A 288,358-nucleotide genomic window follows, 5' to 3' on the forward strand; every position below is an offset into this window, starting at 1 on the left:
TGCCATGTTTATGTGTAAAAATATTAATTTATTTTTGTTTTCCTCAACAGTTTCCTTCCACGCCACAGGAATGGCAGACTGTGGCCTCCCACTTTGCCCAGCGGTGGGACTTTCCTAACTGCGGAGGGGCAATTGATGGGAAACACGTCCACATCGTCCCACCACCCAGCTCGGGGTCGTACTATTTCAACTATAAGGGGTTCAATAGTATTGTGATGTTGGCGGTGGTGTCGGCTAATTACGACTTCTTGTATGTGGACGTGGGGAAGAATGGCCGGATGTCCGATGGTGGAGTCATCGCCCAGACGGAGTTCTACAGGCATCTCCAGAATGGCAGCTTGGACTTGCCACCTCCAGAGGACAATGTGGAAGGACTCCCATTCATCTTTGTTGCTGATGAAGCGTTTGCGCTGGGGGACCATCTTATGCGTCCATTCCCTATGAGCCCCCTCACCCCGGAACAGAGGCCAGAGCCAGAAGAGTGGTGGAGAACACATTTGGAATCCTGGCCAGCCGGTTCCGCCTATTTCTGACACCCATCCATATGGCGGAGTATAAACTTAATCATATAATCCTGGCGTGCTGCATTCTCCATAACTTTTTATGCAAACATTCGGCCAACTATGCTGGCTCAGTTGGGCCTGAGGCCGGAATGATACATGAAACAACACTGACGGCGCTTGAAAGTGGCCGTTCTGGCTTGCCCTCCCTGAGTGCCTGTGATGTCCGGTTACGATATCTGGCGTTCTTTGCGGGTAGGGTGCCCATCAATATGCCAGCAAATTTGCGAAGCCTTTATCAAATAAAAAAGCAAAAAAAAGAAAATCTTTGTGGACATTTACTGCTTGTGTTTGTTTTAGCTGACCCTGACAGAAATGTGTTGAGTCCAGAAAATGGCGTGATTGTGTAACCTTATACAAAGCACTGTTGGGTGTTATTTACTAAAGGCAAAGACACTTTGCACTACAAGTGCACTGAAACTGCACTTGTAGTGCAAAGAGGATTTGCCCTTAGGAAATAACCCCCATTTTCACAGAAAACACCAATTACATAACCACCAAAGTGTTTTAGCGTTGACACAATAATCCACACATTCTTGCTTAACAATCTCTTTAATACCTGCACAATCACATGTGCATTTAGAAAAGGTTTTTCAAACAAACCAACATGTTTGTTGTCTAACAATTTTTGGGGTAGCATTATAAAAAATAGAAATGTCCATTTAAGATAAAACAGGCATGTGTAAAACCAACAAGAAAGACACAAATCTTGAACTTACAAAATTCACATTTGGTAGAACTTGAAGGCAATATCAGACATGAGTATTTAGGAACTGTGTTTGATATTGCGTTCAGATGGGGTGAAGTCACCCCAGGAAAATCCAAATTTGGAAGATGCACACAAATTTCCCACATGTCAACATGTGCTAGCTGCCATCACGGGGGATCAAGGGATGTGTTTTGGGGGAGAAACCCCTTCCTCTCAGCTACTTTATTATTGAGGAAGGGGTTGCACCCCCAAAACGCGTCCATTGATCTCCCGTGATGGCAGATAGCATATGTTGGCACACTGTGTGCATCCTCCAAATTAGGCTTTTCTATGAATCTTTAAAACATTTTGAACATTGTAGCACACAAAAAAACAAAGGGATTGGGAGAGGTTTTAAACTCGCCCCAAAACATCAATGATGTTTTTATTTTGTAGAATAACATCATTGATGTTTTTCTTCAGGTTTTCCAATTGTAAATTACACCCCATGATCTCCCCGATCAGGATCTGGGCACTTTCTGATGTGAAAGGATCTGGATCCACAACATCATGATCACCTAAAAAGAGAGAAACCCAAAAAAAAAAGGTATCAAAAATATGCCGGCATCCATCTCTTACCTGAGCCTGTGGTCACAGACACTCACCTGTTGTGGTGACTAGATCTACCACGTCTTCTTCCTCCTCCTGCACTTCTTGGGTTGGGGGTATTTCTTCCAGAGGTGGGGGGTCTCTGGTCTCCTCGGATGAGGGGTGTCCTCCGAGTCTTTTCTCCCCTATGTAAAACAAAAATGCTATACTTAGCACACAGTGATTTGATGGCAGAACTATAAATAGGAAACATTGCTTGGAAGTGGGGTACAATTGTCTATTTTGGCAGACTTCCAAAATGTAGCATTTTCAGTGTCCTTTGTCAAGCTTCAATACTTTACCTGTTTGGTACAAGCTACACAGATGTAGCCCCCCCATAGTATACACTGGAGCACCTGTGTGGCCCCATAATAAAAATGGTGTTCTTGTGTCCCACACTAGTGCTCCAGTGTCCAGATGTGAAAACAGCTGCTGAGTGTCCTCTCCTTACACAGAATCTAGTTTGCATTTCATTCTAGTAACAAAGCCATCTACACAACCAAAATAGTTTCTGACAAGTAGGGCGTAAAAATTGGGGCCAAATGCATATGACCTAAACATTGGTGTTTTATAGGCTGAAAGAAAAATGTTTGATACGAACGAATAATGTACCCATGAACATGAAATTTGCCATTTAAAAATGTACACTTGTAAGAAAAGCACATGGAGCAGCACGAACGTAAGAAACATAAAGAATAGGAACACAGGACAACTACTTACTTTTTTGCAGCACTCTCCGGATCTTTCTGTACTGCTCATGTTCTCATAATTTCAGGTCCGACCACAGTTTCCTGAGCAGATCTTTTGATCGTCGTACCCTGAATTTCCGGTGCAGACTCTTGACCACTTTCGCAATTATCTTGGCCTTTCTGACATTGGGGTTGGGGTGAGGTCCATACTTTCCATCATAGTCGGCCTTCTTCAGGATGTCCACCATCTCCAACATCTCCCCAAAGGACATATTTGATGCCTTAAATCGTCTCCTTCTGGATCGTGACGTTTCAGGCTCCGGGCTTTCCTCCCCCTCCTCCTCGTTGCTATAATTAGCACGCACCTGCTGTGTATCCGCCATGTGCTCTTCCCCCACTGCGCAGAACGAAAAGGGGCGGGGAATAGACTAGAAAGAACGTCAGGGGCGGGCGGAGTTACACGCATGCGCAGTGTGTATAAAGCGTAACACGCGTGCGTATTACGTACGATCTGTGAGCGGAGGAAGGAGCATTGAAAGCGCCGATCGTGATAACGAAGGTAAGATCTAAACTTGGGCCTATACTGCTTCGAAATTGAAGCCTATATTGTAACAAGATTAGGAGAGTTTGGCCTGACCTTAGGGTTTGTCTTGTGTTGTGCATTACAGAGAAAATGGATGGCTTCAATGACCACAATTTCCTCCCCCTGTTCATAGACTAATACAGGGAGCTGTCCTGTCTGTGGCAGGTGAGACATCCTCATTATAATCATAAACAAAAGAGGCAGGCAGCGCTGGAGAAACTGCTGGAGTTGGTGAAGCCGGTGGTCCCAACAGCAACCATCCCCTATTTAAAAACCAAAATTGGTGGCCTGAGGAGCACTTATCTTAGGGAGCGCAAGAAGGTCACGGATTCCCAGAGGTCCGGAGCTGCAGCAGATGACGTTTATGTCCCCAGGCTGTGGTACTATGAGAGACTGCGATTTCTGTCAGACCACACTGAAGTCAGGGAATCCCTCTCCACTCTTCCTTCCACTCTTCCTTCCACCCCAGCTGAGGCTTCCGATGTCCAACCTGGGCCTTCCAGCCAGGAAGAAGTGGAGGAGCCCAGCTGGAGTCAGTTATAGCATTGTTCTACAGATTTCTGGACAATAAAGAAATGATCTTTACTAGATGTTATTATTGATCACTAATTGCTGATTGAAAAAAGTGTTTTACATATCAATAGACAGTAGTGGGCACCCAAAATTGGGACAAGAATGAAAAATGCTGAGCTCAGAATGATAGTTTGTTATATTTGTTAACATTCAATTTGCAACAGTCATGAGGTGAAAATTGTGTGTGATTGATGAATAAAAAACTAAAGCTATGTCCCTTTTTCATACACAGGAAGACCTCAGCCAGGAGGAGGTTGTGGAATGTGGCAGCCAGGAGGAGGCTGGGATTAGTGGCAGCCAGGAGGAGGCGGGGCTAAGGGTTAGCCAAGAGAAGCCTGGGACCAGTCGCAGCCTGACTGAATCGCAGGTTCCTCCCCTCCGCCTTCCATATAAAAGAGCGAGGAAGACGACTCCCATGCAGGATTCAGCGCTCAGGCTCATTCAGGAGGCTTCTGTGTCCCTCCGAGCCTTACCCACTCCTGAAGAGGCCTTTGCCTGCATGGCTGCCACCAAACTGCAGGGCATGCAGGAGGGTCAACGCCTCCTGTGTGAGCAACTTATTTATAAAGTCCTAACTAAGGGGGTGAGTGGGGAACTAACACCCAAGACCGACGTGATTGAGTAGGACCATCATCCTCCTCCTCCTGCTGCCACAACTCCACCACCAGAGCCACCGCATGGAAGGAAGCGTGGAAGGAAGACCAGAGAGTGATGGCCCTGGGTTCTGCTTTCTGGATCTCTGGGACTTCTGGACCAGACTGCACCCCCTTAGATAAGGACTCCTCAGACCACCAATTTTGCTTGAAAATAATTGATGTCTGCCCTGGGGGTCCAAGGCTTCGCCAATTTCTGCAGTTTCTCCAGCGTTGCCTCCCTCTTTGTTTAGTTGTGAGCCCTTAATAAAAGTTTTATTTTGGAAAATTATACTCTCCTGTGTGTTTTCATCCAAAAAGGACAGTTTGTTGGTGACGATTCAGGAACATTTCTAACATAAAATGTGAAATTAACAAGGGACAACAACACCAAACAATCTCCTACAGATTAAATAGAACAACATATCAATGGTGTTGTGGTAACTTGACACAAAAAACACACACAAAAATTTTCTGGAGTACAAATAATAATCCCAAAAACAAAAAATAAGCCTTGAAAAAAATACAAACCAAAAAAAAATAATCGGCCTTAAAAACAAACAAAAAAAAAAAACAACACCAAAATAATGATGTCAGATGTGAAAAATCAAAATATATTGAGGGAATCCCAATAAATAGTAAAGAAATAAGTTTGTGAGAAGTCTGTGTGAATATGAGCAGCAAAAATACTTAATTCTTGTCACATTATAAAGAAGAAGAGAGTGCGCTGTATTAAACCATTTTTAACATTGCAGCGTGACGAAAGTGCTGTATCCATTGCGAACGCTAATTTTACCGGACCGAGCTGTTCCGTGTCGGAATTTCTTCTGAGCATGCGTGGCACTTTGTGCGTTGGAACAGGCCACACACGGTCGGAATTGACGCGATCAGATTTTGTTCTCGGAAAATTTTATAGCCTGCTCTCAAACTTTGTGTGTCGGAAAATCCGATGGAAAATGTCCAATGGAGCCCACACACGGTCGGAATTTCCGACAACACGCTCCGATCGGACATTTTCCATCGGAAAATCCAACCGTGTGTACGGGGCATAAGTCTACAGTGTTACAGTTTGGATGGCTCTTCTGTATGGGTAATCGATATCGACTCCATCTGCCGGTAAGTGACGCAGAGCAAGACAGTATCCACCCACATCTGCTCCATGGCTAATGCTTCCAGGCCCACACTTAATATAGCTACACATAACACCCAGGGTCTGAACTCTCCCCTCAAAAGGAGAAAGTTATTCGATAGATACAGCTCCCTCAAACTAGATATTATCATGGTTCAAGAAACCCACTTTCCTGACCGGTACAGCCCCACTTACCTGCACCACCAATATCCCTTGTTCTACCAGGCGAAGGCAGAGGTAAAGTCTAAAGGTGTAGCCATCCTATTTTCAAAAACTTGTCATTTTTCCTGGCAGGCGGATTATAAAGGCAGATTTATCCTGGTTAAAGGGTTCATAGATGGCCATTTATTCTCCTTTATCTCCTATTATGCTCCCAACAAGGGCCACCATATACGTTTTTTCAATCAATGATGACAACACTAAACCCCCTCATAGAAGGGACCCCTATACTTGGAGGGGACTCCAATGTAATGTTTGACCGAGGGCTGGACAAGTCCAACCCATCCAAAATAATCCTGACCCGACCAACTAGGGCCAGCCTCAAATTCGCTAGATTAGTCCATTCACAAGGCCTCACAGATGTTTGGCGAGAAATGAACCCACTGAAGAGGGATTACACACTTTTCTAGCCCCCACCCAATCCTATGCTAGAATAGACCATATTCTCATGCCCACACACCACCTACCCAATGTCTCCAGCTCCAGAATTATAGACACCACACTATCAGACCACTCCATTGTGCATGTATCGCTCTATAAGACCTCTCACCACCCCAATTCTCAGTGGAGGCTTAATGAATCCATTTTATCAGATCCCATCAGGGTCACTGAAATCGATAAAGTGCTACTGGAATATTTCGCTGTGAATAATGTAAGGGATACTTCAGCGGAGGTGTTGTGGGCTGCTCACAAAGTCAAAGATTATCCACAGCCTCCCAAATCAAAAGAGAGAGGAAGGCAGATATAGTTACACTGGGGCAAGCTTACTTGTCCCTTAAGGCCCAACACAAAAGGAACCCCTCAGGAATCACTATATCCCACTTAGATGCAGCTAGATTGGAGCTGAACCTAGCCCTCACAGGAAGAGCCGAGAAGCAGATCCGATGGAGCGGGGCCAAGTTTTACAACCAGAAGGATAAATTTGGCCTGGTGCTAGCCACCAAACTCTCCCCCAGGGCGAGAATCCATTCTCTCCCGAAGATCTGGACTCACAGTCAGACCACAACATCTGATCCCACCAAAACTCTGATAGCCTTCAAGGACTTCTATAATAAACTTTATAGCTCCACTAAGCAGGGCAACAATAGCACCATCTCTCAATTCCTTGATACCCCCCCTATTCCCACACTCTCTGATAAGCATAAAACCATTATGGAAGAACCCATCACAGTAGAGGAAGTTGTGGAGGTCATTAAAAATCTAAAGAGAGGCTCCGCTCCCTGCCCTGACGGACTCTCAGCGCCATACTACAAAGCATTCTCAGACACGCTAGCCCCCTATGATAAAAAGGAAGGAAGGTGGGACTTTATATGAAGAATGCACCCCTGGAGATAACACGATATAAATGAAATTGGGCGGTACTGTGTATATTAGAACTGTGGACTAACATGACAGCATTGCAAAACAATTGGCAGTCATAGGTTTATTGATATAAAAATATAACAATAATAGTAATACCATGATGTAATATTGACATAATAAGTTCATAATGTAAAACATTATAATTATATAGAACAGAATACATTGGGGTATATAAAATATAACGCTAGCCCCCTACATGACTACATTCTTTAATGCCAAAGTGTCCGGCTACCCCCTTAATCCTGACCTGAACACAGCCTTCATCTTTGTCATCCCGAAACCCAATAAAAACCCAGAAAAGTTAGGGAACTACAGACCGATATCACTAATAAATAACGACCTGAAAATCCTCACTAAAATCCTAGCTAACAGACTAAACTCTTTTATAAGCTCCTATATTCATAAGGATCAAGTGGGTTTTATCCCAGGGAGACAGGGCCCCGATCAAACCAGACAAGCCATAGACATAGTTTCAATCCTACAATCCAATTGGCCCGGGGGAACCAGACAACAGGGAATGCTGCGCTCACTTGATATTCATAAAGCATTCGATTCAGTATCCTGGTCATATATTTTCACGCTCTTAGAGCATTGGGGGTTTGGAAACTGCTTCTTAGGAATCATAAAAGCTCTCTACTCTTCTCACACAGCGCTAATACGCCTACAAGGATACTACTCCCCCCCAATCCATATGGCTGGAGGCACGAGACAGGGCTGCCCTTTGTCAACTTTGATATTCGCCATAGCCATAGAGACACTAGCGATAGCGATACGAGAAAATCCCAATATCAAAGGGGTTTCATGTGGTCCCCAGGTACACAAATGAAGTCTATTTGCCGATGACTTAATTCTGTTCATTACCTCGCCTCTAACATCCCTCCCTATCCTATTTAAGACTCTAACCTCCTTTGCAAACATCTCAGGCCTTTATGTAAACTATAGCAAATCTCAAGCCCTAAACATCTCCCTCGCCCTAGAGATGGTTTCTCTGTTGAAACTTAACTTCCAATGTGACTGAAACGCCATCAAGTGCACTTCCCTTACCTCTAAGTTCGAAACTCTATACGCCGGAAACTACCCTCCCATGTTTAATAAACTGGAACAAAACTTGAAGACTTGGTCTAAACAAATCCTCTCATGGATAGGGAGAATAAATGCCATCAAAATGACAATGCTCCCCAGGTTGCTTTATATTTTCTGATCTCTACCCATTCCACTGAGGAGGGACCACCTTAAATCCTTCCAGAGCAAAATACTAAAGTTTATATGGGGGGGTTCCGTTATAGGATAAAACAACAGACTCTTTATCTCTCTCGTAAACATTGCGGGCTGGGCCTTCCACACCTATACAGATATTATTTAGTATCCAGAATACCCATAATTTACTCTAACAGGGAAAAACCAGACTGGATACAGATAAAAGGCCAGGCGGTGCTGCAATACACATTAGACTTTCTACTCTGGAACCCTTCAAAAAATCGCCCGCCAATCCTGGCCCCCACGCTCTCACACTTCTTTTCACTGTGGGACAAATTAAGATTCAATCCAAATCTCATCTCAGAGATGAAGCCCCTAATGCATTTGTATAGTAACCCAAAATTTCCTCCTGGGATGGATATAAAGGCCTTTCAGTGGTGGCTAGACAAGGGGCTGTACCAGATAGGACATTACTTTACATCTAGGGGCCCCCTCTCCCTAGCCTATTGCATAAGCAAACTGAACCTACCACAATCAGAACAGTTCCGATTCAATCAAATCAATCACTTTCTCCACAGCATCTGGATAGATAAACCGGAACCCGCCCAAAATCTCAACATATGAGCTTTGGTGTGGTCAAGCCATGGAGCAGAAGGGAGGCATCTCAGTCATCTATGCATCACTTTCTCAGCCTTCAGGAAAATCCCCATATATGTTAGCCTGGGAGGAAGACCTCCAATTCCATTGGAGCTTGGAGACCTGGCAATCAGCTCTATCCACGGGATTTAAGGGCATTATCAACATTTCCCTAGAGGAAGCAAACATAAAGGTTGTGTCTAGGTGGTACATGACCCCCGCCAGACTAGTCAGGATTTACCCATCAGTCAAACCTTTATGCTTTAGGGGCTGTCAATCATTGGGTACGATCGCACATGTATGGTGGGAATGCCCTAGAATCAGGTCCTACTGGAAGAAGATATTCAACCTCATTAAAGGGGCAACGGGCTGCAAGATTCCCAGGTCTCCCGAGTTCGCACTACTGAATGCACATATCCCAAGGATCTCCAAATGTAACCCGTAAATGAATACACTTTATATTGTTAGGAGCCAAAATAACACTGGCTAAGGCATGGAAGCAACCCTCAGTCTCAACAAGGGCAGCCATTAGGAAAGTGTCTTGGATCATGGCCCAGGAAAAACTGTCTAGTATCCTCACAGATTCAGTACACAGATTTGAACTCACCTGGGTGTCATGACCTTGCAGTAATACATTCATGACCTGTCTGTCTCTTACCTGGTCTGTGTATCAGCCTTGAGGCTTGTACTCTCATACCTGCATGCTTAAGTAATCTTCCCTCAGTGTGGCTCCACCCTAGCCTCAACAGGAACCACTATTAAACACCGTATTCTCCAAGCCTGCCTTGCCGTTCAGTATTGTGTGTTTAGCTTCCTGTTTGCCGTGTGCTCTAAGTTTATCTCTGTTACCAATCTTGGCGTGTTCCCGACTTTCCCTGTCTGCTTGTGACCCTGACCTTTGGCGCGTTCTCGACTATCCCTGTTTGCCTGTGACCCTGACCTTTGGCATGTTCTCTGTTATCCTTGTCTGTTAGTCGCCCTGACATTTGGCTACCTCCTTATTATCCCTTGCTGTCCTGGGCTGCTGTTTCCTCTCCATCCTCCTGTAGCCTACCGTGAGCATGAGCTGGGAGACCCTGGAGGCCGCGACCTGGAGCCAGTTGCAGCCCAATTCATCCTCACCACTAGAGGCTCTGGTGAACACCTGCTGGCTCTTAGATTCCGCGCCCTTGGGAATCTATGCTCTAACTCCCTGTGGGATCTGTGTTGACGCTCCAGGGGACCTGCCTTCCTGAACCACCCTGAGTTCCATCCGCAGCAGTCAGCCTTAGGGTCCACTATCTTAGCGGTACACTCCTGACCCCAACGGGTGCATCTGTCACCTGGACTCAGGTGACCTGACACTGGGAACCTTGGGCTCTTTTCATGGGAATACCTTTTATCCCAGGAATTCATCCCAACCAAAGCCCAGATCGAAGCCTTGGTATATGAATCTCGCACCCCGATACCCCTTCTCTCTTTTCTACCTATCCTTTCTCTTTGGCTGGCTATCCTCTCTCCCACTCAGGGATCCTGACCTTCATCCAATGGTATATTACGGGGGGCTCTTCCCTAGTGACTGTTAGCCTTAAATGGCATCCCTCCCTTGGGAGGATTGAGGGTAACGGGTGTCCCATCCCCAGGCACAGAAAGCTCCCATTAGGGGTGCTGAGGAGGTGGATGTCCCTTCACTTCTTCCATAATCCAGGTGGGGGCGCACACCCCTAACTCCAAGACCCCCATTTGGTAGCATCTGCCTAGGCAGGAGGCGGGTAATATACAGGTCCGAAACAATTCTTAGGAGAACAGCAATTCAATTTATGTATTTTTGGTTTTCCACATATATCTCCACCCCATGTGCCTGTTCAGTAGTCACAAGACTTCTATTTCGCTTTCCAACTCTGTACCTTGGATATGTTTCTCATTCTTTTCTGTATAATAATTACTCTTTATTAGAAAATAAAAACCTTTAAAAGTAAAAATGCAAAATTGCTTAAAAGCTAGTAACTTGGTAGGGGGGCTTACTCTGTCTGTAAAGTGGTGCATCTGTTGCATGTATCCAAACTGCTGCTTCAAAGATGTACGGCTTTAGAGAAAACTTACAAATCTACATTGCAGCTGCAAGATTTTAACCCCCCCAAAAAATAGCTTGCCCCCCAATACATACATGAACATAAATGAGAACCCCCTCGTGAAAAATACCACCCCAAACTAAAAAAATATTGTGCCCCTCCCACACACAAACAAACCCCTAGCCAAACACACAGCAAGCCAGCCCATGAAATGGGGTTAATGCTTGAGGACAGGAGGGGCTCGGGCACCCCAAAAGTCAACCACCTTGTTCCCATATTCAGGGGGCAAGGGCCTCTTCCACACAATCCTAGAGTAGGGTTGTGGGGGACTGCAGACAGGGGACTTTATGGAATGTGGAAAGCCCCTTTAAACTAGTGGGAACAAGGTGCTTTGTGGTTGGTATTGGGTTGAGCACAACATGCCCCAAAGGCAGCCAGCTATGTTAAGTGCATGTGGCCTTGTATGGTTCAGAAGGGAGTTGGGCGATGGCTCTTCTCGTCAATTTCCTAGCTGGCCCTGTTGTATGCTCGAAAAAAGGATGTGGTTTGGATTGGTGAAGGCAGCTCACAGCCTTTTGAGAATGGAGTGGAGTGTGGAGTTCCCCTTTAAAAGCAAAAGTTAGCCCATGGAAATCCGAGGGGTTAGAGGGGGAGACAAGAGCATTGGAGAATGGAGTGTGGAGTTCCCCTTTAAAAGCAAAAGCTAGCCCATGGAAATCCAAGGGGTTAGAGGGAGGAGACAAGAGCATTGGAGAATGGAGTGTGGAGTTCCCATTTAATAGCAAAAGCTAGCCCATGGAAATCCAATGGATTAGAGGAGGAGACATGAGCATTGGAGAATGGAGTGTGGAGTTCCCCTTTAAACACAAAAGCTAGCCCATGCAAATTCAAGGGATTAGAGGGGGGAGACAAGAGCATTGGAGAATGGAGTGTGGAGCTCCCCTTTAAAAGCAAAAGCTAGCCCAAGGAAACCATATGCATTAGAGGGGGAAGGTTAAATGCCCTTTTAGGAGGAGCTAGAGGAGCGAGAGTCTTTTTACAAAATTTCAACAATGTGCATGTCACATGTTGGCAACATAGCATGCTAACATGACCTGTGTGCAAATCTCCGTAAAAAAAATACATAAAGGTGAACCAACATAAAAAAAAATTGTCAAGATTAGAGGTGCGACTGTTCAACCCATGCAATTGCATATATGTTGCTTAACATTTACTAAGATTTTGGCCACGCAGTGTACAAACTCATGTGAACGAGCGCAAGAGCCGCTTGCTCATGTGCACTGCTTACATTGATCTCATGCAGTTCTAAACGTACTTGCAGGCACATCAGGCTTTCTCTGAAAAAGTTACTTTCTCATTCTATTTTGGGCATATTTGTTACTTGGGCAGTTGTTAATAAACTTCCTCACATCACCTCATAATATTGGCACCTCCATCTTCTGTCAATATTGAATTGGAGATGCCATGCGCCATGTCCATAGTGGCGCACGGCTTGCATTCTCCTGTGCGCCGAGATTGCTATAGTAAATTGGTGATTCGAGCTCTGTTACCAGTGCACCATTTCGTAAATATGGAAATGTGCATTGCGCCTCACTGTGTGCCTCTACTGATGGTGCACGGCTTTTGTAAATCACCCCCATTGTCTCTTGCTTCCCTCCCTGGAATTGATCCTGCTTGATCTTTCCCTATACATTCTGGCATATAACGCTACCGCCACTCAGCCAATATTTTTGCTTATAGTTTAATATCTTAATTTATTAATGATATTGGCCTGAAGATGGAGCACAATGCCAGGTCTTTACCTTCCTTTCACTAAAGCGTCCGCGCGCATTTCTATATCTCTCCCAATAGAGTTCATATATGCCTGAAAATAAGGTATTAAAATCCCTAAGAACTTTTTAACGTATAGAGACATATACCCATCTGGGCCTGGGCTCTTACCAGCTTTGGTGCTATTAATTGCCAATCATATTTCTTTTTTAGTGACTTCCCTATCTAGAATAGCGATGAGCTTCGTGTTCGAGTCGAACCCATGTTCGACTCGAGCATCGTCTGTTTGCCCATTCGCCGAATTGCAAACGATATGGGCCGTTCGCACGAAATTCGTGTGGAGTGTCACGGACCATAATTCACTGCGGCATCGCAGTGCATTGCTGGCTGATGATTGGCCAAGCATGCACTATGACCCGCATGCTTGGCCAATCACAGCGCCGTCTGTGGAGAGAGCTGTAATTGGCCAAATCCAGGGTGGCTTTGGCCAATTATGGCTCGGGGGGTTTAGTACATGCCCCACACTATATAAGGCCACCTGCCAGTGTGTGTTCCGGCGTTGAGAGACAGAGACAGAGAGACAGTGTAATTTGATTTAAGTTAGATTAGGCAGGACAGTCAGTCAGTTAGCTGCACTTACAGTGTATAGTGTATATATATATATGCATCCCAGGTGTTGTATATATATATATATATATATATATATATATATATATATATATATATATATATATATATATATATACACTGTATTCAGTTTAGCTAGATCCGTTCCTATTATTATCTTCCTACTGACAGGCAGGCTTGTGTTGTTACAGTATTTACAGCTACCTTTAGAAAATTGCTGGTGTTCTTCTCATCCTATTAGTACCACAGTCAGGCAGCTATACTATTTACAGTTAGTGTAGTGCGTCCTCCTCACAGTGTTCAGCTAAAGCTACAAGTTAATGTAGTGCGACCTCTGCACAGTGTTCAGCTAATGCTACAAGTTAGTGTAGTGCGTCCTCTGAACAGTGTTCAGCTAAAGCTACAAGTTAGTGTAGTGCGACCTCTGCACAGTGTTCAGCTGAAGCTACCTGTAGAAGGTTGGTGGTGTTTTCCTGATCCTATCACTACCGCAGGCAGCTACATTATTTTAATGTTAGTGTAGTGAGTCCTCTTCACAGTGTTCAGCTAAAGCTACCTGTAGAAGGTTGGTGGTGTTTTCCTGACCCTTCACTACCACAGGCAGCTACATTATTTTAACATTAGTGTAGTGCGACCTCTGAACAGTGTTCAGCTAAAGCTACAAGTTAGTGTAGTGCACAGTGTTCAGCTAAAGCTACAAGTTCATGTAGTGCGTCCTCCTCACAGTGTTCAGCTAAAGCTACAAGTTAGTGTAGTGCGACCTCTGCACAGTGTTCAGCTAAAGCTACAAGTTAGTGTAGTGCGTCCTCCTCACAGTGTTCAGCTAAAGCTACAAGTTAGTGTAGTGCGTCCTCCTCACAGTGTTAAGCTAAAGATACAAGCTAGTGTATTGCGACCTCTGCACAGTGTTCAGCTAAAGCTACAAGTTAGTGTAGTGCGTCCTCCTCACAGTGTTCAGCTAAAGCTATCAAGGGGTTAATATGGCGCACAATGGATGTAGCCGAGTACATATAACTAAAAATGGTGGGGGGAAGGGGGTGGGTTGGGGGTTCCTGAGAGGGGGAACTTGGTGGTGGTAGTTAATGTTTCACAACAAGTTCAGGTATTAGTCATGTAAGGATAAAATGATGCTGAATAAATGGAAGGCAGCCAGTCTATAAAAGCTATAAGAAGCTCTGGAACAATAAAAAAGAAAGAAGGACGGCACCCTCTAAGTGCAGCATGTATGTTCAAAATATTTATTACAATAGATAAAAACACTCACATTTGAGTTGCTAAAAAACAGCATGTAAAGTAGTTTAATCCGCGTGCTCTTGGGGGATGTGGGTGTCACAGGCCAGTGGGGGGGTTCCTGGGATGTGAGTCCTGTGACCTGGGTCCTGGTAGCTGTTTCGGTGGTGCCGAGGGTCCTCAGAGCCTCCGGGCAGCCAGGATGTCGGTCATGGATCCTCCGTGGCGCGCCGTGCTGACCTGCGTCTTCACTTCCGGGAGCGGGGTGAGGCGGGCGGTGCTTCGTGTTCAGAGCATGCGTGCTCCTTCATCAGGCTATGCTTGTTTGTGGAATGTGCGGTTCCTCAGTGGCAGGTACCCAAACGCCACTTTTTCTCAGGGAAGGTGATTCCAGCTCTCTACCGGCATGTGGAAGGCAATGTCTATGCCTCGCTGGACAGGGCAGTCAGCGGTCAGGTGCATATTACCGCTGACTCATGGTCCAGCAGGCATTGACAGGGACAATACCTAAGTTTCATTGCATTGGGTGACTCTGCTGGCAACTGGGAAGGATGCAGGACAAGGTGCAGTAGTGTTGGAGGTTGTTCCACCACCACACCTCCAAAATGCCACTACTAATGATTCTGACACACCTCTCTCCTCCACCCCCTCCTCTTCTTCTTCCTCCATGGCCTCTTCCTGTGCTTTGTCCTCGGAACCAGCGGTGCTCCGTAGGTGTTCAAGGGACTACTCAAGTATGCAGGCCAAAAGATGCCATGCGGTGCTTGAGCTGGTGTGCTTGGGGGACAGGAGCCACACTGGAGCAGAGGTTCTGTCAGTTCTGCAGGGGCTGGTTCAGAGGTGGTTGACGCCACGCCAGCTTAAGGCAGGAATGGTGGTTTGCGACAATGGCACCAACCTCCTCTCCGCCCTCCGACAGGGACAAATGACCCATGTGCCCTGTTTGGCTCACATCCTTAACTTGGTGGTGAAGCGGTTCTTGCGCAGGTACCCGGGCTTACAGGATGTCCTGAGGCAGGCCAGGAAAGTCTGTGTGCATTTCCGCCGGTCATATAATGCCAGTGCTCGGCTGGCAGACCTCCAAAAGGAATTTAACCTGCACAAGAACCGCCTAATCTTTGACATGCCCACCAGGTGGAACTCAACGTTGGCTATGCTGCAGTGGCTGCACACGCAGCAGAGGGCCATCAATGAGTACCTGTGTGACTATGGCACCAGGACAGGGTGTTTTTTTTTCCCCACACCAGTGGGCCATGATCAGCGATGCATGCACTGTCCTGTCACCATTTGAGGAGGCCACGAGGATGGTGAGCAGTGACAGTGCATGCATCAGTGACACTGTCCCCCTTGTCCACCTGTTGGAGCACACGCTGCGTGGAATAATGCACAGGGCACTTGAGGCAGAACAAAGGCAGGAAGAGGAGGACTTCCTTAGCTCTCAAGGCCCCCTTTATCCAGACAGTGTTCCTGCGTGCCCACCGATCACACAGGAAGAGGACGAGGAGGAGGAGGAGGAGGATTGTGTCAGTATGGAGGTGGAGCCTGGCACTCAGCATCAGCAGCAGTCTTTAAGGGATCATTTACAGTCCCAAGAAACACATGGACTTGTACGTGGCTGGGAGGAGGTGGCTGTGGATCATGTCGTCCTTAGTGACCCAGAGGACTCCTGACCGAATGCCTCAGCAAACCTACGCTGCATGGCCTCCCTGATCCTGCAAAGCCTGCGGAAGGATCCTCGTATTCGTGGTATCAAGGAGGGGGATCAATACTGGCTGGCAACCCTCATTGATCCACGTTACAAGGGTAAGGTTGCGGACCTTATCTTGCTGTCGCAGAGGGAGCAGAGGATGAAACATCTTCAGGAGGCCTTGCAGAAAGGTCTGTGCAATGCGTTCCCAGAGACTGGGAGGTTACAAACTCCTGTTTCTGGACGTGTTGCTGAGGCTTCGGTCAGTCAAAGAAGGAGCAATGGAGAAGGTAGCCGTCTGACCGATGCGTTCAGACAATTTTTTAATCCACAGCCCCAAGGTATGATCGGTTCCAGCAACCATCGCCAGCGTCTGTTTTACATTGTGCAGGAATACCTAGGGGCAAGATCTGACTTGGACACCTTTCCCACCGAAAATCCTCTGGGTTACTGGGTCTTGAGGATGGATCACTGGCCAGAGCTTGCACAGTATGCATTTGAGCTACTGACCTGTCCTGCATCCAGTGTTCTTTTGGAACGCACATTCAGTGCTGCTGGAGGCTTTGTAACCGATCACAGGGTGCGTTTGTCCACGACTCGGTCGATCGACTGACCTTCATAAAAATGAATCAGTCTTGGATCACCACCAGCTACCAAGCACCTGATGCTGATGTAACCGAATACATTTTTTTGAAATGTCAGATCCCTTCAAAGACTGCCTATGCTAATGCTGAGTGAGTATCCTTTTATACTGAGTAATTATCCTCTTCCTCCTCAATGATCATGATGATAGCTTGTGGGAACATTTTTAGTTCTGGGCGCTGCCAGTCCCACCATCAGTGCCTAAAAAATTTTTCAGCCCCTGTTTAACAGGGGCATGTAATTACAATTTTTCATGCAATTCTTTGCAGCAGGGCTAGTTCCTGTGCTCCAACTAGAGTATCTGTGAGGGGTTGCAGTGTTGTGGTACCAGCGCCTAAGGCACAATTTTTCAGCCCCTGTTTAACAGAGGCGTGTAATTACAATTTTTGATGCAATTCTTTGCAGCAGGGCTAGTTCCTGCGCTCCAACTAGAGTATCTGTGAGGGGTTGCAGTGTTGTGGCACCAGCACCAGTGCCTAAGGCCCAATTTTTCAGCCCTTGTTTAACAGGGGCGTGTAATTACAAATTTTGATGCAATTCTTTGCAGCAGGGCTAGTTCCTGAGCTCCAACAAGAGTATCTGTGAGGGGTTCCAGTGTTGTGGCACCAGCACCAGTGCATAAGGCCCAATTTTTCAGCCCCTGTTCAACGGGTACATGTAATTAGAATTCTTGATCTAATATTTCACAGCAGGGTCCGTTTCTGCTCCCACCAAGAGTATCTGTGAGGACTTACAGTGTTGTGGTACCAGCACCACCACCACCACCAAAGGCCCAATTTTTCTGCCCCTGTTCAACAGGGGCATGTAATTACAATTCTTGATCTAATATTTCACAGCAGGGCCCTGTGAGGGCTTACAGTGTTGTGGCCACAACAACACCTAAGGCCCAAATTTCTGCTGAGTACATAGGGCAGGCCCCTACTTTCAAACATCCAACTTACAAACGACTCCTACTTGCAAACAGAAGGAGACAACAGGAAGTGAGATGAAATCTACCCCTAGGAAGGGAAATTCTCTCCTGTAAGAGTTAATATGGGAAAAACTTTTCTCCTTTCCACTGATGCTTTATCACCAATCCTTGTTTCACAAAAAACCCAAAATTTTCAAAAAACATTTGTCATTGGGACAAAAAATGAGGTGAAATCTTCTGAAGAGGAGCACAGACAGCACAACAAATGTCACAGGGGTGATAACCTTTCCCTATGTTTTCCAAAAAGCTTAAAACAGATTTTTTGGCTGGAGCTAAACACATTAAAAATGTACCAGTTCAAAATTACAAACAGATTCTACTTAACAACAAACCTACAGTCCCTGTCTTGTTTGCACCGCCTGTGCACTGCTGTTTAGAGTATATAGGGCCTGGGGGCCCCACACCTTTCCTTTTTTAATTTGGGTGCGGGGTTCCCCTTAATATCCATACAAGACCCAGAGGGCCTGGTAATGGACTTGGGGGTATCCATGCCATTTGTCTCACTGATTTTCATCCATATTGCCAGGACCCGACATTACATTAAAGCCGCAAGCAGTTTTAAATGACTTTTTTTCCTTTAAAAATGACACTTTGTGCAGGGACTGTTCTAAGTGTCACTTTACAGGCATACTATAGACACCCCCCAGGTACGATATTTAATATTTCACTTTTTTTTTTACTTTAAGCATCACTGCTCCCAAAAAAACGGCTGTTTTTAAAAGTTTTTTTGCATTGATACATGTTCCCTGGGGCAGGACCCGGGTCCCCAAACCCTTTTTAGGACAATACCATGCAAATTAGCCTTTAAAATGAGCACTTTTGATTTCGAATGTTCGAGTCCCATAGACGTCAATGGGGTTCTAACGTTCGTGCAAATTTTTGGTCCGTTCGCAGGTTCTGGTGCGAACCGAACCGGGGGGTGTTTGGCTCATCCCTAATCTAGAATAATTACAATGTCTTCTGATAGCATGGGGAGCTTCGCCTCTTTTAAATATTGCTGTATTTTATTCTTCCTAGATTGAGTTTCTTCAAGACTTTTTTTTTTTATAGTATCACTTGTAGAATGTTTCATCACTCATTTCTTATCCTTAATTTTAGCTATATATTCCACTCAATACATTGGCCGTATTATTCCTGCCAGTAGTTTCCCTGGTTTATTTCCCATCTCATAACATCATTTTGCCATTCCATTAAATGTCCTTTAGTGCCTTGTTCCATCAAAGCTTTGGCTCCTGTTTTTCTAATAACCTTACCATAACTTGACATTTGTTTGATTCTTTATGTATTTGTTCCAGATCTTGGGTTTCCTGTAGAATGAGTTGTGCCTGAGCTCGCCATGGTTTCTTCCTCTTAGCCCCTTCTGCTATTAACCTCCCTCCCTGTTTGTGGGTTTCCCAAAGCATGACCGGGGATATATTTTCTATATTATTCACCTTAACCTCTTCAGATCCGCGCTATTGCCAAATGAGGGCAAAAGCGCGGACCTACATTGCTGGGACGACGTCTATTGACATTGTCCCGTGCACGAGCGGCCTGCGCGCCCCCCAGCTGGGCGCGTACGGCGCGCTCGGTGATCAGCGAGTCTATGAGACTCGCCTGATCACAAATCAGAGTAAGGGGTCGGTCCCGACCCCTTACCACATGATCAGCTGTCAACCAATGACAGCTGATCATGTGATGTAAACAGAGCCAGTAATCGGCTATTTTTCCTCCTCGCGCTGACAGCGTGAGGAGGAAAAAAAAACCCAATCACCGGCGGCCGTGAGAGGGACATAAGTCCCGATCATGGCGATCATCTGCCCCCTGCCAGTGACACATCAATAGGCAGCAGTGCCGCCTACCAGTGCCCACCAGCGTCACCCATCAGTGCCCACAGTGCCATACATCAGTGCCATCCATCAGTGCCCACAGTGCCACCCATCAGTGCCCACAGTGCCACCCATCAGTGCCACCCATCAGCGCCCACAGTGCCACCCATCAGCGCCCACATCAGTGCAACAACAGTGTTGCACATCAGTGCCACCTATCAGTGCCCATCAGTGTCACCTACCAGTGCCCATAAGTGCCCATCAGTGCCGCTCATCACTGCCCATCAGTGCCACCCATCAGTCCCCCCCATCAGTGCCACCTATCAGTGCCCCCCATCAGTGGTACCTATCAGTGCCCATCAGTGCCACCTATCCGTGCCACCCATCCATGCCACCCATCAGTGCCACTCATCAGCGCCCATCAGTGGCCATCAGTGCCGCCTTATCTGTGCCTATCAGTGCCGCCTTAACTGTGCCTATCAGTGCCGCCTTAACTGTGCCTATCAGTGCCGCCTTAACTGTGCCTATCCGTGCCCATCAGTGCAGCCTATCAGTGCCCACCAGTGCTGCCTCATCAGCGCATATCAATGAAGGAGAAAAATAATAACCTGTTTGCAAAATTTTATAACAAACTATGAAACATGATTTTTTTTTTTCAAAATTTTCTATCTTTTTTTGTCTGTTTAGCAAAAAATAAAAATCCCAGCTGTGATTAAATACCACCAAAAGAAAGCTCTATTTGTGGGAAAAAAATGATAAAAATTTCATTTGGGTACAGTGTTGTATGACCGTGCAATTGTCATTCAAAGTGCGACAGCGCTGAAAGCTGAAAATTGGTCTGGGCAGGAGGGGGGTTTAAGTGCCCAGTAAGCAAGTGGTTAAAAGACTCTAGGTCTCCGACTGTTCTAGAATCATGTAAGAGGGATTCATCTAACCTCCATATCAACTATCTAGCCGGGATGTCCTTCAGATCAAGGGTAACCAGTACCGAAACATGGCCTGAGAGAATTATTGATTTTATTTCTGCCTTTAACAGACCTTCTCAAAGTCTAAAAGAATGTAATTTATTCTTGAATATAAAAAAAGTAATTATTTTTAATGTTTTATTCTTGGTATTACCCACATTTAAATACTTTTTCAAGACCCTGTATGTGTTTTTCATTTGGTAAAGTCCATTAATTCCAAAATCAAATGTTAAAAGCAAACAAAATCTATAGAACAACATTCAATTGTTCTGAGAATGTTCTTTTGTTTACAAACAATTTTTCTTGTTGTAGAAGGTCATAGTTTAGTACAAATGTGTAACAGAAACATAGGTACATCCAATACATCAAATATATACTTAATATGAGGTGAATGGTACATAAAAAAAGAACATAGAACAAAATGGTGAGATCTAAGTATGAATTTTTCCTATCAGGTTATACGATTTAAAACACAATTTTATTCTATAATGATATGTATTATTGGGCTATATAAGGTGATATTTAAGGAAGTGGTATATCCCAAGTGGACCATTTGCATGGTGTCAAAGAGTGTATGGTAGATATGCTATGAGAGTTTTATTTGTACCATTCTACTCAATACCTGGGACCAATGGACTGTTGATGAATGCCAATTAAAAGTTATCATCCAATGGGTTGAGTTAAACAGTGTGTGTATTAGTCTAATATGCTGTGTGGGTACATTAGGTATAGGTGCAAACAATAAACTCATCTTAGGGGTGAGGAGAATTTTTTTGCCTATAATGTGTTCAATCTTAGCAGCTGCTTGTAGCCATATGGGTTTCAACATTTTGCAGTTCTGGAACAGTATATTTAGGCAAATCCCCTCTATTACAGAAATCTTCACATCTCCAGATCCTGGGATAGCTCTATTAAACCTCGGTATTGAGAAATTCCCTCCATGCTTTTGCACAGTGATTACATATATCTTATTTTCAGCTAGATCAAATCCAATATTGCACCTAATGTATCAGATGCTCTTGACATGATGCAATCTCATTATACATACGAATCCTTAATTGCCATCAATTATAGTACTAAGAAGAAATTTGACAAACAGTGGAAGATATGGAGGGAATGGCTCAATATAGATCATTAATATACTTGCTCTAACAGAATTGTACTGATAACTACATCTCATTACAATAACTTTCTCCTAACCAACTAATAGCTTTCAAATGTTCATCTCATACCACCTTCATTGTATATTCATATTCATTCTCTCAGTATTTTACTTTTAGATTTATGTTTTTCTTTATTTTTATCTCCACTAAATTATTATTTGTCTGTGTTATTTCTATATTATTAGTGTGGTGGAATTACTCTGTTTTAAGGAGTTTATTCCTCCCTTTTTATTCCTTATACACTTTTATATCCTGATTTGTATTGTAAAAACTTTTTCAATAAAAATAATAGAAAAAAATAATATTTTTTTTTTTTGCAGTTCCAGAATGTGTGTAAGTTAGTACCTTGATCTGGGCATCCCCTGAATCATATGGCAGAAACCGATGAATAAAATTAATTTATTTTATACGAGGTTAGGTACCATCTGGTATGTATCTTGATGGCTGTTTCTCTTGCTGAAATTATGCGAGTACATTTCGGGAGATTTTGGATCATAGTGGTCCATTCTGGTAGTGTAAAAGATTGGTCCAAGTCAATTTCCCATTGTTCTGAGAATGTTCTGAGAACTTTTGTATGAATTTTCCTAAAACCTCTCCTAAGAATTGTCATTTGAAAATCTATCCATCTATGGCCACCTTTAAGCTTTAGATATTTTGAGAGTCATAATGCAATAAAATGCTGTTTTTTGTGTGCTAACTGATCTGTAGAAGGAGGATGCTGCAAGTGTGATTTTTATTAGCCTCTTTGTTCCCAATTCAGCAGCTAGTGCTGGTACCCCAAGTGTAAGGCTGGGTTTACACTGATGTGAATTAGATGCATTTTTCAAATCTAATTTATCATTTTAATTCATTTTGTCTACAGTATATCCTTTTATTTATTATGTGTTAAATGTTTTTAAATTATAATCCTTACCTTTGTGTTAAATAGAGGTTAAGAGCTGTCTTCATTTTATTTTTATTGTCCCATCACCTCACTGCATAATTTGAAACCCCCTAAAACTGAAGCTTCTCAGTTACAAATTTACCCTGCTGCGCTAAAAGCTCTTTTTGACATGATATATGCAGCAGGGCAGGCTAGTACCTAAAGTGCATGTAGGGCCACCCCCTACCACTGGTCGAACATGGACAACCCAAAGTTATTAAATGTGATCAGAAATACAATGTTAAACACCAATACTTTGTACCTTCACCCCATGTAATTAAAATGCAACTTCTCAGTCACAAATTCATCCCTCTGCATTAAAGTCCCTTTCAGACATGACATGTGCATCAGGGCAGGCAGGGACTTAAAGTGATTCTAAAGTCAAATTATATTTTACCTTAAAGGAGAAGTACAGCCAAAGCTCATTTGACCCGTTATCAGCAAACACCAGGCTGAATTCTGTCTGTTGACATCACAGAGCAGGCAATGAAGTTGGGATCCGCCCCCATGCCTGAGCCGGCCGCTCCTGCCACCTCCACAGCCCAGTGTTCCAGGGAGCTTGCGAGTGGGATGGGGGGGCAGAGCAGAGAGTCAGTGACTAACAGTCACCAGCACTCTGCTTACGGAGCTGTGATAACCGAGCGATCGGTGGTGTTTGATCGCTTAGTTCTCAGTGTTAGAGCCGGTGGGGGGGCAGGTGCAGCATCAGACCAATGCTGCATCCAGCTAGGATAGTAGTAGTCAGTAGTCAAGTCTGGACACCCAATAGTTATTGTTAACTATTAAGTGTTTTGCTATCCCTGCCAACTGTCCTTGCTTGACCAGGGCAGGGAGAGCCTTACAACATAAAAATAAACCAAAATATTTTTCATGGTAAAAATGTAAAATAATAAATATTATTTTTTAAACATTGTTCCACATAAATAACGTAACATTAAAAATACTGTTGGTGGGAGGGAAAATAGGTGGGTCTGGACCACTGTTGGATTCTCAGTACTTTAAAATGCTTTTTCTATTTTTGTTTTGGAAACTTTTGGGCTCTCACGCCTTGAATAAGAAGCCATAATCAGATTCTGTCTGTACTTCAAAATTGTTTTTTTTTTTCTAACATTAGAAACACTTCTATCTCTGCTCTCACTTACAAGGTAGGATTAATTGAATCACATCTGTGAGGTCAGTTCTTGGGTTGGCAGTCTATTCTTGCAAGAAACATAATTCCTAACAAATACCTGAAGTCTTTATTTTGAATATTTTGTGAATATTTGACAATACAAAGTTTAATGGAGTTTGAGGGAATGTGGGGTTACAACTTTTAAAATAATGCAGTGTGTTACTGTGAACCAGAAGCACACAAACAATATGCTGTATTTTTATAAGACCCCTTTCACACATATGGACCGTTCGTCCGTTTTTCATCCATCCGTTGACGGATGAAAAACAGACATCAATGGATTCCTATGGAAAAACATATGTAAATGGATGATCATCATTTCCATCCATTTCCATCCGCTTCAGTAAACATCCATTTTTTTGAATGGATGGTCTATTGTTGCATCCATTTTTGCATTGGTTGTTAGGAGCAACAAGTCACTGTGGGGAGTTTGGGGCGGAGAAAGGCAGGACAGGAGAAGAGCAGTATACACAGTAAGGGGTCAGTCTGCACAGACAGGCTCCCTCTCTTACTGATGCTGACTGTCACTGTCAGCTTTTAAATGTAATTGTCGGCTCATGTCAGGCCCGCCATTGAAATTAAACAAAGGGGCGGGGTCACCAGGTGATGGAACGGGGTCACAGCTTTGCAGACTTGTGAGACTGGGCATTCATCTTCCTGATTCTCCCCTTGGGACTGTGTGACGTCACAAGGAAAGTAAACCGCCCTGGTAAACAGTAAACAGCCTCCTATAGCGGCAATCTTGGATAATAAACGATCGTGCATGCATTGAATGAGATTATAGCAAGGAAATCAAGGAAGGGCGGAAATGACGTCCAAAGATCAGTCAGAAACAGTACTCAAGATGGCACTGCCGAATCCCGGAAAACAGTTTTTTTACAAACTACTAAAAAAAAACAGTAAGTAAACAGCGATTATGTTTACATTAAACTATGCAAGGATTGCAAATTTGTTTTCATATCACATGAGATGAAAATCGCGATAAGGAATGCAGAGTTTAGTTCTTCTTTAACCACTTAAAGACTAAACCTTTTTCTGACACTTGTTGGTTACAAGTTAAAATCTGTATTTTTTGCTTGAAAATTACTTAGAACCACCAAACATTATATATGTCCCTAGAGAATAAAATGGCAATCATTGCAATATTTTATGTCACACGGTATTTGCACAGCGGTATTTCAAACACAATTTTTTGGGAAAAAATACACTTCCATGAATAAAAAAACGAAACAGTAAAGTTAGCCAAATTTTTTTGTATAATGTAAAAGATGATGTTACACCACAAGAATCTTGATCTTTATTCTAAGCAAAAAAATTGTGATTCTCATTATATCCAGAATCATGCAGCTCTAATGTAAACCAAAAATTTGACTCAAATAGTTAAGTGGATGTAAAGAACTGATGTAAAAACTGATGAAAAACTGATGTGAACTGATCCGATTTTTCTTTGAAAAAATGTGACTGAACTGATGAAACAAACTGAAGGCATGTGTGAAAGGGGCCCAAGACTAGTTTCCTTTAGCTCAAGATCTACTCCCTTTGATCAGTTAACACCTGTTAAAGCTGTGTCGCATCCAAAATGACCTAAAAAATCAATTTTTTAAATATTTCGAATAATGAATTTATGATGAGTTCAATGAACGGCCTGCAAGCTGAACTCAAGCACTCATTCCTAATTACAAGTAATTACTCATCACACAGACTCGTAAACTAGGTAGAGTTTTTTTTTTTTTTTACATTGGCTTTGAATTATTTCTAAAGCTGGCCACATACTCTACAATCATATTTTTTGATATCTGAAAATGTCTCTCAGATTTATCAACACCTTGATAGTGGTAGAAGGCCTACTTAAGCAATCAATTTAATTTATATCCATTAAGTCCTCATTTTAAATATTTATTGGTAAATATAAAGGAGAATGTAAAAAAAAAAAATATATATATATAAATATATATATATATATATATATATATATATATATATATATAATTTGTTGCTGGCTTAAAGTTAATGTTATACATACCTGCTCTGTGAAATGATTTTGCACAGAGCAGCCCCAACCCCCCTCTTCTTGGATTCCCTGCTGGCTCCTGTCTCCTCCTCTTCTCAGATCGCCCCCACTGAATGCCATTTGTGCGTGCTCGCTCCTGAATCCCACTCTGTGTGCCCATAAAACATACAGAATGGGTCTTGGCCCTGCTCCCTCCTCACTTCCTGTGATTGATAGCAGTGGGAGCCAATGGCAACCAATGGGAAGGCAGAGACCTGGGAGAGCAGCTGCTCTCGTGTACATCGCTGGATCACAATTGGGCTTGGGTAAGTATTGGGGGGGCTGCAGGGGGAGCTGCATACTGAAAGTTTTTTACTTCCATGCATAAATTGCATGAAGGTAAAAAACCTTCAACCTTTAGAACCACTTTAAGAACAATCTTTTAAACACAATAAGAAATTCATTGCATTATGAAAAGCTCTAAAAAATGTATACGTATAGTCTCAACAATGTACTAAATAACAACCTTGCATCTCTGTGTACATATTCTGACATGGAAATGTTCTGGAAGAAATTGTTCCCTGTAGACAAAAAGCCTTATAAGGTTTAATTAAAAATAGACCCTGTTTACAAATAGAGAACATAATTACTATTGCACAGATACTGTACAAAAAAGAGTAAGCATGAATAAGTTATTGGAAAGGCTGTTTGCCATCTGTTGCTGATTTTCATGGACTGCTGTAAAAGTGACTGTTAGAAATATTATATATAATTCATAATTAACCTGCATGTTTTCCTTCTAGTGGTTCTAAAACCTAAACTTTTTTTTTTACCTTAATGAATTCCCTGCATTAAGGTAAAAAATATTTCAGTAGCAGTATGCCCCCTCAACCTCCCTTATACTTACCTGGGTCCTCACTCAATCCAGCACTGTGCAGGTCTGTAGCTGCTCTCAATGCTCTCAAAGGCTTTGAGGAGGCAGCCGGAGCCATTGGGTCTTGCTAAGAAAATAAAATATGTTTACAATCACTTTAGGAGATATCATGTTGCCTGCCTTTAATTGTATGAGCAATCAACATAAGTGAGAATTGACAGTTGGGGTTGAGTGATAGATTGTGCGAGTTGATAACGAATACGATGCGCTACAAAAAAACCTAGATTCGCATGTCATCCAAAAAGTCATTGTTTTCAATGACGGTCGTTCACATCTATGTGCAGTGATTCTTCTATGAATGCAATAATAAAAAGGATCCTGTGCGAGTTTACAGCGTTGCGCTGCAAATGTAGTCTCCATAGACATCAATGTAAATCGTTCTGGAATCGCATTGTTGGTTTAGATATGTGCAAATTCTTCACCTCCTGCTCCTCCTCCCAGTTCTTCTCCCTCACTTCCTGTTTCCTGTGTCCATCTGCAAACAGACAAGATCATAGCCCCCAGTCATCGGAACACTGGCATTGACAATGAGGAGCTCATCAGACTTGTCCGTGCCAGGCCATATATATGGGACAGCTGTATACCAGAATATAAAAATAGTGCCCGGAAGAGCAGATGCTGGGATGAGATTTGTAAAAGTTTGTATGCAGACTGGGAAGCCTTCACACCTAAAGTTCGCAAACATAAACGTAAATATATTTCTATTTCTTCATCCCATTGACCACCAATACCACTGACCACTAATGTAAGGGCATGCATCCCACTGACCACCATTGTAAGGAGCATTCTTCCCACTGACCACTAATGTAAGGGCATGCATCCCACTGACCACCAATCCCTCTGACCACCAATGTAAGGAGCATTCTTCCCACTGACCACCAAAGTAAGGGCATGCATCCCACTGACCACCAATCCCACTGACCAACAATCCCACTGACCACCAATGTAAGGAGCATTCTTCCCACTGACCACCAATCCCACTGACCACCAATGTAAGGAGCATTCTTCCCACTGACCACTAAAGTAAGGGCATGCATCCCACTGACCACCAATCCCACTGACCACCAATGTAAGGAGCATTCTTCCCACTGACCACCAATCCCACTGACCACCAATGTAAGGAGCATTCTTCCCAACGACCACCAATCCCACTCACCACCAATCCCACTGACCATCAATGTAAGGAGCATTTTTCCCATTGTCATTACATTTCATCATGTCATCTAATCCTCTCCAATTGGGTCTAAATGGATGTCTATCCTTGATATAGGAAAGTATTTTTAGACAAAGCAGATAATAAGTATTGTACCATATTGTTGAATATAAACGCACATTTTGTATTATGATACCTATTTGATTTATCTGTTTCTTTTTGTGGAACAAAACGTTTATTCGCATTGTGATATCTGAGAATTAAATACCTTTGCTATTGTTTTTCCCTTTGGGAATTATTACTTGCATTTCTACTGTACAGATGGGATTCCCATGTCCGGACAGTCCAAGCCTTTTTAATCAAAATTAATTTTTCTTTAAATCTATATTTTCTTTTACAACCATATTGCAATGTTTGGGCTTGCTACTGTGCAGTTTCTGCTATTGTCCCCACCAGGATGGCTCGTCGGTGCTCCCCGACATGGAAAGGCCTACGATTCCACATCATGGGGATGGAGGCATTTTTCCAGCAGCACTGGTGCGCATGCGCCCGACTCCTTGTCTCGCGCCGGCGCAATGGGAGCCTTTTCATTCCCATTCTGCCAGGCTGCCCTCTGTCGGCGGCCTCTGTAGACGTCTGATGTCACCGTGCTCGTGGACGCACTGGCGTTGGACGCCGCTTAGGCCGAGGAGCCACGATGGGCTGGCGTCATTATGTGTACATACACAGCTAATTGCTTGTAGGAACCTTTTGTCTGCCCTGAATTCAAGCTGATTACTTCCTCCTGAGTTCACACTCATCATCCATGCCAATGATTGGTTGCCTAGTGTCCCCACCCTTTAAACATCAGGTATATAATTCCAACCTAATACACACACTCCTCTGCTACATAGCTGAGAGGAGCTTATCCTTCCTGCAGGGTGCTTCAGCGCTACCAACCAACAAAGGTCAGTTATGGAATTCAAATCCCTTTTTGTGACATCTATGCCCTATTTACATTTATCCTTTTGAATTGTGACACATGCCTGTATTTTTGATAGTACATTGGCTTTCAATACTAGATTCCGTTTTAAGATACAAAGGAGGGATCTTTCAGAGTTCAGTGTTCCTCATTAGTTATTTTCTTTTATTTTCTTTTACTGCTTTTTAGACACATGCCTATTCTGCCTATCTGTGGTGGCTCTTGTGAGCCCTGGCCTGCCGTCCTTTTTGGTGGTGACACTAGAGCCCACCCTGCGCAGTACCCAAGATTTCCCCTTCAACCCCTTGAGAACAACCATTTTCTCTGGTGGTAGTGATTTGTGAAAATCAAATTAACCCCTTGGACCCAAGGACATGGGAGCTCATCTCTCAACATCCCTATGTACAGCACTTGTAATGAAGAGACAAATGCTTTGTGAGTATATACTTGTTCAGATTGGGATTTTATGATGACCTTGTGCCTTGTTGGAAGCTAACAGTCTCTATAAATTTCTAATTTAATTTTTGTTACGTTATATGCAGGTGCCAAATATACTTACGTACACATATGTATATATATCTTTCCCTTTTTAGAAATACATCAAACTGCCTTTTTGAAACCCCTGAGGAAGGAAGCATACACTATAGAAATAACTGAGTCTTTCTATGTCATTCCGAAACATGTAGGGTGCCTTGTGTTGTTTTATTTCCACTCTAGCGGTTTGACCATTGAGTCCGCTGGGGTGGTCCATTGCAACGCTATAGCAGTTGCATTATAATCAATCATTGTCTTCTTCACTCTTTGATCTTATAGTTATTATATGTCGTATGTATTTTGTATACTTTGCAAACAATAAAAACTTTTTGATCATTTTTAAAAAATATTATTGTACTCTATTTGCACCTATAAATTCCTTCCTGGTTATACACTGCCCGTAATATCCCCCTTGGGGCATACACAATTTTGGTCTTCTTCCTTATATATGGGATGTGGCAGAAATCCCCAGGACTAACTCAAACACTGGTTCCTTCCTATTTTTTCATTCTTCCCATTGACCACCAATTTAAGGCGCATTCTTCCCACTGACCACCAATGTAAGGGCATGCATCCCACTGACCACCAATTCCACTGACCACCAATGTAAGGAGCATTCTAACCACTGACCACCAATGTAAGGGCATGCATCCCACTGACCACCAATCCCACTGACCAACACCAATGTAATGTTGCCCTAGCGTGTTCGCTCCACTGCTGTGGGGGCGCAATCACAATCACAGAGGGTTAGTGGCAGGCGCCCTTCTGTTCCCTATTCCCATTATGACAATTCTATTCATGGTGGAAATCGTCCGTATGATGGATCGCTACCCCCACAGGCTTATAAACATGGCCCACCACACCATGGCCCTCAGGGTCCTCCTCGGGGTCGTGGAAGGGGTTGGATGCGGGGACCACCCCCCTTCCATGGGCGGGGTTCTGCATCCAACTCTAATAATGGTTACCTTAATAATGGATATCCTTATAGTGGTTATCCTGATTACCGCATGCCCGTTCCACCTCACCTTCGAGGTCCTGGATATGTTCACCCTAATGCATATGGTGAACAACATGTAGTGCACTATGAGGAAGATTATGCCACTGGTTTTAATGTACCCGTCCAGAACAGTTTTTCCCCTCTGAGAGATATACAGGGTCCTGAGGGGGGTGTTTACCAACCACCTCCTGTGATGAGGGACGTTGGTGGCAACTCTGGGGGTCAGTATGGACCTAACCATGCAGGTTACGTTGGGACAGGTAATGCTGATGATCATGTTCAACAGAGCTGGGGTTTTCCCAGACCTAGCCAGGGAACAAAAAGGTTGGTAGAACTAAGAGAGGAACTAGAGGGGGGAGGCGCATTAAGTCCAAAAAGGCCAAGGACGTGGATGGCACTGGCATTTTCAATCTTAGTTCACAAACCTTAACTGATTCCGAGATTAGAGTCTTAGACAAGGGTTTGAAATTCGCACCACCTCGTAACATTAGTAAGTTTCAGACATATATGGACATCCATAAATATGTCCGTAAACTTAACTTCCAGAGATATATGGCTTCAAATCCATTTAACCCTCCGAGGACATCTAGTGCTGGCTTCTTACATTCAGGGTTGTCTAATGCGTCCCTGTTCAACCCCCCTGGTCACTTATCTCCTTCATTAAAAGTCTTCAGGGACTTGGCCTTGAGGGTTTTGGAAGATATGGAGATTAAGTTTGTTAAAAATAAGAAGGATATTGAGGTGGGTATAGAATCCCTATGTGCAAATGAAAATTTGGTCATCCACCCCACGGATAAAGGGGGCGGAATAGTCATCCTTAACAAAGATGACTATATACAGGAAATGTACCGCATTTTGGGGGATAGCACTACATATACCCGATTGCATTCCAATCCCAACGATAAATATGAGATTGAATTAGAAGGTTTAGTTACTAGGGGTTATAATCTTAATATCCTAAATAAAAAGGAAAGAGCATTTTTAGTGCCTAGAGTGCCTAGGATCCCGATAATCTATTATCTGCCAAAAATACACAAGAGTCTTATTTGCCCCCCGGGACGCCCCATAGTTAGTGGGATTGATTCCATTACCTCCCGGGTGGGCAAATACATAGACTTCTTTTTACAACCTTTAGTACGGTCAATGCGTTACTATATCAAGGACACTCGGGATGTCATTAACCTTCTCTCTAACCTCAAGCCGGGTGTAGGGACCAGATTGGTAACAGCAGATGTTACTTCCCTTTATACGGTAATCCCTCACCAGTTGGGTTTGGATGCCGTTTCCCTGTACCTCAATCAGTCTTCTAACCTTCCTCAAGAACAAATTGGATTTATTATGGCTTTGTTAGAGTATGCAGCTACATAACTTTTTTTGGTTCGATGGTCAATATTACCGTCAAGACAGGGGGATTGCTATGGGGGCTAAGTACGCCCCCAGTTTGGCAAATCTATTCATGGCCAAATGGGAGAAGGATGTCGTCTATGCCCAGCCAAGGCCCCAGGTGACCTTGTGGGTTCGTTACATAGACAACATCCTCCTCCTGTGGGACGGCACTGATTCAGATCTATCCGAATTCATGTGTTTTCTTAATAATAACAATAGAGGCATCCATCTTAATTATGAGGCCAGTTTAGAGCAGATTCATTTTTTGGACCTCACGATTTCTATACGCAACAATGAGTTTGTTACTTCCACATACTTTAAACCCACGGATAGAAATTCATTTATTCCCAATGATAGCTGTCACCACTCTTCGTGGCTCAGGTCTGTACCTAAGAGTCAGTTTCTCGGACTAAAACGTAACTGTACTGATGCTGATACTTTCCAAACTCAGGCACAAGTAATAACCCAGAGGTTTCTGGCCAAGGGGTACGCCCCTGATTTTATGGCTAGCACCTTGGACCAAGTGGGGAATGTGGATCAGAAAGACCTACTCGTTGTGCGGGCTGAGGATCCAGCTGATGCCTCTTATTGCTGTCCCTTCATTACCAACTTCTCTTGTCAACACTCTAGGGTTAAACATATTATCAATAAACATTGGCATATTCTCAAAAATGATAGGGTGCTGACATCTATCTTACCTGACAAACCACAGGTGGTTTTTATGGGTGCACCGTCCCTTAAAGATAAACTGGCACCCAACATTCTTAATCCCCCTACCCCTAGGTCTGTTTTTTTCTCCGAACTAACAGGGTATTATCAGTGTAGGAGGTGTCAGGTTTGTTCAATCAATGGATGTAGGACTAGAAGGACTGTCAGTTCTACCTCTACCTGTACCTCAAAATCTTTTGTTATTGAGCCCTTCATTACTTGCTCTACATCTGGGGTCGTCTATATGCTGCAGTGCCCGTGTGGCCTGCAGTATGTGGGCCAGACCAAGAGACCTTTACAAGTGCGATTAAATGAGCACATTAATAATATACGAAGAGGATTTACCAAACACTCTGTATCAAAACACTACCTCTCCTTTCACAAAAGGGATCCATCTGGTACTATCTTTTTGGGGATTGATAGGTTTAGGCCACACTGGAGGGGTAGTGTTTTGGTCAGGAGCATCTCAAGGTTGGAGATGGCTTGGGTTCATAAGATTAAAAGCTATACCCCGTTTGGCCTTAACATCGAAGTTGACGTGAATTCCTTCATTGACAATTCTTAGTGATTTTGTGCTATTTAAATGTTCACTTATGATTCTAGTAATATGTTTGTGTATTTATTACAGATTTATCTTAGTTACATACATGTTGATTTACGTTATTTTTTAATTATGCACTGTAACTGTAAACCTTTTTGGTTGTTTATTGTTAGAGGTACCCGGTGGTGTTTCCATTGGACATTATTAATCTGTTTCCCTTACCACTTCGAATGCCCTTTGCCTTTGAGTGGCTCAGGGAGAATGGCGGGGAGCTTTCCCACTTAGGGAGATACTGATACCAATTTTTTCCCCTTTCCTTTAGATATTATTATTTTTGTAGATTATTTTCAGCCCTTACATGGCTCTTATGGTTTTAATAATGTAATAATATTTCAATTCAATCCTTTGAGTTATTTTCATTTAAGGCTTGCTTAGGTTTTTTTCTAGTGACTGCAATTTTCAACCTATACTGCATTCGCAGTGTCAGTAGGCCTTTTTTAATTACATTTTTATTTAGCATTGGATTATTAATACATGGTAATTTTTTACCCCCCCCCCCCCAAGTCACACATCAGATGTTTTCCAAACATTTTAAAATCTTTTTGGTGTACCTTGGCTTTTTAACGTGTCACACTTTTAATTGATGTGTACTTTTAACCATATTATGGGTTCCTTAGGCATACTGATATATTTGCCCTTAGTTTTTCCCTTAGGTGGGATGGCGCCCAGTGGTTCCTGCCTCGAGACCCAGATCGAGGCGGGGCTGGTAGTGTGTATTTAAGCGGTGCGTCAGGACCGTGACCACATCCGCTAGTGACAAAACGACGTAGGGAGAAGGAGCTACGTCCTGACGTCACCGCTGCACGTTCAGTCCCGGAAGCTACGGGCTGTTTGGAAGACGGCCAGCTCACTTTTATTGTCTTTTGCCTATACATTTCCGCTGATTTGTAAGTGTTCATTTGTCCCCTTTTTTATATTTGATCAAATGTTAAAGGATTTACACTATGTGGAGCTCTTTGTTGTTGTCTTTTTGGTGATAATACTGCCCTGCTGAGTTTTCTGCTGACAATCCCCATTGACGCCAAAGTATCCAGTGCCTGCCTGTGAGATCCCAGGCTGGGGTTACAGCCACCTGTTCAGTGTGGTCCCCTGTAATAAGGGACCAACGATTTCTGGTAAGTGGCGGTATTTTCCGGGGTGGAGGCTTCATCTTTGCACCTGTGACTACAGTGTGGAATGTCACTACGCATCACCTTGGGATCTGTATTTTGCATTATGGACTCATTTATATTTTTTTAATTATTTAATATATGTATATATATTTTCTGTTTTTTATTTCACCAAGTTTATGGACATTCTTAATTGAATTTCTTTCCATATTTGCACATTTTTCCAATTATATTATTTGTTCTTTGACGTATCTTAATTAGGTTTAGGTATAGTTTACAGCATTTTTAATTTGCACTTCAATTATTTTGATTCAATGTATGTAGTATCACTACTGTGATTTGCGGTACCTATCACTGGGAGCTTTAATACCACTTCTTTCTATACTGACTTGTTTGTTTTGTATTTCTGATTGGTGTCGTATAACACTTTGTAGTTGCAGCTCAATTTATAAATTTTTTAGCGCAATATTTTTTTATATCCAATGTTATGGAATGATAATGCATGCTCAGTATGTTGACACAGAAAGTGCAAAAATACATGACGCACTGTTGAACAATATAACTTTAGCAAATTTATTAAAAAAAATAACAAATAATAAACCATGCAGCATTGACAGAAAAAAGATGTTGTTTCTCTTTATTCAATGGCATCAAGCTTCCATGATACCTGACTGGTAGGACTCATAAATTAGTCTGTGAATTCCTCACGGATGCTGGCCCCTCTATAATTGCCCCTTGTGCTGGTCCACTCTGTGCCTTCCATGTCATCCATCAACGAGTCCTCGAACAGGTATCCATCTCTAGCCCGAACAAAATTGTGGCGTGCACAGGCAGCTTTAATGGCAATTATTCATGGTTAGAGTTATTGGGGGTGTGAAGAAATCGCCATTTATTTGCCAGGATTCCAAAACTACACTCCACAACTTGTCGCACTCTTGTTAGCCGATAATTAAAAACTCTTTTTCCATAGACAGTGACCGATTAGCATATGGACGGAGCATGTTTTCAGAAAGAGCGAAAGCCACATCACCAACAAAGAGAAATTGGAGCGAGGGTTGAGATGTTCCAGGGAGTGGTCGGTCATTTAGGAGGTCGAGAGTGTTCTCCTGAATCATTTTTCCAAAACTTGCGTGAGAAAAAACACTGGAGTCAGAACTGCTCCCAGACGAACCAATATTGCTGTAGGTGAAGGAGTAATTTGCATCAGCTACTGCCAGCAGAATGAACAAAAAAAAAAATGTATAATTAAAAAAACCTTGTCCCGCTACCAACTGGCCTCACAATTCTGATGTGCTTGCCGTCTATAGCACCAACACAGTTAGGGAAGTTGTAGTGCTCCCAAAACAACTCCACTTTAGTGTTCCATTCCTCTTTGTTTTTTTCATTCTCACATCTTTTAGGACCTCCCAGATGGCGATACAGGTGTCCCGCACAATTGTGCTCACAGTAGATTTTCCCAAATTAAACTCATAATGGAAGCTGGCAAATGTATTACCAGTTGCTAGGTACCTAACGAAAAATAGAAAATTAATTTGTTTTTGTTTTTTTTATTACAGAAGGACTCACATGAACTAGGTGGTGGAGCCTCAAGGACACATTTCAAAGACACCAGAGACTGGAGCGTGAAGCAAGAAGTGGGTTTTTATTTTCTGAATACAATCCAAGGGGTGAACAGCGCTGATCAACAGACATAAATAGAACCCTCAGAAGCAAAGTAAAAACTTTGTATTATTGTTAAAAAATATATAAAGCTGTTCACCAAGGCATACAGCAGTCAGTTGATAGTCATGCAGAGACTTGGATTGAAAAGCTGACAGTACCCGGAGGCTGGAGCCGCATGGATGATACGGGCTCAGGGAAATCCAGCACAAAGCCGTGGAACAAGGAATACAGGAGTGCCACTGGTAGGGGGCCCGTCCAGGACTGTGGGGCCAGGGGTCCGATGAAGGGGAAACCAATCTGTGGGCACAGGAACTGTTGGGGCCAGTGTCCAGCGGCCATTCGAACTGTGTACGATGCCCAGAAATGGCATCACAGCCTGGCGGAAGTTGGCCAAGGGGATCCGAAGACTATGGGCAAACCCTGCTGCTGGGGCTGATCAGGAGCTGCTGATGCCAAAGGAGCAAAGAAAGTCACACATCGCCGACTGGAGACACTACATGTTTTGGGGACATGCCCCTTCTTTTGGTTATCTGATTAGTCAGCTGTGTGTGTGGGAATTAAATAGGGGAAAGAAACTGAAAGTGTAAGAGCCGGAGGGTGGAGGAGCTAACAGCCCCTGTCATCCATGAGGCCCCACCCACCCAAGTGGATAATAACACTACCTAGTGAACAATACTTTATCAAGAAGAAATATATATATATTATGAATGTATTGTTGAAAAGTGATGATATTAATGATAATAATAATAATAATCATAAAAATCAAAATAAGAAAAAGAAAAAGAACATATGAAAAAATTAATACAAATAAAAAAAATGAAAAAAAAATTTAAATAGAATTAAAAAATAATGATGCCAAAAAAACCCCAAAAAAATAATAATAATTAAAAATACAAATAATATTAATACGCATACATAAAAAAAAATTTCAAATATATGTGTGTATGTTATAAAATATAAAAACATACACGATCCCATGGTGGAGGAAAAAACATATGGTTTCCGAGAGAAATGTACTATAAATATATGTATATATACAAAAAAGGGGAAACTAAAGATTAATCATGAATAATAAAAAACAATTTTAAAAACACAGATTATGTCTATGTCTCTGAAAATGCAATAAACAGATGAAAACAGCTAAGGTATATTAAATGACTGTACGGACTTCTAGTACCTCATTCGACTCGTTGGGTGAAAAAAGTATTGAGCTTATATAACCACATGGTTTTGCATTGGCATAGACGCAGTAATCTTTCGGTCTCCGTCATGCCACCCATGAGTATGGATTCAATGGCTAGAACAGTCAGGTCCTTAAAATTCCTACCATGAGTGCGCATGCGCGAGGGATCCGTGATGGCGAACTGAGCATGGAGCTCCGCACCACCTCAGACCAGCGGCGCCCACAGCACCCACTCTAGCCACAATCAGCCCGATCTTTTGAGGCGACCGGACCCCAGCACCACCGGAGAGCACCCCCGCATGTTAAACCCTGCTTCCAGGCGTAATCTAGAGCTGGCCTTCTATGCCTCCACCCGGCCTGGGTGTACCAGGATGGTTGCCACGGCAGACACAGCCACTCAGCCTCGTGTCTCCCTCATGGAAGGTCAGCTGGAACCATAGGCGTGCGCACAGGGTGTGCCAGGTGTGCCTGGGCACACCCTAATGCCCAGGCACATCCAACACACCCCAGGGCTTTTTTGCTGCTAAAATGTGTATGTGTGAGAATTCTTTTTTTCTAAATGACACTGCTGCGAGTTAGACTATTTGTCATGGATGTGTACAACTCCTGCGGGAACTGCAGCCACTGGCTGCGGAGTAATCAGTCAGTCAGCCGCATTTTCCGATGCTGACTCTGTAGTTCCGGCTACAGCATCCCTGTCAGCTGAATATCACTCCGCCGCCAGCTGTCAGAGATAAAGCCTGTAAACTCCAGAGAGCATCGGATAATTCCTGACTGCTTACTTTACAGCTGTGGCTGCAGTCCTTACAGGAGTCACCCACCATCCTATGCCCATCCTATGCCCTGTGTGCTAGAAGACAGCTTGATAATCTCCTCTCTGATACAGCATTTGGATGAAAACTGTCTCTCTCCTCCTCGGGTTCCTATCTGGCTGAGTCGGGGCTTTCACAGCTCCAGTACAGGTGGGAGGAGCAGGAAGAGATCATCACAGAGTGAACCCTCGATCTCTTTCCTCCTGTCCAGCACACAGCACAGCTCTCCCTGGGGTTGATGGAAGAGCTCAGAGGACACATAGCAGCCTTTTACCTGTGAGACCTGTGAGTACTGACCTTCTCTGCCTTCCACTATACAATTCTATGCACTTTGCAGAACAGGTTTACTGAAAGAGAAAGTAACATTCTTGAACAGGTTAGGAATTCCTGGGACTTCTGAGGTGTTACATAAATGTATTCCACATACACATTATATCCTGTTAAAATGTTTTTTTTTAATAACATATAATATGTGTGTGTGTATGGAATACATCTATGTAGCACCTCTGAAGTCCCAGAAATTCCTAACCTATCAAAAACTCTTATCATAATAATACAGCCCAACTCCAGGACAGTAAAAAAGTCTATCCTTGCAGTGTGTGGGGGGAGGGGAGGGGGGTAACCTCTTTCACTTACCTGACTCTAATGTCTCTTCCTTCACCCCAAAGCCATGACATCATCACATACCATACAGGGACATTAACCCTGTATGGTATGATAGGGAGGCTGGAGTGTGACCACAGCCAGTAACTTAAAGCGGAGCTCCACCTTAAAAAAAAATATTAAAAGCCAGCAGCTACAAATACTGCAGCTGCTGACTTTTAATAAATGGACACTTACCTGTCCAGGGCGCCCGCGATGTCGGCAGCAGATGACGAGCAATTGCTCGGTTTTCAGCTGCCCCCACCGCCATCCTCGGTCAGGGAATCAGGAAGTGAAGCGTTGCGGCTTTACTGTCACCCTGCGCGTCTTCACTGGTCCCCATTGTGTTGTGGGAACTGTGTGTTTCCCAGACCACAACGGGGGGGGGGGGGTCAGGCATCTGCAGCTAGCTATTCCCGAAAGTGGGTGCAGATACCTGTATTATACAGGTATCTGCACCCCCCTCCCCCCTGAAAGGTGCCAATTGTGGCACTGGAGGGGGGAGGAATCAGATGAGTGGAAGTTCCACTTTAGGGTGGAACTCCGCTTTAAGACCCCTTTCACACTAGGGTATTTTTCAGGCGTTTTAGTGCTAAAAATAGCGCCTGTAAAGTGCCTGAAAACTGCCTCCTTAGTGTGAAAGCCTGAGTGCTTTCACACAGGGGCAGTGTGCTTGCAGGACGTTAGGAAAGGTCCTGCAAGCAGCATCTTTGGGGTGGTGTGGTAGCGCTGTATACACTGCTTCTAAACCGCCCAATGCCCATTGGAATGAATTGGCAGCGCTGGCACAGCGCCTGCAAAGAGCTTTGGCAGCACCGCAACATGGCCGGTTTTAACCCTTCAGCCGCTAGCAGGAGTTATACCTCTATGCATTTATTATATTTTAATAAAAAGTTGAACAAAGGCACTTGGGTTAGGCAGGCACATAAATAGGTGGTTTTATGTACATATATGTGAGTATTTGTGTGTGTATATACAGTATATGTGTGTGTGTGTGTGTGTGTGTGTGTGTGTGTATATATATAGTATACATACGCATGTGTGTTTGAGTTTTGGGGTGCACACCCTAATGCAATAGGCTGCGCACGCCTATGGCTGGAACACAGGCATATCCTCTCCCCAGCCCTCCTACACTTCCCCCCAGGGCCCCACAGACAATGCCAGCAGGACATGATACCCTCCCCGGCCTCCACAGAGTCCCTACTCAGCCACTCATTAGGAGACCAGGCTTTCTCCCTCCGCAGGGCCAGCAATGTCTGAATACACGGACTTTCCCCACCAAGATGTCCCTGCCCAAGACTATCCTTTTAATGTTGAAGATCTTTACCTCAAACTGTCTGCTCACCTGGATAAGGGGCTAGCCTCCACAGCAGCTAAAATCACTGGGGAAATTAAAGCAGGGCTTCAGAACATAGGCTCCAGGATGGAGGCAATTAAAACTAAGCTGGATCAGACTGCTGCAGCCTCACATCAAAACTCTGATCTCATTCAAACCCTCCAAGATCAATTGGACACTGCTGTATCCCACATTGATGATTTAGAGAATAGGTCCAGGAGGTACAACTTCAGGATTAGAGGCCTACCTGAATCTATCCTGGATGTCACAGCGGCGACACAAGACCTAATGAAAATGCTGATCCCGAACATCCCGCCCCTCCGTCTGGAGCTGGATAGAGCCCATAGAGCACTCGGCCCCCCCAGGAAGGATGGCTCAACCAGGAACATCATTGCCAAACCCCACTTTTATGCAGTCAAGGATGCGATAATGAAGCAGTCACGAGCCCTGCCCCAGGTGACATGCCAAGGTCACCCTGTGCTGATTTTTGCAGACCTTGCACCTTCTAGGCATGTGCTTTTCGTTTCTTTCTGAATAGAAATTTGGACGAATTTTTCATTATTCAGAAATTCGTATGCATCAGAATTTCCGAATTACAAAAGTAACGAATTTAAACGAATCCGAAAGTGAACGAATTTGAAAACAAATTCGGAATGAATTGAAAAAAAATAGAAATTGATTTTCTAAAAAATATAAAATAATAGATTATAGATAGAATAGAATATATAAATATATAGAATATAAAATATTAAAGCAATAGAATATATATTTTTATATATATATATATATATATAAATTATATAAATATATATATATATATATATATTTATATATATATATATATATATATATATATATATATATATATATATATATATATATAAATATATATATATATATATATATATACAGTGGGGACCGAAAGTATTCAGACCCCCTTAAATGTTTCACTCTTTGTTATATTGCAGCAATTTGCTAAAATCATTTAAGTTCATTTTTTTCCTCATTAATGTACACACAGCACCCCATATTGACAGAAAAACACAGGATTATTGACATTTTTGCAGATTTATTAAAAAAGAGAAACTGAAATATCACATGGTCCTAAGTATTCAGACCCTTTGCTGCGACACTCATATATTTAACTCAGGTGCTGTCCATTTCTTCTGATCATCCTTGAGATGGTTCTACACCTTCATTTGAGTCCAGCTGTGTTTGATTATACTGATTGGACTTGATTAGGAAAGCCACACACCTGTCTATATAAGACCTTACAGCTTACAGTGCATGTCAGAGCAAATGAGAATCATGAGGTCAAAGGAGCTGCCTGAAGAGCTCAGAGACAGAATTGTGGCAAGGCACAGATCTGGCCAAGGTTACAAAAAAATTTCACAAAGAACCCAAAGATCACTGTGGCTGAGCTCCAGAGATGCAGTCGGGAGATGGGAGAAAGTTGTAGAAAGTCAACCATCACTGCAGCCCTCCACCAGTAGGGGCTTTATAGCAGAGTTGCCCGACTGAAGCCTCTCCTTAGTGCAAGACACATGAAAGCCTGCATGGAGTTTGCTAAAAAAACACCTGAAGGACTCCAAGATGGTGATAAATAAGATTCTCTGGTCTGATGAGACCAAGATAGAACTTTTTAGCCTTAATTCTAAGCGGTATGTGTGGAGAAAACCAGGCACTGTTCATCACCTGTCCAATACAGTCCCAACAGTGAAGCATGGTGGTGGCAGCATCATCCTGTGGGGGTGTTTTTCAACTGCATGGACAGGACGACTGGTTGCAATCGAGGGAAAGATTAATGCGGCCAAGTACAGGGATATCCTGGACGAAAACCTTCTCCAGAGTGCTCAGGACTTCAGACTGAGCCGAAGGTTTACCTTCCAACAAGACAATGACCCTAAGCACATAGCTAAAATAATGAAGGAGAGGCTTCACAACAACTCCGTGACTGTTCTTGAATGGCCCAGCCAGAGCCCTGACTTAAACCCAATTGAGCATCTCTGGAGAGACCCAAAAATGGCTGTCCACCAACCTTTACCATCCAACCTGACAGAACTGGAGAGGATCTGCTAGGAGGAATGGCAGAGGATCCCCAAATCCAGGTGTGAAAAACTTGTTTCATCTTTCCCAAAAAGACTCATGGCTGTATTAGATCAAAAGGGTGCTTCTACTAAATACTGAGCAAAGGGTCTGAATACTTAGGACCATGTGATATTTCAGTTTTTCGTTTTTAATAAATTTACAAAAATGTCAACAATTCTGTGTTTTTCTGTCAATATGGGGTGCTGTGTGTACATTAATGAGGAACAAAATTAACTTAAATGATTTTAGTAAATGGCTGCAATATAACAAAGAGTGAAAAATTTAAGGGGGTCTGAATACTTTCCGTCCCACTGTATATATAATAAATATTTTTTTTATTCTGTTCTATTTTTTTTCTATGCTTTTCTTTTCTTTTCTTTTCTATTATTTTCTATTCTATAATAGTCTTTTCTATTCAAATTCAAATTCATTCTATACAAAGTTCGAATTTCGGAACATGGCTTCTGAAGTTCGAATTTTGTATAGAATGACTTTGAATAGGAAAGATTTGAATAGAAAAGAATAGACTAGAAAAACAATAGAACATAATAAAAAAATATTATATATACATATACATCTTCCAAAATTCGAATATCATATAGAATGAAATATATATATATATATATATATATATATATATATATATATATATATATATATACATATATATATATATATAAAATATATGATATTTTTTTCAATTCTGTTCTATTGTTTTTCTATGCTATTCTTTTATATTATTTTCTATTCTATTCTAATCTTTTCTATTGGAATTCGATTTCATTCTATAAGAAATTTGAATTTCAGAAGATGTTTTATTAATATATATATATATATATATATATATATATATATATATATATATATAAAATATTTTTTGTTTTCTGCTCTGTGCTATTGTTTTTCTATGCTATTCTTTTCTAGTATTTTCGATTCTATTCTAATCTTTTCTATTCAAATTCAGTTTCATTCTATACAAATTTCCAATTTCGCAAAATGGTTATATATGGTTTACTTTTTCAAATTCAGTCAAATTTTTTCGAATGCGGTAGAATTTTTTTCGAATTTGATAGTTTTTTCGAATGCGGGCAAATTTTTTCGAATTCGAATACGAAACTAAACGAATCCCGAAAACTAATGTAACAAGTGCAAGTGCAACAAATTTAACTAAACTCATTTAGTTTAATAACGAAACGAAACTAAACACATTTTTTCATCCTGCACATGTCTAGCACCTTCTACTATCCAACGCAGAAGAACCCTGAAACCACTTCTACATTACTCACACAGAGAGACATTAAATACAGATGGGCTTTTCCATTCGCAGTGAAATTCACATTTAAAGGCCAGCACCAATCCTTCTCCAACTTCACCACGGGTGAAAAGCTCCTCCTCAGCCTGAAGATAATCTCCTAGGAGATGGACACGGAAACCTCTTCCCCCTCCACAGGCTCTAACAATCGACCGCCACCAGTAAGCCCTCTGAATTCCCTTTGGAATAAGTCCAAGGCTAGCAGATCTTCCCATAATGGCCCTCCATGAATTCCCGCCTGACGCAGAGTTTATATCCTAGTTGGAGACAGGCCAAAGAGATTAACTGATCTTCTTTCTTCCAAGACTGACTTTCTCCCTTATCCCAGGATCTGTTATCTTGGCGCTCATCCGGTGCCTCATTAACAGTTATGTTGCAGTTTTCAATCTTCCCTTTACTTTCAGCAACGAGACTTCCAGAGACCCTCTTTCAACTTTGGATGTGATGGACAAGCCGTCCTGAACTACTTAGTGACTCTTCCTCTGAAATCGGCTCAGCTTAGGAGCCCATGAGGCTCTCTCCCCCTCCTCATGTCACTTGGTGGGATGAGGGGGGGTTGTGATGAGCAGGGATCTTTGAGTCAACTGAACCCCCCTTATCACTACATTAGTTACTAGTGTTTGTTTACGGCTTTGTTGACATTGACCCGATCACCTCAATGCCATGTATTAAGGTTTTTCAAAGTTATTTTTTCACTTTTCCAGGGCGCCCTGGTCTGGGGTGGCTCACATGCACCTCCTCCTATCCCTTAGACTCCTGGGGGGATAGGACCTCCAGGCCTCGTTTGGCATGGAGATTTGTGTTTGTCAAAATTCTCTCACTCCTATGTGTGAGATGTCCTCTATGTTCTTTTTCTCCTCCTGGGGTTCCCACACACCCCCTCTATCCCTCTTCCCTTTCCCTCTCTCTTATCCTTCTTCTTTGGAGCATCAACTAACCTTCTTCTTCCTTTCAGTTTGGGTATTCGCCTGGCCTACACAATCTAAGAGACCTTATTGGAGCAGACCAGAACTCCCGTTTACTCCCATATGCCGGAACAGACTCCCAGAGGTAAGTAGCGGTGGGCATTTTGGCGCCCCTCATCTATGGTTCCATGGCTGACCACACGCAAAATGCTTTAAAGATAGCTACTTACAATGTCCAGGGCATAAATTCCCCGCTCAAAAGGAGAAAGTTGTTTAACCTTTTTAAATCCTCCAAACAAGTTATTGTCACGTTTCAGGAAACTCACTTTCTGGCTCAGTACAGTCCCAAATTCCTCCACTCTCACTTCCCTAATTTTGTTCTCACCAGCGCTGAAAATAAAACTAAAGGGGTGGCCATTATATTTGCAAAATCTTGTAACTTTAACTGGATCTTTGACACTACCCCAGAGGGTAGATTCATTCTAGTTAAAGGAACCATCGAGGGTCATCTTTACTCTTTGATCTCTTACTACGCCCCTAACAAGGGTCAAGCTGCTTTTTTCAAACACCTCTTTGATTCCCTCTGCCCCATCATGGAGGGTACGGTCATCTTTGGGGGGACTCCAATGCAGCTTTTGATCAGGGTCTGGATAGATCTAGACCTCCCACCTCCCAAATGACCCGCCCAACTAAAGAGAGCCTTAAGATTGCCAAACTCATTCATGCCCGTGGCATGGCTGACATCTGGAGAGAATTAAATCCCGCTGAACGGGACTTCTCTCACTTCTCCAGCAATCACAATTTATACGCCAGGATTGATCACCTCCTAGTCCAGACCCACACTATCCCTCTCATCAATAATTCACAAATCAAAGACACGGTCCTGTCCGACCACTCTTTGGTTACCCTGATGCTGCCCCTGCAACACTCGAGACCAGGCCAAGGATACTGGAGACTGAACAAGTCTCTCTTCTCAGACCCAGTGAGAGTCACCATGCTAGATAAATCCCTGAAGGAATACTTCAATCTTAATGAGACTGATGGTACATCCGCAGAAACTTTGTGGGCAGCCCACAAGTCATACATCAGAGGGGAAATCATTAAGATGACCACTCAAATAAAACGAGAAAGGGGAGCCGACATAAAGAGATTAGATGAGGAGTACACCTCATTAGGAACCCAACACAAACTGCACCCCTCTCCCTCTTTATTGGCTCAACTTGACAAGACCAGGCTGGAGCTCAACCTAGCCCTCATGGTCAAAGCTGAAAAACAAATCCGCTGGAGCAAAAGCAGATTTTATACCCAGGAGGACAGATTGGGAGCCATGCTGGCTTTGAAACTAACTCCCCGATTTCGGTCTTTCGTAATGCCAAAGATTAGAGTCCCTGGCCAAGGCACCACAGCCAACCTCTCAAAAATCCTCGAGGTTTTCCATGACTTTTACACCAACCTATACGGACCCCACAAAGCCAAAGATAACGCTTCCATCTCCGAGTATCTAGATAGCCTCCCCATCCTGTCTCTCTCTGCAGAACATAGAGACATACTGGAAGCTCCCTTCACTGAAGGAGAGGTTCAGGAAGTAATCAAAGCTGGCAGACGTGATTAGTTATCAGGTTGAATACATGGTGTCCACGGTCTAGCCCTGTAGAGGGTTACCTCTCCAAGGTGTTAATTTTTACCTTCATGCTGTATAAGCAGACCACCAAACTACACCTATACTAGGTTACCAACTAGTATTCTCTACCTGCTAGTACCGCATCGCTATACATTCTGTGGTCTCTGGATGAGACCCAGGAAACCGTGCTTGTTAGCTTTTACTGATACTTCCTGTCTCGCGTCTTTTTTATGCATAAATTTCATGTGCTCCTGAGGAAGCGTGCTCCCATGTGCAACATGTCGAGCAACTAAAAGTTCATGTATACCCCGACTCACAACCTGACCTGCAAGTTTGCTTGCCTACACCTCTAACAGAATCACCACAACGGGAATTTCAATTTCCATACTGCTGGTCACACCACCAGTTCAACGTATTGTATGAAGTAGGGTGAAGGTTGTGTGCGGGATATATAATATTAACCCTACTGAATTTTATATGTCTGTACCTGTATTTTTTGCTTGTATTATACGAATTTTGTATTCAATAAATCAACTTTATCATTTTTAGAAAATCTATTCGTGTGCCTATAAAGTCCACTCCATAGTCTTTCTATTATCTGTCAGCATATAAACCGTTGACCCACCTCTTCAACAATCCAGACTTTCCCCTGGGAAGGAATATCCTGGCATTTAAATGGTGGTTGGATAAGGGACTGTACTGAATCAGACACTTCTTTACGGCTGCAGGTCCTATCACCCTCACCCACTGCACCAAAAATCTCAACTTACCCACTTCTGAAAGATTTAGGTTTGGTCAGATTTCTCATTTCTTAAACACTATTTGGAAGGACAAACCTTTACCTCCTCGGTTCACTGATTATGAGCTATGGTGTGGTCAGGCCATGGACCAGAAGGGGGGTCTCTATAGTCTACTTGTCACTTACCTCTCAAACTACTTAGTCATCCTACATGCATTCCTGGGAGTCTGACTTCCAGTGGGACCTGGGGGTCTGGCAGAAGGCAAGCTTCAACTCCTTCAAAGACATCTTGAATACTACTTTAACGGAAGCAAGTCTAAAAGGTATATCTAGATGGTATTATACTCCCTCAAGATTAGCCTCTATTTTTCCTGAAGCTGATCCTCTGTGTTTCAGACGATGCCAGCTTATAGTCACAATGCCCCATATCTGGTGGGAGTGTCCCAAAATACGATCCTTCTGGAAAAAATATTCAATATGATCGACAAGCTTGTGGAAAGCCAGATCCCCAGAACCCCAATGGTCACCCTCCTCAAGGCTTAGATCCCAAAAATACCCAAAGCCTCCCGCAGGCTAATTCACTTCATTCTTCTAGGGGCTAAACTCACAATGGCAAAAGCCTGGAAAAATCTGAAAATCTCCTTCCCAGCGGTAGTCAGGAAGGTCTCCTGGATAACGACGCAGGAGAAACTCTCCAGCGTACTAGAATTCGTCGGGCGTCGGGAGCTGGAAAATCCTATTCTGGTACAGTTAGTTCCCTTATGGGGTGCCGGAGGGTGGGAGGATCTTTCACCCAACTGTCTGGGAATTTTCCTCGTGCCTTAGTTACGCCATGGTCTTCTTATCACAGGTGATCTAATATTGTTCTTGTTTATTTGTACCAGTTATTTTTCATTCTGTAAATTTCTGTGATTTTCTAATTTTGCTTTATACATGATGTCATTTTCAAATGTAGTTCTCTTGTATTTCAAAATAAAATTTTTTGAAGTAAAATTCCTACCATGATGAGTAGCAAAATGACGGGGCACACTATGCTCTCTAAAACCTTTTTAATGAACCTGCGGTGTTCACCAACCCTGGTATGCAAGGTCCGGATGGTACAACCAACATATATGAGGTTGCATGGACACGGCAGGACATAAACAACAAATTGGGTGGAACGTGTTGAATTGTCTAATGGAATATATATTACCAGAACTATCCAAAAAGGAAGACTGGCCATGGATTATAAACTGACAGGTAAGGCAACCTCATTTCTAGCATTGAAATATTCCAACCCCATTGTCAAAATAACACCTGATGTCCATGGTTCAGACAGAATTGTTTTTTTTTGCTAGGAGCAATACAATTTCTGAGAGTGAGAGCTCTCCTGAAAACGACCTGGGGGGCGGGTGGTAAGTGCGGGCCTAGCCTGGCGTCTGAACAAAGAATAGGCCAATGCTTACGGATAATGTTGGTAACTGCTATATAATTGCCATTAAAACCTGTGATGAACCTGGCTTCTGATTTATGAGGGGGCTGCAATGGCTCTGTCAGCAGACTGTTCGATAAGACAGGATTCAAACGCTTTTTACAAAAGTTCATCTGGGTAGCCTTTCTCTCTAAACTTATTGGTAAATAACCTACTCTGTACAATGTAGTCAGTATCCCTCGCACAATTTCTCCGTAGCCTCAGGAACTGCCCCTTTGGAATGTTCTTTTTCCAAAGAGGGTGGTGGCAGCTCCCAAAGTGTAAGTAGAAATTGCCCCAACTGATTTGGAATGGTTGATGGTAATAATTGAACCAAACTCATGGGTCAATTCCAGATCCAAAAATACCAAATGTTCACGGTCCATAACATGCGTGAATGTGAGTCCTAGGGGATTGTTATTGCAATGCATCACAAAGGCCGAGAAATCAACAGTCCCATCCCAAATGATAAGCACATCATCGATATACCTGCCATTAAAAATGAGATGTTTAGCATAAGGACTATTATTCCAAATCGAAGAGTCCACTCAAAAGACCATCATTAAATTCGCATATCAGGGTACAAAACTTGCACCCATGGCTGTGCCACTAGTCTAAAGATAGAACTTGTCGTGAAAGGAGAAATAGTTGTGTTTGAGGCAGAACTTAGTCCCCTCAAGTATGAACTGGGCCTAATGAGAATTGTACCGTAAGTCTCTGGACAAGAAATAATTGAGAGTCTCCAGACCCACCTCATGGGGAATGTAGGTGTAAGGGGAGCACACATCCAAAGATGCACAAAGGTAATGTCCCTCCCATGAGTAGTTCTGGAGGATATCAATCACATGTCCAGAGTCCCGTATGTAGGAAGGAAGGTTTTGAACGATCGGCTGTAAGAACCAATCCATATAGAAAGAGTCAGAAGGCTCAACACTCCCAATTAAACCCTCATGTTCCAACTGTAATTCTAGAAAATATCCTAACGTCAATTCCAAGCCTGTTAGCACACCGGTGACCTCCAGGAATAAGCCCATCCCTCCTGTTGAGCCTCTGACTCTTTCTCAGAGTAGTAGGTCCATTCCTGGTATGTCCTCTTCCACCCTAGCTTCCAGGAATGGGGACTTTCCAACATTACACCCCTCTCTCCATCAGTATCTGTACCTGATAGCGCCACTATACCAACGAGTGATCCGCTTGTCAACACTTCCAAGCCTGGTTGTGTTATTATCCCCATGCACTTGACCGTTCGGGACACAGAGGGCCCCATCATTGGGCCTGACAATTCCTATCCCATTTCTGCGTTCAATAGATTTAGTTCTCTTCACAACAATACCAACATCCCAGCCACCCATCCCATCAGCCCTTCTCGGGTACCGGGCCACATTTTTCCCAGCAGTGACCCATCATCAGGTAGACATGGGGGAAGGAGAAACTTCCATAGATTACAAAAAAGACAGGAAAGGGAGCAACTAGCAGTAAATAGTACCATTAAAATTTATAATCTGTCTTCCTACACATTAACAGAAGCAGAAGATTGTCTACTTAAGAGAGGCTTGAGTTTTTCCCCGTTTGTTACAGCTAGCAAATTTAGCCTTTTTAAAGATCTCAACTGTTATATACGGAATCTAACAGTCAAACGGCATTATATTAAAAACACCAATGATAACTTGTTGTCCTTAACTGAGCCCTTGACCAGTCACAATATGACCAATGATGACCATGATATTTCCACTCTCAAAGACCTATGGGACCTATGGGATGAGGGCCACATTGATAGTCAACCTTGCAGGAGTGTTTTGACCCCCCAGTCTTACACACCCCCTTTCAAACCTGTTCCATACTTTATCCCACTCAGTCTCGGGGGTTCCTATTTGGACACATACTACCAAGTTGTGTATAAGGACTTGGTTCAGCTATGTTATAATAGTTTGAACCATAAGTCTAATGTATTGCTGGCTGAACGACTTGCCCTTAAGGCCTTAGAAAATAATTCTCACATCGTTATTAAACAGGCCGATAAGGGGGGAGTATAGTCATTCAGGATCAGACTGAATACCTTAGTGAGTCCCTTAGGCTACTATCTGATGGGAATACCTACCAAGTCTTGCCCAAGGATCCGCTCCCGGAGTTCCATTTGGATCTCCTTAATATGGTCCTTGGAGCTACCAGGGATGGTATTCTTAGCAATAAAGAAAGGCAGTTTTAACTCCCACTTCTTGCAGCACCCCATACTTTTAACATCTCCCAAAGGTGCATAAATCGCTTCAGAATTCACCTGGTAGACCCATAGGGGCTAGTACCAATAGCTTTAGCAGCGGACTCTCCCAATATATAGATTGGTTCTTACAGCCGATCATTCAAAACCTTCCTTCCTACATACGGGACTCTGGACATGTGATTGATATCCTCCAGAAACTACTCATGGGATGGACATTACCTTTGGGCATCTTTGGATGTGTGCTCCCTTTACACCTCCATTCCCCATGAGGTGGGTCTGGAGGCTCTCAATTATTTCTTGTCCAGAGACTTACGGTACAATTCTCATCAGGTCCAGTTCATACTTGAGGGACTTCCTCGAACCCAACTATTTCTCCTTTCACAACAAGTTCTATCTTGGGTTTTTGGGGGACTCATCGATTTGGAATAATAATCCTTATGCTAAACATAGAATTTTTTATGGTAGGTATATCGATGATGTGTTTATCATTTGGTATGGGACAGTTGATGATTTCTCGGCCTTTGTAATGCAATGCAATAGCAATCCCCTAGGACCCTCATGCATGTTATCGACCGTGAACATTTGGTATTTTTGGATCTGGAATTGACCCATGAGAATGGTTCAATTATTACCATCAACCATTCCAAACCAGTTGGGGGCAATTTCTACTTACACTTTGGGAGCTGCCAAAAGGGCAGTTCCTGAGGCTACACAGGGATACCGACTACATTGCCCAGAGTAGGTTACTTACCAATACGTTTAGAGAGAAAGGCTACCTGGATGTACTTTTGCAGGAAGTGTTTGAATCCTGTCTTTTCGAACAGACTGCCGACAGAGCCATTGCAGCCCCTCGTAACTCAGAAGCCAGGTTCATTGCAGGTTTTAATGGCAATTATAAAGCAGTTACCAACATTATCCGTAAGCATTGGCCTATTCATTGTTCAGACCCCAGGCTAGACCCGCACTTACCACCCACCCCCCCAGGTCGTTTTCAGGAGAGCTCGCACTCTCAGAAATTGTATTGCTCCTAGCAAACCTAAAAAAAACAATTCCATCAGAACGATGGACATTAGGTGTTATTTTGACAATAGGGTTGGAATATTTAAATGAAAGAAACAAGGTTGCCTTACCTGTCAGTTTATAACCCAATGGCCAGCCTTCCTTTTTGGATAGTTCTGGTAATATATACTCCATTAGACAATTCATCACATGTTCCACCCAATTTGTTGTTTATGTTCAGCGGTGTCCATGCAACCTCCTATATGTTGGTTGTACCATCCGGACCTTGCATACCAGGGTTGGTGAACACCGCAGGTTCATTAAAAAAGGTTTTAGACAGCATAGTGTTCCCCGTCATTTTGCTACTCATCATGGTAGGAATTTTAAGGACCTGACTGTCCTGGCCATTAAATTCATATCCTTGGGTGGCATGACGGAGAACGAAAGATTTCTGCGTCTATGCCAATGCAAAACCATGTGGTTATATAAGCTCAATACTCTTTCACCCAATGGGTTGTATGAGGAACTTGAAGTCTGTACAGTCATTTAATATACCTTAGCTGTTTTCATCTGTTTGTTGCATTTTCAGAGACATAGACATCATCTGTGTATTTAAAATGTTTTATTATTATTCATTAGTTACCCCCTTTTTTGTATATATACATATATTTATAGTACATTTCTCTTGGAAACTATATGTCTGTCATGAGATCATGTATGCTTTCATATTATATAAAATACACACATATATTTGTAAGATTTTTTATGTATGCATATTAATATTATTTGTATTTTTAATTATTATTATTGTTTTTTTGGTTTTTTTTTGCATCATTATTTTTAATTCTATTTTCATTTTAATTTTTTTTTTTTTTTTTCATTTTTTTATTTGTATTAATTTTTTCATATGTTCTTTTTCTTATTTTGATTTTTTTATTATTATTAATATCATCGCTTTTCAACAATACATTCATAATACATTGAATTTCTTATTGATAAAGTATTGTGCACTAGGTAGTGTTATTATCCACTTGGGTGGGTGGGGCCTCATGGATGACCATGAAACAAGGAATACAGGAGGCACATCCAGTACCGTGACCAGCATGACCATCAACTGACTTCTGTATGCCTTGGTGAACATCTTTATTTATTTTTTAACAATAATAAAAAGTTTTTACTTTGCTTCTGAGGGTTCTATTTATGTCTGTTGATCAGCACTGTTCACCCCTTGGATTATATTTTCTGCCCTCATCTGTCTATGAGTTTTGGACAGCAGCGGCCACAGCTATACTTAATTTTTCTTTTTGGTCTTTCACTTGCTTTCGATCTGTGTGCCTGGACTTTTGTTTTTAGTGATGGATTTTCTGAAGCCAGTTCTAGAATTGAGGAAGTAAGTTATTATACAAGAATCGGTCACGCTACCATCTCTCTCTCTAATTAACCTGTCCTCCCCCTAACCTTCACTTCTCCCCTTATCATCTTCAGACTTTATATTTCATAACAGAGTTACAATTTCACATTTTTGTATTGCATCACAGAAGCAAGTTGGGAGGAGGAGGAGGAGGAGCATGCTGCTATTGTTGACGAAGGAGTATCATTTGCATGCACAAATCAAGAGGATGCATCTATGGAGGTACAGGGTGAGGCGATCGAGATACAGGCCTTGAATGAGTCATCTGCTCAGAAGCCAGATAATGAGGATACTGACATTTCTACACCTTCCAGCAGAAGGCAAAGGCAAGCATCTACTTCCGCAGGAAGTGAAGCATCAGGGCAACAGAACAGGTTGAAGACCCAGGCCAGACAAATAAATTACTCCGCAATTGTGAGGGATCAGTGAACAAATTGATGCCCAGCGATGCCCTCATACAATGTTTTCCATAAGTTTGGTGCCTCTTCTCAAAGAGGTCTTGCCAGACCTTTACTTTGAAATGAGGATTGCAGTGCAACATTGCATACATTCCTTCACTGTGCCACGCCGTGTTTCAGTGCCAACTTATGGGAGCCCTAGTATCCAAATTTTTACTCCCGTTTCTTCAGCCTCAAACACTGCACCAAACCCTTATCCCTCTAGTTTTGAGGAACACTCTAGCATGTATAAGACGCCCAGGTCCCGAATCCCATATCCCATTCCTTCACCAATTGCCTCAGTAATGTCCCCCCCAACTAGAACCCCAAATATGACTAGAACAATGGATATGAGACCATTCGACTCAACTGTTTACCATTTCCCCCCACACAACAGACCACCACAGCTCTAGGAGCAAATACCATCCATGTCAAATCAATATCCACCTGCACCAAGACCTATGGAACAGCCCAAACCAATAATTCCAAGTCATTACCCATACCAAAATCGATTGCTTGAAGTTGCCTCAACCATGCCTCCACCCTATCCACAATATGGGCCCCCAAGTGGACCACCGGATACAGAGATATACAGAGATGTGCCATTGAGGCAATATCCCTCAACACAAGGTAAGGCCTTGCAGCTTACACAACCAAGCTCTTCACCAGCTACACTACTACGGTATGATTTGCCAAAGCCTGAGGAACAGAGTTCAGTGACTTTTTTGAATTTATAGATGACTACCTGTTAATAGCACTGCCACTTTCATGTTGAAAATGTATATTAGATTTGTTTACGTTATGTTTTTTTTTTTATTATTTTTTGGAAATTTTAATAGTTTATTCTGAGATTTTCTCATATTTTTGATGGCTCAACTAGGGAAATAGAGAGGAAGAGAAAAAAGATTAGGGAGGAGGGAGGATGCGAGGGAGGGAGGATGAGAGAGTGGGAGATGAGAGGGAGGATGAGGTGGAGAGGTAAAGTTTCAGTTACTAATGTTTTGTAATCTAACTTTTTTGGTCCATACCAACTCTTCATGTACATGTGGATTATATTACAGTGGAATACATCTAAAAAGGGGGAGGAAGAGAGAGAGAGAGAGTGCGAGGATGAGGTGGAGGTTTATGTGCTGTTTTTTATAGATATTCTCGAAAATTTCCACAATGTACATGTGTGTTAATGCTAAAGGGTAAGAGACAGATAGAGAGGTAGAAAGAGGGCGAAAGTTAGAGAGTCAGAGTAAGTTAGAGAGTCAGAGTAAGTTAGAGGGTCAGAGTAAGTTAGAGGGTCAGAGTAAGTTAGAGGGTCAGAGTAAGTTAGAGGGTCAGAGGGAGTTAGAGTCAGAGGAAAGAAGAGAGTCAGAGGAAGTTGGAGAGTCAGAGGAAGTTGGAGAGTCAGAGGGAGGAAGAGAGTCAGAGGAAGTTAAAGAGTCAGAGGAAGTTAGAGAGTGAAGGAAGAGATGTGGGAGAGAGTGGGAGGATGAGAGGGAGAAAAAGTATGAAGGGTTAGAGAAAGGGAAAGATAAAAGGAGAAAGAGAGTGTTGTCTCCTCATAATGTTGTTCTTGTTATTTGTTATGTAAGAAGTTTGATTGTTTCCCCAATGTTTCTGAAAAGTATGTAATTACATACAGATTACAAGTTTTTTCAAAAAAAAAAAATGTAATAAATACTTTTTTGGAAGACAACTTTGGTGTGATATCTGTCTGCATTCCTTGTATTGCTTACTATTGCTTACTATGGTGCAAAACATGAAATTTCACAAAGTATATCAATGAAATTTACCTTACTGTAACAAGCAATCTTTCAGCTGGCTCCACACTATTTTGGAAGGTGATGTTCTGATGCTCCAAACAGGTACCAAGTAGTCCAAGTAATTAATCAAAACTAAGAAATAAAAACACAAAACCAACGTAAATGACAGGCTAAGGGTGAAGGGTGTTCAAAGAATGGTAAGAGGCAAGAGTGCTAGTGAGAGGAGAAAAGAGATAGAAGGAAGAGAGGGAAAAAGGGCAGGAGGTTGATGATGAGAGGGAGGAGGAGAAGGAAGAGGGGTAAAGGTACTAACCTATTTACTGACATCTGGGAATAGTTGAAGAACTTCTCTTCATGTTGCCGGAGATCATTACGGAGGATCCTGAACTGGCCTCTCTCATCCCTATTTGAAATTATTGGATGGACCCAATATCTTTGTGTTCTTATCGGTCTCCTCCTCCTGGCTTTGTCCATCAGGACTGCAGCAGTAGCAGTAACAACTGCTGTCATGACCAAGGGCATACGATGAAACATAATCACCAGAAATCACACTCCTCACGACAACTCACAAAAAAAAAACACACTCCTCACCAACAGTACTTTCCCCACAAAAAAACATGAAGTGCACAGGAAGTTAACACCCATTTTTTGCATGCCTTTTTGATTGGCCTGAGCACAAACCGCACTGGAGCCTAATTAACATGGTAAGCGAATTCATTTGCATTACAATCGCTCTGTTAACCAAAAATGCACTGGAAACTCACACTGACGAATAGGAAAAATTTGCATTGCAATCACATCGCACAAGTGTGAACCGGCACTGAGACTATAGTGTGGGACAACATGTCCAGAGTTCCTGAGGACTGAACGCAGGGACAAAAAAAACCATAGAAGAATAGTGAGTTTTGACTATTGTAGATGATGCAAACAATCCCTCAAAAGTGAGGGAACCTTGGCTGTTACCAAGGTCACCAGAGACCGCATTGGAGGAATCCCCCTCTTTTGGTGATAACCATAAATTTGGGATTCACTTTCACTCTTGGTGACAATACTAAGCAGAACAAATAGAGAAGGGCAATCTACCTGATGGCAACACAGACAGCAATAAAAAACCTGACAGGTGTTCTAATCTATCACCACTCTATCTAAATAAAAAAGTTTTGTACTTAAAGTATAACTAAAGGCATTTATTTATTTTTTTTGTTTTGGATAGAGTGGAGAGGGATTAGATCCCCTGACAGGTTTTTCTTGCTGTTTGTGCCCCCATTAGGGAGATTGTCATGAACAGGAACAGGTGTGACCAGAACCGTGTGATCTGCGACAGAGGACACCAAAACGTATATAAGTGAAAATATAATAATTTATTAAAATGAGTGAGTAATATAGTACAACCAACTCCAATATGACACAGTGCAATAACCAACTACAGATAGAGACCCACAAATAACAACAGACAGATAAGTACAATAAATGGGAAATACCAGGATCATAAACAATAGCCAGGCCAGGGTCATACACAGCAGATCAGCAGGGGATGTTCCAGAGACATAAACGTAAGCCAGGCCAAGGTCATACACAGGGAGATCAGCAGATGGGGTATGGAACACAGGACAGGGAGAGGATGGATGGGTCAGACTGCAGGCAGGGATGCAAGGTAACAGGTGGGACAGGATAGGGATCTGGACAGGGAGACAGGGTCAGGGTCAGGTTCAGGGCACAGGTTCAGTTTTAGGGCACAGGATCAGGTCGCTAGCAGGTCAGGAGGCAATGAAGAAACCAAGGCAAACATGTGAGTGCTTGCCGGGTATTTATAGATCTGTGATTGGCCTCAAGTGACACCTGATCGCAGGAGGTACTGTCTGCTCCACACTGCCAGGATCCATCCGCTGGTGGACGCCAGTACTGCGGCCCAAAGATGACATAACATTAACAGGGAAAAGCTCTCCTGACAGTTCCAAACTGCCAGGAGACACCTGCTGGTGGACCTCAGTACTGCATGCCAAATAACAGATATTACCAGCGGATGGAACATTTCCTGACAGTACCCCCCTCAAAGGCGCGGCCTCCGGATGCTCCAACTGGTTGTAATTGTCCATAGTCTATGGCATCAAGCAGAACAACAGGTGGTGGCACAACAGGCTGAACAACGGGTGCATCAGACTGGGCAGTAGTCACTGGAGCGTCAGACTGGAACATGGACACTGGGATGTCAGGCTGAGCAGCAGGCACTGGGACCTCAAACTGGACAGCGGGCACAGGCATTGGTACAACAGGCTGGGCAGCGGACAGGAGCACCTCAGGCTGGGCAGCGGACAGGAGCACCTCAGGCTGGGCAGCAGACGGTGGCACCTCAGGCTGGGCAGCAGATGGTGGCACCTCAGACTGGGCAGCAGACGGTGGCACATCGGGCTGGGCAGCAGACGGTGGCACATCGGGCTGGGCAGCAGACGGTGGCACATCGGGCTGGGCAGCAGATGGTGGCACATTGGGCTGGGCAGCAGACGGTGGCACATCGGGCTGGGCAGCAGACGGTGGCACATCGGGCTGGGCAGCAGATGGTGGCACATCAGGCTGGGCAGAAGGTGGCACCTCAGGCTGGGCAGCAGATGGTGGCACCTCAGACTGGGCAGCAGACGGTGGCACATCGGGCTGGGCAGCAGACGGTGGCACATCGGGCTGGGCAGCAGACGGTGGCACATCGGGCTGGGCAGCAGATGGTGGCACATTGGGCTGGGCAGCAGACGGTGGCACATCGGGCTGGGCAGCAGACGGTGGCACATCGGGCTGGGCAGCAGATGGTGGCACATCAGGCTTGGCAGAAGGTGGCACATCAGGCTGGGCAGCAGACGGTGGCATATCAGGCTGGGCAGCAGACGGTGGCACATCAGGCTGGGCAGCAGACGGTGGCACATCAGGCTGGGCAGCAGACAGGAACACTCCAGGCTGGGCAGCGGGCACTTCAAGCTGGGCAGCAGGCATGGGCACTTCAAGCTGGGCAGCAGGCATGGGCACTTCAAGCTGGGCAGCAGGCATGGGCATCTCAAGCTGGGCAGCAGGCATGGGCACCTCAAGCTGGGCAGCAGGCATGGGCACCTCAAGCTGGGCAGCGGGCTCATCAAGCTGGGCAGCGGGCTCATCAGGCTGGAGAGCGGGCACATCAGGCTTCAGAGCGGGCACTGGTACTTCTGGCTGGAACACTGGCACCTCAGGCTGGAACACGGGCACCTCAGGCTGGAACACTGGCACCGAGACATCAGGCTGGAAGGCAGACACCGAGCATCAGGCTGGAAGGCAGACACCGAGACGTTAGGCTGGAGGGCAGGCACCGAGACGTTAGGCCGGAGGGCAGGCACCGAGACATCAGGCTGGAGGGCAGGCACCGAGACGTCAGGCTGGAGGGCAGGCACCGAGACGTCAGGCTGGAGGGCAGGCACCGAGACATCAGGCTGGAGGGCAGGCACCGAGACATCAGGCTGGAGGGCAGGCACCGAGACGTCAGGCTGGAAGGCAGGCACAGAGACGTCAGGCTGGAAGGCAGGCACCGAGACGTCAGGCTGGAAGGCAGGCACCGAGACGTCAGGCTGGAAGGCAGGCACCGAGACATCAGGCTGGAAGGCAGGCACCGAGACATCGGGCTGGAAGGCAGGCACCAATACATCAGGCTGGAAGGCGGACACATCTGACTGGAAGGTAGGCACCTCAGGCTGGAAGGCAGGTACATCAGGCTGGAAGGCAGGCACCGAGACATCAGACTGGAAAGTGGAGACATCAAGCTGGAAGGCAGGCACCGAGACATCAGGCTGGAAGGCAGGCACCGAGACATCAGGCTGGAAGGCAGGCACAGAGACATCAGGCTGGAAGGCAGGCACAGAGACATCAGGCTGGAAGGCAGGCACAGAGACATCAGGCTGGAAGGCAGGCACTGGGATGTCAGACTGGGTTGGATTAGCTGGTGCAGAGGCAGGTTGGGTTACTGGCAGGATCGTCTTGGTTGGAAAAAACTTTCGTTTTTTCTTTGGCTTAGCCACTGAAGCTCTGTAGGTGAGGGGTGCAGCAGACTGGAAAGGGGGATTGGGATATGGCAGAGAAAAGGTAACAGTAGCTGGAGGAAATTCCTGTGGGTTTGTGGGCAGCTGAGAAGAGGCAGGTGGGTTGAATGCAGGATGGGTGCAGGGGGTAGAGACAGGGTATTGATATTTGGTGGAAAGCAGGGTATATTGGGCTGAAACGGAGGTTGCCATGGGTGAAGGGGAAAAAGACTCTTGGGCAGGCAGGTGTCTAATAGCAGGTCTGGGTTGTGAAGAGCTGACCGAGGCTGGAAATAATAAGTCTGACCATGCCTGTAGTACAGGTTGAACAAACGTGGGTTCACATACTGCCTGTCTAACCAGGGACTGCACCGAATCTATACAATCCACTAGCACTTGTTTAGGACAAGCTGAATAATGCTCCAGAAAGTATACAGCATCATCCTCCAACAGCCATACCAGAGACTCCACCTGATCACTACTGAAGGGGGAAGAAAAATCATCACTTCCTTTAGGACTGCTAGACAAGGCTAGCTCAGCACATCAGGGGCTGAACTTTTCAAACAGTAATCTACCCTGATCAACCAGAGAATGGGCCAGACGGATACACTCCAGGAGCTGATCCCTGGCCCACTCTTTCAATACCAGATGACAGTAATTGTTATCCTTCAACACTAGTGAGGCAAGGAGAACAACTGTTTCTGATTGCATTTTAGTAGCAGTAACAGCACTACAATGGTTCCTCTGCGCAGTCACTTCTGGTCAGAGATGGCCTTGGTTTACTGTCATGAACAGGTGTGACCAGAACCATGTGATCTGCGACAGAGGACACCAAAATGTATATAAGTAAAAATATAATAATTTATTAAAGTGAATGAGTAATATAGTACAACCAACTCCAATATGACACAGTGCAATAACCAACCACAGACAGAGACCCACAAATAACAACAGACAGATAAGTACAATAAATGGCAAATACCAGGATCATAAACAATAGCCAGGCCAGGGTCATACACAGCAGATCAGCAGGGGATGTTCCAGAGACATAAACGTAAGCCAGGCCAAGGTCATACACAGGGAGATCAGCAGATGGGGTATGGAACACAGGACAGGGAGAGGATGGATGGGTCAGACTGCAGGCAGGGATGCAAGGTAACAGGTGGGACAGGATAGGGATCTGGACAGGGAGACAGGGTCAGGGTCAGGTTCAGGGCACAGGTTCAGTTTTAGGGCACAGGATCAGGTCGCTAGCAGGTCAGGAGGCAATGAAGAAACCAAGGCAAACATGTGAGTGCTTGCCGGGTATTTATAGGCCTGTGATTGGCCTCAAGTGACACCTGATCGCAGGAGGTACTGTCTGCTCCACACTGCCAGGATCCATCCGCTGGTGGACGCCAGTACTGCGGCCCAAAGATGACATAACAATAACAGGGAAAAGCTCTCCTGACAGTTCCAAACTGCCAGGAGACACCTGCTGGTGGATGTCAGTACTGCATGCCAAATAACAGATATTACCAGCGGATGGAACATTTCCTGACAGAGATTCACCCACTCTATGTGTCTTGTTTACCAGTAAAAGTTAAAGTAAAAGAAATCCCAAATTTTTGGTTGTCCCTAGAACAATAATAGAGGGGAAATCTTCCAAAAGGGACACGAGTTCTGGTGGCCCCAAGGGATTTCCTTTCACTTCCTGTTTTGGTTGTGGGACAGGAAGTGAGGGTACATTTTTCAAATAGGACACAGTTGGCAAAAAAAACCTGACAGAGGTTATAACATTCCCGTGCAAAATAAATGGCTATAGTTACTAGTATACTTTGGTTATACTTGGGTCTTTTAACAGCATTTCATCTATAAGGTGTACACTATAACACCAGCTCTTTGTATAATTTAACCAGGTAAAAAAAATGTATCCTGAGCATAAATGGTAATTTCTAACTAGCTTTTAGAGCAAGGTGCATATGGCTTCCACATAACGAAGATATGGATTCTACATAGAAGGCACAATATCTTGGCAAAAAAGAAGAAAACCGCGCTAGAAAATTTAAATAAAAAGCAGCAGCATACAGTGCGACAACACAAAAAGTCAAAGTGATTAAGAAAGCTGCGCTGAGGTAGTTAATTTAGTCTATAAAGTGCCATAGTAATACAAAACATATGAATAAATGAATACTAAGTCCACATGTGTACATTAGATCCTGTTATCACGGATGTGTGCACACACGCCAAACAAAAGTGACCGACCACCGTGGCTGTAAATTCTGCTTACCAGATGGCAAGCATAAAGGACGGTTGGCTAAAACCCAGCCTAAGCCTTTCGCTTGCTGATGGCTGCTAGGAACAGTGAATCAGATGCTGCAGACCCCTTCCTCTATCCCGCTATCCCGCTAGAGTGATTCACATGGATGCCCAGGGAGAAAGAAGACTGGCCATAGTGTGATACCATCTAAAAGTATTAGTTTATTAAAACAAGTATTGCACTTACATTTGGGAAGAACTATAATAGCCTAAAAAGATTGCCAGCCGGCACAAACAAGCGGAGCCCGTCCTCCTCCTCCGGTCATGTGGTGATGTCACTGCGTGCCTTTCCACCAGATGCGTTTCGTCATCAACAGCCGTTATCAATGGGGAACAGGCAGTGCAGTGACTCACCACCTTAAATACAGAAACCAAGCCTCGCTCTAAGACACGAGTACACGGAATGCGGGACACCATATTTGTTATGGGCAAACATCCCTTACTATCAAGAGCTCGGACATTTATATAAACATCATCCCACAAAAAACGGTAATTGTAATAAAACCCTTTACCAAGGTCAAACAGGATAATTGACACCGGGATTTGGGTATAAATTTATGTAACGAGCCCCTTGCTCGCTCGGTTCCACTCTCCTCTGCAGCTATAGAATCAGATTGCAACGTCTGATGGTTCAGTCATCCAATGCTCCGGGATTAGAACTTCAGCTATGTGCCGTTCTAACCCAGTTGTGATAGCTCAGAACAAACACCAGGCAGGCTGTATGTAAGTTCAAACAGGAATCTCTTTTATTGCAATATACAGGCTCTTTTATACACTAAAAGTGGAGGTGCATACCTCCGACTCATATTACTCTAACAATACAGCTGTAACCTAATTACCTAATTAACATGAGCTAATTAACTAATCCCTTTAGACAGCCTAGATGACTCAGACATGACCTTTAGGCCAGACTGGCCGTCTTGTAGTTCAGAAAATCCAATCAACATTATCACAATAGCAGAGTTAATTAAACACGAACAACAATGGGATCTAATGACTCTTAGATCCCATACTAGAGACTTATTTACAATACACATTTTAGCAGACAACAGACAGGTAGCTGGAATTGATGACATTAGCATTTAACAGTAGGAGTCCCAACGGTATGAATCAGTCACTATTCCAATATGGCAAATCTAGGGTCCCCAGAGTCTGTGTGTCCTGGGGGATCAGGACCCGAATCCACAGTAATACCACCTCAAGGGTCCCCAGGCATACAGCTCACAAAGAGCACCATTCCCCCAAATGCAAGGGCCCACAATCGATCGGCAAGAGGCTAGCATACAGTCCCCTCCAAAAGTCTTTCTCCCAGCTAGGTCTGTCACAATTTATATAATAAACACAAAACAAAATTAAGAGAATTGGTCAGTATATTAAAAAAAACAATCATATAAAACAATCATATAAAACAAGAAGAAAGAAAAAAAAAACAAACCAACATAAAAAATATGTGTAAGTGAAGATAATAAATAAATAGAATTACATTTACTATAAATTAATATTAATAGATATGAATATTCAATATACCTAATCACTAAGTGTATGTAAATTGATAGAGTGAAACTGTGAATAATATCAAAAATATTGTAGCAAAGAACAACTAGGTCACAAAGTGCAATATGAATGATTCTAACTATGCCAAAATCAAAAATGTGGTTATTCTCCAATCATATTACATGTATCATAAAAGTAATATAGGGAATATGTAAACACTATCTAAAAACAGGTATAAAAAATGTATGAAAAACGAGAGGAACCAGGCCCTTACCTATATTCCATACTGGTGTCTCAAAGCGAATTCACAAAAATACATAAAAATATTTATAAAGATAACAATAATAATAATAATAGGGTTCTACCTATGAATTATCAATAAAAGCATTCACATCAGTGTCAATGTTTAACCCATAGGGTGTATATGTTTTTAATCTATGGATCCAGGTCATCTCTAATCTAGATATTCCTCTCACAAGTGAACTACCCCTCCAATGGGGGATGAACTTGTCAATCCCCAAAAATAAAGTGTTGGAGGGGTGCTTATTATGTACAACGGCCGCTTCAAGTTCGCCTTAACGAACATATTACCAACATAAAGACTGGATTCAAAAACCATTCAGTGTCTAAATACTACTTACTTGTACATAATAAGGACCCCTCCAACACTTTATTTTTGGGGATTGACAAGTTCATCCCCCATTGGAGGGGTACTTCACTTGTGAGAGGAATATCTAGATTAGAGATGACCTGGATCTATATATTAAAAACATATACACCGTATGGGTTAAACATTGACACTAATGTGAATGCTTTTATTGATAATTCATAGGTAGAACCTTATTATTATTATTATTATTATTATCTTTATAAATATTTTTATGTATTTTTGTGAACTCGCTTTGAGACACCAGTATGGAATATAGGTAAGGCCTGGTTCCTCTCGTTTTTCATACATTTTTTATACCTGTTTTTAGCACATTCCCTATATTACTTTTATGATACATGTAATATGATTGAAGAATAACCACATTTTTGATTTTGGCATAGTTAGAATCATTCATATTGCACATTGTGACCTAGTGGTTCTTTGCTACAATATTTTTTATATTATTCACACTTTCACATTATCAATTTACATACACTTAGTGATTAGGTGTATTGAATATTCATATCTATTAATATTAATTTATAGTGAATTTAATTCTATTTATTTATTATCTTCACTTACACATATTTTTTATGATGGTTTGGGTTTTTTTTTCTTGTTTTATTTGATTGTTTTATATGATTGTTTTTTAAATATACTGGCCAATTATCTTAATTTTGTTTTGTGTTTATTATATAAATTTATACCCAAATCCTGGTGTCAATTATGCTGTTTGACCTTGGTAAAAGGTTTTATTACAATTACCGGTTTTTGTGGGGTGATGTTTATATAAATGTCCGAGCTTTTGATAGCAAGGGATGTTTGCCCATAACAAATATGGTGTCCCACGTTCCGTGTACTCGTTTCTCAGAGCGAGGCTTGGTTTCTGTATTTAAAGTGGTGAGTCACTGCGCTGCCCGTTCCCCATTTATAACGTCTGATGACGAAACGCGTCTGGAGGAAAGGCACGCAGTGACGTCACTACATGATCGGAGGAGTAGGACAGGCTCCACTTGTTTGTGCTGGCCGGCAATCTTTTTAAGCTATTATAATTCTTCCCAAATGTAAGTGCAATACTTGTTTTAATAAACTAATACTTTTAGATGGTATCACACTATGGCCAGTCTTCTTTCTCCCTGAGAATCCACGTGAATTATGGACACTCTAGCAGGATAGCGGGATAGAGGAAGGGGTCTGCAGCATCTGATTCACCGTTCCTAGCAGCCATCAGCAAGCTAAAGGCCTAGGCTGGGTTTTAGCCAACCGTCCTTTATGCTTGCCATCTGGTAAGCAGAATTTACAGCCATGGTGGTCGATCACTTTTGTTTGGCGTGTGTGCACACATCGGTGATAACAGGGTCTAACGTACACATGTGGACTTAGTATTCATTTATTTATATGTTTTGTGTTTCTATGGCACTTTATAGACTAAATTAACTACCTCAGCACAGCTTTCTTAATTACAATATCTTGGCACACTATACCTCAACAATAAAATAGCCTAGCACAAATCCACTACATTGGCTAAAATTATATGGAGTATAATTGCATTAAAAACTGCTAGGTTTTTGCAGTGCCTACAACAAAATGTCAAAACATACATTAGGTACAATTTAGCATTTACTATTTCTTAGAGACTCTGCTGAAATTGAGTTACAGATCAGTTGGAAAATGCCTGCACTAAGAAGTCTTAACATATTTGTGTTTCAACATGTTTTGAAGGAGCCCATTTGGTTAAATTAAAATGTGAGAGAGTATCAAGTAAAAAAATGCATACAAGTTTCTTCCACAAGCTCTGGCCCAATGCATCTGCCCTAATTGGCAGCTCATCAATGCAAATGATACCTCTGTGACTTCCCCAGATTCTTGTTTCTTGCTTTTTAGTTAAACTAAGGTTTTTTTTGCATATTTTGCAAGTGTAGTGGCATGGATTCATCAAAACTTGATCTATGAAATTATTGCATTCAAATCCTGGTTAAGTGATCTAAGGGAAGGATAAATCAAAATGAATTTGACTTAACAGTTCAGCATTGCTTTACTGAGATATATTTGGCATAGGGAGCATCTGCCCTATACATAAAAAAGCACACTCTGCTGACACCTGTATGCAAAATTATAGCATGACCAGTCTAAAGAATAGTTGTACAGTATTCAGATCTTCTAATTGCCATGTTGTTTCTATTGTTAGCTTTAGGGGCAACATCACAAGAGTGTTGCTAAACTACTTGCAGTGATGCTTTTTCATCCCCTTGCTATTGTGTTTAGCGCTTATTTACTACAAATAACTAACTTTTGTTAATATTCTGAATTTGCTTAAAAGACACACAGGATTCCTGTGCAATTTGCACCAGAGCTGCTGCAGAGATGTGTGAACCAACTCCATATAGAGACGGTCACAATCACCTGACATGCAAACTGGATGCAAGGAAACCAACATCCAATTTGCATAAGTGTGAACCCAGCCTTAGGGTTAAGGTTACATGTTTTTAGTTAATTTTGACCTTTTGGTTATGATTAGCATGAGGTAAAAGTAATCCTTTCCGATATCTACAGACACAGGCTCTGATTTACTAAAATTGTAGAGTGCAAAATCTGGTGCAGCTCTGCATTGAATCCAATCAGCTTCCAGTTTTTTTTTTGTCAAAACTTAATTGAACAAGTGGAAGTTAGAAGCTGATTAGCTTCCATGTACAGCTGCACCAGATTTTGCACTCTCCTGGCTTAGTAATTCAACACCACTGCTACAATTTATGAAATACTATTCTTATAAAGAACATGGTGGGACAAAAGTTTATATACCTCTACATTATACATTATTGTGCATTATACAATTTAATGAGGCTCTTCCTCCTTTTGCTTTGTCAGTACAGTGTTACCTTGACAATCCTTTCCCACAGAGTTGGATTGGGTGGTATGGCAGCATCATCTCATTGACTGGCTGCCATATTTCCCCAACCTGACACCTGAGACCATGGACTTTTTTTTTGGGGTGGGGGGGAGAGCATAGAAAAGGATAAGATTTTTGACAGGAAGCCTCGTACAGTGGAAAAAATGAAGAAGTTCATCTAACAAGCATTTATGGACATTGATGCTAACCAGAATTTATGTGTTGCTTGTGTGTTACATTGTAGGATCCAGTCATGTTGCAACATTGATGGAGGACAGGTACTTGGAATAAAGCATCCAAGAGATGAAACATGACCCAATCAGTACTGTATATCTACTTTTGGCAATATTGTTATAAATACCAGTAAAGTAAAAGAAATAATAATTAAATAAATAATGAATACAAAAATTAAAATAAAATGGCACGATCCGATCAGTAATGTATATAAAATGCCATGTTCCGATCAGTAACTTATTTTTGGCCCAATCTGTATAATCAGGATGCTCTGTTGTATTCTGTCTCTTAAGACCCATTCATTCCTCTAATGGGCACTGCGATGCTGTCTCTTGACCAGCATGAATTCTTGACTGTTCTTCCAGTAATCTGTCACTCCTTTCTGCATATGTCTTTGGGCAGGGGGAGTGTGTATAGATGGAGATGAGGACTTAGCTAGTGACTTAAATGTAAACATTTACAAACCAGTTACAATAGTCATAGTTTGCTTGGTCTGCACAATTTGTCAAAGGAGGAATGGAGACAGTTGAAACAACTGATGGGAAGGTGCTACTATGTAAACTGTTTTGGGAGTGGAATGGTCCACTCCAGACAAAACTTCTTTCTAGTCTTGGTTAGTATGGAAAATTATAAGAACCTTTGTCAGGTTTTCATTGCTTGATAGAAGAATAGAAGTATGGAGCATTAAATTCCAATATGATTGTCTTGTCTGATAGAAGACTATTGACTAGGTAGCTCTTGAATTGAAAAGAGCCAGGCTAAACATTTGTGTCGAGTAACAGTTTTTTAAATTCCTAAATGGAGAAAAACAATGCATTTTGTGAGTTCCAAGGGGCCCCTTTTATCAAGGCTTTAAGTGATACTTGTCTGTTCTGTGCAATGGTTTTGCACAGAGCAGCCCTGACCCTCCTCTTCTTGGGACCCCCGCTGGTGCTCCTGGTTCCTCCTCTCACCAACTGCCCCCATAGCAAGCTTGCTATGTGGGCACTCATGCATGTTCGCTCCCAAGCCTCACTCTGTGTATCCATAAAACACACATAGTATGGCTCAACTCCGCACCCGCTCCCTACTCCCTAGCTGTGATTGACAGCAGCCAATGGCTCCCGGAAGAGAGCCACTGCTCTTGTGTGCATATCGCTGGATCCAGGTAAGCATTAGATGTGGTGGGGGGGGGGGGACTGCATATTGAGGGCTTTTATCTTCATGTATAGAATGCATGAAGGTAAAAAACCTTCAGTCTTTAAAATAATTTTTATAAATACTGAAATATTTGTATTCTGGACAGTAAGATGATGTTAATCCTAAAGTAAATTATTTACTATGGTTGAAGTTTGCTTCAAATGTGATTTGATAAGGATTTTTATTCAGTTATTTTATTGCTGTCTTTGTCTATATATGTAAGGTCTACCTCCATTATTTGCCCAGATGACCATTGCAGAATAAAAGTACTTAGGCAGTTCAAAATGTGACATAACTGCCTGTCTTCTATTTTGCATACAATAAGGTCTGAGTGAAGGAAATAGTGGCAGATTAGGCTATGATGATGATGAGTTGTGATTTGTCGCCTTTGAGACCAATATTACTGGCTTGTGTATCATAAACAAAAAGTATCACGGACAGTATTCAATTGTTTTTGTAACAAGGGCACAAGGGCACTAACATGGCTACAATCACCTCGAGCATGATGGAAGATACTGTATATAGTTGCATGAAGCAACCTGATCACAAAGGAAACACTGATCAACAGTGACATTTTTTTTCTCTCAAGATGCAATAAGAGGAATCTTGTGCAAATACACTTAACTCTATATAGACATAACGACTTTTCAAATGTACCAGAAAGACTACGGAACAACCTCAGGCACAAACTGTATGGTAAAAGAATAACAATCAAGAAAAAACAATCAGTCAAACCCTAACAGCATTGGATCCTACCAACGCTAGCCAAAATAAAAATGAAATGGAAACTATACAAAGTCAACTTCAAAAACTTGCCATGAAGAAGAAGCAAAAACAACTCCAGAAACTATACCAAGAGCAGAATCTTTGGATATAACCCAAACAACATAAAACTGACACAACAGCTACACTTTCTCTATCAGTTTCCTGGAAGCCAATACAGAATCCCAAAGTATCCCATGTGAACATGCTGACCTGACTGAAAATGTGGACATAGCAGAGAAACTTGGAATCATTAATTTGTCAGATCACAAACTTTCTGAACCAGAAATAACAATCCTGTCGAACCACCATATTGGATAATTTACAATTATTCTCAGATATGGAAGAATTCTTCAGGAGACTGAGGCTCAAAGAATATTTTCACACAAATGAAAGCAATCCTATGACAATAGCATGTGATAAAAAGAAAAAGAGCAGTAACTTTACACCTCCACAAGGACATAATGCCAAACTGGGCACCTATATTAATAGCTTCAGACTGCAAGTTACATCCCTGATATCCACTCAAAAATAGAAAACTGTATGCAATCTTTCACCACTGAAAGGCTATACATGATTTATGCAATAATCAGGCCATTAAACCAGCAGAAAAAGGATTAACAGTTGTTGCGATGGATACAAACAAATACATACAAAAGCGCCAGAGGCAACTGGAAAATTTTACTTATGATAAATAACTGGATTATCACCCAACCCATGATTTTATTCAACAATTAAAAAGTCTCATTAAAACACTATCAACCCACCTACATTTAGAACTTATCAGTGCAAACCTAGTTAATCAAGAAATTGGGGACATGCTGCCCAAGATCCACAAGCCAGGACATCCAGGCAGACCAATCATAACAGGTGTAAACACAATTAGTGAACAAATATCAGATCTTTTAGAAAAAAAAAATTAAAACTATTAGTCATAAAAACTGCCAATTTCCTGCAAAATACAGTTGATCTTATGAACAAGATCAACAATATACAGCAACTACCACCAAACAAACTTCTAGTCACCATGGATGTAGAATCTCTGTACATCCCTCGAAAGTATGGGATTGCTGCAGATTTTTATCATTCTCACCAAACCACAAATACAGTGCTAAGGATGTGACACAGCTCATTAAATTGATTTTAACACACAACTACTTCATTTTCAATAATGACATCTCACTGATAGATATAATTATCTCCACTGTTCCAGCCAGACCATCAGGTACCACCGAATATACTCAGACCCAGAAAACAGAAATAAACATCTCAGTGTACTAGCATTCCATAAGGGAGGTTACAAGGACAAAACCATCAATATAGGCATGAACATGGCCCTGAAAACCTGAAGAGAATATCTCTTCCCATAAAAAGAAAAAAAAAAACACAAAAAAACAAATAACCATGTACCTCTAGTAGCCACATATAATCCAGCACTAGAAGGGATAAGAAAAATAATCAAATATTTGCACCCCATCAGGATGAAACGCTGAAAGAAATATTCCAACAACAAAAGTGACCTTCAGTATTTGAGGATCATAAAGTCGTACCTCCAGTTATGTTGTTTACCTCATGCAAAAGATGTTACAAAGGATCTTACGTTGATGAAACAGGACCGAAATTACAATAAAGAATGAATTTACACATACACACCATTAAGGAACATAAGGAAGATCATTTCTGCAAACCAATCAGACATAATGTTTCACCAACAGACCACACATTGGAAGACATGAATGTTTTGGTTCTTAAATAGAACTTCAAAACTACTCCGGAAAGGAAAATGTTTGAACTAGGAATGAAGATTCTAATTGACACAAAAGAAAATGGACTGAATGTGAACCTCAGTTTTGTCAGAGGTTGTCTTATTAACATTCTGCTAATTATTTGTGTATTGTGTATTAGTACCGCTTGGACCTTGAAGAAGGGGGAACATCCTGAAAGCTTGTTCTGAAAATCTGGTTGTTAGTACAAATAAAAAAGTATCACAGACAGTACTCAATTGTTTTTGGCTCATGTATTCCACATTTTATTTGGGAAGCTATAAGGTATGGTTAGTAAACATATGGAAATGCTTTTTCTTGACACAACAAATCCATAGAGGCAGCCATTGCATCAATCAGTTAATGAAAAATGAATGGACATACAGTAATTGGTCAAGCAACCATTACAATAATGTATACTATTTGAATATACATTGTTAGAAAAAAAGTGTAACCACACATGTACAGTATATCTAGGCAATCATATGATGAATGAATATATTACACTTTCTAAATTATAATTCGAACATTTGAAAAATCAGTGTTGATTGCAATAAAATGGCACTAGTAATGGCTAATATGTATGTAATATTTGACTTTACTTGCAACAGAAACCCTGGTTTCAAGTCAGCTAAGGTGTTTGCATTTTAATGATGTGGGTTTTACCACATGCTGCTGCAAATATATTCACATCTTAAGAAAATAAGAATCTTTCATTATCCTTCACATAATGAATTGCAGAACTAAGTGGATACATTATTTAAAATATCATGCAAACATGTTTATTTTTCGTACCAGCGCACGCAAGGATTTGAGCTAAACCTATTGCTCAATAACAATTCAAAGTAGAAAATTATGAATAGATCTGGACACATTATGAAGGGCTGAGCTGGTACCAGCCTTTGATTAAACAGTTCTATTTTAGAGACCTCGGGAGAAAAAAAATTAAAATTCAACCATTTATCAATGCAGCCTTGATCTCATTTCCTCATGTTATGTATTTTATTTCAAGTAGAAAATAAAATGCTGAGCATATTACCAGACAGACTGATTCCATGTAAAACAACACAGCAGAACATTCTTCACTGTTAAATTGCCAATATCTTTTGCAGCATCTATCTTGCTAATTGAAGGAAGTAGGCATTCAGGTTTTATAACATTAGTGCTGTTGAAAAACAGTAATATTAATATTTGTAACTGTATAGTAATAAAGGTCCTGTATTTAATAGCAAATCACTTTCCATGCAATAGGCTTTAAGCTACATGATGTGTACATTAAAGACACCATAACCTATAGATATTTCTAAAGAATTCTTCTCACATTATCAAAATGATGTTATGTATGCTCTCTGGTACCAGCTTATTTATTACACTGTCACCTGCTAGTGTACGTGTAACTTATACTAAAACAGATATGCATACATATAATATACTTGTTAAAACCCTTAAAGCAGTAGTAAACTGCATCAAACAAAAATAAATAAATTGGGCCATGGGCAGTTTAAGTCATAATGTGCTAGTATGCATTGCATACTAGCACATTATGATAAGTCATATTGTGCTAGTATGCATTGCATACTAGCACATTATGACAGACTTACCTGAAGGCGCTTCCTTCTTCACTCGTCTTTCTTCCGGGTTTGTGGTCTTCGCCGAAATTAATGGCCAAGCGCATTTGCTCGGGAGTCGCTGTTTATGGCACAGCTCTGAAGGAATGTCAACGGCAAGTGCCGGTGATATTAATGGCTGCATCAAAAGTAAATATTTCCGGTGCACGTTTAAAGAATTAAATGCCATTTCTTATTATTAAAGTGGGAGTAAACTCCCTTGTATGATTTTTACCTATAGTTAAGCCTATAGGTAAGCCTTATTATAGGCTTACCTATAGGTAAAAATCATACAAGGGAGTTTACTCCCACTTTAATATTAAGAAATGGCATTTAATCCTTTACATAGAAAAAAAAAGAAACCCATTAAGGTTATGGTGAGAAGGGACAAAAAGAATCCTTCCAACCAATTCCGTGCATAGCACAGTAGAACCTTCTTGGAACAGAAGGTATTCTTATGTCTCATTCCATCACATATCCCAAAAATAGGAGGGTTATTTCTGGTCTTAGGACAGTGGGCGGTGCCATGTAAATCATACATCATAAATCAAACAGCAAGCAGCTTGCTCTGGGGGCACTGAGCAGGGGAGAGGGGCCAGTAATGCCAGCAGGGGACATGAGAGGAGGGGGATCGGGGTTGCTCTGTGCAAAACCATTGCACAGAGCAGGTAAGTAGTATTTTGTTCTATGACATTGTTTTTTTTTTTTTTTAAGTCAAGCCTTTAGTATCACTTTAATGCAAAAGTGATCAGAGCAGCTGTATAGCCCCATGATTTTGTTCAGTTTTACAGTGCTGGCATCACCCTCCTCTCCCCCCCCCCAATCTTTCCAAGAGCTTGCCTGGTATCACAACAAATGCCTCAAATACTTTCAGGTATGTGAGCAGGAGGAAATCAGGGATCGCGCATTGCGGCGATCGTTGTTGCGAAGACTCTTTACCACATGATCAGCCATGTCTAATCATGGCGGATCACAGTGTAAACAGTAAGAGCCGTTGATGGGCTTTTCCTCACTCGCATCTGTCAGACGCGAGTAGAGGAGAGCCAATCGGCTGCTCCTCTGACAGGGGGGTCTGTGCTGATTGATTATCATCGCAGCCCCCCCGAGGATGCCCACACTGGACCACCAGGGATGCCACTAGGACCACCAGGGATGTCAATGGATGCCAATCAGTGCCCACAATGGATGCCAATCAGTGCCCACAATGGGCAACACTGATTGGCAGGCATTATTGTTTGGCACTGATTGGCATCCATCCGTACAATCAATTAGTGTACATCAGTGCCACCTATCAGTGCCCATCCATGCCCACCTGTGCCACCTATCAGTGCCCATCTGTGCCACCTATCAGTGCCCATCTGTGCCGCCTATCAGTGCCCATCTGTGCCGCCTATCAGTGCCCATCTGTGCCGCCTATCAGTGTACATCCGTGCCGCCTATCAGTCCCTATCCATGCCGCCTATGTGTACCCATCAGTGCTGCATATCAGTGCCACCTATCAGTGCCCCATCAGTGCCTATCATCAGTGCAGCCCCATCAGTGCCCATCAGTGAAGGGGAAAACTTACTTATTTACATAAAATTTATAACATTTTTCTTTCAAAATCTTCGGTCATTTTTTTTAGCATTTTGTTTAGCAGAAAATAAAAATCCCAGAGGTGATCAAATACCACCAAAAGAAAGCTCTATTTGTGGGAACAAAATGATAAAAATTTAGTTTGGGTACAGTAATGTATGACCGTGCAGTTGTCATTTAAAGTGCGATAGCGCTGAAAGCTGACAATTGGTCTTGGCAGGAATGTGTATAAGTGCCCTGTATTGAAGTGGTTAAGGGGGGCTTCCAGATTCTGATAAGCCCCCCCCAGCCCGCAGACTCCCAACAAAAAAAGGAAGAGGCCATGGTCACCCCCGCCCCAAAGCAACCCCCCCATGTTAAGGGCATGTGATCTGGTATGATTCAGGAGGGGGGTTCTACCCTCCTTTCCTGATCTGCCAGGCTGCATGCATGGATAGGGGTTTGGTATGGAATTATGGGGGGGCCCACGCTATTTTCTTCTGAATTTTTATTGCCAGCAATTCTTTTTACATTCATCTGCCAATGGGAAATCCTCATTCTTGGGTTGATCAATTTAATAAGAAGTTTAGGTCTTTTATTACGAACACCCTGCATGATGGTTTGATTTGCAAATCCACCTGGGAATTCATTTACAACAGATTTCCAAATAAAAACCCTTTCTTTTGTACACTCCCCAAAGTTCACAAATCAATTTCATCTCCATCTGGTTGGCCTATTTTATTGAGTAATCAGAGTATTACTGAGAATTCAAGCAAATGGGTAGACCAATTTTAAAGCCCTTTGTACTGAGTCTGCCTTCCCCTGTTAAGGATACAATACACTTTCTCCAGTTTATTGAAAATATATAAGTAATCAGCATTCAAGGGACCACTTAGAACTTGTATTGCAGATTCTTTCCCTGATTTTGTATCATAATGTTTTTACGTTCAATGACTCCCACTTTCCCCAGGTACAGAGAGTGGCGATGGGGACGTGTTGTGCCCAATTATATGCGAACCTGTACCTGGGGGAGTGGGAGCATACGTTTTTGCTGTCAGATGAGTCATCTAACTTTTCAGGACACATTCTCGCTTGGTTGAGATGAATAGATGATACTGTATATTTCTAATCTGGGATGGCCCTATTGACAAACTACATGACTGCCTAAAATTCTTGAATTTGAATAGCTATAATCCATCCTTCACTATAACACTTGCGTGCCATAAGGTGACTTGGTTTCTAGATGTGGAGGTTGAGATTTATGCCAATGGATTATTATCCAGCAACCTTTTTTTAGAAAACCGACAGCTAAAAGCTAAAGGTAATACAATGTTGATGGCCAGTAATTCTCATTAATTCCATCCCTTATGCACATTATCTGTGACTTCATCGCAATTGCGGAGAAATTCAAGAATGCAGCGAATGATTTAAAAATATGTTTATTAGAATGCGCCTACACGAAAATATGTCTGCGGAAGGTCTATAATAAAGCTATACAGCACTCTCGGACATATGTACTGTTCAAAAATGAGAGGAATCCACCTAGGTCACAACCCCTAAGAATTATAACTACTTACAATAAATAACAAGTGGCAGTAAGGAAATATATTAGGAGCTATTTGCACTTGATAACCTCCGATCCCCAAATCATTCCCTCTGAACCACTAAACACGTATCAAAAGACATCTTCATTAAGGGATAGACTAGTTTCAAGCAAATTTAGGTCTTCTAGGCTTCCAAAATCCAGACAACCCAGGGGTAATTTCATCTATGGGAAGTGTAATCTTTGTCAGTACATTTGCTCCTACAAGTACCCTACTTTACCGAATGGTTGGACCATTGTTTCTAAAATAGTTTGCCAATTGTTTAACCAAAGGGGTCATATATATTATGACCTACCCTTGTGGGGAGTTCTATATCATAAATACATATTATTATATCATCTATAAATATGTCCCATATCATTGGTGTAAGGATGAAAATAGGTTGATGTCAGTGGGAAATAATAAACCCCATATTGCTGGAGTCAGAGGGAATAAAAATAACCCCAGTGGGATGAACTAATCCCCATGATTTGTGTCATTAGGAGGAAAATAAGCCCAGTTATTGGAGTCAGTGGGAATAAAAAAAGTTCCATCATTGGTGTTGGTGGGGATAGAAAAATCCTGACTCTTAATGTCAATGGGAATAAAATAAGCCCCACCATTGGTGTCAGTAGGAGGATTATAAATCTTTTTTCGTTTGTGTCAGTGACAGCAAATAAAGTCCCATATCATTGATGTCAGCAAGAGGAAAATAAGACCCATATTGTTGGTGTCAGTGGGAGTAAAATAAGCCCCATCATTGGTGTCAGTGTGAGTCAAATATGTCCAATTGTTGGTTTCATTGTGTGGGTAAAATGACCCCATTGTTGGTGTCGGTAGGAATAAAAATAAGTCCTATTGTTGGTGTTAGTAGGAGGATATTAAACCATTTTGCTGGTGTCAGTGGGGATAAAATAAGCCCAACTATTGGTGTTATTGGGAGGGAGATAAACATCATCGCTGGTGTCAATAGAAGCAAAAGAAGTCCCATATCATTGGGTCAAAGAGGAAACTAAGCACCATATGTGGGAAGAAATAAGCCCCATATTGCTGGAGTCAGAAGGAATAAAAATAGCTCCTCACTGATGTCAGTGCGATGAACTAATCTGCCATCATTGGTGTCATTAGGAGGAAAAATAAGCCCCATTATTGGTGTCTGTGGGAATAAAAATAAGCTGCATTGTTGGTGTCAGCAGGGATAAAATAAGCTTCATTGTTGGTGTCAGTAGGAGGATAGTAAACCTTTTCGTTACTGTCAGCAGCAGCAAAATAAGTCCAAACTCATTGATGTCAGCAAGAGGAAAATAAGGCCCATATTGTTAGTGTCAGTGGGAGTACAATGGGCCCTGTGTCATTGGTGTCCCTGCAAGTTAAATAAGCCCCATATCAGTGTCGGTGGGAGGAAATAAACACCAGATTAGTATCAATAGAAGGGAATAAGCCCCATCGTTAATGTCAGTGGGAGCAAAATAAGCCCCAATATTGGTGTACGTAGGAAAAAAATAGGCACCATGTCCTTGGTGTCAGTGAAATAAAATAAATCACAAATCAATGATTGGGAGGAGAGTAAGTCCAATTGTCATTGGGTCAGTGTGAATAAAATTAGTCCCATTGTTGGTGTTAGTAGGACAATATTAAATCATTTTGTTGATGTCAGTCAGGATAAAATAAACCCCACCATTGGTGTCAGTAGGAGGAAAATATACCTCATTACAAGGCTTTACAGGTGGAGCTCCCTCACATTTTCGTTCTATTTTCTTTCTTTGCTGAAAATGGGAATTTTTGTCATAGTTTTTGTAAATTGATGAAAATTTGGGGGAATTTTTGTTTAGTTTGTCACAGGAAACATGCCACTGATGAAAATTATGACAAATGTTTTTGTTGACCAAATTAACACTGCATAAAACTCATAAGGATGATGGATTATAGTCTACCTTGCCAAAGGTTTCACCAGAGTTATGAGCTTTTCTCATATCTCTATCATAACTGTTACATTTTGGGATTGAAGAGAGGTTCTGGTTCAATCTGAAGTCTCTAGTGGAGAAATGAGCTCCTGGGTTGTTGGTTGAGTCTTTCATGAGCTTCGATGGAGTGGGTTGATGAGACACATTTTGTGCGTACCCTGCATGTTACCAGTTTCTAGGAGTTCTTTCTGCTGTGTACAGGGATTGATGGCAGAGCAGGGATTTCACTCTGAAACCTTTTGGGAAAGTCTATGGAGAGCTCCCTGCTCTCTGGCAGTACAGGGTCTTCTGTTCTAAGAGTCTGAAGTTTCTCTTATGAGCTGTGATTGGGTATCTGGACTGGTCCAGAGTTTGGAAACAGAGGGGAAACAGAGGGCTTGGAAAATGGGTCAATCTCAGTTCTTGCTGGATTGGAAGAGGAGTACCGTTCTTCCAGGAAGGCCAGGGCTAGGTCTGATTCAGTCTCCTTGACCCCTGCTTCATTGTATCCTGGCAGCTGGTCTAGAGGCTTGATTATGGTTTATGATGGAAATGGAGGATTGTCTTTGACTGCTCATTATTTCTTCCCTGGAAATACAGAGTGGTTTGGGATGGTTCTTGGTGTTTTTTGGTTAGAGTATAAGGGCACCATATTGGTGCCATTGAACACTTTGGCCAGGCCAACATCTGCACGCTTAATCTTGGGTTAGACTCCTGGTGTTGGGTTAGAATCCTTATCCTCTTAGGGAAAAGGTCTGTCACGTTCCATTCCCACTTGACACAAATAAGTTGAAACTTCCCTATTTAATCCCAATACAAAAACTTACTAGTCATTAATGTCCACCTATAGTAATGCTTATCAAATCCTATAAAATACAGTGGTTTAACTGTTTTTACAACCTCTCTTGAACAGTTTAACTTGACAACACGGCTAAACGTGGCAATGGTTTTGCTGCGTTTAGCCATGTTTAGCTGCGTTTAGCCACATTTGCGTTTAGAAGCGTTTTTTAAAAAAAATATATTTTTTTTTCAAAATAGACAAAAATGAAAAACACCTGTGAACGAAATGCGTCTAAACGTGAGTTACCACATTTAGCTGCGTTTAGCCACGTTTGGCGCTTGAAATGCCTCTAAACTCAGCGTCTGAACTAATTTTTTTGCTTTCCAAAAAAGGCCTCTAAACTCAACTGCCTAAAATGATATTAAAGGGACCTGTGTACATGTACACATAAGATAGCATTGGATGAGTTCAGGGTCAGCTGAAAAAAGCATCCAACTACCTCTGAACGTCCGTTTACCAGCAGCAGTGTACATGAGGCCTTAAGCTCCACTAAGGCAGTTTAATGGATTGCACATTTATATAAATATGCCTATATAAAATTTATTCTCTGAACACTTTAGCCCCATTGTGGCAGTTTAAAGGATATATAGGCTATTCCTTTGTAAATCATTGAAGCACACTCTAGCATTGTTTGTATGTAATGCCAGTAATTACCCTTTGCTGGTTATTTGTGTCCACACTAGAATGCAAAATGATAATTATTTCCTGTTGGTTGTAGGCTTTGTGGTTCCAACAGAACAACGTTCATATGTAATGTATATCATTTTTAATAGCTTTCTTCAGTTCATCAAAGACATCCTATGGCTGAAAGCAGAGTGCAAACAGACTATTATAGCACTGAGCCAATATTGGCACTGTAGTCTATTTTCATCCACATATTTCACTATCCTTATTAGATTAATGTTGCTGTCCAAAAATGCAAAGAGGTTTGATACAGCATATAGTCAGCTCAAATTGTTTTCATATGGAGTATGTCAAAATTCTGGTCACAGAAGCTTACAATGGAAGCGGATTTACAGGCTCCAGGACTGCCCACAGCTTCAAAGTGGTGACTTTATAAGAATGTCTCCTGACATTTCTCCTTATGAAATCAACTTTTCTTAACTTGGACTTTGATATTACTCTCCAGGTTTTTACGAGGGATTTATTTTCCTTTAAATTTGAGAACCCCCCCACTATGTTCCCATTCACACAGCATACCAAAAAATTTGGAAAACATCTCAACTTTTTGGATATATTTCTTGGGAGAAGGTGTCATGGCTGACTGTAAATTTCTGGAGAGTCTCACAGCTCTGTCCTCACACTCTAGCTAGCTTTTATTAACGTACAATGCAGGGGGGTGGCTTCAAATTTTTTAATCTCCTTGTTAGGACAGTGTTTAAATCGCATTCACTGATAATGAAGAACTGTAAACATAGTAAAGATAAAGTTAGTTATGGTGAACCTTACAAAGCAGGGAGCGCATGTAGGGTGTTTTAAGCAAGTAAAACATGCTTTAAAAATTGTAGACATTATTGGTTACCTTTCTAAGTTATGCAGTTAATAGCAACATCCCAATGGCTGCAAAACTGGAGATGCACTTTAACCCCTTGCCAACTGGCTCATGCCGATATACGTCGGCAGAAGGGCACGTACAGGCATATTAACGTACCTGTACGTTGCCCTTTAATGCCGCGTACACACGAGTGGACTTTACGGCAGACTTTGTCTGGCGGACTTTTCGACGGACTTTACAACGGACTTTCCGAATGAACAGACTTGCCTACACACGATCAACCAAAGTCCGACGGATTTGTACGTGATGGCGTACGACCGGACTAAAACAAGGAAGTTCATAGCCAGTAGCCAATAGCTGCCCTAGTGTCGGTTTTTGTCCATCGGACTAGCATACAGACGAGCGGAGTTTTTGACCAGACTCGAGTCCGTCGGATAGATTTGAAACATGTTTCAAATCTAAGTCCGAAAACAAAGTCTGCTGGAGCCCACACACGATCGAATTGTCCGATGAAATCCGGTATGCCGGACCAAGTATGCCGTAAAGTCCAATCGTGTGTAAGCGGCATAAGACGCGGAGAGGAAGAATGGGGAAATGACAAGCATTTCCCCGTTCTGCCTAATGACACTGACACTGATCACAGCTCCCTGTGATCAGGAGCAGGGATTAGTGTCGTGTCACACGTAGCCCATCCTACCCACAGTTAGAATCACTCCCTAGGACACACTTAACCCCTGCAAAGCCCCTAGTGGTTAACCCATTCACTGCCAGTCACATTTACACGGTAATCAGTGCATTTTTAATATAACTTTTGCGCAAACCAAGAATAAAGGCTTATTGTGATTTTTTTACCAAAAATATGTAGAAGAATACGTATCGGGCTAAACTGAGGAAAAAAATGTTTTTTTATATATTTTTTGGGGATATTTATTATAGCAAAAAGTAAAAATTATTGTGTTTTTTTCAAAATTGTCGCTATTTATTCTTTATAGCGCAAAAAATAAAAACCGCAGAGGTGATCAAATACCACCAAATGAAAGCTATATTTGTGGGGGAAAAAGGACGTCAATTTTGTTTGAGAGCCACGCCGCACGACCGCGCAATTGTCAGTTAAAGCGATGCAGTGCCGAATTGCAAAAAACTGACTTGTCTTTGAGCAGCCAAATGGTCCGGGGCTGAAGTGGTTAAGGACTATGCTTGCAGTTCCAATGTGTTCCAGTTCTAGAAAAAAAAAGTGGAACATGCATTTTTCCTGTACTGTACTGTACTGGAACGCTGTAAAACGCATCAAAAACGCACTGGAACGCACCAGAACGCACCTCAATGCAGCAAGAATGCACTGGAACACACATGTCTTTATGTAAGGTTAAGAAAAAAGAGGAGGAAAAAATGCACTGGACTGCAACAAAAACACACTGGAACGCATCAAAAATGCGTCAAAAACGCGCATGCAGAAAAGCATCTGGAACGCATCCAGACTGCGTTTCTATAGTGTGACCTGGCCCTTATTCCATCAATCCAAAATGAGTGGCATGACTTTACAATTAATATATCACCTACCCTGCAGCATACCATACAAAATATAGGCCTAGTTTTTAACCAATAAACAGTAAACTAGTGTAGCGGGCACCTACTTTTAGGTAGGTGACCTTTCTTGCTAGTTTCTATGTCAGGTAAATTTAGACAGGCTTGTGCTATTACAGCAGGCCTGTCTGTTGTTAATTTTCTTTTGAGTGGCAGGTAGTTTGTATGCTAATCTCGGCCAATCATTAATTTGCTTGGTAACACCCGGGACTCGCATATAAAAGGGGAGTCACGTGGTTCCAGGAGTTAGGATTTCGAGTCGGAGTTGGAGTTGGAGTCCTGCTCTGAGGAGCGGGAGAGGCCAGCCTGGTTTCCAGAGGGGGGGGTGGAGGTTTTCCCCTCCGGGGAACCGACGGAGCTTCACCCCTGCAATAAGGGTGAAGAACGGGTCCTTATGGAGCAACAGACGACATCTCACAGCATGTAGTAGCTGGTGTCGATGGCCGCCCCTGCGGGGAGGGAAGCGGGCCATAAAGGAGAAAGGGAACTAAGAATCATTGCGGAAGAAGTAGCAACAAAGCGGAAGGAAACTGGGCAATCAATCGTTTATGAGTGGCATATGGACTATTGATCACGTGAGTGAAAGCCCAAGGGAAGGGTACTAACAGAGGCTGAGGGTTGTTGGTACGCAAGTCAGTGAGATGGGCAGTGATGGCCTGTGACTTTGGGTTCAGCAATGCCCCGGGATTCCAATCAGTCAAGCGGGAGGAGTTATTCAGAGTGACTTTTCTTTAGCTCAACTTGGAAGTACCATGTAGATGGGAAGTAGTGGTAAAAAGGTAGCGGTGAAGCTGCAAGCACACATATAGAGATACGGACTGTTCTTTAAAGGTCATGCAGATGAAGAAGTTATTCAGAGTGACTCTTTATCAATTATTCTCTATCAAATCTACTTCCATCTTCCCTGATTGAAGAAATCATCCAAAGTGAATCCCCAATTATCTGCAATTGATTATAGTTTTCCTGTAAGAGCCATTGAAAGATGATAATGTAACAAAGAGCATCTCAAAGGAAGCCCTTCTCCCATCCCAGTTTATGTTGATGAATAAAGCAAGAAAAAAAGCATTAAGGACTGTGAGTTTTGAATCTATGGGCTGCGAGAGTTGGATGGTAAACGAGAATTACGAATATAACAATTAATCAGCCGCTCCTTAGGGGGTAAGTGCTACACTAGTAAACAGTTGGCACGTGGCCTTGCGATGATGGATCCCCTTAAAGTCAATGTGTTTTTTAACTAGATTCTTCAGGACTGGTTCAGGATCATGCAGGCAGGTAGCAATACAATCTAGACCTGAAAAAAAATCATATTACAATCAACTTGCAACAAGATTACATATATAATACAAATTCAGGAATACGTTCATTAACTGCCTCCCGCCTAGTTGATCCACACATGCGGCCAGGCAGGATGAGCATCATTCTAAAAGGACACACCGGTGCACCCTCCTTTTCCAAGCACCCATGCACAGTGCAATCTGTGGTGGACACAACTGATTACAGATCTGGTGTACTAGGCCACTGTGATTGGCCTTGGTACCATGTGATTCCTGGCTGCTCTTATATCACAGTCAGTGCTGCCAGCCAGTGTCTGATCATCGCCACAGCAGTACAAAATACCAGTGCTGCAAGTCAGTGGTTCCTAATCACCACTGCACCACTCAAGATTTGTGATCACTGCCTCACCAGTCATATTGTCCCTGATCACTGCCAGATCAGTGTATGCCAGCAACGGTGTTCCTTATCACTGCCATTATCACTGCCACAGCAGTTGTAGTGTCACCAGACCAGTGTCAGCAGCAGTGTTCCTAAATGCTGCCACATTAGTCCCCAAATGTTTTCAGACCAGGGTAAGCCAGCTACAGTGTACCTGATCACCTACACAAGTCTCACTGTCAACCTGACCAGTGCAGCCAGCATCACTAGGGGATATTTACTAAAGCAGGGTGGGAACTGCATGTGATTTTGAACAGGAATCGTACTGCATTCCTGTTCAAATCACACATGATTCTGCAGCAGTGCGATTTGAGCCATTATTCTGTTTGGCTCAAATCGCACTAAAATCATCACAGTGGGAAGCTACACGGTGCGGCAACTTCACTTACATACCCTTATTGTCTAAAAACGAAACTAGAATTTACATTAATCCATGCTTTCGCAGAGAGCAGCATTTCCTCATTCCCCCAATATCCATCTTTACATTTACCCCTCTTGTGCCAAGCAGTTTAACAAGTCAAAACAGAAAATGCACTAATGCACTCACAAAAGTTGTTTGCGCCTAATATGTGTGTATGAAAAAACAGTGGATATATTGAATAATGAACAATTCCAAGGTAATAATCCAAAAAAATAAAAAAATTTAAAAATGAAAATAAATTTAAAAATAGGAAAGGGAGGATATATTAAGCACTAAACACCTAAATTACATATATTACATCAATCTGACATGAATCAAGCTCATTAGATTACAAATAAATAAATCATAAATTAATCATTCTAATTAAACCCAATAACAGATTTACTAATAATCACTAATAAACAGTTGACATCTAGCTCTATATTCAAGCCATCCAATTTGTTTCCCTCTTGCAGAGGTCCCTTACTCTCATGGAACCCCTCCAAGAGGGATACACCCTATCAATGCCCCAAACATGTAATTGGGATGAATCTTTTGCATGACAATGAGTAAAATGTTCTGACACACTGTGATACTTATACCCCTTGATAATGTTTTGTACATGCTCTGCTAAGCTCTTTTTTAAAGGCCATTTCATATGCCCCACATAAATTAGCCCCCAAGTATATAAACGACATGTGTCGTATCACAAGTATCAACTTTAGGAATTTCATACTCACATTGTGTGACATCAGAAATATCCTACGATTTTTTATATTGCCCTTAGCTATTTTACAGTCCTTACACCGCCTACAAGCTACAAATCTGTTACTATGGAGAAAAAAAGAGGATCCCGCTGGGGGATCCAATATTTTCTTTACTATTTTTCACCAAAATTCTGTGTTCTTCTGTATACAATACGCTGTGTGAGAGGTAACACTGGTCCTAAAACCTTATCCATAAACAAAATATGCCAATGTTTATGGAAGATACCCTCTAAAATTCCATTGTTTTTGTCCATCTTCCCTCTCACATTTTACAGCATCCTGTAAACATTGTTCTCATGGTATTGTTAATATTTCCTTAATAGTACTTTCTATTTTGTCTCCTGGGTACCCGTTTTGAATGAATCTATCTCTAGTAATTTGTGACTGTGAAATAAAATCATCATCATAAGTACAAATCCTTCTGATGTGCATAATCTGGCTATGTGGTATATTCCGTAACCACAAAGGATGATGTCCAATTCGGATAGATAAATAACTATTTCTACCCTTTGGTTTGAAATATACTTTTGTCATCAAACCCTTATACTCATGCCTTTGGCCGCCCACTCCTTAACCACTTGACCACTGGGCACTTAAACCCCCTTCCTAACCAGACCAATTTTCAGCTTTTTGTGCTCTCACATTTTGAACGACAATTGCTCAGTCATGCAACACTGTACCTATATGAAATTTTTGTCCTTTTTTTCACATAAATAGAGCTTTCTTTTGGTGGTATTTAATCATCGCTGGGTTTTTAATTTTTGCGCAATAAAAGAAAAAAGACTGAAAATTCTGTAAAAAAAATGCATTTTTCTTCGTTTCTGTTATAAAATTTATCAAATTAGTAATTTTTCTTCATAAATTTTGGTCAAAATTTCTACTGCTACATATCTTTGGTAAAAATAACCAAAATCGGTGTATATTATTTGGTCTTTGTGAAAGTTATAGAGTCCACAAGCTATGGTGCCAATATCTGAAAATTGATCACACCTGATGTACTGACGGCCTATCTAATTTCTTGAGACCCTAACAAGCCAGGAAAGTACAAATACCCCTCAAATTACCCCTTTTTGGAAAGTAGACATTCCAAGGTATTTAGTAAGAGGCATAGTGAGTTTTTTGAAGTTGTAATTTTTGCCCACAATTCTTTGCAAAATCAAGATTTTTTTTTCTTTTTTTTTTCACAAAATTGTTATATTAGCAGGTTATTTTTTCCACACAGCATTTGCATAGAACAAATTACACCCCAAAACACATTCTACTACTCCTCCTGAGTATGGCGATACCACATGTGTGAGACTTTTAAACAGCGTGACCACATACAGAGGCCCAACATGAAGGGAGTCCAGGTGTTCTCAGAGCATAAATTACACATATAATATCTTGACTACCTCTTACACTTTTGAAGGCTCTGGAGTACCAGGACAATGGAAACACCCCAAATTGACCCCATTTTGGAAAGAAAATAACCCAATGTATAATCTATTAGGCATAATGAGTCTTTTGAACATGTCATTTTTTTATGCAAGTTTTTTGAAAAATGTGTAAAAAATGTGTAAAGAAAATGAAAACGCATTTTTTTTTACACAAAGTTGTCCATTTATACAATATTTCTAACACATAGCATGTACATACCAAAAATTACATCCTCCTACTCCTCCTCCTCCTAAGTACGACAATACCACATGTGGGAGACTTTTACACAGCCTGGCCACATAGAGAGGCCCAACAGGGAGCACCATCAGGTGTTCTAGGGGTATAAGTTTCAAATCTAATTTGACTACCTATTACACTTTTTTTTTTTCAATTGTTTTTTATTAAAGGATTTTCAAAGTACAAAACATAGTACAGAGTTTTACATATAGTACAAAAGCATGAGAATACACATTAAGGTGTAAGGTAATCAGAGTATAAATTCCTGAGGTTGGTTAGTTCTTTCATACCTATTATGCTCTTGTCCATATTGGAATGGTATATTTATTCTTCTAGGTAGAATAGTGCATTTTCATGAAACAGTAACATGAAATTAGAAAAGAAGAAGAAAGGGGAGGAGGGGGAAAGGAAAGAATGGGGGGAGGGGAGGGGGGGATAGGGTGATGGAAGCATAGCAGCATAGCAATCATTTTTCATTAACTTTTCTCAGTTAAGTGGTGCATGGAGAGGACTAGTATTACTCATATAACAATGTATTCAGAGAAAAATAACAATATATTCAGAGAAAAATAATGTACCTTTGGCACAATAAAATCTTTACTCTTTTCTAAACCAGTCTGACCATATTTTCCATTGTTTATCAAAGAAAGGACTCTGTTCAGCCCTAGTGGCCAATAATGATTCATATACGTAATTAGTTTGTGTGATTACAAGAACTTCTGATACGTTGGGTACTGTATTTGATTTCCAATTTTTGGTTATTAGTGATCTAGCGGCTAAGAAGATGTGTGTGACCACTGTGCGAAAACAAGGAGGAAAGCTTTCGATACCTAGGTTTAATAGTGCCAACCCAGGATTCGGTGGTTTTAAGATTCCTGTGATACGTGAGATACATTTAAATATGCTCTTCCAAAAGCTAGTAAGATGCTTACACGACCAAAACACATGTAAAATGTTTCCCACCTCACCACATGTTCTCCAGCATAGTGGTGAGTTGGAGGGGGAAAATTTAGACAACCTGTAGGGTGTAAGGTACTATCTCTGAGTTATTTTTAGGGAGAGTTCCCAATGATTTACACACCGAGATGCCTTATAAGTTGTTCTGAATGCAGTCTTCCATTGAGCGTTTGTAAAAGATTCTCCCAGGTCTAGTTCCCATTTATTGAAAGGTGGGAGTTTAGTAAAGATAGCCTTATTTTGAAAGAGATTATAAAAAAAGAGATATTCCTTTGGGAGTGTTAGGAGTTTTTGTATAAAATTGCCACACCAATTTATTTATAAGTATGTGTTGTGATTTCAAGGATTTCAAGAAATTAGTGAGTTGGACGTATTTATAATGATCGACTGGGGGTAATGTGGACTCCTCAACCAGTGCATCAAATGGTTTAAGTGTGTTATCTACATATAGGTCGGTTATCAGGGAGATGCCTTTAGTGGGCCAGTCTGAGTAGTTGGAATGTGGAATGGCATGGTTTAGAATTGCTAGTGGAATTGGTATAACTGTATTGTTGGGGGGGAGTGGGGTTATTTTATGGAGGTCTCTCCATGCTAATAAGGAAGCCTGGATGGTTAGGGGAAATAATCATAGGGGGTACGGTTTCCATATGTAGAGTAGTAAGAACAGTCGGAGATCTCGGGTTGGGCTAAGGGCCTGTTTTATACTACTCCAGAGAATATCTGGAGATGGTGAGATCCAGTATCTGAGTTGAGCAAGCAAGGATGCTCTGTGGTAGTCTTTTATATCAATTAGGCCCATCCCGCCAACCGATCTGTGTTTAACCAAGAAGGCTCTAGAGCATCTAGGTCTTTTAGATCCCCAGATGTAATGTTTGAGGAGGGAGTTAAGCGACTGAAGGTGGGTGTTTTTAAGTGGAATGGGTAATGTATGAAATACTTATAGAATTTGGGGTAGAAGAAGCATTTTGAAAGATGCTAGGCATCCCGACCAAGATAGTTCTACTTTGGTTAAGTGTTTTGTTTCTTTGGTGAGTTTATCAATCAGTGGATTGTAGTTGGCATCAGCTAATTTTGAGGGGTCAGCCGTTATTTGTAATCCCAGATATGGAATACTAGTTGAGTTCCATGTATATGGGAAATTTTTCTGTAGATCAGACTTAAGAGAAGAAGGGAGATTCAGACCCAATATTAGGGATTTTGTGAAGTTTACCTTATAGTATGACACCTGGCTGAAATTATTAAGAATATCGTGGGCACATTTTAAAGATGTATGTGGTGACGTTAGAAGAAGAATGATATAGTCTGAAAACAAATTGATATTGTGAGATTTACCTAAGAGGGGGAATCCTGGTGTACCTAATTTTTTCTGCTAAAGGTTCTATAAGGAGATTAAATATTGAGGGGGATAGGGGGCATCTCTGTCTGGTACCGTTGGTGATAGAAAAGGGAAGAGAGAGAGTGTACACTTGTGCACATGGTGAGGAGTACAGGGCTAAGATAGCTGAAAGGATGGGGCCTGAGAATCCAAATTTTTTAAGTGTTTGTGTCATGTATCCCCAATGGACCCTGTTGAATGCCTTCTCCGCATCCAAAGAGAGTAGCAGAGAAGGCACCCGACAGGACCTAGCATAATGGATGACATCAATAACCCTTCTTGTGGCGTCAGACGCCTGTCTTCCTTTGGTGAAACCCGTTTGGTCTGGACCGATCAGGGTTGGCAGGATTGACAAAAGTCTGTGGGCTAGGATTTTGGCATACAGTTTTATGTCTGTATTTAGTAGGGAGATAGGCCTGAAATTGTCCGGTGTAGTAGGGTCTTTACCCAGCTTTGGAATGGTAACTACATATGCTTTGAGCATTTCAGCGGGGAACAAGGCAGAGGACATTGCTTCGGAATAAGTAATTAAGTAATAAATAATTTCTTTCAGCGAGGGGGAAAGGACTTCATAGAATACCTTATGATAGCTATTTGGTAACCTATCTGGTCCTGGGGATTTACCACTGGGTAGTGTTCTTATGGCCTTTCGAATCTCAGTCTCTGTTATAGGTGAATTCAGAAATTCTAGTTGTGGTGGTGAGAGAGAGGGTAGTGAGAGGTCTGCCAAGAATGTTTGAATGGCGTCTTCTGAAGGTTGTGGGGTGTTAGAATCTTCCTTTAAATTATAAAGGGAGGAGTAATATTCAGTGAAAGTGTTTGCCATTTCTTTCGGGTTGAATATTTTACTATTATCTGAGTTGCGGATCAGATAGGGGATTTTCATTTGTGATTTGCGATCTTTTAGCCTCAGGGCCAGAAATTTGCCGGCTCTATTGCCAGAGGAATAATGATTTAATATATGAAAATGAATATGCTTGTCATATTGTTCTAACAACAAGAGCCTGAGATCCGAGCGTAGTTGGATTAATTTGTTTGCTGTGATAGGATCGGGTGAATTTTTGTTTTGGGTCTCTAGGAGTTTAATATCTTTTAAAAGAGTGTCTAATCTTTGTGTCCTCTGCCTCTTTGCCCGCAAGCTTATCTGGAGTAAAATTCCTCTAATATATGCCTTATGGGCACACTACATAACAAATGGGTTAGTTACAGAGTTAGTATTAAAAGCAAAATATTAATTCAAGTGTTTGTTCACAAGGGCAACTTGTGAGGGCTGTTGAAATATACGAGGATTGGCTCGCCAAATATAAGCTGGAGCCGATGCATGTCCCTCCTCTACCATAATAGCCACAGGAGGAATAAAAGGTATAATCACGCTCGTTGGAGTGCTGACACCTCCAGGCATCATACATCTCTTCAGCGTGGAGCATATGTTGAATTGATGGCAGAGGGCGCTTACACTTGGATGTAGTGTCCATCTTGTAGTCTACCGTGACGTTGTAGTCCCCACACATTATGACTGCTCCTTTTTTAATTGAATTGATCTTATTGAATAATTTTCTCAAGAAGCGGAGTTGGTGTGTGTTGGGTGTGTAAAGGCTGACTATCGTGTACAGGTGGTTGTTGAATTCACCGATCAGAACCAGGTAGCAATCTTCTGGGTCCACGTGGGTCTCCTGTAGGGAGAATGCCACAGAGTCTCTGATGGACAATTAGAACACCTTTTTGTTTTTTGGAAGCTGATGCATGAAATATGTGGGGGTATTTGTTATGTGAGAATTTGGGGATTGATGAAGTTGCCCAATGTGTCTCTTGTAGACATAGGATGTCAGAACGTAGTTTAAGAGCTTCCCTCCAGACTGAGGCTCTTTTAGCGGGGTGGTTCAAGCCATGAATGTTAAAGGTGGTCACTCTAACTGCCATGTGGGGTGTATGGGATAGGAAGATATTAGTACCTTAGAAAGTCCAGAGCAAGGTTCCAGGATTATTGAATGGTGTTTTGTGAGCGTCGTTGGGGAATAAGTTTCCTTTACGTGCCTGATCCTACATTCCATCACCGACGAGGTAGGGTAAGAAATAAGAAGTAAAGAAAGTAAAAACCAGAGAGTCAACAAACAAGTATAAAACTGGTGTATAAAAAAGTGAGATTCCATCCGGAATCCGATGGCAGATGTACTGCACATTAATTAGGAGGGGAACTTCGTGGACTGTGAGTCCCATATTGTGTCAGGAATCTTGTGGCAGTAAGTAGCTTATGTCATTTGAGGCGATTGGGTGTTACATTTACTTGTTTTCTTTTTGTGTGACACGGCCTGCCATTTGCTTTGGTTGTCCAACCTCGATGTGGAGGTGGATCCGTTAGGGGTTTGCTCTAGGAGTATATCCCATGTTCGCAGCAGTGATAGACCTTCTTCCAGATTGGTAATCACTGAAGTTTTGCCTTCATGGGTGATGATAATCTTCATTGGGTATCCCCATCTGTATACAATATTGTGTATATATATATGTAATACTTTAGTCACAGTTAGCAATGATTTGCGCTTTTGCATAGTAAACTGTGAAAGATCTGCGAACATTTGAATATTAGAATATTGCTCAGGGGGTTGTGTGTTTTTCCTGAAGGCAAGCATGAATTGTTCCTTAACATGGAAAAAGTGCACCCGCATCAGAACGTCTCTAGGTATATTGTCTGGAAGGTGTGCCGGTTTGGGTAGTCGGTGGATCCTATCTATGACTAGTTCCGAGGAGGGGACTGATGGTAAATAGGCCGACATAAATTCTTGAGAATATTGGCGCAGCTGCAATGGCTGGACATTTTCGGGGACGCCACGCAACTTTACGTTGTTTCTGCATGACCTGTCTTCGAGGTCAGCGACTTTCTCTTTAAGCCAGGTCACCTCGTCCGACTGCTCATTGTGTGCATCCACTAGTGTTTTGTATGATGTTGCGTAGTCACCCATCTTTTTTTCGACATGATCTACTCTGCCTCCTAATTCCCCCACTTCCACTTTAAAGTTCCGCATACATTCCATCATGTCTGCATGCAGGGAGCTGCGTAGGGAGACCAGCATGTCTCTTAGTGTTGTGTCTGAGAGAGGCTGATTGACAGTGGGGTAGGAGTTAATTGAGTCTGCCATCTCCCTCATGTCTTCCAATGAGCCCTGGCCTGTACTAACCTTATGGCTGTGTGGGTCAGCAGACATGTGGGGTCTCGATTTAGCTGGACTGCCAGAGAGCAGAGTGGAGGCATCAGGAGAGTGACGATGTAGTCCCGTTCTGGAGCCCGGGCTCGGCGTGGCTGAGTGTGATCCGTCTGATGTGACCGGGGAGCAGCCGACGGCGCCATCTTGGGCAGTGTTGTGATTCTTAGAGGGAAAGAAATCTCTCAGTTTCTTTGGCTGTGAAGAATTTTGCCTTTTCCGGGTCATCTCTGGGGGTGGTGTGGGTTGTTAGCGGAGTGCTGGTGCTGAAATGAGCGTTCTGGATCGCCTTGAACTGGTTCGATTCCCGGCGTTAGAGTGGAGCTAACAAATCATGCGTCCGTACAGCAGCGCGGTAGCCACGCCCCCCTACCTATTACACTTTTGTGAGGCACTCTAGTGGCATGGATGTGGCATGAATGAGAACTGATGTGGCATGGATGAGCATGAATGGGGATGGATGAGCCGTGGATGGGGATGGCTGAGTATGGATGGGATGACTGAGCATGAATGAGTATGGCTGAGTACGGCCGGGTACGGCTGGGTACGGACAAGTACGGCTGAGTACGGCTGAGTACGGCTGGGTTCGGCTGAGTACGGCTGAGTATAGATGGGATAGCTGGGTAAGGCTGAGTATGGCTGGGTACGGCTGAGTACGGCTGAGAATGGATGGGATGGCTGGGTATGGCTGAGTATGGCTGGGTATGGCTGAGTACAGCTGGGTATGGCTGAGTATGGCTGGGTATTGCTGGGTATGGCTGGGTATGGCTGAGTATTGCTGGGTATGGCTGAGTATGGCTGGGTGTGGCTGGGTATGGCTGAGTATGGCTGGGTGTGGCTGAGTACGGCTGGGTATGACTGGGTATGGCTGAGTATGGCTCGGTATGGCTGGGGGTGGATGGGGTGGCTGAGCATGGATGGATGAGTATTGCTGAGTATGGATGGATATCTAGGTATCTTGGATGCCGCTTTGTGAAATTGCCCAGTGTGTTTTAGGTAGGATTAAAAAAAAAAATGTACCCCTACTAGGGGTACAAACAACAACTAACATACACATATGCGGTCTCGCTGCAATCATCAGAAGCAGGAGAATTTATTTTGGTTTGTTCTTTGGTGGAAAATTATGGTAATAACAAGAAATATGCAGCTAAATTTTAAAATTTATATATATATATTTTTACTATTTTGGGCCGGTTTTCCTTTGATAATAAAAAAAAAAAAAATCAGGAGATATCCATTACCATTTAACACCAAAAGAAAGTCCAATTTGTCCTGAAAAAAAAAACAAGGTATAATCCACCTGGATACACAAAGTAGTTGTGACAATATGTACAGTTTTACTAACGCATGTCAAAGTTGCAAAATTGTGCTTAGGAGTTAACATTTGTTTTAACCTTAGGCGGAAAGGGGTTAAGTAACTTAGTCAAAACAGTAGATTTTAACAACCCTTTATATGGCTGGGAAGCAACCTCCATGACAAAGAAAAATATGCAGCTTTGATCCCATTTTCACAGGTAGAAAATAAAATGAGATATCACAAATCACAAGACAGACTGATTCCATGTAAAACTGCCAAGTGTAACATTTTTAGTGCTAGTTTTTCAACAAATTTTGCATCTTCTATATACCTGCTAATTAATGTAAGCAGGCATCCAACCACGTATGGTTTGCTGTGAACTCTTGCAGCCATTTTCCAAACAAGAAAAGTACATAGCCTGTTCACCCTCCCACTGAAGTGAACCTCCAGATGCTGTAATGGTGGTACCTCCACTAAAATGTAACAGCTTCCTGCTCAGGGTCATGCACCCGCCACCCTTCTTGGTTGCTAGAGTGCTGGCAGCTGCCTGCTTCCTAGCAACCAAGGACATTGTGTTGGCCAATCATCTGTTTCCTAGCAAACAATGACATTATTGGATGCTAGGACATCAGCAGACGCACAGTTTTTATGGTACACACTGTGCCAAAAAAAAAACGCCAGAAAAAAACATTGGGCCCTCCAAAACCCATACAAGACTGTTATTGGAGCATGCAGGCTGATAGGCCAGACCCCCTCTGAAACCATACCAGGCCACATACCATCAACATGTTGAGTGTACATTGCCAGTATAACACCCACCCCCCCCCTCCGCAAAAGCCCCCTGTCCTCAAGTTGAAATTAGGGGGCCTGCAGCTATACACCACACTAAGCATCCCCCAAGCATGTTATTTAAAGAAAGTGTGCATTATTAATGTTTCACTTTAAGCCTAATTAAAAGAGCTGCTCCCTGCCAAAAGGTATTTTCCAATGTTACATGACCCCCTAGTAGTGCCAAACTCCCAATGCCCTTTGTTTGACAATTGTATATTAGTCTTGAAAATAATGATGAGCTGAGCTTGGGTTTGAACCAAACCGAGAAGTTTACTAAAATTGCTGGCCCAGTGAGTTTCAGGTGGGAGAATATCTCCCCCACAGCTGGGCCAGGGATGCTTGTGACATCATTGACCTAATATAGGTGCATGTGCCATGTTGAAACACTAGATTATGCAATGATTGCAATTGCAAATGATGCAATAAGCATTCCAGCTCCTTGCTATACAAGCAGCTATGCAAGCAGCTGTTGGCTGGGGGTATCACCCGCCCACAGCTCAATGGCCCAGCAATGATGGGTAACTTTCAATTTTAGAACAAACCCAAACGTATACTTACTTGAAAGTTGAGAGAATTGATTTAGCAGATTCACCTCCCATTTACTTCAATGGGGTTCACCTGTTGAGATTTGTGGATTTTCTGGCTGTGTTTGCTAAATGTGCCAGTGAGATTCATCATCACTATTGCTGAATTATTACCAGTAATATTAGTGTTGTAAAAGTGTCAGGGTAACAGTAATATTGCAGCTGTTTTATAGTAAACACTTGCACATATTGATAAAAACTTTAGTAAATACATGAACATGTTCTGCACTATATTTACAGCCATTCACTGACATGGAAATAGAGGTGTTGTTGGTAAATGTTTATCCTGAATTTTTTTTTCTAAAGAGACTGTAAAGTGGATTTATAGTTTCTTTCTTTATTATAGTTTATAGTTGTTACTAATTAACAAAAAATGTATACATTTCATACATTTTCTTTTTGTTAAAAAGGAACTTAAAGTGGTTGTAAACCTAAAACATGAAATAAGTACAAAGCATAACCCTCATAGTGTGTGCTCAATTAAAAGTACTAAAGCCCCGTACACACAGGCAGAATCTTGGGAGACATTTGCTGGTTCAAAAAAAAAAAGGCAGACATGCATGCTGGAAAACCAGCAGCTGACTGACTCCTGATCAGCACTGTCAGCCAATGGCAGAGAGCGCAGACCGAAGCATTCTGGCGGACTAACCTTGCCAATGTCTCTGACCAGAGCTGACAGTAGTGTGTACCTGGCATAAGTGTCACTCCTGTCTGCTGCTTTGTTCCTCTGTTATCAGCATGAATCACTTCTGACAATTTTTCCTGACACCAAGAGAAGAATGGTTACGGGAGGGACCTTCAGAAGATTGACAGCCTCAGCTCTCTTCCTGTGAGCTGTGCGAAGGGGAGTGTGTCTCTTCCCTCTTCACTGAGCTCTGCAGATTGTAGCTAGCTATCTGCCCTCTTTTTTCTGGACTCTTAGAAAAAATCATACATTTAGCACTTTGAATGGATATAGAGAAGACTGCAGATCAGTGGCAGCTGATGGTAATTTTTTTGGGGGGGTGGCAAACAGTTAACTCCCAAAAGTAAGTTAGTTACATTTTAATGCACCCCCCAAGCAGAATTGCAGGATCTTTTTTTTATTTTGGCCCTGCCCCTGCCCCTGCTGCCATTCCAGCCTAGGCCACTGGTCTTGCAGCCTCCCTGGATACTTACATCACATTTCTCAGGAAGCTGCAGACTTAGCACACAGAATGCCCTAGGGTGAGATGGAGGGTGGACCAAGCACATCACTGGAGCTGGCTGCCTGCACCCAGAAAAGGCAGCTAGTTGAAAATTACCAAAATGGCAGTGCGGAATCCGATGTATGGTACCCAAACAACAGATTGCAGGGGGGCAATGCAGGATTCACTGTATGGGGATATATGTGTTTTGAAGAGAACCTAGGAAAACAGGTAAGAGTGGAAACATTTATGGAGATAATTGGGGGATTTAAGCATCACTTTAAATCAGGAACACATTATTATGCATATGGTTATTTTGCATTCGCCCCGGAAGAGTTGGCATACCCCAACAAAACGTGTTGGGCCTACATAGATGCATGATGTCCATACAGATGATTTTATATGTCTTTTACATTGTTCCGCTCAAGACTTTTAAATACTATCTAGCCCTTCCAGTGGCTTATGTTGTGTAGGACTTGTCTTCATCCCATGATATGCCAAAGTACCTTGGCGTTAATATGTATATTTGGTTTTTAGCATGCCTTGTATTTATGCAATTTTGTGTATGCACTTTTTGTCATTGAGTGTGCTGTATAAGATCTCACAAGGTACAGTAAAATGTTCTTTGCTATGACTGCTTTTTGGTTTACAACTCTCATTTAAAGTCCAAAACATCCCCTTTTTGTCAGATAATATGTAATAAACTCATAAAAGTAATACTGTGCTTCATATCCAGTGTGCTTACTCTATATAGTGGTTGTCCTCATTCAAAGTCCCCCTGACCAAAATTCTCTCTCATTTTGTATAGTTATTTCCAACATAACACATCTGCATTGTTAAACAGGGATAGCAACAGCATCAATTGTAATGCCCCGTACACATGATCGGACTTTCCAACAACAAAACTGTGGTTTTTTGTTCGAAGGTTGTTGCATACACATGGTCACACAAATGTTGGCCAACAATTACGAACGTAGTGATGTACAAGACGTACGTGATGTCTCCATTCCGAACGCTAGTTATATCTCCGGCTCGTACTTGATTCCGAGCATGCGTGGACCTTTGTCCGATGGACTTGTGTATACACGATCAGAAAATCCGACAACAAACATTTGTTGGCAGAAAATTTGAGAACCTGCTAGCCAACATTTGTTGGCGGAAAGTCCAACAACAAATGTTCGATGGAGCATACACACGGTCAGACTTTCTGCCAACAAGCTCACATCCAACATTTTTTGTCAGAAAATCCGATCGTGTGTACGGGGCATAAGATCTGGCTTCAAGTGAGATTTGTTAGAGCCCTAAAACATCACAAAGGCATCCTTCTTTGTGAGACATATGGGAATATTGGAAGCAGTCCAAAATATCATGAACACACATCTTTACAGCTTAGACCACCATCAGAACCACCACTAAAAAACATGAGCTTTCAGAGCTACACACTTATCTGAGAAGGGGTATTTATGTCTGAACCCCATCTCTCTGTGACAAAGACCAGCCTTCTTCCCAAGTCATAAATCTCAGTCCAGAAGGCCTTGCACATCCTTCTCCAGTAGTCTAATTCTAACTCCTTCCCAGGGTCTAGAACCAGGGAGATATATTTCCCTCTTCTAGGAAGACTACAGGAGCCTCTTCACATCACACCTAGTGCTCAGTCTGCCATCCACTCAACTACCGCTCACTTCACTTCCAGCTACATAGAAGCAAAAATTTGGATGATTTTGTATACTTTTTAACACAGTCGCATAGTGAAAGTGTGCTTTTCTTAGTTTAAATAATATGTTTGTAAAAGACAGAGTTCTCCACTAAATCTTACTTGCTTTTGAGTGAATAGGTAAGAGATCCAAAAGATCTAAATTCCAGTTTGAAAAGTACTGGAGCAACAATTTGTTTGGTCCACAGGGGACGGGTAAGAAGCATTTAAACATATTTCTTCAATGCAATGGGAGGTGGAGTGGAAGTAACCAGTAAGTGTCACCACAGATCTGGTATTTGGGAACTGAAAGCAATAGGGGCTGAAATCAAAATTGTCGTGGCCCTCAACCCATGCTGATACCAGTTTACATACCTACTGTAGCATTTTAGAGTGTTATAGATAGGGAAGGACAGACTGTTTTTTACTTTTTAAATCGGTTATTTAAAAAAAAGATAGTAAGCATGTTGTTCATTGTGTTATAAGCCAGGGAAATTTGAAAGAACACTCTATTCCTAATTTATTTTTGGCACAGAAGATCCCACCATGAGATCTATCAATGCCAGCAAGGCACGGTAGATGAGATGGCATCATCGGATAGATTGGTAAATACTCTAGTTAATTATTTGCTTGGTCAGCTTTTAAAGGCATATTTAAGGCAAGGGTCATGAATCACCTCACTGCAGCATCCTCTAGCTTCCTAGGTCAGTCCAACCCTGCCTAACATATTTTTTAAAAATGGCTATGTCATCATCCACATCAGTCTCTGTTCCAGCAGAAAAAAAATGTTTATCTGCAATAGCCATGCAGTATAACATAAAAGAACAAAAGGGTGACCAAAAAGACCAGCCTTATTAACTATAGGTGAATATGAGTATTTTACTAGGGCTTATCCACTGCCCACTCAAATTTAAACACCTGTATGTTTCATCAACCCCCGTAATGAATGGGAAAGATATCACCGGACACGGGGTGATTGTCCTCTGAACTCACTCAAAAATTACAAAAAAGAAACCAGAGAATACTCTGTAAAGCAGTTCTTCAACAAGGACCCACTAACATATTTAATTATAAATCTTTAATTAGTTATCAAAAGTCGAACAATTTAGAAAAAACAAATATATTACAAATAACTCTTCCACATCAAATTGCAGCTACTAATAACATATAGTTAAAATAAGACTGACGTCTTAAGGGACTTGGGTGGCCACCATACCTATTAAACACCTCTCACACTAACATCAGCCATACACATACAGACAAAAATCTCTAAAACCCGGGTCCAATGTGCTTTCAGTAGTCCAAAAGGGCTCTAACTAAAACAAGCATTGTTGCGGCATCCATTGGGTATATAATAGAAGCATTTGCCTGTATGGGTTATGTTAAGGGGAATGGATTAATCGTCCACTTTACAAATACAGTTCCCGGCTGGGATTGTTTGCAGTGCGGTGCCGAAATCAGCAATTATTGGTCTGAACTTCCGTATGTCCCCAGTGTGATTTAAAAGTCACTGATTACAATGTATTCATTCCCCAAATAATGGGATATATTTAAAGCTCACCCGCCAAGGATCCCAGGATAGTTGGTTCTCTCTCCTGCTTCAGACTCCTGTCCGTACACGGTCTCCTTGCTCACTGAGAAACACTGCACTCATGTCTGAGTTGTTTGGTTCAGCTTCACAGCCTACGGTGAGCCGCAGAGTTCACATCCTAAGACCAGGCAGTGTTCAGGGGCTGAGATGGAGCATACTGTGGAGAGCAATATCCAGGTTCAAGGGTGATCAGTGAATGGGGAAAATCCTTGCAGGACTGCTTCAGGCTATGCGGCTGCCGGCAAAAACGCAGCGCTAGATTAAAGTGGAGAGGGTTTTAGGTGCATGTGCACAACCAGAGGTCCCTGTCACCACAGACACGGTGGCACGATGCTTACGTGTTTCACCTGGTCACAGGCTTCCTCAGAGCATGCGTAATGGATCAGGGTCCGTGCTTTAAATAGCTAAGCTAATGAGAACAATCTTCAATTAAAATCTAACACACCTGATCACCAATCAGACCGTCATTCACCATAAGTGCAACTCTAATTTCTAAAACAGGTGCGTTCCTAAGGAGGAAGGGGAGGGGGATGCCATCAACAATGAATAAAGGACAACTCCAGATCTTAGGAGATTTAAGTCCCAGTATCCACCAATATGAAAAATTATGTTAGTACCTAACTAGTACTTTATTAGAAAGACAAAAAACCAAAGGAAGGTGACAGTTAGTAAAGTTGAAATGAAGATTTTATTATTAATTGACCATAGGATATATTGGAGGTCATCTTGTCAAAACGCAAGGTCACCATCCACTCATTATGATGGTTATTTTATTCTTATAGTCAATTAACATTCCAAGAATACGGAAAGATTACATTCATTATTTAAACCAAGGGGCTGCATACTGTCCAAATAGAAAATCCACATTTTTTCCTTTTGGTACAGGACCCTATCAAAGTCCCCCCTCCTAGATGGTAGGTTCAGTTTATAAATGCCTTTACACTTCAGACCCCTTGGGTCACCACCATGTTCCCGCAGGAAGTGCAGAGCTATAGGGCTGTCATCGTCTTTATTGGAAATACTCTGGATATGCTCGCCAACCCTAACCTTCAACTGTCTCTTGGTCTTGCCAACATAAATTAGTCCACAAGGACAAGTCAGCATATATATTACACGCGTAGTGGTGCAATTAATAAAGCTATTGATTTTGAATTGTTTGTTGCCATTAGAGTTGGCGAACATATCAGTCCTGTCAACGTGCTTACAGATGTGACACCTTCCACATGGGTACATGCCCTTCAGGTGTGGAAGGCTAGTGAGCCAGTTCAGTTTTTTGGGTCTATTATACTCAGAGTGTACTAGGCAGTCTTTAAGGTTCCTTGCCCTTCTAGCTGTGAGAAGTGGCCTATCACCGACAATTTTTCCCAAAATAGGGGCTTCAGACAAAATATGCCAGTGACGGCCCAGGACCTTCCTTATTTCTTCCCACTGTGCTCCATATCTAGTAATAATCCTAATTGGAGCCTGACTCTCTTTTCCTATTCTACTCCCAGTTTGGTTGTTAATAAGGGACTGTCTATCAGTGAGGAGAGCTCTCCTCTTGGCTTTTCTGATGGTTTTATGGGAGTATCCTCGATCCCCAAACCTCCCATAGAGATCATGTAGCTCAGTATGAAAATCATCCTCCAGTGAGCAGTTCCTCCTGGCTCTGAGGAACTGACCCACTGGAATACCTCATATAAGGGGCTTCGGATGATGACTAGAGGCCAATAATAATGTATTGGCCGCTGTGTCTTTTCTAAATGTCTTAGTCTGGAGCCCACCATCATCCACCTTGATGGTGAGGTCCAGAAAGGGCAAGGTCTTTGGGTCACATGTGTATGTAAGTCTGATATTTCTATCATTATTGTTTAATTCATCCATGAAGATAGTAAGGTCCTCAGATGTACCTCTCCAGAGCATGATCACGTCATCGATGTACCTTAGCCACAGTAAACAGTGGCCAAGGTACATCGACGAGGGATACACACAGTCCCGTTCCCACAGACCCAAATGTAAGCATGCGTATGAAGGCGCCCATGGAGCCCCCATCGAAGTGCCTCTAATTTGTCTATAGTAGACTCCTAAGAACTGAAAGCAATTGTTCTCTAGCATAAAGTGCAGTAAGTCAACAATGAACTCGTTTTGAGTAGCCTGCAGTGGAAATTTATTGTCCAGAAAGTAGTGTGTTGCTTTAAGACCCCATGAGTGTGGGATCGATGTATACAGCGACTCCACATCAATTCCCACAAGTAGAGCATCCTGTGGTACCACTCTCCCATCCAGTTTTTTGAGGACATCTCGTGTGTCCTGGACGAATGAGGGGAGTTCCCAGACTAGCTCTTTAATTAATGCATCTACATATTTACCCACCCTTTCCAGGGTGGCCATGCAGTATAACATTTGCATCCTAGGGTTAGCTTAGATTGAAATGACCTAATCACATATTTTTTGGAGCTTGAGCTGGAAAATGTAGGAATACCTCAAATACACTGTAAAAATAAATAAACTAAATAGATTCCACATAATTAGGATCCAAGTTGTATTTAAAATCAAGACTTTGAGGCTGTGCATGGAACTAGTTGTATCTCCTAAAATCCAAGCAACACTTCAGAGGTTTGCAAAAGTTTAAATAAAATGATATAATAAGAAATAAGCTTAAATAAAATAATAATTTGAATTTATACAGCAACAGATGTCTTCATTGGGAACTTTGTGTTTACAAAAAGATGCCAAGCCATGATTATGTAACTCACATTTCTGAAAGTTCTTATTTGAATCTATGTCAGTTTTTTTTTTCTATGATAAAATCCATGATTTACATTAGTCTGTTAAATGTGTTCATCTTTTTGTATTCCAAGCAGTAGTTTTTGTTTTCCTTTGATCCATCCGTCCTTTAATAAGTCCCAGGTCATTATGTTCCTGATGATAAATTGATGCTAAGTAATGATGTGCGATACATCTAAATTACAGTATTTTGCTTTCCTACAAAAACTTGTAGCTGAATGTTTCTGTTTTATTTCCATTAGCATTGTCACAGGTTTTCATATTTAACATACATATATGAGTAATACTATATGACATCAGAGTCACAAAGGACCAGTTACCAAATCACAAAATGAAGGATCAGTGGAATTGTTATCATTTACAGTATTTATTGAGTGCTACCATATTATACGTTTTTTTGCAGGATATAAAGCAAAGTTTGGAATAGTCCTTGTCCCCTGTAGAAGCTCTCTATGCTAACAATAAATCCCAGGGCAGTTTGCTCAGTGAAGTTGCTTCCATCCCACATTCTTCTCCATTTAATGTCTACCTAATGTTTCAATCTACTTTGCATGTAAACAGCCTAGGGTATTTGCCTTTAGTAAATCTGGCTGTGTTATATGTTTTCTAGGCCCTTTATTTGGTTCTTTGATATAAAGGCTGTTGTTAACAGAACTCCACAGCTCAGACTTCAGGAAATTAGTCAAAGAGGTGTTTTTTGCAGGTACTTATTACTATTAAATCAGGGCAGCAGTAATGCCATCCATTGCACTACCAAACATAACTGATGGCATGCCCATGCCCTTGAAAGCACAAAAATAATTCTGCAATGAAAAAAAACCCTGATGTAATTATTTTAATTTAAAGCACAGTGCCCTGTTCATGGGCTAAGTATTATGGTGCATGTGTCATTTCCCATTGTGATCTTTGTTTTTAGCATTGTGACTGTATTTTATATACTGTACTATGATACATATGTTATTTCCCTTAATGATATTTGCAATACGACTGTATTTCAAACATTCATTAGCTTTTAGTTCTGAAAATAAAGACCGTAACAGCATTCGATCATTTTAGTTTAAAGTGTATCTAAACCCAAAACAAAAAAATATTAAATAATACATGTATTACCTTCAGTATTAGTCCTCTGTGTGACTTGTAATGGCAGCATCTCATGTTACATGTACAAAAATAAAGGTGAAATTCCCCTGTCCCAGCTTTCTTTATGAAGGATGGCTACATTTGCTCTTCATGGTCCCACTGTATGTGGGAGTGTCGTCATGGTCTTCTGCTCACTCTCTACAAGGGCAGCTCACAGTGACACAGCAGAGTATCTCAATTACACAGCACTAGCCTGAATAAAGAAATGCATGTGCAGTACAAACAGCTGGTGCATTACAGGCTGGAAATTATAGTTTGGGGACATTGGTGCAAGTAACCACAATATACATTCATTGCACTCACCCACAGGCAGGAAGTGATAGAAAAGAAGCTACCAATGGGTGTACACAGATACAAGATTAATAAAGGAGAAAATAAGATTGTGGGACTTTTAAATTCTTGTCATGGCTATAGTACTGTGTGCTGCTTTGAGGCATGAATTTAAAGCCTAACTCTAGGTTTTAATGAAGTCTAAGTAGTTTGTTTGCACTAACGGATGCATTGACTGTGTGCGCTGTATAAACTGTATGTAGCCCCAGCCATACAGTATATAGCACTGTGTTCTGACAGTGGGATGGGAATTTTTATTCCCACTCCCGAAACAAAATCAAGTCAGACTGAGCACTGCTTGGCCATTCACAGGAAGCTGTTTACTCTATGAATGAATGCAAAGCTTCTTCTGAGGCAGAGATCATGATAACTCCTGCCCGCTCCTCTGCCTCAGCCAGTCAGAGGAAGCATTATATTCATGCAGGAAATACAAAGGTCCCTATAAATGGTTGAGCAGTGCTTAATAAGACAAAACAGAATGGCAAACACAAGGGTACCGAAACACACAAATATAACCACTAAGAGTCTATAAAGTCCAGGGAGTATAAGTATGCGGCATTAGCGGCAGCTCCCTTGAAAACCCTTGAAAACCAAGCAGTCTCTGAAAGAACAATTGGAGAAAAGCAAGGTGCACCACAACTAGTGCAGCAGAAGATGCAAAGAATGGTATATTTATTAAAATCAGCCAAATGGCTACTCACATTTCTTTAAATATCAATAGGCATATCAAAGTATAATACTGTGGTCACTCAGCACGTCCCTGGTGGATGGTGGTGTGTAGATGTTATCATGAGAGGGGAGGAACAAGCGGCCGGACATCCATCTCGTCATCTCGGAACCAGCGTGGAACGCACTCGCAGTCGCATCGGAAGTGACGTCAGAAGATAACGTTTCAAAGCATCCGCTTCTTTGTCAGATCTAAATGGCTATTGTCTATATAGAGATTCACACGGGGCGTAGACCAGAAGCAATATAATTTACATACTTATTGTGAGAGAACATCTAAACAATTAAATTACATGTTTAATTAGAATACATGTTTGATATTGACATTCCAATATCAAGAGACAAACACAAGGTATACATCTGAATGTGGGTATTATTATTAGTTCTTGTGTCTTATAGGACAATCAGTAATGATCAACAATTAAGAAGCTAATGGCTGTAGGTAAGAATATAATTAAATAAGGGGTGTGGTATGTGAGAGAGCTATATTTACCAAAAATGGTATATTCATATTAAGTTATATTGAAATAAGTAAACTTAAGAAGAAAATATTATTTATTTTAAATTAAGGAGAAAATTATTTAAAAGGAATTTATTCTGGAAAAACATAGTTCCAACCCATATCAGCCTCAATGAGGTGATTTAGGTTCCGTCTATCAGTGGTTAAATTGTCTAATTATTTCTATACTATCTTTATATTATTGTAGTTATGATCTTTATATTACTATATCCACATTCTACATTTACTTCCATGGAAGAATAGACCTGTGGAGGAACAATATAAAAAAAGACAAGATACTAAATTAGGGCTATATATATATATCTATATCTATCTATCTATCTATCTATCTATCTATCTATCTATCTATCTATCTATCTATCTATCTATCTATCTATCTATCTATCTATCTATCTATCTATCTATCTATCTATCTATATAGATATCTATAGATATATCTATCTATATAGATATCTATAGATATATCTATAGATATCTATAGATATATCTATAGATATCTATAGAGATATCTATAGATATCTATATAGATAAATATATATATCTATATCTATATATCTATATAGATATATATATATATATATATCTATATAGATATATATATAGATATATATATGCACATATACATATATGCACATGCACACGCATGCACACACATATATATCGAGGCATTTAAATCACTGTATTTATTAAAATTTCTTCGTTAGGGCCTTTGGGCGCCAAAGTATCTAAGATATAGATCCAAAATGTTTCCTGTTTACATAAAAGTTGAAAACGCTCAACAGGTAAATATGTTTCTGTTATGGATTCAATAAACCTGAAGTTCAGCTGCATTTTTATTGTGGTGTTCGGCAAAATGTCGTGGGACACTGTATTTGGGGAGACCTTGAACAAACCGTCGGTGCTCACCGAACCTGGCCCGCAGTGTCCTGATGGTTCTTCCCACATAGAGCAAAACATGGGCAGGATAAACAGTATACGACATATGTTGTCGAACAGTTGTAGAACGACTTAATAGTGTAAGTATTGCCATTGGTTGTAAAGGCTTTTTTACCATGAGGAACATTTGAGCAAGTAAGACATAGTGGTTTCTTGCAACAATACATACCAACTAGATGAATGAGAGTAAGCTGTTTAATAGTGGTGACTTTGGCTTGAGGTTTCCTTTTACTAGGTACAAATTTACTACTTACATTAGGTGCCTTCTATATGCAAACTTTGGAAAAGCTGGGATAGATGCTGTTAAATGAGGATCCTGTGTTTTTTTAATATGTTTTCCATCTTAAGATGTACTGCATGATATTGAGTAATGAAACGGGTAGTGGGTTCCTGGACCTTTTTGGATGAAGAGGAAAAATTGCCTGACAGAAAAAAAGAACAGGCTTCATCTATCAATTTGGGAGGATGTCCTTTATCTAGAAATGTTTCTTTTAATATTTTGTTTTTAATCCTCGAATCTAGTGCAATTATGCCTTAAGCAGTGAAATTGGCTTTTGGGAATAGTCTTTACCCATCTGGGGTGATGGCAACTGGAAAAATGTAGGTACGAATTCCCTGCTGTGGGTTTGGTGATTTTTTTTGCAATGATTAAGGAATTAACATGAGAGAGTTCTAAATCTAGGAAATATAGGCATATGGGATCTACCACTGAAGTGAAAGACAAACCAAAGGTATTCAAATTACAATGGGCAGCAAAATCTAGTACTGAATAATGATCCCCATCCCAGATGATATGAATATCATTGATATATCTGCCGTAGAAGACCAGATGTGCCGCAAAGGGATTGTTATCCCAAATACACCTGGTCCCCCACAGCCCCCATGTCAAATTGGCATAGCTGGGGGCAAAATTTGCCCCATAGCTGTGCCTTGTTTTTGGAGGTAGTAGTCACCTTCAAAAGAAAAATAATTGTGTTCCAGGCAGAACTTGGTGGCCTGGAAAACTAATTGAGTCTGCTCGGTATTGAGGAGTGTATCCTCGTTAAGGAAGTGGGATACTGCCTGGAGGCCTACATCATGGGGTATTGAGGTATATAATGAACACACAATAAAAAACAGATGGTGCAGCGCCGTTTGATTATAGAGGGTCAAAAGTGCTTTCCCTTACGGGTCATATGAGGATGGTGCACAGCAGATCCAGATCGGTCAGACAGCAGGACAAAGGCAAGCATATGGCAGCATATGGCGCTCTCCCAGCGTTTACAGTAATATGAAACAGAAAGAGTACAACATAGTGCTCTCCATATAGTACAATTTATTAAGTAAAAAACAAGTATCACACTTACAAACAAGGCACTTATGCAGTGCCAGATAATGCAGCATGTAATCGTGTATGGGAAGAGAGAGATGCGTGATGGCCGCGGGTGATGTCACGACGCTTCCTAGTTCCGGACGCATTGCATCCCAATGGGCGGGGACTTCTTCAGCGGATACGGAAGCAACGCGAGCACCCGCGTCTTATACTGGCTAGGTTACCATGGCGACTCTCATCAAACCACATAACGGGAAAAGCGGAGAACACTGTGCAGTGATGAAATCCCGGAAGTATCCCCATAAATAACAAACAGACCAACGGAAACAAGTAAAGATGTGATTATATAAATAAAAATATCATAAACATTAAAAAACCACCACAGTGGCACAATTAATACTGGTAAGTGCATAACCAAAAGAAAAAATATCCAAGGGTACATGTATATTACCAAAAATTATATAAAAATATATATGTCTGCATTTAAAATTTAATAAAAAGTAGAAATATGTATAAAGTTTATACATAAGAAAAAAGTCATCCGCGACCATCTACTGCATCAACAACACTCAATACAAAATGAATCAACAATCAGTAATAAAACAATTAATATCAAAATCGACATTTAATCCATCAGGGCAAAGAACACGGGTTTCATGTATCCAATAAGATTCCCTTTTGCTCAACTGTTGTATAAAATTGCCCCCTCTCCAGTGCCTAGTGACCTTCTCGATACCCCAAAATTTTAAACTCTTGGGATTCTGTTGGTGGAATAATTTAAAATGTTTAGACACCTTGTGGGTCTTAAGACCCCTCTTAATATTATTAACGTGTTCCGCCAACCTAACGTGCAAGGGTCTGGAGGTTCTGCCAACATATTGGAGCCGCACTCCAACATATGGACAACCCCAACAGTATCACAAGTGATCAGTTGCTTGATGTCATACTCTCTATTGGTGGCTGATGCAAGGAACTTTTTACGTTTTTTAATATTTCCTTTAGAATGCTTGCATGGGATGCACCGTCCACATGCATAGAAGCCCCCCCAAAATGAGAATAATCTGTCAGTGGCAGGAACTGGAGGATTGAGGACACCAGGGGCCAGACAATCTCTTAATGAGGGAGCTTTTTTATAAATAAACTGGGGTCGATCTGGTAAAACAGGACCTAAAACCTTGTCCTGCTTTAAAATGGACCAATTCTTTTGAATGATTTTTTCGAACTTGCGATATTGCGCATTATAATCTAAAATCATTTTAAAATTATGATTATCCCCATTAGAATCCTTAGTGAAATCAGAGACCAGTGTACGTCTATACATAGATTTAACCCTTAATATTTCCTCTTCTAGAGTGTTTCGATCGTAACCTTTTTGTTCAAACCTAGAAGTGAGAACATGAGATTGAGTGACAAAGTCATCCTCATTAGTACAGTTTCGACGTAATCTGATAAGCTGTCCCCTGGGGATGTTGCACAATCAGGAGCGGTGGAGACAACTTCCCAGGGGATGTAAGAATTACGATCGGTAGGTCTGAAATGGTTAGTAAGTTTAAAACGATCATTGTCACTACTAATGATCAAATCAAGATACACAACCTTTTCAGGATCAATGGTCCAAGTTAAGGATTTATTTTTTTGGTTATTATTCAGAGATGATTCAATAAAGGCATCAAGCTTCAATCTGTCACCCTTCCAGATCATGATGAGATCATCTATGAATCTGCGATAACACGCGAGTTCAGGGGGACGATTTTGAAATACAGACTCTTCCTCCCAGTGGGCCATAAAAATATTAGCCACACTAGGAGTGAAGCATGCCCCCATAGCAACTCCCCTTGTTTGTAAATAGAATTCCTTGTTGTACCAGAAATAATTCCTGGTTAAACAGAAATCCAGGCAACCAAGGAGAAATTCCTGATGTTTGCCTGACAGGGAAGAAGAAGAAAGGGCCCATTCCACAGAGAACATAGCATCCTTATGATTGATGATGGTATAAAGCGAACTCACATCCGCAGTGACCGATATTGTAGAGGGGGAACACTCGAGGGTCTCTAAAATTTGTATAATGTGCTTGGTGTCTTTCAAAAACACTGGAGTTTTCATAACCAACGGCTGTAAGAAAAAATCAATGTATTGTCTCAACCTGGCAGAGACAGAGTAGATCCCATTAACAATGGGTCGTCCAGGGGGATGGGTGGTATCCTTATGGATCTTTGGTAAAAAATAAATAATAGGGGTCCTACAAAATAAGGGGTCCAAATACATAGATTCTTTTTTAGTAAGGATTCTTTGTTCCCTACCATCCTCTATAATGGCATGTAGCTCATCTTTAAACACTAGCATAGGATCTTTATTGAGGACACTATAGGTATAACGGTCTTCAAGCAAATGACATCCATGATGGCATGGAGGGAGGCTCCCGCTGTGTGACGCTTCTCTCTTCATCTTCTTCTCTTCATCTTCTTCTCTTCATCTTCTTGTCTTCTTCTTCTTTTCGGGCCACTCCGCATCCATGATGGCATGGAGGGAGGCTCCTGCTGTGTGACGCTTTTCCTCTTCTGACGGTTCTCAAATAATGGGGGGGGGCGGAGCCACCAGGTGACCCCGCCCCCTCTGACGCACGGGGACTTGGCGGGGACTTCCCTGTGGCATTCCCCATGACGTCAGAAGGGGGCGGGGTTATGTAATGGGTGACCTCGCCCCCTCTGACATCAAGATGAAGAGAAGAAGATGAAGAGAGAAGAGTCACACAGTGGGAGCCTCCCTCCATGCCATCATGGATGCGGAGCGGCCCGAGGAGGAGAAGAAGGGAAGAAGACGCCGCCGCCGCGGAGGAAGATGCCGGATGAGAACACTGGAGGAAGAACCAGAAGAAGAAGAAGATGGAGGAAGAAACTGAAGGAAGATAGAAGAAAGAAGAAAGAAGAAAGACGAAAGAAGATAGAAAAAAAAGAAGCATTTAAATAAAGGAATTGTCAAAAACTGTCTCTTGTCATTTTTAACATTTTTGACAGTTTTTTAGTGAAATGGTAGGGGTACTGGGGGCACATGGGGGTACATGGGGGCTACCCCACAGCACCCTCCCAATGTTGAGGGCATGTGGCCTGGTACGGTTCGGGGGGGGCGCTCTCTCGTCCCCCCTCTTTTCCTGCGGCCTGCCAGGTTGTGTGCTCGGATAAGGGTCTGGTATGGATTTTTAGGGGGACCCCACACAATTTAAAAAAAAAAAATTTGGCCAGGGTTCCCCTTAATATCCATACCAGACCTGAAGGGCCTGGTATGGAATTTAGGGGGACCCACCACGTCATTTTTTTTAAAAATTTTGGTTCAGGGTTCCCCTGTGGGGAATTCCCATGCCATTTTTATCAATGAACTTCTATGTGTATTGTCAGACCGGCAATTCATTAATAGCCGCGAGTAGTTTTAAATGACTTTTTTTCCTTTGAAATGTCATTTTGCTGTCAGACTGTTCTAAAAACGGGAAACATGCGCCCCTTTACAGGCATACTATAGACACCCCCCAGGTACGAAATTTAAAGGGCTATTACACTTTTATTGTTTCACTTTAAGCATTATTAAAATCACTGCTCCCGAAAAAACGGCTGTTTTTAAAACTTTTTTTTGCATTGATCCATGTCCCCTGGGTCAGGACCCGGGTCCCCAAACACTTTTTATGACAATAACTTGCATATAAGCCTTTAAAATTAGCACTTTTGATTATTCATGTTCGTGTCCCATAGACTTTAACGGTGTTCGTGTGTTCGAACAAATTTTTTGCCTGTTCGCATGTTCTGGTGCAAACTGAACAGGGGGGTGTTCGGTTCATCCCTACTGACCGGTAAGGTGGATCATATTCAAGCTAATGTAGAGTTTATTAGGAAGGACTTTGATGCCTTTCGGGGAAGAGTATCTGAGGTGGAGCAAAGGGTCTCCCAGGCAGAGGATACGGTGCGTGACCATGGGGCTGACATTCATTCCTTCACTCCCACCATATTAAGTACAGCATGCTATTCCCGGCCAGGCTGAGGGTGGAAGACGGGGAGTCTGTTCAGTTCTTTGTGTCCCCAGAGGAAGCCTCCACCTGGTTTGACACACTCCCACCCAGATAAGTGACCTACTTGATCACTCGCTTAAGCGGACTGTTATTGTCTACTGTTCTTCCTGTACCGTGCCTTGTCCTACCCATCGGCCTGGGTCTTCCTACTGGATTCTGACACCCTCCACATGTTGTGGTTTTTCACTTCTGAACTCTCGAGTCCTACTTTGGGTTTATTTTGTTATGTTTGGTTCTTATGTTATTTTTTCACAAGCGATGTAAACAAATATGTCACTAGATATTTGAGATGCCACGTCCTGACCTATGTGTAGGTGGTCCGAACCTTGCATCTAATTTTGGGTGGAGGTCCACAGCTTGAAAATGTACCAATAGATGATTATGGCTGACTGTACTATTGTCTCATGGAACACTAGGGGCTTAAATTCTTCTGTGAAAAGGTAATTGGTATTTCAATTTCTCAAAACCTATAATCCCCAAATATGTATACTACAAGAAACTCACTTGACAGGCAGTAAGCTCTTGAGGCTCAGACGGCCCTGGGTGGGACATCAATATCATTCCACTTACACCAACTACTCTAGGGGGGTCAGCATTCTAGTTCATAAATCTCTACCGTTTAAACTGCTAGCACTGGAACTAGACCAGGAGGGTTGTTTTGTTATACTCCATGCTATGGTAGATAGATTAGAACTAGTGGTGGTGGGATTATACCTGCCCCCCGACCTCCACGAGATTACTTAATCAGCTTATTTCTAAAATTGCCACCTACGCTACAGATAATGTGGTGATGCTGGGAGATTTTAACCTGGCCCCGGACCCTGGGGTGGACAGACTCTCACCCGGAGCGGGCTCATCTTCAGAGCTGCTCTCCTGGGCGGAAGCCTCTAACCTGACTGATGTGTGGAGATGGCTCAACCCCTCCCGAAGGGCCTATGCATGTCACTCAGCTTCACACAAGACCTTATCATGCATAGATCTTGCCTACGCGGGGAGTCTGTTCTATCCAGGGTTAGGGACATCACCATTCTCCCCCGTGGCATATCCGATCATGCTACGCTTGCCCTGAAGCTGTGCGTGTCCTATTCGCCGGGCGAGAATCTCTGGAGATTGTCCAGATTCTGGCTGGATGATACCAGAATATCAGAACCATATAGGTCTGAGGCGATAGGATATTGGAGAGATTTGGACCAATCGGGATCTCTGACCGTGTCTTGGGACGCATTTAAGGCCTTCACTAGGGGTAACCTGCAGTCACATATCCGCAAGGTCCGTAAAGATCTGAGGGAGGAGACCCGAAGGGCTGAGGAGAAGGTGGCGGTACTTGAAGAGGAGTACTTGGAGTCCTGGACTCCGAGAGCGTACTCTGACTCAGGCAGTATTACGGGATGTTCTCCTACTATGAACATCAGCCACTAAGACTAAATTCCTACATCAGTCCCAGGGAATTTTTGAGCACGGGGATAAGACCGGTAGTATGCTTGCATGGCTGACGAGGGAAAGCTCCTCCCCGGTGACTATTTCGACCATTTATGACCTGGACAGGACGGCCCTAACATATCCCTCATCCATTAATGACAGATTTGCATCATTCTACCGGGAGCTCTATGGTTCTCGAATGGACTGCACAGATGCAGAACTGGCGACATATCTTGACGGGGTGGAGCTCCCTTGCCTGACATCCACATTTAGAGAGGCTTTAGACGGTCCTATACTATTAGAGGAATTACAGAGGGCAGTGGCCTCCTTGCAAAATGGCAAAACGCCAGGCTACCTGCCGAATTCTTTAAAACTTATGCAGAAGAAATACTGCCATCGTTCAGAATAGTGCTGCAAAACGCCATGGAGGGGAATTTGTTGCCCCCAACAATGGCTGAGGCAGTTATAGTAGTCATTCTTAAACAGGGCAAGCCTACTGAACACTGTTCTTCATATCATCCTATCTCTCTCCTTAATGTGGATGCCAAGCTGTTGGCCAAGGTGTTAGCCGGTCGCTTGAACACTGTGATTATGGCACTGGTGCACGCGGACCAGTCTGGATTTATGCCGGGCAGAGGGACTGACATTAACATCCGGCAGCTCCTCATCTGCATCTGTCTAGGGCAAGCGGGGGTGGCCCAGGGGTAGTCGCCTCTCTAGATGCCGAAAAGGCTTTTGATTCAGTTGAGTGGCGCTACCTCTGGGCAGTTCTCCGCAAATTTGGCTTTGGCCCTTGCTTTATTAGCTGGGTCCAGATGCTATATCACAATCCCATGGCCCGTATATGCACAAATAATTCACTGTCCTTGCCGTTTCCCCTGTCCAGGGGCACCAGACAGGGCTGCCCACTATCCCCTGGACTATTCGTGCTAGCCATGGAACCCATGGCAGCTCATATTAGATCCGCTTCCTCAGTAAAGGGAATCCAAGTCGGTGTAATAACAGACAAAATATCCTTATACACCGATGATACCCTCCTTTCCCTAAAGACATCTCTTCCCTCCTACCACTACAAATAATAGATGAATTTGGATCATTCTCAGGCATTAAGATTAACTGGGGGAAATCCCTCCATTTTTCACTGAATCCATCGGGTCACCATCCACCAACAGGCACCCCCCCTGAACTGGACATCTGAGTTCAAATACCTGGGAGTAAGGATTGGGACTCCATTGTCCTCATATTATGAGCTGAACCTTCAACCACTTCTAAAAAATTTTTCACAAAAATGTATAGCCTGGAGGACCCTTCCCCTATCACCAGTGGGTAGGGTAAATTTAATTAAAATGGTTTATCTCCCCAAATTCCTTTACCTTTTTCGTCATGCCCCCTTAATCCCTCCGGCTTCATTCTTTGCAAGAATAAAAAGTATAATTTCTTCCTTTGTTTGGAATGGTAGGTCCTCGCGACTGGCCATTACTATTCTCCAGCTACCCGTCACCCAGGGTGTCCCTACCAGATTTTCAGATCTACTTCTGGGCGGCCGTTCTGGTGACGGTCAGATGGTGGTTTTCCCAAATGCAGGACAACTCAGTGGCAGCCATAATGGGTTCATACTCCTCTCTCAGGGACGTGGTGTTTAGGGGGGGCGAGATCTCACCCTGGCATCATGGAGTTAATGCGTACAACCATCAATATATGGAATAAAGCCAAAGCCCGCTTTGCCTCCCCCGAGACTTTTTCTCCCGACATTCCTCTTTGGGGTAATTCTAACCTACCACATATGAATACCGTTCCTGACCCCCAGGTTTGGGCAGGGAAGGGTATAGTCAAACTGAAGCATATAGTTATAAGGGGTAAACTGAGATCCTTTTAGGATCTCAAAAATGCCTACTCACTGCCAGGATGGATGTTGTTTCTTTACTAGCAGCTTCGACACGCGTATAGGAAACAGTTCCCAACACAACTCATATTAAAATCAGACTCTGTGGAGGGACTACTCACAGTCAGGGTCATAGATAAACCCATCTCCTCCCTATATTTTCACCTGTCCATAGCTCCATTGAAAAAACTTGAAAAAACCCATAATAGATGGAAAATAGACATCCCAGATCTGTCAGAGGAGGAATGGGAGTCATGTGTATCATCCTTTGTCACTAATATGATCTCGGCCAGAGAGCGTTTTATGCAGATCAAGTTCCTCCACAGAGCCTATTACACTCCAAAGCGGTTAACAATTATGAATCCTAACATCCCGGTGGCCTGTCCTACATGTGGTCAGAGTTCCGCCACTTTCTTTCATATGATATAGTCCTCTCCCCGCCTCGGGGATTATTGGTTGGAGATAGCTGACACCCTTAGTCGGGTTACCTCTCTGGAGCTGGGAACAGACCCCACAGCTGCTCAATGTTTTTGACTCTAGGGTAAGGGGCAAATATACTAGATTATTCTTGAATTATGCTACATTTTATGCTCGTAGAGAGATATTCCTTCACTGGAAGGACAATACCCCACCCAGGGTATCCTCATGGCGCCCTAAATTGAACTCGGTGCTACCATTATATAAACTTACCTATGCCAACCGAAACTGTCCTGCCAAATTTGACAAGATATGGTCGGGATGAATAGATGCGTGGGGCACAGAGGAGGAGGATGATCACCGAGATGTTGCTGTTGGACCTGCCCTGCAATAGTTTACCACTGTTTTGATCTTCTGAATGTCTAATCATTGTTTGAGCTCTGTGAACCTAGCAAGATGGATGAGGTCCTTTCACTGGCCCTCCCTCCTCGCAACCCCCCCTCCTTCCCACACCGCCCCCTCCTTTCCCCCCCTTTTCCTCTTCCCCTCCCAGTCCCCACCCCCTCTCTCCTCCCCCCGCCTCCGAGACTCCCTACTGGAACCTATTACCTCGGATCGCATCTCCTAAAGTGATGTAACTCACCACCTCTGTACATCTTTATCCTGTTTTAAGGTGTCACTCATTCGTCCTGTGACAATTCATGTAACAGTATTCCTGTGAACAACTGTGTATATGCATTGCTTGTATTGTAAAAATTGAATAAACATTTATTTTCTTGTGAAAAAAAAAAAATAGGGGACTTAATATTGTCTCTGAAAGAAAGCTGCCTCTGTTTTGCTGAGAATATCCTCTGCCTGTGCATTGGCTACTATTTTATTTGATTCCTCAGTAAATTTGGGTAAGGGGTCACCTTTAAGTCTCTCATAAGTTACAGAATCAGAAAGAAGGCATAGGGCCTCCGTCAAATAATCTGATTTATTTTGTAATAAAATCCCTCCCCCCTTATCTGCAGGCTTAATAATGATATTGGGATTTTGATCGAAAGATTTTAAGACTAGATGTTCCTGGGGAGTGAGGTTAGCCATAGAATGGTGTGGTCTCGAAGTGTGGTCTCAAAGTTTCCGATTTACATAAGTTAGTGAGTTCACTGTAACCCATCTGATAAAAAGTATTCAAATAGGGACCTTTTTCATGTGTTGGATTGAAAACAGATTTTGGTCTGAAAGAGGTATGCAAAATGGGTGGGGGCAGGCAAGAATATTGGGACCAGGCAATCAGGTCATCATCTTCACTGATGTTCCATAATTAACAGAGATCCTGAATAGCCTGTTCCTCAATAGACGTGTCCAAAGGGGAACACTGTCCACCAGGGATATCTATTGCCCTGTTGGCTTTAATGCTATAGAATCTTTTAAGGTCAGGTTGCAAACTAATTGAGATCTTTGAACATGGTGAAGGTATTGGGTAGGACCATGGGGGCAAACAAGGAACAAGGAAGTCTCCTGTTCATTTAGGTTGTAGGTAGGCAGGTTGAAGATTTTAACAGTTTCTGAACTTTTTTGGGTTGTTGTGTGTTTGGATTTATGCTTGTCCCACTCTCCTTAGTAGGGAGACTGGACTGACTGGTTTCCAAAGTGCCTATAATGGTGGGTTTAGGCATATTTACAGATGATATATGATCATCTAATGAAATGCAATTTGATAAGCTAGAAGAATTATTAGGGATACAATTCAACAAGTTTTATTAAGTTTAGATACTGGGCGGGATAAGGGGTGGAACTGACGACATGTTGGTTTTTGTGTTTCTTTTCCAACTAAAAGCTCTGTTGGAATTATAGTCATCAATATCTATACATAATTTACTAAGTTTATTGCAAATGGTGAGGTCCTCCATTTTTTTAGTCTGGAGTTTAAAAGTTTTAAGCCATTCTACCGGTAAGTGTGGATGGGTAGAAACTACCTCATGGATATTATTTTCTATTTTTTGGTGTAGGGTCTGGTAGCATCTCTCTCTATGTGTGGTAAGAATTTGAATCAATTTCTGGGTGCAGAACTCCGAGACACTTTCCCACTCTGTACAGAGATCATCATCCAAGAAAGAACATCCCTTGAAGACACATAGTTCTCATGGAGATATCTTAGATTCAAAATATTGTTTTAAGAAGAACCCATCCCACCACTACTGATTGGCCATGGACGTAAGGTCCTCAAGGCATTTTATTCTAGTACAGGTATCTCTATAGTTTAGGTCAGACCATGTACGAGAATAAACTGTGGGAGAGAAATAATTGAAATAGATTAAAATAACCAATTTTTTTTTTAACAGATGAAATATGTATACTCAGTTGTTTAGAAATTGCAGCCTTTATATACAGGCTCAATACTTGTGGAGCAAATCCTTACCTTTTCCCATGCTCAGCCTCCAAAGCAAGACTCATATTTTTTACTTTCAGATACAATGTGTTTTTTCCCTCTCTCAGAACTTGTGGCCTATCCAATAAAGACTTTAAAGGTGTGGTGCTAATTGTTTTTTATTTTCAATTTTACAAAAATACAATCATTTTTAATTCAAAACATTGAATTCAGTAAATTTTAATACTTTTGCAGTGCTGTGTGTAACTCTCAATCTTCAAACAGAATATACAGTAACAGACAAAAGCATTAAAAATCATATTAAATTCACATCACCAAGTGAAATGACCCAAAATCCTTAGTAATTCCAAAAAGTTACCCATACATTTTAAACAAGTTCCAAGTGATCCTTAACGTGAAATCAATCTTCATAGTGTCCCAGGAGTGCTTCAGTGCCTCCACCTCAAATCAGACAGATATTTACCACGTCTCAATGTCTCTCTTATTATAGATTGGCATAAAACGCTTTTAGGCTGGGTTCACACTATTGCAAATTGGATGCAGCTTTCCCCGCATCCAATTTGCATGTCAGGAGATTGTGACTGGCTCTCAATGGAGCCGGTTCATACATCACTGGAGCGGCTCTGGTGCGAATTGCACAGGAGTACTGTGTGTCTTCTGGTTTGTTCAGGTCTAAATTCAGCCCAAAATTCGGGCTGAAATTGGACCTGAAACGGTGAATGGGATGCGCTGGACCCCTGCTGTGAGATGCTCTGTGATGCGGTGTGAACCCAGCCTAAAGTAGTAATGCTCTCTTACAGGCTCCCTCTCCACAGGGGTGTGCTTTCGCCTTCTCTCTTCTCCACACATGTTCCCCAAAGTGAGCCAAAATTAAAATAGATCCAATAGCATCCAGGTATGCCACCGAGTTAGGTCCAATAAGTAGTACACAGGGCAATTAGCCAGTCGCTTTGTGTGAGTGTATCGCCCCCAGTAGGGATGAGCTCGATGTTCAAATCAAACGTAAGTTCGTCTCGAACATCGGGTGTTCGCCCGTTCGCTGAACAGCGAATATTATGGGGCATTCGCTAGAAATTTGAGTGCTGCGGTATGCCCCATAATACACTGCAAGATCGCAGTGCATTGCTGTATGACGATTGGCCAAAGCATGCACCTGACCTGCATGCTTTGGCCAATTGCAGCGCACTCTGCTGAGGGCTATAATTGGCCAAAGGCAGGGTGCCTTTGGTCAATCATGGCTCAGGGGGACTAAGTCCATGCCCCACACTATATAAGTCTGCTTACATAGTGGGCGTGTATAGTGTGTGGGCGGAGATAGTGTGAGCTAGATTAGGCAGGCAGGTTAGTTAGTGGCAGTGTATTTGATACATACTGTATATACAGTCTAGTATATATAGTATCTCACAAAAGTGAGTACACCCCTCACATTTTTATAAATATTTTATTATATCTTGTCATGTCCCAACACCGGGACCAGATGGCTTGCATCCGAGGGTACTTAGGGAACTCAGTCAGGTGATTGCCAGACCGTTGTTCCTAATTTTTACAGACAGTCTATTGACTGGAATGGTACCAGCTGATTGGAGAAAAGCCAATGTAGCACCAATATTTAAAAAGGGCCCAAAAAACATCCCTGGGAATTACAGACCAGTTAGCCTAACATCAATAGTATGTAAAATCTTGGAGGGGATGATAAGGGACTATATACAAGATTTTAGTAATAAGAACGATATCATTAGCAGTAATCAGCATGGCTTCATGAAGAATCGTTCTTGCCAAACCAATCTATTAACCTGCTATGAGGAGGTGAGTTGCCATCTAGATAAAGGAAGGCCTGTAGACGTGGTGTATCTGGATTTTGCAAAAGCATTTGACACAGTTCCCCATAAACGTTTACTGTACAAAATAGGGTCCGTTGGCATGGACCATAGGGTGAGTACCTGGATTGAAAACTGGCTACAAGGGCGTGTTCAGAGGGTGGTGATAAATGGGGAGTACTCAGAATGGACAGGGGTGGGTAGTGGGGTTCCCCAGGGTTCTGTGCTGGGACCAATCCTATTTAATTTGTTTATAAACGATCTGGAGGATGGGATAAACAGTTCAATCTCTGTATTTGCAAACGATACTAAGCTAAGTAGGGCAATAACTTCTCCGCAGGATGTGGAAGCCTTGCAAAAAAACCTGAACAAATTAATGGGGTGGGCGACTACATGGCAAATGAGGTTCAATGTAGAAAAATGTAAAATAATGCATTTGGGTGGCAAAAATATGAATGCAATCTATACACTGGGGGGAGAACCTCTGGGGGAATCTAGGATGGAAAAGGACCTGGGGGTCCTAGTAGATGATAGGCTCAGCAATGGCATGCAATGCTAAGCTGCTGCTAATAAGGCAAACAGAATATTGGCATGTATTAAAAGGGGGATCAACTCCAGAGATAAAACGATAATTCTCCCGCTCTACAAGACTCTGGTCCGGCCGCACCTGGAGTATGCTGTCCAGTTCTGGGCACCAGTCCTCAGGAAGGATGTACTGGAAATGGAGCGAGTACAAAGAAGGGCAACAAAGCTAATAAAGGGTCTGGAGGATCTTAGTTATGAGGAAAGGTTGCGAGCGTTGAACTTATTCTCTCTGGAGAAGAGACGCTTGAGAGGGGATATGATTTCAATTTACAAATACTGTACTGGTGACCCCACAATAGGGATAAAACTTTTTCGCAGAAGAGAGTTTAATAAGACTCGGGGCCACTCATTACAATTAGAAGAAAAGAGGTTTAACCTTAAACTACGTAGAGGGTTCTTTACTGTAAGAGCGGTAAGGATGTGGAATTCCCTTCCACAGGCGGTGGTCTCAGCGGGGAGCATTGATAGCTTCAAGAAACTATTAGATAATCACCTGAATGACCGCAACATACAGGGATATGTAAGGTAATACTGACACATAATCACACACATAGGTTGGACTTGATGGACGAGTGTCTTTTTTCAACCTCACCTACTATGTAACTATGTAACTATGTAACACTGAAGAAATGACACTTTGCTACAATGTAAAGTAGTGAGTGTATAGCTTGTATAACAGTGTAAATTTGCTATCCCCTCAAAATAACTCAACATACAGCCATTAATGTCTAAACCACTGGCAACAAAAGTGAGTACACCCCCTAAATGAAAATGTCCAAAATTGACCCAATGTGTCAATATTTTGTGTAGCCACCATTATTTTCCAGCACTGCCTTAACCCTCTTGGGCACCAGAGCTTCACAGGTTGCCACTGGAGTCCTCTTCCACTTCTCCATGACAACATCATGGAGCTGGTGGATGTTAGATACCTTGCACTCCTCCACCTTCCGTTTGAGGATGCCCCACAGATGCTCAATAGTGTTTAGGTCTGGAGATATGCTTGGCCAGCCCATAACCTTTACCTTTAGCTTCTTTAGTAAGGCAGTGGTCATCCTGGAGGTGTGTTTGGGGATGTTATCATGTTAGAATAGTGCCCTACGGCCCAGTATCCGAAGGGAGGGGATCATGCTCTGCTTCAGTATGTCACAGTACATGTTGGCATTCATGGTTCCATCAATGAACTGTAGCTCCCCAGTGCCAGCAGCACTCATGCAGCCCTAGACCAAGACACTCCCCCCACCATGCTTGACTGTAGGCAAGACACACTAGTCTTTGTACTCCTCACCTGGTTGCACACTTGAAACCATCTGAACCAAATAAGTTTATCTTGGTCTCATCAGACCACATGACATGGTTCCAGTAATCCATATCCTTAGTCTGCTTGTCTTCAGCAAACTGCGGGGTTTCTCGTGCATCATCCTTAGAAGAGGCTTCCTTCTGGGACGACAGCCATGCAGACCATTTTTGATGCAGTGTGCGGCGTATGGTCTGAGCACTGACAGGCTGACCCCCCCATCCCTTCAACCTCTGCAGCAATGCTGGCAGCACTCATACAGTATCTCACAAAAGTGAGTACACCCCTCACATTTTTTAAAATATTTTATTATATCTTTTCGTGTGACAACACTGAAGAAATGACACTTTGCTACAATGTAAAGTAGTGAGTGTACAGCTTGTATAACAGTGTAAATTTGATGATATATTGTGAGAAAAGTCCTGGACAGCCGCACTCCAAATAATAATCACCTTTATTGATAAAAACAACAAAAATACATGCCACAGCAAGAAGTACAGGTAAGTTGACGCGTTTCACACTATAGTTATAGTGCTTAATCATAGCTAAACTACACAGAAATGAATCTAACATATATACTAGTGTCTATTAATCATGTGTTCAAGAGATTATTTAATTACATCTAATTAACAAACCCAAAAAGAAGGTGTGACCAAAGACAAAGCAAAGACCCAGGTCTGTGTAGTTCAAATGGTGCCTGAAAAAAGTTGAAAAATAAATGCATATGAGAAATGTAAAAGGTATATAAAAGATATATATGAAAAAAATGTAAAAATGTGTACGAGTGAAGTGAAAAAGTCTATAAATAAGATATATACTAGAATATATATATTAAAATGTGTTAAAAAGTGAATAATATAGAGCTGTGAGCTTGTATAAGAGTATATACACTCAAGGTATGAAAACAATATATATAAAATGTATATATGTATTAATTTATTTAATAAATGTATTTATTCAATAAAAACATTATAAACGGCTGTCAACCCAAATGAAAAAGAAAATATAGAAACTGTGCTGAAAAAAAGGAAGAAAACACAAACAAAACTAAACAAAAAGACAAGACACATGTTTAGATGTAAACGTATGTGTCAATCAAAATCTTAGATGGAAATAAGATATAGAAGTCATGTCAGTAGAAGAGAAAAGCATAAGATGTGTAAAAATATATATATATAAGATGTGTAAAAAATAAATAAAACAATCAAACACAATGGGGGTAATTTACTATAGAGCTGCGGTGCTAATAGCGCTAATTAGCGCTAATTCACGGTAATTATCGCTACAACTGTATTCACTATAGCGCTGGTGAGAAAATACTCCCAAAATCGAATTTACTATAGTTCCCTGAAACCAAATAGCGCCCAAACCCTAATGCCCCATACACACGGTCGGACTTTGTTCGGACATTCCGACAACAAAATCCTAGGATTTTTTCTGGCGGATGTTGGCTCAAACTTGTTTTGCGTACACACGGTCGCACAAAGTTGTCGGAATTTCCGATCGCCAACAACGCGGTGACATCAAGCACGTACGACGAGACTAGAAAAGGCCAGTTCAGAACAAAGCGCGGCACCCTTTGGGCTCCTTTTGCTAATCTCGTGTTAGTAAAAGTTTGGTGAGAGACAATTCGCGCTTTTTTCAGACTCGTGGCTTTCAGATAGTTTTCTGCCGTTCAGTTTGTGCTTGTGGGTTTGTATCTGCTCTTCAGTGCGTGCAGTCAGTTCGTATTGGAGTTTCCTGTGCGATCTTGTCCGCTCGTTGCTGTTTTTCAGGTCGCTCTTTACAGGCCTTTGTGTTCTTCAGTGAGTTCTGTTACTTCGTTCTGAGCAGCCGACCGTTTTCTAGCCATGTTGCGTATGTGTACTCCTTGTAGAGTTTGTGCTGTGCTGGGGCTTGGTGTTGGGTCCTGACCTTGACACAAGTCCAGTCAATGAACAGTGTGGGGAGGAGTTCATGGACCAAGAATTGGTTGCTTCAGCGTGACCAGTTCTCTCATATGCCTTTGCTCCGTGAGATCCGTGAGAATAATCCTGATGATTTCAGGAACTTTCTCAGGATGACGGACCCCGTGTTTCACCGTCTGTTGGCTTCGCTGACCCCTTATATTAGCAGGCAGGATACCTGCATGAGGCAAGCCATCACTCCGGAGCAGAGGCTCGTCGTACCCTGCGGTACTTGGCGACAGGGAGAAGCCTGCAGGACTTGAAGTTCTCGACAGGCATCTCCCCCCAGGCTCTGGGTATCATCATCCCAGAGACCTGTTCTGCCATCATACAGGTCCTGCAGAAGGAGTATATGAAGGTAAGATTTTTATCCTTTAATATCACATTTTTTTGTATTTAATGTTTGATAATATATTGTATTTCTTTCCTCATTCCCTAATTACCATGATTGTAATATGCTGTGAATGTCCCCTTTGTTCTCATGCATGCTGGATTTTTATGTCATTAATTTTTTAGGTCCTTCATACAGATTGGCCTTCAATAACCTCCCCAGCATGTTCTCTCCTGGTCCTATATTCACCTCATGTAGTCACTTAACAATGTATTTTATCAGCTCCATAGTAGTGATTTACCCCAAACACCCCCTAAAATGTTTATAAATGTTAGTTTAGCTTTAAATTCTGGCAGAGTGGCAGAGGCTTATTTTTTGTGGTGTCCCCAAATCATTTTTAGTAACCCTCCCTCCCCGCAACTGCTAAGTCAGCTGATCCCAATTCTCTATCTATCCTCAATCATCTATCTTCTGACTTTGCCAAACCCATACACACTATACCCATCTCTTTTTGTGCTCTGATTTATGGATGAATTCCCCAAAGCATGTAGTGCAAGGGCCTGCCTGTATACTTTCCAATGGTACTGTTTGAATTTTTAAGATACTATTATTATCTTGAGTCAGGTAATAGCAGAATGTTCAAATGTGCTCAAATGTGTACAGTGTGTATTTATATCTTTGTATTATGACACTTCTTACCTGTCCAGTGGGCTGCCAATAGTGTAACTGAGGGGCTGTTCCAAGTAATACCCTGCATTTAGGCATTCATCTCTCAATGAAGTGAAGAGGGTTACCTGTCCAAGATTTCCACACCCCCCATAATGTTCAAAATGGCCCATGAGGGGGGGGATATAATAGGTGTACCTTAGACTTTTGTGTTGTTAAATTCCCCTTAATAAATGCTATCTGGAGGTTGCCCCAGAATGTTTGTGCCTAATCTGCTTGCCATGTTTCTGTGCAAAAATATTAATTTATTTTTGTTTTCCTCAACAGTTTCCTTCCACGCCACAGGAATGGCAGACTGTGGCCTCCCACTTTTCCCAGCGGTGGGACTTTTCTAATTGCGGAGGGGCAATTGATGGGAAACATGTCCACATCATCCCACCACCCAACTCGGGGTCGTACTATTTCAACTATAAGGGGTTCAATAGTATTGTGATGTTGGCGGTGGTGTCGGCTAATTACGACTTCTTGTATGTGGACGTGGGGAAGAATGGCCGGATGTCCGATGGTGGAGTCATCGCCCAGACGGAGTTCTACAGGCGTCTCCAGAATGGCAGCTTGGGCTTGCCAGCTCCAGAGGACAATGTGGAAGGACTCCCATTTGTGTTCGTTGCTGATGAAGCGTTTGCGCTGGGGGACCACCTGATGCGGCCATTCCCGATGAGGACCCTCACCCCGGAACAGAGGGTTTTTAATTACCGGCTAGCCAGAGCCTGAAGAGTGGTGGAGAACACATTTGGAATCCTGGCCAGCCGGTTCCGCCTATTTCTGACACCTATCCATATGGCGGAGTATAAACTGAACCATATTATACTGGTGTGCTGTATTCTCCATAACTTTTTAAGGAAACATTCGGCCAACTATGCTGGCTCAGTTGGGCCTGAGGCCGGCGTGATATCTGAAACACTGACGGCGCTTGAAAGCGGCCGTCCTGGCTTGCCCGCCCTGAGTGCCCGTGATGTCCGGTTACGATACCTGGAGTTCTTTGCGGGTAGGGGGGCCATCAATATGCCTTCAAATTTGTGAAGCCTTTTTCCAATAAAAAAAAAAAAAATTCTTTGTGGACATTTACTGCTTGTGTTTGTTTTAGCTGACCCTGACAGCAATGTGTGGAGTCCTGAAAATGGCGTGATTGTGTAACCTTATACAAAGCACTGTTGGCTGTTATTTATTAAAGGCGTATACACTTTTTAGACTACAAGTGCTCTTGAAACTGCAATGAAAATGCTCTAGTAGTGCAAAGCGGATTTGCCCTTAGGAAATAACCACCATTTTTTACGAAAACAGCAATTACAATCACCACAAAATGTTGTCGCGTTGAGACAATAATCCACACATTCTTGATTAACAAACTTTTTAATACCTGCACAATCACATGTGCATTTAGAAACGGTTTTTAGAACAAACCAAGATGTTTGTTGTATAACATTATCAAAAATAGAAATGTCCATTTACGATAAAACAGACCTGTGTAAAACCAACAAGAAAGACCAAAAACTTGAACTTACAAAGTTCACATATGGTAAAACCTGAAGGCAATATCAGACATGCGTATTTAGGAACTGTGTTTGATATTGCATTCAGATGGGGTCAAATCACCTCTTGAAAAGCCAAATTTGGAAGATGCACACCAATTTACGAATGTCAGGGACGTGTTTTGGGGGAGCAAGCCCTTCCTCACCGCTACTTTATTATTGAGGAAGGGGTTGCACCCCCAAAACGCATCCATTGATCTCCTGTGATGGCAGATAGCACATGTTGGCACACTGTGTGCATCCTCCAAATTTGGCTTTTCTATACATTACAAAAAAAATTTGAACATTGTACCACACAAAACCAAAAGTGATTTTGTGGGGTATTAAATTCGCCCCAAAACATCAATGATGTTATTATTTCTTTTAATCACATCATTGATTTTTGTCTTTAGGTTCTCTAATTCGAAATTACACCCCATGATCTCCCCGATCAGCATCTGGGCACTTTCGGATGTGAAAGGATCTCGATCACCTAAAAAGAGAGAAACCAAACAAAAACAGGTATCAAAAATCTGCCAGCATCCATCTCTTACCTGAGCCTGTGGTCGCAGACACTCACCTGTTGTGGTGGCAATTTCAACCACATCTTCTTCCTCCTCCTGCTCCACTTGGGTTGGGGGTATTTCCCCTTCTTCCCGAGGTGGGGGGTCTCTGTTCTCCTCGGATGAGGGGTGTCCTCCGAGTCTTTTCTCCCCTATGTAAAACAAAAATGGTATAATTAGCACACAGTGATTTGATGGCAGAACTAGAAATAGGAAACATTGCTTGGAAGTGGGGTACAATTGTCTATTTTAGCAGAGTTTCAAGATGTCGCTTTTTTATTGTCCTTTGCCAACCTGCAATACTTTACCTGTCTTGTACAAGCTTCACAGATGGAGACCCCCCCTATAGTATACACTGGAGCACCTGTGTGCCCCCCCTAATAAAAAGGGTGTTCTTGTGTCCCACACTAGTGCTCCAGTGTCCAGATGTGAAAACAACTGCTCAGTGTCCTCTCCTTACACAGAATCTAGTTAGCATTTCATTCTAGTAACCAACCCATCTACACAACCAAATATTTTTCATCCAAGTAGGCCCTAAAAAATGTAGGAAAATGCATATGGCAGAAACAATGTTGTTTTAGAGGGTGAAAAAAAAATTTTGTAGACGAACGAATAATGGGCCCATGAACATTGAAATTGACAGTTTAAACTGTACAATTAAGATAAGCATATGGAGCAGCACGAACGTAATAAAGACAAAAAAATAGGAACACAGCACAACTACTTACTTTTTTGCAGCACTCTCCGGATCTTTCAGTACTGCTCGGGCTCTCTTAATTTTAGGTCCGACCACCGCTTCCTGAGCTGATCTTTCGATCATCGTACCCCGAAGTTTCTGGTCAGACTTTTGATCACTTTCACAATGATTTTGGCCTTTCTGATGTTGGGGTTGGGGTAAGGCCCATACTTTCCGTCATAGTCGGCCTTCTTCATGATGTCCACCATCTCCAACATCTCCCCAAAGGACATATTTGTCGCCTTAAATCGTCTCCTTCTGGATCGGGACGTTTCCGGATCCGGGCTTTCCTCCTCCTCCTCCTCGTTGCTAGAATTAGCACGCACCTGCTCTAACTCCGCCATGTGCTCTTCACCCACTGCGCCGAACGAAAAGGGGCGGGGAATAGACTAGAAAGAACGTCAGGGGTGGGCGGAGTTACACGCATGCGCAGTGTGTATAAAGCGTAACACGCGTGCGTAGTACGTACAATCTGTGAGCGGACGAAGGAGCATTGGAAGCGCCGATCGTAAGAACGAAGGTAAGAGCCAATCTTGTGCCTATACTGCTTCTACATTGAGGCCTATATTGTAACAAGATTAGGAGAGTTTTGTCTGGCATTAGGCTTTGTCTTGTGTTGTGTCTTGCAGTGAACATGGATATCTTATTAAAAGATAATGACTTCATGTCAATATTCATTGATATGTTAAGGGAGCTGCCATGTCTGTGGGAGATCAACTACCCACATTACAAGAACCAAACAAAGAGGAAGGCAGCGCTGGATCAATTGTTGAAAATTGTGAAGCAGGTGATCCCCACGGCAGACATCACATATTTGAAGATCCTAATTGGTGGCCTGAGGAGCACATATGTAAGGGAGCGCCAGAAAGTCCAGGATTCGCAGAGATCCGGAGCAGCAGATGACATCTATGTCCCCAGGATGTGGCCTATGACAGGCTGCATTTTTTGGCAGGCCAGACTGAACCCATGTCATCACTCTCCAGTCTTCCTTCCACGCTTACTTCCCCCCCAGCTGAGGCTTCTGACGCCCAACCTGGGCCTTCCAGGCAACAACAAGTGGAGGAGCCCAGATTGAGCCAGGTATAGCATTCCTCTAAATATTGCTGGTTGTCCAATCAATGATTTTAACTAGATGTTAGTTTGGAGCACTAATTTATGATTGTGATTGATGATGCAAAAACTAAAACCATGTCCCTTTTTCATACACAGGGAAGTCTCAGCCAGGAGGTGGCCGGGCCGAGCCGCCTACCTGATCTGCAGGTCCCTCCCCAACACCTGGAAAGAGAAAGTGGCAGGAGGAGGAGTGCCCTAGAGGAGGCTTCCATAGGCCTCTTTTGGAGGGCTACAGAGGTCCTGGGAGCACCACACACCGTGGAGGAGGCCATTGCTGCCCTCATTGCCTCTAAAATGCAGAGGATGGAGGAGGGACAACAACTCATGTGTGAGTCGCTCATATTGGAGGCTCTTAATAAAGGTATGAGGGGCCAAATTACATGTCAGACACACCTTTGCGAACTCACAGATGGTCCTCCTCCTCCTCCTGCAGGTCCTCCTCCTCCTTCTCCTCCTCCTAGTTCTCCAGGTCCTCCCAGTCCTCCTCCTCCTCCAGGTCCTACTCCTCCTCCTGCCACATCTCCAACAGCACAGCCACAGCCCAGAATGAAGCGTGGAAGGAAGACCAGAAAGTGAGGACCCTGGATCCAGTCTGGTCGGCCAAAAGATGCAGCCTCTTGTGGTACCATAGCCTGGGGACACAGATGTCATCTGCTGCTTTCCGGATCTCTGCGACTTCTGGACCAGACTGGCCTCCCTTACATATGGACTCCTCAGGCCACCAATTTTGATGTTCAAGAATTGATGTCTGCCCTGGGGGTCCCAGGCTTCGCTAATTTCTCCTGTTGATCCAATGTTGCCTCCCTCTTTGTTTGGTTCTGAGCCCTTAATAAAGGAATTTTGGTTTGAATTATGCTTGCCTATGTGTGTTTTACTTCAAAAAGGACAGTTTGTTTGTGAGGATTCAGGTACATTTCAAATATACAATGTGAAATTAACAAGGGACACCAACACCAAGCAATCTCCTTGAGATTAAATAATAAAAGATATCAATGGTGTTGTGGTAACTTGACACACAAAACACACACAAAAATAGTCTGGAGTAAAACTAAAAATAACATTAAACAAAGATCAGCCTTGGAAAAAATACAAACATAAAATCTAAACCAAAAATGGCTTGAAATCACAAAAAAAAAAAAAAAAAAAAAAAAAATTCTGTCAGATGTGTCAAATAACAATATAATCAGGGAATCCCAAGAAAAAAACACAAAAATAAGTTTGTGAGAAGTGTGTGTGAATATCAGCAGCAAAACTACTTAATTCTTGTCACATTATAAAGAAGAAGAGAGTGCGCTTTATTAAACCATTTTTAACATTACAGCGTGACGAAAGTGCTGTATCCATTGCGCTAATTTTACCTGACCGAGCTGTTCCGTGTCGGAATTTCTTCTGAGCATGCATGGCACTTTGTGCGTCGGAACAGGCCACACACGGTCGGAATTGACGCGATAGGATTTTGTTGTCGGAAAATTTTATCTCCTGCTCTCCAACTTTGTGTGTCGGAAAATCCGATGGAAAATGTCCGATGGAGCCCACACACGGTCGGAATTTCCAACAACACGCTCCGATCGGACATTTTCCATCGGAAAATCCGACCGTGTGTACGGGCATTACTCTGCTAAAACCTGGAGTAGTGTACATGGAAATAATGTTTAGAGCATGATATAATTGCCTAAATGGTAATGAATAGGGATGAGCTTCGTGTTCGAGTCGAACCCATGTTCGACTCGAACATCATCTGTTCGCCAGTTCACCGAATTGCGAACGATATGGGCCGTTCGCGCCAAATTAGTGTGGCGCGTCACGTCCCATAATTCACTGCGACATTGCAGTGCATTGCTGGCTGATGATTGGCCAAGCACGCACTATGACCCGCATGCTTGGCCAATCACAGCGCCATCTGAACAGAGAGCCGTAATTGGCCAAAGCCAAGGAGGCTTTGGCTAATTATGGCTCAGTGGATTTAGTACACGCCCCACACTATATAAGGCCACCTGCACGGCGGCCCTGTGTAGTGTGTGTTCCGGTGTTGAAAGAGATAGACAGAGAGACAGTGTCATTTTATTTAAGTTAGATAGAATAGGCAGGACAGTCAGTGAGTTAGCTGCACTTACAGTGTATTGTGTATATATATATGCATCCCAGGTGTTGTGTATATATATATATATATATATATATATATATATATACACTGTATTCAGTTTCTGTTCCTGTTATCTATCTACTGACAGGCAGGCTTGTGTTGTTACAGTATTTACAGCTACCTGAAGAAAATTGATGGTGTTCTTTTGATCCTATTAGTACCACAGTCAGGCAGCTAGACTATTTACAGTTAGTGTAGTGCGTCCTCCTCACAGTGTTCAGTTAAAGCTACAAGTTAGTTTAGTGTGACCTCTGCACAGTGTTCAGCTAAAACTACAAGTTAGTGTAGTGCGTCCTCCTCACAGTGTTCAGCTAAAGTTACAAGTTAGTTTAGTGTGACCTCTGCACAGTGTTCAGCTAAAGCTACAAGTTAGGGTAGTACATCCTCCTCACAGTGTTCAGCTAAAGCTACAAGTTAGTGTAGTGCGTCCTCCTCACAGTGTTCAGCTAAAACTACAAGTTAGTGTAGAGCATCCTCCTCACAGTGTTCAGCTAAAACTACAAGTTAGTGTAGTGTGACCTCTGCATAGTGTTCAGCTAAAGCTACAAGTTAGTGTAGTGCATCCTCTGAACAGTGTTCAGCTAAAGCTACAAGTTAGTGTAGTGCGTCCTCCTCACAATGTTCAGCTAAAACTACAAGTTAGTGTAGTGCGAGCTCTGCACAGTGTTCACCTAAAGCTACCTGTAGAAGGTTGGTGGTGTTTTCCTGATCCTATCACTACCGCAGGCAGCTAAATAAGCTACAAGTTGGTTTTTTGCAAACTCTGCACAGTGTTCACCTAAAGCTACCTGTAGAAGGTTGGTGGTGTTTTCCTGATCCTATCACTACCGCAGGCAGCTAAATAAGCTACAAGTTACTTTTTTTGCGAGCTCCGCACAGTGTTCACCTAAAGCTATCTATAGAAGGTTGGTGGTGTTTTCCTGATCCTATCACTACTGCAGGCAGCTAAATAAGCTACAAGTTATTTTTTTTGCAAGCTCTGCACAGTGTTCAGCTAAAGCTACCTGTAGAAAGTTGGTGGTGTTTTCCTGATCCTATCACTACCGCAGGCAGCTAAATAAGCTACAAGTTAGTGTAGTGCGTCCTCTTCACAGTGTTCAGCTAAAACTACAAGTTAGTGTAGTGCACAGTGTTCAGCTAAAGCTACAAGTTAGGGTAGTGTGTCCTCCTCACAGTGTTCAGCTAAAGCTACAAGTTAGTGTAGTGCATCCTCCTCACAGTGTTCAGCTAAAACTACAAGTTAGTGTAGTGTGACCTCTGCACAGTGTTCAGCTAAAGCTACAAGTTAGTGTAGTGTGTCCTCTGAACAGTGTTCAGCTAAAACTACAAGTTAGTGTAGTGCCACCTCTGCACAGTGTTCAGCTAAAGCTCAAAGTTCGTGTAGTGCTTCCTCTGAACAGAGTTCAGCTAAATCTACAAGTTAGTGTAGTGCGACCTCTGCACAGTGTTCAGCTAAAGCTACAAGTTAGTGTAGTGCTTCCTCTGAACAGTGTTCAGCTAAAACTACAAGTTAGTGTAGTGCGACCTCTGCACAGTGTTCAGCTAAAGCTACAAGTATATATATATATATATATATATATATATATATATATATATATATATATATATATATCCCTTAGTATGTCTGGAAGGCCAACAAGGAGAGGCAGACAGTCACAAGCCAATAAAAGAGGGCAAGCAGGCTCTGTTTCTAGAGGCAACAGTGCTGGTCATGGAGACGGTGCATCCTCATCAGCACGTGGCCGTGGGACACGCTTGGCCTTTTTTTCATCAACTGGCAATGTTGAGCCGCAACATGCGGAAGACTTGGTCGAGTGGATGACCAAGCCGTCCTCATCCTCCTCATCCTTTCTCACCTATGCTCAGGGTACTTTGTCTGGCAAAGCAGCTGCCACGCGGCCTCTTCCCTCGGCTCAATGGCATCAGTGACTCCTTCCCTAGCCCCACCATGTCCTCCCTCGAACTGTTTGACCACAGTGTTGGGTACATGCTCCAGGAGGATGCCCGGCGTTTAGAAGGCTCTGATGATGATACTGAGCTAGATGAAGGCAGTAACATGAGCACGAACAGAGGGGGTGCCCAAGAAGGACAGCAATCTGGCAGTCATGCTCCCCCTGCTGCAGCATACTGCCAGGTTTGCTCCAGTGATGAGGAGGGAGGGGATGATGAGGTCACTGACTCAACGTGGGTGCCTGATAGGAGAGAGGAGGAGGAGGTACATCACCAACGAGGCAGGATGCCCTCCAGGGGCCAGCCTAAGGGCAGCACACTGACTGCATCACACCCCAAAGCTCCGCATGTGCAGGGCGCTGCTGTCTCTGCGCGTTATTCAAAAAGTTCTGTGGTGTAGGCCTTTTTTGAGACAAGTGCATCAGATCGCATCGCTGCTATTTGCAACATATGTCTCAAGCGTATTTCGCGTGGCCAAAACATCTCCCGCTTGGGCACCACATGCTTGACCAGACATATGTTGACCTGCCATGCAGCTCTTTGGCAAGTGTATCTAAAAGACCCACACCAAAGAATAAAGAGGACCTCTCCTTGCTGCTCATCATCTGAGATCTCCAACCCCACCATACCTTCAGTCCTCTCTGAGACCTGCACTGAGAGGAATGAAGATGTAGAATTAGGTGTGTCACAGCCAAGTACTTGTGGGCAATCTGCTTTCGGTACACCGACATCAGATTGTACCAGGCAAATTTCCCTGCCCCAGCTGCTGCACCGCCGAAAGAAGTTTGCTCCCAGCCATCCACATGCCCAGCGGTTGAATGCTAGCTTGGCAAAATTGCTAGCACTTCAACTGCTGCCTTTTCAGTTGGTAGACTCTGCCCCCTTCCGTGAGTTTGTGGAATGTGTGGTTCCTCAGTGGCAGGTACCCAAACGCCACTTTTTCTCATGGAAGGCGATTCCGGCTCTCTACCGGCATGTGGAAGGCAATGCCCATGCTTCGCTGGACAGGGCGGTCAGCGGTAAGGTGCATATTACCGCTGACTCATGGTCCAACAGGCATGGACAGGGACGTTACCTAAGTTTCACCGCGCATTGGGTGACTCTGCTGGCAGTTGGGAAGGATGCAGGACAAGGTGCAGTAGTGTTGGAGGTTGTTCCACCACCACGCCTCCAAAATGCCACTACTAATGATTGTGACACACCTCTCTCCTCCACCCCCTCCTCTTTTTCTTCCTCCATGGCCTCTTCCTGTGCTTTGTCCTCGGAACCAGCAGTGCTCCGTAGCTGTTCAAGGGGCTACGCAAGTATGCAGGCCAAAAGATGCCATGCGGTGCTTGAGCTGGTGTGCTTAGGGGACAGGAGCCACACGGGGCAGAGGTTCTGTCAGCTCTGCAGGGGCAGGTTCAGAGGTGGTTGATGCCACGCCAACTTAAGGCAGGAATGGTGGTTTGCGACAATGGCACCAACCTCCTCTCTGCCCTCCGACAGGGACAAATGACCCATGTGCCCTGTTTGGCTCACGTCCTTAGCTTGGTGGTGCAGCAGTTCTTGGGCAGGTAGCCGTGCTTACAGGATGTCCTGAGGCAGGCCAGGAAAGTCTGTGTGCATTTCCGCCGGTCATATAATGCCAGTGCTCGGCTGGCAGACCTCCAAAAGGAGTTTAACCTGCCCAAGAACCGCCTAATCTGTGACATGCCCACCAGGTGGAACTCAACGTTGGCCATGCTGCAGCGGCTGCACACGCAGCAGAGGGCCATCAATGAGTACCTGTGCGACTATGGCACCAGGACAGGGTCAGGGGAGCTTGTTTTTTTTCCCATGCCAGTGGGCCATGATCAGGGATACATGCACTGTCCTGTCACCATTTGAGGAGGCCACGAGGATGGTGAGCAGTTACAGTGCATGCATCAGTGACACTGTCCCCCTTGTCCACCTGTTGGAGCACATGCTGCGTGGAATAATGGACAGGGCACTTGAGGCAGAACAGAGGCAGGAAGAGGAGGACTTCCTTAGCTCTCAAGGCCCCCTTTATCCAGACAGTGTTCCTGCGTGCTCGCCGATCACACAGAAAGAGGATGAGAAGGAGGAGGAGGAGGATTGTGTCAGTATGGAGGTGGAGCCTGGCACTCAGCATCAGCAGCAGTCTTTAAGGGATCAGTCCCAAGAAACATATGGACTTGTACGTGGCTGCGGACCATGTCGTCCTTAGTGACTCAGAGGACTCCGGACTGAATGCCTCAGCAAACCTACGCTGCATGGCCTCCCTGATCCTGCAAAGCCTGCGTAAGGATCCTCGTATTCGTGGTATCAAGGAGAAGGACCAATACTGGCTGGCAACCCTCCTTGATCCATATTACAAGGGTAAGGTTGCAGACCTTATCTTGCCGTCGCAGAGGGAGCAGAGGATGAAACATCTTCGGGAGGCCTTGCAGAAAGGTCTGTGCAGCGCGTTCCCAGAGACTGGGAGGTTACAAACTCCTGTTTCTGGACAATGTGTTGCTGAGGCTTCAGTCAGTCAAAGAAGGAGTGGTGGAGAAGGTGGCCGTCTGACCGATGCGTTCAAACAATTTTTTAGTCCGCAGCCCCAAGGTATGATCGGTTCCAGCAACCATCGCCAGCGTCTGTTTTACATGGTGCAGGAATACCTAGGGGCAAGATCTGACTTGGACACCTTTCCCACCGAAAATCCTCTGTGTTACTGAGTCTTGAGGATGGATCACTGGCCAGAGCTTGCACAGTATGCAATTGAGCTACTGGCCTGTCCTGCATCCAGTGTTCTTTCGGAATGCACATTCAGTGCTGCTGGAGGCTTTGTAACCGATCACAGGGTGCGTCTGTCCACCGACTCGGTCGATTGACTGACCTTCATAAAAATGAATCAGTCTTGGATCACCACCAGCTATCAAGCACCTGATGCTGATGTAACCAAATTTTTTTTTAAATTTTAGATTCCTTCAAAGACTGCCTATGCTGATGCTGAGTGACTATCCTGAGTAATTAGCCTCTTCCTCCTCAATGATCATGCTGATAGCTTGTAAGAACATTTTTAGTTCTGGGCGCCTCTACCAGTGCCTAAGGCCCAATTTTTCAGCCCCTGGCATGTAATTACAATTTTTGATGCAATACTTTGCAGCAGAGCTCGTTTCTGCGTTCCAACTAGAGTATCTGTGAGGGGTTTCAGTGTTGTGGCACCAGCACCAGTGCCTAAGGCCCACTTTTTCAGCCCCTGTTTAACAGGGGCATGTAATTACAATTTTTGATGCAATACTTTGCAGCAGGGCTCATTCCTGCGTTCCAACTAGAGTATCTGTGAGGGGTTGCAGTGTTGTGGCACCAGCACCACCACCACCACCAAAGGCCCAATTTTTCTGCCCCTGTTTAACAGGGGCGTGTAATTGCAATTTTTGATGCAATACTTTGCAGCAGGGCTCGTTCCTGCGTTCCAACTAGAGTATCTGTGAGGGGTTGCAGTGTTGTGGCACCAGCACCAGTGCCTAAGGCCCAATTTTTCAGCCCTTGTTTAACAGGGCGTGTAATTACAATTTTTGATGCAATACTTTGCAGCAGGGCTCATTCCTGTGTTCCAGCTAGAGTATCTGTGAGGGGTTGCAGTGTTATGGCACCAGCACCAGTGCCTAAGGCCCAATTTTTCAGCCCCTGTTCAACAGGGGCATGTAATTACAATTCTTGATCTAATATTTCACAGCAGGGCCCGTTTCTGCTCCCACCAAGAGCGAGTGAGGACTTACAGTGTTGTGGCACCAGCACCACCACCAAAGGCCCAATTTTTCTGCCCCTGTTCAACGGGGCATGTAATTACAATTCTTGATCTAATATTTCACAGCAGGGCTCTGTGAGGGCTTACATTGTTGTGGCCACAACAACACTTAAGGCCCAAATTTCTGCTGAGTATATAGGGCAGGCCCCTACTTTCAAACATCCAACTTACAAACGACTCCTACTTGCAAACGGAGGGAGACAACAGGAAGTGAGATGAAATCTACCCCTAGGAAGGGAAATTCTCTCCTGTAAGAGTTAATATGGGAAAAACATTTCTCCTTTCCACTGATGCTTTATCACCAATCCTTGTTTCACAAAAAAACCCAAATTTTCAAAAAACATTTGTCATTGGGACAAGAAGTGAGGTGAAATCTTCTGAAGAGGAGCACAGACAGCAAAACAAATGTCACAGGGGTGATATCCCTTCCCTATGTTTTCCAAAAAGCTTAAAATAGATTTTTTGGCTGGAGCTAAACATGTTAAAAATGTACCAGTTCAAAATTAGAAACAGATTCTACTTAACAACAAACCTACAGTCCCTGTCTTGTTTGCACCGCCTGTATATTGCTGTTTAGAGTACAAAGCCTGTATACTGCTGTTTCCTTTTTTAATTTGGGTGCGGGGTTCCCCTTAATATCCATACAAGACCCAAAGGGCCTGGTAATGGACTGGGAGGTACCCATGCCATTTGTCTCACTGATTTTCATCCATATTGTCAGGACCTGACATTACATTAAAACCGCAAGCAGTTTTAAATGACTTATTTTCCTTTAAAAATTACATTTTGTGCAGGGACTGTTCTAAGCATGGGAAACACGCGCCACTTTACAGGAATACTATAGACACCCCCAGGTACGATATTCAAAGGAATATTTCACTTTTTTTTTTTTTACTTTAAGCATCATTAAAATCACTGCTCCCGAAAAAACGTCAGTTTTTAAAAGTTTTTTTTGCATTGATACATGTCCCCTGGGGTAGGACCCGGGTCCCCAAACCCTTTTTAGGACAATACCATGCAAATTAGCCTTTAAAATGAGCACTTTTGATTTCGAACGTTCGAGTCCCATAGACGTCAATGGGGTTCTAACGTTTGTGCGAATTTTCGGTCCGTTCGCAGGTTCTGGTGCGAACCGAACTGGGGGGTGTTCGGCTCATCCCTAGTACTGAAATATGCGGTATATTATTTAAAGATAGTCTGCTTTTAAACTTTGTGAAAAAGTGATTTCTACACTGAAATATCTTTAAAAGTCTGAGAAGTGAAAAATTCCCCGTTTTGGACAACTAGGTGCCAACACAACTGAGCATGCTCAGACCTGAAAATAACTCTCATTTTAACTCAAGTGTCTTTTTTAGCCCGTGCTATAGTAAATACCAAAATGAGAGCTAATTAGAGAGCATTTTTTTTAAATGAAAATCTGCTCTATTTTAGTCCAAACTAAGTTTCAGCCATTGATTCTAATGGAACAATTCTAACTTTCACCAAAAAACCTTTTAATGTTGAGATGAAATGCATCTTTCTGTGAAATAAATTTTCCTTTGCAACATTGTTGCTTTTACTTAAAATATTTTGATTTGAAGAATACTAGAATGTTTTGATGTTTTGGTAAAATATATTTTTCTCTGTCAATTTCACTTGTTACTCTCCATCTCACAACAATCTTTACCCCAAACTCACACAGGTGTCTTTATAATCCACAAACAATACTATTGCTGATGCAAATTTGAAATGAATCACAATTTTTTGTGATTTTTATTGTTTCCAAATATTCATAATTTGAGCCCAAAAAATGTGATATGTGTACCAACATCAGAAATCAAAATGTAATTCCCAAAAATTTGAGGGTAATATTCTACTCTCACCCACAAAAAAAAGCAAATATCACAGAATAAATCAAGAAGAATAACTCTTGAGTAATGTAATTCCATCACTTGTATGTCCAAAGAAATGAAGTATTTATGTGTATTTATGTGTAGTTATGTGTAGGAGGTTCTCACACGTGGCAGCTCCGTGGCTTAGAGGTTAGAACTTCTGCTTAGTATCCCAACCATGTTGCTTCATGTAGGGAAGTTGTCTCATCTCCCAGGTCCTATAACTATGTCTAAATGTAGTATTTATGTGTAGGAGGGTTCCACCACCATTGTAAGTTTTTTTCAAATACACTATTTAGCCAAAAGTATTGTGACTATAAGTATAAGTACTGCCTTTACACAAACATGAACTTTAATGGCAGCCCAGTCTTAGTCCGTAGGGTTAAAATTTGATTTGGCCCACCCTTTGCAGCTAGAACAGCTTCTGGGAAGGCTGTCCACAAGGTTTAGTGTGCCTATGGGAATGTTTGATCATTCTTCCAGAAGTGCATTTGTGAGGCCAGGCACTGATTTTGATTTTGAAGTCTCTACTCTAATTCAGCCAAGGGGTGTTCTATCAGGTTGCGGCCAGGACTCTGTGCATGCCAGTCAAGTTTCTCCACCCTAAACTTGTTCATCCATGTCTTTATGGACCTTGCTTTGTGCACTGGTGTGCAGTCATGTTGGAACAGGAAGGGGCTTTCCCCAAACTGTTCCCACAAAGTTGGGAGCATGAAATTGTCCAAAATGTCTTGGTATGCTGATGCCTTAAGAGTTCCCTTAACTGGAACTAAGAGGCCAAGCCCAACCCCTGAAAAACAACCCCACATCATAATCCCCCTCCACCAAATCATTTGGACCAGTGCACAAAGCAAGGCCCATAAAGGCATGGGTGAGGGAGTTTGGGGTGGAGGAACTTGACTGGCCTGGATAGAGTCCTGACCTCAATACAAGTTGGGGATGAATTAGAGAGGAGACTGTAGGTTAGGTCTTCTCGTCCAACATCAGTGCCTGACCTCACAAATGCAATTGGAAGAATGGTCAAACATTCCCATAGACACACACCTAAACCTTGTGGGCAAGAAGAGTTGAAGCTATTATAGCTGCAAAGGGTGGGCCAAATGAGTTTTGAACCCAATACTAATACTGGGATGCCATTACAGTTCATGTGCATTTAAAGGCAGGCGTCCCAATACTTAGGCCAACATATTGTATATTGCTTGTGACACTGAGCATGGCTATGGACTTAGGGCTGGTTCACACCACAGAGATGCAGAGAACACGTGTGAGGCTGCCTGCTGGCTAAGTGGGTAGCAGTCCTATCTAGCAGCACCTGGAATGTTGGTTCAATTCCCCAACATGCTAATCCTTGTGTTGAAGTTTATATGTTCTCCCGGTGGGTTTCTCACCACAATCCAAAGACATGCTGGCACGTTATTTGTCTCCTGTCGAAATAGGTTCTAATGTAAGAAAGTTAATTTTGGACTTTAGATTGGGATCACATTGCAGCCAGGGACTGATGTTAATGTATATTAGCACTAATCATGCCCAGGGGCTTGGACATTTCAAATTTTAGGGTTTACACTGCATGGGTACATATGCTTAGAAAACTGTTGCTTTGTTTATGTGGATGCAAATGGAGTTTGATCTTTGTCCTGTAGTTGGAGGTTTGATGCACATAGCCAAGAGCTAACAGTTGCGAATACTATTATGTGTTCCTGCTCATCAGGTGCATTCACTTTAGACATACATGAAGAGACAGATTGAAAGATACTGGTGGGCGTGTACTTCTATTGGGTGTGTCAGTGTGCTAACAATACAACCTCTCTTATATAAAGGCCTGCAGAAGGGGGGTTTGTTTGGCCTGAGAAGGTCAGCTTTTTTACTGTGATTTGTGGGTGAGAAGGAATGATATTGGGAGATTTGATGACATTCTTGTGCATTTTTTCAATCAAAAGTGGGTTTATGTGGCCATGCTGTCAATGTTGTGCATGTATTGTTCCTGTCTGATCATGCGAACATTGTTTGGAAGCATCTGCTGACCTTCTCTTTTTGATCTTGTTTAATCGTGTACACCGAAATGCAGCTTCCAGCAGAACATGGTCACCAATGTATGGTGTTGATTGTGGGCTGGTTGTGGGTGTTTTGAATAAGTCTTTTGTAATATTATGTTGGAATGCTTTGTAAGAATGACTGTTAAGTATGTTTCTATAATCTTGCAGATAAAAATGTGATGTGTTGCCCGTTATACACAGAAATTAAAGCTGTGTCCACTCTAAGGTTTTGTCAAATTTTAGATTGTAAGCTCCTATGAGCAGGGCCCTTAAAATCCCATTGCTAAACGTAGCACCATATATCTTGTCCAAATTTTTTTTTGAAGCTAGTAAATTAATGTAATTTTTCATTTTTGTTTTTCTGCAGGTAAATATAAAAGTACATTATTGAGCTTTGGTGTGGTGTGTTTTTTTTTCTTTTTCCTTCTACTTTTCTTTCTCTTTAGTTTTTGTGGGTGGTGGTTTTGGGAAAGTGCAATATCTCTTATATTTTATTTCAATATGTATTCGTGCACCAAAAGCCCTGGTTCACATTGATGCTACTTTGAAATCGCACTACTTCACTTGAAGTAGCACGATTTCAAAGTATCAAGGTCAGCGTGGTTTCGGGTACGACTTGATAGACATCCGTGTGGCTTCATACGCAAATGTCTATTGAAGTCACACCTGAAATTGGCAAAAATAGTGCAGGAACTACTTTAGCAAATTGGTGCAGTGCCACAAAAAAAATGTTGCATTGATTGGAATAGTGCCATTGCTGCCAATAGTCGTGCAATTTGATCTCTCAGATCGCATGACCAATCGCTCCAATGTAAACCTAGGCTTCTGCACACCTGCAAGTAAATGATAAAGGTGGAATCTTTATATATAAAAGCTGTGGAGAATTGCAGGTAATGAATTCAGCTGGTGGATAGGCAGTGTTGTATGTGTCAGCTTTAGTTCACATTGGTGCGATTTGACATGTCAAAGCGGTGACAATTGCACTGTTTTAATTGGTGCGACTTTGGGGTGCAATTTGTATTGATATCAGTGCAGAAACCTGCACAGATGTCCCCCTGCAGTCGGGACTGACATGCGGGAATGAAAGTGTGTGATTTCAGCTGAACGATTTCCTCCCTCTGTCAGTGTGAACCAGGGCTCAAACTGGGCCTTTTGTTTTTGTCATTTACCTGCTGCTAACCCAGGGACACCATTTCTTATTGAACGCCTTTAAATATCATAAGTAGAAATACAAATTTGAATATCTGCAAATAAACAAAATTAATAAAATTCTAATAGTGGTTGCGCTCAAATATTCGCAGCAGCGATCAAAAGAGTGTGGTTTCGCCTTCTGACCCAGAAGTAAGTCATTGTAATCACCCGGAAGTTCCTGTGCTGGTCAGGATCTCCATCTAGGTGGACATGGCGAGGTCCCTCTTTAGCAAAGAGGAGGTGCTGCTCATTTTCAGGATAAGGGTATGATATGTACTTGTGCTTAATCAATGTGGGGGTGGATGTGGTAGTTAGATTTGGTATGGGTGGGGTTCATTGGTTTGTTTGGCATCCCCACACATTTGCTTCTGGCCCATGTGCACACATCACTTCCTGCATTTGTTCTGCTGATGTAAATGCAAGTCTAAATCAGAGCTCCTGTCTATTAAAATATATATGACTTGTTTCACAGTTGGGCGACTTTGGACCTCTGAGTTGCTTGACCCACTTGTACCCCATGATTCTCAATGATAACTAGGGATGGGCCGAACATCCCCCCTGTTCGTTTTGCAGCAGAACATGCGAACAGACAAAAAATTTGTGCGAACACCATTAAAGTCTATGGGACACGAACATGAATAATCAAAAGTGCTAATTTTAAAGGTTAAATTGCAAGTTACTGTCATAAAAAGTGTTTGGGGACCCGGGTCCTGCCCCAGGGGACATGTATCAATGCAAAAAAGTTTTAAAAATGGCTGATTTTTCGGGAGCAGTGATTTTAATAATGCTTAAAGTGAAACAATAAAAGTATAATATTCCTTTAAATTTCGTACCTGGGGGGTGTCTATAGTATGCCTGTAAAGGGGCGCATGTTTCCCGTGTTTAGAACAGTCTGACAGCAAAATTACATTTCAAAGGAAAAAAAGTCATTTAAAACTACTCGCGGTTATTAATGAATTGCCGGTCCGACAATACACATAAAAGTTAATTGATAAAAACAGCATGGGAATTCCCCACAGGGGAACCCTGAACCAAAATTTAAAAAAAAAATGGCGTGGGGTGTCCCCCTAAATTCCATACCAGGCCCTTCAGGTCTGCTATGGATTTTAAGTGAAACCCTGTGCCAAAATTTTAAAAGAAAATGGCATGGGGTCCCCCCAAAAATCCATACCAGACCCTTATCCGTACCCTGAACCGTACCAGGCCACATGCCCTCAACATTGGGAGGGTGCTTTGGGGTAGCCCCACAAAACACCTTGTCCCCATGTTGATGGGGACAAGGGCCTCATCCCCACAACCCTTGCCCGGTGGTTGTGGGGGTCTGCGGGCGAGGGGGCTTATCGGAATCTGGAAGTTCCCTTTAACAAGGGGACCCCCAGATCCCGGCCCTCCCCCCTGTGTGAAATGGTAAGGGGGTACCTACCATTTCACAAAAAAAGTGTCAAAAATGTTAAAAATGACAAGAGACAGTTTTTGACAATTCCTTTAATTAAATGATTCTTCTTTCTTCTATCTTCTATCTTCTTTCTTCTATCTTCCTTCGGTTTCTTCCTCCATCTTCTTCTTCTTCTTCTGGTTCTTCTCGTTCTTCCTCCGGTGTTCTTGTCTGGCATCTTCCTCCGTGCCGTCTTCTTCCCTTCTTCTCCTCAGGCCGCTCCGCATACATGATGGCATGATGGGAGGCTCCCGCTGTGTGACGCTTCTCCTCTTCTGACGGTTCTTAAATAATGGGGGGCAGGGCCGCCAGGTGACCCCGCCCCCTCTGATGCACGGGGACTTGACGGGGACTTTCTTGTGGCATTCCCCGTGACGTCAGAGGGGGGCGAGGTAACGTAACAGGTGACCCCGTCTCCCTCTGACATCATGGGGAATGCCACAGGGAAGTCCCCGTGCATCAGAGGGGGCGGGGTCACCAGGTGGCCCCGCCCCCCGTTATTTAAGAACCGTCAGAAGAGGAGAAGCGTCACAGAGTGGGAGCCTCCCTCCATGCCATCATGGATGCGGAGTGGCCCGAGGAGAAGAAGGGAAGAAGACGGTGTGGAGGAAGATGCCGGATGAGAACACCGGAGGAAGAACCAGAAGAACCAGAAGAAGAAGATGGAGGAAGAAACTGAAGGAAGATAGAAGAAAGAAGAAGCATTTAAATAAAGGAATTGTCAAAAACTGTCTCTTGTCATTTTTAACATTTTTGACAGTTTTTTGTGAAATGGTAGGGGTACTTTTGTACCCCCTTGCCATTTCACACAGGGGGGAGGGCCGGGATCTTGGGGTCCCACTGTTAAAGGGGGCTTCCAGATTCCGATAAGCCCCCCGCCCGCAGACCCCCACAACCACTGGGCAAGGGTTGTGGGGATGACATCAACATGGGGACAAGGTGTTTTGGGGGTCTACCCCAAAGCACCCTCCCAATGTTGAGGGCATGTGGCCTGGTATGGTTCAGGAGTGGGGGGCCGCTCTCTCGTCCCCCCCTCTTTTCCTGCGGCCTGCCAGGTTGCGTGCTCAGAAAAGGGTCTGGTATAGATTTTGAGGGGGACCCCACGCCATTTTTTAAAAAAAAATTTGGCCGGGGTTCCCCTTAATATCCATACCAGACCTGAAAGGCCTGGTATGGAATTTAGGGGGACCCCCCACGCCATTTTTTTTTACATTTACGTTCGGGGTTCCCCTGTGGGGAATTCCCATGCCGTTTTTTATCAATGAACTTTTGTGTGTATTGTCGGAACGGCAAGTAATTAATAGCCACGAGTAGTTTTAAATGACTTTTTTTCCTTTGAAATGTCATTTTGCTGTCAGACTGTTCTAAACACGGGAAACATGCGCCCCTTTACAGGCATACTATAGACACCCCCCAGGTATGAACATTTAAAGGAATATTACATTTTTATTGTTTCACTCAAAACATTATTAAAATCACTGCTCCCGAAAAAACGTCCGTTTTTAAAAAATTTTTTGACATTGATACATGTCCCCTGGGGCAGGACCCGGGTCTCCAAACACTTTTTATGGCAAAGAACTTGCATATAAGCCTTCAGTGAGAACTTTGGATTTTGCAGGTTCGAGCCCCATTGACTTCCACTATTCCAGCATATGTGATCTGACAGGCATTATTGCCGCAATAGCGCTGCTTTCCATTTGCAATAGCGCTGACTTTCTGAGAGTTGAAGTCTTTCTGGCCTTTTTTGAGAGTTATTTTTTGATACTGCAGGAGAATTTTTTGGCGCTATAGTAAATGACCCCCAGTGGTGTATAGATAATTGGGACAAAACCCCAAGTATAAGCTTGTCTTATAAATAGGTGTATAAAACACCAATGTGTCTATGTGTGTATAATACAAGATAAATTAAACTTATCTCATAAACACATCTGCAGCATGTTAACTATATAATAATATAACAATATAAATAAGTACAAATTAAATGATAACGGTACAAAGGATGTCAAAGATGTAGTTTCCAGCTAAGTCTTAAATCAACAGCATAATAAAGGGAAACGGTAATAATTAAATATGCAAAGTATAAGATGTACATATGTGGCTAGACATGACAAAAGATAGGGTGGAAAGAAACCACCTAAATTGGAAACACTCCTGTTCATGTACGTAAGTAAAAATTGGAAATATTTATGCTGTCTCTTGTTGCGTCCAGCCCCGCTCCGCATATCTGTGGAAGACCAATCCCGCTGTGTTTAGTGCATTATAAATAATCAAAGACTCCTTAAGCCAATCTAATATCTTTAGCTCATGGCTGTACCCATAAGAAACATAATACATGAAATGACCTAAAAAAACTATATACAGACAAAACATCTAAATCTATTTAAAAGCACAGAATTCTATGTGCACCCATGAACACTGTACCCCCATACCCTTAATCCAAAATCTGAATAATGAGGAGCAAAACATATATGTCAAAATGTAAAAGAGCTAAGAAAAGAAAAAAAAAGGGGGGGGGGGGTGTGCATGTAAAATTAAAGCGGAACCCTCACTGTAATAAAACCTCCACCATATAGCCGATGGCAATAAAGGTAGATGTGAAAAATGAAATGGTAGTGGAAATGATACTGATGGTATTAACCCCATTACTCCAGAACTCAGAAGCAGTACAGAATAAATTAATTAATTGAAAAATTCCAAATCAATTGGTAATGTCTCATACAAACAGTTGTTCATCTGAACATAATGAAGAGACACACGTCTATCTGTACAGCTCTAAGCGTGTATGGATATATACATGCTGTAGACTAAATGGTCATAATAAACAGTATTAGTCTATATAATATATATATATATATATATATATATATATATATATATATATATATATATATATATATATATATATATATTCACTTGTAGAGGAGAACCGCACTCTGCTTACAGTTTAGTGCCAGCAATCAGGTCTTCCCACCGACCTTGTATATAGAAAAAAGTCCAAGAGGTTGCTGCACTTAAAAACTTCTTTTCTTTATTTCACAATATCTTCAGGAGAGATTTACAAAGCAAGTGTAATCCTTTCAAGCAATATCAAAGGCAAGAAATGCCTACACAGTTTCAGACATGAGTAGATTCAGATATGGATGGATGGATGGATGGATTACGTTTCGGGCTAGTCAGCTTACGCCCTTCCTGAGATCCATTGAAGCACATCATCAATTGTAACACCAGATTTTTAGTATATCTAATTACATGTGAGATGTGCCACATCCAATATGTAGGTCGCACCACAAGGAGGCTGAAAGATTGGTTGTATGACCATCTACATGATATTGAGAAAAATACACCTACCAATGTGGCCAAAAACTGGAACATTATTCATCATAAACATGTTACCAGTTTGGTAATTCAAGGGGTGGAGAAGATAGTGACCCCAAAGAGAGGAAGAGATTTATTCAGAATGGTTTGTAAGCGTGAAGTGTTCTGGATATTCTCTTTAAATACCAGAATCCCATTGGGGTTAAACTTTGAGTGGGACGTGTCCCACTATTATGATTAACCTAATTTTTCATGCTATAGTTTGCTCCATTTCTGCAAAGCATTATAACTATAATCTTTTTACCTATTTATGAGTTCACTAGATATACACTATATATATATATATATATATATATATATATATATATATAGTCTAATACTGTTTAGTGGCGACTATTATGACAATTAATCTACAGCATGTATATATCCATACACGCTTAGAGTTGTACAGATAGACGTGTATCTCTTCATTATGTTCAGTTGAACAACTGTTTGTATGAGACATTACCAATTGATTAGGAATTTTTCAATTAATTAATTTATTCTGTACTGCTTCTGAGTTCTGGAGTAATGGGGTTAATACCATCAGCCTGAGCACTGACAGGCTGACCCCCCACCCCTTCAACCTCTGCAATGCTGGCAGCATTCATACTTCTATTTCCCAAAGACAACATCTGGATATGATGCTGAGCATGTGCACTCAACTTCTTTGGTTGACCATGGCAAGGCCTGTTCTGAGTGGAACCTGTCCTGTTAAACTGCTGTATAGTCTTGGCCATCATGCTGTAGCTCAGTTTCAGGGTCTTGGCAATCTTCTTATAGCCTAGGCCAACTTTATGTAGAGCAACAATTCTTTTTTTCAGATCCTCAGAGAGTTCTTTGCCATGTGGTGCCATGTTGAGCTTCCAGTGACTAGTATGAGAGAGTAAGAGCAATAACACCAAGTTTAACACACCTGCTCCCCATTCACACCTGAGACCTTGTAACTAGCTGTGTAGCTAGTCACATGACACTGGGGAGGAAAAATGGCTAATTGGGCCCAACTTGGACGTTTTTACTTAGGGGTGTACTCACTTTTGTTGCCAGTGGTTTAGACATTAATGGCTGTGTGTTGAGTTACTTTGAGGGGATAGCAAATTTACATTGTTATACAAGCTGTACACTCACTACTTTACATTTTAGCAAAGTGTAATTTCTTCAGTGTTGTCACATGAAAAGAAATAATAAAATATTTGCAAAAATGTGAGGGGTGTACTCAGTTTTGTGAGATACTGTATATATATACTCTGCATTTAGTGTAGATTAGATATTCAGTGTAGACTCTATATTCACGTCAGTGCAGGCAGTATATTTGATATATATATGCAGTCTGTATACTGTATATACTCTGCATTCAGTGTAGAGTTTATATAACACAGTGTATTGAAGTAGTTAAGGGAAACCCAGCGGCGCCAAAATAAAAAAATATATATATTGTGGGGTCCCCCCCAATATTCATACCAGGCTCTTCAGGTCTGGTATGGATTTTAAGGGGAACCCCGTGCCAAAATAAAGAAAAAATGGCGTGGGGATCCCCCTAACAGCCATACCAGGCCCTTCAGGTCTGGTATGGTGCGCCCCCCGATGAGAGAGCGCCCCCCCTCCTGAATCATACCAGGACACATGCCCTCAACATTGGGAGGGTGCTTTTGGGTCCCCCCAAAGCACCTTGCCCCCATGTTGATGGGGACAAGGGCCTCATTCCAACATCCCTTGCCCGATAGTTGTGGGGGTCTGCGGGTGGGGAGCTAATCAGAATCTGGATGCCCCCTTTAACATGGGGCCCCAGATCCCAGCCGCCACCACTTTGTGAATTGGTATGGAGTACATTGTACATCGTGTCCCGTGATGTAAATCCATCCTCAATCACGACACCAGCGGTCCCGTCACATCAATCACATCAGAGGGGGGTGGGATCACCCATTTACATCACTGGGTTGTCCACCCTTGACTCTATAACAGCTGTCACTGCAAAAAGGCTGCAGTCGGCGGGACAGTTTTCCTGTTTTTTTTTTTTTTGGGACCATCCGCGCTGTGATTGAAGATGGATGGACATTGCGTGACACTTTTTTTTAAATAAAGGAATTGTCAAAAACTGTCTTCTGCCATTTTTACTTTTTTTACACTTTTTTGGTGAATAGGTAGGGGTACAATGTACCTCTACCCATTCACATAGGGGGTGGGATTCCAATAAGCCCCCCGCCCACAGACCCCCACAACCACTGGCCAAGGGGTGTGGGGATGAGGCCCTTGTCCCAATTAACATGGGAGAAAGGTGCTTTGGGGGGACCCCAAAGCACCCTCCCCATGTTGAGGGCATGTGGCCTGGTATGGTCAGGATGGGGGAGCTCTCTCATCCTCCCCTTTTCCTGTGGCCTGCCAGGTTGCATGGTAGGATAAGGGCCTGGTATAGATTGTAGTGGGACTCACACCATTTAAAAAAAAAAAAATTGCTGTGAAGTTCCCCCTAATATCCATACCAGACCCTAAGGGCCTGGTAATGGACTGGGGGGGGGACTCATGCCATTTTTTCAATGATTTTTTATGTATATTGCCGGGATCTGGCAATACATTACAGCCGCAAGCAATTTTAAATGATATTTCTTCCTTTAGAAATGTCATTTTGCTGCGGTACTGTTATAAACATGGGAAAGAGACTAAGGGGACCCGCCAGGCACAATATTTAAAGGAATATTTAATTCTTATGTTTCACTTTAAGCATTATTAAAATCACTGCTCCTGAAAAAACTGCCATTTTAAAAACTTTTTTTGCATTGATACATGTCCCCTGGGGCAGTACCCAGGTCCCCATACAATTTTTATCAAAATAATTTGCATATAAGCCTTTAAAATGAAAATTTTTTATTTTCCACATTTGTGTCCCATAGACTTTAACGGTTTTCCCATCTTCGAAGCATTTTTTGTCTGTTTGCATGTTCTGGTGCGAACCAAACCGGGGGGGGGGGGGCATGTTCGGCTCATCCCTAACCCCCAGTCAAACCAGATCAGCAGCTCACTCTCACACACCCCTAAGCCAGTCCCTTAAAAGCTTCGCCATCAGGGACTTTGTCTAATTTTTTTCAGTTTTCAGATTCATCATCACAACTTAGTCACTCAGAAATTGTAGCCTGTCCATACAGTTTTAATATCTGTGGTGCAAATTGGTAACCTTTTCCCATCAATAGTCTCCAAAACAATACACTAATTTTAAGTTCCAGAGTCACTAACCCTGTGTAAGCCAGCAACGGTGTTCCTGATTGCTGCCACACCAGTCATAGTCTCACCAAACCAGTGTAAGCCAGCAACAGTTTCCTGACACACCAGTCTCACTGTTACCAAACTAGTGGAATTGGCAACAGTGTTCCTGATCACTGCCACACCAGTCCCAGTGTTACCAGACCAGTGCACCCATCAACAGTGTTCCTAATAACTGCCACACCAGTCTCTGTGTGAGCCATCAATATTGTTCCTGCTTGTTGCCAAATTAATGATTATGTCAGACCAGTGCAGCCAGATCACTAGTTACACCATTGCCAGTGTCACCAGCGCCAATGCATTCATCAACAGTGTACCTGATCATCCTCACATCAGTACATCAGTACCAGAACTAGTGCAGCCAGCAACAGTATTTCTGATCGACGCCACACTAGTAGAGTGTTGTCTGTTGCTTGTACTGACTATGGCCTGTTTGCCTGCTGCCTGAACCAATCCTTTGCCTGTTTGCTGACCATGTCTCTGCTTGTGGCCTGAACTAACCCATCTGCACCTCCTACCGACACCAGTCCCATCTATCCCCTGCAGACCATTATACTCCTGGGAACACTGGAACTGTTTTGTTCTTGCTTTTTTCAGCCTCCTGTACTTTCTGACCAATAAAAATGGCATTCCTGGGGGCAGAGATATACATAGGCTACGCTTGTTTGGCTTATAGGAACGGGGACTGCTATAGGTGACGCTACACTAAGCTACATTCCCTAACCACTCATACAGAGACGACCATTGCAGTACACTGTTTTTGATATAATTGGTTGATTTATATGATGCACAAGATACAGTGGTGTTTATTTACTAAAACTGGAGAGTGCAAAATCTGGAGCAGCTGTGCATTGTGGCAAATCAGCTTGTTCAATTAAGCTTTGACAAAAAAATAAATTTTGAAGCAGATTTTGCACTCTCGAGTTTTAGTAAATCAACCCCAATGTCTGGTACATAATCAGTCTAAACATTTAAAAAGTCTCACACGTGTGGTATGGCTATACTCAGGTGGAGTAACAGAATGTGTTTTGGGGTGACATTTTAAGTATGTCCATGCTGTGCGTAAAAGATATCATAAAATTGACAACTTTTTTACAACTGTAAAAAAAAATGTAATTTTCTTTCTGCATTTTCCAAAAGCTCATCATGTCTCAAAATACCTTGGGGTGTTTACTCTTCAAAATGTGGTCATTTTGTGGGTGTTTCTACTGTCCTGGTGCTCCAGGGCCTCCAAAAATGTGAGAGGTAGTCAGGAAATTAGATGCATAATTTTTGTCTGTAGAAAGCTTGAAGGTGCTCCTTGGCCCCTGATTAGGCTGTGAGAAAGATTCACACATGTGTTATCTCCATGTATTTTGGGGTGTAATTCTAGCAATGCCCATGATGGGTGTTGGAAATATCTTAATAATTGACAATTTTTCAAAAGACTCATTATACCTCTTAGAAAATATGCTGGGGTGTTTACTTTCCAAAAATGTGGCCATTGGTGGGTGCTGCCACTGTCCTGGTGCTCCAATGCCTCCAAAAATATGATAGTCGAGAAATCAAAGGTGTAGTTTATGTTCCTAGGACATCTGAAGGTGCTTTGTGGATTTTAAACCCCTCTATATGGCTAGGCTGTGAAAATATCTCATACAGGTGATATCCCCTACACTCAGGAGGGTGTGTTTTGGGGTGTAATTCTAAGTATATATATGCAGTGTGTTAGAAATATCTTATTAATTGACAACTATACGTAAGTAAGCAAAAAATTAAATTTTCAAAAGACTCACTATACCTTTCAGAGAACACACAGTGTTGTTTGTTTTTCAAAATGTGATTATTCATGGGTGCTTCTCCTTTCCTGGCACTTCAGGGACTCAAGAAATATGATAGATAATCAAGAAAATAGATTCATAATTTGTGCTCCTGAAAAGCCCAAAAGTGCTCTTGGCTTTGGGACGTTCTATACTAAACTATTCTATACATCAAGAAAAAGTATATCCCTATACTCGGGACGAGTAGCAAAATGATTTTAGGGGTGGAACTCTAAGTTTTCCTATGCTCTGTGTGATAAATAACTTATTAAAATGACAACTCTGTTAAAAAGAAACAACACATTTTATTTTTTGTCTTTATTTTCCCCAAAATGATGACAAAAATAATTATAACTTCAAAACCTCACCATGCTAAATATCTTGGGCTGCCTACCTTCTAAAAAGAGTGTATTTGTACTGTCCTGGCATTTAAGGGGCTCAACAATTGAAATAGGCATTCAGTACACCAGGAATGATCAATTTTCAAATATATACCATAATTTGTTGTTATGGTTATGCAGTAATGTTTGTCTGTCAGCTTACCTCTCCATGTGTTCAGATTAGGAGGCCAGCCACCCTTACCTGGCTGCTTAAGTAATTTCTCCTCAAGCATGGCTCCACCACAGCCCCTATCAGGGAACTCTATATTAACCTGTGCACTGCAAGCCAGCTCTGCTGATCATAATTGTGTGTTTAGCTTTCGTGTGCAACTTGCTGTGTCCTCTACGTCTGATTCCAGTTACCGATATTGGCTTGTTCTTGACTATCCTTACCTGCTTGTTACCCCGATCTTTGGCTATCTCTTGACTATCCTTACCTCCTTTGTTGTCAATGTCTGCATCTTCCACTCTACCTCCCTGTAGTCTACCGTGAGTGTGAGCTGGGAGGCCCTAGGGGTCGCGACCTGGAGCCAGACTGCAGCTAAATTCATCCCCACCACTAGGGGCTTCTGGTTAACACCCACTGGCTCTTAGACTCCACCCCCGGGAAATCTCATGCTCTAGCTCCCAGTGTCATCTGTGTAGGTAGTACTGAGTACCTGCTCTCCTGTATATCCTAGAGCTCCATCCGCAGCAGTCAGCCGTAGGGTCCACTACCTTGTGGTGCACTCCAGACCCCAACGCGGTGCATCTGTCACTTGGGCTCAGGTGACCTGACATTTGTATATTCTATCACTTTCACACAAGCTGGAAAATATACCCTGATTTGTTTTTTTCACTAAAGAAATTTAACAGAATACATTTTGGCCCACATTTATGAATAAATATTTATTTATTTGCAAAGTTTTATAACAGAAACTAAGAATTTTTTTTTTCAAATTTCTTGGTCTTTTTTCTTTCATCTAGCAAAAAGTAAAAAAAAAAAAGTAATTAAATATCACTAAAACAAAAGCTATATCTTTCTCAAGAAAATTATGTAAAATTTATTTTGGTACAGAGTTGCATTACTAATGAGTCATTTTCATTCAAAATGTGACAGTGCTGAAAACTGAAAAATGGCATTGATTAGAAGGGGGTGTAACATTCAAGTGGTTAAGATAACAAAGTAATACAGTCTGTAATTTGACCTTTTTAAAATTACACTAAATTATGATTCTGGTATACAGTAAGGCATTGCAGAGGAAATAAAAATACATTTTCATTTTCTGGCCCCAAAAACTTGTGACGAAAAATTATATCTTCAAGAGACTCGCCATGCCTTTTAGCAAATACCATTTGTGGGTGTTTTCACTGCCCATGGACTTCAGGGCTTCCAAAAATGTAATATTTAGTCAGGAAATTATATGCATATGTAATACCTTTAAAGTCTGAAAGTGCCCTTTGAATTTTGGGCCCCTCTATCCCCTTACTCTGGAAGAGTGCCAGAATGTGTTTTGGAGTGTATTTCTAAGCATGCTGTGTGTGAGAAAAACCGTATCTTCTGGAAATGACAATTTTGTTGAAAAATAGAGTAATTAATGAGTATGGCCTCAAGTTGAAAACTAATATACAAGTAAAAGTACCATCATCCAGATTTGAATTGAAAGAATGAGGGAGTGGAGGTGCAAGAGCAATTGCTGCCACTGACCTACGCACATCCACGCCTTTCTTCATTTTTTGATAAATTGTAGCTAAAAATTCTTACAAAATACCTTGGGGTGTGTATTTTCCAAAAAGGGTAATTTTGTGAGTGTTTGGAATGTCCTGGCATTTTATGGCCTCAAAAAATGTGATTGTCAGTCAGAACATTAGGGTTCATAGTTTGGATATTCTATATCTTACACACAGACTAAATGATATGGACTTTTTTTCTACCAAAGAAACAGATTTATTTATTTTTGTTGGTCTTTTTCCTTGATTTGGTATAAAAAATAGGCTTACCTCTAAATAGGCTTCTTTGTAAAAGGAAACCTCATTGGCTTACATTTAAATTATTATTATTATTATTATACAGGATTTATATAGCGCCAACAGTTTACACAGCACTTTAAAACATTAGGGGGACAGTACAAGTACAATACAATTCAATACAGGAGGAATCAGAGGGCCCTTCTCATTAGAGCTTACAATCTAGGAGGGAGGGTCAAGTTATACAAAAGGGTAATAGCTGTGGGGGATGAGCTAATGGAGAAAATAGTGCAGTTGTTAGATGGAGGCAGGATAGGCTTCCCTGAAGAGGAAAGTTTTCAGGGATCGCCTAAAAGTGGATAAATTTGGAGACAGTCTGACAGATTGGGGTAGGGAATTCCAGAGGATGGGCGAGGCTTGGGATAAGTCCTGGAGGCAGATATGGGAGGAGGTGATGAGGGAGCTAGAGAGCAGGAGGTCCAGGGAGGAACGGAGAGGGTGATTAGGTTGGTATTTTGAGACTAGGCTAGTGATGTAGCTGGGGGCAGAGTTGTGGGTGGCTTTGTAACTTATTGTTAGTATTTTTAATTTAGTTTGTTGGGCGAGTGGCAGCCAATGGAGGGATTAGCAGAGAGGGGTAGCAGACACTGAGCGGTTTGTAAGGTGGATGAGTCTGGCAGCAGCATTCATGATGGACTGAAGGGGGGATAGGCTATTTAAAGGTAAGCCAATGAGGAGGGAGTTGCAGTAGTTGAGGCGAGAGATAACCAGGGAGTGAATCAGGAGCTTTGTGGTTTCATTGGTTAGAAAGGGACGTAGTTTAGAGATGTTGCGGAGGTTGAGGCGGCAAGCTTTGGAAAGTGATTGGATGTGGGGCCGAATGGAGAGTTCAGAATCCAGGATAACACCTAGTAACCTGACATGTGGGGACGGGTGGATGGTTGTGCCATTGCTCTTGACAGACAAGTCAGGGGAAGAGGCATGTGGGGGGGGATATTTTAAGCTCGGTTTTGGACAAGTTGAGTTTGAGGAAGTGGTGTGACATCCATACAGATATGTCGGTTAGTAAGTTAGTGATGCGTGAGGAGACTGATGGAGTGAGTTGAGGGGTGGAGAGATAGATTTGTGTGTCGTCAGCGTAGAAATGATATTGAAAGCCGTGAGAGGCTATCAGCTGACCCAGGGAAGAGGTGTAGATTGAAAATAAAAGAGGTCCAAGAACAGAACCTTGGGGGACCCCGACAGAGAAGGGAAGAGGAGTGGAGGAAGTAGAATTGTAAGTGACACTGAAGGTGCGTTGTGATAGGTAGGATGAGAGCCACTGAAGAGCACAGTCACGGAGACCGAGGGAGTAAAGTTTTTTGAGAAGGAGGGGGTGGTCAACCGTGTCAAAGGCAGCTGAAAGATCCAGAAGTAGGAGTACAGAATAGTGTCCGTTGGTTTTTGCAGTTAGTAGGTCATTTGTGAGTTTTAAAAGAGCAGTTTCTGTGGAGTGTTGAGGGCGAAATCCAGGTTGAAGGGGATCAAGAAGGTTGTTTTTAATGAGGTGGTCACTCAGTTGGTTGTAAACCAGGCGTTCAAGGAGTTTAGAGGAAAAGGGGAGCAAGGAGATAGAGCGTAGGTTGTTAAGATTGGTAGGGTCCAAGGACGGCTTTTTAAATATGGGGGTGACCAGTGCATGTTTTAGAGCATTGGGGAAGATGCCAGAGGTGAGGGAGAGATTGAAGATGTGGGTTAGAGAGTGTAGGATGGAGTCAGAGGGCGACCGTAGCATATGAGAGGGAATATTGTCCAGGGGACAGGTGGTTGGGTGGGCGATAGAAAAGAGTTTAGCAACTTCGTCTGTAGTAGCAGATTTGAATAGAGGGAGTGTCAGTTGTACCTGTTGACATGGGGTCTTAGCTGGGGGAGATACCTGTAGAGTGGAGATTTCATTGCGGATTGTATCTTGTTTTTGAAGTGATTAGCAATCTCCTGGGCAGTAAGTGAGTCAGTGGGTGGAGGCGGTGGAGGACAAAGTAGAAAGTTGAAGGTAGAGAAGAGTTTACGGGGACTAGATGAGAAGGTGTTAATAAGAGCTGTAAAATAGGTTTGCTTGGCAGTGTGGAGGAAAGAATAGTATTTTTGGAGGGCAGATTTGTATTGGTTCAATACTCTAAATAGGCTATGCCCACTTCAGTCCATCATGAACGCTGCTGCCAGGCTCATCCTCCTCACAAACCGCTCAGCGTCTGCTATACCCCTCTGCCAATCCCTCCATTGGCTGCCACTCAGTCACCGAATTAAATTCAAGATACTAACTATAACTTACAAAGCCATCCACAACCTGGCCCCCAGCTACATCTTTAACCACTTCCCACCCAGCCACTGCACATAAACGGCCGGGTGGGCTATCTCTCCTTCTGAGTGGACGTTCAGGAACGTCCCTCAGAAAGAGTGGGAACGCGCGCGCGTGCCCGCGCAGCGGTGAGGTCCCAGTGCGCTCGTGTCACCCGGACACGGTGCATCTCCGATCAGTAGGAGGGCTCTGCGATTGGTCCTCCTGATCACATGACGGCCGTGTCGAATCACAGCCGTCCTGTGATGTAAACACAGAGCCGGTTGCTAGGCAATCGGCTCTCCTCTCCTCACATGGAAGTTGTCAGTGAGGAGAGGAGAGGGGATCGCTGCAGCCAGCTGGTGATCAGTGAGTATGAGCTGTTTTTTACAGCTTTTTACTCACTGATCACCAGTCTAGTGACCCCACACATGTAAAAACACAAAACAAACACTAAGTAAACACACAATGTCCCCAAAACACATGTCCCCACATAGTAAAAACAAATGTATCCCACATATGTCCCAGTAAAATCACATGTCCCAATTATTATCTGCACACATATGTCACCTGCGCACATTTGTACATGATCATTTGCGCACATGTGTCCGTGATCACACGAACCAATTATTATACCAAAAACCAATTACCAAAAACATGTAGCAGAATACGTTTTGGCTTAAATTTATGACAAAATTTGATTTTATTGGATTTGTTTTAAAATAGAAAGAAGAAAATATTGTTTTTTTTTCCAAATTTCCGCTCTTTTTTCGCTTATATCTCAAAAAATAAAAAACGGAGTCGTGAATAAATACCACCAAAAGAAAGCTCTATTTGTGCGAACAAAATGATAAAAAGTTAATTTGGGTACAGCGTAGCATGACCGCGCAATTGTCATTGAAAGTGTGAGAGCGCCGAAAGCTGAAAATTGGTCTGGGAAGTAGACCATGCTCGCCTTCAGGACTTCTCCAAAGCCTCTCCCATCCTCTGGAATGCTCTACCCCAATCCGTTCGATTTTCTCCTACTTTATCCACTTTCAGACGATCCCTGAAAACTCATCTCTTCAGAGAAGCCTATCTGGCCCCCACCTAACAACTGTACATTTATCTTCTCAATCAGCACATCACCCACAGTTATTACCTCTTGTATCTCTTGACCTTCCCTCTTAGATTGTAAGCTCTAAGGAGCAGGGCCCTCTGATTCCTACTGTATTAAAGTGTATTTGTATTTGTACTGTCTACCCTCAAGTTGTAAAGCGCTACGTTAACTGTTGGTGCTATATAAATCCTGTATAATAATAATAAATAATAATAATAATAAAATAGTGGTTATTAAATACCACTTAAAGAAAGCTCTATAAGTCTGAAAAAAAATATATAAATATATATATAAAAGTAATTTGGGTACAGTATTGCATGACCAAATTACTGTCTGCCACAGCACTGAACATTTAAAAATGACCAGGAAAGGAAAGGAAAGGGGTATGAAATGAGTTTAAGGAATTTAAATTTCCTGAAAAAAGACAGACATTGCAATTTACTGTTAGCTTTAATCAGTATTGAACGTCTTACAAAGAGAAATATGGCTCCTTGGGCGAACCACACATGCATAGTCCTAGTTCCACACATTATATGATGAATTAACACATGAAATATGAAAGAAATTGACAAGACTAATGGAAACAAATGCAGTTTGAATGGCCTCTCATTTATGAACACAGTTTCACATCAATTGAATGAGTTCATGATTTGAGTGTCCCATCTAGATGATATATCGACATCTGACAGCAATGGCCCTTCAGGCAGTCATAGTACAGACATGGCAGACTTAATGTAGCTATGTCCCAGCATGTTGTATGATCACAGTATACTGTATCCTCAAGGTGACAGGGGTTAATTCAGAATGTTAAGTCATCCTTGCAGGCTGCACTCTCATGCACTGTACATGAGTACTTTTTTTAAAAAAAGATTATAATCCATGTGTATTTTTGGTAGCACATAATGAAGACTATAATATTATTTTGAAATTAGTCATCTATGGTTGGGGCTACATGTGAGATTTTCATTGCCTTGATTTTGCCCATTGTTGACAGTTGCCTCAGTTGCAATCAATATATTGAAAATTAGGCAGATGTAAGCTAGGAGTTACATTTTTTATTAGCAAGCAATTGAGGTCTCACATGCATCCCCGCTTAAAAATATATATTTTTTTATAACATGGGCTTATACAATACATAAAGAAAATCCTTGACGCTTAATTAAATGTCATATTGATTAAAATTAGTTTACATTTCAATGTTTGAGGTCATTGAGTAAATGTGACAGGGGGAAGTGTCTTTACAGTGCAATCCAGTTATTTAGTCATTTTGAGAAATCTCTGCCTATTGGGCAGAAACGATAGAGTAGCAGTAAAGGAAACTGTAGTGTTAAAGAGACCCTGTATTTTTTTTTACATGTATACTTTCTATATATATTAAGGTCAGTAATTTGCCGGTAAATGACACTTTATTGCTGGCTTATATTTTTTGGTTAAAAACCCCCAAAGGTCTCCCAAAATACTTAAGTATATATTTGGGGGGTTACATGTCACCTTTTACAAAGAAATTTAAGCTGGCATGACGTTGTCAATTACCAGCATTTTTTTTTCTTTGTGAGTGTCAATGTTGGTGTAGTAGGTTGTATACATCCTACAGATGTGCCACTTTTTCCACTTTAATCATTATTAAAACCACTGCTCCTGACTGAATTTAATGACATTTTTATTTTTTTGCATTAGTACATACTGTATATATTCCAGGTCATTGCCCAACCACTCTGCCATGTGTTTGACAACCCATAACCTAATAGGCAAGAAAATGGCTGTAAACCAGGGCTCTCAACCTGGGAGCCCCCCAGCTGTTGCAAAACTACAAGTAGCATGAGGCATTGCAAGGCTGACAGTTACAAGCATGACTCCCACAGGCAGAGGCATGATGGGACTTGTAGTTTTTCAACAGCTGGAGGGCCGCCAGTTTGAGACCCTTGCTGTAAATGATTTAGTGATTTAGCTCCTATTGATTTCAGTTTCGGTATCTAAACTTATCTAATGTTTGCTGAACTATGCTTGAGCCGGATTTGGGTACATTCAACTCATCACCACTCACTATAGAAATCTTCTCTTCAGTGAAGTTAGGTTCTCTTCACCGAACTTCCAACGCTGCATGGGTTAACTGCCGCGAGTCTAACATGAAAGTACATTCAAAAAGTCCTGATGACTGATCGTCCTTTCTGTCCTCTCCTCCATTCACAAAACAAATTGCATTGTTTTTCACAGAATGTAACGTTCTGCAATAGGGGAAAGGCAGATTAATGACAGTATCCATTCCCTGACTCACAGAACTTGTTATATGATGTGAAAACATGCAAAGAGTGTTGTGAATGTACAGTATATAAACTATATATTGTTTACAAACGTTCAATTTAATCACTGGACCCCCGAAAGTTTTTGTCCCCTTGACCAAGGCATTTTGTTACCACTCAGCACTGTGTTATTTTAACAGGCAATTGCTCGATAATGTAACATTGTATGCAAATAAGATTTTTAAAGTTTCTTTTACCCAAATAGAGCTTTCTTTTTGTGGTATTTACCCATCACCCTTTTTTATTTTTTGCTATATAAATGAAAAAATACTGATGTTGCAAGGGGGGGGACACCCGCCAGAGGGGTGACACCCATCGGCAGGGCCCAGGGCAACGCCACTGCACCAATGATCCAAACCCTTTGCGGCTGTGGGCTGTCTGAGCTGTCCCCACTGTCTCACACACAGCCGAGCAGAGTGAAGCCGCCTTCCCCTCCTCTCTGTTTACATCTACACAGCAGGAGGGGCATTGCTGTGCATGTCCCACGCTAATCTGATGTATGTACACTATGGGTCTGTATTGAAGGGGGGCCTGTACTGAAGGGGGGTCTGTACTGAAGGTGGGTCTGTAATGAATGGGGGGTCTGTACTGAAGGAGGGGTGTCTGTACTGAATGGGGGGTCTGCACTGAAGGGGGGGTCTTTACTGGATGGGGGGTCTGCCCTGAAGGGGGCATCTGCACTGAAGGGGGATTTGCACTAAAGGGGGCCTGCACTGAATGGGGTGGTCTGAACTGAATCGGGGGTCTGGTCTGAAGGGGAATCTGTACTGAAGGGGGTCAGCACTGAATGGGGGGTCTGCACTAAATGGGGCGTCTGCACTGAATGGTGGGGTCTGCACAAAATGGGGGGTCTGCACTGAAGGGGGGTCTGCACTGAAGGGGGATCTGCATGAAAGGGGGTCTGCACTGAAGGGGGATCTGCACTGAAGGAGGGTCTGCACTGAATGGGGGATCTGCACTGAAGGGGGTCTGCATTGAATGGGGGTCTGCACTTAATGGGGGAGTCTGCACTGAAGGGGGGTCTGTACTGAATAGGGTGAGTTCTGCACTGAGGGGGTGTCTGTTCTGAGGTAGGGGGGTCTGTACTGAGGGAGGGGGTCTGTACTGATGAGTGTCTGTATTGAGGGGGGACTATAGTTGATGGAGGGGGTTGACACCAGGTTTTTCCACACCGGGTGAAACCATCTCTAGTGATGCCACTGAATTGTGCAAAACACACGTTTTTCCTAGTTTCTGTTATAAAATTTTGCAAACAAATACTCTTTCTTTATAAATGTAGGTCAAAAAGGTAGTCTGCTACATTTCTTTAGTAAAAGTAACCCAGTGTATATTATTTAGTCTGCGTGAAAGAGTGTGTGAAGAGTCTTTGTTACTTGCTAACACTCTTTTGTATCCATTACTATTTGTCATGATGGACCAAGAAATGGACGTTGTACTGTTTTGTACTTTTTTGTTATCTCTGACACTAATACAAATTATTGGAAAATAAAGTTACAAAATATGGCATATATTGAAAATTGATTAATTCTGATGTACGGATGGCCTCAATCTCATTTCTTGAGTGACACATAGTGACACTGTACTACTCTGGGAGGGGGGTGGGGGGCTAATCAGGGATTTTTTCTACACTGTTATTGCTTATAACAGTGATGATCTGTGATTGACTGTGGCAAATCACATGGTACAGGGTGCCCAGGTATCATGTGATAGCTTTGGGCCAATCACAGAATCACAATAGTAAGCCATCCATGACGGTATTATTTACATTGTAATCATGTGAGCGCTATGGTGATCGTCATGGTGATCACATGATGCTCTGGCCACTCACAGCGGCTTCGTACTGAGCAATGTAATCCATTGTGTCCACTTGACACAGCAGTCATGAGACTGCACCCCTGTGCACCCCAGAGGGCAGGCCAGTGTGAATGTGTTCAGCAGCGTACCAGTATATTGCTGAGCCTGTAGCTGCCTCCCATTTGCAGTAAAAGTACTGCGGGCGGGTAGCAAGTGGTAAAAAAAATTTACCAGACCCTATTACAGTTTCCCATAAAATATATATAATAGTATATTTTCCATAAACACCGAGTTTTATTCACTAATGTAATGTTTACCTTTAACCCTTTTCAGTGTTAGAGCTGTTTTTGTGCTTTTTGCACACATGTTTAAAAAAATTAATTTACCCGGGAAGATTAGTTAAAACTCCCAAACATTATTTATTTTCTATAAGCAGACAGCCTGGAGAATATTTATTTTTATGTGACATGATATTTGTGCAGTGGTTTGTCAAGCACAACATTTTGGTAAAAAAATATAATAAAGTAAATTTTAGGGCACACAAAAGCAAAATATTACGCAGGTAAGAGTGAAATCCAGGACAGCTACACTCCAAAAAAGATCCTCTTTATTAATGCATGAAACTCCAAAAGCAGTACACCACACAGTTAGGGAAAAGAAGAGCAAGGTTGACACGTTTTGAGGTTATGAGTAAGCGCTAACACTCTACTTTTCCCCCAGTGTGCGGTGTACTGCTTTTGGAGTTTCATGCATTAATAAAGATGATCTTTTTTGGAATGCAGCTGGGATCTCTTTCTTACCTGTGTGCTGCATGCGAGCTGGGTGAGCACCGTTCCAAGACAGGTGTGTGAGGGGTGTGTAGCATGGACTGACCTAGAGCAGTGGCCATTTTCTGTTGTTGTACCAATATATTACCTAACTTTTTGGTAAAATATAAAAGATGAGGTTGCCCGAGTAAATAGAAAATCAACATGTCAATCTTTTGCATGCTCCCGTAAAAAAATTCTGAACTTCGGTACCCTATATTTTCTGTAAGTCACACTTCAAAAACCCCTACAGGTCATCAGTATAGAGGTAACCATGAACCTTGCCCCTAGTTTTATTGCTCTCCCTCCAGCGTGCACAGCGATCTGTAACATGTGTATTGCAAGCAATGTTTTCATACGTAAGCATCTCTGAAAGGTGCTAAACATTTTAAGGGGGGGTTGAGTGCTTGGGTGTAACTTTATTTTTTGACATTTTTTTGGTTTACTTTCACTAAAACTTTATTTATATCCCATAGGGGACAAAACAAGTTAGTAAAAGGGTTAAAGTTGAACTCTGGAAAACTAAAAGCTCCTATCTTGTGGTGATACTGCCCCTGCCCCTGTCTTGATGATGTCAGAGGAACTTGAAGCCCCAGAGCAAAGAAGAGAAAAAGGTACAGGGACCAGTCTAGCAATGCAGAGGGGCCTGGGGAATGGAAGGTCAGGTAAGTAAAACTGCTTTTCACTGCCCCTTATGACATAAGTGAACAGTGAAATCCCACAGTGTGGGCACAGCCCCACTGCAGGGGAGGGGGGCTTTCTAGTTTTCCATGATTCAGTTTTAAGTGTTTTTAATCAAATTTTTACATTTGTGTATGTTTTATTTACAATATTTCCATCGTTGCATTATGTGAGTATCCAGATTTGTCAATTCTATATCTAGTGGCTGATCAGACACACACCTTTGGTAAATAAATCTAAATGTCAAGGAGTAGGGGAAATGTCTGCAGTGCTTAAATATGTGCTGCTGTATATCTCCACATAAATGTACTTTAAACCTAGTAGCTACAGTATATATTTACTTTGTAACCCCTAATAACCACCAGAACCTCTTTTCCTATCAAACCACAAATCAAGTTAGTGGGATAATGAATACCAAACGTTTAAGAAACCAACCCCTGAGTTTCCATCCTAATACTACTATATGATATATATTATCCATATGCAATTATGAAGTACATGTGCAAAGAAACTAAATACAGAATATCTTCAGTGTTATCTCTATGAGCTACACAGAAATGTTGCTTTTGTTTGGACGGTGGTCTGAGGTCTTCCCATGGGTCACTTTTGTAGGAATTGGAAACACAAAAATGTTAGCAGTGTTTTGAAACCTTTCTTCAATAAGCAGTGCAAAATTACTGGAGCCTCTAAATATCCCACGTGTCACATAAAACCCTATGTTTTCTATTAGGTACTTTTTAAAAAGAAAATATTTCTGCAATAGCATAATTGTAAAAAAAGACTTCTGCTGTAGTATTGGACATTCAGTGATTTCTGCACTGCCATTCTAGCTCAACTACACGATCTCACAAATCTATTCTATTTATGAACAAACTATCATTGCCATGGTGCTCAGCATCTAATTCTTTGAGCATTGTTCCTGCCTAAGTGGACAGAGAATCCTAAGCCATTAACTTGCAGCTTCACAGCTGTATGTTCGATGGGATTGAATGTTCAGAGAATAGACATCTTAATGGAATTTCCATCCTTTAACCATTTGCCTGACAGAAAGAGGATTTACTTACCATAGCACAGTTGTGCTGGAGGTCATTCTGTCAGACGCAGTGTTAAAAGGACCCCCCTCCTTTCTCTACAAACATAGCACAGGCCTAAATAAAGCAGAAATAATTGTTTTCACTTCACTGGTTCATAATACACTGAACATCAGAAAATCCCCAAAGACACGTCCTTATTGAAACGGCAACATGGCTATATGGTTTTATTGTTATGCTACCAAAAATGAATCTATTATTCGACTATTAAGTCACATAGTAACAGAGAAAACTATCATCTTATCAACTATTTCACTACTTCTTAGTACACAGGGGATTAAAGTTCCTCAATAGCCTTATTTCATTGCACAGTTCTTTATTGCACAATGAGTTGTAATCCGCAACAACAAGTGACTTTTAAATAGTAATTTTCTCAGAATTCTTTGTCAAAGTTCAGTGGCTGAACTTCTTATCTTCTGCTGGCTTATTTTGATGATTTTCTGAACAGTTTGTCCCAAAATGAGAACAATAAAACAAAGATGAAACTTAAATAATATTAAATTGGATTTTTATGTTCAGGATAAGTATTCTCAGAAATAAATACCTCTGTGAGGCACTGACTGGCAGGATTGTGGGTGGTGTGTATTTGTCACATGGGTTTCTCACATACACACGGTGGTGTGGCACCATGTGAATTACTAAATTATGGGTTTATATAAACATCAATGTGTAATCATCAGCAGCTGCAAAAAATAATCTTGCCATTCAGTCATTCTGCACTGCTGCTGCTGCCTACACATTGTTGATGTTTGCATCTGACCCCTAAATTCACCATACAGCAGCAGTGGTGTATATGGCCCATTTACACTGTATGCATGTAAATGTTCCACACAAATGTTTACACGCATACAGCTTGAAATATCATGTCCCAGTTGAAGGCCTTTAGGTTGAAATGTGTAGGACTTGCTACACACGATTCCCACATTGCTTTTAATTCTATTTTTGTGGTCACTTTTATGCAACCATCTGTTACTTGATGAGCTGTATTTTATAAGGTAAAAAATCTTTTAACCTTTATGACCTGCACCATATGGAGCCTTTTTCTTTTCCCTTTTCTTTTTTTGGCCATATGGTTTAATGTGACAACGTTCCATTTTGTCACCGGTCCCTTGTTTGGACCCTCAATTGAATCCTTACTGGCTTTGAAGACTCAAACCCTGGAGATTTGGTGCCCATATCTGGATCCATGTTTGCTGATTGATCTAGCATCTGTTCCTGGAGTGATCCCTCTACAAGCTCCGGCCATCTCCAAGCTGGTATCACCAATGAGTTTCTGGCTTTTGGCCAGTTCAAGCCCTATTGACCCACTGTTGTATGGCAGGTGGGTCCACCTTGTCTGGTAAGCAGTATCTTACCACAACCACTTATCAGATGAATGTTCATCCTGCTTTGTATATGCCACACAGTCACATTTTCTTCTACCTTGTCTTATCATCCATCGCAGAAGATTACATCACAGCTATTTGATTGGACACTTTCTATGAAGTTTATTTTCATTTAGTGCTTGGACTTTATTATGTTTTAGGTATCACACGCTTTATTGTGGTTTTTACCTTCAATAGATTTTGAACACTATCATCTTGTGTTTTCACCTTGGTTCACCATATCTGTGGTGTTCCTCCTTTTTTTTTTTTGGCACATTTAGTGCTACACTTTTTTGTATTTTAAAATATATTCAAAGTCAGCCCATATGCAATTTTTTCCTGTTTTGGTTTACTCAACCAAACACTGTAGACCAAAACAATGCTGTGTTTTTGGGCCCATAGCATTACAATACTGCTGTGTTCAGATCCATATAAATTATGGACCTGAATGCAGCATATTGTTGCCCTTCTGCAGGAGCAGAACAAACCCGCTCAGGCTATTCCTGGGTGTCCCTGTCTTGTGCATGGTTTACCACTGCAGATGCCAGTTAAGCCTGTGCCCCTTACAGTCTCTAATATGGTGTCAGCAAGGAACCTCTTTCCCCCACTTATCAATAAGGATGAGCAGAGTGATTTTGGTGAAATTGATTTTGGATTTGCCGCAAATTTTCCCCTACACAGAAACTGTAATTTCTGTGTAGGTGAAATAAGCTGCTTAGGTGAAATAAGCTTGCAAAAAAGATCTCCCTTTTTTGTTTTTATTTTTATTTTTATTTTATTGGGTGTATTTAGGGTGATTTAGCATATTTATTTAGGGATCTAGTTAGAAATGTTTTTACACAAGATCTATACAACTTTCACCCAGGAGTCACACATTTTTCCAAATGAAATGAAAATATAACACAGCTGCACTTAGGTGTAAAAAAAACAAAAAAAAAACCTTAAGCTGCTTACCTATACCAGTGTTAATATAAAAACACTCTTAACCACTTCAATACCAGGCACTTAGACACCTTCCCGCCCAGCCCAATTTTCACCTTTCAGCGCTGTTGCAATTTGAATGACAATTGCGCGGTCATGCTACACTGTACCCAAACAAATTTTTTATTATTTTGTTCCCACAAATAGAGCTTTCTTTTGGTGGTATTTGATCACCTCTGCGGTTTTTATTTTTTGCGCAACAAATAAAAAAAGACCGAAAATTTCGAAAAAAAACACGTTTTTCTTTGTTTCTGTTAAATTTTTTGTAAATAAGTACGCTTTCTCCTTCAATAATGGGCACTGATACGGCGGCACAGATGGGCACTGATACAGCGGCACTGATGGGCACCGATGAGGTGGCACCAATGAGGTGGCACTGATGAGGTGGCACTAACGGGCACTGATGATGGGCACCGATAGGCGGCACTGATGGGCACTGATAGGTGGCACTGATGGGCACTGATAGGTGGCACTGGTATGCGGCACTGATAGGCACTCATAGGTGGCACTGATGGGCACACATAGGCGGCACTGATGGGCACTCGTAGGTGGCATTGATTGCTATATATGGGTGGTACTGATGGGTACGTATGTGTGACACTGATGTGTGGCACTGATGGGCACTGATAGGTGGGCACTGATGGGCACAGATGGGCACTGACAGGTGGCACTGATGGGCAATGACAGGTGGCACAGATGGGCAATGACAGGTGGCACAGATGGGCAATGACAGGTGGCACTGATAGAGCATTGCTGGGCAGATCTGGGCATATCATGGACATAATAGTGCCAATCAGTGCCCATTTGTGGGCACTGATTGGCACAGATTGGGCACATGTGGATGGCCATGGGGTACATACCTGGCCATCCACGTTGCCCCTTCCCTGGTGGTCCTAGTGGCATCCCTGGTAGTCCAGTGGGGTGATCTGAGGGGGGGCTGCACTGATAAACAATCAGCGCAGACCCCCCCTGCCAGGAGAGCCGCCGATCGGCTCTCCTCTACTCGCGTCTGTCAGACGCGAGTGAGGAAGAGCCGATCAACGGCTCTTCCTATTGACAGCGTGATCAGCCGTGATTGGACACGGCTGATCACGTGGTAAAGAGCCTCCGCCGGAGGCTTTTTACCAAGATCAGTGTAGCGGTGTGTCAGACTGACACACCGCTCCACCGATCGCCGCGATGCGCGCCCCCGTCATATGACGTCCAGTCAGGATAACACAACCACTTCCCGGACGTCAATCCGCTATAGGGCGGGCGGGAAGTGGTTAAATAAAGAAAATCAGATAAGGCAGCACTTTAAAATGGGTAGCTGCATTTTATAACCAATATATATACTAAGCAATAGGGATGAGCTTCAACTCATCTCTATTCGACTCCAGCATCGGCTGTTCGCAAGTTCACCGAACAGCGAACAATTTGTGGTGTTCGCGGAAAATTCGAAAGGCGCGGAACACCCTTTAAAAGTCTATGGGAGAAATCAAAAGTGCTAATTTTAAAGGCTTATATGCATGGTATTGTCATAAAAAGTGTTTGGGGACCCAAGTCCTGCCCCAGGGGACATGTATCAATGCAAAAAAAGTTTCAAAAACAGCCATTTTTTCGGGAGCAGTGGTTTTAATAATGCTTAAAGTGAAACCCCTTCAGGTCTGGTATGGATTTTAGGGGGAACCCCGCGCCAAAATTAAAAAAAAAATGGTGTGGGGTCCCCCCAAAAATCCATACCGGACCCTTATTCCAGCACGCAGCCTGGCAGGCCGGAGGAAAAGAGGGGGTGAGAGAGCAGCCCCCCCTGAACCATACCAGGCCACATGCCCTCAACATTGGGAGGGTGCTTTGGGGTCCCCTAATCACCCTGTGTGGCGCAGAATCCCCCCTTTTTAGACCCCTGATATTTGACCAAAGCCCTTAAAAAAAAAGTAAAAAGATTGTTTAAAAAATACAGTTGTAAAAAAATTTAAAAATAAAAACTACTGACACCGTCCACTGCCCTATTGACACCAATCTCTGCCCTAATGACACCGTCCATTGCTCTACTGACACCATCAGTATATATATATACACATTCACACACACATATGTGTTTGAGCTTTGGGGTGCACACCCTAATGCAATAGGCTGTGCACACCTATGCCCACAACCCTTGCCCGGTGGTTGTGGGGGTCGGCGGGTGGGGGCTTATTGGAATCTGGAAGCCCCCTTTAACGAGGGGACCCCCAGATCCCGTCAAGAACCGTTAGAAGACGAGAAGCATCACAAAGCGGGATCCTCCCATCATGGATGCGGAGCGGCCCAAGAACAAAGAAGGGAAAAAGATGCCGTGGAGGAAGATGCTGGATGAGAACACCGGAGCAAGAAGCAGAGGATCGGAGAAAGAAGAAGATGGAGGAAGAAACCGAAAAAAGGTAGAAGAAAGAAGATAGAAGATAGAAGAAAGAAGATGGAAAGAAGAAGCATTTAAATAAAGGAATTGTCAAAAACTGTCTCTAGTCATTTTCAACATTTTTGACACTTTTTTTTGTGAAATGGTAGGGGTACTTTTGTACCCCCTTACCATTTCACACAGGGGGGGATCTGGGGTCCCCTTGTTAAAGGGGGCTTCCAGATTCCGATAAGCCCCCCGCCTGCAGACCCCCACAACCACTGGGCAAGGGTTGTGGGGATGAGGCCCTTGTCCCCATCAACATGGGGACAAGATGCTTTGGGGGGACCCAAAAGCACCCTCTCAATGTTGAGGGCATGTGGCCTGGTACGGTTCAGGAGGGGGGGCGCTCTCTCATCCCCCCTCTTTTCCTGCGGCCTGCCAGGTTGCGTGCTCGGACAAGGGTCTGATATGTATTTTTGGGGGGACCCCACGCCATTTTTTTTTTTAATTTTGGCGCGGGGTTCCCCTTAAAACCCATACCAGACCTGAAGGGTCCAAAAAGATTGTTTAAAAAATACAGTTGTAAAAAAATTTAAAAATAAAAACTACTGACACCGTCCACTGCCCTATTGACACCAATCTCTGCCCTAATGACACCGTCCATTGCTCTACTGACACCATCAGTATATATATATACACATTCACACACACATATGTGTTTGAGCTTTGGGGTGCACACCCTAATGCAATAGGCTGTGCACACCTATGCCCACAACCCTTGCCCGGTGGTTGTGGGGGTCGGCGGGTGGGGGCTTATTGGAATCTGGAAGCCCCCTTTAACGAGGGGACCCCCAGATCCCGTCAAGAACCGTTAGAAGACGAGAAGCATCACAAAGCGGGATCCTCCCATCATGGATGCGGAGCGGCCCAAGAACAAAGAAGGGAAAAAGATGCCGTGGAGGAAGATGCTGGACGAGAACACCGGAGCAAGAAGCAGAGGATCGGAGAAAGAAGAAGATGGAGGAAGAAACCGAAAAAAGGTAGAAGAAAGAAGATAGAAGATAGAAGAAAGAAGATGGAAAGAAGAAGCATTTAAATAAAGGAATTGTCAAAAACTGTCTCTAGTCATTTTCAACATTTTTGACACTTTTTTTTGTGAAATGGTAGGGGTACTTTTGTACCCCCTTACCATTTCACACAGGGGGGGATCTGGGGTCCCCTTGTTAAAGGGGGCTTCCAGATTCCGATAAGCCCCCCGCCTGCAGACCCCCACAACCACTGGGCAAGGGTTGTGGGGATGAGGCCCTTGTCCCCATCAACATGGGGACAAGATGCTTTGGGGGGACCCAAAAGCACCCTCTCAATGTTGAGGGCATGTGGCCTGGTACGGTTCAGGAGGGGGGGCGCTCTCTCATCCCCCCTCTTTTCCTGCGGCCTGCCAGGTTGCGTGCTCGGACAAGGGTCTGATATGTATTTTTGGGGGGACCCCACGCCATTTTTTTTTAAAATTTTGGCGCGGGGTTCCCCTTAAAACCCATACCAGACCTGAAGGGTCTGGTATGGATTTTGAGGGGGACCCCCACGCCTTTTTTTTTTAAAAAACCACTTGCCGACCGGGCCATAGCCGAAGGACTGCTACAAGGTGGTTGGCTTATTCAGGGAGGGCGTCCATGGACGTCCTCCCAGAATCCCACTCTCGCGCGCCCCCTGGGGCACGCACCCTGATCGCGGTCGTTTACCATGTGATCGCTCCATCAAATGATGGAGCGATCACATGTAAGCAAACCGGTGTCATGTCATGACGCCGGTTCCTCTCTCCCCTCTCTGTGTACTGATCGGTACAGTGTGAGAGGAGAGAGGGAGAGAGCGGATGGCAGCAGCGCTGTGGGCTGGATCTGTAGTGCCCACAGCGCTGCTCTGTGACAAATACAATCACATCCATCCATCCATGCTCAGCCATCCCTCCATACTCTAATGCCCTGCACTACTCTTCAATACCCAGCAATACTCTGCAATACTCTGCACTTCTCTTCAATACCCTGCAATACTCTGCAATACCCCGCAATACTGTGCAATACCGTGCAATACTCTGCAATACCCTGCAATACTCTGCAATACTCTGCAATACCGTGCAATACTCTGCAATACCCCGCAATACCCTGCAATACTCTGCAATACTCTGCAATACCGTGCAATACTCTGCAATACCCTGCAATACTCTGCAATACTCTGCAATACTCTGCAATACCATGCAATACTCTGCAATACCCCACAATACCCTGCAATAACCTGAAATACTCTGCAATACTCTGCAATACCGTGCAATACTCTGCAATACCCCGCAATACCCTGCAATACCCTGCAATACTCTGCAATACTCTGCAATACCGTGCAATACCCTGCAATACTCTGCAATACTCTGCAATACCATGCAATACTCTGCAATACCCCGCAATACCCTGCAATAACCTGAAATACTCTGCAATACTCTGCAATACCCCGCAATACCCTGCAATACTCTGCAATACTCTGCAATACCGTGCAATACTCTGCAATACCCCGCACTACTCTGCAATACTGTGCAATAATCTGCAATACTGTGCAATAATCTGCAATACCCTGCACTACCCTGCACTACTCTGCAATACTCTGCAATACCCCACAATACTCTGCAATACCCCACAATACTCTGCAATACTATGCAATACTCTGCAATACCCTGCAATACCCCGCAATACTCCTCAATACCCCGCAATACTCTGCAATACCCCGCAATACTCCGTAATACCCCACAATACTCTGCAATACCCCGCAATACCCCACAATACTCTGCAATACTCTGCAATATCCCGCAATACTCTGCAATACCCCGCAATACCCCACAATACCCCACAATACTCCGCAATACCCCGCAATACCCCGCAATACTCTGCAATACCCCGCAATACCTCACAATACTCTGCCATACCCCACAATACTCTGCCATACCCTGACATACCCAGCCATACCCAGTCATACTCGGCGATACCCTGCAATACCCTGCCATATTCAGCCATACCCAGCCATGCTCAGACATACCCGGCCATGCTCAGTTATACCCAGCCATGCTCAGCCATGCTCAGCCATGCTGAGCCATACTCGACCATGCTCGGCCATGCTCTGCCATGCTCAGCCATACTCAGCTATACTCGGCCTCTGTATGTGGCCAGGCTGTGGAAGTCTCACACATGTGGTATCGCCGTACTCAGGAGGAGTAGGAGAATCTATTTTGGGGTGTCATTTTTGGTATGTTCATGCTATGTGTTTTAAATATTGTATAAATGGACAACTTTGTGTTAAAAAAAAATGCGTTTTAACCACTTCCCACCCGCTGGCCATCATATGACGTCCTTGACTTTGTGCGGGGATATCTGAATGATGCCTGCAGCTACAGGCATCATTCAGATATCAGCTTTTTCAGCCAGCGATTCCATACACCATAAGAATAATCATAGCAGTTGTTCCGCTGCTTGATCATTCTTACTGGAGGCAAGAGGGGACGTCCCCCCCTTCCCGCCGTCCTCCGGTGCTTCTACCGACTCACCGATATGATCAAAGCCAGAAAATTGGTCTGGTTAGGAAGGGGGGTTTAAGTGCCCAGTTGTTAAGTGGTTAATATCCATACCAGACCTGAAGGGCCTGGTATGGAATTTAGGGGCACCCCCATGCCATTTTTTTTTTTAATTTTGGTTCGAGGTTCCCCTGTGGGGAAATCCCATACCGTTTTTATCAATGAACTTTTATGTGTATTGTCGGACCGGCAACTCATTAATAACCGCGAGTAGTTTAAATGATTTTTTTTCCTTTGAAATGTCATTTTGCTGTCAGACTGTTCTAAACACGGGAAACATGCGCCCCTTTACAGGTATACTATAGACACCCCCCAGGTACAAAATTTAAAGGAATATTACACTTTTATTGTTTCACTTTAAGCATTATTTAAATCACTGCTCCCGAAAAAATGGACATTTTTAAAACTTTTTTTTGCATTGATCCATGTCCCCTGGGGCAGAACCCGGGTCCCCAAACACTTTTTATAACAATAACTTGCATATAAGCCTTTAAAATTAGCACTTTTGATTATTCATGTTTGAGTCCCATAGACTTTAACGGTGTTAGCGTGTTCAAACAAATTTTTTGCCTGTTCACATGTTCTGGTGCGAACCGAACCAGGGGGTGTTCGGCTCATCCTTACTAAGCAATAAATAAATCTGAAAAAAACTATTGTGCAATAGATCAATGTCTCAAAGTGCAATAAATGTACTGTATGTAACATGAAAGTGTCCATCAATTCCACAAAAATAAAGTGCTGAAAAAAAAGGGGAAATGCAAAGTCTCTGTGCTTCTTCAATATATATTCTCCATGTGCCACTCTGTGCTTAACACATGTAATAAAGGTGCTCTTGCTGAGAAAAATGTATACATCTTGAATAGAACTTGTGAGAATCTTTTCTGAAAACATTCAAAAATAGTCTGCTAGTGTTCTTTGTATTTATGCAGTTTTTCTTTTTTGTGTATGCACTTGTTATTTGTGTACAATTTCACAAATAACTTATGATGTTAACACATTTTTTATTTGACCTTTTTTCATGGTCAAATTTGATAAAGTAATACCGGTGAGGGGGCAATTTTTGACACAGAAACAGGTCTAGGTTAGTTGAAAGGAGCTTTTAAAACTCTTATGCCCTGTACACACAGTCGGATTTTCCGATGGAAAATGTGTGATAGGACCTTGTTGTCGGAAATTCTGACCGTGTGTGGGCTCCATCACACATTTTCCATCCGATTTTCCGACACACAAAGTTTGAGAGCAGGATATAAAATTTTCCGACAACAAAATCCGTTGTGGGAAATTCCGATCGTGTGTACACAAATCCGACGGACAAAGTGCCACGCATGCTCAGAATAAATAAAGAGATGAAAGCTATTGGCCACTGCCCCGTTTATAGTCCCGACGTATGTGTTTTACGTCACCGCGTTTAGAACGATCGGATTTTCCAACAACTTCGTGTGACCGTGTGTATGCAAGACAAGTTTGAGCCAACATCCGTCGGAAAAAATCCTAGGGTTTTGTTGTCGGAATGTCCGAACAAAGTCCGACCGTGTGTACAGGGCATTATGCCGCGTACAAACGACCGGACTTTCCGGCAGAAAAGGTCCGATGGAATCATTCCGTCGGACATTCCGATCGTGTGTGGGCTTCATCGGACTTTTTCTTTCTAAAATTCTGATGGACCTAGAAATAGAACATGTTTCAAATCTTTCCGACGGAATCTATAGTCTGTATGCTATTCCGATCGACCAAAACTGATGCAAGGGTAGCTATTGGCTACTGGCTATTGAACTTCCTTTTTCTAGTCCCCTTGTACGTCATCGCGTTCTAAACAATCGGACTTTGGTATGATCACGTGTAGGCAAGTCCATTTCAGCGGAACTCCGTCGGAACTCCGTCAGAAAGACCGTCGGAGTCTATTCTGACGGAAAGTCCGGTCGTGTGTACGTGGCATTAGGAGCTCTCTCAGGTGCCATTTAAAAAATGTATTGCAAAAATCAAATTTCCCATTACCACAAAATGTCACATTTTCACTGAAATCATCAGATTTTCACAGAAACCTTGGGGAAATGGAAACTCTCAGTGTTTATTATCTATAATTCTCAATATCATTACTGCATACAATATGTTTTAGCTAGATCATCCCTGGTTAATTCCTGTACATGCAATAGAGAACTTTCTACACAATTGTAATAAATATACAGCCTAATGTATGTATTTTAGGTGGAGCTCAAACTTATATGCTTTTATATTGCAAAGATGATATTACAACGCTCACAACAGTCACAACTGTTACAACTACAATTACAACTATTACAACAGTCACATTCAAAAGGACTTTTTCTGTAATGCTGAAGACATTTCATACTTTGCTTCTCCAAGCCACTTCTACAGTTTTAGTGAGTACCAGTAAGATACCCTGGCAATTATATCCACACAGGTATCACATATACTTTAATCCAATCATGATGGAATTGTCAGGGCTGGGTTCAGCCCTTCCTTCTCTGAGCTTGCTGCTCAGCTGTCGGCTAATTGCCAGCTCCTTTCTCTCCACAGTGACTCAGCTGTTGATGATCTGCTCGTCAGTTCTGGCTACTTAAAGCCGTCCAGCTCACTTCATCTCTGCCTTCGCCTTTGGTCACATCTCAGAGACTTTCTCCTGTGTTCCTGTTGAAGACTTGCTCGGCTGATCCTCCTGATCCTGCTTGCTGTACTACTACGTTGATCTCTGGCTCTCTGACATTGACATTGGCTGACTACCCGATCTGGTTACTGAACTCTGGCTATGTATTGACTACGCTTACTCTGTTTACCTTTTTATTATTATTAAACAAGTATGATTAACTGTACTTCTGTCTCGGTCTGATTCATGGTTTCTGACAGGAATGTGTAGATATTAATCGCCCAAGAACAGGATGGGGAGGGGTGCGAAAGCTGTGTTGCTACTCTGTAGAGGTTACAAATTATCCTTTGTGTCAGGAAATCTTTTAATTTCTTGATTTACATAGTTAAAGGTGTGAATTTTTGTCAAATTGGCAGATAGAGAAGGTAAACCGTCATTATACGTTAAACAGAGATAGCCTCAAATGCCCGCATCCCTGTTCAGAGAAGGTAGCTCCAGTTTGATGTAAATGGCCTCTTTCATAATGTTCAAAATATGCACCTCACTGTTTTTCCTGTAAGTGTAGGTAAACCATTGAGTTTTGACTTGTAGAATTTGCTCTCCGATATTGGTCCATTCATTTAATGAGAGCAAAGCAACCTCTCTGCGCTGCATATACCAAGTTACTATGCTTGTCTTTTTGGTACTGGATATTCTGGATGAACAAACTTCTGTTTCAGTGTATTATGAATAAATACAAAATTACTCTTAAAGTGGTCCATGCAAAAACTAAAATCCCTGCATCTATAGACACCAGGGATCTAACACTAACCTCTCTATCCCTGTAAAGAAAAAATTAGTATACATACCTTTTTGGAAGCCGATCTGACCCGCTCCGACCCGATCTCCAGTGGCGGAAGCTCTGCAGAGGAAACAGCCGACAACGGCTGTCAAATTAATTGGAAGTGACGTCACCCATAGAGTTACTATGGGGCTTCCGTTGTCGTCCGTCTCCTCTGCACCTGTCTCTACAGTGAAGCCATTGCTCACAGCTTTGCTGGATCTATCTGCATCATATCTGCTGGGCCCTCAGAACACCCTGGCAGATCAGCTGAGCCAAAAGTTCTCGAGCTACACGGAATAGATACTGAATCCAATATATCTAGTGGAGGTTTTTTTAAATGGGGGGTTCCCAAAATAGATTTAATGGCAGCACCATTCAACTGTCAGGTGCACCAATTCTTCTCTTGCTTTTTCCATCCGCAAGACCTAGCCCTGGATACACTCTCTCAGAGATGGCACTTCAAGCAAGTTTACCTGTGTTTCCGCCAATTGCACTGATTCTCAAGTCATTGCTGAAGTAATTGGAGGAAGGAGTGTCAGCTATTGTGATTGCTCCATTCTGGCTATTCGGTGTGTCTTCCAATCAGATGCCTCAAGCCCAAAACCTACTCCTTTGCAACGGCCGCACTCACCCCAACCTGGCCCGTCTGGCCTTGACTGCATGGAATGTAAGAAAGACAAGCTGCAAATCCTCAACCTCTCTAGTTCAGTAATGTCCACCCTTCTCTCAGCCAGGAAGGATTCTACCAATGCCACTTATTACAGGGTGTGGCAGAAGTTCGAATTTTTTTCGTTTCAACAGAAATTTTCTTTCCGTTCCCCCCACAGTGTCTAATAGTCTGGACTTCTTACAGTCCAGCCTTGATGCAAGACTTAGCTGCAACATCTTTAAGGTTCAGGTGTCAGCACTTTCAGCCCTTACAGATACGTCATGGTCAAAAGAGCCTCTAGTGATCAGATTTTTGAGAGCGCCAATCCGACCTTTGTTTCCGAAATGGGATTTGCCGCTGGTTCTGAGAGGTATGCTGAAATCCCCCTTCTTCCCAGATACAGACAGTCTGTTATGGTATCTCACCATGAAAACAGTATTTTTGACAGCCTTAGTCTTGGCCATACGAGTCTTGGACATTGCTGCCTTTTGCTACAGAGAACAATTCTGCACCATCTTCCTGGACAGCGTGGATTTACATCCTTCCCCAAAATTCCTTCCTAAAGTCTTGTCAGAGTTCCACTTTAATTGGGAGTCAGTCCTACGTGGACAGTAAAAAACATCCAAACAGCTTACTCTCTGGAAGGCCCCCCCCCTCAGGAGATCCAGGCACACTCTACATGGGCAGTCCCATCCTTGTGGGCAGCTTGGCCCAAGGTCTCGGTGGACGTAGTCTGTAAGGCAGTGAGCTGGAGGTCACCTAATACCTTCATAAGGCACTATAAGCTGGATGTGGTCTCATCCCGATACGCTCATATGGGGGCTTCTGTTTTGTCTACTGCTCTGTCAAGATATTAAAGTTTTTTGTAGCAGCTCCTGGTGTTTGTGTCTTGTTTTTTCCCTCCCTGGAATTTGCTAGTTATATCCCACAGTGATGGCATGATGCAGAGCCAGGAAAACAGAAAATTGTTACCAAATACATACCGTAATTTTCCTTTCCTGGCTCGGCGTCATGCCAGCACATTCTCTCCCTGGTACATCGAGAGCACTTTTTATGAGAACACCTGCACCAGGTACTGCTGGCCTTTATACTTCTATTCAGGAAGGTCCTATAGGGGGTCAAGGGGGCAGAGTTGACCCGCAGTGATGGCATGATGCCGAGCCAGGAAAGGAAAATTACGGTAAGTAGTTGGTAACGATTTTCCGTTGTCCATCAGTTGGCAAGATTTTTCTTTTGGCAGGTGTCAGGTGCAGTTTATCATGATTGACATGGATTTGCTTTGCTGGATGACATGATAGAAGACAGATGTGTATGGTGAAACATTTTGTTTTTTAAAAAGGTATAGCCAGGTGCTAGCATAAAGTCAAAACAAAAATTAACAAAGGCGCCGCCATCTAAGTGTATCTATTTATTAAATGAGCATTAAAAACTAATTTTACATTGCACTCACAAGATAGAAGAAACAGGCATCTCATCAATCTCATTCTGTACACCAGTCCCAGAGGGTCAATAGCATGGAGGAAATGTTGTAATCATTTGTATATCATACTGCAGATGGATGGAGCTATGACTGCATGATGGTGAAGCTAGCAAGCAGACCCGGAGTAAGCTGGGTACAGCTGCTGTGTCTCCAGGTGTAGAGGGTGGATGCCTGTGAATACAAGAGGCTCCACTGGGCTGACAGGTGAGCAGGGGAGTCAGAAGAAGTAATTGTAACCAGGCTGGAAAGCAAGCTAGCGCTGGTATGACAAAGGAGTTGATTTGCTCCGAAACATGTTACCGCCTCTTCTGTGATGTCATCACACCCAGACGTTCATCACATTCTGGTACTAGCTGCGTGGCTTGCATTCCAGCCTGGTTATGATTCCTTCCTATGACTTCCCTGCTCGCCTGTCAGCCCAGTGGAGCCTTTCCTATTAACATGCAGTCATGCAGCAACCCTCTACAGCAGAAAACACTGCGATGTAGAGAGGAGATCCAATATCCTATGAAGAAGTGCAGCAACCATCACTATAGTGGGCTTTTAATTTGCACCTCCTTTAAAATATAGACTTTATGTCTTCTGTGAAGGTTTCTCCCATACTCTGTTTGCGCTATTGAGCTTTTCTTTTTTAGCTAGCATAAAGTACCCTCTTTTAAGAAACAAGGCCAAAACAGGCAATGTAAAGTTGTAAGTGTGAAAAAAAGTTTCAGTGTGACTATTAACACAGCTTCTATAGGCACTTCATATCGCCCTCCATAGGTTATCATTGAATAACAAGAAGGAGACGCTGCCACACATAGTAGGATGGGAAAGATCCAAAATACATCCCTGGGAATTACGGACCAGTTAGCCTAACATCAATAGCATGCAAGCTCTTGGAGGGTATGATAAGGGACTATATACAAGATTTTAGTAATGCGAACGGCATCATTAGCAGTAATCAGCATGGATTCATGAATAATCGTTATTGCCAAACCAATCTATTAACCTTCTATGAGGAGGTGAGTTGCCATCTAGATAAAGAAAGGCCCGTAGACGTGGTGTATCTGGATTTTGCAAAAGAATTTGACACAGTTCCCCATAAACGTTTACTGTACAAAATAAGGTCCATTGGCATGGACCATAGGGTGAGTACATGGATTGAAAACTGGCTACAAGGGCAAGTTCAGAGGGTGGTGATAAATGGAGAGTATTCGGAAAGGTCAGGGGTGGGTAGTGGGGTCCCCCAGGGTTCTGTGCTGGGACCAATCTTATTCAATTTGTTCATAAACGACCTGGAGGATGGGGTAAACATGAACAGTTCAATCTCTGTATATGCGGACAATACTAAGCTAAGCAGGGCAATAACTTCTCCGCAGGATGTGGAAACCTTGCAAAAAGATCTGAACAAATTAATGGGGTGGCAAATTAGGTTTAATGTAGAAAAATGTAAAAATATGGCAAAAAATATGAATGCAATCTATACACTGAGGGGAGAACTTCTGGGGGAATCTAGGATAGAAAAGGACCTGGGGGTCCTAGTAGATGATAGGCTCAGCAATGGCATGCAATGTCAAGCTGCTGCTAACAAAGCAAACAGAATATTGGCATGCATTAAAAAGGGGATCAACTCCAGAGATAAAACGATAATTCTCCCGCTCTACAAGACTCTGGTCCAGCCACACCTAGAGTATGCTGTCCAGTTCTGGGCACCAGTCCTCAGGAAGGATGTACTGGAAATGGAGCAAGTACAAAGAAGGGCAAAAAAGCTAATAAAGGGTCTGGAGGATATTAGTTATGAGGAAAGGTTGTGAGCACTGAACTTATTCTCTCTGGAGAAAAGACACTTGAGAGGGGATATGATTTCAATTTACAAATACCATACTGGTGACCCCACAATAGGGATAAAACTTTTTTTGCGGAAGGGATTTTAACAAAACACGTGGCCACTCATTAAAATTAGAAGAAAAGAGGTTTAACCTTAAACTACATAGAGGGTTCTTTACTGTAAGAGCGGCAAGGATGTGGAATTGCCTTCCACAGGCGGTGGTCTCAGCGGGGAGCAGCAATAGTTTTAAAAAACTATTAGATAAGCACCCGAATGACCACAACATACAGGGATATACAATGTAATACTGACATATAAATATAATCACACACATAGGTTGGACTTGATGGACTTGTGTCTTTTTTCAACCTCACCTACTATGTAACTATGAATCAGATGACACCACTGTGGAAAGAAAAATACAACTTCCAAAAAGCTTGGGGGAGGGGCAAAGCAATGAGGGGGGATGCTTCAGGAAAGTTTTAGGACTCAGTTGTTAGACAGGAGAAGAGAAAGGGCACAGAAATCTGACCACTGAGCCTAATGTTTTTGCCTGTCCTGCAGCACAACTGAGGCAGCTGGCGAGGAGTGGAGGGACTCACAATCTGATGCTCTTTAATATAGGAGCATCATCAGGCAAGCTACAGGATCTGAGTAAAAAAACTTTTAGTCTCCCCCTTGGCAACCCAAACCAAAACTTGGCCACCAAAACTGTCAGTTTTCACCCATAGCCTCCATGACCTCATGGAGAGGACAGCAGCCATCCACCAGTTTTTTTACTTCTTGTTACCATTAGCACAGAAAAAATATGAGAACCATAGTCATCTTTAACAGTCATCAGTATTTCAGAGAAACTGTCAATTTTCACCAGCAGGCACGATTACCTCAGGGAGAGGATAGCAGCCATTTTGAATAGTCAGCAACACTCCTAGGGTCAGTTTTCCGCTTCACTCGTGGGTACCATTACAACAAGATGTGGCCAGTGGCCATTTCTTGAAGGGAGTTAGATAGTATATTTCTGCATATGGCTCTCAGTAATTTAAGATGAGGACTCCAGCCAATTACAGTGACGTCTTGGTGAGTCAAGGCAAATCTTACAAAACATCACTTACAGTCTATACATCTAAGTATGGACCTGGTGGTCCCACATCATACCTCATACATCCGGTCAGTCTAGCTGGAGTTTGAGCTATAAAACTGAACTGGGTTCCTCCGCCATTAAGGTTTAAGTAGATGCAAGCCTTTTTTTGGGGGGGTTGATAGAGTGGAGAGGGATTAGAATCCCCTGCCAGTTTGTACTGCTGTCTGTGCCCCTATTAGGGAGATTCATCCTCTCTACTTTTCCTGTTTACCATTATCATTGAAAAAGAAAGTAAAGAAAATCCCACATTTTGGGTTGTCCCCAGAAAAGTAATAGTGGGGAAATCTTCCAATGGGGACACTAGCTCTGGTAACCTGGGGGTCCCCAAGGAATTCCTTTAATTTACAGGGATTTCCTATCACTTCCTATTTGGCTATGGGGCAGGAAGTGAAGGTAAATCTCCGAAATGCGACACAAATGGTAAAAAAAAAACCTGACAGGGGTTATAATTCTCCCTTACTCTATCCAAAACAAAATAAAATGTTTAGCCTATAGTTCTACTTGAATGGCGAACAAGGATTGGTGAGTAAGGGTTGTCAAACCAATTTTACACAAATTACAGAAACAAACAGGTACTGCTATATCACATGTTTTAGGACATAAAATAGAAATATAATTCATCCTGCTCTCTCCACCCATTGGAGCTTGTTGGAAATGATCTTCACCAGAGGCTGCTCTCTAATTAGGCAAATTAGGTGGTCGCCTAAGGCCTCGCACTCACAGGGGCCTCGCGACCACCAAATTTGTGTAAATGAAGAGCTGCCTCTACTGACAACAATGCCGCTGTGGCGGTGATGCACTCTGGTGAGCAGAGGGTTAATGTCTGTGAGCTCCGTGGAGGAGGATGGAGCCATGACTGTGTCTTGGGGAGGAGGTGGGGTCAGCGCTGTGTTGTCCGGGGGAGGAGAAGGGGAGGGCACTCATTCCAGCAGCTGGAGCAAAATAATACAAATAAATATTCCGCTGCTCCGGAGATGCAGATCGCCCTCCAATGACCCCCCACTGAAATGCTGCGCTGATCAATCCCCGCACACCTGGAGGAGGCATCCAGCATCTGACTGGTAAGCAGAGTGGAAGAGGAGGGTCCTGCTGGGGAGGAAGCCTCGCTAGGGCTGTATGGAGCCGATGGAAGAGGGAGGTAGGAGAGAAGAGCTGAAGAGGTGTCCGGGCCGCCCTCTCTCTGGAACTGTCAAAAGAGGAGGGGAGATCCGGGGCTCCAGCTACAGGGAGAGGCACAGCACAGCTACCAGGTCACAACCCCTTCTGCAGCCAGTGACCACCAGCATGAGAGAGAGTCAACCCCATCCCTGCTCCTCCAGCATCCCCTAGCCACAGCCACTGGCCTTTATATCCACCCCTGCCCCATCCCCCCACTCCCTTCCTCCTAGTTATCAGTGCCACAGTCAGGGCAGCTCAGTCCTGTGCCAATGTGCCAACCTGTGATTGACAGCCCCTGACCCCTCCCTCCACCCTGGTCTTACTCCCACCTATGCAGGGCTCCACTGCAGGGTCGGGAGGTCCCAGCCCAGTTCAGTGCTGATCCTCAGCCATGGTGGGCCAGGTGCTCTGCATCCTGCGCTAGCACTGCCTGCTGATTGGCTTCTCCGCTGCTACCTCCCTCATGGACACCAGCACCTAGATAGAGAACACTGACACCAGCACCGAGATAGAGAGCACTGACATCAGCATTGAGATAGAAAACACTGACACCAGCACCAAGATAGAGAGCACTGACACCAGCACCGAGATAGAGAGCACTGACACCAGCACCGAGATAGAGAACACTGACACCAGCACTGAGATAGAGAATACTGACACTAGCCACGAGACAGAGAACACTGACACCAGCATCGAGACAGAGAGCACTGACACCAGCACTGAGATAGAGAGCACTGACACCAGCACCGAGATAGAGAACACTGACACCAGCACCGAGATAGAGAGCACTGACACCAGCACCGAGATAGAGAGCACTGACACCAGCACCGAGATAGAGGACACGCACACCAGCACCGAGCTAGAGAGCAATGACACCAGCACCGAGACAGAGAACACTGACACCAGCACCGAGATAGAGAACAGTGACACCAGCACCGAGACAGAGAGCAGTGACACCAGCACTGAGATAGAGAACACTGACACCAGCACCGAGACAGAGAGCACTGACACCAGCACCGAGATATAGAGCACTGACACCAGCACCGAGATAGAGAACACTGACACCAGCACCGAGATAGAGAACACTGACACCAGCACCGAAATAGAGAGCACTGACACCAGCACTTTAAAGCTCTAAAAATATACGCAATTTATACAGTTAATTTTTTTTATCGCTTGAATTATTTTTCCCATTATGCGCGTGAGTGGGGCCTCATGTCTAGGTTTTGCCTAAGGCCTGACAAAGCCTAGAGCCCTAGTGATCTTCACTAGGGATGAGCTTCGAGTTCGACTCGAACATCGGCTGCTCGCAAGTTCGCCGAACAGCGAACAATTTGCGGTGTTCGTGGCAAATTCGAAAGCCACAAAACACCCTTTAAAAGTCTATGGAAGAAATCAAAAGTGCTAATTTTAAAGGCTTATATGCATGGTATTGTCATAAAAAGTGTTTGGGGACCTGGGTCCTGCCCCAGGGGACATGGATAAATGCAAAAGTTTTAAAAATGTCCCTTTTTTTCAGGAGCAGTGATTTTAATAATGCTTAAAGTGAAACAATAAAAGTGTAATATTCCTTTAAACTTCACACCTGAGGGGTGTCTATAGTATGCCTGTAAAGGGGCGCATGTTTCCAGTGTTTAGAACAGTCTGACAGCAAAATGACATTTCAAAGGAAAAAAAGTAATTTAAAAGTACTCGCGGCTATATGAATTGTCGGTCTGACAATACACATAAAAGTTCATTGAAAAAAACGGCATGGGATTTCCCCACAGGGGAACCCCGAACCAAAATTTAAAAAAAAATGTCGTGGGGGTCCCCCTAAATTCCATACCAGGCCCTTCAGGTCTGGTATGGATAGTAAAGGGAACCCCGCGCTAAAAAAAAAAAAAAAAGGTGTGGGGGTCCCCTTCAAAATCCATACCAGACCCTTCAGGTCTGGTATGGATTTTAAGGGGAAACCCGCGCCTAAATTTTTAAAAAAAATGGCTTCCAGAAGGGGGCTTCCAGATTCTGATAAGCCCCCCGCCCGCAGACCCCCACAACCACTTGGCAAGGGTTGTGGGGATGAGGCCCTTGTCCTCATCAACATGGGGACAAGGTGCTTTAGGGGGGGACATGTGGCCTGGTATGGTTCAGGAGGGGGGGTGCTCTCTCATCCCCCCTCTTTTCCTGTGGCCTGCCAGTTTGCGTGCTCGGATAAGGGTCTGGTATGGATTTTTGAGGGGACCCCACGCCATTTTTTTAAACATTTTGGTGCGGGTTTCCCTTAAAATCCATACCAGACCTGAAGGGTCTGGTATGGATTTTGAGGGGGACCCCACGCCTTTTTTTTTTTTTTTTTTTGGTGCGGGGTTCCCCTTAATTTCCATACCAGACCTGAAGGGCCTGGTATGGAATTTAGGGGGACCCCCACGCCATTTTTTTTTGGTTCAGGGTTCCCCTGTGTGGAAATTCCATGCCATTTTTATCAATGAACTTTTATTTGTATTGTCGGACCGACAATTCATATAGCCACGAGTACTTTTAAATGATCTTTTTTCCTTTGAAATGTCATTTTGCTGTCAGACTGTTCTAAACACAGGAAACATGTGCCCCTTTACAGGCATACTATAGACACCTCCCAGGTACGAAATTTAAAGGAATATTACACTTTTATTGTTTCACTTTAAGCATTATTAAAATCACTGCTCCCGAATAAACAGCCGTTTTTGAAACTTTTTTTGCATTTATCCATGTCCCCTGGGGTAGGACCCAGGTCCCCAAACACTTTTTATGACAATAACTTGCATATAAGCCTTTAAAATTAGCACTTTTGATTATTCATGTTCGAGTCCCATAGACTTTAACGATGTTCGCGTGTTCGAACAAATTTTTTGCTTGTTCGCATGTTCTGGTGCGAACCGAACCGTTCGGCTCATCCCTGATCTTCACCTATCAGTGTTTCCATTCTTTTCTAACGTATCACCTTACAAACACCTTTAGATAGATTGACAGACCTAACCAGGATTTACCACTTGTGCACAATCAAAGAAGGGTCCCAATTAAGCTAGTAAAAAGAAAGAAAAAGAAAGATTGCATTTTGGGGACAATATCATCCTATCCTAAAGGAGTTGTAAAGTCAGAAGGTTTTTTATCGTAATGCATTCTATGCCTGAAAATAAAAAAGCCTTCTGCGTGCAGCAGCCACCCCAGCACCCCATCAGATCCATCTCTGTCCAGTGATGTCCATGATGTCTCAGCCGTTTAAGTCTGTCCCTCCTGATTAGCTGAGACACAGCAGCGGAGCCATTGACTATCAGTTGTCAATCAAAGCCAGTCAGCCAATCAGGATTGAGAGGGGGCAGGGCCGGGCCACAGCTCCGTGTCTGAATGGACACAGGGAGCTGTGACTCAGCTCGGGCGCCCCCATAGCAAGCTGCTTAATGTGGGGGCACTCAACAGGAGGGAGGGGCCAGGAGCATAAAGAGGGACCCAAGGGAAGGAGGATTGGGGCTGCTCTGTGCAAATCCACTGCACAGGGCAGGTAAGTATAAGATATTTGTTATTTTTACACACACTGAAGATTTAAACAGCTGCTGTTTTTGGCTTTAGACCTTTTTTTCTACAGCCAGTAAACACGTCTTATACTATGTGTCCATGCACACATAGGCTTTTAAAGTGTTTTTTGGCAGGGGCATTTTCTGGCTGGAAACCCCCCCCCCCCCAGAACTAGTGGATTTTGAGAGGAGTTTTTCAGCTGTAAAAATGCTCTAACTCTAATAAAAGCGCAAAACTGCTGAAAAACGCTGCGTTTATTTATGAGCGTTTTTGAGCCATAAGCTTTAGTGTGAGTATAGTTTTGCTAACAAAACTTAAAAAATGTAAACGCAGCTTTCTACAGCTAGCACTACTGGTGTTTTCTTACAACATCCAGTGTGCATGAGACCTAATAATTAGCACTAGTTTATTTTATTAAAGATCATTTTTTGTATGTATCCAAGCCCTGCAGGCACTTTGAATTTAGCTGGTCCATCCCCGAGTCACAAAGGTAGCTTAGCTCCCCAAAGTCTTTTTTTTTTACATTCATTTAGTTACACTTTAGTTACTGTTTAGACTCTGGCGATCCTGTTACAGGTCACGTTTAAAACATTGTGAAATCTGGACCCAGTCACCTTAAGTAAAAAAAACTCCATAAATCTCCAGTCTGTTTTGTGACTGTATTGCATAGTAGGGATGAGCCTGATGTTCGCCTGTTCGCCGAACAGCGAACATTATGCAGTGTTTGAGGCAAATTCGAAAGCCGCGGAACACCGTTAAAGTCTATAGGACATTAACATGAAAAACCAAAAGTGCTCATTCTAAAGGTTTATATGCAATTTATTGCCATAAAAAGTGTTTGAGGACCCGGGTCCTGCCCCAGGGGACATGTATCAATGCAAAAAAAGTTTTAAAAACATCAGTTTTTTTGGGAGCAGTGATTTTAATAATGCTTAAAGAAACAATAAAAATGAAATATTACTTTAAATATCATGCCTGGGGGGTGTCTATAGTATGCCTGTAAAGTGACGCAGTTTTCCCATGTTTAGAACAGTACCGAAGCAAAATTACATTTCTAAAGGAAAAAAAATAATTTAAAACTGATCGCGGCTGTAATGAATTGTCAGGTCTCGGCAATATAGATAAAACTCATTGAAAAAAATGGCATTGTTTCCCCCCAGAAATAAAAAAAATATTGCGCAGACCCCCACAACCACAGGGCAAGGGTTGTGGGGATGAGGCCCTTGTCCCCATCAACATGGGGACAGGGTGCTTTGGTGGGCTAGTACAGAATATTGGCATGCATTAAAAGGGGATAAAACAATATATTATATTTTATACTCCAGAGATAAAACAATATTTCTCGCACTCTACAAGACTCTGGTCTGGCCGCACCTGGAGTATGCTCTCCAGTTATGGGCACCAGTCCTCAGGAAGGATGTGCTGGAACTGGAGAGAGCCCAGAGAAGGGCAACAAAACTAATAAAGGGACTGAAGGACCTTAGTAATGAAATTACTATTAAATTGGTTACGAGCACTGAACTTGTTCTCTCTGGAGAGGGGATATAATTTCAATGTACAAATACAATACTGGTGACCCCACAATAGGGATACAACTTTTACGTGAAAGAGAATTTAATAAGACACGCAGCCATTCACTAAAACTAGAAGAAAGGCGGTTTAACCTTAAACTGCGTAAATAGTTCTTTACTGTAAGAGCGGTTAGGATGTAGAAATTCTCTTCCACAGGCAGTGGTTTCAGCAGGGAGCATTAATAATTAAACAAAAAACTATTAAATAAGCACCTAAATGACCACAACATACAGGGATATACAATGTAATACTGACATAAAATCAAACACATAGGTTGGACTTGACAGACTTGTGTCTTTTTTCAACTTCGCCTACTATGTAACTAGTTAACTTTGGGTATAGGATTGTGTATATGGTATTGTATATTGTTTTATTTATTTTTTTTGTTCAACCTGACTAACTACGTAACTATGTAATAGGACCTGTGACAAAAAATGCATCAGGGAAATCTACTTTTTTTTTAAATGTAATATTTAAAGTTTAAATTGAGTTTAGGTAAATCTAAGTATGGAAAAAAAAAACACACTTCACATGTCAGTGTTTTTAATAATTCTGTCCTGTTCCTGAGTTGGAATAGTGTAATATTTTGGAATACCAGTCTAAAATTTCTTCATATCATCAAATACACCATGCATTTTTAAAACTAAGTCATTGTTGCTTTCTTCTCAGTGCTGTCTTGGAGAATCAATAATACTTGGAAGAGTTAAAGGAGAGACACACAACACTCCTCACTTCATAGTACAAACAGTGCCTATCCTAATTTTGTAATCTGCAGAAGTAGTCAAGAGCAGAACTAGTGCTAGGCTATCTTAGCGATCCCAGCAGTTCTGTAGCAACCTTTCAAAGTTTTTATTTGTTAATTATGGATGTTATACAAGTAATGAACATAATTGAATTAACTAGTTCATTATAAATGTATACACCTAAACATAATAAAGCTGACAAAACCACTATAGTTTTCCTTTGAAGGATTGGGAGCGAGCACGCATGGGTGCCCCCATGGAAAGGGGCTTTCCATGGGGGCACCCACCGAAGAGGAGGGGCCTGGAGCGCATTTTTGAAAAAAAATGAGCCTTTAGTAACACTTTAAGCAAGAATAATCTTTATATATATATATATATATATATATATATATATATATATATATATATATATATAGGAAGGCCAGTATGGTGGCCTGAATTTATGGGAGGAGCCCGGGGGGTATTTAAGCAGCCCGCTCACCTGTGGTGCTTGTCGGTTTCCTGTGCGCGATATACGTCACTAGGCCGACGATTCGTATACCAGCGTCCGCAGTTCTTATCGTGCAAGTTCCCGCACTCGCAATTTCTCTGCTCGAGAGTTTCGAAGCCCGTGTTTACCGAGTCGTACGTTCGTACCACGCGTCTGGCTTGGCTGTCGCAGGTAGGGTCCCGTCGGACTTTTGTTTTACGCACTATAGATAGCATGTCACTAAACCGTGATATCAAACTTACGAATCACTCGCAAAATTCACGAACGTACCGCAATGTATATCACTCGTACTATCGTTATGTTACCATTTCGCGTTATCTGAGAAACCACCGCGACGCAGGCGTCGCTTCATTTCAGGCATGTCTAAGTTGTTAAACATGTGTCAGTAGACAGCCATAGCGATTCGCAAATCTTATCGAATCACGTCAGTTCGATACCAATCATTTCTCATTTCTGAACGTTTCTAAATACATTTCTAACATTTCAAACCATTTCGAATCACTTCTCATTTCAGTCACATACCGCGCTCCGATTCGAATCCAGTCGCACCTAAAGATGCACCGATTCGCTCCGGTGTGCCCCAGTAGTTACGGCCTCATTTCAGTACATGCTCCAGAGTCACGTCATTTTTAGTCGCTTTCGACTCATCGATTCGTACCTCTGTCATGGTTATCATTTCATTGCCACGTACCACGCTCCGATACGAATTCAGTCGCATGGAAATGCACCGATTCGTCTCGGCGTGCCCCAGGTATTTGCCACATTTCAGTACATGCTCCAGAGTCCGATTCGCAGTCAGTCGCTATAGCGGCATGATGGATTTGCGCCTCTGTCATGGCAACAAATGTTACACCTGCACTTACCGCGCTCCGGTTCGAATCCAGTCGCATCTTCGATGCACCGATTCGTTACGGCGTGCCCCAGGGCCCGGCCTCATTTCTGAACATGCTCCAGAGTCCGGTTCATTGTCAGTCGTAGTTTGCGGCTCACCGATTCGTGCCTCTGTCATGGGAATCATTTCAACTGTCACGAATCACGCTTCGATTCGAATCCAGTCGCATCCATGATGCAACGATTCGTCCCGGCGTGCCCCAGGTACTTTCGGCCACATTTCAGTACATGCTCCGGAGTCCGGTCGTTGTCAGTTGCAATCGCGACATGATCGACTCGTGCCTCTGTCATGGCACGTGCCTCTACCATGACAAATCATTTCATTCATTTCATCATTTCACTCATCTCACTGTCACGTACCGCGCCCCGATTCGAATACAGTAGCATCCGAGATGCACCGATTCGTCCCGGCGCGCCCCAGTTGTCTTGGCCTCATTTCATTCGTACTCCATAGTCCGACTCGTCATTTGTCGCAGTCGAAAAAAAAAAAAAAAAATATATATATATATATATATATATATATATATATATATATATATATATATACAAAAAAAAAAAAAACATATATGTGTATATATATATATATATATATATATATATATATATATATATATATATATATATATATATATACATATATAAATTAAGTAGTATAAATAAAACGCTTGGGCCTCAGCCAACACCTGCATCAGAACTTGGTTAGCTATCAGTTGCGGCATAACCAATTCGTGCCTTTGCCAGGGCAAACATTTCACGGTTACATACCACACTCCAATTCAAATCCAGTCGCATCCGTGATGCACCAATGTACTCCGGCATGCACCAGCGTTTCTTTTGCCTCATTTCAGTACATGCTCCAGAGTCCGGGTCGCTGTCAGTTGCAGCTGCGGCACGACCGATTCGTGCCTCTGTCATGGCGAAACTTTTTCATTCATTTCACTCTAAGGCAAACATTTCATTTATTTCGTTGTCGCATGCCGCGCCCCGATTCAAGTTCAGGGCATCCGTCAGACATCGATTCATCCTGGCAAGCCCCAGTTGGCGCGGCCTCATTGGCGCAGTCATGGCACACCGATTCGTGCCTCTGTCATGGCACAAACAGTTCACTCATTTATTTAATGCCATGCACCTGTCGCTTAAACATGTTACAATTTACCTTTCAAACCAGGTAGTCAAACCCTCCACCGGTTCTCATCTGTCATTTCCTCTAGGTCAGTCAAAAAAAAAAAAAAAGGGGGGGGCCACACCCCGTCTTCCTTCGAAGCTCAGTCATGGTCCCGATTCATTCGTTGAAACCTTCGCCTCGCTACTATACCCCCTCATAGTCACAGCACATCCAAGTATAACTTTTTGCAATCGTCACAAATACGCATCCAAACACTTCTTGCATTTCATTGCAAGCACACATCGAAACATAACTTCTTGCTATTGTTGCAAGCACACATCCCATGACTTCTTGCAATCATTGCAAGTACGCATCCAAACAGAACGTCTTGCAATCGTTGCAAGCACACATCCAAGCACAAATTCTTGCTATCATTTCAAACACGCATCCAATCATAAAACTTCTTGCAAACGTTGCAGGCATGCATTCAAGCATAACTTCTTGCAGTCGTTGCGAGTACGCATCCAAGCTTAAACCCTTGCAGTCTTGCAAGCACATGCAGCAATACGAACTTTTCACAGCCACTACAAACACATATCCACCGACAGAAACCCCCTTGCAATCGTTGCAAGCACACATTCAAGCACAAATCTTACAATCATTACAAGACATGCATCTTAGCATAACTTCTTGCAAACGTTGCAAGCATGCATCCAAGCATAACTTCTTGCAATCATTGCAAGCACGCATCCAGTCACAACTTTATAATTGTTGCAGACAAGCATCCAAGTATAACTCCTTGCAGCCCGTGCAAGCACATGCAGTAATACGGACTTCCCGCAGTCACGGCAAACACATCACCATTGACACAAACTCCCTGGCAATTGTTGCAAACACGTATTTAAGCACAACTCTTGCAATCATTGCAGGGCTCGCATCTCAGCATGACTTCTTGCAATCAGTACACATTTCCAGTGGCACACAATCAGTCACACATCATTCTTCTGTGGCACTTAATCGGCCACTTGTCTCCAGTGGCATTTCATACGAGCCACTCATCAATTTCTGTGTCATTTCTCGCTTAGGTCAGTTGAGTTCAGGTTCCATCCCCGCACCAGGTATCGTATTGCCACACACAGCTGGCTCCTCATAACATCATCAGGCTATACCTAGCCAACATCCAGCATTTCTTGCCCTCACAGGACCCCAGAGAGTCATCCGTGTTTACGGCTCATACAGTAGGATCCTTTCTATATGGCGTCCAGAAGCATCAGCCCATAGCTAAATGGCCAACGCTTGCCCATCACAACAGCCATCTTCAGGGACATGTCAAAACCTCAGACATTCCCCAGTCTAGTCATACAAGCAGCCATCTACCTGGCCCTCTGTGGTTTTCTACGGCCTAACAAATTCACTTTACTGGCACAGGCAGCCAGGTACTACGTAGACACAACTTGACTCGCTGGTAATACCTTTATGTCCTTCAGCTTGTAGTCTCAAAAAACTCAATAATCCGGAACCGAGGTCTACAATAACCTCCTCCGAATTAACGAATACCATGCAGGCCAGCCTCCCCCTTGACAAACTGACCCGTATCAGGTTAGTTCCCCAAGACTTCACCCATACACGGGTGTGTACTAACAAGTAGCTGCAGTCTTTCCTAAGAATGTGGACCTATCAATGTCGGAAGGTCCCGTACTACGTGGATCGGTGTATCAATCATTATACCTTAACTCTAGGGTCTTATCACCTACGTCGCCCTTGTCACCCCAGGTAGCGACAGATGCCACAGCCACCACAGGCATCGCGGCAATTTTTGGCCATCATCGGTTTACAAGTACATGGCCCCCAGAGACACTCCTAAAACCCCGGGTTTACCCGGACTTCCTCCCTCTTCAAGTTACACCCGGTCATGGCAACCGATTAACTCCAGGGTCTTAACTGGACAGGACAGGCCATGGCTTGCCACCGACATCCGGTCCGAGGCGAGCCTCTTAATGAAGCCAGGTCCGCATCGCTCTGTGATGTCCTTCCTGCGCATGCTGGTGTAATTATCTTGGCAACACCAGTTTAATGTCCACTGCATGTTCGTTCCAGGCTGCCATCTTCTGGGACAGGTCTACTATATTAACCAGTACACTATTGGGCCTTCTCCCCAGTTTGGTCATACAAGCAGCCATTTACTTGGCCTATCACGGGTTCTGGCGGCCCAGCGAGTTCACCCACAGCAATCCCGCAGGCCAAGTTCTGTGTAGTTGGCTCGCTGCCAACACCATTTCATCCTCCACCCTGCAGTGTCCAAAACCCAGCAATCAAGCTCCAGGATAGACATCCATCTCCATAAAGTAAACAACGTCCGGTGGCCAGTAACCATACTCGACCGCCTACTGTCACTCCTACCGGAACACTCAAACTCTAGTCCCCTATTACCTTTCGGCCAACCCTCGAGTGCCTGCCAGTTCATCAAACACCTGGGGTTCTTCTACGCTGCCTACACCTCGACCCCAGTCAGCACTCCAGTCACTCTTTAGTATTGGGGCAGCCTTGGCAGCATGTCGGCACGGGTCCCAGACCACGTCACCAAGAGACTTAGCAGGTGAAACTCTGCCTACCTCGCCCGGTACGTCCCCACTCCTTAGGTGGAAACGGCACAAGCATTCACCAAACTTACTCAAATAAATAAAGCCAGAACTAATAAAACCACACCCCTACCTGAATGTTTTTGCCCCTTATTCTGGCATACCGACCAGCAGACCAAGGCACACTTTCAGGTCCATTTCATATGGTAAGTCCACACTTCCAGGTCTATTTCCGATGGTAAGTTTTATGTTAACTACAATGTTATCTATGTCCATATCGGACATAGGGCTCCACCCATAAGTAGGAAGGCCAGTATGGTGGCCTGAATTTATGGGAGGAGCCCGGGGGGTATTTAAGCAGCCCGCTCACCTGTGGTGCTTGTCGGTTTCCTGTGCGCGATACCCACCCTCCCATCCCCATTTCAAGGCATTCATTTCATTCATTCATTTCATTCATTTCTCTCTACAGAATAATCATTTCTTAAACTAGGGTATGCCCCCTTATTCTGGCATACCGACCAGCAGACCAAGGCACACTTTCAGGTCCATTTCATATGGTAAGTCCACACTTCCAGGTCTATTTCCGATGGTAAGTTTTATGTTAACTACAATGTTATCTATGTCCATATCGGACATAGGGCTCCACCCATAAATATATATATATATATATATATATTGCCATTGTTAAGTAATAAGTAAAAATCAGTGGTTTCCCTGCTCTTCAAATCCCTAGGGTAGAGAGGTATATAGAGTCTGGAACTATTTCTCTTTGTCTGTACATTATCCATACTTTTCCACGGCAGCTGCATCCATAATGAAATTACTACATTGTACTATTAATATGAACAATACAGTAACAGGAAAAAAAAGTTTCTCTATCGGATGGGTGAACTGCTGTGCCTCTGAGCGCTTATTTCCAGGCCACCAATTCACTTTAAGGACTGCTTACAAACATACACCAAGGGTGCACAAGGCATACTTGAGATTTCGATGTAGCTACGTTGAAACATTTTCCGTCAAGGTTATTACAGCTGAGTTCTCCTTGTATGATATCAGTGAGCAGGCTGTCGTTGTTTATGCAGCTGGGAACCTTTCCCTTCCAGGGCTTATTGTGACTCAGGCGCTGGCTAGAATAATCTAAGCAGCATGTGACGTTCTATACAAGCACTTATGTGAAAAAATCAATATGGGTGAATTGGGTATTGTGTTATCCAACTGCTCCAAAGCCATGTCATTCTAGCTCTGCAGCCGTCCTACATTGTGTCCTGATGTTTATCAGACATATAATCTACAAACCAATGCACAAGCATAAAAGATGTTGCAAAGATTTTTTTCTTGGTGCTTTTGGTCTATAAAAGTCCTGCATCAGTTACATCTGGATCACATTTCTGACACCTAAAGCCACTAAGGCGTTAAAATTGTAAGTATAAGATCTCCTGAACTGTGTGTTCCACTTTAATCTATATTTTCACCTTGGGAAATGTCTGCCTCCTATTGATTTCACAAGGAAAAAATACAAGATAGAATACATTACACTTGGCGAGTGTTAAGATACAACACAATTGTGTCTTAAGCAGCTAGTGAGAGCTAATACAGTATAGATACATGGTTTGAAATTGAATGGCTATTAGCTTTTATTCTCATAATTCACTATCATGTTTTCTGCTAATTAATTGTACAGCAGTAATATAACATTAGCTGTTAATTAACGATTTCCTGATCTTCCATTTGTACATCTATTTACCTATTCTGTTCCATTCTAGTCAGAAGGCAAAGATCAATATAATTAAGTGACAGACAGATTAAAGAAAAATGTACTTGTAGGAGTGTGATCGGATAGATCACTGTTAACATTTGATACATTAAATTTGTAAGGTAACCTTTAGACCAGAATAGTGAATAAGAGATAAGATTGTTTATTTGAAGATGTTACAATTGCAAAACTGAGGAATTTATCCACTTAAGGACTGAGCCTCTTTTTTTACAAGTTTAAAACAGTTTTTTTTTGCTAGAAAATTACTCAACATCATACATATTTTTTCTAACACCGTAGAGAATAAAATGGTGGTCGTTGCAATACTTTCTGTCACACCGTATTTGCGCAGCGGTCTTACAAGCGCACTTTTTTGGAAAATATAAACTTTTTTGAATTAAAAAATAAGACAACAGTAAAGTTAGCCCAATTTTTTTTATATTGTGAAAGATAATGTTACGCAGAGTAAATTTATACCCAACAAGTCACGCTTCAAAATTGCGCCCGCTCATGAAATGGTGACAAACCTTTACCCTTAAAAATCTCCATAGGCGACGTTTAAAAAAATTCTACAGGTTGCATATTTTGAGATACAGAGGAGGTCTAGGGCTAGAATTATTGCTCTCGCTCTACTGATCGTGGCGATACCTCACATGTGTGATTTGAACACCGTTTTCATATGCGGGTGCTGCTCACGTATGAGCAAAAAAAATGTTGTTTTTCCTTATTTATTTTACCTTTTATTTTTTATTTTTACACTGTTCTTTAAAAAAAAGTGTCACTTTTATTCCTATTACAAGGAATGTAAACATCCCTTGTAATAGAAAAAAAGTATGACAGGACCTCTTAAATATGAGATCTGGGGTCAAAAAGACTTCAGATCTTATATTTACACTAAAATGCAATAAAAAATAAAATAAAAATGTGTCATTTAAAAAAAAAAAAGGCCCTTTAAGAGCTATGGGCGGAAGTGACGTTTTGATGTCGCTTCCGCCCTGCAATGGTATGGAGACGGGTGGGGGCCATCTTCCCCTCACTTATCTCCATACCCAGCAAGGAAGAGGATCTGGTCGCTTCTATCGACAGCTCCGGTAAGTGGTGGAGGGCACCCGGAGGGGGCTCCTCTCCCGCTGCCGATAAAAGTAATCTTGCAGTGAATCCACCGCAGAGACCACCATTATCAGAAACCGGACCGACGGCCGAAGAAGAGGATACCTGGGTTATGGCAGCTAGCTTCTGCCATAACAACAATATTCCTCTTCAAAGTTAGGACGTATATTAGCGTGCGGCGGTCCAGAAGTGGTTAAGATCTAACAGAAATTATTTGTCTGACAGCTTAGGTTAGGTTTATATCTTATTTTGAGATTATTTAGATTTTTTTAAATACCATGGAAACATGTTGTTCACATATGCTAGCTATAATTGTGTCTGTAATGGCTTTGTTACTTTCTTAAAGAGACATATCAGTGTTTTATTATAGTGGACCCCTTATGGTGACCCTTTTCTAGAGATAGATGGTAATGTTTTATAATATAATGTTCTCACTCTTCTCATTAAAGGAAACCTGTATTGAGAGAAATATGTAGCCTGTTATGCCACGTACATACGGTCGGACTTTTCGGCTACAAAAGTCCGACAGCCTGTCCAACAGACTTTCGACTGACTTTTGGCGGACTTGCGGCGGACTTGCGGCAGACTTTCTAACGAACGGACTTGCCTACATACGATCACACAAAAGTCCGACGGATTCGTACATGATGACGTACACCAGACTAAAATAAGGAAGTTGATAGCCAGTAGCCAATAGCTGCCCTACCTTGGGTTTTTGTCCGTCGGACTAGCATACAGACGAGCGGATTTCTGGGTCCGGCGTAGTTACGACGTAAAGATTTGAAGCATGTTTCAAATCTAAAGTCCGTCAGATTTGCGGCTGGAAATGTCTGCTGAATGTCCGGGGAAGCCCACACACGATCGGATTGTCAGCCGGCTTTGGTCCGTCGGCGTCCGTCGGACTTTTGTAGATGAAAAGTCCGACCATGTGTACGCCCCATTACTGTTGGGCCCTTTTTGAAAAATGCTAGTTGCATGGCTATCTTGCTGATCTCATAGCTTCAACGAGTCACTGATATACTTACTTGTCCAAGACAAGTAAGTATATCAGGTCATCTGACTTTACTTGCTGCATGCTTGTTCTGGATTAGTGGTCAGAAAGTATGGAGGCCAGAAGAATAGCAGTGCACTTTCTGGTATAAAGAGGTGCCTGGGCACTCCTTTGCCTACAGTCTCATAGCTATATATCTGCAGTGTGAGATATAAGGCACTGTTGCCTCTGACTGCTAGTCTTAGGAGATCTGGAGTGAAGCTCAGTGATGTCACTGCTTTGTTGCTCACTGTTGTTCTTGCTTGAGGTTCAGCCATCAGAAATAATTTGCCCTGCCTCTACCAAGATCGCTGCATCTACACAGAGAGGTTTGTGCTCCGACATTTGAGAAGGTTACTTCAGAGGTTGCTGTTGCATGTAGTTGCTGATTGATCCTTAGCCTCTGAGAACATCACACTGGGATGCAACGCATCAAGCAGGGTTGGTGTCAGGAACCATGAATCAGATGGAGACAGAAATGCAGTAAAAATTACATCATTTATTATAGTGGTAAAAATGGTACAAATAGTAAACGTAGTCAAAACATAGCCAGGGTTCGGTAACCAAATCGGGTAGTCAGAACAAGACAGGAAATCAGGGAGCCAGAGATCAGTGTAGTCAGAGCAGCAGACAGGATCAGGAATCAGAAGGGACGTCAGCCAGGCAAGTCTTCAACAGGAAACCAGCAGAGAGTCTCTAGATATGTTGATCAAGCCAAAGGCACAGGAGATCTAATCCAGGCAGCTTAAATAACCAGCAGGGCTTGTTAACGAGCAGGATATGATCACCAGGTGAGTCACTGTGAAATGATGAGTGCTGGCAATTAACCGACAGCTGAGCAGCCTGAGCTCTGAGAAGGGAGAGCTGAGCCCAGCCCTGACAGTTGGTCCATGACATTAGAATGCTACTTGGAGGAATTTTCAGCAAAGCCGTAAGGTGAACTACATGGCTCCAGTAATTGCAGTGAGGCAAGGTGGTGGAGTGAATGCACAAGTGCCATTAACTTCAAAGTTCTGTTTTTGTGAATTATATTTTTGAGATGAATAAACTTTAAATTATATAGGGAGCACTAGATGGTCTTCATATGTCTTTTTGAGGAATTGCTATATGTGGTGAAAGCTGCATTATCAGGCAGGGAGAATTTTGTGTACCAGCTGACATTCCACAAAGAGAGTGTGACCATATATACAGTATCTCACAAAAGTGAGTACACCCCTCACATTTTTGTAGAAATTTTTTATATCTTTTCATGTGAAAACACTGAAGAAATGACTACAATGTAAAGTAGTGAATGTACAGCTTGTATAACAGTGTCAATTTGCTCTCCCCTCAAAATAACTCAACACACAGTTATTAATGTCTAAACCGCTGGCAACAATAGTGAGTACACCCCTAAGTAAAAATGTCCAAATTGGGCCCAAATTGTCAATATTTTGTGTGGCCACCATTATTTTCCAGCACTGCTTTAACCTTGGGCATGGAGTTCACCAGAGCTTCACAAGTTGCCACTGGAGTCCTTTTCCACTCCTCCATGACGACATCACGGAGCTGGTGGTTGTTAGAGACCTTGCGCTCCTCCACCTTCCATTTGAGGATGCCCCATAGATGCTCAATAGGGTTTAAGTCTGGAGACATGCTTGGCCAGTCGATCACCTTTACCCTCAGCTTCTTTAGCAAGGCAGTGGTCATCTTGGAGGTGTGTTTGGGGTCGTTATCATTTTGTAATACTGCCCTGCGGCCCAGTCCCTGAAGGGAGGGGATCATCCTCTGCTTCAGTTTGTCACCGTACATGTTGGCATTCATGGTTCCCTCAATGAACTGTAGGCCACCAGTGGCGGCCGCATTTATGCAGCCCCAGACCATGATACTCCCACCACCATGCTTGACTGTATTCCTCACCTGGTTGCCGCCACACACGCTTGACACCATCTGAACCAAATAAGTTTATCTTTGTCTCATCAGACCACTGGACCCTTAGTCAGCAAACTGTTTGCGGGCTTTCTTGTGTATCATCTTTAGAAGAGGCTTCCTTCTGGGGCATCAGCCATACAGACCAATTTGATGCAGTATGCGACGTATGGCCTGAGTACTGACAGGCTGCTCCCCCACCCCTTCAACCTTTGCAGCAATGCTGGCAGCACTCATACGTCTATTTCCCAAAGACAACCTCTGTTTGCTGAAGACAAGCAGACTAAGGACATGGATTACTGGAACCATGTCCTCTGGTCTGATGAAACCAAGATAAACTTATTTGGTTCAGATGGTGTCAAGCGTGTGTGGAGGCAACCAGGGGAGGAGTACAAAGACAAGTGTGTCTTGCCTAAAGTCAAGCATGGTGGTGGGAGTGTCATGGTCTGGGGCTGCATGAGTACTGCCGACACAGGGGAGCTACAGTTCATTGAGGGAACCATGAATGCCCAATAATGACCAACTGAGAAATGCATCCCAGCTTAGGCTGTCTATAAATTTATGGCAGCTTATGGGGTGGCGCAGACAGGGGCATGGCGCAGACATCATGGCTCTTTCCTGAGTGGCTCTGTCACGAGTGATGCGCAGTTTCACCGACGCAGTTATCAATTCTGATCATGTCTTCTCTGCTCTTTTACAGGTAATTGTCTCCTATCTCCTATTCAACTGTACATCCCTACTGAACTGACTTTGCTGAGTCTGCTATTAATATTTTTGGTAATTGTCTCCTATCTCCTATTCAACTGTACATCCCTACTGAACTGACTTTGCTGAGTCTGCTATTAATATTTTTGGTAATTGTCTCCTATCTCCTATTCAACTGTACATCCCTACTGAACTGACTTTGCTGAGTCTGCTATTAATATTTTTGGTAATTGTCTCCTATCTCCTATTCAACTGTACATCCCTACTGAACTGACTTTGCTGAGTCTGCTATTAATATTTTTGGTAATTGTCTCCTATCTCCTATTCAACTGTACATCCCTACTGAACTGACTTTGCTGAGTCTGCTATTAATATTTTTGGTAATTGTCTCCTATCTCCTATTCAACTGTACATCCCTACTGAACTGACTTTGCTGAGTCTGCTATTAATATTTTTGGTAATTGTCTCCTATCTCCTATTCAACTGTACATCCCTACTGAACTGACTTTGCTGAGTCTGCTATTAATATTTTTGGTAATTGTCTCCTATCTCCTATTCAACTGTACATCCCTACTGAACTGACTTTGCTGAGTCTGCTATTAATATTTTTGGTAATTGTCTCCTATCTCCTATTCAACTGTACATCCCTACTGAACTGACTTTGCTGAGTCTGCTATTAATATTTTTGGTAATTGTCTCCTGCTGCCATATCTTTAAACTTCCATATTTACTGCTAGCTCTATAACAAACACACTGCAATAGCAATATTACTGGTGATTGATTCTCAACTCCATGTGGCTTGAGTGATCAAGAGAGGTAATTAGCTTTACGACCCTAGCCTGTGTCTGGCCTGGCCCTGGCCATCTCCTCCCCATATTCAGGTGTCTCACATCAGACCCAATAATGACCAACTGAGAAATGCATCCCAGCTTAGGCTGTCTATAAATTTATGGCAGCTTATGGGGTGGCGCAGACAGGGGCATGGCGCAGACATCATGGCTCTTTCCTGAGTGGCTCTGTCACTAGTGATGCGCAGTTTCACCGACGCAGTTATCAATTCTGATCATGTCTTCTCTGCTCTTTTACAGGTAATTGTCTCCTATCTCCTATTCAACTGTACATCCCTACTGAACTGACTTTGCTGAGTCTGCTATTAATATTTTTGGTAATTGTCTCCTGCTGCCATATCTTTAAACTTCCATATTTACTGCTAGCTCTATAACAAACACACTGCAATAGCAATATTACTGGTGATTGATTCTCAACTCCATGTGGCTTGAGTGATCAAGAGAGGTAATTAGCTTTACGACCCTAGCCTGTGTCTGGCCTGGCCCTGGCCATCTCCTCCCCATATTCAGGTGTCTCACATCAGACCCAATAATGACCAACTGAGAAATGCATCCCAGCTTAGGCTGTCTATAAATTTATGGCAGCTTATGGGGTGGCGCAGACAGGGGCATGGCGCAGACATCATGGCTCTTTCCTGAGTGGCTCTGTCACGAGTGATGCGCAGTTTCACCGACGCAGTTATCAATTCTGATCATGTCTTCTCTGCTCTTTTACAGGTAATTGTCTCCTATCTCCTATTCAACTGTACATCCCTACTGAACTGACTTTGCTGAGTCTGCTATTAATATTTTTGGTAATTGTCTCCTATCTCCTATTCAACTGTACATCCCTACTGAACTGACTTTGCTGAGTCTGCTATTAATATTTTTGGTAATTGTCTCCTATCTCCTATTCAACTGTACATCCCTACTGAACTGACTTTGCTGAGTCTGCTATTAATATTTTTGGTAATTGTCTCCTATCTCCTATTCAACTGTATATCCCTACTGAACTGACTTTGCTGAGTCTGCTATTAATATTTTTGGTAATTGTCTCCTATCTCCTATTCAACTGTACATCCCTACTGAACTGACTTTGCTGAGTCTGCTATTAATATTTTTGGTAATTGTCTCCTGCTGCCATATCTTTAAACTTCCATATTTACTGCTAGCTCTATAACAAACACACTGCAATAGCAATATTACTGGTGATTGATTCTCAACTCCATGTGGCTTGAGTGATCAAGAGAGGTAATTAGCTTTACGACCCTAGCCTGTGTCTGGCCTGGCCCTGGCCATCTCCTCCCCATATTCAGGTGTCTCACATCAGACCCAATAATGACCAACTGAGAAATGCATCCCAGCTTAGGCTGTCTATAAATTTATGGCAGCTTATGGGGTGGCGCAGACAGGGGCATGGCGCAGACATCATGGCTCTTTCCTGAGTGGCTCTGTCACGAGTGATGCGCAGTTTCACCGACGCAGTTATCAATTCTGATCATGTCTTCTCTGCTCTTTTACAGTTAATTGTCTCCTATCTCCTATCAACTGTACATCCCTACTGAACTGACTTTGCTGAGTCTGCTATTAATATTTTTGGTAATTGTCTCCTGCTGCCATATCTTTAAACTTCCATATTTACTGCTAGCTCTATAACAAACACACTGCAATAGCAATATTACTGGTGATTGATTCTCAACTCCATGTGGCTTGAGTGATCAAGAGAGGTAATTAGCTTTACGACCCTAGCCTGTGTCTGGCCTGGCCCTGGCCATCTCCTCCCCATATTCAGGTGTCTCACATCAGACCCAATAATGACCAACTGAGAAATGCATCCCAGCTTAGGCTGTCTATAAATTTATGGCAGCTTATGGGGTGGCGCAGACAGGGGCATGGCGCAGACATCATGGCTCTTTCCTGAGTGGCTCTGTCACGAGTGATGCGCAGTTTCACCGACGCAGTTATCAATTCTGATCATGTCTTCTCTGCTCTTTTACAGGTAATTGTCTCCTATCTCCTATTCAACTGTACATCCCTACTGAACTGACTTTGCTGAGTCTGCTATTAATATTTTTGGTAATTGTCTCCTGCTGCCATATCTTTAAACTTCCATATTTACTGCTAGCTCTATAACAAACACACTGCAATAGCAATATTACTGGTGATTGATTCTCAACTCCATGTGGCTTGAGTGATCAAGAGAGGTAATTAGCTTTACGACCCTAGCCTGTGTCTGGCCTGGCCCTGGCCATCTCCTCCCCATATTCAGGTGTCTCACATCAGACCCAATAATGACCAACTGAGAAATGCATCCCAGCTTAGGCTGTCTATAAATTTATGGCAGCTTATGGGGTGGCGCAGACAGGGGCATGGCGCAGACATCATGGCTCTTTCCTGAGTGGCTCTGTCACGAGTGATGCGCAGTTTCACCGACGCAGTTATCAATTCTGATCATGTCTTCTCTGCTCTTTTACAGGTAATTGTCTCCTATCTCCTATTCAACTGTACATCCCTACTGAACTGACTTTGCTGAGTCTGCTATTAATATTTTTGGTAATTGTCTCCTGCTGCCATATCTTTAAACTTCCATATTTACTGCTAGCTCTATAACAAACACACTGCAATAGCAATATTACTGGTGATTGATTCTCAACTCCATGTGGCTTGAGTGATCAAGAGAGGTAATTAGCTTTACGACCCTAGCCTGTGTCTGGCCTGGCCCTGGCCATCTCCTCCCCATATTCAGGTGTCTCACATCAGACCCAATAATGACCAACTGAGAAATGCATCCCAGCTTAGGCTGTCTATAAATTTATGGCAGCTTATGGGGTGGCGCAGACAGGGGCATGGCGCAGACATCATGGCTCTTTCCTGAGTGGCTCTGTCACGAGTGATGCGTAGTTTCACCGACGCAGTTATCAATTCTGATCATGTCTTCTCTGCTCTTTTACAGGTAATTGTCTCCTATCTCCTATTCAACTGTACATCCCTACTGAACTGACTTTGCTGAGTCTGCTATTAATATTTTTGGTAATTGTCTCCTGCTGCCATATCTTTAAACTTCCATATTTACTGCTAGCTCTATAACAAACACACTGCAATAGCAATATTACTGGTGATTGATTCTCAACTCCATGTGGCTTGAGTGATCAAGAGAGGTAATTAGCTTTACGACCCTAGCCTGTGTCTGGCCTGGCCCTGGCCATCTCCTCCCCATATTCAGGTGTCTCACATCAGACCCAATAATGACCAACTGAGAAATGCATCCCAGCTTGGGCTGTCTATAAATTTATGGCAGCTTATGGGGTGGCGCAGACAGGGGCATGGCGCAGACATCATGGCTCTTTCCTGAGTGGCTCTGTCACGAGTGATGCGCAGTTTCACCGACGCAGTTATCAATTCTGATCATGTCTTCTCTGCTCTTTTACAGGTAATTGTCTCCTATCTCCTATTCAACTGTACATCCCTACTGAACTGACTTTGCTGAGTCTGCTATTAATATTTTTGGTAATTGTCTCCTGCTGCCATATCTTTAAACTTCCATATTTACTGCTAGCTCTATAACAAACACACTGCAATAGCAATATTACTGGTGATTGATTCTCAACTCCATGTGGCTTGAGTGATCAAGAGAGGTAATTAGCTTTACGACCCTAGCCTGTGTCTGGCCTGGCCCTGGCCATCTCCTCCCCATATTCAGGTGTCTCACATCAGACCCAATAATGACCAACTGAGAAATGCATCCCAGCTTAGGCTGTCTATAAATTTATGGCAGCTTATGGGGTGGCGCAGACAGGGGCATGGCGCAGACATCATGGCTCTTTCCTGAGTGGCTCTGTCACGAGTGATGCGCAGTTTCACCGACGCAGTTATCAATTCTGATCATGTCTTCTCTGCTCTTTTACAGGTAATTGTCTCCTATCTCCTATCAACTGTACATCCCTACTGAACTGACTTTGCTGAGTCTGCTATTAATATTTTTGGTAATTGTCTCCTGCTGCCATATCTTTAAACTTCCATATTTACTGCTAGCTCTATAACAAACACACTGCAATAGCAATATTACTGGTGATTGATTCTCAACTCCATGTGGCTTGAGTGATCAAGAGAGGTAATTAGCTTTACGACCCTAGCCTGTGTCTGGCCTGGCCCTGGCCATCTCCTCCCCATATTCAGGTGTCTCACATCAGAGCCAATAATGACCAACTGAGAAATGCATCCCAGCTTAGGCTGTCTATAAATTTATGGCAGCTTATGGGGTGGCGCAGACAGGGGCATGGTGCAGACATCATGGCTCTTTCCTGAGTGGCTCTGTCACGAGTGATGCGCAGTTTCACCGACGCAGTTATCAATTCTGATCATGTCTTCTCTGCTCTTTTACAGGTAATTGTCTCCTATCTCCTATTCAACTGTACATCCCTACTGAACTGACTTTGCTGAGTCTGCTATTAATATTTTTGGTAATTGTCTCCTGCTGCCATATCTTTAAACTTCCATATTTACTGCTAGCTCTATAACAAACACACTGCAATAGCAATATTACTGGTGATTGATTCTCAACTCCATGTGGCTTGAGTGATCAAGAGAGGTAATTAGCTTTACGACCCTAGCCTGTGTCTGGCCTGGCCCTGGCCATCTCCTCCCCATATTCAGGTGTCTCACATCAGACCCAATAATGACCAACTGAGAAATGCATCCCAGCTTAGGCTGTCTATAAATTTATGGCAGCTTATGGGGTGGCGCAGACAGGGGCATGGCGCAGACATCATGGCTCTTTCCTGAGTGGCTCTGTCACGAGTGATGCGCAGTTTCACCGACGCAGTTATCAATTCTGATCATGTCTTCTCTGCTCTTTTACAGGTAATTGTCTCCTATCTCCTATCAACTGTACATCCCTACTGAACTGACTTTGCTGAGTCTGCTATTAATATTTTTGGTAATTGTCTCCTGCTGCCATATCTTTAAACTTCCATATTTACTGCTAGCTCTATAACAAACACACTGCAATAGCAATATTACTGGTGATTGATTCTCAACTCCATGTGGCTTGAGTGATCAAGAGAGGTAATTAGCTTTACGACCCTAGCCTGTGTCTGGCCTGGCCCTGGCCATCTCCTCCCCATATTCAGGTGTCTCACATCAGACCCAATAATGACCAACTGAGAAATGCATCCCAGCTTAGGCTGTCTATAAATTTATGGCAGCTTATGGGGTGGCGCAGACAGGGGCATGGCGCAGACATCATGGCTCTTTCCTGAGTGGCTCTGTCACGAGTGATGCGCAGTTTCACCGACGCAGTTATCAATTCTGATCATGTCTTCTCTGCTCTTTTACAGGTAATTGTCTCCTATCTCCTATTCAACTGTACATCCCTACTGAACTGACTTTGCTGAGTCTGCTATTAAAATTTTTGGTAATTGTCTCCTGCTGCCATATCTTTAAACTTCCATATTTACTGCTAGCTCTATAACAAACACACTGCAATAGCAATATTACTGGTGATTGATTCTCAACTCCATGTGGCTTGAGTGATCAAGAGAGGTAATTAGCTTTACGACCCTAGCCTGTGTCTGGCCTGGCCCTGGCCATCTCCTCCCCATATTCAGGTGTCTCACATCAGACCCAATAATGACCAACTGAGAAATGCATCCCAGCTTAGGCTGTCTATAAATTTATGGCAGCTTATGGGGTGGCGCAGACAGGGGCATGGCGCAGACATCATGGCTCTTTCCTGAGTGGCTCTGTCACGAGTGATGCGCAGTTTCACCGACGCAGTTATCAATTCTGATCATGTCTTCTCTGCTCTTTTACAGGTAATTGTCTCCTATCTCCTATTCAACTGTACATCCCTACTGAACTGACTTTGCTGAGTCTGCTATTAAAATTTTTGGTAATTGTCTCCTGCTGCCATATCTTTAAACTTCCATATTTACTGCTAGCTCTATAACAAACACACTGCAATAGCAATATTACTGGTGATTGATTCTCAACTCCATGTGGCTTGAGTGATCAAGAGAGGTAATTAGCTTTACGACCCTAGCCTGTGTCTGGCCTGGCCCTGGCCATCTCCTCCCCATATTCAGGTGTCTCACATCAGACCCAATAATGACCAACTGAGAAATGCATCCCAGCTTAGGCTGTCTATAAATTTATGGCAGCTTATGGGGTGGCGCAGACAGGGGCATGGCGCAGACATCATGGCTCTTTCCTGAGTGGCTCTGTCACGAGTGATGCGCAGTTTCACCGACGCAGTTATCAATTCTGTTCATGTCTTCTCTGCTCTTTTACAGGTAATTGTCTCCTATCTCCTATTCAACTGTACATCCCTACTGAACTGACTTTGCTGAGTCTGCTATTAATATTTTTGGTAATTGTCTCCTGCTGCCATATCTTTAAACTTCCATATTTACTGCTAGCTCTATAACAAACACACTGCAATAGCAATATTACTGGTGATTGATTCTCAACTCCATGTGGCTTGAGTGATCAAGAGAGGTAATTAGCTTTACGACCCTAGCCTGTGTCTGGCCTGGCCCTGGCCATCTCCTCCCCATATTCAGGTGTCTCACATCAGACCCAATAATGACCAACTGAGAAATGCATCCCAGCTTAGGCTGTCTATAAATTTATGGCAGCTTATGGGGTGGCGCAGACAGGGGCATGGCGCAGACATCATGGCTCTTTCCTGAGTGGCTCTGTCACGAGTGATGCGCAGTTTCACCGACGCAGTTTAACGAAAGCAGGATAACTAAAGCTGCATGAACAACAGGAACTCTGCTCCACTCTGCAAGACGACAAGCAAACCAACTTTGAAATTTTATTTTATATTAGGTTAGTTTCCCACTCTCTATCCACTAACATGCTCCTTATTCTCTTCCTTCTCACATTGGTGTCTTCTATCCTCAAATTATCTTTACTCTACCCCTCCTCTCTTCCCTGTAGCATGCACATATCACCCTCACTCCTACCCTCTCCCTACTATGGCACCCATCATCTCCTGCAGTTGCTGCACCCACATGCTGACATAAACACCAGGGCCACTAGACACGTGCGCTCATGCACATCCCACTCCCACCTTGCCTTCCTCACCCTCCTCCTTCTCCTAGTCTCAGGTGACATTTCTCCTAATCCTGGTCCACCATTTTCCAAATGCAAGCCACATATCCAATACCCCTCCCCCTCTGGCAACCACCGCAATCCACTCAGTTTAATTTCTATCCCCCTGCTTCCTCAAAGCACCCCACCAATCTCATGTGCCCTTTGGAACGCCCGCTCCATCTGTAACAAGCTAACATCTGTACATGACCTCTTCATCTCTCATGGCTTGAACATACTCGCCATAACAGAAACCTGGCTGCAAAATTTTGACTCAGCTTCTCCTGCTGCCCTCTCCCATGGTGGTCTCCATTGGACTCACTCCTCCAGACCCAACAGACAGAAAGGAGGTGGAGTTGGCTTCCTTCTGTCCCCACAAAGCACCTTCCAAGTCCTTACTGTCCCTCCCTCTCTATCCCTCTCTTCTTTCGAGATGCACTGTATTCGTCTGTTTTCTCCCATTTCTCTGAGGATTGCAGCAATTTATAGGCCTCCAGGACCGGTATCGCGCTTCATTGATGACTTTGCTGCCTGGCTACCCTACTTTCTCTCCTCTGAAATACCCACCATTATTCTTGGTGACTTTAACATTCCTGTCAATGTCAACAGCCCAACTACAGCTAAACTTCTCAACTTAACCTCATCTTTTGACCTAACCCAATGGACACATACTTCCACTCACTCCAATGTTAATACCCTTGACCTTGTATTCTCCCATCTCTGCAACCCTGGCAACCTCACCAACACCCCCTTTCCTCTATCTGATCACAACCTCATTACTTTCACTGTATCCTTGCCTCCAACCACCCATCCCTCCAAGCAGCAAACAATTACTTGTAGAAACCTTCGCCACTTTAACCCTTCTCTTCTCTATTCTGCTACTGACAACCTATATGACATAATCTCTCCCCTGTCCTGTCCTGACCTGGCCACTTCTGTCTACAACAGTTCACTCTCATCATCACTAGATGCACTTGCTCCTCTAACCACACGCAGAATTAGGCCCCGACCGTTACAACCCTGGCAAACTGACAACACTAGAAATCTCAAGAGACATTGCCGTGCTCTTGAACGACTGTGGCGTAAAACCAAATGCCTGCAAGACTTCACCCTATATAAATCTGCCCTTCTAAAATACAATTCATGCCTCCATGCTGCCAAACAAGCCTACTTTGTCTCTCTTATTAATTCCTTGTCATCCAGTCCCCGTCGGCTCTTCTCAACCTTTAACTCTCTGCTTCGTCCACCACCCCCTCTACCCACTAACTCACTAACTGCCCAAGAGATTGCCAATCACTTCAAAGACAAGATCGATGCAATTCGTGAGGACATCCCCACTGTGCGTACGTCTTCCCCACCCATCATACCTTGCCCAGCAGCACATTCAACCCTCTCCTCTTTTGAATTGGCTACTACGGAAGAGGTTACAAAAATTTTCTCGGATGCCCACCTAACCAATTGTCCCTTGGATCCTGTTCCCTCACAACTACTACGGTCACCCTCTTGTTCTATCCTATGCTCCCTCACCCACATCTTCAATCTCTCCCTTTCTAGTGGCATTTTCCCCTCCCCTCTAAAACATGCACAGATCACTCCCATTCTTAAAAAGCCCTCACTGGACCCTACCAACCTGAACAACTTAAGACCCATCTCACTACTCCCATTCACCTCTAAACTTCTAGAACGCTTAGTCTACAACCGTCTTAGCTCCTACCTCAATGAAAATAACCTTCTTGACCCCCTTACAGTCTGGCTTTCGCTCGCAGCACTCCACGGAAACTACCTTACTAAAACTCACTAACGATTTACTAACTGCTAAAACCAACAGCCAGTACTCCATACTCCTACTACTTGACCTCTCTGCGGCCTTTGATACTGTTGACCACCCGCTCCTTCTCAATAAACTACATTCCCTTGGCCTCCGAAATTCTGCTCTATCCTGGTTCTCTGGCTATTTATCACAGCGCTCCTTCAGTGTCACCTACAACTCTGTCTCCTCCTCTCCATTGCCCCTTTCTGTGGGGGTCCCCCAAGGCTCGGTTCTTGGACCCCTTCTCTTCTCTATCTACACCTCCTCCCTTGGTCACCTAATAACTGCCCATGGCTTCCAATACCACTTATACGCTGATGACACCCAAATCTATCTGTCTACTCCTCACCTCACTCCTTCAGTCTCCTCTCGCATTACTAACTTACTAACTGACATATCAGCATGGATGTCGCACCACTTCCTTAAACTAAATCTCTCTAAAACTGAGCTATTAATATTCCCCCCCGCCCGTGCCCCCCTCCATGACTTTTCCATCAAAATCAACAATGCAACCATCAGTCCCTCCCCTCACGCCAGGGTTCTAGGTGTAATCCTAGATTCTGACTTGTCATTTCAGCCTCAAATCCAATCGCTGTCAAAAGTTTGTAGAATTCACCTCCGTAACATCTCTAAAATTCACCCTTTTTTAACAAATGAAACCACCAAGCTCCTCATTCACTCCCTTGTTATCTCTCGCCTTGACTATTGCAACTCCCTTCTCATTGGCCTACCGCTCCATAGGCTATCCCCTCTTCAGTCTATCATGAATGCTGCTGCCAGACTTATCCACCTTACCAACCGCTCAGTGTCTGCCAACCCTCTACTTCAATCCCTACACTGGCTCCCAATCACCCAGCGAATTAAATTCAAAATTCTAACCACAACATACAAAGCCATTCACAAATCTGCCCCAAGCTACATCACTAATCTTGTCTCCAAATATCACCCAAATCGACCTCTCCGCTCTTCTCAAGACCTCCTGCTTTCAAGCTCTCTCATCTCCTCCTCCCATGCTCGTCTCCAGGATTTCTCCAGAGCCTCTCCCATCCTCTGGAACTCGCTACCTCCATCTATCCGGCTATCCCCTACTCTTGCTACCTTCAGGCAATCCCTGAAAACTCATCTCTTCAGGAAAGCCTATCACGTCTCCAACTAATCTCCTACCACTTCCACCAGCTCATTCCCCACAGTTACAACCTTTTGTACCACCTGCCCCACCCTATTAGATTGTAAGCTCTTCTGAGCAGGGCCCTCTTAATCCTATTGTATTGTATTGCATTATAATTGTATTGTCTCCCTTTTATATTGTAAAGCGTTGCGTAAACTGTTGGCGCTATATAAATCCTGAATAATAATAATAATAATAATAAAATGAATGCCAACATGTACTGTGACATACTGAAGCAGAGTATGATCGGAGACTGGGTCACAGGTTAGTATTTCAACACGATAACGACCCTAAACACACCTCCAAGATGACCACTGCCTTGCTAAAGAAGCTGAGGGTAAAGGTGATGGACTGGCCAAGCATTCCTCCAGACCTAAACCCTATTGAGCATCTATGGGGCATCCTCAAATGAAGGTGGAGGAGCGCAGGGTCTCTAACATCCCCCAGCTCCGTGATGTCATCATGGAGGACTGGAAGAGGACTCCAGTGGCAACCTGTGAAGCTCTGGTGAACTCCATGCCCAAAAGGGTTAAGGCAGAGCTCGAAAATAGTAATGGCCACAAAAAAAATTGATACTGGGCCCAATTTGGACATTTTCACTTAGGGATGTACTCACTTTTGTTGTCAGCGGTTTAGATATTAATGGCTGTGTGTTGAGTGATTTTGAGGGAGCAGCAAATGTACACTGTTATACAACCTGTACACTCCCTACTTTACACTGTAGCAAAGTGTCATTTCTTCAGTGTTCTCACATGAAAAAATATAATAGAATATTTACAAAAATGTGAGGGGTGTACTCACTTTTATTTTTTAGGCTTTCTTTCCTTTATCTTCAACTGGTGATCTGGCCAGCAAATCTGTTGTTTTTAAACAGAACAAGCTCCCCTGCAGATGTATCAGTAACGGTGATGAGACAAACCATTTACCACTGACAGGGGTGCTTAGAAATTATCAGCTTTTGTTTATTTATGTACTTTATTCCCAAAAAGAACAAAACTGTTGCTGTAACTGTTTATAAAGGGTGAGCTGGAGTTTGGCATAGATTTGCTAGTGTATCTTAATCTGATACAACATCTAACACTCCCCTCCCCCCAGACTGGCAATGCTGCTCTCCAGAGGTGCCCCTGTGATCATTCATCCATAGTGGGGGCACTCTAATACAGGAGGTGTGTTACTGGCCAGGTCACCAGGTGAAAACAGAGGAGGAAAAGCATTATAAAAAGAAAACTAATGTAGCCACCACATCTAAAGATTGGTAAGCTGCAATATATTCAGTTTTGGTTTCGGGTTTAATACCGCTTTAACATTTTGATTTCATTAATATAATAAGTGTAGCAATACACTTGTTTACTATATAAAGATGCCTCCACACAGAGACATAGTTCAGAATAAGACATGGTAAATCAGTAATAGGGAAAGATCTGTGTAACGCCCTGTCCATTTTCCCTTTGCTAGATTATGAATTGATCTGAGTTGTTGCCATTGTTGCCTTGTTGGATTTGGTAACTCTGAGAGTCTCCTGCTGCCTTGAGTCATGTTGGATTTCTAATGCATTGCTGTAATTTTTTGGAGAAAATGTACCTAGCCACACCTGCTTTCAATGTATGTGTTGCTTTTAGGGATGAGCTGAACATACCTGAATCATGAGGATAATGAATTGATGAGGATAAGAGTCACAAATAGGGTTAACGGTACAAAAAAAAATAGGTGTGGGGTCCCCTACAATTTCCATGCCAGACTCTTGTATGAATTCCAAGGTAGGTAGAGCCCCATACAAAAAAACAAGAAAAAATATAACCCAATATCCCTATCAGACCTTTATCCATGCATGCAGCCTAGAAATCCAGGGAAGGGGGTATAGAGTATGTGACCCCTCCCTCCTAAACCACACCAGGCCACGTGCCCTCAACATGCTGAGGTTATCTTTCAAAGGATGCCCCCTGGCAAAACACCTTGACACCATGTAGATAAGGCCAAGGGCCTCTTTCTCCAAGACCCTGGCCCAGTGGTTACACAAATGAGTAAGGGGTACACAGCACCCCAGTACCACAGTAGTAACAAAAGTGCATTTTTTCTTTCTGACAAGTGTTGTTTGTAAAAGAATTGCGTTACTGTAAATAAAAAGTATACATAGAGGGTTATTTACTACAACTGGAAAGTGCAGAATCTGGTGCAACTCTGCATAAAAACCAATCAGCTGCCAGGTTTTATTGTCAAAGTTTAATCGAACTGAAGTTAGAAGCTGATTGGCTACCATGAAGAGCTGCACCAGATTCTGAGTGCACCAGTTTTAGTAAATTTCCCCCATTGTGTTCTATAATTTGTCCTGTTTAAAGTTATATTAATGATAAGATCCTGATAAAAAACATTGAAATGTTACATATGAAAGAAAAGGTTTTTTTTTTCAATTTTGTACTTTGTGACTCACTGGATAATGCTTCCTGGATCAACAGCCTGCACCTTTTAAATACATCTCAATAATGACAGTTCCCTGATTTCTGTTCACACAGGTTTTCTTTAAAAGGGAAGGCAGTGTGATTCAGCATTTGCATCCTGTAGTGGCTAATCTAATTTTATATTTATTTAATACAATAACAAAAAAATGTAAGAGCAAGCATGTTAAAATGTGAATGTGATAGAAAAATGACTAATGTAAATACTCAAATAATAACTTAAAATATAAACTCACTGCTTCCATCGACTCCATCTTGAAAAAATGCATTTGTTAAAAGTTTGGTAAGGGTGATTTTTTTCATATTTTGGTCTGATAAACTACTGTAATTTTGACATATTCTAGTTTAAAATACTTTAGATTCTAAAACTCCTACTGTATGTAATTATGTAAAAAGTTATCCAGATGCTAACCAGTTTTTCAGATAATGGCTAAACCACAGCATAGTTAGTAAGCAGTGAATCCAAATCAACATGAGAAAAACATGAAACATGAGCAAAACCCTGTAGTAATAAGCAGTGGTTGAACTAGAAGCCAGGCCAGTGCAGACTATAAAGCAAAACTACCCATCCCCTCAATCCCCCCCCCCCCACCCCCGTGCCCGTCCGTAATTTTTTACGAGTCCATACCTCTCTTAATACAAAAAAAAATACAACTTTGCTCGCTTTGGAAACTGCAGCTTGGCATTGCATGCTATTATTGAGCTAATGATCTACCAAAACCCCCAGATCCTTCTCCACCATTGATTCCCCCAGTTGTACCCCCCCCCTAGTATGTATGATGCATGCATATTCTTAGCCCCCAAGTGCATAACTTTACATTTATCAATATTAAACCTCATCTGCCACATAGTCGCCCAATTAGACAGTGAATTGAGGTCGGCTTGTAAATTGGAGACATCCTGAAAGGATGTTATTCCACTGTATAGCTTAGTGTCATCAGCAAAGACAGACAGAAATGTTACTTTTAATCCCAGATCCAATATCATGTATAAAGATATTAAAAAGTAAGGGTCCCAGCACTGAACCTTGGGGTACACCACTGCTAACCACTACTCTCTGAATTCTGTCTTTTAGCCAGTTTTCTATCCACTTACAAACTGATATTTCCAAGCCTGTAGACTTTACCTTACACATGAGCCCTGTGTGTTTGGAACTGTGTCAAACGCTTTTGCAAAATCCAAGTATACCACATCCACCGCCACCCCTCTGTCCAAGGTTTAACTTACCTGCTCATAAAAAAAAAATCAGGTTTGTTTGACAACTTCTGTCTTTCATGAATCCATGCTGGCTGTTGCTTAAAATATTTTTTTCCAGAAAAAACTCGTCTATGAGGTCGTTTATTAAACTCTCCAGCATCTTCCCAACTATAGAAGTTAAACTAACAGGTCTATAGTTACTTGGTAAAGACCTTTTTAAATATAGGCACCACATTGGCCCTACGCCAATCCAGTGGTACTATTCCCGTCATTAATGAGTCCCTAAAAATTTGATACAATGGCTTTGAAATTACAGAGCTCAATTCTTTAAGGATCTGTGGGTGGATGCCATCTTATCCAGGTGCTTTATCCACCTTTATTCTGTCTAAATATTTTTGGACCATATCCCTTTTGAGCCATTGTGGATCATTTGCGGCTGTGTCACTACCACCCCCATTATGGACATGAGCTCCCCCATGCTCCTTTGTATACACAGAGCTGAAGAAATTATTTAATAAATTTGCCTTCTCTTTGTCCCCAGTCACCCACTCTAGATTATTTTGTAAAGGGCCTACATGCTCAGACCTGACCCTTTTACTATTAATATATTTGAAGAATCTATTGGGGTTTGTCCTACTATCTTTTGCAATCTGTCATTCGTTTTGAGTTTTTGCGTCCTTGATTTCCTTTTTACATATTCTGTTATATTCTTTGCAACATTTAAACGACACTAGTGTTCCTTCATTTTTATATTTTTTAAAAGCTCTTTTCTTATTGTTTATAGCTTTTTTTAACTTTGGCCTTGAGCCACAAAGGTTTTATTTTTAGTCTTTTAAACTTATTGCCCATGGGAATATACTTTGCAGTGAGTTCACAGTCACTTTGAAGAATTCCCATTTCTGTTCTGTGCCCATTGATGCCAATATTCCCTCCCAGTCAACGTCCTGGAGAGCAGACCTCATCCTTGGAAAATTTGCTCTCTTGAAGTGTTTTTATCTTTCCCGTATGTGTTTTTTGCTTACAGCTAACATCAAATGAAATCATGTTATGGTCACTGCTACCAAGATGTTCCTTTATATGAACATTAGTAATAAGCTCTGCATGGTTTGAGATTACCAGATCCAACAGAGCATCATTCCTAGTTGGGGCCTCAATAAACTGGACCATAAAATTGTCCTGTAATAGGTTTACATATTTTTTTATATTTGCCCTTTAACTGTCCCAGCAGTGCCAGTACTCCAGTCAATTTCTGGGTACTTAAAATCCCCCATTATTATCACCGTCCCAGCCCTTGCAGCCCTTTCCATCTGTGCAAGGAGCTGATTCTCCACCTCCTCATTAACATTGGGTGGTCTATAACAAACTCCAATGGTTAACTTTAAACTATGGCCACGAGCGATCGCGGGCACTAGAGGTAGAACAGGTACGTGTGTGTGTAAACACACAAATCCCTGTTTTGTTAGGAGAGGAGATGCAGATCATGAGTTCCTAATAGCTAGGAACCACGATCTGTCGTCTCCTATAGTCAGTCCCCTCCCCCTACAGTTAGAACACACAGTCAGGGAACACAGTTAACCCCTTCATCGCCCCTTAGTGTTTTTAGCCAAAATTGTGGCTCTTTTTTTGTTTATAGTGCAAAAAACAAAAACCGCAGAGATGATCAAATACCACCAAAAGAAAGCTCTATTTGTTGGAAAAAAAAGAACGTCAATTTTGTTTGAGTACAGCGTCACACAACCGTGCAATTGTCAGTTAAAGCGACGCAACGCCGTATCGCAAAAAATGGCCTGGTCATTGAGCAGCCAAATCTTCCGGGGCTGAAGTGGTTAACTGCAAACAACATGGGGGTGTTTAAAAAGAAAAAAATGCCTGATCTCTGCTTTAAATGGACTTACATATGTTTGTAACATCCTCAAGGGAACCCCTTGGAGTCTGGGCCCTGAGAATCTGCCTTTTCTGCTCTTGTAACCCACAGACAGTGAACACCCATTTGTCCCTTTAGTACAGTAGTAGTCTGAGCACACGCTGGTGTGATTACACTATTGCACCCTCCTATTTTCCGCTGTTCACTGTACCAAAGACTGGATAAAGAAATGGTGTACACTAGGCATAATTTGAGAAATTTGAAGGAAAACAGGCAAAAAAGTCAACAAACGCAGCAGAACCAAAAACATAATAATAGGGATAATAATTATAATTTTCACTCTCCAATTTCTCTCCAGTGAAATTATTAAGGCTTATCATTCTTATAATTCTTGATGAAAATATAGGCAACATTTATTTTATAGTGCAGTTATTAATAAACAAAACAATTACAAACACGTGAACCAAAAATGCTAAAACATTATTACTAACCCCCCACCCCCTAAGTTAAATTTCAAAATTAAAAAATTGATCCGCTTGGTGCTACTGGGGTCACAAGGATTCTGTGCAAGGGGCTCCCCATGTTCTCATGCTGCAACTAGGTTGTTATAGGGCTGTAGCCATCTAGTTCGTCCCTGGTAACTAATGACTACAATTTCCTCTTTATGACCAGCTTAAATGTTTTAGATGATTGAGCTGCCAAAGTTCAGTTTTCTAAGGTAAGATAAATGGACACGTACAAACAGATAACCAAGGTGCTGGATCGAAAATAACAAAGTTTATTAAAAGTAGCAATTGACAATTAGTCTTCACAAATACGTGGACAAATGTAAATTTGATAGAATGAAATAAAAGAAGATAAGCACAAATATAATGCTTATGTTCCATTATTTCTTAAACACATAGGGACCAATACATTAAAATATCCTGTCTAATGTGTTTAGAGTAAGTCAATAAAAAAATGTAAGAAACAGCCTAAGTCCACATACATGAGAGTCTAAACGTGAATAAATGAGCCATCAACCTTTTGCTGATGGATGAGGCTGCCAAGCAACGCACAGAAGCCCTTCCATTAATAAACGAGTTACTATATCAGGTTATATTGGAAGTGTATGCCTAGAATACAAGCCATTCTTCTTGTGACAGCCTATTCGCTATATATTTCAGCAACTCATGGTCTTCACTTTGGGGAACTAAACTAATGAATCATTGAAGTTTTATTTTATTGTTTATACAGTATTTTCTGTGTCAAACTCATACCATAGACCAGTGGTATATTTAGGTTTGGTGCTGCCCTAGGCCTGAGTAAACTCGTGCACCCCCTAATTTAAATATGAACTCGCATGATTTCAAACCTGCAATGCAATCTGACTTCGGGGGGCGATTTGACAGACATCTGTGCGGGTTCATACACAGATGTCTATTCAAATTGCCCCTGAAGTCGCCAAAAGTAGTACAGGAACTACTTTTGGGAATCGCATGCCAAATCGGCCCAATGTGAATGTGGGCTTAAAGTGGGTACCAAATGCAGCAACATCAGTGCCCATCAATGCAGCCTCACCAGTGCCCATCAGTGCAGCCTCACCAGTGCCCATCAATGCACCTTCACTAGGGATGAGCCAAACACCCCCCTGTTCGGTTCGCACCAGAACATGCGAACAGGCAAAACATTTGTTCGAACACGCGAACACTGTTATAGTCTATGGGACACGAACATGAATAATCAAAAGTGCTAATTTTAAAGGCTTATATGCAAGTTTTTGTCATAAAAAGTGTTTGGGGACCTGGGTCCTGCCCCAGGGGACATGAATCAATGCAAAAAAAAGTTTTAAAAACGGCCGTTTTTTCCAGAGCAGTGATTTTAATAATGCTTAAAGTGAAACAATAAAAGTGTAATATTCCTTTAAATTTTGTAATTGGGGGGTGTCTGTAGTATGCCTGTAAAGGGGCGCATGTTTCCCGTGATTAGAACAGTCTGACAGCAAAATGACATTTCAAAGGAAAAAAAAGTCATTTAAAACTACTCACGGCTATTAATGAATTGCCGGTCTGACAATACACATAAAAGTTCATTGATAAAAATGGCACAGGAATTCCCCACAGGGGAACCCCGAACCAAAATTTAAAAAAAAAATGACGTGGGGGGTCCCCCTAAATTCCATACCAGGCCCTTCAGGTCTGGTATGGATATTAAGGGGAACCCCGGCCAAAATTTTTTTAAAAATGGCGTGGGGTCCCCCTCAAAATATATACCAGACCCTTCAGGTCTGGTATGGATTTTAAGGGGAACCCCGCACCAAAATAAAAAAAAATGGCGTGGGGTCCCCCCAAAAATCCATACCAGACCCTTATGCGAGCACGCAACCTGGCAGGCCGCAGGAAAAGAGGGGGGATGAGAGAGCGGCCCCCCTCCTGAACCGTACCAGGCCACATGCCCTCAACATTGGGAGGGTGCTTTGGGGTAGCCCCCCCAAAGCACTTTGTCCACATGTTGATGGGGACACGGACCTCATCCCCAAAACCCCTGCCCGGTGGTTGTGGGGGTCTGCGGGAGGGGGGCTTATCGGAATCTGGAAGCCCCCTTTAACAAGGGGACCCCCAGATCCCGGCCCTCCCCCCTGTGTGAAATGGTAAGGGGGTACAAAAGTACGCCTACCATTTCACAAAAAAAGTGTCAAAAATGTTAAAAATGACAAGAGACAGTTTTTGACAATTCCTTTATTTAAATGCTTCTTCTTTCTTCTATCTTCCTTCAATTTCTTCCTCCATCTTCTTCTTCTGGTTCTTCTGGTCCTTCTGGTTATTCCTCCGGTGTTCTCATCCGGCATCTTCCTCCACACCGCCAAATTTTTTGTCTGTACGCATGTTCTGGTGCAAACCAAACCGGGGGGTGTTCAGCTCATCCCTAGTGGCTAGGGATGAGCTTCGAGTTTGAGTCAAACTGATGTTCGACTCGAACATCGGCTGTTTGCAAGTTAGCCGAACAGCGAACAATTTGGGGTGTTCGCGGCAAATTCGAAAGCCACGGAACACCCTTTAAAAGTCTATGGGAGAAATCAAAAGTGCTAATTTTAAAGGCTTATATGCATGGTATTGTCATAAAAAGTGTTTGGGGACCTGGGCCCTGTCCCAGGGGACATGGATCAATGCAAAAAAAGTTTTAAACTTTGATTTTAATAATGCTTACAGTGAAACAATAAAAGTGTAATATTCCTTTAAATTTATTACCTGTGGGGTGCCTATAGTATGCCTGTAAAGGGGCGCAAAATTGTTTTATTCTTATCATCAATGCAAACAATTTTTCTTTTCCTCCTAAGTGTAGACACCTGCTGGGTGATTATATTAATGGATGTTTCCTTTTTCTTTTCCCTCCAGAGTGATCTAATGGTGATATCATTTGTCCCACTAGGGGTCGGTGCTTGATTATTTTCCTCGATCCAGCACGTCAGACCCAGTCTGGATGGGGTCATGCGGCATGGATTTTCCTGTTCCTAGGTGTTGATTCATGCCTTTTTATTACTGTTCCCGTCCTTGTAATATCCTCTATTTTTAACTTTATTTTCATTATATTATTCATCCCATTATTCATTATAGATTTTGTGGGAAATTTCAGTAGTATTAACCTTCTAATATTTTTCATTTAGAGAATCAGGCAATTCGGTTCTGCCGCTTATGGTTCACAACTAGGCTTGGTTGCCTGTCATCTATTTAGAGCGATGAGTCAGCACGTGGCCCGTTCCCCATGACTAAGTCAATCTTTAACAAAACGTACGTCAGGAGGCAGGTGTGCTGACGTCATCACGGTGTACAGTGTGTGTGTGGACGGGTGTCTGCGAGCTGGTTGGCATTCCCATATGGGTTTTCCATCTTCTACTTTGCTGTAAGTGTACTTGTTTACAATAAATTGCTACTTATGGTTTTACACTATGGGAGAGTTTCCTTTCATGTTCTTGGTATCCGTATTGCTGGTCCTTCCATTGAGCTACGATCCTCCTGTATCTCCCTCTGGTATTTCCACCTCATCAAGCATTTCATTACTGGTGATGATCTGATGTCTGGATATCCATTTCAGTTTACAGGCTTGCTATCACTTGCCTTTTGGTAAGCGTGCATTTTGTACGGTGGAGGTTCACTTTATTTGGTGTTTCTTATTTTGTCACGGAAGGATTATTTCAACAACTTTTTTTTTTCACTGGACGTTATTATTCACTGGATTGTGTGTATTATTACCTCCTTTTCATTGGGGAGTTGTCACTTTACTTCACAATTTTTGCTTTACTGTTATATTGTGCCCATCCAGGCGTTAACATCTATCTTTTAGCAAAGCTTCCTACTTTTTCCTCACCTTCATCTATGCCCATCAATGCAGCTTCACCTGTGCCGATCAATGCAGTTTTACCAGTGCCCATCAATGCAGTCTCACCAGTGTCCATCAGCACAGCCTGATCAGTGTCCATCAATGCAGCCTCACTAGTGCCCATCAAAGCAGCCTCACCAGTGTCGCCTCATCAGTGCCCATCAAAGCAGCCTCACCAGTGCTGCCTCATCAGTGCCCATCAATGCAGCCTCACCAGTGCCCATAAAAGCAGCCTCACCATTGCCGCCTCATCAGTGCCCATCAATGAAGCCTCACCAGTGCCCACCAGCGCAGCCTCATCAGTGCCCATCAGGGCCACCTCATCAAAGCCCATCAGTGCAGCCTCACCAGTGCCCATCAGCACAGCCTCATTAGTGCCCATCAGCGCAGCCTCATCAGTGCCCATCAATGCAGCCTCATCAGTGCCCATCAAGATCAGCCTCACCAGTGCCCATCAATGCAGCCTCATCAGTGCCCATCAATACAGACTCACCAGTGCTCATCAATGCAGCCTCACCAGTGCCCATACAGGTGGTGAGGAGGCAGCATATCGCTGCCTCAACGGCCTGTCAATTGCTGCATCGCATCCTTCCCGCAGGCAGTTCACACTGCCTTCTGCGAACTGCTGCGGATGTCATTACAAAGTTAATGACACCCTCAGATCAGTTCACAGATCACAGTGCAAACTGTGGATTCGTACAGGAATCGGATCGCATAGGTGAGAACACCCATGCAATCTGATTCCAGTGCGGGGAAAGACAAGTCCCTGCACCTTTTTCTGTGCAAATCCAATGCAAGTTCAGCCATACAACTGTATGGCTGAACTCGCATTGCTCAGACATCGCATGTGAACGGCACCTGTGGTGTGGGTGTGAATCACATGCGATGTCTGAGATCACACAAGTCTGAACCTAGGCTTATACCAGAACTAACTAACTATTTAGGTTAGCAGCAGTTTACATGTGTCCATTAAAGCAGAGTAGAGAAGCACAGTCCTCCCCTAGCACCAAGGACACACAGGGTTAATTACTAGAGAGTCCAGTATTTCAGATAACAGGAGATAGGAGAAACAAAGTGGGAAAGCTGTAGTACCATAAGCTTTGGCATGAGGTTTGCAAGGAGAGACATTGAGGATCAGTATCTTACTCTCACCCCTTCAAAGTCAGATATTCAAAATGTACAGTAGCTGGGTCCACTGCTGAAGCCACAATCTGATGGCTCCATGTGCACCTGGGGTCACAACACAGATGAATAAACTGACCAGCTGTCTCTCTACTCTTCCATCTGTGTGGAGGGGTGGGAGAGGGGGGAACTGTCACCACACGCTCTTTGAGAGAGGCGCTCTCCGAACGCTGCAGGGCTTTTTTTTTGCCCCCCCCCCCCAAAGGTGCCGCTCTAGGCCAAGACAGTATTTGCTATTTTGAATGAAAAAAAAGAAAAATATTGGTAACTAATGTGCATGGGAAGTCATAATATATATTTTGATGCATAGAAAGGCTTCTGATGATCCTTGGTTATATCAAGGATAATTGGACACATGCCCAAGTACAGATATATTGGGTGTAGGCCTCCAGAAAAACAGTCATAGTGGGAATTGCAGATTCAGCCACTAGGCAAAGAGGCAGTAGCATCCACTAAGGAATCGCTACATTTTGATGCTGGAACTGTGAGGATTTGGTGCAAGCAGAATAAGCTCTAGGTGCATGATACAGGACATTAGGTAAGAATTTTGTGACAGCTAAGGCAATAATTTAGTGAATAAGACTGTTTGGGAGGTGGTTAACAGTTGAGATGATAGTGGCTACGTGTTTAATGGAGGGGTTTCTTAGCTAAGCACACACCCCTGCCTGCCTGTTCTAAGAAGAGATGAATTCCAGGAAGTAAATACTACTAGAATAATCTGTCCTTACTTAAGATGGCTGTGGCTAGACATGTTTTTCAAAGCAATTTCTCAACAAAAAAAAGCATGGAGACATGGATGGATGGGTAAGTTTGCTTTGAATATTAAAATCAAATTAAATAGTGTTTCCAGTTAAGTTACTTTAAGAACATATAGTGTACTCCTGCAAAGAATCAAAGTGCAGGAGTTATGTTATGATGGGTTAGTGCACAGATCTAGAAGAAATACACTGAGCACCCCAAGTAAGAGTTCAAACGGCTCTTGTATTTAAACAATATTTGGTTAGCCTAGATTTCAGCTTTACTCGTAATTTACGCTATATATACAAGAACTTTGCTTTTGTTATATTTACAATAGGGAATATAACATTATATTTACATTCATTATTTACTTTTGAATAAAAATTTCATAGTCTAGGTGGGTTTACCTGATGCTTTCTAAAGAAGCAATTACATATAATAAGCAAGATTGTAACTCTTTGTATTGAACACAAAATTTATGCCCCGTACACCTGGTCGGATTTTCCGACGGAAAATGTGTGATAGGACCTTGTTGTCGGAAATTCCGACCGTGTGTAGGCTCCATCACGCATTTTCCGACACACAAAGTTTGAGAGCAGGCTATTAAATTTTCCGACAACAAAATCCGTTGTCGGAATTTCCGATCGTGTGTACACAAATCCGACCCACAAAGTGCCATGCATGCTCAGAATAAATAAAGAGATGAAAGCTATTGGCTACTGCCCCGTTTAAAGTCCCGACGTACGTGTTTTACGTCACCGCGTTCAGAATGATCAGATTTTCCGACAACTTTGTGTGACCGTGTGTATGCAAGACAAGTTTGAGCCAACATCCGTCGGAAAAAATCCTAGGATTTTGTAGTCGGAATGTCCGATCAATGTCCGACCGTGTGTACGGGGCATAAGTGTTTAATATTATGTTGGCAAAAGTGTTTTATTAAGATCTGTTCACATAGCTTACCAATACTTCTGAGGCTTCATATGCCAGAGAAATATTTACTTTCCTGTGTTCTACCCATGTAAGGTATATAATATTTGCAAGCCACAGAAATACACAATATAGGCAGTCTTGTGGGCCATCACTTCACAGGTAGGTACAATTTGTGAGCAAATTGTTTTCTGGTGTTATCTCATTTTTAGAGCATGACACTTTAGACTTGTATAGACTGGCTTTCTTTATAAATATTGCATTTTTTATTTGAATGCAGTGCCACTTAAATATATGTGTTTAAACGTAAAACATAACTTGGGGCTGCGTTGGATTTTGTTTGTTTGCAACACAAACAGATCTTAATAAGTGCAAAGCAGGTCAAACACAGCCTGAGAATGGTCAGCCACACTTTCCAATTAAGCTAAGCAGAAATATGAAGATTTGTGATTACAGTGCACTTCAAACACATGTGAAATGCAAAAAACAAAAAAAAAAAAAGACTATCTACACCAGCCTTTCTCAATCTTTTTTACCTCAGAGGAAACCTTGAAAATATTTAAAATCTCAGAGAACCGCTCGTAAGATTAGTGCCATCAGTAGCATTAGGAAAATGCCCCTTACATCTGTGGTGATAAGTGGGAAAAATGTCCCCCATACACGGGTGTCTAGAATGATACCCTTGCAGTCATGTTGCTGGCTCTGTCAAGTGGTGTTGGACTCAAAACTATGCAGGTACTCTCAGATGGGAAGTCAGTTAACCACAGCTCAAGGAACCCCTAGCCACCCCTGGAGAAACTTTAGGGTTCCAGAGAACCCTGGTTGAGAATGGCTGATCTACAAAATCACATCATTTGTTATAGTTATAGGCTTCTATCAGTTTACCAATTTTTAAGAAGAATTCCATTAGTTCAACTCCAGCCAACTTTTTTTGAATAGAGTGAGAAGGAAGATCTAAAACCTTTGTCAGGTTTTTATACTATTTAGTAGATTTTCCTCAGTAACTACGCGAGAGGAGAAACTATACCCTATCCACAAAATATTAGAAAAATATAGAAAAACCAGCATCACAAAACATTATTACATACAACACATTTTTTACACATTCGATGTATACATAAATAAATCTTATTGTTTAAAGGCGGAGAAAGGAAAAAAATAGTTTTAAATATAGATTATTATTATTAATATTATTAATATTATTATTATTATTATTAATAAAATATATTAAAATATAGATTCTCCCTCAGTTCCTGCCCAGCAGAGACCAGGACAAGAAATTAGGGGTAGTGGTGTCACTGTCACATGGTGACACAGACAGCAATAATATTAACATTTTTTAACAATATTTAACACCTCACACACATACTATGCTAGGAATTTTTTTTTACTACTGTGGATTCCCATAACTTTCTGTCCCTCTGTCACCCTCGCACCTGAACAGGAAGTAAAGTGGGGTCTCTCAAATGGGGAGACATACAGCAATAACAAATTAAGAAAGGTAACTATTTCCTGCTTTATTAAAAAACAAACAACACAAAATTTTGTGTGGAGATAAAATTTAAAATTAACATGTTCCCAGGCTTTGCACATTAAAGTATTGTATTTACACATTCCAAAGATGAAAGTATTTACATATTCCGAACAAACAGTAAAAAAGCACTTCAAAACAAGTCATGTAGCTACTGAATAGGCATTGTGGAGAAATTTGTGATCAACATTCACAGTCACAGAAATCTCACCTATTTTCTAAGAGCAATATTTTGGCACCCAGCAAACCTTCAGATGTAAAACAAATAGCAGGTGTTTCTAAGCTGCTAGAATGGACTGAAACCCAACTTTAGAGTTTCTTCGCAGAATGCATGCTTTACTTAGTCGCCACTCTTCAGGAGAGATTGCATTATTGTTTGGGGAAAATGATTCATTTTAAAAAAGAGCAAAAGATCTGAAACACTTTTCAACAACAGTGCTCAGTTAACTGTTTTACTTGAATCTTATCATTATAGAACCTTTCTGTATTTCAACCTTGCTGTGGATATTGCAGCTGTATTTGATACATTTTAAGAAAGTGTTAATAACAAATGTTTACTCAAATAAACTAGTACGGAGATAAGGAATTATTATACTCATTTACATTATGCTTGTTCTTTTAAAAAACTACAGCCGGGTAACTAGCATTTTCAAAGAGTCAACAATAGCAGCCCCATACTTGGCTCATTAAAGGTATTTTCACAGAATTCACTGTGCGCTATAGCAACTGCTGACACATCCTCAGTCTCTACTGAGGCTGGTTTTGTCTGCCATGCGAGTTGGTTCTTAAAGGAGTTGTAAAGGCAGAAGGTTTTTTTTTTATCTTAATGCATTCTATGCTTTAAGATAAAAAAAACATTCTGTGTACAGCAGCCCCCTTCAGCCCCCAATACTACTTGAGCCCCATCTTTCTCCAGTGATATCCACGAGGAGTGTCTTAGCATTCTGGGACTCTCCTCCTGTTTGGCTGAGACACAGCAGCGGTGCCATTGGCTTCCATGATTGTCAATCAAAGTTGGTTAGCCAATCAGGGGAGAGAGGGGGCGGGGCTGGGTCTGGGCTCCATGTCTGAATGGACACATTGACCTGTGACTCTGCTCGGGTGCTCCATAGAAAGCTGCTTGCTGTGGTGGCACTCGACAGGAGGTAAGGGCCAGGAGCAGTGAAGAGGGACCCGAGAAGAGGAGGATCCGGGCTACTCTGTGTAAAAATACTGCACAGAGGAGGTAAGTATAACATGTTTGTTATTTTTATTTTTTTTTTTAAAGAGAGTTTACAATCACTTTAAGCCTACTAACCAGCTTGCACTATATCAAGCTGCCACATTAGATAACAAAACAACATCTGGATCAGGCTGCTACAGTTTTATATAATCTACCCTGGGATTCATTTAACTATATTGTCCAGAGCAAAATCAGTCCAGAATTTCAAAAGGCTTGATGAAGGAAGCCTTTTGGAACTTCCCAAGGTGCTGACTTTTTTTCTGAAGGTGATCAAGAAATACTACTAGACATATCCAATAAGTCTGGAGCTTTCCTCCTCAGATCTCCAGTTTCTTCAAGACAATAGCTACATGTACATCCCTTGATTTCTTGGATGGCTGCCTAGTCAAGGACATTACATCAGACATGCACCTGATCGGGATTTTATGGACTTTTTTTCAATAAAGGATTTTCTTTGGAGTGCGGCCATCTGGATTGTTTCTTTACCTACGTGTGATCCGCATACCGACCTGGCACTGTTACCTGACAGGGTAATCTTTTGGCACAGACACCTGGAATGGGTTCTCTTGTTTGAACAGATTATCAGCAATTCCATCTAGAAAATTGTGCAGAAAATTCTTCTACTGGTTGCTGTAAACAAGTGCTTGGTATGATATAATATATGATATTTCATGGTAATGTGCCTTCATAGTATGGTGTCTGAACATAATTCTAATATTCTAACTGCCAACATGCTTTTTCCAGCCATCACTATAAGGGCATTATAATAAGGGCATTAGCCAATGTATCCCATTGGGTAATAAATTTAAAAGAGCGAACAAAAATCCTGGATGGCTTAACTCCAATGTAAAAATGCATATACAAGCAAAGGAGAAGGCCTTCAAAAAATACAAGGTTGAGGGATCATCCTCAGCATTCAGACTTTATAAAGAATGCAATAAGAAATGTAAGGGTGCAATTAGGATGGCTAAGATAGAACATGAAAGACACATAGCGGAGGAGAGCAAAAAAAATCCCCAGAAATTCTTTAAGTATGTAAACAGTAAAAAAAGGGAGGACAGACCATATTGGCCCAATAAAGAATGAGGAAGGACATCTGGTTACAAAGGATGGGGAGATGGCAAAGGTATTGAATTTATTCTTCTCCTCAGTCTTCACGAGTGAATCGGGGGGCTTCAGTAACCAAAACTGCAGTGTTTATCCTCATGACACAACACAGGAAGCACCTCCATGGTTAACAGAGGACGGAATTAAAATTAGACTTGAGAAACTTAACATTAATAAATCACCGGGTCCAGATGGCTTGCATCCGAGGGTACTTAGGGAACTCAGTCAGGTGATTGCCAGACCGTTGTTCCTAATTTTTACAGACAGTCTATTGACTGGAATGGTACCAGCTGATTGGAGAAAAGTCAATGTAGCACCAATATTTAAAAAGGGCCCAAAAAACATCCCTGGGAATTACAGACCAGTTAGCCTAACATCAATAGTATGTAAACTCTTGGAGGGGATGATAAGGGACTATATACAAGATTTTAGTAATAAGAACGGTATCATTAGCAGTAATCAGCATGGATTCATGAAGAATCGTTCTTGCCAAACCAATCTATTAACCTTCTATGAGGAGGTGAGTTGCCATCTAGATAAAGGAAGGCCCGTAGACGTGGTGTATCTGGATTTTTCAAAAGCATTTGACACAGTTCCCCATAAACGTTTACTGTACAAAATAAGGTCCGTTGGCATGGACCATAGGATGAGTACATGGATTGAAAACTGGCTACAAGGGCGTGTTCAGAGGGTGGTGATAAATGGGGAGTACTCAGAATGGTCAGGGGTGGGTAGTAGGGTTCCCCAGGGTTCTGTGCTGGGACCAATCCTATTTAATTTGTTTATAAAGGACCTGGAGGATGGGATAAACAGTTCAATCTCTGTATTTGCAGACGATACTAAGCTAAGCAGGGCAATAACTTCTCCACAGAATGTGGAAACCTTGCAAAAAGACCTGAACAAATTAATGGGGTGGGCGACTACATGGCAAATGAGGTTCAATGTAGAAAAATGTAAAATTATGCATTTGGGTGGCAAAAATATGAATGCAATCTATACACTGGGGTGGAGAACCTCTGCGGGAATCTAGGATGGAAAAGGACCTGGGGGTCCTAGTAGATGATAGGCTCAGCAATGGCATGCAATGCCAAGCTGCTGCTAATAAAGCAAACAGAATATTGGCATGCACTAAAAGGGGATCAACTCCAGAGATAAAACGATAATTCTCCTGCTCTACAAGACTCTGGTCCGGCCGCACCTGGAGTATGCTGTCCAGTTCTGGGCACCAGTCCTCAGGAGGGATGTACTGGAAATGGAGCGAGTACAAAGAAGGGCAACAAAGCTAATAAAGGGTCTGGAGGATCTTAGTTATGAGGAAAGGTTGCGAGCGCTGAACTTATTCTCTCTGGAGAAGAGACGCTTGAGAGGGGATATGATTTCAATTTACAAATACTGTACTGGTGACCCCACAATAGGGATAAAACTTTTTCGCAGAAGAGAGTTTAATAAGACTTGTGGCCACTCATTACAATTAGAAGAAAAGAGGTTTAACCTTAAACTACGTAGAGGGTTCTTTACTGTAAGAGCGGCAAGGATGTGGAATTCCCTTCCACAGGCAGTGGTCTCAGCAGGGAGAATTGATAGCTTCAAGAAACTATTAGATAATCACCTGAATGACCGCAACATACAGGGATATGTAATGTAATACTGACACATAATCACACACATAGGTTGGACTTGATGGACTTGTGTCTTTTTTCAACCTCACCTACTATGTAACTATCAGCTATGGCTAAATTTCAAAATGTGTACTGGGCTACTGAAAAGATTTAGGAAAAGCTGCAAACACTACAATCAGACAAATTGAGTGGATAGTGGGAATATTAAGCGCAGCACTAATCCATATTGTAAATATATCCACAGATCCGCGCTTACAGACTAATTTACACCTGCAGCCCCCCTATGTGTGAAGGGACCCCTAAGTGATCCCCCAAAGAAATGAAAATCAAAGTATAGGGAGTGGCGCTGTGTTATAATTAAGGGTGTGGCTTATAAATTAAACAAGTGCTCAAGTGTATAATATAATTACTATTTAGAAGTGAAAACATTTTTTTGTTATGATACAAAACTCCCAAAGAAAACAACAATATATCCCTATTTTAGTGAAAAATCCTTATTTGGTGATAAAGAAAATTTGCTACTGTATGTGCAAAAGATAGCGCAAATATTAAATCAACACCATTATATAACATATATAAATCTTCTAATTAATAAATATAAAGTGACAAGTGCCAAAAGCTGTGGTTATCAAACCATAGTGCATTAGTGTGCAAAAACCATTTACAATAATCAATCATTAATAATGTGTAAAAACCGCAACTATGTATCAAAGAAAATCCCATATACTATTTAATGCAAAATGTTCTTAATAGTAATATAATGTGCCGTGCACCAAAACCCCATAGAAATCGTGCAAAAAGTTCTTGCATACAAGGAGGTGGGGACTTCCTGTCCCTTGATGTGTAGCACGCACAACGTCATTTCCGTGGATCGTGGTTCCGGATATCCGACCGGTGGAACGCAAGCGGCGGTTCACGCTGACGCTGCGGCCCCGGATTGTGTGGAGAGCATACGAGCCTGTGAGCTCTCTCTCCTACCTGGGAACATTTACTGTTTTATTCACTAGTGTGATATCAGTCTTTTTTGACTGTTTTATACAAATAAAGGAACGCATTTTAAACTGAATCACGCTATGTGGAATCCTTTTTTTATTTTTTAACACTTAAGTGGATACTTAGTGGTGACTTTTACTACATCAAGGGACAGGAAGTCCCCACCTCCTTGTATGCAAGCAGCTGCCTTTAGGATTGGGACGCGTGGAAGAAAACTGGCACCCACACAACCGGAGTGACAGGATCAACATCACACGCTCGTACCCCTGCAGGGGTGGGGTGCTCCGGTGAGTGCAACCATATTGGGGGGTGACTACCAGTAATTACAGCACGGATCTTTACCATTAAAGAAGAACTTTTTGCACGATTTCTACGGGGTTTTGGTGCTCGGCACATTATATTACTATTATGAACATTTTGCATCAAATAGTATATGGGATTTTCTTTGATACATAGTTGCGGTTTTTACACATTATTATTATTCTTTACCGTTGACCTTTCAACTGCATTAATACATTCCTGAAATGTCACAATATATGGTAACAGCATAATTTTTCCCCTAAAGCTCTATCTTTTATAATTAAAAAACAGTCCTTGAGCCCCAGTCAAGTGACTTTGCCTAGTCTGGGATAATGTAATCCATCTACTGCATGCAAAAGGAAGCATTTCCACACTCTCCTCTTCCCTAGTGATTTAATTGCAATACTGTTTCTTTGAAGTAAGTCAAGGTGAGAGGCTGCAGCAGGGACTGATCTATATCAAACATTTGAACTCTGAAAGCTGTAAGCGAAAAATGAAAGCCTCCAGATTTTTAGAGAAAGTTTTGGGTACGTTCGATTTTCACCTATTTGCAAAAAGGCGCAAAAGCCACCTGTTCCCCAGGAAGGGCCAATGGGGACACAGGGGGTGCCAGCGCCAGTTTAGTGTTGAGGTGATCCCAGGCTGCTAGAGCATGAGACGCCAATTGGGAGGTAAAGTCCGACAACCCCCTGTGTTCCTGAGCCAACCACAGGGCGTAAGACAGGTTTGTACCTGCCATGTATTTCTCCAGGGGGACCCAGAGTTTGGATTGAGTGTGGAAGCACCAGTTGAGTCTCCTCTGGAGGACAACTGCCCTATAATACCTCTAAATGTCTGGTAGGCCTAGACCTCCTGCGACTTTTGGGCGGCTCAGCACTCTAAGTGGAATGCTTGGTCTTCGACTATTCCAGACAAAGCCCGATAGCATGCTGGACATTTGGGTGAAAAACCCTCTAGGCAAGGGGACAGGTATCATCTGCATGTAAAACAGTATTCGTGGGAGGACATCTTTACAATGTTGATTCGCCCTAACCAGGTGAAGGCTGTTTTAGTCCAGTTAGCTAAATCCTTTTTCACTATTGCCATCAAGGGGGGGTTAATTGGTAGCATATAAGGTGTCAAATCTATCTGTCAGCTGGATGCCCAAATATTTTAGCGATGACTTAGCCCAGGTGAACGAGAAGGCTGCTTGTTACCTGCTAGCCAGGGAGGGTGGCAGCTGAATAGGTAGTATGTCAGATTTTGTGTAATTCATTTTAAAGTTAGAAAGTGTCCCATAATGTCAGAGTTCTCTCATCAGGTCAGGCAATGAGATCAGGGGGTGCGTAAGGTGGAATAACACATCTTCGGCATACGCCGAGAGCTTGTGCTCTGTATTACAAACCATCAGTCCTTTGATATCTACGCTCGCCCTCAACGTGCATAGAAAGGGTTCAAGCACCAGATGAAAAGAATTGGTGAGAGTGAGGGCAACCCTGTCTCATGCCGTTTCTGATTTAGAATCTGGGGGAGAGGAGTCCATTGACCTTGACCTGAGCACTCGGGTCAGAATACAAGGCCATGATCCACGTCAGCATATGCGTTCGTAGTCCCAGGGTCTCTACCACTGTGCGCAGATAGGTCCAGTAGACCCAGTCAAACGCTTTCTCTGCATCGGTGGACAAGATTAGGTAGGGAGGGATTTGTGGGGTATGTGCCTAGTGGATAAGTTGTATTGCCCTGATGAAGTTGTCTCTAGCCTCCCGACCCGTGATGAACCCTGTCAGGGTGAATAATAAGTGGAACCAGGTGTTTCAGTCTGGTCACAATGGTTTTCACTAAAATCTTAATATCCACATTAAGGAGGGATATAGTTTGGTTACTTTGGAGTATAGTGGGGCCCTTCCCATCTTTGGGAATCACTGAGAAATGAGCCAACAGTGGCTCCATAGAGATTGCAGTGCCTTCTGCTATAGGGTTGAAGTAACCACACATTGATTCTGACAGCAGGGGTATAAATAACCTGCAGTATGCCTTGGTGAACCCGTCAGGGCCAGGGCTCTTCTCAATAGGCAAGAACTTCACCGTTGACTCTATCTCAGTAGGGGTAATGGGGGACTCCAAGGTAGAACACTGCTCGTCAGTCAATGGGGGAAGGCGAGAAGCGGTCATGTAAGCTTGAATGGCAGTCAGTTTCGCTGCCTGAGCATCTGGTGTCTGGTCGAAGCCTAAGTTATAAAGGGTAGCATAATAATCACGAAACCCAGAGGCAATTTGAGAGGACCTGACTGAGAGCTCAACAGAGGATAGGCGCAGCTTATGTACATACATCAGTGCACGTTTCCTCCTGAGAGCTCTTGCCAGCATTTGGCCACATTTATTGCCGTGCTCATAATATTTATGCGACATGTAATGTAATTGTTTACGTGCCTGTCGATCTAGTAAGTCTAGGAATAGTTCTCTCAATTCAGTCAGTTTGTCAGAGCCTCTGGGTCTCCGTCATATGTATGCTGAAGTTCTGCCTGTTGGAGGGCCTGAAGTACCCTGTTGAAGTCAGCTTGACGGGCTTTCTTGAGCTTGGAGCCCAAAGAGATCAGTTTGCCCCTCATCACCACCTTATGACCATCCCAGATGATCCCCTTACTAATACCTTCCATGTTATTCTCTTTAAAGTAATGGGTCAGGACATTTGTGACTTCAGAAACCACTGCTGCATCGTCCAACAGGGATTCATTCAGTCACCGCAACCAGGCTCTATGGGTACCCGGCAGCAAGGCTAGTGTGGCTGTCACTGGGGCATGATCGGAAATAGTTATATTCCCGATAACGAAGCCTGCAGCAGCTCTAGAGTCAGATGGTCCACACAGAGAAGATCTATACTGGTATATACATCATGTACCTTCGAGTAGTAGCTATAGTCCCTGTCTGAGGGGTGAAGCACTCACGAGCTGTCTTTTAGATGATGAGTCTGTAGGGATCTGAGAAAGTGTTTAAGGAAGGCGTGGGAGTGAGAGGGATGCCGGTGTGACGTGTCCAGCAATGGGTCCGGACTAACGTTAAAGTCGCTCCCATAATTAGAGAGCCTTCTCTGAAGTCCACTAGGCTATCTAGAGTTTTGTCTATAAAGGTAAGTTGGTTGGTATTGGGGGTGTAGATAGAAGCAAATATGAACTTCTGTCCTGTGATAGTCTCCTTTAAGAAGACATACCGACCCTGAGGATCTACCCTGTTCCCTGTTACTTGGAAGGGGCAAGACTTGTGTATAGCAATATCCATGCCCCTGGATTTTGAGACCGGTGAGTTGCTCAAGAACCACTGGTTATACAGGTGAGTAGGCAGCTTTGACATCAACTGGGGGGTGAAGTGTGTCTCCTGCAAAAAAAACACCTGAGTCCCCAACCACTTCAGCTCCCACCACAACTCGTTACACTTGCATGGAGAACAGAGAACATGTACATTGTAGGAAGTTACTTTAAGAGACGCCATAGGGGGTCCGTGGGACAGGTGAGTTGTGTGCTATGATGGGAGGCATGGCATGAAAGGTGGAGCAGGAGGCAGTTCCTGTAAAGAGGTATGGAGCAAGAGAAAGGAAATGAGGGGGAGAGAAGAAGAAGCGGTTAGAAACATCAGAACAGACAAAAAACAGAAAAAACATAACATGTCATTGGTAAAAGTACCACATCATGAAATACCAGGGAGGCTAGTGTCGGGCACGACTCCACTAGGGAGAAGCCCCCGGAACCTGACCCCATATCCCAAAAGGGAAATATACCAAGTAAGGTACGGACTACGTGGGGAACATGGACCAACATGAGAGGGAAGGTTGTGAGGTTCAGCCCCTGTCCACCACCGCCCCTCGGCTTTTTGTCTGCTGACAAGGGGGAGAGCACTTTGGCATAACTGAGGGGTTCAGTTTTATGCTAGGGCAGCCACTAAGGGGTGTGATAAACAGGGACCGAAGCCTCAGGCCCCCTCCAAAAGGCAACAAGGAGATCATTGTCCGTTTAACTAGTATAATCGTGTGTGCCCCTAGGGAGTCACACAAAGGTACACATCTTGGCAGAGTCCATATCCGGGCCTAAGGCAAGGGCAGCCTCTGAGGACCTAAACCTCTCCCAGAGAGCAAAAAATAGAAAATAGAAAAAACTAAGAAAGGCAAAAACATATATGGGGAGAGGAATGCCGGAGAGTGCCCCTTCAGTCCCTTGGAGACGCATGGCCTGGGGGAGAGGCAGAAGGTGGATGCTAGCGGTCCCTCTTGCGACTTCTGCATTTGGCTGGCAGCCAGGGCTGAGGGAGCTGAACAAGGGGATATTCCTGTGGTCCTCTCCAGTCCAGAAAGTCAACTGGTCCTAGCCCCAGGGTGGTCAGGAAGTGAGGGATGTCATCTTTGGTACGCAGCGTGACTTCTCTGCCATCTTTGAAGATAAAAGGGGAAGCCCCATTGGTAAGACAAGCCTGCTTTTTGGACAGTTTTTAGCAGGGGGTGGAGTGCTCTGTGCTCCAGGGTGCACCTGGAAATGTCCTGATAAAAGAAAAGATGCGCCCCATTGAAATCAAAGTACAGTTTCCCACACATTTTTTGCATAATCCGGCCCTTTAGTGTATACTTGTGAAGTTTACAAATGACATGTCTAGGGTTATCCACATTTTGGGAAGGAGGCCTGAGGGCCCTGTGGGCACGACCTATCTCAATGGGAGCTCTAGCAGGCAACCCTAGGATTTCCTTGAATATGTCCTCCAGAGTAGAGACAATATCTTTAGGAGCCGTTGCTTCCGGCAGGCCACGAATTTGGATATTTGCCCACCAGCTGTGGTTCTCAAAGTCATCCATTTGACACAATAAAGTCTCAATTTTCTAATCCTGGGTGTTGCATCTTTCCTGGAGCATAGAGATGGCAGGCAGGGACTCATCGAGTCTCTGTTCCAGGTTTTCCACCCTGACTCCCATTTGATTAGTATCGGTTTTGAGCTGGGCTATGTCTTCCTTAAAGGCCTTCTCAACCCTGGTGGTAAATTTCTCTAAGTCATCCCAGGTGGGCAAGGACCAGATGTGGCATTTAATGTCCTCATCCCCTAGGAAGTCCGCCATGTCAATGCCCCTGTCGCGTGAGGCCGAGGATGCTAGGGAGACTGGAGGGGCAGAGTCACTCACCAATCTCGGAGAGGGGATCTGGGACTCCACGAGTTGCTGCTGCTGGGCTGCGGCTTGCTGTGCAGCCTTAGCAGCCTTAGTAGCTTTCGGCGTCAGTGCCATCTTGTAGGCCTCATGTTCTGGTCTGCGGTTTCTGCTAAAGAAAGCATCTAGCTGCTCCTGCCGGGTCACCTTCTGTTTATTCTAGAGATCATATGCTTTCATAAAATATATAATTTCGAGGCGTCTTTCACAAATTCTGCAAGCTGTAAGGGAAAAATGAAATCCTTCAGATTTTGTGGGAAATGTGGATATTTACATATTTGCGTACGTTCAATTTTCACCATTTAGCAAAAAGGCACAATGTAAAAATTTATAATTGTTGTTATTTATTAACTCCATACAGGTTAAGCTTTTATATTTAGTAAGGATTTATCAGGACTTTTGTAAAAGTAGCTGTTTTTTTATCTGCTAATAATGCTTTTAGTGTATTTTTTTGAAAATATATTAATTTGATAAACATTTGCGCAAATACCGCAGGGTCTAAAAAATCAGTAGTGCCTTCTTTGTATTTTACAGGTCATGTGCTTTCAGAAAATATATAGCTTGGGGGGTCTTTTACAAATTCTTAAAGCTGTAAGGGAACAATGAAAACCTTAAGATTTTTAGAGAAATTTGGATATTTACACTTTTGCATTTGTTCGATTTTCACCATTTCACAAAAAGGCGCAATTTAAAAGTTACAAGTATTTGTTATTTATTAAATCAATACAGGCTAAGCTTTTATATTTAGTAATAATTTTGTAAAATGTGCTGTGTTTTTATCTACCAATAATAATTTGAATGTATTTTTAACGAAAATATTGTTTTGATAAACATTTGCACAAATATCATTGTGCCCTAAAAATCAGTAGCACCCTTTTTGTATTCTACTGGTCATGTGCTTTCAGAAAATATATGGTTTGGGGGGTCTTTAACAAACTCAGAAAGCTGTAAGGGAAAATAAAAAAAGTAATTAAAAAATTGCAAAGATGGCCTGGCCACCTGAGATGTAAAAATGGAGCACAGGGCCTGGCAGCGAAAGGGTTGCAGGTTACAAGAAGAAGCATTCTTTCCCAGATACCAGAAGGTCCATTTCTATCCCTATGCTAAAAGAAATTTGTAGAGTTACAAAAATTGTATGCTTCTTAGAATTTAAGTCAATATTATTTAAAAAAGCATTTGTATTAGCATTTTTTGGGGCTATGAGAATATCCGAATTGTTACCCAAAAACAAAAAGTCTGTGTCTGGCCTGTTAGTCCATCATATGATGGTTTACAGCAGTGGTCATCAACCCTGTCCTCAGGGCCCACTAACAGGCCAGGTTTGCAAGATAACTGAAATACATCACAGGTGTTATAATTTGCTTCTCAGTGATTGCAGGATGCTAGTCTGCATCTCCCCAAGGTAATAAATAAAACCTGGCCTGTTAGTTGGCCCTGAGGACAGGGTTGATGACCACTGGTTTACAGGACAGCATTTTTTTTTCTAATTCTAAAACAGATAAAACAGGTAAAGGTTTGTGTATCCTCTCGACAGTTGTGGAGACATTGAAATTTGTCCAAGAAGGACAGTAAACAATTATCTATCAATTAGACCTTCATATGAAGGGGCCTTCTTGGTTCATTTGGATGGGTCACCCCTTAATTCAACATGGTTCTCAAAAAATGCATGAAAAAGTTAGGACAATCATTTAATTTAACCTCCCATTCTTTTAGGATTGGAGCAGCAACAAAAGCTGCAAAGATAGGCCTTGAAGAAGCCATAATTAAAAAGATAGGCAGATGGGAATCTCACAGATTTCAGATTTTTAGACCTAATCTCTCTCTCGTTGATTTTTTGTATGTGATAGAAGACATATTTGGATACTGGGCCCCTCCTTTATTTTTTGGGCTAACAAAAGTGCCAAGATGTGTTGCTATACACCTAAACTATCAACGGACCCTGAGAAATTTCAAGTGCTATGGAAAAAGAATTTGTGGCCTGCAATGCTTTAATTTGTTTTTTTTATCTCTCCAGGTTATTGGAAATGTGGCCAGTCCTGGATATACTAGTTGTTCACCTGGAGGGAAATTATGTGGGTAAAGTTAAAACCCTAGCTCTTATGTTTGCAATGAAGCGAAATCTTCATAGATTTAAATTATCTTCCCTGGATACCACAATATTTTTTTCTGAAATGGTTCCAAGGCTCATATGGCTGGAGGATATACAATTTAAAAACTTGGAGAAGATCAGATGTGCAAATAGATCCATAGAAAAATTCATGCCGCTAATCGGTGTTTTTTTTTTTACAGGCATAGGGATTTAGAGGGAGATTTTAAAGGTTTATATAGGGCAGATGGAGTCCATCTGTCTGAGATAGGTTTGGACTCATTTAACGTTGGTTTGCAGAATAGTATTGAATTGGCTGTGGTGGTGGGGTAAGCTGGCCTTGATATTTCAAGCCCGCCACATGGGGACTTGTGTTTATTGATATGCGGTATTGCTCGAGTCCTGAAGACTGAGCTATTTTGTACTTATTATTTACAAGTTAAGAATTGTATGTATTAATAAAAATGATTAAATGGATTTTAATTTATTTAAATATTACACCAATAAACGTGCCGTGGCCAGTTATATACCAAGATTCGGCGCTGAGTGTCTTTATTAGAAATTAGTATTGTTGGTATTCGGGGAGGGAGAGGTGTGGTCTGCATTCCAATGTGGATATCCCAATAAGCTCCCATCAGTAGACGTTTCATTTATATGCCAGCTCCCATTGTGTAAATCGTTCCTCACTAATAGGAAGTCGGTTGTAGCGTGGAAAGGATCCCAAAGCGAGGCTTGAGGTGCAGATGGAAGGCAGCGTGTAGTGATGACGACACTGTAATGCGCCACGTTTCTGAGCCAGCGAACTGCAAATGATCATGTAGTCATGCTCCTTTGTCAAGCTATAGTGCAAGGATAAGGGATCGACCATATATAGCACTAAGAGTAGTGGTCAACTATCAATAAAATCTTAAAGCTATACACGACAAAAGATTACCACACACATCTATATATGTACAAGGAACATAATCTATGTACGATATACACTAGAAGGAGCAGAGAGAATGTGCAATATATAAATATCATTATAATTGTGAATACAAAAGTAGACAACGTGAAAGCATATATTTTTATATATTTACAAAATAACTATATGGGGTAGCTTAACCTATATTAATTAGTAGTTATAGTTACATGTTAACAGTTATATATCTTTCTACTGTATATGGGAGACTGTACATATACACACATATATACAGTATGTGGTCATTGCGGAACCCACCATATTGGCTAACATGAGACAAATGTTTTGTATTATTATGGGGGAAAAAAAGGGGAAGTAGAAATATATATATATATATATATATATATATATATATATATATATATATATATATATATATATATATATATAAACATTCTAGATTTTTTCTGTATTAGTACATCTATTACAGAAGTAATCACTTAGTACATCTATTACAGATGTATAAACAGTACTGTACTCACTGCACAAAAACCTGCCACCCCCTGTTTGTAAAAGAAAAAAATTAGATGTACAAGGATCTGAAATAAGTGAGAACGCTTATTAGTGGTATAAATATAAAAGATGGTTATATCACAGATATAAGAAGAGGGGGGGACCATCTAAAAACAATAACTATGGCTACAACACAGTGGCCTCAATCTTAATTCCCTCATTGAGGCCTCCCGACGAGAGAGTATCCAGGGAATAAATCCAGAATGTTTTCTCAGAATGTTAAATCCAGAATGTTTTTATAGCGCTCAGCCTCAGAGAGGGACCTGGGCATTTGTTCAATAATCCAGACCTGAAGTCCAGCTGTAGATTTCTGACGGAATTCTAAAAAGTGTCGGGAGAGAATATTAGTGCAGGTGTCCAATCAAATGAATGAGCTGCCTTAACATAACACAAGTTATTGTGTGATACAGCAAGTGTTAATTTGCAGATTTACCAAATAACCCAAAATGAAAAGATAATTGTGATGCTTGGTCCACTTTAAAGCCTAAGTTTGTTTATTTTATTTTTTTTTGTTTCAGCACAAAGGGCTGTATTTACATTTACATTTAATGAGAAAAGTTACATGTGCTGGTGCTGGCTGAAGTCTTCTCCCCCCCAATCCAAAGTAGTAACCTTCCAGTTCTGTAGAGGTTAATACAAATGCAGGAGCTGTCACAGACACTCGACATGAGTACCAACTATGTTCACTCTTTCTTTTCCATGAATGAAAAGCGCTCTATGAATGGAGGATGGGCAGATAAATGTAAGGTCTGCCTCCTCCATTCATGCAGTGTTTTTCATTTGTGGAAGCAAGAGTACAACTTCTATGACTGGAGGAGAGTGATGAAAGGATGGGCATAGTCGACACTCCTAATGAGTGCCTATGACAGGTCCTGTGCTCGTTTTAACCTTAGGTATGAGGGTAGGAGAGAGGAAAGAGAGGAAATCTGTAAACTTCTGCATGTGCAATAGTTAAAACATTTGTGTAGATTGGGCATGCACATGGTTTTTGCGTGATTAACATTTGCAATGTAGCATTAAATAGTTTCCCTTTGTTGTTGGGCTTAGCAGTATCCAAGTCAAAGGTAGACGTCCTTGCTTCACGACAAGGTATTGACCAAAATGTCAAGGTGCTATCTGGAAGCTGTCACTAAATGGCTTCCTCTTCTGTATCAAGGCAACCCCTGCAGTTGCAGTGCTGGAAACATGAATAAATAGAAATAAAAGAAAACAATTAAGTTTGTGCAAATTAAACAGAACCAGTTCTTTTTCTGAACATTATTAGAATAGTGACAAGCAAATGTCTCACTTGGATGCAGTCATATTTTTCTCTTTTATGTTATACTGGTTGCCAGTCTAAGCCAGGTGATATCCTAATTTGTGTTTCAATACAAAGAAAGTAACGCGTGTGAATGGTATTTTGTATCTCAGGGTCGATTTCTTAAAGCCCAGCATCACATGTATATTCTGTGAATGTAAGAAAATACCCTCCAGCAACACAAGGCTTATGGGAAATTACTCATTGGCAGCTGAAAAACATCTATTTTTCTGATAACAGCTTGACCTCTTGTAATGTTGTTTTCAGCTTGAAGAGTTGCAATAAAAAATAAGAAAATCACATAAAATAGTCTTTATTATGTTGGTGTACAGAAATTCAAAAGCAAAGCATTCTGAGATGCTCATGCTGGTTATCTTTCTTTGAACTAATGTTAAACTAATAATTATTACATTTTTTTCTGACAATGAAACCATAACAAAACTTTCTCGAAATTAGTCATTGATATGAATGCATTGGTAAAATGTAATTGATATTTATTGCTGATGTCCTTTATGGCAGTTGGAGCTGAGGTTCTGTTTATTCCCAACACCCTCTTCTACCATCCTCCTAAAAGCATTCTGTAGTGGATCAGAAGGCAGCAGAACAGCAGCTTCTAGGCATTTAAGAGTTGATCCTGCCACCTGAATGCATGTTTAATGGCTTTTCTTGTAATGAAAATGAATTGTGTTAGGGCAGCCTACTCATTTTGTATTGCCAGCTCACAAGAATGGACAAACAATATGGACATGCAACATTTTTTCCAATACAGCACACAACATTGCATGGTACTGTGTGTTGTGGTATGCTACAATGCATGTGCATCAGAACTGCATTGCCTCAATGTGCTAACACATGTAATATTACTGCAACACACTGCATTGGAAAAGTGTGTTTTTAGCCCTTATTATGGCCAGCAGCATTTTATGTACGTCTGCATTGATATTGAGGGTCAGTTGGGATTCAGGAAGCCTTGGCAAAATTCAAGTCCAGGATTATTTTATAGACATGAACACAGACTATAATTTATTGACCTTTTTATGGCCCGTTACCTGTAGAAATCTCAGTGGGCACCTTTTACACTATATTTTCAAAAGTATTGGGACACCTGTCTTTACATGCACATGAACTTTAATGGCATCCTAGTCTTAGTCCATAGGGTTCAGTATTGAGTTGGCCCACCCTGTGCAGCTATAACAGCTTCAACTCTTCTGGGAAGGCTGTCCACAAGGTTTAGGAGTGTGTCTATGGGAATGTTTGACCATTCTTTCAGAAGCGCATTTGTGAGGTCAGACACTGATGTTGGACGAGAAGGCCTGGCTTGTATTCTCCGCTCTAATTCATCCCAAAGGTGTTCTATCGGGTTGAGGTCAGGACTTTTTGCAGGCCAGTCAAGTTCCTCCAACTCAAACTCGCTCATCCTTGTCTTTATGGATCTTGCTTTGTGCACTGGTGCACAGTTATGTTGGAATGGGAAGGGGCCATCCCCAAACTGTTCCTACAAAGTTGGTAGCATAAAATCACACAAAATCACACAAAATGTCGTGGTATGCTGATGCCTTAAGCGTTCCCTTCACTGGAACTAAGGGGCCCAGCCCAACCCCTGAAAAACAACCCCACACCTCAATCCCACCTTCACCAACTGATTTGGACCAGCGCACAAAGCAAGGTCCATAAAGAAATGAATGAACGAGTTTGGGGTGGAGGAACCTGAGTGGCCTGCACAGAGTCCTGACCTCAACCTGATAGAAAGACTTTGGGATGACTTAGAGTGGAGACTGCGAGCCAGGCCTTCTCGTCCAACAACAGTGCCTGACCTCACAAATGCGCTTCTGGAAGAATGGTTAAACATTCCCATACACACACACCTAAACCTTGTGGACAGCCTTCCCAGAAGAGTTGAAGCTGTTATAGCTGCAAAGGGTGGGCCCACTCAACATTAAACACTATGAGCTAAGACTGGGATGCCATTAAAGTTCATGTGCGTGTAAAGGCAGGCGTCACAATACTTTTGACATTATAGTGTATGTATCAGTATCTTTACCATCTGAAGTGTTTGATTACGTTAACCCACAACTGCTCTATTTACTAAAATGTAATATACTGTATTTACTATATGCGCACAAGACACAAATTCTCAGAAATTAGTTTTCAGAAAAATAAAATATAATACTGAATGCTGAAGAATTGGTTTGTGTACTTGCATTAAACTGCCCCTCTCCACTGGACATTTTTTTGGCTATGATCTGATAAACTGGCGCTTGTCTGATTTTGTTACATGGCACAAGATTGTGCACTGTGCACACTGCTGTATGTTATAGATAGTGTACTTCTTTTACTGCAAAGTAAATACCCTGCCAGTGTCTGCTGTCAACCCAAACTCACCAGGCAATAGAATGCATTATACTCCTTCTTTGTCCAAATGCCCACAATTTTGCTAGTTTATCTAAATCGCTAACAAACATTATAACTCTATAACATTCTATGCAAACATTTAAATGTAAAGGCATAGTTCACTATTACCAGAAAACTGCCTATGCAAGTCAGGGGTGCCTGTAGATAAAAACAAACTGTGCAGCTTTGACCAAGGTTGAACACAGATCTTGCTATAAGTGTAGGCCATTTACATAATGTACCTCATGAAGCCTGGTTGAAAACTCCCAGAGATTGCATCATCCCATTCTTCCTTGTTGGTTGGACATTACTAAGAGACTTTTAGATGTTAGTGTTCACCTCCACCATCACATGAGCAAGCTCTTTCTCTGATTCAACTGTCAATATTCCCAATGCACATGTTCCTGGATAAGGCTATAGGATAACAAGTGAAACAACCAGCTGGAGTCTGGTAACTTCAAAGATCAATGTACATATTTGCCAAAACACCATGGATCTTCAAATAACATCTGAAGGGTTTTATTCAAAGTGTTCACATCACAGCAGAAGGACCCCAGGACCCCACAGGACCCCTTCGTCAGGCACCTATAGCAATGGCATTATTCAACTTTGGTCAAAGCTGCACTCTTTTTATCTACAGACACCTCTTACATGCAAAGGCAGTTTTTTGGTAAAGGTGAACTATGCCTTTAAGTTTTCTTGGTCTCCAGTTGTCACCAATAGTGCATGTTTTTAGGGTTTTCCAGTAAAGACAAATTTTTGTAACTTTCTATTATTAAACTAAACTAAACACAGTAATCATTAATCTTGTACTTTGGCACTGCTCTATATTTCATCTTCCAACACTCCCTACAGTACACAAACACCAAATTTCCAAATCACTGCATGATATTCTGGGGTGGGTGGGATTTATTATAATACAATATATTTTTTTGAAGAAAAACTTCAAGATTTATTCATGTTCTGGTCAAATAAAGAAATGGACAGAGACAAGAATAATTGCTAGCCCGAGTGTATAGTATATAGTATAGCTTTACATGCATTTATTTTTGAAAGATGTATGGAGGGTTTAATTTACATAATAAGATCAAGTCATCAAATGAAGGCATTATTTAAAGAACAAATATGACAATGCTTATAGTTTGTGTGTGTAGATGATCATCTAAATGATAAATCTCATATACTCAAGGTTGTTGGGAAATAATTGATCACAAACCTGAACTGAAAGATAACTGAAAATTAAAGCAGAGGGGGGCAGGAGGCGGAGCCTAGCGGAGCAGACATGCATTGTTAGAGCTCCACACCGCTGAGGAGAGAAGAGAAGGACAAAGCGGAGCCTGCAGGCTCAAAAGGTATCCATTTGAACCTTTTTGCCCCAGGGAACAAACTGTGAAAGTTTGGGCAGGAAATATGGTACTGGGAGGAAACCGTGGCAGAAATAAAAATCACCTCACAAAGAGCTCACAGGCACTCACTGCAGCTGAAGCAGCTCCAGTCACCTCACAATATACAGCATCAGGGCGCTCTCACAGACAGAAAATGTCACAGCAAGACTCTCCATTTGAGTCAGATACAGAACAAATCCTCTCACAAACTTCTCCACAAGCCTCCTCAGTATCCCCAGTAATATTATTACAATTTGAAAAGATGCTTCATAAGGCTTTAAAACAAACCTCAGACCAAATAACAAACAGCCTAACCAAAGAAATAAGAGAGCTGGGAAACCGCACCGCAGCCTTAGAAATAAAAATTGATGAAATTGAAATTACAACCCAAGAAAATATAACAGAATTGGAACAATTAAAAAAAGAGAATTTAATACTTCAAACTAAGCTCGAAGATTACGAAAATAGAGCCAGACGTTCAAACTTGCGCATAAGGGGAATACCTGAAACTGTGACAGACCTGCAATCTACTATTACTGCTATATTACAAGAACTAAAGCCAGATATCCCTATTGAACGTTTAGAACTGGACAGAGTACACAGAGCCCTCACAGCCAAAAAGAAAGATGGACCCCCACGTGATATAATCACAAAATTTCATTATTACAGAACGAAAGAACAAATACTAATTGCTGCAAGAGAAAAAAAGGAACTTAATTTTCAAGGACACAATTATCAAATTTTTGCTGACCTATCCCAACTTACTATTACTAAAAGACGATCCATGAAACCCCAACTAATGGAACTGCAACGCCACAACATTATGTATCAATGGGGCTTCCCCTTTTCAGTCAGATTTAACTACCAAGGTACAATTTACAGAAGCAGATCAGCAGATGAACTACAACAAACCCTTTTAAAATTAAATCTGACAGAACCCACAAGCAGCAACACTCCCACACGCAGAAGAATGGCATCATCTTCACCTTCAGGCAGCACCCAGAAAATTCCAGAACAAAATGGGAATCATCATTCTCACAAAAGAGGCCGTTATGCCACATCATCCATGGACCAAGAAGATTCAATGGACTGACATCCTAATTCCTGATATCTCTTCATTTATTATACTAAGAGATGGTTCTCTATAAAAAACCTATATTTATAACTGAATGTAACTGCATTCTGATAGTCACACACTGTGTGGGATCATGTTACATTCCAGTTATATTTCTTATTACTTCTGATTCATATAGCCTTAGAATATATAAGTGAAATAAGGAAATTCTTGTTCAGTTATATATTATCAGGTAATAACAATAGATTTATTACTTTTTAGGACAAATATGTTCAATAATCCAGAAGTAATGGAAGCCTTTTTTTTTTTTTTTTCTTTCTTTTCTTAAAACAAATATATTATTACCTAACTAGTTCCTAGAATTATGTTTTTGTTTATTCTAATCTGAAGCAATACAACCTCAATTTTATGAGTTAACATATCTAAACAGTTACATATGAATAAAATATGTAATTGTTTACTCTAAAAGGGTTAAAATCCCAAAATAATTCAAACTATCTTCATCAATACCAAAGTTATTAACAGTACCTTTCTAACTGAATTATTTAGCCTATGGCAAGACTAACCATATACAACCACCCTGGAATAAATAATTTCAACAAAAACTATATTCTGCACTCCAACTAATGAAACATCATTTTGATGTCTTTTGACATAGCACTTCTCTCCCGTAAGCGGAAGATCCGTGTACCCCCATTAGCCCTCCTCATTCTCCCAACCATATTATGTGGGAGTGTGACGAAGGCTCTTATTCCCCTGAGAGAGATATTTATTCTCTTTCATGGGTAAATTGTGATTACTTGCAAAAAATAATTTATACAATGTATCATCTAATCTCATATGTTTTTTGTTTACTCTTTACTCCAGAATTCACTGGTTTCTTTTCTATCTATTCATCTCTTCAGTCCACACAGGTTGATCTGCGCAGTCAGCTCTGCATAACAAAAAGTAAGTCAAAACTATTTGATCTATTGCCATGGCACCACTGAATATACTTTCCCTGAATGTTCAGGGAATAAATGTCCCTCAAAAAAGGACCAAAGCCTTCCGTACTTTCCATAACAAGAGGGCTCACATAGTATGCCTCCAAGAAACACACTTCACCAAAGATTCTACTCCAAAATATATTTCTCCTTTTTATCAACAAATTTACACGGCTTCTGCTTGTACCAAGCAAAGGGGAACTCTAATTGCATTTCACCGATCCACACCATTCACCTTATCATCAGAAATTAAAGACCCAGAAGGTAGATACCTGATACTCATGGGTTATATAATGGATACAGCAATCACGGTGATTTCCTACTACGCTCCTAACAAACAACCTACACCATTCCTCTCACATATATTACAAGTGATTAATACACACAAAATAGGAACAGTGATAATGTGTGGGGATTCGAACCAGGTCCTCCTCCCATTTCTAGATAAATCACCTTTTACACCATCCAAAATAACCTCTAGATTACCTTTTTTCTCAACTTCTTTCCAAATACAATCTGGTAGATTCATGGAGAGAAAGTAACCCAATGAAAAAGAAATTCACTTATTTCTCGCACCCTCATCAAACCTTCACCAGAATAGATCATATTTTTCTAACAATAGGAATGATACCAGAAATTATTGCATCAGATATAATTCCGATTCCGTGGTCTGACCATAATGCAGTATACACTACTATAGCCTCAGCCATACCAAAAGCGCATGACCCAACGTGGTACTTACCGGACATAATGCTCAAACACCCACTACATCAGATGGCCATTGAACAAGCTTTAAAGGAATACATATCAATTAATAATACAACAGACATCTCCCCAATAACACTGTGGGAAGCTCATAAGCCTGTCTTGCGTGGTACAATACAAAGACAAATGGCACTATTTAAACGGGAACGCAAAAATCTAGCAAAAAAACTAGAACTCAATTTTAATGCAGCCTACATATCATTTCAAGATAATCCATCTCAGAGTACAAAATCTCATCTGGAAAAATCTAGATTGGAATACGATCTATTTCTCACTGAGTCAGTTGATAAATCCCTCAAACGCTCCAAACACAATTTCTACATGAATACAAACAAACCAGGTACATATTTGGCTCGGGCATTAAATTCAACTAACAAATCTTTCAAACCAATACGTTTGAAATTATCAAAAAATGTTTACACTTGTAATCCAGTTAAAATAGTCCATAAATTTCACTCACATCTCGCAACTTTATACAAGACAAACAATGAATTTAATCCTACAGAGGCTGAATCCTTCTTCTCAAAAATAACCTTACCTGAGTTATCTCAGAATCAAAAAAACAGTTTGGATGAGCCTATAACTATAGATGAAGTTGCTAACGCCATAAAAGACCTAAAACTTAACAAAAGACCAGGCCCAGACGGCTACTCGGCTTTATACTATAAAACATTCTCAGAAATACTCTCTCCCATTCTCACTGAAACTTTTAACAAACTTCTAGATGGACATTCTTTTCGGCAAGAAACACTAATGGCAATTGTTTGTATGATCCCAAAACCCCTTTCTGATGATACTTCCTGTGTGAATTATCGGCCTATCTCTCTGTTAAACCTCGATATTAAATTATTAGCAAAAATAATAGCAAAACGCCTCAATAGCATTATAGGAAAATTAATACATAGAGATCAAGTAGGCTTCATGCCAAATAGACAAGCAGGCGATAATATACGCAGGGCAGTGTTATTGGCACATATTGCTAAAAAACTGAAAATCCCTTTATGTTTTCTATCTCTCGATATTAAGAGGGCATTTGACACAGTATCCTGGCAATATATGCAATATTCATTACAAAAATGGGGTTTTGGACCCCACTTTTTAACATGGATCAAAGCATTATATAATAAACCCAAAGCCTATATAAAATATGCTGGATACAAATCTGAAGCCTTTAATATCGAAAGAGGTACCCGACAGGGTTGCCCATCATCTCCCTTATTATTTGCCCTTATACTCGAACCCATGGCCCAATATATCAGAACAAACCAAACTATAACTGGCATTGAATTAGGAGGTATTACACACAAATTATGTATATTTGCAGACGATATATTACTTTTTCTATCATCACCACAGGTCTCTGGTCCTAACTTAATACCAGCTCTTGATGGATTTGCAGCCCTATCCGGCCTTATGATTAATCCTAAGAAATGCCTAGTGCTTAATATTTCACTCACAAACATGGAATTGATCCCGGCTAGGGCTGCACTCCCATTCACATGGGCAGAAAAATCAATCCCATATCTTGGAATTCATTTAACAGCCTCTCATTCTGACTTATTCTCAACCAATTATCCTCCTGTATTAAGACAGATCACAAATCTAATAAAACAATGGTCGCAACTTCCTTTATCCTGGATGGGGAAGATTAATGCAATCAAAATGACTATTCTACCCAAATTGCTTTATCTATTCAGAGTCCTCCCTATTCCAATTCCTTCCTATTTTTTGAGAATAGTACAAAAAAGAGCAACTTCGTTTATATGGGGCTCTTCTAAACCACGTATACCTATACACACACTACATCTTCCCAAAAATAAAGGAGGCCTGGGATACCCTAATTTTACTAACTACTACAGAGCGGCACATTTGGCCAGTCTGTCCAAATACCATGCAAAACAGGAAATCCCATTATGGGTATTTATAGAGGCTTCAGAGAATGACCCTCTATTAATATCAAATTTATTATGGCTTGATCCTAAAGACCGCTTTAAAATTCATAATCCCATAACTAAATACTTCTTATCTCTCTGGGATAAACTAAAAACCAAATATCAGTTACAATCTCCACACAATCCTCTCCTTTCTTTTATCAGAAATCCGGCCTTTTATCCGGCATGGATCTACCCAAATTCTTTTAAAGCTTGGACAACATCAGGCATTCAGACACTAAATGACTTCATAGCATCTAAATCATTCCTTTCATTCCCATCGCTTAGAGAAAAATATGATCTACCAAACTCTGAGATATTTAGATATCTCCAAATCAAAAATTTCTATACACCATTCCTAAAGGGGGATACACCATTATCCCAATTATCCATTTTTGAATCAATCTGTACAAAAGATCCATTTGCTAAAGGTACAATTTCATCACTTTATAATCAATTATATGGAGTAGCAAATCTTAATAGACCCTCTTACGTTCAGAGGTGGGAGGAGGACCTGGGACGAACTTTAGAAGACACGGACTGGTCTAACATATGGCTCACATCTAAGTCATCTTCACCCAACATCTTAGCACTGGAGACAAATTATAAAGTCCTAACTCGCTGGTACCTTGTACCCGCTAGAGTGGCAAAATATTCACCTAATACCTCAGCTCTTTGTTTTCGAGGATGCCCAGAAATAGGCACATATTTACACATATGGTGGACGTGCCCAGTAATCCAAACCTTCTGGAAGGAAGTCTTCGTGATTGCATCTAAAATATTTTAAAAAATAATACAACCAGATCCATATTTAACTTTACTTAATCTAAAACCGGAATGGTTAACACTCTCTCAATTCAAACTTATGATCCAACTAATAACGGCTGCAAAACAAACAGTGGCCAAGGCATGGAAATCTCCTACATTGGTACTAGCAGAAACAATTCACAGAATGAATAATACAATGTCCCATGCTAAGATGGTAGCCATCGATCAAAATCAAATTCCAAAATTTGAAAAACTTTGGCATCCTTGGATAAAACAACAGTTCCTGTCAAACTTCAATGACTCTGTCCTGTTGCCATGGTAACAGATTAAATGACTTACAGAGACACCCATTCTAAGGCTTCAAAGAGAACTAAAAAGAATAATAAACTGACGAGCGGGACAACCTTGTGGACCATACCTCTACCTTTCAACCCTTTTTCTTCTTTCTCTTTCCTTTTCTCCACCTTACGATTAAAGCTCATTATCAGAATTTATTTGACCTATATATACTCTACTTGTAAACAATATGTATAGTAGGTATAAATCATTTAAATACCTACAAAAGTAACTAAGGAAATGATATATATCTTTAATTTAGGTTTACGTGAACCCAATGTTTAATATTTGAAATTCCATGATATTTACCTATATAAACCCTACTGTAAAACAATGAGCTTACTTTATAGATCCTTGTAAACTTACTTTATGTATCTTTATAACATTGTATACTCAATAAACTTCTTTTGACAAGGAAAATTAAAGCAGAACTCCGGGATCGGTAAAAAAAAACAAAACATTACTACACCCCCTACACAAAACACTAAACAGTCATTACATTTGTGAAATTCCTTACCAATGAAGAGAAAACTTGAATTGATTTTTCAGGAAGTCCTCTCTGTAATTCAAAAAATGCAGCATCTATTCTGCCAAGGAGGAGGTGTTAGACCAAGGATTACATCATATCCTCTTCTCTTTCTCTTTCACACTATAACTAAACTACACTTCCCATCATGCTTTGGGAAATACAGTGAATGTGGGAGGGTACACTAGGCCTGTACTTGTTAAATGTAAACAAGCCCGCTTCAACATAAATCACACCCCCTCATTCTGCAGCCAGACAGCCATACCACTCAGTAAAACACAGCAGGATAGGTAGGTTACAGCCTTATAAATTCAAAGTATGTTTGTGCTCTCCCCCTCCAGCCACAACAAGAGATAAACATATTGCCCTTACTTGCTTTATGCAATCATTACCAAACTGTAGACACATGCCCAAAATTATATATTTTACATGCTGTACTCTGCTGTAATTCGGTATTATAAATATTCCTCCTACTGCTGTAGCTTTGAGATCTTTCTAATCTGTGCTTGTATGATGTATATGAGCACATCCCTAGCCGCAACAAAGAAAGAAAGATGCCGGGCCATGCTGCTTTACATTGGCATGTGGCACAAGTAAATGTCGGCATGAGAAAAATACAAAAAAGTGCAGCGCTAACTTACTAATCAATAACACAATAATGGTTGAACCCTCTAATGTATGAAAATCGCAATAGACTTCAATATTACCAGAATACAGGTCTCTGTGATATGTGACGTCACGTATAATACACATAAAACTGAAAATATACGATATAAAAAATGAAACTTTGCAGGGATGGTGGAAACCCATCCTATAGATATTTGGCAGTGGACGGTGAGAGTAGGGCAATGGACGGTGTCCATGGTGTACCCTAATCCCCACTGCTGACTCTGGCTTGTGCTCTGACTATGCCTTTACCTGCTGTCTTGATGTCTTGATATCTCTGCTACGTGTTTGATCTGGAACTTGCCTTGGACTCTAACTTTGATTCTTCTTGCTGAATTGGTACCTCTGCTGCTTGATTGTTGATGACTCCTGCTTGCCCTGGGTACGAATACGCTTCCTGTTCTTGTATGTTCCTTGCCAAACCTAAGAAACAGCGTTCTGCACAGCTCTAGTCTGAACCTCTCCAGCACCTCAACAGTATCCAGGGAATTTTTATTAAAACAAAAATCAACAAAGTAAAATTCCCAGCTCACCTTCCAACCAACCTGCAACTAACCAAATCGTCCTGCCTAACAATTTACTTTAAAACCAGGGGTTTTTATTTGCACACATTGGAGCACATATATCATAATGGATAGATTAAGGGCAGGTATGCCTGGAGGGAGCCCACCCCTCCTTATAGGTATATGAGTGTACTTTACACCCAGCAATAGCACCATGGCAGCAAAGTATCCAATGAATCCCCTCACCAATTCATCAAAGGTAAAAACAAATGCCAACCACCCCAACCTATAAATGGCTTTTGCAGCAAGGAGCACATGGAGAGTCTTTATGCCACCTGCTGTATTCAGACCCATCGCAGGCATCAAGCCACTCTTCATCCTGATACACCCTGTCACCGACTCCAGGGGGTATTGTACAAAAGATGTAAAGGAAGCCCTCTAAACAACTAGGCCTTAACCAAGAATGCGACACACTCTCTTTGTTCATCAATCTACCTCTCTCTCTTTATCCATCAATGCACCTCTCTCTCTTTGATCATCAAAGTGTCTCGTTCACTCTCTGTCCATCAAAGCATCTCTTTCTCTCTCTGTCCATAAGTGTGTGACTTTTTCTGTCCATCAATGCACCTCTCTCTGTCTGTCAATGCGACTCTCTGTCTGTCTATCAACGTATCTCTCTTTCTATGCATCAGTAGCCAGTGTCCATTCGACACAACTTGTAATTGGCACAGTCTACCAATTTTGGTATGTGTGAGTTTAAATGCTTTGTAAGGAATAATAGAATTCAATGGCCTGTGTTTTCATGCATTTATATAGTCACAGAGCTTCACAATAAATTCTTCTATCCTCATAATCTACAAACCAGAGTGCATTATGTCATACTGTATACTGTATAAATATATGGTTTATTTTAATCTTTATTTTCCCTTATAGAGTGACATTTTTCAAACTATTCATTGGTATAAATAAAGGAATTAAAGCACTAGGTTACTGAAAAAGTTTACAACTCAGGAGTCTATTTTATGACAGAAAATGGGCAGAACTGAAATGTAATGTACTGCTGGCTGAGTGTACATGTTAGGTTCTACAGCAGACAGAAGTCAAGCTTTTACAATACTCACAGGGATTATGTTTACAGAGACATGAGATTCACTCTAAAGTGCCACCACTTTTATTTTACACACTAAAGACTTCTATTGTGAAAGCTGGCATCATTCCCTGTTCCGTAAGCTCTCCAACAGAACAACTAGCATGTTAGTAAAATGTAGGAGAATGTAGTTCACTAAACCAGATTTCTGGCATTTCCAAGCTTCCTTTATCTATGGATAACCTTAACATTCACAGGGAAAAATGAAAGGGTTTTTAGTGCTGTGCTGAATTCTAGGAATTCTAGGAATAGATTGTGTGCAATCAAGATATAACAAGGATGGATAAACTCACCGAAGGGGAAGAAAAAGGGGACCTATAACAAACTTACTTACCTGCTTTAGCCATACATCGCTCTGGACTGGAATCATTTAACCCAAAAATGAGTGATAGTCCCAAGAACTCCACTGAGACTCTAAAGAGGTGTACTGTACACAAATGTAGGCCTCTAATTATTCCTCCAAAAGCCTGTTCAGTCCTTTAGAAAGACTTCCATATTCCATAACATAAACTTCACCTAATTTCCAAAGCTCTGTATTTTTTGGGAATCTAAGAGATATTTTGGTCAGTAGATATACTAAACAGAATCCATATTTTACAACTTGTTTATTACTTTCTAAATGATACCCATTTTGATGTTATAAAAATCCTATATTTTTTTGTGAATTTGTGAATTTGTGTAGGATGCATAATGCTGAGAACTATGTCAAGGAACAAACCTTAAAGCGGTATTAAACCCAAAACCAAAAATGTAATATATTGCAGCTATTGCTATTCCCTCTGTTTTCACATGGTGATCTGGTGACACAACTCTGGATGAATGAGAACAGGAGGTAGACAGCAGCATTGACAGTCTGGGGGGGGCTAGTTTTAAATATATTGGCAAATTTAAATACACTAACAAATTGAAGCCAAACTCCAGGTTTTGCATAAATAAATAAAAGTGGATCATTTTATTCACCCCTGCCAGTGCTAAGTGGTTGGTCTCATTCATGTAAACTGAATGCATACTGATACATTCTGCTGGAGAAAACAAACAAACTTGCTGGCTGGCTCAGATAAAAATAGAAAAAAAAAAGCCTAAAAGAGGAAAATAATACACATTACCCGTATGAATTGGTAACCTGCAATATAATAAATGTTTGCTTCTAGGTTTAATACTGCTTTAAAATAGTGACTATGTTCAGACAAGTTTATATACTGGCAACTTTATATGATTCTCACCTGTCAACTGATCTTACTATACCTGCATAGGCTTGACTTTCATATCTTGCAAGAAGAGGAAACATATCAAAATGCTATGTTTTTGCACTGATTAGGTAATGTTTATGAAGTTTTTGTGACAAAAAGAGATATGACTTCAACATCTAGATTTGAGATGGAATGTCCAGCAATAAGGAGGAATGCAGAAGTGTAGGAACTCCATAACAAAACCATCAACTTTGCTGTTAAGGCCAGACAACTACTGTTGCAAACAGAACTGATGACATCAGTAAAATACAAGTATAGGATCACATGGAAGTACTCCTTATTGACAACAATCTGAATGCTACAGAAGGCCACAAGAGTGCTCTGCTCTGCCTGGCTATAGTTTGGGCAGCAGTTTACAGGCGACACATGAGCACCCACAGGTACTCTATGTTCCTGATATATATAAATATATCTTCCATTTTATCAACAGTACTAAAATCTAAACCTTTCTGCGAAATTGTTTTGCATGGAATAAAACTACAATAGCCTCATAAACTTAATTTGAATATATTAACCATATAAAGTATACATTACCTGTATTGTAGAAGAGGAGAACCTGCACAATCATTTCAACTCAGCGTATATTTTGTGTGTGTAAGGGTGGTGGGGTTGTGTGCTTTTCACATTTTCCAGAAGCCAAACTTTCCTTGTTATGGTTAATGAGGTATTATAGGGTGTTGTCAGATCTTACAAGCCAATAATAAGTCATTATAATCAGCCAAATGTTATTATTAGCTGTGTGCTTTTGAGGTAGTGACTGAAAAGAAGAACACCCTGCATCTGTATAAAATATGAATACAATTCCTTTTCTAAATCAATTGCTAAATCTGTACTTGTCAATTTTATTTTATTGAGGCTGTCAGTTGGAAAAATTTAAGAAATAGTTGTGATGAACTTTTAAAAACGTAGTTTCCCAAAATCTAATCGTTCAGTTTTAGGTACATAGCAAACTGGCTTCCTCACGTTCTAAGGAAGTTTTTTCTTTGTTGAATGTTTCATTTATATAGTATTATAGAGACTGCAGTGGGAAGAATGGACCCCCATTGGGGTGCTTGTGTTGAGGTTAAATCCAGGAATAGAAGTGTGAAGATCCCTCATCTGTAATCCTGTGACTTTAGTCAAATCCACCTATGGATGAATCAACTTAAAGCAGATCTAAAATCATCAAAACATGTTAATAGTTTTTTTTTAACCACTTCAATACAGGGAACTTCTACCCCCTTCCTGTCCAGACCAATGACAATTGCGCGGTCATGCAACACTGTACCCAAACAAAATTTGTACCATTTTGTTCACACAAATAGAGCTTTCTTTGAGTGATATTTAATCACCACTGGGTTTTTTATTCTTTGCTAAATAAATGTAAAAAACGAAAATTTGGAAAAAAAATACACGTTTTTCTTTGTTTCTGTTATAAAATTTTGCAAACAAATAATCTTTCTTCATGAATTTAGGCTAAAAGGTATTCTGCTACATTTCTTTGGTGAAAATAACCCAAAACAGTGTATAATATTTAGTCCATAGGAAAGTTATAGAGTCCAGAAACAATAGTATAAATCTGAAAATTGATCATTCCTGATGTACTGACGGCCAAACTAATTTATTGAGTCCCAAAAATGTCAGGATAGTATAGATATCATTTTTGAAATTAGACAGTCGAAGGTATTTAGTAAAAGGCATGGCAAGTTTTTTGAAGTTGTCATTTTTGTCATCATTTTTGGGAAAAATTAAGAAATTAAATTTTTTTTGTACATGCTGTCATCAGCATCATCATATACTGGGTCTGGCAATCATCAGGGACACTGACTGGTGACAGAATATTTTTATTTCTTTTTTTCACATTTTTTTTTTTTTTTGCATATACAGTAGTAGCGCATTTAATTGCTATATGCAAGCATTTTACTGAATGAAATTGATTCATTCAGTTTGTTTTGTTGTGATTAGCTGTGGTCAGAGCTAATTACATGGTACAGACCAATCACAGCTAGCAATGCAATTGTATACAATGGATGGCTTGAAAAGGAGCCATCCTTTGGGTACAACTGTTATGTGATCTGCTGTGATTGGTTACTGCGGTCACATGGTACCAGCAGCATGTCGGTACAGTGTCCAGTCATTGGCTGTGTCCAGTGGACGCAGCTGGTGACAGATCCCGCCACTGCCCGTGGGCGGCGATTCGGGGTGACATTCCCTCTGGCATCATCTTGCCATATGCCGGGCAGGAACCAGTTAAGAAAGTTTGTAAATCTGCAGCAGGAAAGGTAGGTTTGTTCTGTCTTTTTTTACAGGTATCTTAAACCATAAAAATATGAAAAGGAGCATCAGACCAAAATCGGATAAAAGAATCCAAGATACCGTATTCATTGGTGTATAACACGCACTTTTTTCCCCTTAAAATCAGGGGAAAATCGCAGGCGCGTGTTATACGCCGATCCCCCACTGACTGTGAGCAGAGGAGCGAGCGCCGCCGACATACATACATAGCCGAGTGTACTCGGCTAGGTTCGGCTAGCTCCGCTCACAGTCACGCCCAGTCCGGCCCTATGATGGACATAACACAGTGAGTGGGCGTGACTGTGAGCGGAGCTAGCCGAACCTAGCCGAGTACACTCAGCTATGTATGTATATCGGCAGCCCTCGGCTCCGCCCACAGGACTATGAGAGGAGCCGAAAGCGGCCGAGAGCCGCCGAGATACACAGGACTGGCTCTGTGTATCTTGGCGGTGCCATATTTAAAAACTGCAGTGACACTGACAAGTCTGCATTGTCACTGGGCAAGGCTGCAAATGACACTACAAGGCCGCAGATGACACTACAAGGCTGCAAATGACACTGAAAGGCTGCAAGTGACACTACAAGGCTGCAGAAGACACTGACAAGGCTGCAAATGACACTACAAGGCTGCAGATGGACACTGATAAGGCTGCATTGATGGGCATTTAAATGTAAGTTTTTTTCCTTAAAAAAGTTTTTTTCCTTAAAATTCCCTCCTAAACTTGGGGTGCGTGTTATACGCCGCCGCGTGTTATAGGCCGATAAATACGGTAATTTTAATTGCTGATAAAAATTAATGAAGAAACAACCAACATGTTTCAGGGCTCAACACAGCATAAAACTTGGATGGACTTCACAGATCTATATCAGAACCCGTACTACATTTTCCTCATGGAGGAATAACCTGACAGCAGTTGCTGAGCAGCAACAGCTGTCAGGTTGTTCCTCTATGAGGAGAGTTCAATACTGGTTCTAATATAGAGCCTTTAGCTATGCTTTATGAGGTCTAGTCTCTTTGTGGAAGGGCTCATATGATCGGTAATAAAAGGGGACCTGTATCAGTCTTGATTAGAGGGATAGCCAAGAAGCATTGTCATTGTCATCCTGGTAGAAGGCCAAAAATGAATGAGTATGTATGTAAACCTTAACAATGAACTACTCTTATTTGCTCCCTTTTGGTGTGTGAAATATACCTTTGAAAACATTTTATTATATCTCAAAGCTCTCTGCCTGTGCTTCACTCTTAGAGAAGATGGGAGGAGTATGTGTTCTACAGTCCTATCTATGGTGACAACACTACTTCCCAAAAAAATACTGTACAGTGCGTTAGTACTTTCACCCTAGGACAGTAAGTGTGCTACTGGTAGGATCACCAGGTGATAAATTACGCCCCGTGCAGCATGTTTAAGCCTTTGTTCACACCGGTGCAGCTTTGAAATTGCACTACTTCAGCGCGATTTAAAAGCCGTGCATCAGTGCGATTTGCACTGCCGATTTAATTACAGCTTGCAACTTCATATAGCAGAAGTCTATGCAAGTCAAATGAAATTGATAAAAAGTAGTGCAGGAACCTTTTTCATAATTGCTGTGCGATGAGTCATGGAGAAATTAATGGTTCCTTTGCCAGGAAATAGGGTGCAACTTGTCATGCAATTTGGAATTGTCAAATCGCATGACAAAAAATCACACCTGTGTGAGCTGGAGCTAAGACCAATGCCTCCACTCTCTTTTTACTCCCAGAAGCAGCCAAAGGTGGTGTCTTCAGTAGAATAATGCAATGGAGAAACCTGATTGCTTGGCTTTGGCAACAACTCCATTTTTTTTACTTTGTGCTCTCCAGATTTAAATACATCAGCCCCAGTAAGGCTTATCTAGTAAGCAGTACAAAGAAAAAAGTTTAGAAGCACACTAATTCAAAGTAACCTATTACATTTCTGTTTACTGAAGACTGACTGATGTAAAATAAGTTCTTATTGGATGCTATACACTACTTAAATTTGTCTATTTTGTTCCTTGCCATGTTTAAAAAGCCATTTTTTGATATTCATTTCTATGTTATGAAATGAGTACAGCATTCATACAAATTCTTACCTTATTTCTGTCATATAACTGTACCACTTTACTCACTAAGCTTTTGTATTTTACTAGACCTCTAATTATTTTGTATAATTGTGTTTTAATCATATCTTTTCTAAGCTGCTTCCAAGTCAAAATAAATGAAATAACTGTTTTACCATACAGCAATATAAATTATTACTAATCATGTTTTACTGTTTAAGCAATAAAAGTGCCATGACATTTATATTGCTTTCAATAAATTAACAAAAACACTTAAGCAAAATGCAAAATATAATTCACTGAGACTAAATCAACAAACGAAAGATTTGTCTATACAAATCTGTATTGCTACTTAAGTGACTTGATTATACATATTTAAAAATGAGAAAAATGTTGTATAAGCTGTCTCTGCACAGCTAGTGTTTCTGTGCGATGAACTCATATCTGTTCAAAAAAGATCAAATAATTGTAATTATTTTTAAAGCAAAACTATAGTGGTTTAATGTCAATTTAAAGGATACGTTCAAGTTTCGAACATGTTACATGGTTCACTCAAATTAAGGGTGAAATATGAATTTGGAGGGAAAAGGTAAAGAGCTAGAAAAGCTCTAAATCTGACTTTGCAGGCAAAATGGACGAGAGTATAGTAAAATTGATACTTTATTAACAATGAATCACAACAGACAAGTCAAGTAGAAAATTTATTAAAAATAAAAAAACATACAATGCACATGTAATGGTCATAAATGTCTAGTGTAAACAGAAAGTTGACACCAAATGGACAGCAGTGAGCCCCTGTGCGCCAATGCGTTTCGCTATTTTGCTTCGTCAGGACACACTTGTGGTGGTTGAAAGGAACAGGTCTCACTATCTTGTCGGTATAAAATTATCTCCACATGGAGGTCTCCCAAATGATCACCAGAGAGTCACCATATAAGTCGGGAGGCAAATTCTTACTAATGACAGCAACCGTGTATTGGGCTGATAGCATAGAAGTATGGGTATAGGTGGTTGATCTTTTCCCGGGGGATGCAATGAACCGTATGCTATCGTGGCTTGTTTAAATACACCAGTGGACTTCATACAGCCATATTTACTGTGGGCAGATATAGGAGAGTCCGATAAATCCAGTTTTAAAGGGATGTGTATATGACCATATGGATAATTATTCAAGTCCTGATATTATGGACTGAAATCAGGTGGAAAGGCTTAGTTTTTTACCTTTTCTGCTACTCTCCTTCTAATGATTTGCATCCCCATGCTCCCCCCCCCCCCCGTGAACTGTATGAGGTGATATCTATACCCATACCCATGCTATCAGCCCAATACACGGTTGCTGGCATTAGTAAGAAGTTGCCTCCCGATGTATATGGTGACTCTCTGGTGATCATTTGGGAGACCTCCATGTGGAGATAAATTTATACCGACAAGATAGTGAGACCTGTTCCTTTCAACCACCACAAGTGTGTCCTGACGAAGCAAAATAGCGAAACGCATTGACGTACAGGGGCTCACTGCTGTCCATTTGGTGTCAACTTTCTGTTTACACTAGACATTTATGACCATTACATGTTCATTGTATGTTTTTTAATTATTTCTCTACTTGACTTGTCTATTATGATTCATTGTTAATAAAGTATCAATTTTACTATACTCTCATCCATTTTGACTGTAAAGTCTGATTTAGAGCCTTTCTGTCTCTCTACCTTTTCCCTCCAAACTCAAGTTTATACAGATGTGACCTCACGAGTGTTACCTCAATTTTTGTAAACTAATTGACAGAGTTCTGCGAATGAATGAACTGCATCTACCTTCGTCCTACGCAGTCGCTGGTTTGTAGTTCTCAATAAACTCCAAGGAAAGCATCCTCGTAATTCATTGATTCTTCCTGCCATTCAGTAAATGTTTGCCAATACTAGGTATGGGTAGACAGCTGTACTGAGTGTCAGCAGGATCCCGGCATTACACTCGCGATCTGCTGATAACAGGTGCAATGCCTTGCAAGCTGCAAAGTAAAAAAATAATAAATGTGTATTTTTTACCTGGAAAAAAGATGTCCATTTGTTATTTTTTTTTGTAAAAGGTGAACTTAGCATTGAACTGTCTATTTTTAAGTATATACATTTTTTAAACAGCTTTATATCCTTGCATGGAGCACCACTTGCTGGCTGGTATTGATAAATATGAAATACTTTTTTACTCTACAATAATGAATACATCCTTAAATGTATTTTTAAATGCAAACAGTTTAAGTACCTAACATTGACTAGCTCTTAGCCTCTTACAGTCTACTATATGGCAGAGCTCAGAGAGGACGCGGGAGAAGCAGCTCAAGGAGCCAATATTTGTGTTGCAGTGGAAGAAGCATACTGATAGGAGACTATAGCAAAGTGACAGGGAAATGAGCTGATCAGTGTGCTGCTTCTGGATTCACTGTTCATTGAGAGGATGGGGGTAGGGAGGAGACCTGTAAGTATAAGATAAACTTCAGATCAAATCAAACCCCCTCCCTGGCTAAGTATACCGTGTGGCAGGGCTTTGTAAATCGGTCCACTGAATGGACAATACAAATCCCGTTGGCAGGTAAAGCAACTCTCAAGCATATATTTAATCTGTGTATTTAGCTGTTTGCCTGGAGTCCCGCTATGGTTATTTTTTCAGTGCATGAGACCTGATAATCATAACATTGCAGGGTAGGACATGTCCTATTGCCTTATGTTTGATGCTGATTACATTTGATGCTGACTACAAATGCTTATACTAAAGGTCAGCGTGACATGAAGGTCAGTGTACAACTGCAATGTTTATCTGTAATACTTCCATCATGAAGGTTGTATGTTCACATCATCTCAGAATCCTGTTTACATGAAATTTGTATATACTTAGTGTATCAGTACTTTTTCTAGTTGCTCCAGTGTCTGGTTGACATTTATTTAATTGATTTGGCGTTACAATGTACACTTAAAAGACTTTCTGTTTAGCTGCAAAAAAGGTTTATATTTGGGGATTAAGATTAAAATTTTTGGCATATACAAAGGTGAATATAATTGTATGGTCCACATTGAAGAACATACAGCTTTTTAAACTAGGGGATCACAAACCAATCATCCAAGGGCCTTGTTAAAATAACTGTGACAGAATTGAAAAATATCAAAAAGCACCACTTGCAAAAGAAGACATTTATACACATCTGTCCAGCAGACCATTCCTCCAGTCTTCAATATCTTGCAGAACAATGGCCTCTTCACTTGTGATGCACTTCCAGGTGATTGGTCCATCGCTGTGTTCTGTAGTTGTTCTGTTACAATATTGTTCTGGGACCAACATCCATTCTCAGCATCTTGCAGTTGGCAAGAATGAACCTGGAGTGTACAATACACAGCCCATGTTCAACAGGCAGTGTACACAAAAAAATTGATGGCAGACAGGTATTTTGGCAGAAAAAAATAAAGTCTCTTCTACCAAAAACTAATGAATGAATTTCTCCACATCTTTCCTGAGTGCATGTTTGTTACTTAAAGCTGAATTCAGTCTGGCAGAAAATATTAATTGTGTCCCTTCCCTCCCCAATATACAGTATCTCATAAACGTGAGTACACCCCTCACGTTTTCGTAAATATTTTATCATATCTTTTCATGTGGCAACACTGAAGAAAAGACACTTTGCTACAATGTAAAGTAGTGAGTGTACAACTTATATAACAATGTCAATTCGCTTCTCCCTCAAAATAACTCAACACACAGCCATTAATGTCTAAACCGATGGCAACAAAAGTGAATACACCCCTAAGTGAAAATGTCCAAATTGGGCCCAAAGTGTCAATATTTTGTGTGGCCACCATTATTTTCAAGCACTGCCTTAACCCTCTTGGGCATGGAGTTCACCAGAGCTTCAGAGGTTGCCACTGGAGTCCTCTTGCACTCCTCCATGATGACATCATGGAGCTGGTGGATGTTAGAGACCTTGCTCTCCTTCATCTTCCATTTGAGGATGCCCCACAGATGCTCAATAGGGTTTAGATCTAGAGACATGCTTGGTCAGTCCCTCACCTTTACCCTCAGCTTCTTTAGCAAGGCAGTGGTCGTCTTGGAGGTGTGTTAGGGATCATTATTATGTTGAAATACTGCCCTGCGGTCCAGTCTCTGAAGGGAGGGGATCATGCTCTGCTTCAGTATGTCACAGTATGTTGGCATTCATGGTTCCCTCAATGAACTGTAGCTCCCTAGTGCCCACAGCTTTCATGCAGCCCCAGACCATGACATTCCCACCACCATGCTTGACTGTAGGCAAGACACCCTTGTCTTTGTACTCCTCACCTTGTTACCGCCACACTTGCTTGACACCATCTGAACCAAATAAGTTTATCTTGGTCTCATCAAACCACAGGACATGGTTTCAGTAATCCATGTCATTAGTCTGCTTGTCTTCAGCAAACTGTTTGCAGGCTTTCTTGTGCATCATCTTTAGAAGAGGCTTCCTTCTGGGATTACAGCCATGCAGACCAATTTGATCATGCAGACCAATTTGATGCAGTGTGCGGCGTATGGTCTGAGCATGCCGACCCCCTCCACCTGACTGACAGGCTGACCCTCCCACCCCTTCAACCTCTGCAGCAATGCTGGCAGCACTCATACATCTGTTTCCCAAAGACAATCTCTGGATATGATGCTGAGCATGTGAACTCAACTTCTTCGGTCGACCATGGCGAGGCCTGTTCTGAGTGGACTGTGTGGTCTTGGCCACCGTGCTGCAGCTCAGTTTCAGGGTCATGGCAATCGTCTTATAGCCTAGGCCATCTTTATGTAGAGCAACAATTCTTTTTTTCAGGTCCTCAGAGAGTTCTTAGTCATGAGGTGCCATGTTGAACTTCCAGTGATCAGTATTAGAGAGTGAGAGCGATAACACCAAATTTAACACACCTGCTCCCCATAGACTTTATAACATTAACGAGTCACATGACACCGGGAAGAGAAAATAGCTAATTGGGCCCAATTTGGACATTTTCACTTAGGGGTGTACTCACTTTTGTTGCCAGCGGTTTAGACATTAATGGCTGTGTGTTGAGTTATTTTGAGGGTACAGAAAATGAACACTGTTATACAAGCTGTACACTCACTAATTTACATTGTAGCAAAGTGTAATTTCTTCAGTGTTGTCACATGGAAAGATATAATAAAATATTTACAAAAATGTAAGGGGTGTACTCACTTCTGTGAGATACTGTATATTAATTGTGTCCCTCCCCTCCCCATCTTACATCATATTGTATCCTTGCCCCTTAATCTCATTGGCCACTTAAGTATAGTAAAGATGTTCTTTACTTTATGTTCTTGCGGCATCCTGGTTTTTCCTCTAAAAAATAGTTTCAACGTATTGATGGTATTATATCCTCACTTATATCATACAATTCTCACCTATGATTTGCTAAGGTTTCCTTACAAGCACCCCTTTCTTATGGAGGGCTTGCATGCTCCAATTTCTATCAGTATTTATTTGCTTTCCAGCTGACATATTTATGACTGGCTCCACTCTGCCGTTCCAAACTCTCCACAACTTTGTTGTTAGCCTTTGGTGGTTCATCTTGTTGTCTCAAGAATGAGGTTCACTGTAAGATGATCTCCTCTTGTAAATCATTCTCACCTGAGAATGTTTGTTTTTTGGCATGTTCAGCAGCGGACAAAACTCTGTCTAGGGGTAAAGTCTATATCACCCCTACAGCCCTGTTATGGTGCAACCCTAGATATAAGGAGCTCCATGACCATCCTGATACATCCTGGTAGACTGCTAAAGGGTTCTTTATGTCTCTCATTCATATGTTAACAGTACTTTTATCTCCTTCGATATACTTTAGAAGAAGGCTAGCATTACTAATACATTTTTCCTTAATATATCTTTTGTTATGCCATGCCATGCAAGCTCAGCTTGGGCTTACAGGAGTAGACCCGGCTTTGGAACATCTAATGAATGACCCAGATATCGATAAATTGGTCGCTACTTTTTATGAAGGATTGCAAGCTGAGGGCTTGCACCCATATGCATCTTCATACAGAAAATGGCAACTCTGAGGAAGGGAGTTTGCCTCACGAAATGTGTCAGATTTTCAACCATAGAGATGTGTCATCCTTGATACCGGAGTTGTATATGACATGCGTTTTATCCTTGTATGTTTGTAAGTATGCTTTTGGCATTATTAATAAAAACTTCTAAGGTGTCTTAGGTAATGCACTAGGCATTTGCACCCTTCTTTTTTCTGTTCACAGGAAATGGCATACCTACCTTCCTGACTTCATGGATGATGATTGGGAAGAGGTCACTGAAACCTTTCAGGATGTTATTAGCACAATAAATAAACTCATCCATTTTAAATGTATTCACCAACTACGCTACACTCCTGCTAAAATGAGCTGAAAGGGGTTGATGGACCAAGCCTGTTGCCCGAGATGTGGGGAACTCTCTGCTAATTTTTTACATGTTTTGGTCTTACTCAATATAATTAACTGTAGCACTACCAGTTTCTACCTAGATCCCATATACTGTAGATTCCAAAATCTAAAAAAAGCATATGTTCACAACACAATGTGAGATAACACATAAATAAGCACAGAGGCATCACCAGCCTGGGGCCACAGGGGGCCCTGACCCCCCAACATCATACTGGGCCCCCCATGTGCCCCCCAACAGGGCCGGACTGGCCTATTGGGATACTGGGACATTTCCCGGTAGGCTGCCTGCCCTGGGGCCGCTTTGGATCTATGCCATGCGTGGCTGCAGCGCTCCCCTCCCTCCTTCTCATGCACAAGCACAGTGGCAGACCACTGTGTCACGGAGCTGTGAAATCATGTTCTTCCACGCTATGACAAAAGTCCCGCCCTCCTCCTAAACCAGCTCGTGTGATAGACGCAGTGTTCTGTCTATCACACAAGCTGGTCTAGGGGGTGGGCGGGACTTTTGTCATAGCGCGGCAGAACATGATTTCACATTCAGCTCCGTGACACAGCGCTAAGGCTGCAACGATGGTGAGGCTGCCATGCCATGAGGGCATGGTGAGGCTGCAATGAGGACACAGTAAGGCAGAAATGATGGGCACAGTAAGGTGGCAATGATGGGCACAGTAAGGCTGCAATGAGGGCACGGTGAGGCTGCAATGAGGGCACAGTAAGGCAGCAATGATGGGTACAGTAAGGCGGCAATGATGGGCACAGTAAGGCGGCAATGATGGGCACAGTAAGGCTGCAATGAGGGCACGGTGAGGCTGCAATGAGGGCACAGTAAGGCGGCAATGATGGGCACAGTAAGGCGGCAATGATGGGCATGGTGAGGCTACAATGATGGGCACGGTGAGGCTGCAATGATGGGCATGGTGGGGCTGCAATGATGGGCACAGTAAGGCTGTAATGAGGGCACGGTAAGGCGGCAATAATGGGCACAGTAAGGCTGCAATGAGGGCATGGTGAGGCTGCAGTGAGGGCACAGTAAGGCTGCAATGAGAGTACAGTAAGTCTGCAATGAGGGCACGGTAAGGCTGCAATGAGATGGGCATGGTGAGGCTGCAATGAGGGCATGGTGAGGCTGCAATGAGGGCACAGTAAGGCGGAAATGATGGGCATAGTAAAGCGGCAATGATGGCACAGTGAGGCTGCAATGCTTTGTCCGTTCTGCAGCCCCTCCCTCTTCCCCTCCCACCCACAACATTTTGATTACAGTTCCAGGAAGAAGAAGCCAGAATCAATCCTCAAATTCCCAGCACCCATGTGAGTTTTTTTTTCTTTATGTTTTCTTCAGGGAGGCGGAGAAGGAGGTTCTGCAGCAGCAGGGACAGTCATAGATTCATGCTTTTAGTGCAGGTGATAGAGGAAGAGGGGAACAGGACTCTTATCTATTCTTGTTGTCATGTATTTACTCTGGCACTACCACCCTAACCTGCCACTATTACCTAACCTGGCACTACCACCCTAACCTGCCACTATTACCTAACCTGGAACTACCACCCTAACCTGGCACTATTACCTAACCTGGCACTACCACCCTAACCTGGCACTATCACTTAACCTGGCACTACCACCTAACCTGACACTGCCACCTAGCCTGCCACTACCACCTAACCTGGCACTATTGTATATCACCTAACCTGGCACTACCACCTAGCCTGCCACTACCACCTAACCTGGCACTATTGTATATTACCTAACCTGGCACTACCACCTAACCTGGCACTATTGTATATCACCCTAACCTGGCACTATATCACCTAACCTGGCACTATATCACCCTAATCTGCCAGTATACTACCCTAACATCACTTGACGGTGTTGACGGTGCGCTGCCTTTCCGCCTGGGGGAGGGATGCCAGATATAGGATCCGCCCCAGGTGCCAATTTTGAAAACCATTTATCATTTTCCTTCCACTTCACAATTATGTGCCACTTTGTGTTGGTCTATCATATAAAATCCCAATAAAATACATTTACATTTTTGATTGTAACATGACAAAATGTGGGAGATTTCAAGGGGTGTGAATACTTTTTCAAGGCACTGTATGTGTGTGTGTGTGTATATATATATCTATATATATATAGATATATATACACATTTTTATAGTTGGCCCCCCTACTTTTGTCCCTGTCCCCCCATGTGCCCCCCCAAATATGAAAGCTGGAGACACCACTGAATAAGCAATATATCACTGTATATAATTTTTTTCAGTTCATAACTTCAAACGTATCAGTTCATGCAGTATAATAAATGTAAAGTGATAGTTTATGTGCAAGTGTTGTGTGAGCCTTATAGAAAGAATTACCCAGTGCTTTTCTGACCACTTTCCATCGCCTCAGTGCTCACAGTGCTCTAACCTTGGTGATATGACACAGCGCACGTGTAATCATATCCAACTTGTAATCTCCTGGTATTTTCCATTGAAAGCATCCTTCTCCATTGTAAAAACCCTACTCCACCTACCATACAATATGTCTGTCGCTTGACAAATAGTGTTGTGACCGTACAAAATTATATATGCTGTTAGTGCTCGTTCCAAAATGTTCACCAAAATCTGGCAGCCCTTGTTGGATATCTCAGCCTCCCAGTTAGCGGATCTTGCTACCTCTCAGTGTTCTTTTTGATTACTTCCTGTGTGTACAATTGTGGCCTGGAGGGAGAGCAGTGTGTGTATGTCTGTGTGTGCATGGGATATGTGTGAGTGAATCTTTACTGTTGTTTTGTTTTTTCTTCATTTGGTTGGCAGCTAATGCCCATGGCTACTGGTACTTCTTTATTTATTTATGTGCATTCATAAATATTTGTAGAATGTAATTTATTAACGCTTGTCTACTACAGTATGTTGGACTCTGTGTAGCCCAGTGGTTCTCAACCTCAGTCCTCAAGTACCCCCAACGGGCCATGTTTTCAGGTTTTCCTTTACTTTGCACAGCTGCTTTCAATCAATATCAATGGCATGGTATTGATAAGAGCTATTTTATCTAAAGGAAGTTCCAAAAAAAATGGCCAGTTGGGTGTACTTGTGGACTGAGGTTGAGAACCACTGGTGTAGCCAACTCTTCATGCCATCAAATCTTTTATGCCCTTGATGACTTCTGTTTTGAACTTTTATTACTTGAAAGCCTTAAATATACATCTTAATACATGTTTGTCTAGGGGGATCTAATGGAGGGGAATGCCTAGATCATTTCTTGGTCATGCAGCAGCTTGCCCTCTGATCCTCTTCTCTCCTGTGCCAGAATGTCAGTGGGACCTTGACATCATCACATGTAATGCAGGAAAAACTGTGGCTGCTGGTTCTAGATTGTTAATAATGATGTCAATTGGAGAGGAATGTGACATGACAGTTTAGAGATCAGCAAGAACAGCTCCTGTGGGGGACCAGTCATTGGATCCAAAAATAGCAGAGAGAAAACCAGCAATACCCTGGTTTAAACATACATTTAATTTTTTGGCTAGCAAGTTTTATGCTTTAAAGAAAACCTGTCATGAGAGAAAGTGAAGGAGGGAGGCTGTCATTGGTTGTTTTACTTTAGTAGTATTTGTTTCACTTTATTCCTGCAGGATTAAAGGGCAAATAGGGCAATGAGCAGATTGCATGAAAAGTAAGCATGAAAAGTGAATGGCTAGTAAAGGCATTATAATCATTCCTACCTGCACCTTAGGTTTTCTTTTCACCTGCATAACATGTGCATTGTAGTTTAATGGTGTATTTTGTTGCCCTCTATGCATTGTCTATAGAAGAGAAAATCTTTATATTCCTGTATCAACAATGTCTATTTGTGATCAAACAGGAGACATGGCACTGAACAAGTTAATGCATGACCTATGTCTGTAGTCTGAGAACTAACATTTTCTGTGAGGAAACTACATATCCCACAATCCATGGGCCTCCCAGCCTAGAGTTCTGTGGGTGGGAGCTACACAGTAATTAGACTTGACACAACCATAAGCAGGAAGAACATTTACAGACACTAAAAGCTTACTTTACAGCTGGAAGATTTTTTTTTTAATTAAATTAGAACTCTCACAATTCTGATGTGACACGGAATGAGAAATACATGTATTGGACTCTGTGACCTGGAATAGGAAGTTGTCTTGTCCCTTTAGTGAATAGGGACAGGCTAGCTGTAGAAAACCATTAACATAGGGGATTCAATCTGCCATGACCCTTCAAACTGAACCCACATATGTGAGTCCATCATTGCAAGGTAATGCAAGCAAACAGCACAGAGAATATAACTACACTAATACAATACCTAGTGAAAACATTTTAAAGTGTACAATAGCTTTAGGTGAATCTAATCAGATTGTAGCATTAGATTGTAGTGTGAACCTAGCCGTAATCTAAGCTTTTTTCAGTAGTTTTTCTTTAAATCTTGTTATACATATACCTTAGCATTTCAAAAAAATGCACTAGTTCAGTGTGCTGGGAAAAGTGCTGTGTAATATGTGATTGCTATTCAAATTCAGAGAAAAATAATAAAAATATATGTAAATAAGTTCTAACTACTGTAGATTCTGTAACTTGCCTGACACTAACTGCAACATCCTTACATCAACGCAAAAATTCCAGCAGTATTCTGTATCAGTACATACATTTATACTGCAAACTACAGATAGAGATATCTTACATAGTGAGCTACTTCAGTAAAGAAATGAATAAAATATAGAAACTAATCTGCATGATTACTTCTATGCTTTTTCCATCACAGGTGCTAAACTTCTTTAACTCGCTGGGTTTCCATCCAGAGCTGAAAGGATATCACAGTCATATTCATGCTGGAATAGATATGAAGCCTAAGCAATATGTATGTGGGGAGAATTATAGAAAATACTTGGAAGAAGCCAGGAGGTCTTTTCTAAATCTGTGTTCTGTTATCATGTTATGACATAATTTCCTTGTCTGTCTGTTTGAAGCACCTTGCCATGGGCCTTGCAGAGTTGTAAACCACTGGACTTTTTTTTTTTTTTTTGTATCCTGCAAGGTAATGTCATAATGTGCTAGTATGCATCGCAAAAAATTATGTTAAACTTACCTTAAAACCAAGCCCTTCTAGCGCCGAGATGTCAGAGCTGCAGGCGCCCCCATCTTCACCTGTCTTCGCGGACTCTGGCTCTGTAACTGGCCGAAGCTGCAATGACGTCACTCCTGTGCATAACATGCGTTTACGGAACAGGGCTCTGAAGGAACGGCCCGGGTGGCCGTTCCGTCAGGGTGCATGTGCCAGTGATATCACTGGCTGCATGTACAGTAAATATTTCCTAAACGGTGCACGTTTAGGACATATTTACACTACCTATAAGTAAGACCTATTATAGACTTACCTATAGGTAACATTCAGCGATGGAAGTTTACTTCCACTTTAAGATTTTTTTCAATTAAAATCTTCGCATACATTATTAGTGCAAACATACACTATGCCCAACACAGGAGCACCTAGTAAGGTTGCAAAAACAATCCATGTAACTTAGTTTTGCCTGAATTTTAAAGTATATTTCCACATCCGAATTGGGATAACACTTACTTTAGATTTGTTACATGTTCCCATTAACAGGGCAAAATAAAAAAAAAAAAAAAAATACTAGCACTTACCTTTTTAAGTGCTTTTTACTTGCTTAGAAATCCTTACTCGTTCCCCCCTGCTTTATAATGTTTAGGAGGGGGCTGCGGAGTAATGTTTAATATAATTAACCCTGTCTGTTCACAGCTCTTAATTCTAATTGTATTTTTACACTACATTTGAACACTGTCTGTCCTAACAAATCATTGCATGTTAATGAGGTATAGCTCACTCTGTATGGAGACAAGGACACTGTGAAATTGTGTAGAAATACTTGGAATCAACAAAGATGCAATCTTTTTAAAATCAGCCAAAAGGTAAGTTTTTTTTTTATTTTAGGCATGCTTTTTAACCACTTCAATACTGGGCACTTTTACCCTTTCTCCTGCCCATGCCAATTTTCAGGTTTAAGCGCTCTGACACTTTGAATGATAATTACCCAGTCATGCAACACTGTACCCATGTGAAATATTTATCTTTTTTTTTTTCCTTACAAACATAGAGCTTTCTTTTGCTGGTATTTAATGACCACTCTGTTTTTGTTTTATTTTTAGCTAAACAAATTTAAAAAGACTAGACATTGTTCTCCTTTATTTATGTGCACTAATGAGGTTGCACTGATGGGCACTGATAGGCAGCACTGATAGGCACTAATAGGCAGCATTGGTGGGCACTGGTTGACACTGATGAAACAAGAAGTTGCCTATCCCTTTTAACAAATAGGGACAGGCCAGCTGCAGCAATATATGAACTTAGAGGAATCAAGCAGTCAGGACACTACAAACTGCAACCACATGTGAGGTAAGGCAAACAAATAACACATGGATTGTAACTATACTAGTAACTAGTTAAAATAATGAAAACATCTAAAAGTGTACAATGCCTTTGAATTTAAAGCATTATATAAACAAAAAGAGTCCATTCACTATATTTGAGTACATCAATCAAATTTGATTAGGGGGTTAGCTGTGGGTAGCAATGTGCTAAAACTCTGTTTTATCATGAACTGACAAGGCTTGATAGACTTTGTGACTTTTGATATAAAATAATGTGTCATATATTTTTGTAATTTTAAGCAATTAAGAAGTTTAATTATAATAAAATGCTGCTATGACCAACCTTTTATTCTAATCTTGCATTCACATTTAGCATTTCATGTACATGTACAAACTTGCACCATGCATATGCGCATTAATATGCCACAAACATAGGGCAGCCCATTCATTTGAATAGGCTTCCCTAGACACAACAAATGTCGCAAAGTAGCTCATGCACCTTTTTGAACATCAAGTTTATTGTGTTTTGCTGTGCTTGAAGTGCATTTTTTTCACATGAAAAATGTGCATCTTCTTTATTTTGCTTGGGGTACCCTGAGTTTTACATGTGTTGTCACCATTGGGAAGACCAATGACAAGTAGTCGGTCATGGATTGAGCAAATATAGACACAAAGTGACAGCAAAGAGGAAGCAGGAGATCACCAGAAGTGATATGCTAGAAATTCTTAAAATTAAAAACAGTATTTTACCCAAAAAAATAAATAAATGGAAATCGCAGCCTCAGAATACCTAAGGAGAAAATAATATGTGCCCGTACAAAACTAAGAGTCATATACAAAAATGCCAGGAGCCTAGCTACCAAAATGGGGGAACTGGAGCACCTGTTACATGAGGAGGATTTAGACTTTGTGGGAATAACAGAAACTTGGTTTGGCAGCTCGCACAACTGGCTGGCTACTATCCAGGGGTATTCCTTGTATCAGAGGGACAGGGAGGGTAGAAGATGGGAGGGGTGTGTCTATTTATCAAAAAATATTTATGGGTGTAAGAGAGGAATGACATCATAAATGGGGCAAGGGGGGGAGGTGGAATCTGTGTGGGTGGAACTTGAAAATGAAGAAGCAAGTGATAAACTAATAATAGGGGGTATGTTACAGGCCCCCTAACCTGAAGAAGAAAGAGGAGCTGGACCTCCTATCACAATTAGAAATGGTGGCGAGGCGTACAATGTCATCATAATGGGGGACTTCAACTATCCAGATATTGACTGGGCAGAAAGGACAGCTCACTCAAATGTCCATCATTTCCTAAATGTCTTACAGGACAACTTCATGTCTCAAGTGGATTCCTCGACTAGTAATGCTATTCATTACAAACGATTCAGATCTGATCACAGATGTGGAAATATGGGGCAACTTTGGATCTAGCGACCACAGGATGATCACACTCAGCATAAATCATAGAAAAAGGAGGCACAAGGGTAGACAACTTTTCTAAACTGTGCTCAATACTACAAGACATTAAATGGGACCAAACCCTAGAAACATTGAACACTAAGAAAAAAAGAGAATGCTTAAGGAACATATTAAATAAAGGTATCACCCAGTGCAATAAATATAGAAGAGCGAAGGTTAAACCTGGGTGGCTAAACCATAATGTAAAAAGTCATATTAACCACCTCAATACAGGGCACTTTCACCCCCTTCCTGCCCAGGCCATTTTTCAGCTTTCAGAACTGTCACACTTTGAAAATTGCGTGGTCATGCAACACTGTACCCATATGAATTTTTTATCATTTTCTTCACACAAATAGACCTTTGTAGTAAATAGAAGTTTTTCTTATCCTCTGTCTGTAAATTTTGTAAAGAACTAATTTTTCTCTTTCACTGACGTGCGCTGATGAGACAGCACTGATGGGGACTGATAGGCTGCACTGATGGGCACTGATGAGTTGGCACTTATGGGCACTGATGAGGCAGCACTTACAGTATCTCACAAAAGTGAGTACACCCCTCGCATTTTTGTAAATATTTTATTATATCTTTTCATGTGACAACACTGAAGAAATGACACTTTGCTACAATGTAAAGTCGTGAGTGTACAGCTTGTATAACAGTGTAAATTTGTTGCCCCCTCAAAATAACTCAACACACAGCCATTAATGTCTAAACCACTGGCAACAAAAGTGAGTACACCCCTAAGTGAAAATGTCCAAATTGGGCTCAATTAGCAATTTTCCCTCCCCGGTGTCATGTGACTTGTTAGTGTTACAAGTTCTCAGGTGTGAATGGGGAGCAGGTGTGTTAAATTTGTTGTTATCGCTCTCAATCTCTCATACTGGTCACTGGAAGTTCAACATGGCACCCCATGGCAAAGAACTCACTGAGGATCTGAAAAAAAGAATTGTTGCTCTACATAAAGATGGCCTAGGCTTTAAGAAGATTCCCAAAACCCTGAAACTGAGCTGCAGAATGGTGGCGAAGACCATACAGTGGTTTAACAGGACAGGTTCCACTCAGAACAGGCCTCGCCATGGTCAACCAAAGAACTTGAGTGCATGTGCTCAGCCTCATATCCAGAGGTTGTCTTTGGGAAATAGACACATGAGTGCTGCCAGCATTGCTGCCGAGGTTGAAGGGGTGGGGGTCAGCCTGCCAGTGCTCAGACCATACACCACACACTGCACCAAATCGGTCTGCATGGCTTTCATCCCAGAAGGAAGCCTCTTCTAAAGATGATGCACTAAAAAGCCTGCAAACAGTTTGCTGAAGACAAGCAGACTAAGGACATGGATTACTGGAACCATGCCTTGTGGTTTGATGAGACCAAGATAAACTTATTTGGTTCAGATGGTGTCAATCGTGTGTGGCGGCAACCAGGTGCGGAGTACAAAGACAAGTGTGTCTTGCCTAAAGTCCAGCATGGTGGTGGGAGTGTCATGGTCTGAGGCTGCATGAGTGCTGCCGGTACTGGGGAGCTACAGTTCATTGAGAGAACCATGAATGCCAATATGTACTGTGACATACTGAAGCAGAGCATGATCCCCCTCCTTCAGAGACTGAGCAGCAGGGCAGTATTCCAACATGATAACAACCCCAAACATACCCCAAGACAACCACTGCCTTGCTAAAGAAGCTGAGGGTAAAGGTGATGGACATGTCCCCAGACCTAAACCCTATTGGGCATCTGTGGGGCATCCTCAAATGGAAGGTGGAGGAGTGCAAGATCTCTAACATCCACCAGCTCCGTGATGTTGTCATGGAGGAGTGGAAGAGGACTCCAGTGGCAACCTGTGAAGCTCTGGTGAACTCCATGCCCAAGAGGGTTAAGGCAATGCTGGAAAATAATGGTGGTCACACAAAATATTGACACTTTGAGCCCAATTTGGACATTTTTACCTAGGGGTATACTCACTTTTGTTGCCAGTGGTTTAGACATTAATGGCTGTGTGTTGAGTTATTTTGAGGGGACAGCAAATTCACACTGTTATACAAGCTGTACACTCACTACTTTACAATGTAGCAAAGTGTCATTTCTTCAGTGTTGTCACATGAAAAGATATAATAAAATATTTACAAAAATGTGAGGGGTGTACTCACTTTTGTGAGATACTGTATAAGCACTGATTAGGTGGCACTGATGAGAAGGCACTATTATGTCACGCTGATGGGCACTGATAGGTGGCACTGATATGCGGCACTGATGAGCACTGATAGGCGGCACTGATGGGTACAGATAGGTGGTACTGGTGGGCACTGATAGGCAGCAAAGATAGACAGCACTGATGGGCAGCACTGATGAGAATTGATGGGCAGGACTGATGCACAGGCACTGATTGCACTAAAAGGCAGCACTGACTGGCACCAGTAATGGGCATTGATTTGTGTCACTGATGGGCATTAATTTGTGTTACTGATGGGCACTGATTTGTGTCACTGATGGGCACTCATGGGCACTGATTGGTGGCACTCATTGGCGCTGATTGGTGGCACTACTGCAGCTTTACTGTAATCGGTGCACTTATAATCAGTGCCCTGATAACCTGCCCTGTTTTCCCCTGCCAGGATATGCCGCTGATCAGCTCTCCTCGCCACACACTCTGTCAGTGTGAGGCGAGGAGAGCTGATTTTACGGCACTTCCGCATTTACATGTGACCGGCTGTGATTGGACACAGTCAATCACATGGCTAAAGAGCCGCGTCAGTGGCTCTTTACAGAGATCGGGGTCACGCCATGTCCTAGCAACATGGCATGCGAGAGCAGCCATTCTGGTGCTCTGTTTTATGACGTCCAACCCAGAATGAGAGCCACACCGCCCCGCCGCCATTTGATGGTTGGCAGGCGGCAAGTGGTTAAAGAGGAAAGATGGCCTGGATTTTGCATTTGATACAGTTCTAAATCTATAAACTGAGGTCTGTAGGCATGGACCATAGGGTTTGTTCATGGATAGAAAACCAGTTACATTGGTGTGTTCAAAGGGAGGTGATAAATAACGTGTACCCAGACTGGTCTGGAGTGGTAAGTGGGGTACCCCAAGGCTCTGTCCTAGGACCAATTCTGTTTATTTTATGCATAAATGATATAGAGGATGGTATAAATAGCTTGATCTCAGTTTTTGTTGACGAAACAAAAAAAAGTAGTTATAATATATTTGATATTGTATTAAATATTAGCTTTTTGGCCATGGATAAATTCCCAAATAGGACTCTATATTATCTGAAATACTTTATATTTATTTCTTGCTATTACTTTCTTTAACTGCTTCAAAACTGGACACCTTTACCCCTTCCTGCCCAGGTCAATTTTCAGCTTTCAACACTGTCACATTTTGAATGACAATTGTGCGGTTATGCAATAGAGCTTTCTTTTGGTGGTATTTAACCACTTGCACCAGCCGCCGCAGTTTTACTGCGTCAGAATAGCATGGCTGGGCGAAACAACATTATGTAATGTTGCTTCGCCCTGTGGTGCGCGTGCGCCCATTGCTCTCCCCTGGAACCGATGCGAGTGCCCAGTGGTCGCAATGACCGCCAGGCTCCCACGATCGCTCGTGACACACCGAGAATAGGGATCTGTGTGTGTAAATTAATGTATTACATTTTTGATACTTAAGCCTCATGAGATATTGCACATGAATATTTCAAATTTTACCACTTGTAATCGGTAGGCGGCAAGACCCACACAAGTTTTAGCTCTTTGAAGCTTCTTGAGCTTTTCGTTCTTAAATATCCTGGGTCCTGGGTGAGAAGCTCCCTCTTCCCCAGCTAACAGGAAAACATTTTAAATAGTCTGTCTTCAGTGGATACCAACAAGCATGCTGGCACTGATAAGCTTTCTTATTATTGTGTCCAGCATTCTTTGCAAACTGCGTGGCATGGTTATACTCTTCAACATAGTAAAACTGATGTCAAAGTAATATATATGAAGTTAGGTAGACATTGTACAAAAACATCAATTTTCATAGTCTTACCTCTGTTTTCCTACAGTAGTTTTGTAGGTTGTCTAAAGATGGCTGTGGGATGAAGTAGACTCCAGAGCCAGACCTAGCACATTTAATAATCTGCACTCCTAACATAGAGCACTGGAAAGTGAAGCCAGGACCCAGCATTTTCAGGTATTTTAAAATGATGCAAGCAAAAAGCCCCTACAAATTTTGAAATGTGGGGTAAGAGGATTAAAATGATAAAAAAGCGAGCCTTCAATGTACTTACATACCAATAAGTCATTGTGTCAATATTTCATAATCTTTTATTGAAAAGAGTACAGATATTTTTACCACCTCTGACACCTCTGGGAGTGTTATGCTGTGTACACGCGACCAGTGGTGTATTTAGGTTTTGTGCTGCCCTAGGCCTGACTAAACCCATGCACCCCCCTAATTTAAATACGACCCACCCCTTGCTGCCGAGACCACACCCTTCCTGTTTAAGACCCGCCCTATCATCTGTAAACCACACCCCTTCCTCTTTAGGCTCATTTGGCACCTTTCAGGGGGGAGGGGGGAACAGGTACCCTTCCCCACTCCCCACTTTGCACATGCCAGTGGCGGCTGGTGCTCAAAATTTTTGGGGGGGTGCAAACAAACTAAGAAATTCAGAAAAAAAGACATCAATTGCAGCCTCACTGTGCCCCATCAAATGCAGCCACTGTTCCATCAAACGCAGCCACTGTGCCCACCAAACGCAGCCACTGTGCCCACCAAACGCAACCACTGTGCCCATGAATTGCAGCCACTGTGCCCACCAAACGCAGACACTGTGCCCCATCAAACGCAGCCACTGTGCCCACCAAACGCAGACACTGTGCCCCACCAAACGCAGCCACTGTGCCATCAAACGCAGCCACTGTGCCATCAAACGCAGCCACTGTGCCATCAGACGCAGCCACTGTGCCCACCAAACACAGCCACTGTGCCCATCAATTGCAGCCACTGTGCCCACCAAACGCAGCCACTGTGCCCACCAAATGCAGCCACTGTGCCCATCATTTGCAGCCACTGTGCCCACCAAATGCAGCCACTGTGCCCCATCAATTGCAGCCACTGTGCCTTTAAACGCAGCCATTGTGCCCCATCAAATGCTGTCACTGTGCCCATCATTTGCAGCCACTGTGCCTTTAAACGCAGCCATTGTGCCCCATCAAACGCTGTCACTGTGCCCCATCATTTGCAGCCACTGTGCCTTTAAACGCAGCCATTGTGCCCCATCAAACGCTGTCACTGTGCCCCATCATTTGCAGCCACTGTGCCTTTAAACGCAGCCATTGTGCCCCATCAAACGCTGTCACTGTGCCCCATCATTTGCAGCCACTGTGCCTTTAAACGCAGCCATTGTGCCCCATCAAACGCTGTCACTGTGCCCCATCATTTGCAGCCACTGTGCCTTTAAACGCAGCCATTGTGCCCCATCAAACGCTGTCACTGTGCCCCATCATTTGCAGCCACTGTGCCTTTAAATGCAGCCATTGTGCCCCATCAAACGCTGTCACTGTGCCCCATCATTTGCAGCCACTGTGCCTTTAAACGCAGCCATTGTGCCCCATCAAACGCTGTCACTGTGCCCCATCAATTGTAGCCACTGTGCCATCAAATGCCAACACTGTTCCCATAAAACTCTTATAATTTTTTTCAATAACTTTACCTGCTGTGCCGAGGAGAAGGGTCAAGCAGTGTGGAGGAGGGTAGGCGGAGCATAAGGCTCCATCTCTGCCAGTCATCGGCCGCTTATGGGGGCGTGAGTCACACGCCGCCCCCCGCATGAGAGAAAGTCCCCCCACCCGTCTTCCTGATTCCCGGCTCCCGCGCCCGCCCCCCGCACACATGCAGCCCACAGCAGCCGCCTTGCTGTAGCGGGCAGCGCTGCTGTGTATGGGTGTCCTTGTCAGAGGGTGGAGGGGCGTGAGCTCTGCTAAGCACGCCCATACACACGCCCCTCCACTCTCTGCCAAGCACGCCCATACACAACAGCGCCGCTACAGCAAGGCAGCCGCTGTGGGCTGCATGTGTGCGGGGGCGGCCGCGGGAGCTGGGAATCGGGTGGGGGGACTTTCTCTCATGCGGGGGGGGCAGCTTTTTTTGCCGCCCCCCGCAAAGTGCCGCCCTAGGCCTAGGCCTTGTCGGCCTAGGCCAAAACACAGCCCTGCACGCGACCGGACTTTCCGGCAGAAAAGGTCCGATGGAATCATTCCGTCGGACATTCCGATCGTGTGTGGGCTTCATCGGACTTTTTATTTCTAAAATTCTGACGAACCTAGAAATAGAACATGTTTCAAATCTTTCCGATGGACTCAATTCCTATCGGAAAAAACATTCATCTGTATGCCAGTCCGACGGACCAAAAATGACGCAAGGGCAGCTATTGGTTACTGGCTATTGAACTTCCTTTTTCTAGTCCCATCGTACATCATCGCGTTCTAAACGAACGGACTTTGGTGTGATCGTGTGTAGGCAAGTCCGTTTCAGTGGAACTCCGTCGGAACTCCATCGGAAAGACCGTCAGAGTCTATTCTGAAGGAGAGTCCGGTCGTGTGTACGTGGCATTAGGCTTCATGTACACTGGCTGCTCCCAGGTAGTGTCAGATTGTCTGCCACACAATCACCATTACATATAACCTTTATTGCCAGCAACACTGTTACAGACGCACTTTATACTTCCATTACTAGTATAGTTTCTGAAGTATCTTTGATCAGATCAGAACTATACTTGCTTCCCCAATAATATTGTGTCATCAAAAATGCAGCATTAGCAGGATCAGCCCCGACACCTGCCAGCACCTGCGTTTAGCCCCCTCCCTCCCAACAAGTGCAGTGTCAGTAGATCACTGTCACTTCTGATACATTGCGCACAAAACCGCAGCATTAGCAAGAGCAGGCCTGATCTCTGGTAGCACTAGCAGATACATTTTATTTGTAGAGGTTCAGTCCCTGACAGCCATGTGCTCTTTTTCCCATGAGTCGCACTAGGTACCTGTAAATTTTGTGGCCAAAATGCCCAAACAAAAGTACTCTAGTGAGGAGGCCTACAGTATTCTGAGTATGTCAGGTTCTCACCTGACATACATCGCAAAGGGAGTCCTCACTGACAGAATCAGGCTCAGAATACGAACATGTAGCTCAGACAGTGAAAAAGAGGTCCCTTCTAAGGTCAGGTATACCTGCCCAGGTTGCAGAGGTGCTAGAATTGCACAGTGATTCTCACAAGCAGCAGAGTGCCAGTACCAGTGCCGCACTACCTATGCCACCAGTGGCCTAGTACATCCTGGTCTTTAACAACCAAGCACTACAGTATCACTTGGTGACGTGGCGAGTCCCATAAGTGCAGTCCAAACTGGTGCAGTGGCTAGCACCAGTAGCATCCCACAGCCACCAAGAATTTGAACACAGGCCTGTAGAGCCCATAGTGTCCTTCCGGATGTGCTTGTCCTGATTGGCAGCTCACAGATTCTGCAGCACCCGTACTTCCCCCATTGACTGCCCAGAATTCAGGTGGAAACAGCAGATTTAACTTCTCTATAGCTGTTTTTCATGGAATATCTGTATCAATCAATTGTGGACTAACGCAATTTATATGTCGAGCAGTACATCGCCAACAACCCAATTCAAACATTGCCAGACTATCTGCATGGAAACTTATCACGATTTCTGAGTTTAAAAATGTTTGTGGTCTAACCCTCAACATAGACATTACAAAAAAGAATGACTTTCTGTCATATTGGCCACAGACACAATTCATCATATGCACGTGTTCTCTACTTCTCTAAAAAGGCAATATTTCACTTCCTGACTACCTATCATAGTTTTGGAGACCCTGAAATGCCAGGATGGTACAAAACACCCCCCAAATTACCACTTTTTTGGAAAGTAGACAACCCAAATTATTTGATGAGAGGCATGTTGAGCCCATGGAAGATATTATTTTTTTGCCACAAGTTTTTGGAAAATGAAGAAAGAAACCAAAAATGTACTTTTTCTTTTTTTCAAAACCTTGTGACCAAAAATAAGATCTACAAAAAAGTCCACATGCCTCTTATCAAATTCCTTGGGGTGTTTTCTTTCCAAAAAGGGGTTATTTCAGGGGTTGTTTGTATGATCCTGGCATTTCAGGGCCCCTGAAACTGTGATAGGTAGTGAGGAAGTGACATGAGGAAACCTTTGAAAGCCTAAAGGTGGTCATTGGACTTTGGGGGACTGTACGTGGCTAGGCTGCCAATAAATCTCTCACATGTGGTATCTCCATTCTCAGAAGTAGAAGAATGTGTTTTGGGGTGTTATTCCACATATAACCATGACATGTTTGAACAATATATAATTTAAATGACAACCATATGTACATTTCTTTTTTTGTCATTTTTCAAAAACTGATGGCGAAAAATAAACTCTTCCATGGACTCAACATGCCTCCCAGAAAATAGCTTGGGGTGGCTACTGTCCGAAAATGGGTAATAATTTAGGGGGGGGGGGGGTGCTATCCTAGCATTTCAGGGTCTCTGAAACTGTGATAGGTAGTGAGGAAGTGAAATTAGGAAATTATGCTCTTTGGAAGCCTGAAGGTGGGCATTTAATTTTGGGCCCCATACACAGCTAGGCTCCCAAAAAGTCTGACACATGTGGTATCCCCATACTCTGGAGAAGTAGAGGAATGTGTTTTGTGGTGTACTTCCGCATGTGTCTATGGCATGTGTGAGAAACATCTTATTAAAATGACAACTTTGTGTAAAATAAAACATTATTTTATTGTCATTTTTAGAAGCTTGTGGCAAAAAATAAATCTTCTATGGGCTCAACATGCCTCTTAGCAAATGCCTTGGGGTGTCTTCTTTCCAAAATGGGGTAATTTGTTTTTTTTTGGACTGCTCTGGCATTTTAGTACCTCAAGAAATGTGATAGGCAGTCAGAAAGTAAAAGCTGCATACATTTCAGTATTCATACCATAGTTTGTAGACACTATAATGCCCCATACACACTATCAGATTTTCTGCTGATTTTTCCCTTCAGATTTATCAAAACCATATAATATGAGGTCAAACCTTAGGAGTTTCAATTTGTATGCAATCAGGCACGCCCTTGCACTACATGGTTTTGTTAAATCTGAAGACAAAAATCAGCAGAAAATCTGATGGCGTGTATGGGGCTTAAGTCTTCATGTGAACTGTTGTTGGTAAATGGATGTTTAGGAACAGTTGGGTGTTTTTTTCAGCTGCCCCTGAACTCTCCTCTATGTTATCTTATCAGTACATGTACACAGGGTCATTTATAGTTGTTTCTAGGCAGTTGAGTTTAGAAGCATTTTTTTCAGAGGTATTTGAAACGCCAAATGCCTGTAACAGCTTGTAAATGCATGTAAACATGGTAACTCACGTTAAGCCTCATTTTGTTTAAAGGCGTTTTTAATTTTTTGACCATTTAAAAAAAAAAAAGCTCCTAAATGCGAACGCGGCTGAACGTGGCATGTAAACGCTTCAAATTGGACATTTTTAAACATTGTTAACTATCTGTCAAGTTAAATCGTTCAGGAGAGGTTTTAAAAAGTCCCATGTACATTAAGCCTTAAGCCTCATACACACGATCGGATTTTCTGCAGACAAAACCTCAGACTTTTGTCCGAAGTGGTGTGTCTGGATTTTGTCTTGTATACAAACGGCAAGGAATTGTGGGCCAACAAATACGTACTACATGGCTTTTCAGCTCTTTAGTGCCACCCTTTGGGCTCCTTCTGCTAATTTTGTGTTAGTAGAAGTCTGGTGAGTGTTGATTTATGCTGTTCATTTCGTGCTTTTCAGTTTGTTTCTGAATGGCCGTTTATCAACTAGACATGTTGAGGAATCGGAGGAGATAATGTATTATTGGCCTTGGAGTTATTGCTTTGACCCATGTCCAGTCCAGGAACAGGAGGAGGAGGGGTTCTTGGACCAAAAATTGGTTGCTTTATTAATTGTGAACAATTTTGTAATATGCCTTTGCTGCGGAAGCTCCAGGAGAATAATCCAGACGTTTTTTGGAATTATCTCCGGATGACAGAGCCCTGCTTTCACCAACTCTTGGCATTGTTGATCCCCTATATTAAGAAGCAGGACACATGCATGAGACTTTTGTTTAATTTTTTGCTTAAATAATAATGATTTGATTTGTTATATTTTCTATATTTTTGGATGCATAGAATGCACTTTTTGGTTAAGTTCTATTGGCAGATCGCATGTCTAATTTTATTTGTTTTTTTTTTTTTTAAAGCACAATAAAAAAAATTTGAGAATAATACTTGGCTATGTGTTTTACTTCAAATGACAGTTTGGGAGTAGGCAGTTACATTTAAAAAAAATACAATGTAAAATGGACAAGGGACACCAACATAGTTGTATCTTTGATCTTAAAAACTATGGGATAATGGTATTGTGGTAACTTGCCCCAAAAAAAAAAAAAAAAAAAAAAAAAAAGCATAATAATATTATTCTTGATATCACTAGAAAAAAAAAGCCTTTGAAAATTCGTTTGCAATAACTCCATCAGTATCACCAGCAAAGCAGCTTCATTATTATCCCATTAGAGAAGAAGAGAATGTGCGCTGCATTTCGAGATTTCATAATTTGCCACGTCACGAATGTTAATTCTTCATTACGTATGCTAGCTTAAAAGACCGCTTCCAGCTCATCTTTGCTTCTGAGCATGCGTGTTTGTACTTTGGACTTTTGTCCGACGGACTTGTGTACACACGCTCGGAAAATCCGACAAAAGACATTTGTCTGTGGAAAATTTTAAAACCTGCTATCCAACATTTGTCCTGGGAAAATCCGACAATTGTCCGATGGAGCATACAAACGGATGGGTTTTCCGCCAACAGCCTGTCATCACACATTTCCCGTCGGAAAATCCGATCATGTGTACAAAGCTTAACTTTCACACAAACCAATTAATATACACTTATTGGGATTTTTCTTACCAAACACATGTAGCAGAATACATTTTGGTCTACATTTATGAAGAAATTTGAATTTATTGGATATTTTTTATAACAGAAAGTAGAAAGTATCATTTTACAAACTTTTCTTTTTTTTTCCGTTTATATCACAAAAAATAAAAAACCCAGTGGTGATCAAATACCACCCAAAGAAAGCTCTAATTGTGTGAAAAAAGGATATACAGTACATTTAGTTTGGGCACAGCGTTGCATTACCGCGCAATTACGAATTAAAATAACGCAGTGCTGAATAGCAAAAAATGCCCTGGTCAGGAAGGGGGTAAAACCTTCCGGAGGTCAAGTGGTTGTTCATAAATACAAACAGTAGAGGTCAGCAGATCCCTATACCACCAACACCTGCCAGTTACCTGATGCTCATAGCTGTTTTCCCCATGCACTGAAAACAGTTCTGTCAATTCTGCTCTGTGTCTCCTGCATTTGCACAGTAGCCCAGCTGATTTTAGGTTGCCATGCTGATGCCCAGCCAGTGCTTGTATGATCTTCAGGAGCCGCAGTGCTGACCCAGTGTCACTGGTAGAAGTTGCTGCTTTGCTGACCAGAAAAAATGTCTTTAGTGTAGGAAGGTGGCTGATACCACTAAAAAAGGCATCGATTGCCTGTGCTGGGGGGGGGGGTTCCTGACCCCTGCAACAGTGACACCAGGTCAGCAGAAATATTGCATTCAGTGAAGTGTTAAACTCTGTAAATTCAAATAATGTTTAAACTAGTCTAAGAAAAGATCTTTGTTCTGACATTTTTTGATGAGCTAATCTGCTCTGCTAGTAATTGAATCTCCACTAATGCATTTTATTATGTACTCACTAAACTGTATTATAGTTAATTCTTAGAAAAATATTATGTAACCTCTAACAGAACTTACTAACTAGCTGATGTTGTTTTATTTATAAGGCAAGCATGTCAAGTAGGTCACAAATTCCCCGGTAAGGAGTAAAATTGCCCAATAATATACAGTTTCCCTTAGAATATAGTAAACATTTATATATAATGGAAAACAACTCTATTTTTCCTGTAGTAAGTATCCACAATAACTGTGCAGTTATTGGGCAATAATAATAAGTTAAGGTGTCAATTGACATGCGGTACTGGTATTAAAGTGCAAATCTAGACAACAAGCAGAAAGCAAAAATAAATAAACACTCTCACTGTATTGAATTGAGAAGGTTTATTTACCTTAAAGCAGATATTCACTCTTAAAATGGACTTTTCCTCCCTGCACCCCCCTTACATTCTATTTTTTTTACTCAACCCTGCTCCCCTTGACACGTCCTGCCGCTGCAGCCTTATGGAATAATTCTGTCACATATCCCACAAGGCTGCAGGAGAAGAGACCAGTGGAGGCTGAAGGCTGAATCTAGTGGTGGGTCATCTGGGGCCAGCTGCAAGAACCAGGAGGAGACAGCTGGCTCCTAATAACATAGGAAGGGACTATGACAGTGCAGGACCCAGGCTGTGGCAGTGGAGCAGCAGATGACAACAGGATGCTGGATTCGCTGGGCAGGTGAGAGTGAAGTCCTCTTAAAAGTAGGTCTAAACCCTAACCAGATGAGGTGTTTGTTAAAGCAATGTGTATCATTAACATTTTTTTTTTCAACAAAAATGTAAGGTGATTTTAAAACCAGGGGTTCTGCTGCTCTCCTTTATTAATTATAGAAGGCTTTGCTTTTTTCCTGGCAGCTGTCATTTGTGTTTGTGTTATCAGGTCAATTCAGGGCCTTCTGGAGGACATTTTGGAGTACACACAAGGGCTGAGTAGTAAGGCAGAGAGAAGATTAGAGTTTTGAGGTAAAGGCAAAGAATGAATGACAAAGGTGCCAGGGACATAATTGGAGAATTGAGAGAAATATCTCAGTCTTTGCCAGAAACTTTAGGCGTTTCCACACTCACATTACAGATATACGCAAAAGTGTTTCTTTTCACCAAATTACCAAAGCACATAATTTTTCAGTGTATGAAGAAAGATGATTTCAACACACATGCTGGGTGTGTGTTAAATGATATTTAAAGCAAAGAACAAAAATGTAATACAAATACAATATTTAGAAGCTTACCGTTCCCATGATGTGATGGCTGCATTAGTTTACTTTTTCAGACTATGCACATTTTCCACAAGTACAGAAAAATCATGATAAGCTAACCAGGATTCCAATGTGCTTGTAACTTCCTGTGCAATGAACGGATATATCAAACACCCTTATTAGCTTTCCTAGCTATCATTTATGAACAAAGCAATGTCCCTCTATGTAATAAAGGAAAACAGAGGAGAAGCTTTTAGTAGTCCAAACTAGGAGAGCAGCCTAGGTGTGACATGATCCTAGAACAGGAAGTGTTACTGGCAGGAAAAAAACGAATGCAGCCATCACGTCTAATGACTGATAAGCTGGGGGAAGGGTGGAGGGGGGCAGTTTAGGGATGCAGCAAATTATAGTGTTGCAGTTATGATGTTATGAAATATGGCTACATAGTTAGGTCGAAAAAAGACACAAGCCCATCTAGTTCAAACAATGGAAATAATAAACAAATAGAAAACCTCCCCATACACAATCCTATACCCACAATTGGTCAAGAAGAAGGCAAGAAAACTTCAATAAAGGATGGGGGTATCCTACCTGATCCCCAGGAGTGAATCAAATATTCCCTGGATCAACCATCCCCAGTTTTATTATCTGTTTATTATCTATAAACAATAAAAAGCAGTTATATTTTTGTATTTGCATCCAGCTCTTTTTTTAAAGCAATCTGATGAACTGGCCAGAACTAGTTCTCAGCTCTTAAAGCGGAGTTCCACCCATTTTTACAACTTTTCTTAAAGGAAAATCCACCCCTCCACCCCTCGTTTTTGGATAACTATTTAATTTTTTTTCCTTTCTTACCTTTTCTGAAGTACCTAGTGTAGTTCTGTCCTAGCTTGGCCGCGGCCCAGTGGGTCATTTCCTCCTTCTCCCCCGCTGACTGGGGCCATTCAGAAAGCGCCACGTGACTCGCGCATGAGCAGTAGGAAAGAAGCTGTGAAGCCTGAAGGTTCCACTGCCAGTTTTCCCTTAGTTACAACAGCACCAAATGAACCACTATGGCTCAAAATTTATATGATTCAGAAAGAATAAAGGTGAATAAAGCACCTGGACCAGATGGCATACACCCGCATATCCTAAAAGAGCTGAGCTCTGTTATTTCAAAGCCATTGTTTCAAATTTTTAGGGACTATTTTATGACTGACATAGTACCACTGGACTAGTGTAAGGCCAATGTGGTGACTATATTTAAAAAGGAATCAAAGTCTTTAACAAGTAACTACAGACCAGTTAGTTTAATGTCTATAGTTACTGGAAAGTTTAATAAAAGTTCACATAAATTAGTTTTTGCTAGAGGAAAATATTTTAAGCAATATACAGCATGGATTCACAAAAGACAGAAAATATCAAACAAATTTGATTTCTTTTTACAAGGAGGTAAACAAAATCTTAGACAAAGGTGTGGCTGTGGACGTACAGTAGTATATATGGATTTTGCAAAAGTGTTTGACACAGTTCCCCCCACACGGTCAATGTGTAAGTTAAAGTCTCTACAGGCTTGCAAAAATTCAGTTTGTAAATGGATAGGAAACTGGCTAAAATCCTTTATTCAAAGTAGTGATTAATGATTCATACTCTGAATCCTCTAAGGTTATCATCGGTGTACCCCAAGGTTCAGTATTGGGACCCCTAACTTTTTCATAAAGTTATAGGTTATATAGAGTTTGAGATTTAAAGTACCATTTTAGTATTTGCAGATGCCATCAAGCTATGCAGTGGAACAATGTCCTTACAGGATGTTTCCAACCTACAAGTCAACTTTAATGCACTATTTTGGGCAACTATGTGGAAAATTAGGTTTAATGTTGATAATTGAAAAGTCATACACTTGGAGGCTAAAAACATGCATGCATTATAAATATTAGGAGGAGAATAGCTGGGGGAGTTAATGGTGGAGAAGGATCTGGGTGTTCTGGTAGATCATAGACTTATTAATAGCATGCAATGCCAAGCTGCAGTTTCTAAAGTTAGTAAAAATACTTTATTGTAGTAAAAGAGGCATAGACTCGAGAGACATAATTTTCCACTGTAAAATCATTAGTAAGACCTCATTTGGAATATGCAATTCAGTTTTAGGCTCCAGTTCACAAAAATAATCTTGGGGAACTGGAGAAAGTGCTAAGAAGGGCAACTAAACTGATAGGAGTAACTCAGCTATGAGGAAAGATTTGCTGAACTGAATTTAGGGTTATCATAAAGGACAAAGGGCACTCTTTACATTTGTAGAAAAGGAGATTTAACCTCCAAATATGGAAAGGCTTCTTTGCATTATGAGCTCTGAAAATGTGGAATAGATTCTCTTATGCCGCGTACACATGAGCGGACTTGCCAACGGGCTAAACTCTGTCTGTATTTCAGATGGAAATATGTAGAACAAGTTCTATATCTGAGTCTGTCGGAAATGCCGACAGAAAAAGTCCGATGGGGCATACACACAACCGGAATGTCCAAACCAAAAGCTCCCATCCAGACTTTTTCTGTCGGGAAGTTCGGCCGTGTGTACACGGCATTAGACATGTGCAATTTGTTTCATTCCGAATTAGTTTTTTAACGAATTTCAACGAATTTGTTAATTCGTAAATGTCTGAATTAATGAAAACCTGTTTAACAAACTTTTCCAAATATTCGTAGATTCGAATATTCAAAAATTTGTAAATTTGAAACGTTCGGAAATTCGTAAATTCGAAAAAAACGTAAATTTAAAAAAAAAAATCATAAATTTGAAAAAAAGTAAATTTGAAAAAATCGTAAATTTATAAAAAATCGTGAATTAAAAAAAAAATAATAAATTAAAAAAAAATCATAAATTCAATAAAAAAGGGAAATTCGGGAATTCGAAAAAAATGTAAATTCGGAAATTCGGATAATTCGTAACTTTGGATAAATTCATATTCATTGCGTTCACAGCCAAATTTGAAAGAAGATTCCAATACCTATAATTTAAAGGGTAAGTTCACCTTTACAGAAAATTCTGTAAGATGAACTTACTCAGGTCCCCCTCCTCGCCCCCCGGTCCCACTGACCTGGACCACCGCAATCTCCGGTTCTAAGCCCCAGTATATCTGCGTCAGGAGTCTGGGGCTTAGAAATCCTCTCTGCAGCCAAGCATCTTCTACATAGCTGACAGGACGGGCTATGCGGCTGCTGATTGGTCAGCTCCACCCATGTGATGGCACTAACCAATTAAAATGCTCCAAAACATCCCCCTAATGGGGGATGTTTTGGACATTCAGCTCAGGGGTTTTCTAAGCCCCGGACACCTGGTGCGGATATACTGGGGCTCAGAACCGGAGATTGCGGTGGTCCAGGTCAGCTGGACCAGGGGGCGAGGAGGGGGACCTGAGTAAGTTCACCTTACAGAGTTTTCTGTAAAGGTGAACTTACCCTTTAACAGATAGTAGTAGTTACATTTTTTTTTAGTTAGTTATTTTAGATTTTCAAATTTTTGGGCTTTTGAATTTCCTATAATTTTCTGTAAAGGTGAACTTACTCTTTAATAGATAGTAATAGTTAAGTTTTTATTAGTTAGTTATTATTTTAGATTTTTCAAATTTTCGGACTTTTGAATTTTCGAATTTCCAATTTTTTTTGAATTTCTGATTTTTTTCGAATTTGAGATTGTTTTTGAATTTCCAATTTTTTCTGAATTTCCAATATCTTTCGAATTTTTTCAAATTTACGTTTTTTTTTTAAATTCTTTCGAATTTACAAATTTTCTGAATTTACTAATTTTTTTGAACTTACAAATTGTTTTAATGTACAATGTTTTCGAATTTTCCATTTTTTTTTCAAATGTACGTTTTTTTTTTTTAATTTACGAATTGCGATCATAATGAATGACCCAAAAAACGAAAAAAAAAGGAATGAATAAAATGAAAAAAAAAAACGAACAAATTTTTCGGCAGTGCACATGTCTAGTTTCTCTCCTGAACTCTTTCTGACCAGCTCAGTAGAATTTTTTAACCACTTGCCGACCGCTGCATGACGATATATGTCATAGAATGGCAGGCATATGGGCGTACATGTACGTCCCTGCCTGACAGCAGGCGGGGGCTCAATTGGCCCTCCCCTGGTGCTTGCGGCGGTCTGCTTCATTCCAGGAACAATCCGTGCTGAGGGGGAGGCCACCGATTCATGGCCACCCCTCGCGATCGCTCCTGACGAATGAGAAGCTTCCTCTGCTTCTGAAACTGTAAACAGAAGCAGAGGAAGTGATATTATCTCTCCTCGTGCAGCCTTTTCGTTCCGGAGCCCGAGGAGAGAAGACATCTACTGTGAGTTACACCAACAGCATACTAACACCAGTACACGTAGGCACACAAATCACCCCCAGTCATCCCTCGATCACCCCCCCCCTGCACCTCCTGTCACCCCCTGTCACAGTGACACCAATAGCAGTTTTAATTTTTTTACTGAGCACTGCATTGGTGTCATTTTGTGACTGTTATAAGTGTTAGTGCAATTAGTGGTAGGCCCCTTTAGGTCTAGGGTACCCATCTAAACCCCCCTATTAAAGATTTAACCCCTTGATCACCCCCCCAGTTAACCCTTTCACATCCTGTCACCAGTGTCACTAATTGATCGTTTTTCTGATCGTCGTGTAAGTGTCACGGGTGACGCTAGTTAGCCTGTTAGTTATTTAGGTTCACCGTCAGTTTTTTATAGTGTCAGGAACCCCCTTATACTACCTAATAAAGGATTTAACCTCCTGATTGCCCCCTAGTTAACCTTTCATCAGTGATCACCGTATAAAGCCGCGTACACACGGTGGACTTTTCGACCGGACTGGTCCGACGGAACGAATCTGTCGGACAATCTGACCGTGTGTGTGCTTCATCGGACCTTCAGCTGACTTTTTCAGACGGACTTTAGATTTGGAACATGTTTCAAATCTTTCTGACGGATTCGAGTCCGGTCAAAAAATCAGTTCCACTGTATGCTAGTCCGACGGACAAAAAAGGACGCAAGGGCTATTGGCTACTGGCTATGAACTTCCTTATTCTAGTCCCTTCATACATCATCACGTTCAAACCAACGGACTTTTGAATAGACTTAAGTCGCCCCAGGCAGCATCAGATTAGTGCCAGTAGCGCTAACACCCACGCACGCAGCATACACCTCACTTAGTGGCATAGTGTCTGAACGGATCAATATCTGATCTGATCAGATCTATACTAGCATCCTCAGCAGTTTAGGGTTCCCAAAAACACAGTGTTAGCGGGATCCGCCCAGATACCTGCTAGCACCTGCGTTTTGCCCCTCCGCCCAGCCCAGCCCACCCAAGTGCAGTATCGATTGGTCACTGTCACTTACAAAACACTAAACACATAACTGCAGCGTTCGCAGAGTCAGGCCTGATCCCTGCGATCGCTAACAGTTTTTTTGCTAGCTTTTGATACAGTTGCTGACAGC

This window comes from Aquarana catesbeiana, linkage group LG09 (assembly GCF_042186555.1).
Source record: "Aquarana catesbeiana isolate 2022-GZ linkage group LG09, ASM4218655v1, whole genome shotgun sequence".
In the NCBI taxonomy this organism is placed as follows: domain Eukaryota; kingdom Metazoa; phylum Chordata; class Amphibia; order Anura; family Ranidae; genus Aquarana; species Aquarana catesbeiana.